Below are 272,285 nucleotides of genomic sequence, written 5' to 3' on the forward strand. Positions count from 1 at the left end.
GAAGCAGCATGAGAATCCTTCACATACTTTTAAAACTGATTAAAACCCTACTGCCCCTTTTCAGTATTCAGACACTTGAGGCTGCTTCTAGGATCCCTGCCATCTGCTTTCTGCAAGGTAGAATAAAAAAAACATCACATCCCTGCATCACCACACCCTTGCCAATTGAGTCCTCAGGGGATCCAAAGTGAAGGAGGCTTTTGGAAAACCTAGCTCTCAGGTATCAGGTGCAAAACCACCTCCCATGGTTATAGCCTTTCACATTGTTAAAGTGACATTTAGGTAGTCCATTGGCATTGAAGTGCCTGCCGGACCAAGCAGAAGAGACTGTTAAAATAATCACAAATTAAAAACGCAGAGAACATTAATCTCCTCTCAAATTGATAAGCACAGAAAACAGTCCTGTGAAATTAATGCAAACATAGCAGAAGTATTAAACCAGAATACACAAGCAGACAAAGAAGGTTCAGGTTGGCCCAGATGACTGCAGCATTCATGAAGTTTTGCTCCTGTTTCAGCAGGGCCAGACCCTGTCCCTGGATAGGTATAGCTGCTCCTGTCCCTGCAGGGGGGTACATGTCTGAGCTTCCCAGAACTGCAACACTTGGCTGAGAGGCCACACAGGAAACTAGAGTTGTGATAGGCTCCACCCTATATCCAAAAAGTTATGTTTGTTTCTTTGCGTTCTTTTTCTTTCATGGACCATGTAGAAAATTGTACCAAAAAACTGCTAGAATGTGATCATTTAAAAAAAAAAAAAAAGGACAGTACTTCAACAGCACAAAAGCAACACCAATGACCTTCACCACTCCAAAACATTTGCTTAATGCTATTTTCTGTATGTCATCCCTTCAGGCAAATATTGTACAACGATTGTGTTAGCTATGAGGAGTTACAGAGAACAGCTTTATTTGCTTTATAGTTAAGGAGGGTTCCACTTGCCTCTGCATCTGCAGCTGGCTGCTGTTTTATGTATGGGTTTAGGGCTAAATCCCTTCCTGAGCCATGCTTTGGGCTGCCTAATACCCAAGGTTACTGGCCCATGTCTGGGCCCCCCCATGATGCCTACAGCCAGGCTGCAGAGCAGCAGCATCTCCCTGGGGCAGGAAGTGGGCTGGCCTCAGCATGACTTTCCATCCAGAAAACATTTTCCATCACCTTTCCGCCACCTACAACTGGCTGCAGTACTGCCAAGTTAAAACACACACAAAATAAAAGCATCTCATGTGCTTCTGAAAAGAGGCTGCTGCTGGCAAATGCTTGCTAAAAATACTCTTGTGATGGCCTGTGAGACCAGCTGGAGGTCACTTATAGAAGGAGGCAAAGAATTCCCTTTGCTGAACTTAGGACAAAAGCCTTAATGTCTGAGTGGTTCTAGCAAAATCCCAACTGCAGACAGGAAAGTCCTCACTGGGCTCAATTCCCCTGCTAGTCAGAGCAGGAGCTAGCTTTCCAACTCCCATCTTCCTTTTTTGCAGAGAAGTAGATAGGAGGAGATTCATTTGTTAATTAAATTTCCCCTGACAATTTACACTAAAAAGGGGGAACTGTTTCAAAAAGCTCACAAAACTTTCATAACCTTTAACTTAAAGAGTTCTACGGCTTTTTTCTAAACCTGCTCAAAAGCACCACTGGGTTGTCCCAGGCTAAGTGATGAACACTGAAAAGAAGTCCAGGAATGGCACAGCTGGGCTGAAAATTAGAAACATCTGCTCATAGACAGCCAGGCGTTCTTCCTCTCCTCTGGCTCTTCCTTTCATCTTTGGATTTTCTCATAAGTTCTTGTTCAAAGGGATGCCATCCCATGGGAACATGACAAAAGAAAAAAAAAGCACAGACACTGTTATTCACTGAGGCCAGCAATAGTTGCAAGAGAAGAAAAATTCTTCATGGGAATCCCCTACATCTGAGAAGCAGAAGCAAAAATTCACCAGGAAAAAATTCAGTGCTGTCAGCTCTGCAGACAGTTAATGCCTTTTATCCATGTGGGATCCTGCATTTATCCAGTTTTTATTACCCACAGATGGCATGACAGCAGTACAAAAAAAGCAGAGAAGAGTCACTAAGAATGGCCAGAGAAAGTAAGAATAATGGCTGAAGATGGAATTTCTTCTTTAAAAGGCTTGTTCTGTAACAGATCTATACCCTTTGAAAGAGGCTTGTCTAGTCCTGGACGAGAACTGGATCTACTGGAGTGGCTCAGAATTCTCACAGTACTGATCACACAGCATGGAAACAGTGAAAATTTACACAACAGAGATGTGAAATCCTCTAAATGCTGAGGCAACACCTGCAGGTGCTGTGGCAGTGTAACATCCATCATGTGCAATAGTATTCGAATCTCTCCAAGAAGCAACACCCCCACCAAGCAGGGCAGATGCAGTGTACTGATGCAGTAGCAGCCTCAGCATTGCTCTGGTGGCATTTGATTCCCTGGCATTTTAGCACAGCTTCACTGCCCTGGTCTTGCTACAAAGCTTGTTCTTGGTCATTAGACAAGTGCAGGTAAATGACTCCGAAGGTGATCCCTTTCATCAGACCTCAAAATGATCTTCACAGGCTCAGGGATCTATCATTGTGCAGACTGTGGAAGAAAGAGGTGTCGTGCTACACTGCAACTTGAGATGGAGCTTCAAAGAGTGTTAAAATCCTTATGGCCTGGCCTTCTGACCAGAGACACCCAGAAAGACCATACTGTGGCCCTGCAGTGCATGAAGGGAGCTTATAAAAAAAAGATGGGAACAGGCTTTTCATTCAGGTCTGCTGCCATAGGACAAGGGGTAAAGGCTGTAAATAGAAGGAAGGTCAATTTAGATTAGATATAAGGAAGAAGTCTTTTTATAATGAGGATAGTGAAAACACTGTTAAGAGATTGCCCATGGAGGTGGTGGATGCCCCATCCCTGGAAAAATTAAAGGTCAGGTGGGATGAGGCTCTGATCTAGTTGAAGATGTCCCTGCCCATGGCAGAGGGGTTGGACTACATTGGCCTTTATTTCCTCCTAAGTTCTTGTTCAAAGTAATGCAATCCCATGGGAAAATAACAAAGGGGGGGGGGGGGGAAGCGCAGACAGTGAGGCCAGCAATAGTCGCAAGAGAGGGAAAAGTCTTCTTTACAGGACCCTTCCAACACAAATTATTCGATGATGCAGCAGCCCCTCCTAGGAAATGTGAGGGGATGCAGGGTGCGAGCAGGGCCAGCAGCGCCCAGCACTGAGGCACTCCTCGGCCTTCAAGGGGCTCCGCAGCGCGCGACCACCCCGAAGTGCAGGGGGACCCCCGCCGGGGAACAGGCACCGGGAGCCTCGGGATCGGGCAGGGCAGGGCAGGGAAATCCCCCCGGGGCGCGGCAGGGAAGTACCGACGGGGACGCCGGAGAGGCGAGTACTTCCCCCCTGGAAAAACGCCAAGTTCCCTCTCGGCCCGACCTCTTCCCTCCCCTCCGACGCCCCTTCTGGGCGGCCCGAGCAGCTCCGCCCTCCCTGCCAGCGCCGGCGGCGCCCAGCAGGACCAGACCCGTCGGTCGGGCTTTGAGTGGCTGGAAATTCCCGTCCTCGGCGGCTCCTCCCCCGCAGAAATCCCCCGGCCGCGCTGTATATGCGAGGCGCCGCCGCCGCCGCCGCTCACTCGCAGCGCCCGCAGCTCCGCCGCCATGATCAGCGCCCGCCGCGCCGCCGAGCCGCCCGCCATGGATGCCTACGAGCACCCCAAGAAGGAGCGGCAGGCCGCCTTCCCGCTCGACGACCGCCACGACAGCGGCCTGGACTCCATGAAGGAGGAGGAGTACCGGCAGCTGGTGAAGGAGCTGGAGGACATACGGCTGCAGCCCCGCGAGCCGCCCGCCTGGGCGCAGCAGCTGACGGAGGACGGGGACACGTAAGTGGGGGTCGAAAGCGGGGCGCGGGTGGCTCGGACACGGTGGGGAACTCGGCACGGCCGGTCCGGGACAGGATGTGCTGCCGGCGGGGCGGCGCGGGGCTGGGCCGCGCCGGGAGGGAAGGGAGGGGGTGCGGAAAGTCCCTGGAGCGGCGCCAGGAAGAGGCGGCTCCGCGGAAAGCCGCGGAAAGCCCCGGCCGCGCCGAAAGCCCCGGCTTGCGACACCCGCGCGTGACCCGGCCGGGCCTGCCCGCCGGCCCGGGGCTGAACCTGCGGCGGGGGTTAACGCGGGTCGCTGCATTACTCCTTCTTTCCCCCCTGCAGTTTTCTCCACTTGGCCATCATTCACGAGGAAAAAGCCCTGAGCCTGGAGGTGATCCAGCAGGCAGCCGGTGACCGGGCTTTCCTGAACTTCCAGAACAACCTCAGCCAGGTACTTTCACCTCGACAGCCCGAAATCCGGATCAGCCCCTGCCACACCCACACAATCCTTCTGGGGAATTCCCCCAAAAAAGTCCTTTTAAATTTTTTTGTTTTAATTGATGGAATCAATTGAAACAAAGCCTACATTCTGGAAAGTCCCTAGCTGGCTCCAGCCGGTGTTGTACCATGCTTCCTCTCCCCTGAGAGAGTGGCATTGAACGCCCACATTTTTCAAATATGATGCAATGGATTGCATCCCTCTTTACAGAGATGTTAATGATACCCTTCATACCAACTGGCTGTTGGTTTATCCAGAGAGCCCTAAGTTCATCACTTCCAGATGAATGGGCAGCTATACAACAACTTGGGGAGCACGAAGAACTGAGTTTATGGGGAGTGCTTTTATTTGGTGACAAATCACCAAATGATTGAGAGGTCTGCTTGTCCAGATGTTGCTGCCAAGTTCATGGTGTAACTTACATTCTGCTTTTGCTCTTACACTTGCAGACTCCTCTTCACCTGGCAGTGATAACTGATCAACCTGAAATTGCTGAGCATCTTCTGAAGGCTGGATGTGACCTGGAAATCAGGGACTTCCGAGGAAACACCCCCCTGCACATTGCCTGCCAGCAGGGCTCCCTCAGGAGCGTCAGCGTGCTCACACAGTACTGCCAGCCACACCACCTCCTTGCTGTGCTGCAGGCAACCAACTACAACGGTACGGGCACACTCCTCAACAGTCCATCTTGGTGTGCTGCACTGAGGGTAGGGTTGGTCTCCTGTAGATCTGAAAGATCTGTGGAGAGGTGGAGAAGGATTATTACACCCATTTGAGGGCTGAGGAGCCCAAAGCATACAGCACTTCTGACTTCTTTAAAAGGCCACTGTCTTGTAGGCCTTCTTGTTGTTGATTATAGTCTCTTGTGGCTTTGAATTTTGCATTTTTAGTGAGTACCTTTGCCATGCTCCTCCTTTTTTTGGTTTCAATAAGTTCTACTCAAACACTGGAATAAAGCCTCCAGGAAATCTTTCCAAAAGCCATCCCTGTTCATACTCACAGGAAGCTGGGAAGCTCTTCTGGAAAACACCTTTTTGCTATGGATGAATTGCAAAGTTAGATATCATCTTGACTTTTAAGTAATGAGGCATTGAGTTAGACTTACTCAAGTTTTCCTTTTGTTTTGTGTTTTTCAGGACACACATGTCTTCATTTGGCATCTATTCAAGGATACCTGGCTATTGTCGAGTATCTGCTGTCCTTGGGAGCAGATGTAAATGCACAGGTATGTAACGTGTGCTATGAATTTAGCTGAGTGGAGCTCTGTAGTCTGAAGAATCAACAGCTCCATGTGTCTCTGCCTTTCCTAACATGCTAAACCTTATGCTGTTTTCACACAGGAGCCATGCAATGGCAGAACAGCACTACATTTGGCAGTCGATCTGCAGAACTCAGACCTAGTGTCGCTTTTGGTGAAACATGGGGCAGACGTGAACAAAGTGACCTATCAGGGATATTCCCCCTATCAGCTCACATGGGGAAGAGACAACTCAAGCATACAGGAACAGCTGAAGCAGCTGACCACAGCTGACCTGCAGATGTTGCCAGAAAGTGAGGATGAAGAGAGCAGTGAATCGGAGCCTGAATTCACAGAGGATGAAGTAAGTAGATGTTTTCACCTTTTCAAGAGAAGGGGAAAATCCTATCTTGTGCAGGGTTTTTTTAGGTGTCGCTCTTGATAGCATGCCCCAGTGTAACAGATAGTTATACAAAAGATTATGCTATCAACAACCAGCAAAATGGCAGATGGGGCACGCACATAAATAGAGTAACAATAAAATGTAGAACATAACATGAAGGAATGGAGGTTAACTTCATGTGACGTGGTTTTCTGAACACTGTTCTGTAGGTGACACACAACCTCATGAGATAAAATTCAAGTTAGTGGGTGGCTTTCTCCTCCCTAACATTTGTTTTTCTAACATTCTGAGTCCTGCATTAAACAGCATATGTAACCAGTTTGGTGTAGAAATTTTATAAACTGCTGAAGTCTGGGCATGCAGAATTTGGCTGTTATCCCAGAGTAGATATGATACTTTAAGCAAGATTTTTGCATTAACAGCTTTTTGGGTTTTTTTCTTGTAGCTTATATATGATGACTGCCTTATTGGAGGACGACAGCTAGCTTTTTAAAGCAGAGCTTTCTGTGAAAAAAAGTGACTGCATACATATGTATAGAAAAAGGACTTCCTTCATTTAAAAAGAAAGTCGCAACGTGGAGAGAAAAAAAGAGGAGGGAAATACTCCACTGCCCAGCAAGGAGAAGGAGCACATACTTGTAACAGGACAGTTCCAGGATCTGCTTTACGTTTAAATACAGGAGTGGGATGTGTAACATCAGTATAAATCTGTGGTTATTCATATTGCCTGATAAGGAGCCACATAGCCAATCTTCTCAACCGTGCGAAGGTAACAGACTACACATCCAACCTGCTCGTTACAGGGAGCTTTCTTGTGGCATTAAGAGTACTACAGGGAACACATCCTTTCATGGCAAGGTGGACTCCTGCCAACACCCCTTCTCAGAGACTCTGTGCTAATTTGCATTGGGCAGTCCCTGTCCTTACTGACTGACCTCAGCTGCTCTCGGTGGAGTGTCCCAGGTGGAGGAGCCAGACCAAGGGACTGGTGACCTCTTGGTTCTTAGGAGAAAGTAGCAATAATGTTAACTGTGGGCATTGGAAAAGTGTGTTTCACACCATGTGTGTCATAATTGCTACACTTTTTAGCAATTGTATATTGTGTAAATACTGTACATTCTTTGTTTATAATTATTTTGGTACGTGTGAGATATGTATTTATTAAAAAAAGTCAAATTGCTATGCCTATTCTGAAATGGTTCATTGCCCACCTCCCTGAGATCGTGGGAATCCACCTGGTTTGCTTTTTAAGAAACATGTAACACCTAGTAGCCTAATGGGGTCACAGTCTCAGGGGTTTTAGGTGATTCACCTCAGCAGTGATAAGACATCTAAGCAGCTTGCAGCTCAGCCTTCCTGCTGCAGCTAATTTTGGAAGCAGACGTAAGTGTTGTTTCCTGCACCCGCTGCAGCAGGCGGATTGTGGGGCTGGGATTCCCCCTCTCCCCGCACCAGGCTGCCAGCCCACTAGAGAGGGGTTTTTAGGCTGTTTTTGGCAGCACCCACCCACTTGCCCTCATGGCACCATTTGTTCCAGCTCCAGTACTTCACAGCTCCTGCTGGGGGAGGCTGGAGGTTTGCAGCACAGCCCCGTGTCTGCTCACCTCGTGTTTATCACCTGGCCCAGCTTCAGTTTCACACCTTAGGAATTTCCAAAGGGGATTTCCGTGGGAAGAAGGAACATGTCCTGGGAACACGTGTTGCTGCCTTGCACCCCTGAAATTCAGGCAGGGGGCATCCCCACCACTGCAGGAGCTACAGCTCTTGTCCAGTTCCTAGCAGTGAAGGATGTGGCTTTTACCGCTTCAGTTATTCCTCAATTCTCCTGCATTCAGGCAAGAATCACTTGTCCCATGTCCTCTCCTCCACTTTATTATCTGCTGGCAGAGTATCACAGTGCAGCACTACTTCCAGCCAGAGATATTTGAGTCCATTGTGCGTCCATGTAGAGGATGGGGTGTGTAAAGGGTGTTCATGCTGTGCACCCTGGATGGCGTGGGGAGCAGCAGAGCTGCTGACGCAGGATGGAGCTCTGCCAAGAGTTGGCCAGGGGAATTCTGTGCTGCTGGCACCTGGCCCAGCTCAGGCTATTTGAGAACGTCCTGGCCCCAGGTTGCTCAGGGACACCCATTCCTTTTTCTGCCCTGCTCTTCCTGAAGGGTTCCTGACACATGATCTGCTCTAAGGAGCACTCTCTGGGATGAGGAAGAGCACCACAGCTGGCTGTGTGCTTCCTAATTTGCATGGGAGCCAAAGACCATAGTGGAAAGAATTATATAAAATTGTCATCCTGAGTCATTTTTATTTCCTTTCCACTCTCATTGCATGCACATAACCCAGGTATATGCACTGAAACTTTCTTCTGGCAGACCTGGCCACATCTGCATTGCAAACCTGCATTTTCCAGGTGTGGGGCAGGATAAGAATCTGCCAAAACCTTGTTCTTGTTGGGAACTCACCCTGCACTCTGACCAACCACTAAATCTGAGCTGAGAGTAGTGACTGTGGGAGTTGGTTCACTTGCTGCTGCAGGTTTCTCACCAGCAAAGAATCCCAAGTGATTCCACAGCTGGAAATAGAAATGGCAGTGTTCCACTTGCTACATTTCAGCTTCCCCTTGCAAAACAGGAGCTGAACATGCTGACGAGGCCCTCCCTCCAGAGGCATTCACCAACTATAGCTATCAGTGCTCTGAAAGTCCTTGGGTACACGGCTGGACCAGGTATGCAAATATTTAAACAGATACCATCTGAATGCAAATATTTCTCATTAGAAGGCCAGAGGGATGGAGAAAAATGCAGTTATCAGTAGTACCAGGCTGGCCGAGTAGTTGCAGAGGCAGTGGTACTTTCTCTGCTGCCCATTGCAGTATTTAGACAAACAGTATCTACAAAGGCACTGCTATAATCTTACAAGCATTCTGCAATGACTTAAATTAGGCAAACGTTCTCCAACACGAGGAAGTTTTGCAGCTAAACAAATCATTGCCCAAATACCACATGCTGGTTTTGCTACTGTTTGCCTCCACCCGTCATGCAAAAGTAACCACATAACATATGCAGAGGAACCAGGGTAAAGCAAGTAGGACAGAGATTAATGTGAGAATATGTGTTTGTTAGCAAAATAGGTTGGGACATGTTGTGTATTTGTGCGTTGCTAATGCAGGATTACTCATGGGAGAGCTTTGCCTGTTCACGTGATGATATAGGAAGATAATCCACTGTGGGACATCCCCTGGCACCCCCAGTTTTGAACATGAGTCCTTAACTGCTGCACATCCACCCCGGCTCTGCCCTTTCCACACCTATGTCTTTAGAAAGATCTTCCGAGAGTGGTTTTGGTGATGACCTGTCTTCATGCTGTCTTCTTGGCACTTTGGCAGATAGGTTGCATGGTCCCATTTGTAGGACACCGTGCAAGAACACCTTATGCATTTGTTCTTCTAGCACCACCTTTTCCTTATTCAGACAGCATGGCTATTTGCAGAGCATACTAGCTTGTTCTTGCTTCTACTTACTGTCTGTGCCTACCCACACTGTTCCAGGGTTCAAAATTCTGTCCCAGCACTTCTGCCACTTGCCCTGTGTGGTTCTGCAAGCTTCAAGAGCAGCCATGCTGCTGCATATCGAGTTCCTGTGAAGTTCAGATTTTGTTTCCTAACTGGCCCTCTCTCCATTAACCTCCTCACTTTCCTCAGCCCCTGCCAGGCCTGTGTCCTCTGCGTTTATTGCCCTTGGCACTTGTATCGGCCTCTGCCTGTTCTTTTCTCCCTTCCTCCCTTTCCACGTCCCCCCTCCCTCTTCACCTGCAACACCAGCTCATTCACCCGTCATTACATTACACAGCATGAGGTTACATTTTTTTCAGCCTTTCCCTGCTGCCCATTCTTGTAAATTTCTTCCATAATCCCCAAGGGATATTCCCATACTTCCTTATATTGCACACAAAGAACAAAACTTTTCATTTCCTCCCACACCCTCCTTACATTCCAGCTCACTGTAGCCTTTCTCACCCCAACCACAATTAAGACGCCATTTCTCAGCATCAGCTCTGGACTTCTCAAGAACAGATAAAATACAGACTGCCAGGTTGGAGATGTTGCACAGCTGAGCCCAAGGTGTGATTTTTCCTCCAGTAATTCAGAACCCTTCTCTTCCATTCCCTGCAGCTTTGGAAAGTGTAAAAATCAAGGGCAAAAGGCAACCCTTCGCCTAGGGACATGCACAGGATGGCTTTGTGCTCCCACTGGCTCCAGAGACAGCCTGATCTCTGCAGTCCTGAGCAGACACCTTTCACCATCCTCCCCACCTGCTCATTGTGCCACTCTTGGGTTATGGTGTAGCACGCTCCTTGCACACAGCCTGGGCTGTGTGAACTGGTTGACACACAGGTGTGGGTGTCTCTGCCACCTAACAGAGAGAGGTCTAACTTAGAGCCTTAACCTTACTGTCTTCCTCCTCCTCCTTCATCCTTTTGACATTAGGAAGGGGTCCCTACTGACTGCTTAGCATTTTACACACAAAGAACTACAGGTCAAGGCAGGAGCCAACAGACCAACCATGTGTCCTGCATGCAGCTGCTGGACACATCTACCTGCCTGCCCCTGCACGACTTGATGCACCAGAAGGCAGTGAGGCCACCAGGACCCTTAATCTATCCCCAAGAGTGGCAGCCTCGCTACTGCTGACTTTGCCCCACAGCTTCAGTTCAGATTTGGATGAGCAAGATGGCTGAGTGAGTAAAGGAAAAGGTGAAAGCAGAAAAAAAACCAAGGAAAGACACCGTGATCTCCAAGGGGGAGGACAAGAATAGTTTGTGACTAGTTTTAATGGGAAATCTTCGATGATGGACTCTGGGCCAGGCAGAGGCGCAGCACAGATTGTTTTTCTGTGGAAGCTGAGCTGTGAAAATAATTAAGCATCTGGTTGTTCCTAGAAATAAGAATTGCAAAACACGAGTGCAAGAGTGACAGGGAAGAGTCTCTCCCTGGAGGAATGGCTATCCTCCCTTCAAGGGGGTGGAGAAAGGGCTTTTTCCAGCATTGCTGTGCTCCCAGCACCAGCTCTTTGCTGAAGAGTGAGAACTGCACAGCATCCCAAGGGATGAGGGAGCAGGAAAGTCCTGTCCCATATGCAGCCCGGGCTGTTGCTGCACAGCTTCTCCCTCTCCAGCAAATGCCTGTCACAGCTCTGGCATCTCTCACCTCCTTGTCACTTCTCTGAAACATTAACAGGAACAAAAGATTCCCTTTAAATACTGACACATTTATCAGGCCATAATGCAAGAAGTCCAGAGAGCTTGAAACAGAAATTCCCCCAATACCCTGGAGGTTTGACTGCCTGCCCTTGCCATGATCCAGCACTCAGATTTTCCCAGGACTGTCTGCTCATCCAATTTTCCAAACAGGACTTTCCAGTCCCGTCAGAAGAGAGGTGGGATTTTCCCCGCTCACTCCTCTCTGCAGTTTCACCCTGTTACAGCGGCCATGAACCATGGCACTGCCTCCACTGCCTCTCCAGCTGCAGTACAGCCTCCTGCCTACCCACCACCAGCCCCAGGAGCTTCCTTGCTCTGAAGGAACAAGCCTGCACCCCTTTAATTTAAATCCTTTTCCCATTCACAGTTTTAGCTAGCTCAGATTAATTTTCCTGTGCATCTTTCAGGGGGAGCTTTTCACCTCTCCAGCTGAAAGCACAGCGTGAGAAAACGTATGGTTCAAGAAGGAGCCTTGAAACACAAATATTTTTCACATGCATGCACCCCTTGAAGGGCACACAGCTACAATTAGAGTGCAACACTTAGCTGGTTAATTATTACTCCTGGATTTCAGTAGCTTGAAGGAGAGAGTTTCCCAAGGCCCTACAGAAGACTCTGAGTGCTTCAGCAATGCTTTGTTCTCCCTGGGGAGTGCCCAGGGGTCAAGTGAGAGGCATCCCCCCCAGGAGCAGGGAGCAGTGGGAAAAGAGAGCCGGACCTGGTGTTTGCTCCTGCAGTGTGGGAGGACCCGTGCGGTGTTTTTCCTCTGTGCATGGGAAAAGGACACGCCACGCCTCAGTCAAAGCTCTGCATGCGTACTGAGCTGAAGAGGACTGAAAGTCAGGAAGGATGGCTGCCCAGCCTCTGAAGCACACACAATGAAACCACCCTTTTCTTTCCATTTCTTCTGAGTGGATGGGTTTCCATTCCAGCATGCGTCAAGGCTGATGTTTCTGGATTTCTTCCAAAAACGTAGAGCTGACTCCTGGCAGCAGCTTCTCTGAGACGTTTTGCCCTAGCAAACAAACAAACAAGCACTCCCCCAAGCTTCACGGAGGCTGCTTACCCCAGGCTGTGCCAAGCATAGGTTGGGGAAAACACTCTCAAGGCGGGGAATTCAAACCCCCTACTCACCCTTGAGCACACTTGATCTCCACCTCCTCTCTAAAAGTGTACAAACAAGGCTGCTAGAGTAAAAAAAAATTAGTAAAACAACCAACATCTTCTGTCTGTCCTTCCAGACCTCTTCGTGCTCCTGCCTGTGCAGCCTTGTCCCCTGGCAGCAGCAAGCTGAAACACCTGGTGCCAAGCTGCTGGACTACCCCACCGTGGCAGGGGATAGCTCTCAAAGTGCCCTGGCTCCTGCCTTGATAATCACCCTTGCAGGACAGCACTCAGACTTGTGGAGACTGCAATAATGAGGAGGGTTAGCCTCAGAGCTGTGTGGGAGGCTGGCAGGCTTGGCTGCAGTCAGCCAGGTTCAAACAGGCCATCAAACAGAACTAGGGCATGTTCAGCAACTGGAATGGCAAGAAAGCAGCAGTACCACACAAAAGCTAGGTGGGACACCACCAGCAACAGCAGATAAGGTCCACTGCTGATGTGGTCTCAACCCCTTCACAGCCCAGCCATAGCACTTTTCATGCAGAAATGCTTAAGGTTTCCCCACAGCATCCTCTCCTCTGACTCTGTCCCAGAGGAAGGGAAGTGAGCAGGTCCAGGGAAGGGCAGGACTCCAGGACATCTGCCTTCCCTCCCTGAGTGATGACACAAAAGACCAGTTTCTCTTCTCCACACAGCTGGACTGCCAAGGTGATCTGATCACCCACTTCCCTCCATGAGAAACTCCTGTATCTGAGGGACTCGTGAAGTAAGGAACCGATAATTCTGTTTCCTTTTTCAGAGAAGTCCAAGCAAATCAGAAAAGGGAAACCATGTAGGCTATTTGGCAGTTGGCTGCCTTCCATGAGCAGTTCCAGGCACGTGGCACCATGACCAAGGAAGCCTTCCTAGGCATGGTGCTCTGGGAAGCCTCTCCCTAAAAACAGCTTTACTGAGGGGCAGAAGGCTGAGAACAGAGCTGCATTTATGCACTGTACAAAATTAGAGCATCTCATTAGAGTACATGGCAGCTCCCTGCCACAAGTAGGACCACAGACATTTCTTCCAAAGGCATGTGTATATGTGTAGAAAATGTGAGCACAGATGCACTACAGCATCCTGGGAATGAGCGCCAGTATCTCCAAATATTGGAGATGTGTGATATCTGCTTCAAATTTAAGAACAAACTGAATGATTGAAAATAGCCTATTTTTTTTCTGTTTTGCAAAGGAAATCACAGTATCACGGAATATGCTGAGTTGGAAGGGACCCACAAGGGCCATTGAGTCAACTCCTGGCCCTGCACAGGACCACCCCAATAGTCACACCAACAGTGCCTGAGAGTCTTGTCCAAACACTTCTTGAACTGAGTCAGGCTTGGTGCTGTGACCACTTCCCTGGGGAACCTTTTCCAGTGCTCAACCACCCTCTAGGTGAAGAGCCTTTTTCTAATATCCAACCTAAACCTCCCCAGTACAACTTCAGGCCATTCCCTCAAGTCCTGTCCCTGCTCACCACAGAGAAGAGATCAGTGCCCGCCCCTCCTCTTTCCCTCATGAGCCGCTCCCCTTACAGCTTCCCCTCCAGGCCCTTCACCATCCTTGTGGCCCTTCTTTGGGCACTCTCTAACAGCTTAATGTCTTTTTTATGTTGTGGCACCCAAAACTGCCCCCAGCACTTGAGGTGAGGCCACTCCAGAGCAGAGCAGAGTACAGCAGGACAATCCCCTCCCTTTCCCAGCTGGCAATGCTGTGCCTGATGCACCCCAGGACATGCTTAGCCCTCCTAGCTGCCAGGACACTGCTGACTCATATCCAGCTTTTCATCAGCCAGGACCCACAGGTCCTTTCCATGGCACTGCTTTCCAGAATCTCATTCCCCAGTCTGTCTGTACATCCAGGGTTGCCCCATCCCAAGTTCAGAATTCAGCACTTTCCCTTGTTGAACTTCACATGGTTGGTGATTGCCCAGACCTCTAATTTGTCAAGGTGTCTCTGCAGGGCCTCCCTGCCTTCGAGGGAGTTCAACAGCTCCTCCCAGTTTTGGATGATCTGTGAACTTGCTCAGTATCCCTTCCAGTCCTGAGTCCAAGTAGCTTATAAAGAGCACAGGGCCAAGGATGGAGCTCTGTTGAACCCCACCAGTGACAGTCACCAGTCTGATGTCACCCCATTCACTACAGCCCTTTGTGCCCAACCCATGGGCCAGTTGCTCACCCATCACATGATGTGTTTATCCTGCTGTTTGCTGGACATTTTGTCCAGAGGGATCCTGTGAGAGACAGTATTGACAGCTTTACTGAAATCCAGAAGGATTACATCAACCAGCTTCCCCTGGTCAACAAGGTGGGTTACCTGGTCATGAAAAGAAATCAGATTTGATAAGCAAAATTTTCATGAAGCTGTGCTGGCTGTGACAAATGGCTGCATTGTCCTTCAGGTGTTTTTCAATGGCTCCCAGAATAATTTTCTCCATAACTTTGCCATGCACTGAGGTGAGACAGACAGGCCTCTTGTTGACAGGGTCTTCCTTCTTGCCCTTCAAAATCGATACAATGTTCACCAACTTCCAGTCAGCTGAGGCCTCTCCAGGTTCCCAAGGCCACACAAAAAATCATCAAGAGAGATTTTATGATGACATCAGCCAGCTCTTTGAGGATTCTTGGATGAATGCCATCCAGCCCCATAAATTTGTATGAATCCAGCTGGAGCAGCAGACCCCACACAGTTTCAGGGTTGACTGGGGGTTGATCATTCTTACAGTCAGGATCCTCCAGCTCAGGGCACTGAGACCCCCTTGGTCCATCATCTGTGTTGAAGACAGAGGCAAAGAATGCATTACACACCTCTGCCATGTCCCTGTCCCTGTTTGTGAGGTGGCCATCCTCATCCTGTAATGGGCTGATGCTATCTCTACACTGCCTTTTGCCACTAACATATTTGAAAGATTTTAATTGTCCCCCACTGTTCTGGCTTCAACTCCAGCTGAGCTTTGGCTGCACAAATTTTCTCCCTTCAGTGGCAAACAGCATGTCTGTATTCTTCCCATATTGCCTGATCTTGCTTCCACAGGGCATACACCTTCATATTTTTCCTTATTTCCAAAAAAAGATTCCTGTTTCAAGGCCAAGCTGGCCTTCTGCCTTCCCTCCTTAACTTCAGACATTTAGGAATTGCCTGTTCCTGTGCCCTTAGGAGGTGCTGTTTAAAAAGTGGCCAGCACCTGCAAAACCATTTTCCCAGGGGACTTTACTTGTTAATTCCCTGAGCAGCCTGAAGTCTGCTCTCCTCATGTTAAGGTTTTGCTGGAACTTTTTCTCCTCTCAGATGTTTTGCTCTACTTTGTCTCAGTTAGAAACAATGAATTTTAAACAAAATAGTTATGACCAAAACCATATTGAGGACTTCCCAAGTGAAACAGATTACTTCTTTAGACTCACAATACAAGTATTTATTTCAGTTTTTTCTTACTCATTGGAAACTTCAGATGTTTATTTTCTCACTCACCTGAAAAATGTTTTCTCCTAAGCTTTTGTGATTGCAACACAGCAGGATTTCCTCTCCCACTCTTTTCCTGAGTCATGTGAACTGGGCATACCTCCATCCTGGGGCTTACCATGCCATCTCTGGAAAGCCAACCCTCTGATTTGCATCCAATTACCATCTATATAATAGCTATTAAACTCTTCATGCTTGCATAGGGGGAAGTCTTCATTTAGCCTTACAGCCAGCAGCCTTCCATCAGGTCTGCTTGGCTCTGCTTTCTCTCGCCCTCACAGCATCCAGCCCTCTTCACACAAACACATCCTATTCCTTCTATGCATTGACTCCACATTTCAGCTGCTCTAAATATACCAGGATGAAAACTCATCTCATGAGAGGTGATATTTTCAAAATTGATCCCAAGGACCCTTTTATTCTGAAGGTTTTGGGGCTGCAAAGCAATCTGCGTCAAGTGTACAGTTTTGGATGGTAAACTGATACTGATTCTGACACCAAACAGTGTACTGCCACAGGACATTTTGCCCATGACTTAGAACATACCTGGAGACTGATTCAACGCACGGTGTGATGCCAGTGTGCATCACCCTGGGAGTGTTAGGTATTTCCCATGCAGATGCTTTCATTCAGCAACAAAGCAAACTCAGCTCAGTGTCCTCTTCCTGGAGGCAAGTCCCTGGTGTTATAAGCACATTCATCATGAAACACCACCACAGATGGCTTCTCAACATCACCATAAGAAAAATGTAATGTCTCCAGCTATTCTGCTTCACTGACTTTACAGCTGGGCCCTTGAATGCTGTCAGTAGAAATTGCATGTTCCTTGTAAGCACAGGATAAAGGCAGGTCTGTGTAGACTTATGTAATAATTTTGCTAAATGGCACATGAAATCTCATCTTCATCTCCAATCCCCAGGGGTTCTGAGCCCTGTCTCTGAGTACATCAAGGAAATAACTTGGGAGCAGCCTCCCTTCAGGCCGTGGCTGGCCCCCGGCCCGAGCTGAGGTGCGCAGAAATCAGTGAGGATGCTGCTGCTGGGCAAGGTGCCGGCAGTGGCACACATGGTCCTGCCTCTCAGTGTGCCCTCCTTCCCACATGCCTGCCTGCTGGTGCTGCAGGGAGATGGAGAGCTTTTAACCCAGGCTGGGTCTGACCCGGGCCCAGCCAGAGGTGAAGATGGACTCACGCTGCTGCAAACCACCACAAACGGGGTCTTTTCAGGGTGAGCTAAAAAGCAAGTATGCCCTAATGGCAGGACAGACTCTTTTATCACATTTCAATCACTATTTAGCCCAAAGAGCAGTGCTGTGACACATGCAAAGCAGTTGCTGTTTCCTCCTGGTGGCAGCTGAGTCCTCATACGGGACCAGCCATTGGGTACAAGTGCTCCTGACATCAAAGCCCATGGTCAGGGCAGGAGATGTCCCTCCAGTGCCTGGCAATCCAAGCCCTATTCCGTTAGGTGTAAAGGAGCCTTAGTAAACCACAGCAGGAAGTCAAAGACAAGATGTGTGAGATCAGTGAAATGTGCAGAGTATAGTCCAACTCAGCCTCATCAGTCTGTCACTGGAGTGTGGAAATCCAGAGTTCACACATGCACCTACAGTGGATGTAAACAGTCATGACATTCAGAGGCAAGAAGTGTCAAAATGAGAGCAAGCACTGCAAAACCCCTTTAAAGGATTAAAGCAGAGAAGCTCCTTGTGCTTTTAACCTCCGGTGAATGGAGCAGCACACCTCCCCTGAACTGAGCCTCCAAGTGCTCTTCAGAAAGGAAAGTGCAAGCTGGTGCAGTGATAGAGCTGCTTTGCATGGAATTTCATTTTAACTTTTTTTTTTTAATGAAACAGAGGTTAGAAAAAGAAGCAGTGGTGATACATGCAAATATCTTCAAGGCATCAAAGATTCAGCAGGGAGCCCGCTTTGCCCTGTGGTCCCTGAAATATATGATTGTGACTTATGACTGACATGGATTTTGCCGCAATAACTGACTGCTCCGCTGGCTGCAAAGTTAAGTACCTTTATCCCATCAACCAGTTGGGTTTTTTTCACTCCTGTCTTTTTCCACTCAGACAGCAATGAAATATGCACTGAAGATCTGCCCTTAAAATGAGAGCTCGACAGGCATGACTGCCTTACAAGAAGTGTAGAAGGAAGAGGAAATTGTTTGAACTGTGTGTATGTGGCATAAGCTGCACCAAGGTGCAGATAGGATGAGTCTTCTTATATGTGGTGCAGCAGCTGCATCAGTGTCTCTCTCTCTCTTACAGCTGATAGCTAAATAATTTCTTGCAGAGCTGTAATTAAATACCTAATGAATTTGCTCCTGCACAAACCCAGAGCCCTAACCCTTTTGCTAACTGGCAACCTGCTGGCCCTCTGGCCATACCCAGCACCTCACAGATCTCATGTGCAATGCCAGACACACTGCTGGCACAGTTTTGAGAGTCCCCAGAAGGGGCCTCTGCGAGAGCTGTGTGCTTCCAGCATCTGCCAACTGGGACTGAAGATGTCCTGAGAGAAAACCTCCCTTTGAGAAGCCAGGACACAACAGGCTGATCAATACCAAAGGAATGAGGGAGAGGGAAATAGATGTTTTTGCTACAAAAGCAAACAGACAGTAATTTAAATTAGGAATTGCAATAACAACAGTGAGTCTGACCGTATGTGGTATTAGCCACTTAGAATACTAACAGTAAAAATGTTCTAAGTCCCAAAGGGTAAACATAAGGTACAGATAGCCAGTGATCTGTGCTGCAGCATGGGAGGACTCAGTCTGCTCCTTAACACCACTGAGGACAAGAAAGTAAAACATCACCTGTCTTCAAAAGCACCTTTGAGTAATGTGGCACAGACAGGCAATGGCCACGTCTGGCTCCACCTCTGCTGTTCATAATGTGTGTGACTGGGGCAAAGCCACTGCCACCCCTTCCAGCTCTGCTGCTCCTCACCCAGGCAGGCTACACGTGCACCTTAGGGCACCACAAACGAGCAGACACAAAATATTGCTGTAGGACATGGAGTCACAGCCCACACAAGCTTCTGGCCCACAACTTCTCTGCCCCAGCTTTGGACTGCAAACTCACCAGGGCAGGGACTGCCTTTAAATAGGTATTTGCAGAGCTGCCTGGAGCATATGTGCTACTTGTCCTCTCCTCTGCAAAGCCATGAGGAACATGAACTGGTAAAACCATTAGCTACAGTGTTAAAGCAGCTGCAAGCATACCTGCTTTGATTTCTGCTGGGACAGGCAAGATTTGGGCTGCTGTCTATGCACCAGGCCTCTCTCACGTGCTTTAGGCTCTAATAAATTAGCAGACTTCCTCCAGCAGTGTGCAATAAGGTAAGTAGAAGGCTGTGGACTCCAGTAACCAGAGTTATGTGGAAATTCAGGAGGATTCTTGCTGGGCAGGGGCCCTGTGGTACGACAGGTTTCACCTTTGCTCAGCTTTGCTGGCAGACGTACCTCATGCAAATGCTGTTCTCTAAGGTTTCACACTCGGGACTTTCAAAGGGTTCATGCTCTTCAGAAAAAAATGTATAGGATCAGATTTTCCTGTGGCCCCCCAAGTAATTTTATTAATCACTGGGACCAATCTCAAATGTCTTTCAACATAGAGAAATTCCACTTAATCACAATCTGCCCTGCTACGACCTTCTCGGCATCAGATGGAGAAAGAAATGATGCAGCAAGGATCTTAGTCACACTAATGCTGCTTCAAGGCTGAGCTGGGGAATGGGACGTGAATCATCTTTGCCTTTTCTTTCTCTCAAGGGAAGTACAGAAGACAACTGCTGCTCTGAGAGTAAAACACATAAAGCAGTGACAGGTCTTCCTGTGTCCTTCCCATCTCAGGTCCCTGCTGTGTTCTACTTTCCTGCACTTAGCTGTATCTACTGAAAAAGCTCATCCCTCTTTCAAGCTACTCCTTGGAGATTTGTTTACCACATCTTATCAAGTGCAGAGCCACACAGAGCAAACATCCAGAACCAGCTGCCAGCATGAATTGCAAGATATTTTCCAGACAATCCAGTTCCTCCTTACAGAGACCTTTTCTGTGTGTACCGAGGCAAAAGGGCAGTGGACTCCTGTGGTGCTGGCAGAAAAAAGACCAGCTCCTTGGAAAGGTGTGAGCATGGCAATGATAAACGTTGTGTCACCTCACTTCTGTGTGCCTGCCAGCATGCAGGAGTCCACTGAGCCCAGAACATAAAGCAAGGGCTGCCTACACAAGCAAAGGGGAATGCCACGGCCAGAGGTGCACACCCAGCATCAGGCTGGCCAGCACAGCAGGGCAAAGGAGGTCACTCAGGATAACAGGTCATGACAGATCTGTTCCGTGGAAAATTATTTCTGTGGTCTCTGCTTTTGTCCCTCTGATCTGAGGCACACAGAAAGAAGCACAGTCTAGGACAGCAGACTGTCCTTTTCCCATAACAGAATAACTGAGTGAGGCTTACTCCAAGGTACTGTAATACAGGTAGCAGAAACCCATACTGCATAGAAGGACAGAGGGCAGGGGGAAGCAGCTGGAATATTTTGCCCCTCTCCCATCTACTGGAAAATGCATAACCACAATTCCCCATGGGCACAGTCCCTCAGGAGGGGAATAGATATCTTGCTAGAAGAATCCAGCATTTTTAATCTAGATGTGCTTTGAGCAAGGCTTAGGGGACACTTGGATGAAGAGCTGGAGCTCAACTCTACACTAACACTCCCCCACTGCTTCAGCCTTCCCCTTCCTGATGAAACACGGAGATCTTCTGGGGCAGGCTGCCCAGCAGGTCAGCCGTGTCTCCCTGCCAGAGCACCCAGGAGCTGCAGCCCTCACCCCACAGCTGGCAGGCAGTCAGGCTGCTGGGCCTGCCTCTGCAGGCTGCCTGGAAAGCTGGATCTGAGCACAAGGCTTGGGCTCTGCGGCCAGGCAAAGCATGTGACTTGTTGCCAGCAAGTTGGGTCATGGTTTGCTGCAAAACACACACAGTGCATTGCTAGGAAGAAATCCTAGCTGCTCGGGCTAGGCAGGGGTTGCCCTATTTCTGTTTGGGGTTTCCTGGGCTGACAGAAGGTTCCTGTGCTGAGAGAAGCTGCATGCATGTGATAACCTTGGCAGGTTACACTCTTGGGATCTCCGGCACATGAGGGGACAATCTGCCCAGTACAGCCAGGCCACATCAGCTGCACTTTGTGCTGTTGAGAGTCCAGGATTTCCAAACACTCAGGTGACTGGACACAGCTGCTGTTTTGCTGGGGTTGCTCAATGTCAGCTCAGGGTTACTGGTCTGTGCTCAGTGGATCTCATCCAGGGAAAAGGTCAGAGGAGTCCTTCCCTGCAGACTGCTTGCCAGGGACAGACCAAGCCCTGGTTTGGACAGAAAATTGCAACTAATTTAGCAGTGAGGTCTGTGCATGGAATAGCTTGTCATTAATTTTGGCACAACTTCCTTTGTTGTCAAAAGTTTGCAGCCATTGGAACTCAAATGACATGAAAAGCTTGGAATTCCCCTGCCCCCAAAGCTTTCTATCACCCGAATAAAATCACCTCCCTACACCACAGACCATCCATCAGGTTAGTTATGGCTCTTGGAAGGATACACTCCAGCTAGTGTAATGTCACTGCTTGGACATGGGCATCCACCCAGCCTGCACAGTTACCCACAAGGAGACACAGCTTCCAGGACATGATTTTGCTGTTTCGATCCCAATGCTCTCCCTCTTTCTCCCAGCCCACTACCACCCTGGAGCTGCCAGCTCCTGGCTTCTGACAGCTGGCTCTTTGATCACGTAAGTTCCTGTGCAGAGCAGGTTTCTCAGCTCACTGAAGCCTTGTGTTTTGTTCGATTAGATTTAACAACTTGGAGGAGATAAGCCGGTCTGTTCCTAGAAGCCTTGCCACAGGAGCTGGCAGCCTCTACCAGCCACCAGAGACCGCTCCACAGGAAGGGGCTGCCAGAAGTTAAACGAGCAGGGAAGCCCCTGGCAGGAGATTTTGCAACAACATCCTCAGCATCCAGGATGTGGTGACAGCTTCCAAGGTCACTCACCTCCGTCAGCCCCAGCACACTTACCTGTCAGGCCCTGCACTACCTCACGTACTGAGCACTTGCGCAGTGTGAGAATCAAAGCTGTGCTTGGGGCCATCTGATCTCTTGTTTGATTATACTTATACTGCAAAACAGAGGCCTCATCCTCAGAGCTGAGCAAACCCATTATTAATGCCAGGGATGGTCAACCTTGGGCACACATGGAGCCACTGAAGGAGCTGCTCACGTTGCCCTCTGTGCTGCAATTGATTTGCCAGCCAGGCTATTGCAAGTTGTGTCAGGGACACATGAAGAAAACAGCTTGTTGAGCAACAGGCTGAGTTTGACACTTAATAAGGCCACCCCAATCACCAGCCCAGAGGTCTTTCCAGTCTGGTGTGTTCAGCTATGACCAATGCTGGAAGAGCTAGGATATAAATAACCTCACCATTGCTTAGGCTCTTAGGCAACTAGTAGTTCAGGCCTGTGCAGGGAGATGCTTCTGCCCATGTTGGCATCTATCTTAACAGCAGCAGAAGTAAGATCAGTATAATCCAACCCCAGCTGGGGTTCATGCTGCAGGGCCTACAGAAGTGCATTCTAAAGTGCCACAGGAATACAGAAACTATTTCATCCCAGCTTCAGGAAAAAAGTACTTGCTGTCCAGTAGTGGAAATCAGCACTCGAGCATGGATCCCAAAAGAGATTTAAAACTCTAAATCAGGATGCTGATTGGCTGTGAAAGCCTATATCCAAAGCCAGCATGGCTTCTCTGTGTTTGGCTTGGAAGTCCCTGAACAGCCAGGGGTCTTCATGGGTGCATGCCTCACCCAAGGACAGGACCCTTCAGTGAGCCCACTCAAGGGGCCACCCAGCATCAGAGAGGAGAGGAGAAGAGCAGCACAGCTGTCCCAGTGCACAGGTGTTGGCTCTGCTCACGTACAAGGCTCACCCTGAAAACAGCCCTGGCTCCAGGCAGACGGGCACTGAGCTCCAGGGCTGGCTGTGAGCCAGAGGAGCCACAGTCATCCTCAGCCTCCAAGGAGGCAAGGCTGGAGAGGAGGAGGTGGGGCACTGGAAAGGATGCCAGCTGCTCGATGGAAATGCAATCACTTAAACCTGCTGCCCTTGCCTTGGGAAATTCCATGTTCCTTCCACAAATGAAATGTTCCTTTTGCAAGCTTGTTTTGGTGGGGTTTCTGCCTACACCCAAGCTGTATAAACAAAACCAGCACTGAAAGTAGAAGTACCTGTCCTTCACTATAAGCAGGACTCCCTTCACTTCTTGTGTTAACCCTGGTGTGACAGCCACGCTCTGTTTCCTCACTAACATGCTCAGCTCAATCTCTGCAACGTGAGCCGCACGTGAGCCTCTGAGATACGGCTGGCATGTCTCAAATCACCTGCTGACAGGTAGGTGTCTTGGTGACTCAGCTCTCATGACATGTTGCTGCTCATCAAAGAGAGTTTCACCACTTCTACTCTAAGCCAGCAAGGCAAGTGTTTGAGCTGATCTTTCTTCTCTGCTTCATGGATGCTTTATGTCATAGCTGAACTGACAGTGCCCCTCTTTATTCCATTTCCTTCAAACGCTGAGAGCTACAGGGTGTATCTGCCTTGAAGTCACTGTAACTGGTGACATGCTGCGCTGAGCACAAGCACAGCAGAAGAGCTGTGAGGAGAAAGATCCAAACACTGAAACAGGAGAGGATCTCACTTTGAAGGACCAAAATCAGATGCCAGTGTGGAGTTGCCACGAAGCAGCCAGACAAAACCTGGTTTTGAGGGTTGCTACATGAAGTTGCTCACAACAGCTGTGAGAACCCAGGAAAAGTTCTCTGTGAGGATCAGGGTTGGGGGTAGAAATGCAGAAACTGAGTGTAGGGGGAAGGCAACTCTCAGGCAGCCAAAGCAGACCAGGGCAGAAAGGCACAGATGAAGACTTTGCCTGAAATGGCTATGATCACAGCAAAATTCATCTGGATCAAGCTGATGCAATTTCTAGCTGGATATACTGGATTTCAGTGTAAATGGGTGTGGCACACAGATAATTAAAAAAAATTTTTTTTGTTTGCTTGCTTCCTTTTAGGTGTTTGTTTTTCTTTTCCCTCAGGAAGTGGAATGTTTCCTATGGTAACTTGCAATGAAGAACTCCTGCTCTCGGGTTTGGAAGGAAGAGACTGGGGAGAAGGCAGGGCTTTCTCTTGGGCTTGGGAACATCCAGAAGGATCATCTTTCTGTCCTCACTCTCTTCTTCTTTTTTTCATTTGCATGTGCCTGGCTGCTGTAGGAGCTGGGGGAGCTGCTGTTGCAGCTCCCATAGAAGACTGCAGCAGTGGAGCTGTGCCAGAGCTGGCGCCAAGCCACCCATTTGGCCTGGACTGTGGTTTTCTGGGGAATCACCCAGACCAGAGAAAACACAGTGCACCTGCTGGCTCTTATTAATGAGTTTCTCCCTTCCCTAATGCAGGCAGGCTGTGTCCTCTGCTGCCATCAGTCCGAGCTGGGACCAAACTGCCTGGCCAGGAGGAGAATACCTGCCTGAGGTGTCTCCAGGCAGGTGAGGGGAAAATCATTCACAGCTTAATAAGGCACATAAGGTGCCTCACGCCATTTTCTGGTTCGTGTGAGCTTCCCTAAGGCTCTTCTCATCCACTTCCATAGTGCTTCAAGTGGAAAACACTGTTGGGACCTGAGTTCCACTGAGTGTACAGCCTCAGAGGTGAGCTGAGATGAGCTGAGGCATCTTTCCCTAGTCCAAGTATCAGTTGGGATCTCCCCCACTCCTCCTCCACTCATTTGCCTGGAGGAGGAAATGCTTGAGGATGTTTCCAGCAAACCTGCAGGAGTTGAGGGGAAAACACACACATCTAAAAGTCAGATTGGTTATTTAGGAAAAAAGAATGAAAACCACCCGCGTAGGAACTGCAGGACAGATACACTGCAGCCCTTATGTGAAAATAAGGCACATTCCTACCATTTTTTCAGCCAGCTTTGCCTTGCAGCTGAACACAGCAAGAGACCTTGGTACCAACACTTCCCTGGGCACATTTAATCTTTTTTTGTTTGGTTGTTTGCCTTTTTTGTCCTTTTTTTCTTCTGATTGGTTGTATGTGGCAACAGCTGCTTTGGGAGGAAAGTATTGCCATGGCCTCAGCATCCAGTGGTTCAGCTTACTCAGCTTCTCCTCAGGGGGATTTCTAGAGGAAGGTAATCAGCACTGTGGCTAAAGCAGCTTCCCTTCAGCAGTGAGCAAATAGTGCGTGACCTCCAGAAGAGGGGCAAATGCACTTTGCTAGAATGGAGTACTTCACACAGTCCACAGTAATGCCTGGTCCCTGTCCAGCTGAAAGCAGGGGGAGGAGAACCAAGGCTTCCAGTCCGATGTGTTCATAGCCCCTAATTCTCCAGATCCTGTAGCTGACTAATGAGGCTTGAGGGATGTTTTGGGATTTAAAGGGATTTTCCTCTTTGTGAAAATTATATTCTTACGAAAGTCAAAAATGCTGTTTAGTGCTGGTTGTTCAGCACCTCTTCTCCATTTACATGCTGAGTTTGTTTTCCCTTGCTCCTTATCTGCTTAAAATCAGGAACATTTTTGCCAAAGAAAAGTTAGAAATGTTGGGGGGTTTAGAATCTGGCTGTGCCCAGAGGCACTGTCTATTGTTCTGACAGAATGGTGGAGGATAAAAGGATTCCTCCCTCCTCCCCATATTAGCAGGGTTTCCCTAGAGGCGAGTCTGCAGAGACTATCATGAATGGAGCTGAACCGAGCGCTCTCTCTTTTTGTTGCTCAGAGGACACTGCGTGGTTGTGAGATGACAAAGGCACTGCGTTTCAGGAAGAAGAAAAGCGGAAGGAAACTGTGCAAGACAGGGGGTTCCCAGCGTGTGACACTGTCTTTAAACACGGTACTTTTGAATGGTGGAGAAGTCTGGGAAAACAGGGAAAGCGGGAGGGGATTTTGGTACCTTTACTTCTCCTTGCTGAGCCGGTGGCTGAGATGCCAGTGGAGGCTGGGATCCCATTTCCCCGCGGCAGTCACCGAGCAAGTCCTTGCCAGCCAGGCGGGACGCTGGGAGCTGCAAGAGGCACACGAAGCACACAAGCCATCTCCTGCCTCGACTGCTTGTGGGCCACACATCGTATATCATCTGCAGGGAATTTTGCCATTACCTGCACTGTAGCATGTGAAACGCACTTAGGTTTGAGCTGGAGGTGGAAAGATGTCACTGCCCATCTGACCACAGGCGATAAAAGCATAGACCAGACGACTCTAGTCTTATCAGAGGGAACCCAATCATTCACTGTTCGGTAGGGGGAAAAAAAAGGAAACCACACTGTCCCAGCAGCTGTCAAGGCCATGACAGCTCTCTGTGCTGAGCAGATAGAGCTTGGCTGGGCTGCAGGAGGGTCACAGGCACCAGCACAGAAAATCTTCTGGGGGGAGCACTCAGAAAAGGCCGTGTGTATTCGTGAAGATTTCTACTCTGTTTACAGGATCTGCAATCAAGCTCGACCCAGGACTTGCTGAATGTTTGCCGGCGTGCAGCGCCGCGCGATTACCAAGCGTGGGAATTCCCTCCAGGGTGGAGCCCAGTGCTGTAGGTGTGGAACCAATAAAAACAAGCCCAGGTTTTCCCTGCTTCTCTCAGGGTGGGCCTCGGAGCAGCTGGGTGGGGAAAATTACCTTTAAAATGTTTCTCCCCAGGTTGGTAGAGGAGTAATTAACTGCTAAGTATATGGAAGTGGGAGGGGACAGGATTAGGACTGGCAGCAATTTAACAAAATTCAGTCTTTATCCTGATATTTTGTAATTTACTTCCAGCAGAACTTCTAATCATTTTTGTCTCCAAAAAAGAGAACTGATCCATTCTCTCAGATCCAAAAGTACCTGTGACCTTGAAATGAAAGGTTTTTAAAGACAACTGAAAATGAAATCAGTTTATAGAAGTTGGTCAGTTTGCAGCTTGCTCCCTAAACATGTTTTAAAATGGTTGGAATAATCATAATTTGTAATTCAGAAGAGGAAAGAAGGAAGGGTGGCAATATTTTTCACTGTTAAGAGTGGCAGAAGGTTCTCAAGAATCTACCCGAGGTGAGAGGCTGTAGCTGTAGGGGAATTAACAAACCACCGAGTCCCGTGGATCCTCCTGCGGACCCTGCTGCAGGGTGAGCAGCCTGGGCTCAGGGGCTGCTGCAGACATGTCCCCCCCCTTGCTATCATCGGGGAGACTGCACCGTGCAAGGACTTTTTAATGAATATTTCAAAGCACAGACCCAGGAGAAACCAGCCAGGCAGGTTCTGCTGCAACTATATTTAATGCTGTTCTGAATCCTCTCCCACAGCCTGTGGCAGAAGCCTGTGAGAGCACAGCAGTGCTTGGGTTGGCTTCCTTTCTAGCCTCAGCTATCCTCACATGACCCTGCTTACTGAGGACAATGCTGTTTTCTTTCCCAGCTCTAAAAATCAACGGATGTGCAAAACTGAGTGCTGAGGATTTGTTCATAGTTATTGCAAATATCAGTAGTGTTAAATGCCTATCTCTCAGCATAGATGAACTGTAAGAGTTTTGCTGTATTTTATTTATTTATTTATTTATTTTCAACCGACCTGAAGGTAAATCCGAGTCAGAACATTTAGGAGAGCAGAAAACAACACACTAGCCAGCACAACTAACCTGTCTCAGCAGCTCCACAGTATTTGTCAAGACCAGAGGGAGGGAGCTGATGCCTTTCCCCAGCTGGAGCAATTCCAGGCAGCAACCACAGCTCTTAAATCCAGCCCTTTCAAACACCCATTTTGCGCAAACTGAACGAATCACATGCAGAAGGAGTTTCACGCTCTTTGTATGGCTGTGAATGGGGCGGCACCTACAGAGTCGGCTGAAGGATCATCTGGAGGATTGTACTTTACTGCTGGAGAGTGCCCTGAGCTAGAGATGTGTTTGATGTCGGCAAAAAGCAATTGTTTATTCTCCTAGGAAACGATCCATCTCAAAATGTTTAAAATACCAGCACAATATAACCGTAGCAACCCACAGTATGTGGCACAACCAAACCGAGAGGTGTGCTTTTTGCACTCTGACAGGATGATAAAACAGCAGCCTGTGCTAACTGGGCCCTACCCTCCCTGTTTCCTCAAGATCTTATCCCTCTCGGTTCTACAAGCACTGGAGCCCATGCAACTGCGTGATGAGCCAGTGAGCTGAGCCACACAAAAGTTAATCCTGCAGTGAAGAAAGGCTGAGTGCTGGCCCAGATGGGCTCCCCGAACAGCGTCAGCTTGCAACCACATGGATGCCAGTGCTGCCACAAGGGCAGTGTGGGACCAAGCAGTGACTGCAGGCAGCTGTTTCTGACTCTGTGGACTTGTGCCCTTGCCTGTTCACACCAAGAGCCTCACATCATGCACCTGAACCTAGGAGCTCAAACAAGGCCCTTTGCCCACTCTGCACTTGCAGCACATCTTGGTCTTTCCAGCCCTTTTGAATGCTCCATGTTCCTGGCAGAAATGGACTTCATTTAACTATCCACATATGCTGGTTCTTGTTACAAAGCAGAGGCGTTCATGTACTGTCATGGTATGTGTTTTGTTTTGCTACCAAAGTGGGAAAGCATCACACACTCATTATCTGTATTTGGAATAAGGACTGTAACACCATTTTGCGTTACAAATATGCACTTCATCAACAGAAGCAGTTTCTCAATTGTCCTGTTGAATGTATTGCACATGCTTTCATTTATTGATACGTCCAGCATCAGTGAGCAGAAAAATCCATTCTGTTCTTTTTCTCTATTAGTAACTAAATTCCCCTCTTGAAACTGGCCTTTGTTACTTCATTCCTGTAATACAGAGCACTTGTGATGCTACTTATCACTAATTTGTTTTATTATCTTCCTTTTTTTGACAACCTTGTTATCTTTTCCTTACGTGGATACCAGGACATCCACACCATCTGGGTCTGGTTTTTTTCTTCCCCTTCCAGACTTATTTTGCAGCCCATCTCAGTAACTCCTGACTTCAAATTTATGAACTATTAATGCACTTTATGCAGATGACCCCGATGAACTGCCTACACAAGAGCCCAGGTCTGTTTCCAGCACTAGAGTGAGAAAGATGTAAGTGTCAGTGCAAAGTACTCACAGTAGGAAAAAAAGTCTAAAAAATTACTTTCTGGTAAGTACTGTTGATACCCATGGGATAGAACTATTACTACACTTACAAAGCAAATTCTACACTATTTTGTACTTTATGTGCATGCTTTGTAACTAGGTAAGAGAGGTTAGTAATGGAAACTTCTAGAGAGAGCAACGGGGAACATCATCACCTAACCTTCTAACAAGTATTCAACAAACATTTCATGTGTGCAGACACCCACCAGGCACAGCAATCAGCAGCTATAGGCTGAAAAAAAATACACTGGAGACTGAGGGTTCAGGCAACTTGCCACTGCCTTATGGCAAGTCAGACAGGCTTCCTGGTCATCACTGAAAATCCTCCTTTCTCTCCCCTCCTTTCTGCTAACAGCTTTGACTCCAGCAATCCTCAGCCTGCTTCCTGTTTCCTTCAGGGGCAGTGAGTAACTAAGCTAACCTGTTAGCCTATTTTCAAGGCTCACCACATCCTTAGGTGGGAAACATTAGGGTTTTGGGTTTTTGTTGGTTTGTTGCTTTTTTTTTTTTGGTTGGTTGGTTTTGTTTGTTTGTTTGTTTTCTGTCAGCCAGGCATTTCCAAATACTGTTAACTGAAACTAGGCTAACATTCAATGCAAATAAATTTCTTCACAGCACCCTAAAGGTATGCAAGGCTACAAAGGGTTTAAGGGACAGAGATAGAAAAGGAAAAGAAAGAAAGGCTTCCCATCCCACTTGTGCTAAAATCCAGTGCAAGGCAGCTGCTGTCCCCTCTGGCAGCCAATTTGCTGCAGGTTTTCTTGATACCTTGTTGGAAGGTCTAGCTTCCTAAATGACCTAACAATGCACTGGCCTGAGAGACCTCCTGCCTACCAACCATGACAGGCTCCAGTCAGATTCCATAAAGAAGATTTCTACTGATTCTGAGAACTAATAACTATCTTTCCCTGAAGAGAATATGTACTTACAAGGGAGAATTTTGACTGTCACTCCTACCAGATGTGCCGCCAGTTTAGCCGGACCTTGCTTGTGGATCCTGTGCTGCACTGCCCCCTGTGCTGCTACTGTTACTGCAGGACCAGCAAGGTTAAACCAGTGACCACACTGAGCTATTGCTCATGCTGGGTTTTGTCGTTTTGCTATTTTTCAAACATAAGCTTGTTTCCAGATCAGGTTCCCTGAAAATTTCTGGGCTGCGCAATGGTTACAGGAACAGAGGAACTGAGAAGGAACTGCTGTAACAGCACTGTCCCCAAAGAAACCTTCCTCAGAGGAGATGGGGGCAGTCTTGATGCTGCCTAAGTGAAGGCTTGAGTCACTTGCTGACAGAGGCAAACACAGCTTTGGTGAGCCAGGTGTCATATAGGGTTAAGTCAAAGGGTAGTCAAGGGGACAATGAGCTATGGAAACTCCTGTTCTTGTGGTGATGCAGGCTGTGGTTTCCACAGTGGCTTAAAGCAGAGGCAGTGCAATCCCATTTCCCTCTTTTACACCAGCACTACAGCCGATTTGATCCCAGAGGAAGCCAGTTGAGGTCACTTGTGCAACAGAGAACTGAACCAAAAAACCTAATGTTTTCCATCAATTAAGTAAAGAGAATGGGTCATTACAAATGTAAATGAGCACTAGTGCTCAGTGAAGGAAGAGCTGAAAAAAACAGGGAAACTGAGCACACCTGCAAATATCACAGCAACACCAGATGCCACTGAATGGCCTCCCTATTCCTGCTCATGCAATCCCAGTCCATGCACACTCATGCCATTTTTCTCCATCAACTAGTAAACTTGACTAATGTCAGAGACGCTAAGGAATCTCATCAAGGATTAAATACCTTATGTTCACAACTCTATGCCACTGGGTGTCACAAGAGTCAGTTTTCAGGAAGAGGAAACAGACACAATTTGCTGGCAAAACAGTATCTTGGCATGTGTGTACTAATCTGCACTGCATACTATGCTGCCAAAGGCTCAGATAGAGGACTTCATTCCAGTGGCTTGTGGTTCAATGAAGGTATCAGCTAAGCCACAATGAGAGGAAGATGGCCATGTAGTGCATCTGCAGTGCCAGGAAGTTCAGCTACAGCTGGCAGGTTCTAAAAAGGACCAGGAGAAAAACATTATCCCGAAAAACTGGAAGCACACACTACTTGGAAGATGACTCAGTTATGCCAAGCAGTTAGCTGGATTTTGACTTAGTGATATGTTTGCTCTATTTATTAATCAGGTTTATGGTGAAGTACATTAGAGCTGCTGTATTTAACACTGCAGCACAGAATTTTCACAGAAGATGGTAACATGGGTAAGACTATTACTAGAGAAAATATGACTATGCTAAGAAAAGCTTGGTGAACAGCAGCAAAAACTGCTGATAACTGAGGGCTTTGACAGTCACTTAAAATGCAAGTTTATCTGTATAGATATCCTACAAAGGACAGGTTAAAGTATTTCATGATGTTTTCTAAAATATGAGAACTACAATAAACAAAGTCCAGACAATATTTTATTATTTATCACATGCTTATGCAAAGCAATATTTATGCTTTGCAGAAGCATGTGATGATCCTTGTTTTAGTTTGGGCATGAGAGCTTCACTGTTCCAACAGATCCTGAACTACAGGATGTCTTGCATTGTTTCCAAGTAGTTTGGGTTACAGCAAAACAGCTGAAGAGAACAAAATGTTACTATCAAGAACTGGCTGGAACAAGCTATGACAATTTAAAAATTCCCATCTGAAAAGAACAAAAATTCACCGATTACAAAATGAAAAGCAATGCCCCTACCATTACTACCCTGGTAGCATAACTTTTTCCTAGAAGAAAACATAAATACTGTCATGGAAACACTCCACAAAACTTGATCTCATGACCCACTAAGGCTGCTGTTTTACAGAACTCAAAACAGCAGGCTTTGCTTCTGTGTCAGGAAAAAAAAATGGGAAACTTACATACTTTTTTTCTTCAGGTGCTGGAAAACAACAGACCTAGTTCTTTCATCTTCCAACAATGTGTGCTGAACAAAAACATTTCTTATTTGGTAAACCTGGACATTGACTTAATGCAAAACAGGACAGAGAAGGTAGAGAAGAATGCTGCATATTATTCCATGGCATTAAAATTGCTGTGATACATCTATATCTACTTGCTCCATCCAAACTCCCCATCTACCCCTGTCCTTAGACTGTCATCAGCCCTACAGCGAAAAGATATGGCCAAACATTGTGCATTACACAGTAGCACACAGTGCTCTTAAAAAGTATCTGAAATCATAGAGAGGTGCACTACTGCCTGCCTTAACATGCCCATTGGAGATTGGCCAGAGTGACCATGAAGTGATCGAGGCTAAAACCTGTGTTGACAGGAGCAAAACTTCAGCTCTAGACATGAGGAGAGCAGATTTCAGGCTGCTCAGGAAACTAGTTAGTAAGGTCCCCATGCAAAATGCTTCTGAACACCTAAAGGATGCAGGCATTGATCCCAGCCAGCATGGCTTCATGAAGGGAAAGTTCTGCTTATCAAAGGTGATTTCCTTTTATGGCAAGGTAACCCACCTTGTTGATCAGGGGAAACCAGCTGATGTAATCCTTTTGGATTTCAGTAATGATTTTGATACCATCTCTCACAGGATCCTTCTGGACAAAATGTCCAGCACACAGCTGGATAAACACATCATGGGATGGGTGAGCAACTGTGTCCCACTGAGCTCCTTCTGTTCATAACACATACCATTACTGTCTTTGGGGCCTCCTTTTGTGCAGAGGGAGGGAGGTTACTCATAAGAAATCCATATGATTTTCAGAGTTCAATAAATATTTACCTAAGATTGTACTTGGCATTTGCATCCTTACACTACACCCAGATAAAGAACAGTGGTGATGTAATGTGGACAGTTACAAGGCTGTGCAGAGCCAGTCCAAATTTAGTATAGGTAACACTGATGTGGGTCTGGTATGCAAATAAAACTTGATCCTATTCCTGTTTAGCTGGTCATGCATTCACGCTGTCACTGCACGTCAGTGTTCAGCACTGGCACAACAAAGCACAAACACATGGAGCAATCCCAAGTCTAGTATCACCCTTGATAAGCTCTACCCAAACTAAAAGCATTAGGATCGTACCACGCATACTCCAGTTTCTTTGCAAGTGCCAGGTTTGGAACAGCAGGTGATACCAGGTGCAGCTCAGCACAGCCACGGCTGGCACAGCTTGGTTGCAGGTGCTACCAGCTCCAGGGTGTGGAGAATGTAATTGTGTGTTATGTGTAATACATGGGGGTTTCCCATTCGCTCAGGTATCCCCACCTGCATTGCTGCCTTATTTTTAATAAAAAATGCTTTGACTGAAAAATAAAAATCCCCATTATTAATATGAAGAGAATCATGAATTTTTTCTACATGGCAAAATACTAGCAAAACTGCCTTTTCAGTTGCTGCAATTTTAATTTTGCTTATGAAAAAAAGGCACTGTTCACACTTAATGTATTGTAGACAGCATATTTCGTCATCTCTGAACATAAGACGGGATGCTCTGCATTGCAAAACAGGCAAGGTATGAACAAACACCCACTGCTCTCACCACCTGAGTTACATAATTCCATATAAGGTCCAAAATTTAGAATTAAAGGACTTGCAGGGAATTTTGATACTGAATACAATGCAAATGTGCTCTAGTCATATAGATCCCCGATTGTCATCTTCCCTTTAATTTTTGTTCAAGAAGTCATTAGTGAAGTTTTCTATACATTATTAAAGTTGGTCAAGAACAAACTATCAGTAAGTGGTACTTTATGGCAGACTAAATTATGAACTAAGTCTACTCAAATTCCAGGTTGTTATACAACTGGATTAGGAAGAAAGGCCCTAAGGGTTTTCAGAAACTCAGCCACCACTGGCAGCTGAAACACAGACCTTTCTAAATGTGCCATTAGTTCCAAAAAAGTGCCAATTGTTGCACAAACCCAGACAGAATTCTCAGATAACCAACCCAAAAGCAGAAGCAAGGGTGCTTACCTTATCATCCACACTACAGTATCTAACATGAGGGAAGCTGAAATTTGGAGGCATTTATAGAAATCCAAGCAGCTTTGTGAAGTCAGCAATATAGTGATACATATGAATCTCCTCAACCTACTTATCACATAAGGTTAGCATTATCTTTTATTAAAGCCACCAAACACAGAATTGCATCTTCTTCACTACAATGAACTTGAAAAATACACATTCATGGGGCTTTAAGTGTAAAGCACAAGGAAAAAAATTAACCAATCTGTTTCTGACAACTTACAAGGCCTTTCCCAAATACTCTGAAAAAAATCAAAAAGAATTTTGGAATAATTAAAGCCAATACTGGGAAGAGCACAACAAAGGAATGAAGGTAAGGAGTTAAGTTATATTAGCTTGGCAGTCTTTCAAGGAGACTTGTGTGCAACAGCAAAAACTGCCTGGTAATCATCCCCTTCTCAGTGTCTCTTCCCTCACAATTTCCTTATCTCCCTATTTACTGCTGAGGCTGGAACAGCCTTCAATTGCAGCAAAACAAAAAGGCATTTTTCCTTACCTTCACTGAAATTTTTGAAGTCTTGTCTCCCAACCCAAAACCTCTGAAGGAGCAAGTGGAATTGCATCCCAAAGATATTCCTGTTGATGCACTTGGTCTATTGGCCCTGTCTCCCCAACATTTTTTCTGGCACTGCCCAAAGCCTCAAAACCTGGTAGGTGACTAACAGCCACAATCCCAAAGTACACTACCTATAGAATAGGTTCTCTAAATAAATGTTGGCTGCAGAGCTGTTTAATTACAGAAGACATCTCTTAATCCACTACATGCAGCCCAAATAAATTAGTCCAAAGGACAGGACTGTGACTCACAGCTCAAGTTTTTTCCTTCAGCTTTTGCCCTATATCCTCATACAAACCTGGGCAAATAAGATCTTGCTAACTTCCCCATAATTAAACCAGTAATGCTGTGAGGCTTTTAACATCAGGGCTTGGAGAGAATGAATGTAAGAATTATCATAAGACACACATACCACAAAAACTGATATTAACTTTACACGAGGATCTAAATAGCTCAGATGAAAAATACAGTTCAGATTATAAAATTTCTCATAAAATACAATTAAAAGGCAAGCAATTATCACAGAAATACTCATAGTTATCAAGAATTTTGTTGATGGTTTCATAGAATTGGAAGTTTAAAAAATAGCATTAAAAGGAGACACCAAGAATTTCAAAAACCTCTGTTTTATTTGTACAGAGTAAAATACATCATATAGCCACCACTGTTTTCCACCCATCATCTAAAACCATTAAGTGTTTTCTTTTCACCAAACATCCTGGCCAGAAGCACAGACAATGGAAACAGGAACGCTAATTAGTCTCTCTCTGCCAGAGCTACAAGGTGCACATCAATCTCTGCTTCTGTAAGGATCCTGAAAGAACAAAAAGAAATCTTAAATAGCTTAAATGATTCTTCCCCTTAAGCTCCAATATTACAACCTAATATATATACAAACAAGTTTTACAGCAATGCATCTTTCTGCCCTTTAAAGCCCTGCTGCCAGGGCCACAGGCTGACATTCCAATTCTTTTGAAAAGTAAAGCAAGAAGCAGAGGCACTAGAGAGCAAGGAGGTAACAATTGACAGAAAAAGAACAGGTAATTCTTCACAAGTAATGCACTTGCAAGCTGAGACCTGGTGAGACGGTAGCACTTGACCCTTGAATGGCAGTAGAAAAGGGGTAATGCAGCTCCTGTGTGCTTTCTCAAAAACACTGTGCTGTTCTGTCATCCTCAGCACACACCACCAAGTGCAAAACCACCCATCATCTCTGAGTCAGCCTTAAAAACGCTAGGAAGGAAGCACTTAAAAGACTGCACCTGTAGGAGCTAAAGGTTTGAAGCCTCTCTTCAATTCCCACTTACCAAATAGTTAGACTAAAGTAACAGAGGACTTTGCTCCCCATTCAACTGTTCCTCTCTTTTTTTTTTCTTTTTAAACAAAAAACCAAAAAAAACCCAATGAAAAACTAAAGCAGAAATAACTGAATCCCTCTGAGCAAGCAAGACTTACCTAAATTTTAGGTAAACCATACCTGGAGGGTCTTTTTGCATTACAAAAAGTCCCCAAAACCTTTTCTTCCACATCTCATGCATATTCTGCAGCTATATACTGTGTTCTGAGAAGGCTGTCAAGTACACTGTATCCCCCATGTGAAGCCTTCCTGCCCTCAGCAGGAAGACTTCCAGGTGCTGTCTTGATATACCGGCCAAGTAATCTTGGTGCACACAGTGCACTGCAGGCAACAATGCAGGAGGGAAGAAATAGCAGGCACCTTGCTTTCATGCTAGATGGGAATGCAGTGTACTCAGAAAGCAAACAGTTCAGATTTTCAAATCACTTGTGATTCTTTAAATCCAAGATCTTTTAACCTTTCCAAATTTAAACAGAGTATTTCACACCATACAAATCCAAAATCTATTAACTACATGTTTTAGATGTTAAAAAAAAGCTAACAATTAAAAAATGAACAAGAATAATTTAAAGATTCAATTTAGAAAAGCATTAAAGAATTTAATGGTCTTGTAAATATTCCATAATATAAACCAGACTTTACTGCATTACTTCACATGACTGTGATTTAGAAGTGGACTCCAGATATCAGTAATATGAAAAAAATTTATGCTTCTAAGGACAAAAACACTTCTAGACCAGATGTAACTACATTTCAATAATCACAGAAATCATTACCCTTTTAAGAAATGAAAGAACACTTTTTCTAATAAATCCATGTCAAACGTTTTAAAACAGCATTATTTTTTTATACTTTTTCTATCCCTACACATTTTGAAGAGTTACAAGTAAAAAGCCCTTCAAAACTTCAATCTCTTTTTCTCGATTCATGATTACACAAGAAGGAAAAGCTATTTGCACATAACCAGACAAACACACCAAATTTTATCAACACTGGTCACTTACCTGAATTTAGGATTTTCCACTGTGACTACACCAACTTCTATTTCTGAAGGTTTGAAATCAATGGATAGTACAGTAGACAGGCATGTTATTGCTGTCTGAAAGTGACAAAAACCCCTATCATTAAAAAGAAAGCACTAAAACTTTTTCTTTTTTAATAGACATAGCATTAACAACTACCCTTCCTTCTGGTTTAAAGTTATTTCCTTTCACTTCAAAATCTCAGCTTAGAAGTTCCAAATAGTTTCCCCTTGCTATAGTATACAGTCTCTCTTCAATCCTGTCCCCTAAAAAGCCCCATCTACAAAAAACAAAGGGACATGTTTTCATAGCAGAAAAAACACACCACAAAACCAAAACTTTTTATCATGCAAAGATACTGTTTGAAATGCCTTCTAATGTGATGATTGTTTTAAATGTCACTAAAAGTTAAGTCACACTGGTATCCCCAAAATCAAGCACCGTAGTAACCAAACATCAGCTACAGTGGGAGTGCTACAATTATAGAATCTGCTTCAGCTAACATGAAGCAGACAAAGCAGATTAGATGACTATTTAAACATTTGCAGAATACCTTCAAATGATTTTCTGCTTGGAATAGCTGTATTTGCTCTGGCAACAATACAGAACTGCAGGAAAAGATGAAACGCCTAACTGCACTTCTCTACATTGCAAGCCTACATGCAACATACTCATTAAAAATACTTTTAACAAATCTTCATTTCCTGTGCTGGCCTACCTCTACTGTTTGTTCATATGTCCAGTCAAATTTCTTCTTTACTTTCTTTTCAAGAAAACTGGTTGACTCCGTCTGTTTAACTCCTGCAGCTGTGGCCTTGAATCCACAATAGTAACCTGCTGGATCACACTTGTATACCTGAGGGCCATGTTCTTCATCAATACCAATCAAAATCATACCTTGAAGAGAAAATTTGTTTATTTATTTATTTCCCCAATTTTAGCAAAATAATTCAACTGAAGAACAGAATGGATACTCCTCTCTGTGAAAAAAATATGCATGCACAGCAGTACATCTTTGGGAATCAGTCCCATACCTGATTTCCTTTTTATCTCCAATTTGCCATTTCTTACTAACATCTCATTACCCAGTGTGCAACTCAGTTTAGCAGAAACTGTATTTCTTTCATTCCCAAAGAAGTCTACTCATTAAACACACAAACATTTTTGCCATGCTCAGTGTGTAGAGAACCACAAAGTCAGGAAATACAAAAATTTAATCCTGATACAAAGTTTACCCAGCCACAGCTCACATCCTGTGTTATATGACACAAAAGTGTAAACAATAGTTTTACTACCATAGATCTATTACCATGTGCCTTTTACTACAAAACAACTTTACAAACATTCTGAAACTAATGGAAATAGTAAAAGACCAAATTTAGATTTCTTGTTTGTAATCCTGAAAAACACTGCATTACATACCTTTTCCCCTTTAAATTAAAAAAAAAATCTGAAATGAAAAGTGGAAACATCAGGACATAACTGAGTCTTTGAAGACCATCTGACCAAGTATTTTGAAGCTGGATAAATTTCAAGTAACACAAACTGATCATATCACTGAAATGGATCTGTGTTCACCCTTACTTCTTGATTTACAGCTGCCTTGTCTCAATATGCATAGTAAAAAATAAGTCAAAAGCAATACTTGCAATAAAAACCCAAAACAGAACAAAGTAATGGTTTTCAATTATTTTCACTTTACACTTGTGTAACTTTTAACTAGTAGTTAGAGCTGATAAGCTTCTGAGCAGCTATTACTAAAATAGAAAAAAATTCCCCTCATATTTTCAAAAAGGGCTAAGGGAAGTTAGGAAAAATACATTTTTATTCAGGTTTTTTAAAAAGAAATTTCCAGTAGCATCAAGGTGTGGGAAATGTTATGGGAGGAAAGAAACAATCCTTCCTGAAAATTACAAGCACACAAGCACGGGAAAATTGCCCCATCATGGAAACTGTGGCGCAACCCTGAATGCTGCTTCTTTAGTGAGAAGTCTTAGGGCCTACTGTGATTACGAGAAGTGATTCATCAATTCTGAAACTATTTGCCTTAAAAGAAAAAAAAAAACCCAACAACACCAAATACCAACCAATCAAAAAGAAACCCAGACAGAATGTTTAATGAAAAAGTAATTGAGGAAAACTTTTATGTCTTTTACCTCAGTTCCTGGACAGCATGTCAGTATGGTTATAATTTGCTTACAGCCAAATGTTTAGACGAAAAACAAGTCAGAACCAACCTAAGAACACATAAAGGACCAGGAATATCTACAAAAAATTACTTTACACACAACTTTTCTTTGAGCTGCATTTGCTGTTATAAAACAAGACATGTAGAAATATTTGAAAGAAGTATTTTCAAGCACTTCCTCTCTACATTATATATATACGATAGCTAAGTTAGGAGCAAAATCTATGCAAATCCGTCCTATACACACTACTTAGACAAAAAAGCCACAAAACCTGCAGAAGGATAATTGCACTCTCCATAACTTGCTTTGAGCAGTGATGTTTACCCCAACACAGTGTACTGGGCTTGCATGGGAAGGTTTAGGTAGTGAGGGGATTACAGCTTCTGTGAGAAGCTGCCAGAAGCTTCCCCTGTATCCTAAGGAGCCAATGCCAGCTGGGTCCAAGACAGACCCATGCCTGGCTGAGGCCGAGCCCATCCACAGTGGTGGCAGTGCCTCTAGGATAATGCATTTAAGAAGGAAAAAAAAAAGTCACTGGGCAGAAGGAAATTGCAGACAAAGAAGTGAGATTATGTGAGAGGAATAACTCTGCAGACACTGAGATAAATGAAGGAGAGGAAGGAGCTGCCAGAGCTGAGACTGCCTGGCAGCCCATGGTGAAGACCAGGCTGAGGCAGCTGTGCCCCTGCAGCCCATGGGCATCCATGGTGGAGAGATCCACCTGCAGCCCCTGGAGGAGCCCATGCTGGAGCATGTGGATGCCTGAAGGAGGCTGTGGCCCCATGGGAAGCCTGTGCTGGGGCAGCCTCCTGGCAGGACCTGAGGTGATGTGGAGAAAGGTGCCCACACTGGAGCAGTCTGTTCCTGAAGGACTGCACCCCACATAAGGGATCCATGCTGGAGCAGTCTGTGAAGAACTGCAGCCTATGGGAAGGACACAATTTGGAGAAGTTCATGCAGGACTATCTCCTGTGGGAGACACACTGGAGCAGGGAAAGAGTGTTAGGAGTCCTCCCCGCCTTGAGGAGGAAGTAGCAGCAGAAACAATGTGCGACAAACCCCCTTCCCATGTCCCTCTGCCACTGGAGAATAAGTAGAGAACCAGGAGTAAAGTTAACCCTGGGAAGGAGGTAGGGGAAAGGTGTTTTGAAGATTTGATTTTACTACCCAGTTTCCTATTTTTATTTGCTTGTTAATAAATCCAATAATTTCCTCAAGTGGAGTCTGTTTTGCCTATGGTGGTAATTGGTGAGTGATCCCTCCCTGCCCTTATCTTGACCCACAAGCCTTTCGTGGTATTTTTTCTCTTCCATGTCCAGCTGAGAAAGGGAGTGATGGAGAGGCTTTGGCAGACACTTGGCATCCATCCAGGGTCAAACCACCACAAACACTGTTATAAAGAGCATCTCCTGCTCACAGACATCACTGCGCAGTGCAAACAGCCCAGACCCCAAAAACTAAGGTGAAATAGTATCAGAGAGGCTACATCATTTCAAACGCTGAGTCAATAGTAAAATCACAGCTCCAATCCAAGACTTACAACACTGCTCTCTCATTCAACTGTTCCATCCCTCTTACTCCCTCAGTTACCCATTTTGAAAATGGGTGAGAATTTCTTATATATGAATTTTCAAACTTAGACAAGAAACACAAAAGATTGTTTTCATACACTATACTTACAGCAACCAAGGGGCCTCATTTCAGCATTCTGTGTATAGACCTGAGAAATATCTGCAATCCTTTTACACAGCATATCCACAGGGATGTCATAGCCATACTTGTACTTCCAGTTGGCAGCCTCATAGCGGGCTCTCTGCACCTGGGATCTGCTGTCAGCTAGACAGAAAGAACTAATATTAATTTCACTGAACATGTACCATGTTCATTTCTAGCATTGCCTGAGAATATAAACTCCAGGTCCACCTTTACATTGTCTTTAAATATACCCATTAGAACTAGATAACTTCTCCAATACCAGACTGAGTGGAACAAATCTCCGAGAGCACTTACTTATTTTATGTGATGTAATGCTGGTGAACTACATAAAAAACCTGACATACTTTAGATACTTAAAAAAGATGGTGAATTAAATACCTGTCATTCCTGTCATCACACAACCAATATTTTCAGTAATCTTGAATAAATGGGTCACTGTGTTGGAATCCAGTAACTTGTCCTAAAGAGGAAACAGAAATAATCTTACAGAAAACACTGCCCTTGAAGTAAAAAAAAAAAGAAAAAAAAAAAAAAAAAGACAAACTTTGAATGCTCTAGTTTTTACAGAAGAGCCCAGAAGGACCCGTTAACAGCTAAAGTCAACAATACATCATTACTGAGCTGAATCACTCGTGAAAATCTATTCTATGTCCAATTGGTAAAACATTTTCTCAGTAGGAATTAAAGAAATCAGGGAATTGGTTATGGACAACTAAGCCCTTACAAGCCAGAGCAATGAATGCATGCTCAGTAGAGCACAACCAACTTTATATTGCAGCTTTATCCCTTCAACAACTACAGAGAAAACCAATATTGCAGTGCTTAGTGAGAAAATGTACAGTTGAGCACTACATGGAGCTAGAACTTGCAATAAGCAGAATGATAATTAGATATTCAATTCAAACAGCAATATATGTCAGTGCTAACAAATATCAGTATTGCTGAGTCACACCCCCAACCTTTTTCTCCTCTCCTTCCAGACCTCCACTTAAAAACGGACTACTTACAGGAACTTTCTTCTGTGTTACAATTACTGCAGAATCTTTCCCACGAACAGCTACAGATGTAAGTCCACCTTGGTTTATGGCCTTAAATGCATATTCTAGAAAAATATAAAAACGTTAATAAAAAACTTGTGTCAGAGATACTAGTACAATTAACTTTGACACACCTTCTCTCCAACACAGGAATCTCACCAATTTATGGCCTTTAGTACTTCAATACTTTTGCAATACTTTGCGTCCTTAAGGTCTTTAGTACAACATGCATTGACTCTCTTCACAAAACCACTGTCACTGCTTCCTTCAAATGTTTCTTGTAATTTGATTTTTTGTTCACTTCAAGCTTAACAGCAACACAGAAAGTTTTAGAACAAAAAGGCTGTTCTGAACTTGATTGAAATTGTCCAGCCTTAACCTATAGTAACCATAAATTCTTACAGAAGAATTTTTGACGTGAAGTTTAGTATTTTAAAGGATATAAATTTCTTTTCTAGATTTTAACTCATAGATGAACTGATGTGATGACACAGGAGGCAGGTTTTAACCTTACTATCACATTTTCTGACTTTACATTCAAACACTGCAATGCTTTTACTCACTTTTTATAATGAAACCTACACAGATGCCAGCTAAACAGCATTATTCATGTAAGTACAATGGATTAAGAAGCAAACACTGTGGTAATGATCATCAAACAATCCACAAAATAAATTTCCCTTGATTAATGGTTTCAAAAGCCTTAGGAACAACAACTTAAAAACAGCTTATCTGGCAATATTTGATAAACATTCAGAACTTCCTAATAGCTGGCTGAGAGGCATGTTTCAGGTAGCAGCTAAATGTACGTGAATTTTTTGTTAGTTATGCATGTGAACCCAGAATTCAGAACATGTCTATAAACAGCACAGTAAATTGCTAAAACTATCTTCTAAAATAGCAGGAGCAAGAAACTTGGCTGTTTTAAAAGCTACACTCAGATCTACGGAGGAGATTGCACAACAGAAGAGTAATAATCTGAAGATAGAAAAAAATCAAATATTGCATTTTAATGTTCAATCTGATGAGTCAGTGTTAAGGAAGGGCTGATTGTTGTGTATTTCTGGCACTGTATTTATTACTCTCAGACATCAGAGCATTTACTGGTCACCCAAATGTGCCATAATGGACGTTCCTCCTTTCCCTCTGCACAACTTTGCTCACCTCGTCACTCTCCTCCCCTGGGATTATCAGTGCCAGCCTGCAGCAAAGTACAGAACCCAGTGAGACATGAGCCAGCACTGCCTGCAAACTGGTCATGCCTGAAGCCCCAAGCCCAAGCTTTGCAACACTTGTTTTTGTAGCTGTACAAACACCTGAAAGGAGGGTGTAAAGCAGATGGACAGAGCCAGCCTTTTTTCAGTGATGCCCAGTGACTGAACCGAATCAGAGACAACTGGAACAAACTGACACACAGGAGGGTCCACCTCAACAGCTGAAAACATGTTTTTACACTGATGGTGACTGAGCACTGGCACAGGCTGCTTGTACTACTCACAACCCATCTGAACACAGGCCTGGTCAACGAGCTCTAGGTGGGCCTGCTTGTGCTGGGGGTTGGGCCAGATAATCTCCAGAGGTCCCTCCTAATGTCAGCCATTCTGTGGTTCTGTGACACTTAGGTGGCAGCAGGAATAGGTGCCCTCACAAATTCGTTTTTGCTCACAACTACCAATAACCAGGCTTGCTAAACTGCAGTCCCTTCTGGCACTGTTGCCACCTCCACTGCTCAGTTTTCAAAGAAATATGCCAAAAGGTGAAGTGGCTCTTACAATGTAACAAATCCAAGTTGCCAGTACTGTTTTAAGTCTGTTTACTGCTATTTAAAGTATTTCAGTAGCACTGCAGACATTCTCTCTGAAAACAACAGTCCCTTGATATTCCCTAAATACATTGCAACAGTCAGAAATTTGACCATGGTAATTTTCTTCACCTCCCAAAACTCCACTTAGACGAAACATCACCTCTGAAGATTTAAACTAATGGGTAGCAATAGAACACTGATGCTCTGAGGGATTTTAACTACAGTAATGTGAAATAACTGTTCAGTTTTCTAATATGAGATCACTTCAAAGGCACATGAGTTTTTTAAGCTTTGGAAGTAGAAGACAGACCTAAGACAAAGTAGAGGCATTTCAGTCCAATATCACTATGCTGGAAATCTGTGTTCTCATACCGCCAAATTCCAGAAAAACCTCAAGTTTTTAGGCAATCTTAAAGCAACACATCCATGCTCATCCTTGACAGCTCCTAAGTAATCTTAATCCAAGACACAGACAAAGATAAAACAAAACCACCTAGATCCGGACATTTGATTGCAAGCAAACATGAGATTTCTGCCCATGCTGTGGCTAGATGCTGGCAAACAGAGACACCCATGTGGCACCATGCCCAAGCTGCCAGCCTGCCTGTGGGTAAAGTGAGCTCATTCTTGCTTGAGGTTAACTATGCACATGTACATATTTTTCTTCCTATAGCACACAGGTACTTAAAATAGCTTTAAGACAGCTTCAGGCTGTGTGCAGAAGGTCTCAAATACACATGCAGATACTTGCTTCTAAGACACTGTTAAAAGGTATGGAGGTACTACACATTCCTCATACAATAACCCAATAGCTACATATACCCCGGAGGTAGAAAACCAAGGCTCGGTTTCGTCTCTGCTCCAGAATGCAGAAACCATTCCCAAGAAGTAGTACTGTGACAGAGACAGCCAGCAAAGTGATGCAGACCAACCTGCCTGTTTTAATGGCAGTGGAAGGTCAGAGCCCAGGACTCTTCTGTCACAAAACCACCTACACCTTGTGTAAGGCAGCACCGTCCCTACCATCCCTATGTATAAGGCTCACCACAAAAGCTGCATGCAAGCATTTTACATGCTCCAGATACAAGACAGCACCCGTATGCAGATATCATGTACAGGTAACTTTCTATTTGTGTACAGACACCTACACACAGGCACTTCCCTAATTCTTCCCTGCAGAAAGGGCCGCCTGTCCATGAGGCCTAATCCACACAGGTTTCTTCCTGAGAAAAAGTCAAGGGCAGTCACAAAAAACCCTGTATAGCTGCCACGGGTAATTCATGCAATCTGATCCTAGCAAGCTCCTTTCCTGGAGAAAAGACGGATGTACAAAACACACAACGGATGTGCAGCGAAGCCACTGCAGCTGGGGAAGACAGCATCAGGATGATGCTGCAGAACAGTTCATCTGTCCCGGTTGTGAGGATCCTCCAGGAGCTCTCAAACAACTGTCCCACCAGACAGTGAGCCGACCACGCTGCCACCAAGTATCCTACACAAGGAGCACCACTGTGTGCTTCCGTACAATCTGGGGCACTGCAAAAATAGGAATAAGAGACTCAGTGGCTTACAGAAGAAGCTGAACCTTGGCTTCAGATGGTACCAAGGAGCCTGAGAACAAAGGAGGGTTGCGGCTACCTCCCAGGCCGCACTGAGCAGACACACGGCATTCAGGTGTAACACAAACGCGGTGGAGTTACATCCAAAAAGTGACTTTGTCACTCTGGAATGCAGGGTTTGAGGCAGTTCAAACCCCATTTCAAACAGCTATCGTAATTCTCAGATCACAAAACGCAGTGCTCCGAGACTTGGCAAGATACTCGGAAAGAAACGCTTAAGGGGGAATAAACAGCCTCTGGATGGCTGCAAGTCTGGTCTCCAAGCATCTGCAATCAAACACCGGGGACTCGGAGGAGGTCCCTCCCGTGGCAGGGACACTCGAGAGAGCCCACCCTGGCTCTACGTTTTCCTTATCTCCTGCGAGGATCCCCACGCCAGCACGACCGGGACCGCCGCTGCTCCGCGCTCCCACCGGGCTCTCCCCACACACGGCGGGACCAGGCCAGGCGGGAACCGAGCCTCCCGAGCCACGAGACGAGCCGCCTCCGCCCCCTCCGCACAGGCCGCCGGGCTCGGCGGAGCTTTCCCGAGTCGGCCGCAGCCCCGCTCGGCGGGGAGCGGCGGGGGCGAGGGCGGGGGAGCGGGCAGGCCGGGCCCGTGACGGGGCAATCCGGCGGCGGCGCCGCGGGCCCGGACACGCACCGACTTGGTAGAGGCGGCCCTCGGGCGAGAAGATGGTGATGTGCCGGTCGAAGCCGGCGCTGGAGCCGCGCGACATGGCGGGAGCGGCGCGGGAGCGGCGCGCGGCCGGGGGGAGCTGTCCGCGTGCAGGGCCGCGCCGCAGCCGCAGCCACACACGGAGCGCTTCCGGGTCACGCGCACGGCCCGCGCAGGCGCGCGCGGCTCCCGCACCGTCACGCTCCGGCCCCGGCGCTGCGCATGCCCGAGCGCCGCGGGCGGCACACGTCGGGCGGGTGGCGAGCGAAAGGCGGAGCTGTCAGCGCTACCGAGGGGTGCTGAGCCAGGGAACGTAAACCCCCCGCACTGGCCTCGCGGAATGCGCACCGGAACGGCAGGGAACGCAGTAAAGGGGTCATCGCCCTATCCATCAGCACTCCTCATCACAGAGGAGTATCACCAACCAGCCGGGAAAACAAAACCCCTCCTAGAATTCCGAACTCAGTATTTCTATGTGCTCTCTTCAATGAGTATAGTTTTAAAGCAAATACCTCAAACCACATGTTTAAGATATCACAGGTAATTGTTGCCGCAGCTGCGCTATAATGCGATGTTTAAAAGACCTTTTATCAGTGTCCAGTACAAAGGGAAATTCCCCAAATTTCAACTCGTGAGTATATGCTCGTTTTGCCTTTCGGTATCTTGGATTTCCCCTACTCTTTGTGGGAAGGCATTTTTTAAAAGTTAGTCATTAAAAGACTTGGAAAACCTGTGTTCTGGTGTCCACATCACTATTTTAAAATTATTATTAGGTGAGTTTATTCTTTGTTGAAATAGCAGAATAAAGGTAGATTTTGTGTATGCCACAAACTAAAAGTCTGCATTCTCGATTTTTTCAAAATACTTCTCTTTGCTTATTAATACTATGGGAGAATAATGTCTCACTATACATTACAAGACTCAGAGTTTATCCCTTTCATTAGGGAAGGACTTTGTGGGCAGACATGAAATGTTTAAAGGTGTGATGCAAGCACTGGAACACAGAGAACATGAAAATGTATGACCGTGTCTGCAGACACAGAGTCTGTCTTGTCCAGTGCTCTGTCTCCAAATGTGGCCAGAAGGGGGATGCCCAAGGTATTAAGACTAGAGATAGCCTTTAATGATACATTCCCTGAATCTTCTCCCAGTCTCCAGCCGTCTGGAGGGACTTCCCAAGGCAGGGATAGTGTCTGGTTATTTAGCAACCCTTGCTGGTTCCTTTTCATGAACTTGCTGGTCTCCCCTTGAACCCACGTGAACTTCTTGAATCCACAACATGTCCTGGCAAAGAGGTGCTCAAGCATAACAACGTTGTGTGGTTTCATCTTAAACCTCACCTTTTATCTGCCAGCACCATTTGATGCTTTTGCACTGACACAGCCAGCAATGGATCTCTAGCTATTCCTCCCACGACACTTGTGATTCTTGTGACCTCTATGTCTCTTAAGACCAGAGCAATAAACAAACACATTTACAATACACATGCTTACAAATAACTTAGAACACTTTTCCTGCAATTTATACTACTTTTTTGCTTTGTAACTTGGGATAGATTTTACAGAAATGTACAAGAATCAGTCCAGTCCTATTATTATCTTTACGAATTTCTAGCTATCAATTTTCATTTTAAAAGTACATGCATTTCCATAAGCAAACTATTGCAGTGATGCCAAATCCTGTCAGAAATGGCAAATTTAAGAGTGTGAAAGAGCTACAAAAAATTCTGCCAGTTGTTCCCTTATTCTTCCAAACAAATTATTACAATATATTGCTATAACCAGTCTTGCATTCTATGTGATCAAATGCATTCTAATTAGAGTGAGGAAGTATCAGGTCTGTGTGTGTCTGGTGAATGGTAAATGTACCATTTGTCCCCCTTTGCTTCATAGATCAGAGGTAGACATTGTGCAACACTGTTGCAAGGTCAGCCCCACAAACATTGAAGGTGCTTTCCAAGTCCTTAATTTCTTTAGAGTACAGAGTTTATGAATTTCAGCTTAGATGAAAAGCTTGAGAAAAATAAAATATAAAACCCCCCAAACTGTAATTCCAAAAGCAAAAATCAAATTTTAATTCAAATCACAGAAACTGCCTGTAAAAATTGAAATAATGGACATAATTCATCCCCACTGGACCACCACTGATGTTAACAGATGTATGCAGGAAAGAATGATTTTGACAAAATGCAGTCACTGAATTTTCTTTAGTTACACACCTCACACATTAATCCCATAATTGTCCTGTTGAGTTCTAGCCAGCAGCAGTGATTAAAAAAAAAAAAAGCTGCTTCAGCTTGTCCAATTACATTCTTCATAGTTTTTGTCGAATGCAGAGCCATTTTGTCGGTACTCGATATGAATATTTTTCCTCAAAAACGTCTTTATAGGGAATATGCCATGTATCACCTGTAGTCTGTACCACACAGTCATAACGGAGAGCAGGCTGTTCAGAAAAAAACAGAGGAAAAACACTTTTTTTAGACTTTATACGACATATTACTAAAATATCAATTACAGGTTGTTATGACTTCCAATGCTTACCTTAGAAGTCTCCATAGTTCCATGTCTTAACAACTCTCATTTTATTTCCTTGCACAAAACAAATTCTTAACTTTAGTACTGGAGGAAAAACTAAACTATCTTTTAGTATTTTGTGGTCTAGGAGTTATTATAAATTCCATCTTCATTCAGCACCAGATAATGATTTGAGCATAATGCACTCAATCTCTAGAAATAGCAAAATTATTGTTTTTCTGTTCAGTTAAATGAAATCACATGGGAATTACTCAGGATGTGGAGTTTATAGGCTTGAACTGATAGGATTTAATGACATTAATGACATCTTGTATTTGTTCTCCCAGTCTCTCTCTTTACAGAGCTCACTTGCTCTGTCCCAAGGAGACATAAGAAAAGGGTTTATCATGACCACTTTCAGAAGCATCTGGTCAAACAAATAGAATAAACAATTTTTCTGGTCTGTTATGTTACAGGTATACTAATTCAATATATATAACACAAATACAAAAGAAACGTTACTGGATGGCAATTATGTTCTCAGGACATATTATGACTCCATATATATACAGTCTTGGAAGTCTACTTTCCTGTGGTAGCTTCCAGAATAACCTAGAAGACAGCTATGTCTGGAAATATCAGCCATCCAAATCACTTGTATGGGAATTAAGATGTGAAAATTAGTAGTCCCTTTGTACAAAAAAAAGAAACAAGGTGTAGCTAAAGCTGTGTTACCAGATAACCAAACATTCATTATTTCGCTCCATAAGAAGAAATGTATATAGGGCCTGACTGAAAGGCTGTAGTTCTTGCAAGCTGGTATCTCTGCTTGTAATTATGAATGTTATTTTACAATTTTAACCAGAGAAGGAAGAAAATGAAGCTGCATAAGTGCAGTATTCCTTTAAGCAGGTAATAACAATACAGGCAGACAAGAAAACAAAAAAACTGCGTATAGAATGTCACATGATGAATTTTTCCCTAGAAAAATCTTACATCAACTGCATTTCTGTTAATGCACCATTCACAAGGATACATGTCTCCTAGACTATAATGGTAGCATTCTGCCATAACAGGACGTTACAGCAATTTCTGCAGCTGAATACTGACTATAAACCTGATTGTTCTGGGCTTTTTTTCATGAAACTTTATAACTATGTTAGGTTACTATTAGAATGAATACTGAAATACCTGTAATATTTTCCTGCTTCTTTAAAATAAAGATGAAAAAAATTCTATTATAAAATAAGAAGCATGATATTTTATAATAGTGCTGCAGAGGAGAGTAAAGAATTTCAAAGTCTAAAATTAATTAAAATATTGGCACTCAGGTTTTAGTGATGCCAGTAATGGTTAAAGAGTTTCCAGCACAGAAAAATTTGTATATACTAACCTTTATTTACATTTACATTTTAAACATTTAGGTAGTATTTCTTGGCTGACAGTTTTCTTGTTTGTGGCATGCTTTTTAAATACGGTGTATTTTCAGTAAACATGGGAGTTTTGAGCGCATTGGTACAAATCCATTTCTTAGACTCTAACAAGACAATTTGGCTTCCAGAGTTTGAAATAATGTATCTTCAATGAAGATGCTCTGTGTGTTTTCTGACTGCAGCGGGAAAACTTACCAAAAAATGTATACCCCTTTCTTCTCCAGAAGGGGAGAGCGCTATCTGGTGTCCACGCTGCCACTTACGGAACAGATGTCGCATCACACTGTCGGAAAGACAAGCCTTGTGATCCCGGAGGAAGTCTCTAGTAACAAACTTGCAGTGCTTGCCTGATCGGAGAGTGGCATATAATAAGAAGGCATCATCGTCAGAGCTTCACAAAACAAATGGAAAAGGCAGACGTCATTCACCAGGCAGTAAGTGGCTGCAGGAAATGATTCAAATGCTGATCAAGATTTATTCATCAGCAATGCTAAAAATTCCCATCACTACTCTAATTCCCTGGTAAAATAAAAAATTGCTTACCACAGGGCACCAAAAGCTAGAGTGCAATAAAAATTAATAGCGTGCTACATATAGCACTTTTTCTTCTTATCACAATCAGATAATACAACAATATAATCTCCTGCCACGAAGTTAAACAATAGTGCTGTGTGGAACAGAACTGCTGAAACTCAGCAGTATACCCACACCACAACTGCACAATGATGCTACCAGAAATTCTGTAAGTTCAGGGCACCGTGCTCTTGGCAGTGGTTTTATCAGTCATAAATTCTAATAAATCATAGAGCTGTCAATATGATTCTAAGTAATGAAAGTCTTCATAACACAATTTTTTATGAATTTTTGAAGCAAGTATAACAAGGGATATGTTTCTTTCACACACACACAGATAGAGATGCTAGTAATGGTACTAAAAACCACAGCAAAATGCACATAAATCTGGTGTTAGTCTCCATTATATTGAGCCATTTTCTCTGACTTACATATTTTCTGCAAAGAAGAAGTCTGCCTTAGTCTGCATCTCCTTCATAATCTCTCTTTTCCAATTTGAAGAGTTCCTCAGCATATGTTTGCGGCCCAGCACAAGCAACCGGACATTCTCTTTTGCCAGGCAGTTGACAGCATCAAACAGCTGCAGAAAACAAAGCAAACCCAAAGATTTTCTTAGCTGTAAAAACAGTGACAGGAAACACTTTCACGTGTGTCTCAACTAGAGGGACTTCTAGACTACTCTCGTTTCACATAGTTCTTATCTGCAATACGAATTAAGCAGATAACTAATTTGTTTCCCTAATCACAAAGTAAAAAAGAACCAACAAACCAATTCATTGAAGGAAGCTGCTCTCAAGCACACAGAAGATACAGTGCTTTTATACGCCAGTTGTTGCAGTTTAACTGACATGAACGACCTGGGCAGAGCCGTACGGAGATGTCAGGAGCTCCAAGTCAGTCGAGGGAAGTGAGTCACGCTGGGATTTCAGTAATCCCCGCCTGCGGTCACGGAGCAGCGAGAGCCCCGAGCGCACCGCCTCTCCAGCCCCACCTGCTGGCCGAGCTGGACACTGCACGGTCCGGGCTGACCGGGGGAAGCAGCGAGCGGCAGGACATGGAAATCCGTGACCTCGGGATTGAGCCTTTATGAAAACCACATCCAGTCTAGCCGCCCACTTGTGAACCAACATACTGGTACACCCACTCCAGAGGGACTTTTCAGCAGTCTCTTAGGGCTGTGCCTGTTCCGCAACAAGTGCTGCTCAGGACAAGCATTTGTGCCTGTGGCTTTCCCTTCCTGTTTCAGCCACACTGAACTCAGAGTTCTGGCTTTCAGCATCCAGGTTATAACTGTGGACTGCTCACAAAACAATGACGTTTCAGTTCGGCCCAGAAAGACAGAATAATTGTTTCCTGATGTTGAAGCATCCACTGTATTTGAAAAACAAGGACAGTATGCTCAATCACCAGGGAAAGGTATTTCCTAATCTTTACCTGCATTTGCTGCCACTATTTGTTAACATAGAATCTCCTGATTATTCTTTAATCCTTCTTCCTGCTTTTCTAGCTACTTCCCTCTTCCTTGTTACTTTTTCTCCCTGCAATACCTCCGGTTGACCTTTTCCTTCTCTTGCTCTTTCCCCTCCTTTCCTCCTATTCGTGATTCTTATCATTTTTTGGTATGATTGGCTTTTGATTCAGGGGCTAGAAAGAATTGTTCATGTAACTCTTGTGCGCTATTTTACAGTGCATTTAGTTTGATCTACCCACGAGTACCAGCAGAAAGGGGTGACCCCACTCAGTTTTCTCTCAAGCTGCACATTCTCACTACTTCTGTTGCATCAGATCTAACAGTGTCACAACTACCCACAAGCCCACTGATACAACAAATTACTTTTTTTTTGTAGGTTTGAACTTGCAGCAACCCAACAGACAGACTTGAGTCAAAGGTTCAATGACCAATGGGAACACATCACTGGAGGTGGTGAGGACAGGAAATGTGGCACTGCCTTACACAGGAAATGACCTGCAGATGGCTCAAATTAAGTTTGCCGTGAATCTGGATCTGAGATCTGGGAGAGAATATTTTCTACTATAATTTTAACTATTCAGCTATAAGCTGCTGGTGCCAGTACCAATTCTGAGGGACTAAAGGCTCTGTTTTCATACAGACATAGGGCTTGGTGCTAAGGCAAAGCACAAATGCCTACCAGGACCCATTGGAAATGGCTTCCTGCTTCCAGGAGATCACACTGGATATTGACTATGCAGGCATACAATCTGCTTTTCCCTGGTTAAAACGAACAAAGCTTGGAATGTAGCTACTGCATCCACAGACATTTTCATGTACAGAAGTCAACAGTGAGGAAACAATAACTATAAATAACTTTAGCAACCCCTTAAAAATTCCAAATGAAAATACTTTTTCTTTTTGCCTGAATTTTTGCTACATTAAGGGAAGGTTAGTAAAAAGTCACATGAGAAAAAGAAGTCAAAAAATAGCAGTTGGATTTCCAGATACAGATTGGTCAATAGTGGGTATTCCCAAGTTTATAAAAGACTTAAGTGTCTTGGACCCAGCTCCTGTAAGTCTCTTTCTGGAGATTATAACTAGTGGCACTTTGTATCTTTTAGTCATGTGGACTTTCTTGTCCTACATATTATTAACATATGCAGTTCTGTAGTGTGAAGTCCTTCTGGGAAAAATTCGAGAGGTTGGTATAAATTAGCTACAGCAATGGAAAAACTCAAACCAGGCTTAAAATGTAGTAAAATTAAAGAGAGTCAACATTTAAAAAATTTGAAACTGCTGCTTACATAGCAACACACTGTCCCTCCTCTACTTACCACAGAGATTAACCTTACTTACACAACTAAAATACAGAAGATAGAAATTATTTTTGTTTTCATAAGATAAAAGTAATTTTGTTCTGCACACCCCCCTCATCTGACAAAACTTTACTAAAGAACATTTTTTCTCACTTTAGGCTTGGGCACTTCATGGGGGTGGTCTACACAAGGAATCACAGAACTTACGTGGGGGGGTTTCCTAAGTGTGTCTACTCCCACACCCAGCTGCTTCTCAAGAAAGGAAGATGTGAAACACACAGTAACACTTGTTTCAGTCACAGAGGAAACTAACTGAACATAATGGTGCTAATAAAAAAACACCAGTAGTGATCTCTCATTTAAAAAGTTACAGGTATTTTATTAATCTAGTATTTCCAGAAGTTACACAAGTGTATAATGGAGCACAAGGAAGATAGATTAATTACTCTAACTCATACCAGGAACTTTGAGCAGAGCAGGATACAGATTTCCTAAGGCTTCACTGACAGTCCCTTTCTGATCACTAGATCACACTGTGCATTGTGTTCCCAGATTCAAAGGTCAGCTGGAGGTAGGACAGACTTTCACCTTCGGTGCTACTGGTAGTTTCCCTCTTGTGAAATGGAAAACCCCTAAACACTGCTGCTGGGAGGCACACCACTCAGTGATTCAGCAAAAGGTGACTCACCTGTATACACGTATGGCGCGAAGAAGTAACCACCAAAATATTTAAATCACATTTTTTATTAATAAATCATGTCCAACATTGCTTAAACATTTGGTTTCACTAACTGCCATTCAAAAGCAAAACTCACCTACAGGTTATCTGCTAATAAGAGCAACAAACTGCTCTATTATTGCTATTTTCACCTGTTTTAGTGCTGCCTCCCACCCAACTGGAGCTGTGGAACTGCAGAGGAAACTGAACACAGACCACAGGTTCAGAGTTGCCATTACTGTACGCTGTCAGGCAGGGCTGAGCATGAGCATTGTCTCCAAAGTTTAGCAAGGAACTGGAGCCACTCAAAAGAGTTGATTGTCCCACTTCACTCTTCACTGGTGTGGCCTCACCTTGAGTCCTGGGTATAGTTTTGGGTGCCATAATATAAAAAAGATATTAAACTATTAGAGCACATCCAAAGGAGGACAACAAATATGGTGAAGGGCCTGGAGGAGAAGCCATATGAGCAGCACAGAGGTCACTTGGTCTGTTCAGCCTGGAGGAGACTGAGGGGAGACCTCATTGCACTTACAACTTCCTTGTGAGAGAAGGAGGGCAGGCACTGATCTCTTCTCTGGGGTGACCAGTGACAGGACCTGAGGGAATGGCCTGAAGTTGTATCAGGGGAGGTTTAGATTGGATATTCAGAAAAGCTTCTTCACCCAGAGGGTGGTTGGGCACTAGAACAGGCTCCCCAGAGAAGCAGTCACAGCACCAAGCCTGACAGAGTTCAAGCAGTATTTTGGGCAACACTGTCAGGGATATGGTGCAATTCTTGAGGTGTCCTGCATGGGGCCAGGAGTTGGGACTTTGATGATCCTTGTGGGTCCCTTCCAACTCAGGACATTCTACGATTCCATGAATGAATTCCCATCACCACCACATTTATTTGACTTAAGAGTTTCACCATTTTTGGTTCCCTTTTTCCGTATTGTAGACCAAGAAAATAAGGTCAAGAAAACCCTGTGTACTTTAGTCCCACACACAGGAGAAAGACAAGATGAGAAGCCAGAGATTTTTCCCACAGGACAGCCAGTGACTCAGGGAAGGCATGTGTGCTGCTTGCAAGAAAGGCTGGACTTTCTCACTGAGCCTGGTAATTTCACCAAACCACATTCAGTACCATTACCACAGCACCAAATACAAATGCTTCTTATATTTTCCACATTATTATTGATGACACAGTATAAATTAGTCTCAAAGTCCTCTTAACTCAAATACAGGGGAAGTATACACATTTCTTGATTTCCCTAGAGATTATCCATCTCTGACTAGCAAAAGAGTTACTACTTAGAAGGGAGAGGAGTGATAGATGAGTAAGTAACAGTCACTAAGATTAATCAGCCTGGTTTACTTTCTGCTCTTCAAACAGCCAAAGCTAACATTTGGGAATTATCCCTTACAACATCAGGGATCTCTGCAATACTGCAGAAACAATATTGTTGGGAATATTTGTATCCTGTGTTACAGTAAGACTATTCAGATTGATGTAACACATCATCATGCAAAACTCTACCTGTGACAGCACTTCACACATCAGTGATGGGAATCACACAACGTTTAACATGTTTTAACCTGTCTGCATTGACTCTGCGCCTGGAATTGACTTATCTTCTCTTGACGCATTCACTAGAAATATGTCTTAACTCCCTATCACAATTCATTAAAATTTGCAGTTCATTTTTAGATGTCAGCTTTTACTCTTGACAGTCAACACTATTAATCAAAGGCAGATTATCGATTGAGCAGGAAAACTAAACCAAAGAAGCAGATTCCCAAGTTGATTTAATATAGATTGAGGATGGTACAGCAGCCTCAGTTTGCTCAGAACAGGCGATGCCTAAATATAGCTCTGCTACTTGTAGATTGAGTTTGTACTCAGAAGCTGAAGATGCTTTTGCAGCCAGGTCCAAACTGACTGGTACCAAGTGTGTACCAAGACACTCGGTGCTCCTGCACAGTCGTTCGTGTTCCCACTGCCCAGAGGACTTGGCTCAGTTGCAACATTGGGTGAATGTAACATCATTACTTTCAGGTCAAAATTGACTGCAACAATACTCCATGGATTATGACCAAGCTAATGAACCATCCTGAATCCTGAGCAGTGGGGAGAATAAAGCAAAGTAACCATAAATATATTCAGGTCAGATACAGAAGCAATAACACAGTTTATATTTTCCTGTATTCGTGGTACCCTGGCTGTCATGCCAGTAATGGGGATATCCTTAATTACAACTTCATTAGATTTCAACTGAAGATGCACTCTGCTCAAGATAATTCCTGAAATAATTGTGAATGTAGAAGTAATATGTTTGTAAATAGTCTCTGACACTACATGCTGCTATATTACAAACTAAGTAAAGTTTCCAATTTCAAACAAACTTGAAGAATTTTTATTCTACTGATGAGCTCAGAGAACAGCACAATACAAATCAAAACTGTGTAAATCAACTTCAGATTTGGTAAGACTATTATGAGTTTCCCCTGTGCAAACAGGGAGGGATAAGTCCCTATCCATCTGTGCTGAGAGCCATATAAGAAAAGAAAGTATTGAAATAGGTATTTTCTACATAATTACAGTAATATCCTGCTCTATCTTATTCCCAAAAGGCACAAGAAGTAATCTGATGGACAGTACAGCAGTATTTCCTAGTAGAATTAAGAGAATCACAGTAGGATGCATGCAGAGAGTGAAGAAATATATAAACAATTTAAACACAGAATTAAAGTGTGTGTATGACATAAAGGATGGGGAGATGGGCAGGGGATCATTAGGTGGAGGAGCCACTAGCTTTTTGGAACCTGGCTTTTTAGAATGGGCTGTCATCTTTAAAAGATCTCAGCCACATTGTCAGACCTTACACCTGACAAACCTTTTAGTGTGAACATTCTTGCTCACACTTGCCGAGTGTCTCTGCTTTTGAATGGTAATATTTTCATCATCATGATCTTTAGACAAAAGAAGTTCAACTACAAATAAAAAAAATAAAAATGGGTAGTGACAATAGTTAACACAGCATGCTATTAAACGAACAATGCCAAGAACTCTGGAAATTATGGCTAAAGAAGATATGCACAGTTGGGGAATTGCTGAATTTTATAGTAGAAGTTGCAAAAGAGAAAACCACAAATTTTTCTGACTCTTACAATTCAAGAAATACACAAACAAATATTCTTCAGCTGTCTAACAGCATTTTTGGAAATTGAATATTTTAAGTTACTTCAGTCCCAGTCTTGTATTTCTTGAGGAAGAAAGTTACATAAAAATGAAAAGGTATGAGGTTTTACTTATTTTTGTATAGGCTTCAGATGTGAAACTTAACCTATGAGAGCCACTGACGGTAAACGGAATAACTGTCCCAGCTGAAGTCACAGCTTCAGGGGTCTGCCATCTTTCACTGGAAATGCAGTCTTTGCAATTACACTGATACTCTTGCTTTTCTACTATTATCGTAGCACTGTATACAAAGACTTAAGGACATAAGGGAGTTCTTACCATTTTTCATTTTAGAAACAATGTAAAAATCTAGCTATCAGAAGTAAACTAGAAACAATGTAGCTATTAGCAGGAACATTTGTGAGCCAAATGGAGCTGTGCCAGTCTTAAGATTTTCATACAGTGGGTCAGAGGTTGTTTAAGTACTGAAAATCAATCCTAAATGTGAGCAGGATCTCTGGGAGGTGGTGGTGGCAGAGGTGATGGGATTTTATAAAATTGAAAGCACAAGCTTGACTGATCTTTTCCATAGATAGGAAATAACTCGGTGCAGGACTGAAAGCGTCTTTGTAAGACTGAAACTGGCAGTTTAAAAGATAGCAACATTTCGTCTCTCACCACTGTCCTATGCAGATGTGTCTGTACGGTGTGACTGACATAGTCTAATGTCAAGTGTTTTCCCCATCTCCAATCTGTGGTTTAAAAAGTCCCAGAAGGTACTTTCGCTCTTTGAGGAAAGGTCCTGCAGCAGCCAAGGAGATCACTGTTACAGCAGGCACAGGCATGATGCTGTTAAGGTACATTAAAGATATGCTTCTGCAGAGACATCCCACATTTTAATAAACTTGATAGTTCCACAAATACTTTACCACAAGGACTATTACTATGCTCACAGGACAACAGGCTTATCATCCACGTAGAATGACGTGATAACCAAGGATACGTCAGTAAACTGACAACTTGCAGCTGAAGAAAACCATTAGACCACAACATGCAGCAAATATTTATAACACAATTTTCACACTGCTTTTCTGCTGTTTCTTGTTAGTACTATATTCCAGTTGCCTGCTACATATTATTACAGAGAGGTTACCTTCCAAACTTTTATACACCTTCAAAAACAATTGTTCCCATAAGAACCTTTGCAGCTCTGAACACATAAAACTATACTAACAAATAGTCCTAAAATGAGTGGTGATTTCTCTGTAAAAGTCAGAAAGAGGAAAATTTTGTTTCATATGAAAGACAAGATATAAAATGTTCTTCCTCAACACTATAAAAATCAGCAGAAGCAAACTAAAGCACAAAGGTCTGAGATGGAGGACCAGCTGTGCAGTCAGAGCCAGACCTAGGCTTTCAGCAAGGCTTTCAGCAAGGAGGAACCAAGGAGAGAATCTGTTTAATATTGCTAAGAGCATAACTGGTATTTACCAGACTGGAGCAAACCTAGGGGACTTCAATATACATCAGTACACCTTGTACTACCAGTACCATGAGGCAGAGGTCCAACTGTCTCAGTTGGATCATGGCTTACCCTGGTAAGTAACTCACTGTTCCTACAAAACCAACAAAAATCTGCTGCAGTATATCACAAATGATGTAAAATGTGGGTCAGCATTATTTATCTTAACACAGTCATTAGTTTTGATTATGCATCATTGCAGACTCATGCCATTTTACTACTAGTAACACTGCCAGCAGTGTCCATGCCTGAAGATCCTAGACAGTGAAACTATGAAAGCTCCCCCATGATAGCTAAAATCCAAAAGATCTAATTTACTTTGATGCTTTGAATGTAAGTTTTTTGGTAGCAGTGTGCAATACTCAACAGCTGGACACTGTGCAGGCCACTGTTTTATGTGAAGTATTTTTCTTTAACTCAGAAGATACAGCAATTTGACAAATAGAGAATATTGTCAGCTCCTACAAATTAATTACAGATGATATTTGGCATTTGTCTAAAGGCTCAACCTCCTGGGAACAACCAGTTTTATGAAAACCTTTGTCTACTTAGCCATTTTTTCCCCTTGTCAAGAGAAACAAGCTTGAGAATATGAAAATATGGCGACCAGAAAGGGCTTGGTCAACAGAAGCCAAATAAGAACCACTCCCAACCCCCACCCCTATTTCATAAAAGGATCTATTTTTTTAAAGCATCTTTTGGCTTGGGGACTCAGAATTACAGTTTCCAGGTATCTACATCAGCCAGCACTTTTGAGGAATTATGTTGCATCTTTCCCTCTTCTGTCCACTTCCATGGAAAATATGCAGATAACCAGTTAACACCACTGGAGCACCCAGGACCAAACAGCAGTGCTCAAGTGCAAGACAGAACTATAATTTCAGAAGTATTTTGTTTATCAAATTTATCAGATAAAAAATGGTTAAAACTGTGGGGTTTTACTGGTTATGTTAACTAGGCTGGTGCACTAAATAGGCTTGTGGAAATGAGTGGGTGGGATGACAAAAAAGAAATCCCTAACCTATAGCATTCAAATTTCTGAAAGCCCATCTGGGAATGCCCATTCAATGGAAAGTTAAGAGATTTCACTCTTTAAGGCATGATATGAAGATACATACACATTAATGAGAAGTGAAAATGTCAAAACCCTCAAATTCTTTAAGACACTTCCTCTATTAAGACCTAGGGCCATTCCACATAAATGGATTTAAACAGCACAGTGCAATGTTTTATAGGGATATCATGTACAAGACTTCTGATGATGAAAGCAGCATAGTGACACTAACATCTGACGAGCCCAGGGTAACTACTCGTAGTAAGGAGCAGGGTAAATCAACATCATTAAGACTGTCTCATTATTAAGCCTCTATGACTACTTCCTTGCAACCCTCTTACTAGTACTTCATTTTATTGATTCAAATGTGTGGCAACTTAGGGCTGTGGTGGAAGAAAACTATCTATCTATCTATCTATCATCTATCTATCTATCTATCTATCTATCTATCTATCTATCTATCATCTATCTATCTAGCTATCTATCTATCGGTACTATAAGTAGTACCCAAGGAATAGGTATTCCACCGTACTTTTCTTAACCTTGCACTGAATGCAAAAGCTCAAACTCCACTGAACCACAGCTCTAACAAACAACTGCATCCTACTTCTACATTTTTTTTTTCAGAGTACAGTGTAAGCACTACGTTATTTACCAAAGTATTACACAATTAGGAAACAAACAAGGAGAGAAGGCATCAGCAAGGTTGATCTTCCCACACTGGTATACCACATAAGTCAGGAACAACTTCTGAACAGCTTCAGAACCTGTGGAACTGAACCAGCTTTCAGCTGCTGTTCACTGTATACAACTTGCTCATCCATGTCAATATGACCCCTTAGAAGCTCAAGGCTCAAAAATTCAAAATATTAGAAGCAGAAGAAATATTACTACCAACTCACTGCTTCCTTTTTGTCAAGCATTAGAAGCAAGCAGGTAAATGGAAAAATGCTGGACAATGATAAGGAAAGACATAAGCATCGCTAATACTTTCTGATTTATCTAAGAGGTAAGTTGGTATCAACAATATGACAGAAGTACAGGTCCAGTCTTGACAGTCACTACAGGAAACACTGTGCAAAGATAGGACAATGCAGCAGCAGGAAATGATAGCAACAATTTGAAAAAAATAGAAGGAGTTAATACTTCATTAAACTACTTGGAAAATAGAGTACATTATGTTTATTTAATTTTGACAACCTCTTTAGCTTCTGACACACTATAACTTTACTGCATATTTCCAGCTAGAACTGTGAAAAGAACTATTCAGATCATTAAAGAACTAAGTGGTGAATGATGAATCAGGAAGAAAGAGCATCACAAGCTAGTACCTTTGGGTGGAAAGAAACAATCAGTAGATACATATAAAGATTAGTAGGAAATAGGTAAAATATTTGAAATAGAGATTCTTATTAAAACAACGTTTTCCTAACAATTATACAGGGCAGTAAGTATAATGCCAGAGATGAAACATTCAATGTTATTTAAAAATGTAATTTTGGGAGACCATATTTAGGAAATAATAATTACAGAATAGAAGATATGAATATTTATTTTATGGAGATGTACAGAAAAAGGAGAACACCAACACAAATGGTGCTTTATAAGGTTGTCTCTTCATCTAATGTTTTTCAATTGCTAGTTTTTAAGATTTTGAATTAGGCATTTTTCTTGGAGGATGGGAGTGAAGATTTCTATTGCAAAACAGTTACTACCAGGGCTACTAATCAGTAAATGCCTATATAAAGTTTTAAATGTTCAGTTCATTCCCTGTCATCTAGAAAAAGACAAAGCAGATCTAAAAGTTGTAAAATCATGTAAGCAACAAGGGATATCAGGTTAAGGAGCAAATAAGGAAAAGAGCTTAGAGGGTATCTGCAAGCGTCAAGGAAAGTTCACTTACTTTACACAGAGAGATAGGAATGACCTTATACATAAGATTGATGTCCACAGCACTAAGCCACGGAGCTGCTACACTAGCAGGTAAGAGGCTCACTGTCAGGCAACCCTACACATCAAGACTCTTTTCTGCAGTTTATTTCAGCTTGGCTCAGGTCCCAAAAATTCCCATGTTTCCTAGAGTTCATTTGATATGACATAGGAGGAACCTGTGCAGATGAGTATTGCCTGTCCTAGGAGTCAGCCTGTGGGGTTTTTTTCCTGAAAACTTGAAGAACAGCAGCAGCAAAGGTAGCCATAGTTATCTCATTATGTTCCTGGTACTGGTGTTCTTATCACATCACTCCTGTTCCTCACATGATACCAGGCAACAAAATTGTTTACAAATCTCAGCATGTACAATAATAGCTTAATAGCATGGTTCTGGTAGCAGCCCTCAGAAAAGTGACAGATATCTGAATGAGATCTCTTTATATTAGTACAAATAAACATATTAGTTTAATCTAATTTGGTCTAATTAAAATTAACACCACAGATAAAAGCATAAGTCTGAATCAGTATGGGGACTATTTTATTTTGACTTTTGCTTTTTTTGCCTTGCCTCCTTTCCCCTCCCTTATTTGGAAGAAGTGCACAAATGTACTCTTAAGCAAAATAAATAAAAAGTAGAATAGGGATAGCCTCTTCCCTTTCATGTCTGTATCTGATGTACAAAATCAATACTGGCAAAAGGTGAGGTTTGCATTAAGAAGTGTTTGATACAGAATGTCACCTGTAATGGGCAGCAGTATTTTGGGTAAGAAGAGCTCTTATCATTTCTCAGAAGTTCAGTTTGAAACAGGAATTCTTGTGAATTGGTTTTAAGCAAGAATACTGCCAGCATGATTGTCATTCCCAGAATGGAATTTTAATTCTGGTGAAATCAGTCTCCTAGATTCAAACAGGAGTTCCTATTTCCATCTTCCAGACAAGAAGAAACAATCAGTTTATTAAGAGATTTAGATTAAAGCTGTGGACAATTGTACTTGATTTTCTATGAGTCTAGAGTAAAAAAATAAAATTACTTTAACTTCAGTTTTCAACTTCATTGCAGGTTATAATAATTTAATAACCTTAATTGAAATATATTTACTTATATAAAAATGTCTCTTCCAATCCCGCTTTACAAGTAGAATGCAACTAGAGAAAAAACAACAAGTGCAGCATAATGGATTGCTGGATCATTAAACACCATGCCAATATGCACAAATCCCTAGGAGTAACACACTGTTCCAAAAAATTAGGCTTTTGTAACTTCATAAACAAATCCAAATGCATTTTAGGCTTTTGTTACGTTGCCTGCATACCTTTTCCACTTCATGTAACACAACTTTCAAGTAAGTTTTCTTTCCTACTTTTACTAGAAGTAGCACATTAAATGTAAAAGCCAAGCGTGAACCCAAAATTGGTTGCTTTTCAAATATATAAATAAATCCAGATGTACATGAATTAACACAATCATTGTCCTGAGGATTATGTTTGCTGCCTTTAAGATGACAGTAAAACCAGCGTTTCCCACATTCAAATTAAATATTTATTCTTATAGAGAATTTGACCTAATCACCTAGATTTTAGCAGGATTTCTCCACAACATACAACAACCTTTTTGCTACAGTTACCAAGTTCACTGGGACATGAATCATCAAGGCATGTTCACTATGCTCTGCTGAATTCCAAGCTTATATTCCTAGTGATTAGAAGAATCTTGTTATGAAAGACATGATGCAAATTCCCTCATTAAAAAAAAGTGTGCTTGGGTGCTCACGTACTTACCCAAAATTTTGATTTGCTATTATCACCAAATATAAAGGTAAAAATTGTAAACACCAGATGGAAACCAACAGAGATCATTAATTTAACCACATGGGTTTTTTAATTTTTATAGCCAGAAACAAAGGCTGCAAATAGTAATGGGAGGCAACACCAGGAAGAATCTCAGAGAAAGCAACAGGGAGAAGTTGTCAAAATGCCTGATAGCCAGATTTCTTTAACTTGATCAATTCCTGCTGCTCTATTCTCACCAGGAAATGCAAAATCAGAGTGGAAACCTCTGAAAGGAAAAATAATTGCTTACAGGCAGCTGATGAGCCATTTAGTCAGGGAATCCTGTCAGCTTCTCCCCACCCCCCATTTCACAATGTTGGGAATTAAAAAGTTTTGAGAAAGTTTCCCCTGTATTCACAAGTAGCTAGCCTGACTTTGTGCTTCCCCTCTAAGAATTCCCATTTACATCCTACTCTCCCATCACAGTGTTGCAGAAGAAGTGAAGGACATTGGAGGACACACTTAGGGGAAAAGCCAGACTTGATGGCTCAAGGTGTGTAGTCAACACGTGTGTTTCCTCAGTGGAAACACCCATGCCAAACCAATTGTAGGAGTACTTCTAGAAACTTCTATAGTATACAAAGCTGACTATATTAAATACCTCCTTATTTCTCTTTTAGCCACAATCAGGAACTGCCAGGTTTCAGAAGAGCTGCAGGGAGAAGAGAACTTGCAGGCCAGTCCTTCCCTCTAGGTTTCACTGGCAACTGAGTCTATCTTCTTCAGCTCTCCTGAGAAGTTTAACAGCCTTGTTGTTCTGTCTCTGGTGACCAAAGTTCTTGAGCTCGAGCTTTTTTATTCTAGGATGGCCCCGATACAGAAGGGGAGGGAGAAGATTTCAGCAGATTGATATTGATCTCTGAGATGTGTCTTCGGAGAAGAACTTAGTTCTTCTGCTGGCATATCCAAGGAACCCCAGAAATTAACTGATGAGATATGGACACAATGCTGAATATTTCAGCCATGCATCTCTAACACTAAAAATAGGTTAGATTTCAAGAGTATTCCTTACTGTTTGAGCTTCTAAGATCACGTTACACAGATGCTGAAGGTGATTTTCAATGAAAACACCAAAAATCTTCATCTTTACGGTTTGTGCAATACTTAGAGGAAATGAAAGTAGAGGTCTAAAGAATGAAACACATGTTGCAAAGATAAAAATCTCTCCAGTCTTGAGCAACAGGCCAAATGTTTTGTTATCATGGAAATGCAAACTTGAACCACCATTAAAAGACAGAGAAAAAAAAAGAGATGGAAAAGGCTGAGAGCAAATGAACAAACATATGTCTGACTGCTTTGCTGAGCGGCAAGACAAGAGTTGGTGGGAGGAAGAATTGATGAACTGTCACAGTATGACAAATAAGACCTCTGTTGGATGTATTGATTCTGAACAGAGAATGACTCATGGATCTACTTCATTCTTGCTTCATTTACAGACAGTAAAGTACTTGAACAAATCACAGATGCTGCCAAAGGAGTCAGAGAAGAAAAAAGTTCTTTTCCACACATGATTTTTTTGAGGTCAAATTTATTAATAACTGCTTGTTTTGTAGGACAGCTCATAGAGTAGAGCTAATGTTTTGTACAATGTATCACTGTCACAATAAATGTACAAATGATACTTTATGCACCTTGCATAAGACAGATTTGAAGACTCATCAAGATTACCACATGAAAACCTGAGCATACCAGTATGAGTATTTGTTAATTATATATTTATGCACAGGAGTTAATTTTTTTGTGTGTTTTATGGCCTCAAAAACTGTTTAGTAACTGGAATGCGAGAGAGAAAGTTTTATTCACTATTTTTCTCAAAAACTACAAGCTCCCATAAGTTTTTTTGTCTCCTTGTTCCATCATAGAGGATTTATAGGCACTTGAGCAGAGATTTCAAAGAAGCAGAATTACATTTCAAAATTGATTTGGGTTATTGTGCCAAGAGAATGGTGGGTCACAGATGCCCTGGTTTTCTCTTTTCTTCTTTTTTTTTAACTTTGCCTTCATTTGAAGAGTTAGGGAGTTTTTTGTCTTATATTTATCTTTATATTTGGAAAATAAGCCTTGCAAATGTGAATAAAGTACATACCAAAGCAATGGCTCTGAGCTGAATTCATGAAGTGTAACTCATCAAGGTTCTTTAATTCTGCGGCCAAAGTTGGGCTTTTTAAAAAAATTAACCGGACCACTCCCCATTTTCCTGCAGACTACTATCCTACATCATATTTTTCTCCCTTATCTTGATGAAACCTTTTTTTCACTACCACCTTTCCTTTCAAGACTGCAACCTCTCTCTACCCACTCTTTTCCCTACTGCTAAAGTAGTCAGGAGTCCAGGAATAACTCCTACAGAATCACTAGAATAAAGAAAATTATAATATTACTTTTAAATTTTGAATCCCCTTGTTAAACATAATTTAAAATCTTTAACATACAGAAAACCAAAAAGCAATAATATGTTTACACACAACTATTATTACCACAAAATTCACTTCGTCCCTTCCCCAGTTCACAGAGCAACCTCCACCCAACAAGCCTGTCGTCCTTTCCCTGGAAGAGACAAGAAACAGATGCAAAACATGAAGTGTCCCCTGCATCTGTCACAGAGCACTGCCACTTACAGCAGTCACAGCCTGGCTTTTTGTGACAGCCTGTGAGAGGCGCAGGAGGGCAAGTGTGGTGGCTTTCCTGGCAGGAGCTGACTGCTGCTTCAGGCTGGAGATGTGGCAGGGGTGGTATTCTGGCTGCTGTCCCCAGATTGGGACAGGAAGGGAGTGGAACAGCAGCTATTGTACAGGCCTAACACAATTTACATGGGAATTACACAAACTCATACAGTCCATTTATAGAAGTGCTGATTAAATTTAGGAGCAAAGACTTTGAACTACCTGCCAAGAGCAAAAACTATTCCTCTGTGCACTGTCAGCCTTGAGTAACTCAATCTGGAACTATTTTACCAATCTTTTAGATGTCTGAGTTTAATACAGAGATTAGAGAGGGTAAAGTTAAGGCAGAGCTGACCCCAACTGCCAAACTGTTTGAAGAAGGGGATTGAGAGTTAGCTTTGATGCAACACACATTTGAAATATATGATCAATTACTTCTAACACCAGATGGGTACAGCTGAAAAAAGGACCTGGCTGCATACTTAATTTACAATATACCAAACTCATTGTAAATTAAAAATAGCAAAATATTCTTCAAATTGTTCACGCAGATCATGCTCTCTCACCCCTCTCTCACCTCGCACTCTGGTCCTCCAAGGGGTAGCTGGAGCAGAGCAAAGTGCCTTCACTCTTTTTCTGCAATCAAAAACAGTTCTCTAGAGCCTAGATATCCTGCTTGCACTGGGATTCCCTCTCGCTTCCAAGAAATACTTCTGTAGAAAATTGCGATAAACAGGAAAATATCCATTTAAGAACTATGTAACAGTTTATTTAGTAGGAGAAATGGACAGTTAAGTGTGTGGAAATTCCCTCTCTTGATCTTTACAAGGTGAAAGGTGAGAGCACTACAGAGTTACAGCAGCAGAGGACAGAGAGTACCAAATGCCATTGTGCTGGGTAAGGATTTGTGTAATTAGATACATCTGGAGGAAAGGATTAACTACACATCATGATACAGCCTGAATCAACTTTTCTTAGTTAAACTGCAAGGATATCTGTGCCTATAAACCACGTGTTTCCAGTACAAACAGTGCCTGACTCATTCAGGCAAATATGCATCAGGTACAGTCTTAAACAGCAGCAGAAGACAGGCTGAATGATGATTTTAGACTTTATGGGAGGTTTTGAGTTTTTTCTATTGTCTGGATTATATAGCCAGAATAATTTCCATTTTATAATATCTTTTAATAAGGAGTCAACTTTAATGTATAATTTAAAATGCCACAGTAAGGAAGAAAAGGGTTGAAAGGAGGTGCTGGCTAATGCTCAGTGTTGCAGCTTTACAGTCACTGTGTGTGCAGTGCCTTCAAATCAAATGATCTCACCATTCCCTAGCCCTCAAAAAATCTTTGTTCACATCCTCATGCTGCCTCATTTTTTTTTCCAGTAATTGATGCAGCCACATGGTGATTTCTACCAGGAAGCAGACCTAGAATAAAACCCACCTGGAAAAAAGGGGGATTGGGGATTATAATTAGTGTCATAAACCAGAGAAACTGCCACAGGATGTTCCAGTAAATCTTCCAAGTCAATAATATGCATGATGATTTGCTAAGTAAGTGCTGGTTATGAGGACTGAAGTTGCCTGGTAAGTCACATATCTAGTTTTCTAGAATGTCAAAACACTTTGGGAATTAAGTGAGTAAAAATCAGTCCTTCAACTTCTGCTTTTTTTCTGTCTCCTCTCCTCCCTCAAGGTACCTGTGCCTTGCCTCACAATCCAGCCCCTCCCCAAGATGCCCAAGGGATGCCTAAATGGAATTACAAATGTTAGGCTGTTTGAAAAAGAGAAGAATAATGCATCAATGTTTACTTATTTTAATCATAGGACTAAGAGTTAGCTAGAGTCTTGGTCTTCAGCAAAACAGCTGCAGTTCTGGAAGCTAAATCACAGTTGACCAGTACTTTTTGTTAAATTTAAATTAAGACCAGAATGCATTTAAGTTACCATGTTTTTGTCACATAAATCTTAGGCCTTCTGTGTTTAACAACACCCTTTATTTTGCCATTCTCTCTAAATCACATATGGGACATGTTTCAAAGAAACTAATAATATGCAAATAGTAACACTTAAGAGTGTGTTAGAAACAGAGCAACAATCTCTTTTCCTCTTTCAACTACACTGCATACTAATTACATACACTAACAAAAGTTTATAAAACAGTATCCTGACTGGGTCTAACAGCTGCAGTAATGAACCCTTGAAAAGAACACAGAGTGACCCATATCTGGAGACTTAAAATTATTTAGCTTCTGGACAAGTAGAATAATTTAGCTTTTGACAGGCCAGAAAGCTTTAACACAGGTCCTCAGAAACACTGCTCATTTACAACCACTCTAGTCAAAGAGAAGAAGTCACAGCATACCTCTCTTCTTCAAAATGGGACTGTCATGCTACCCTAGCCAGCCAGCTCAACTTCAGTAGCCTCACTCTTGGCTTTCTCCATGCTTTGTGCTCTGCCTCCTACTTCTCTTGTGTTATTTCTCCTCTCCATCTTCTCAGCTGAGCACTGTGTTTCCCTATGTAGGTTGAAGGGCTTAATAAGGCAAGCTGTAAATGCCCCATATGTGCCACTCTGCAATTTCGATTTGGCTGTCACAGGCAGGAGGACAGGAGCCTCCAAAAGAGAATATTTTGTGGCAGAGTCAGCCCTCAAAGGACAGACTACAGCATTCAGGGAGGTCAGCATTCACAGATGGGGACTACTTGGCAGCAACATCCATAACCAGAAAAGCAACACACGAACAGATTACTGTGGCCCTCCCTTTCCTCATCTGTAAATAGTTTGGAGACAGAAGAAAGGATTGCTCTGCTTTGTGGGTTTCTTTCTGTTTTTAGAAGTCTTGAAAAAAAGATTCATAAAACAAGAATACATTCTTCTTGTCAGAAATATCCATTCTTCTTGTCTGAAGTATCCAAAATAAGAACAGAGTCCTTTCTTGACATGTTACAACACAGAAGTTCAGAGTCATGAAGAAACAAAACAGGATCCATTAGAATCCAGCATGATCTTGCACTTAAACAATGTTTCCACTTGGAAAAAACTATAAACTTGATGGTTAATACTGCAACTGTGTATTAAGACACCTAGCATTGAAAAAAATTAAAAGTACCTCAGTTAATTGAGAGGATCAATACAGAAAAAAAGTCTTTAGTAGTCCGTGTGTCTAGAACGTTATTTCTTTTGGGAAGTGAAGGAGCTATTTTGTGCTTAGAGTGCAAACATACACTTCCCATGCCAAAATAGGTACTATGCAGCCAGTGAGTATCTACATGTCTTTGGCAGAAATAATGGGCATCTCCATTCTCTCATGTAATGACTCCATACTCCCAAAAACTGGATCCAGAAAACAGGAGCGGTGAAAGAGTGGCTGGTAGAAGCTCCAATGATTAATAACTTTTGTGCATAACAAAATGTAATAATAACAGCAACATAACTCATAGGACAAGTAAATTTTAGCTAGGAGAACCTTCATCTGGAGATAAGCTGGGGTGAACCCAAGTTATTGTTCTGTTGTTTAGGAAGGAAAGGAAGGTCTTCCCAAAAATCCTCTTAATCAGTAAACAGTTGGGATTCAAGAGAGATTTGACCTGTACCTGTATGGAACAATCTAAACGAAAGCTGATTCCTCCAGAGTCCTTCTGGAGCTCTTTGGCATTGTGGATCCCAATGTCTTTCCGTTATAGCACAAGTCAAGGAGAAACTCAAAGGCAATTTATGCTGTTCAGCATGCTAATACCTCCTAGTAAGATTTCTGATCAAAAATCAGGAGTAACTACCTGTCAAAACCAGGTTGGCTCTTAGCTCCATTGCCCCAGTTTCTACAAACCATTCAGACCCCTGTTTAGAGTTCCCACAGTGGGACAGCCATGCACTGAGGAGGGACATTCTTTTTTTCTTCCTCATCTTTGCACAGATCCATCCTTCTAGATCTTAAAATATTGCACCACTATGTTCTGCCTGGAATTCTTCTCAGATAATCAATACTTCCTCCCTGATCCCACGCAAACAACTTGTGAACTTTTTTTTCTATTTTTTACTAAGTAAAGTACCCTCTTTGTGGGACAGTATCTCATGAAACTACACTGCAACTCTCAAACATCTTTCAGCAAGTTTATCTAACCTCCCTAGCTCACTTTTATCTACATATATGAGAGTATATATTACTTCCTAACAATAGCTTTTAAGTAGTTCTTACAACAGAAATGTATTTCTTGTAATTATTACATGTAAAGTTCTTCTTTTATATCAAGCTCATTTATAACTTCCTTTCAATTTCAAGAGTGTGAAAACATAAATTCTGGCTCTGGAATAGATATGTGCGCCTACTTTGCTACTCCTAATTTAAAGTAAATGTTTAATTAACAAAAAACCCCAAATAAACTTAAACCAATTTTTAGTGAAATGCTACAAGGGAGTATCAAGAATTCTCAAACATAGGTATTAACAAAAGAGCAGGATTTTTCTTCTACATATGATCAAGTGGAAAGAAGTGAAACCAGTTTGAGCTGCCCTTTTCAAACAGGATTCAAGTCTCAAGGCAACAGGAAGTGAAATAATGTTTATTTGCATATAGGATGTAGTTTGAACTAAGTAACGGGTTATTTAATGACAACTTTTGCCAGCATAACTATATGAGACTGAATTTTCTACACAGCAGATTTACTCTGTTCCCCTAAATCCCTATTACTATGAAAATTTATATAATCACACAGTGTTCGTGTAATGATATTATTATTGATACCTTAGCTGTAACTATAAACACTGAATGCATGAGGAAATTCAGATATGACATTTTACAGCTAATACAGGCAAATATGTAAGAAGAACCATCTTCCCACTAATAATTTTTGTTTTGTGAAACCTACAAAACTCTCTGAACTTCACTGTAACGTGCTACAAAAGTATTTGCTCATTTTCTCTAGAGGGTAACTAATAATGAGGCACTCACTGTTTTACAATCAGTGTACACAAAACACTTGATGAATATTTAACAAGCACTTACATTTTCACACTGCATCCTTCTGGGTTTTATGTGGGAAACATTGAGTCCATCAATAACAATATCAAACGGAAGTCGATTTTCCACAAATGTTTGAAAGGCCTCAAATTCCTGAAATAAATAAATAAATAAATAAACACCGGGGAATAATATGTTGAGTTTAACAAAAAGAAATTCCATTCAATTTTTATTAAAAAAGGAAACAAAACCCAAATGTATCACTTTTCCTTTGTTGGCTACACTTCACATCATTACTTGCTTATTTCCTGAAACAACCACAGCAAAAAACCACACCCCATCTTTTAGGCCATAAGTGTTACATTGAATACAGCTGATAAAACCATCACAACCAAAAATCACATTACAATTGAAAAGTGAAAAATTGTAGTCATCCAGATTTTCAAAATTACAATCTGAACTGTACACTTCTATAAAGATACATGCCATAGTCATTGTCACACAGCAGCCTCTAAACAAAGCAACTTTACAAACCAATAGACAGTTTCACTACTACTAGCTCTTAACATATCCAAATGTAAAATAAGCATCACACTTAGGTTCTCTGGAAGAATTATGAAATCTCTGCATGCCAGCCAGCACTTAAATAAACATTCCTTTAGAAAGACAGCACTCCATTTGAGAAACATCTGGCTTTGAAGCTACAAGAATGAACTTTCTCCCTAGGTCAGAAATGTAATGTAGTGAATGAGCAAAACAGCAGCATCCATCCAGTTTTTCCATCAGAAGGAAACCACAACTGCTTCAGGTTTGAGAGTCCATAAGAGAAGAACAGACTAAAAAGCTATAATAAAATCTTCAGGAATTTCTCCCTTGATTTTTGAGGAAAGATTCAGTAGTTTTTTTTCAGACACTTGCATAAGATTTCTACTTTTTGCTTCTGACTGTTTTTAATAAGCACAAGAACTCTGCACTATCCTGATGGGCAATGACCTAGTTTCATAAATTACCTATCTAGTAACAAATAAGATTTATTTATCACTGACAGAGCTTTCACAGTCCAGGCTATAAATTAACTTTCACAGGAACTCAAAACAATTAATATTTCATGCCTTCTGCAAAAGATTCAAGATGTACTCTTCTAATCTTGCCTTCTTCTATGTAGCAATATGGCAACATATGTCTAAATAAAAAACAATGCCTCAGCACCTAAAAACATACACAGCATATACATTTCTTCCTTTGAGAAAGAAATGAAAAAAAGAATTTCTTTTTCCAGGAAATACAATGCTGTCAGGCAGTAACAAATGATCACCAACTTCAAATTTAGTCAGAATGCTTATGACAAACTATATTAGGAAAAGAGTTACTTGTATTAAGAGTACAAACCAAGCGAGGTAAGATGCCTCACTCAGCTGCTAAAATTTCAGGAATAATTTCCAGGTGAACAGAGGTGTACCAGTCAAAAGCACAGTGATAAGAATACAGACAACACAAGGCTCAGCCCAGCCCCCTAGGAATCAATCGCCTTTTACGTGATCTTTCATTTCTCTGTGGCTTAAATAAATGTTACTATTGAGAAAGTATAAAAAGCTGGCCAAGGAAATTATCAGCTAAAACAAAAATTGTTGGCATTTGTGAAGTATTTCCCCCACCCCTCTGCCCCAATCTCAATGTATTTTCTACAGATGAATAAAAATTCTTATTGCTATCCAACAGGGATGCCAAGACACAAAAGAAGTGACTAGGAACGGCAGCAGCAGGGATGGTGGATAGAAATAAGTGCAAAACCAAACAACATGGATTCCTGACTTCTGGGCTTGCACCATCCAGGGACCTCCCCATGGTTCAAAATCTGGCAAGTCATTACTGCAACACTGGATGTCCTTCTGAAATGTGGGAGAGATGAAAAGAAGCAAAACACATGCAGCCCAAATGAAGGTAAGATAGAAAATCTCTGAGACAAAGATGAGTGAAAATAGAATAGACAAAAGAAAGTGGAAGCAGGTGAAACACGTGGTAAACACTCCCACAGAGAGTTATTTTCTCAATGCTAGCAAACGGCAGTATTATTTGAAGTAACACAGTTACAGTCAAGCAGACATATCTAAGAAGCAAACTGTACAAGTAATCTTGTCTTTATGGGCTCAGTTCAATACAAAACAAGCACTTTGCAGAGAATTTGTAAAGTGGTATTTTATTTCAAGTGACAGTAGTCAGAGAGCAGTTCCTGATGGGGTGGCTTTCCGTGATGGGCAGAGCAGACTGTTTTGTTCAGGGAATACTACACCGTGAGTTGGGGAAGCAACAGAGGGGTTCAGTGGGTCTGCAACCTCCTCTGCCCACTCTTTGCTTGGATCCCTTTCCTCTCCCAGAAGGGCAGATGGTGCAGGGCTTGCAGAAGGATCCTGCTGAGACGCACCAGGATAGGCTCAGCACACCTCAGAAAGCCATCTCCTGGCTCTCTGGGATTTACTTCTGGAGCAAGGGAGATGCTGCATACTTTTCAGTGTCATTCCTTTGGCCGTGGCACCTTTCCCCACCATCTCCTCCTGTCTGTGTCTCCTAACATTCTCAACAGATGCCTGACAGACAGTATGCCCTGCCAGCCTCCCAGATCAGCTCAACTGTTTTGAATCTCTGTATGTAAACTGTGCAAAACAGGAAGAGAAGAAGGTTTACTGGTGGCAAGGAGACTTATCCACACAGGGAGATGAGGAGTTAATAGCAATGCAGAAGACAAACGGCCAACTTCAATTCATGTCACCAAATACAAAAGATTCCAGTAAAAAGCCTCAGGCAGACTAAAAATCCCAAGGGTCAGTTCATTTTCTCCTCGCCATCCATATTTCCCCAGCAACACATGAGAGTCTTCTTTCCTTTTCCAGAAAAAAATTATATTAAGAATGACAGAGAAGATTCAGGTCTCCTCCCCTGAGAGACAGTTTTTGAGCTGCCATATTTCTCATCCTCTCTGGACACAGGGAAGGAAAAGGGCAACACCTGGAAATAAGCAGCAGGCTACCTCACCCAAATATAATACAAACACCCAAAGACTTACACTGTAGGAGTGTATTGGGTCTGGCTGAGATGGAGTTAATGTTCCCCACAGCAGCCCTCACAGTGCTGTGCTTTGCACTGGGAGCTAGAAAGGTGTTGATAACACACCAGTACTTTGGCTACTGCTGAGCAGTGCTCCCACAGCATTAAGGCTGTGTCTCCAACATTCCCCCTCACCAGTAGGCTGGTGGTGGGCAAAATCTTGAGAGGGGCATAACCAGGACAGCTGATTCAACCTGACCAAAGGGATATCCCATCCATATGACACCTCCTCAGAACAATATCTAAGAGAAAGAAGAGGGTGAGGAGAGGGCATTCGTTATGATGACCTTTGTTTTCTGGAGCAACTGCTATGCATACTGATGCTCTACTTCCCAGAGAGAGGCTGGACATCACTTGCCAATGGGAAGTAGATAATAAATATTTTCTTTTTCTTTGCTTCAGCATGCAGCCTTTGCTTTAGCACGCAGCCTTTGCTTTTTCTTTAATAAACTGTCTTTATCCTGATTCACAATGGTTTTTCCATCTCATTTGCTCCCCCTACTGCCCTTGTCCTGCTGAGGGGAGTGATAGAGCAGCTTGGTGGGCACCTGGTGTCCAACCAAGACCAACCCACTACAAAGAAAGAAAGCAGACAATTCAAAGGATGCTGATCTTTTAAAGACTGGGATTTGTCTGGATTTTATGCCAATCTTACTTCAGCCACACTAATAAACAGATGATTCATCCACAATTCCCTACAGATATCTCCCCCATTAGCTAACTGTTAGAAGAAATTGAAGGCTTTCTTTCTAAGCATTAAATGAAGTAGAGCACAGCTGCCATTAGAGTACAACTAATCAAGAGAACCCTGACATGATGGCCATCAATGCAGTACAATGATGAGGTGAAGGTTACAGAGCCACAGAATAAACTGGGGTGGAAGGGACCCGCAAGGATCATTGAGTCCAACTCTTGGCCCTGCAGAAAACTATCCCCAAGAGTCAGATTGGTTTAGGCAACAAAAAGCAAGCTATTCACAAAGGCTTACCCTTCCAAATGGAGGCTGCAACATGTGATCTGTACAGATCTCTGTGTATGCCACAGGATTATTTACAAGGAAACATCTTGCTCAACAAGACAAAGGGCACTTCTGATGAATCCCTTCAATAAACCAACAAGTAGCAAAACGTTCTCTCTCCCTCCGTCTCTCTCTCTCTCTCCAGCTAAGAGCACCAAAACACACACAGCAAACCTTACACTGATTTCTAACTTGTTCTGACCAGGTTCATCTCACAAAGTTTCTAAGGAAAAGTCCATTTTCCCAGCCTTGAAAACATGACTCAAACTGAAGGAACTAAACTAAAAACACATTTTGCATTGCTTATTGACATGATCTTCTTAAGGCTCAGGTTCTGTGGAGAAATACTGCAATACAGCGGGGCTGTTACCTCACTGCAGGATTTCCCCCCACACGCACAGCACAGCACAAAGCTCACAGTGATATCCTGTTTCACACCATGAACAAAAGGAAAGGGAATTTTAAAAAACCCACCTGATTTCATTCATTACCTTATTGGGAAAACAGGGGAATGCCAACTATGCAACCTTTAAAAATGATTCACTTCACCTTTTATTAAAATTTTTTTCTTTGCAGATGGATACCCACTGACTAAATCAATTTGAAAGAAAAAGCCAGCTGTAACAAACCCATGATGGAATTTATATTGATGCAAACAATTTAAGAGTTTTAAAATAATTTATTGTTTAATCACTAGGGAGTGGGTGGCTCAAGTCCATTCACATCTTGGCAAAAGCACAGAGTCGCATCTTTTTTGTATTCCATACCAGCTGGATGGCTCATCCACTATTTCACCATCATTTTATACTGGTATGTAGTGATGCTCACCCAGAAAAGGGGTGTTTCAACTTTCTCCCTTCCTTCAGCCACTCATTCCTGGCTTTGTTCCTTCACCTACCTATGCACACACATTGTTAGCACATGGAGAAAGACTCAAGCCCATATAACAGTTTTTAATCTGCACCAGAACCCCCGCTGGGGTTACAACACAGAGGATTGTCCTGGCATGAAAGGACATGGAATGCAGCCAGGACATGGAATGAGATTGGTACCAGGTGAGATTACCGGGATCACCTTCTCCCAGAGGTAGCCTTGACTATGCTAACTGACTAAATGATGAAACTACAACATTTTATGAAATGTAGCTCTAGGCCTAGAGTATTACAGCAAAGCTAGACAGGTTGGTTTCAAAAAAACAGAACTACAGGAATGGGAAGGGAAGGGAAGGGAAGGGAAGGGAAGGGAAGGGAAGGGAAGGGAAGGGAAGGGAAGGGAAGGGAAGGGAAGGGAAGGGAAGGGAAGGGAATGAAAAAGGAAAGAAAAGGAAAGGAGAAAGAAAGGAAAGGAGAAAGAAAGGAAAGGAAAGGAGAAAGAAAGGAAAGAAAGGAAAGAAAGGAAAGAAAGGAAAGAAAGGAAAGAAAGGAAAGAAAGGAAAGAAAGGAAAGAAAGGAAAGAAAGAAAAGAAAGGAAAGAAAGGAAAGAAAGAAAGGAAAGAAAGAAAGGAAAGAAAGAAAGGAAAGAAAGGAAAGAAAGGAAAGAAAGGAAAGAAAGGAAAGAAAGGAAAGAAAGGAAAGAAAGGAAAGAAAAGAAGAATAGTTCTGCTACTTTAAATAATTAATTTATTTTATTTTAAGTAAGTGTGCCCTTAGATTTCAAAAGTCTGGTTTACACAGCCAAAAACATTTGAAATAGCAGTACCAATAAATATGAAAATAATACTTTTTGGTAAGACAACACTATTTCAGCTTCAGTAAATGCATTTATAAACAGAAATATATGTTTTTCTTCCCATACCAGTGGACATACAGATTACAAGTTTCAATTGCACAACAAAAATATGGGAATTAATTCATTATTAGTATTTACAGATACTATGTTAAACATGACAACAGAAATAAACATTTCAAAACAAAGAAAACATAGCTAAACAAGCATGTCCTCTTGTAAGAGCAATGAGAGTAATCCAAATGAATATTTCAAAATAATTTTAATGTCTATAACAGTTCTAAGTGTACAACAAGTTTCAGATCACAGAAGTTAAATCACTTAAATTTTTTTCCTCAAGTCTGAAAAGGAAATATGTTCGCAACTAGAACTAAAAATCATGGCACTGGTCAAATTCTTGAGCCACCCAAAATGTCTACGTAAATGCCAAAACCCAAAGTAATCTAACATACAAAGGATAAACATGAGCAAATTCATAGAGGACTTATAAATACAAGAAAGGCTATTCTCTTCCCAGCAATGCAGAGAGTTCAAAAATAAGAACTAAAAAACCCCCACTAAAACCTATTCAACCACTGAAGAAAAGGCTGTTTGTCACCTCTAAACAATAAAATTTTTGCTCACTTCAGGAATGCTGGAGAGACACTAGTTGAATTAAAAAATGCAAAAATACAATATTCAACACATATTTTTTCCAGAAGAAGTCACAATAGTTTAAGCTTTGCACAACAGAAGAACCAGTGCTTCCCCTCGTCTTGTTAAATGACAATATCCTCAAATGCAAGGAAAGAGCAAATTCTAATTTACAGAATATTATACTGCACTTCATTATAATGTAACTAACCCATTATCAAACAGGGTGCATTCCAGTATCATAAGAGCAGCTTTTAGAGGAGTGGAAACATTCCATTTTTAAGAGTTTCATAAAATACAATGCTATAGGGGTGGCTTTGTTTTCAGCAATGTTTCTTGGTATCAGAAGAAAAAACACAGGAATGAACATTAAGTGTGAGAAACAAAATTCAGCTGTCCAACTGAAATCCAGCCAGTTCTTTTTTTTAAGGAGCCTTGTTGGAGCACTCCTAAATCTATTTGTTGTTATGCCTGAAGGGTTTGAATATTTCCCCTGCAGTTTCAAAGCTTGGAAATCCCCTTCAAATCCTACTGAACAGGAAGGCTTTTCTCAGTATTGTGTATGGTATCACAGTGTACTCTGGATTGCACTCAATTTGTTTGCCCTCTGTTACACGCATCTCTGAGTTTACAAATACTCCGAGTCAGGAGCTCCCGTGGCTGTAGCTTCAGAGGCACTGTCACAAACAGGAAGGTGTTTGCACGCACCCTGGCTGTGCTGTGCTAGTGCCTGGTGCTGCCTGTTCACAGCCTCTATCCGCAGCAGGCACCACACAGTGGTACTACACTACACTGCACTGGGTCAGTCACCAGACCAGTGCACAACCTGGACCTCAACAATCCAGGTACTGCACTTCTGAAATGTCCTTCCTGAGCACTCTAAACATGGAGGGTGAGACAAGCAGTTTGTGCTGCTGTTCTCAGTGGAAAAATTCATCTTGGCAAGGATGCCATCGTAAGTACACAAGAATAGAGAAATGGACCATGCCAAGCTTGCTTTGAAAATGGACCAAAAACCCTTGCAAAGGCAGGAATATTTTGACTTCACAGTGCTTTCAAAATTAAAACCATTGTTTTGGAATCTTTTCCTCTTTGGCCAAACCACCTAACAGAAGGCTCAATGAGGAAAAGATTGACTTGAACACCTAAATGCAATGCAATGGGCACTACAGACAGACAGTGGAGTAGAATCATAGAATCATAAAAGCATTTAGATTGGAACAGACCTTAAGGATAATATAAAAACAATCCATCATGAACTTCCTAGAAAAGACAGCATTCCATGTAAGTGAGGCAGACAAGCACTTAATTACAGACAGCCCATAGCAGTCATGTGGAAAAATTCTACATGAATATCAGAAAGCTGGATATACCCCCTGCTGCTTTCTCTGCTCCGCTGGTACAAATGTTTGAAGCAAATCTGAACAAGGAACCAAACTAACTGAAAAAACACTCACAAGAAAACAAAACAAAACATTATTTTGCCATCTAGGTTTGTGTCCTGGAGCAGGAGGCATAGCCCTTCCCATGGGGCTGTGCTCCCTTGTTTCCTAGCACATTTGGAGTGGTTGGAGCAGGCAGGGAGGAACGGCTGACGGAGCTATAAGGCTGGTTATTCCAGTCTGAAGATCACACTGCCACCAAACACTCATGCTAACTAACACTGGCAATCTCAAAAGAAAGAGCAACTCTTCTGGTGGACCAAATGGCACAACATAATCTCCCTCTATTTCAGTCATTCTAGGAACAATCTAGAGAATTACAAATTTATGCACCCAGTATCAACACAGTGCAATGTTTGAACCAATCACTAAAAGTTGTGCAAACTCTCTGGAATGATTTGGTAGAGTATCTCTAAAACTTCTTTCCTTGTGTCAATTAAAAGGTAGGTAAAAGAGAACCAGACGGCATTAACTAGATTTTATAAAAACCTGCCAGAAAAATTCATAATAAGCTACTAAAACACTGAACTAGTTCCAGCATTACAAAAAGGCAGGAAATTAAAAAAAAACCCCAAAGGGTCATGCTAAAAAATCAGCAGCTTCTTTCAAAGTTCTGTACTTTCCTATATATTTTATATTTATAAAATATTTCACAGACCTTTAGGAAAGGGGATGGCACAGAAGAAGCCAAACGAATGATTAATACAAAACCAAATTAAATTTAGCATTAGAAAGATGAAACAAGGCACAATATAGGAAGAAAGTGCACTTTAATTTTCCAGATTTCTGGAGGAACTGTATCAACTTAAATGACCATCATAGTGTAATGAAAACATTGCTCAATTGTTGATTTTCTAAAACTAATCTAATAAAATTCTAAGAGATAAGGCATTGGCTAGATAACATGAAATTATTATAATTTGTTAAGCTATTCTAATAATCATCGATTATAATTAAGACCTGTATTAGACAATTCTAAATGGGCCTCTGCAGCATCAGGAGAATCTGCCTTTGCCAGCTCCTCAGCCTAGAACTAACTGGAATATGTATCATGTTAGAAGAATATCCAAATATAGAGGTGCCACAAGAAGTAGCTTAAAAAAACTGTGGAGAACGACCAAATGGGTTTAGACAGTGCATTGGAAGGAAGGAACATTCTTATGTTGCAGGGTAGCCTAATGACATGAACAAAATCCCAAGTCATTCCTTGCTATATGAATCATGAAAGGGAGGACTGTGAACCACCCCAGAAGATCTGATCCACTCCCAAGGAAGATTTTCTAACAGCAGGGTAATTGAGTGAAAGAAGTCTGTGTTCAATTTATAATGTTTTCATCTAGATCTATTTCTGACTCTTAAGGAAGCAGTGAAGTCTTTTATCTTTCTGCCTAAAGATTCTCTGTGCTTCTATTTGCTTCCATTATCAAGAGCCTCTGAAGTAAGGGAAGATGCAAGAGAAACTAGAATAAAATCCAAGTGTCTTTGTCTCTCATCACGTATTTCCCATTCAGTCTCCCCGCTTCTCCTTTTACCTCCTCCCAGCAGATCATATAACAAGAAGAGTGTAACATCCACCTCGAATGGAGGACAGAAAGTAAGCAGGATAAAGGCTGCAGCTTGAGCTGCAGTGCTCTGAATGAACACTGTATTACTGCAACACCTGTCATAAACCATTACCTGTTTCTACTCTATGCTTATTAGACTTACAAGACTGAGCAAGTTAGGAAGCAACAAAGCAGGTAAAAGAATGAGAAGATCACACTGGAAGTTAGGAGTAAAGGTACTACCAGATGAGGTTAGAGCAGATTGTGTCAGACAGAGGCTTCTTAGATGCTGGTGTACGTAGAGGTTTTGGAAGTAATAAATTACTTCATTCAGAACAGGATGGACAGGTACCCAAAGCCCCCCTCGGGTCACTCAGGCCTTTGGGGCAGATCACAGAGTTGGAAGGAGAACCAAAGCATTACAGAAAATAAGAAACCTATCAATCTAAAAGGTAGGAGTTAGAACTTTATCTTCAAGGCTTCTTGGAAACAGCACCGCCTCATTCAGCTGCAAAAAGAACACTGAGATGAATGGGCTGCTTTCTCTTTGTCCTGCAGTCCCTAACATTCTAGAAGAGTACGTAAAATCTCTGCTTAGTCCAGATCTAGTGTGGAGATTCACATGCCCACACACCCCTCTCTTCCTGCCTCCTTGACAGCTTGTACACATCTCCCATGTGCTTCCTTCCCACTTCACAAGAGTCCTTTCAGGCTTATCAGAGGTATGGAGGAGCCACAAAGGGAATGAAATTACAGCATTTGCGTAAACACCCAGGAGCAGCTGTGACATGAAAGTCATCACAGCAAAAGTTGATTCTGCCTCTCAGCATACCAATTATATCCTCTCAGGCTCAGTGGCATAGCTCCCAATTAAATGCAGCCGAAGTAAACAAGCATCTGACTGAAAATATCACATAGAAATTTGGTACAAAAGGTGACTTATTTTAACTGTTTTCCTTCTATGGCAGCCTGCAAGGTTACAGCTCATTGTATTAGATGATCATATGACATCCTAATAGACCTTTCAGTAGCTATGCATCAGGATCTGAACTGATTCCTCTTTTTAATGTGTAACATTTCCTTATCACAGATAATCAGTTTTACAGTTCATGCAAGCCATCTTCTCAACATATTTGTAAATGGTGTTCACTATCATTCTGATGTACAAACCAATGTTTGATTTTTTTTTCCTAAAACTAATTACAAAAATACTTTTTTTAAAATCACAGCACAACAGACTACTTTGGGGAGATCCTCAACAAACCAAATCTTTGCTCCTAATTTTCTACTCTGATCACATTTATTCTTAAGTGACTGAAATAAAATAAAATAAAATAAAATAAAGCAATGATGCAGTTGAAAAGTAAGACACAAGACTACTCAGTGAAGAAAAAAAAGAGATTCCAAATGCATTACATATTCAATTTGAAACACTGTTGGAAGAAAAGATGTTTAGAGCTCAAAACAACTCAAACTGTTTCCCTGATTATTCATTTCATTGCAAGAAACACAGATGCACTGAAGAAAACTAGTCAGGAGAAAAGAAGGAATACAAAGGTAAAGTTTCCTATTTGAATTATGGCTACTACAAATAAAGTGACTAACTGGAAAATTAAATCCTTTTCAGATATATTTAGTTACATCCTTATTTCAGCCTCATCACCCAGTTTCCCCTCTGGAAGCCCCTGGCTGCAGAAGAAGTCACACAGTCTGACATACCTAAAATGGGCAGCATATTTTCATCACCACACGTCTGCTTTCACAGCACAAAGGCAACTAAAAAGTCCCAAATTTATTTCTGGAAACATCTGATACATCATGACACTGTTTTGCCACTACCCCCACATCCATGCTCAAAATTGACTAAGGAAGGAGAATTTAAGCTGTAGAAACAAGAGTAAACACACTGCGTTCATCTCCATTCAGTCTCCCAGGGACTGCCTGCTGATACAGAACTGGAACAAGATCAACTTGAAACTAGCAAGTGGGTGGCCCCAGAGTGATAAATCATGGAATTTCAGCGATCACACAGACTAACAGAATCTACTGACATCAAATTTAATATAATGTATTGAGTCTTTGTTTTATTACTTGTATTCATTTAATCAATCAGGTTCTCACACAGGGGGAACATAACTTCTACTACTGTTCAGATCGTGTGTGAAGGTCCTGTTACCCAGAACTCCCTTCCTAAATCTCCCCACCTTCAACTGGTACTGCTAATCTAGCTGTGTCTAGACACATTTGAAATTTTCAAGCCATACAATGTTCAATAAAACACAGCCTTTTGTTTATGATATTATAAACCATCAGTACCAATGAAATATTTAAAATTACTGCTACATTTTTAAGGATAATTTTATTCTCCTGTACAAAATTCACAGCTAGATCAGATCAAAAGTCCTGAACTGATAAATAAAACTGTGTGGAAATTAGATGTCTGCACAATAGGCTGCATGTACTACAAACACCCCAAGACTGTTTCAAGCTTCTATAACTGATAAATACATTTAATGTCTGTGCCTGCAGAAAGCCTGAAGAACTAAACCTGGTGTCCTCTTTCATCTTTTCAAAGCTGGTGAAGAACTGAGGTGCCAGCTGCAGCAAACCACCATCAATACTCAAAGATAAAGCAAACCTGCCTCGAGATGTGGCATTGGCTCCATCTAGTGGGGCTCAGCTTCATTCCCTATCGCTACTGCCAAATCTGTTATCTCCACACAAAATGTGTCAGAAATAGAATCATAGAGTCATTAGGGTTGGAAAAAACCTCCAAATTCATAAAGTCCAACCCGTGACTGATCATCACGTTGTCAACTAAACCATAGCACTAAGTACTCCATCCAGTCATTTCTTGAACCCCTCCTGGGACAGTGACTCTAACACCTCCCTGGGCAACCCAATACATGTTTAACCACCCTTTCAGTCAAGAAATTCTTCCTCGTGTACAATTTGAATCTCCCCTGGCACAGCTTAGTTTGTCCTCTTGTCTGGTTGCCAACTGCCTGGGAGAAGAGACCAAAACCCAACCTGGCTGCAGCCTCCTTACAGGTATTTGTAGAAAGCAGTAAGGAAATGCCTGAGTCTCCTTTTCTCCGGGCTGAACAGCTCCAGTTCCCTCAGCTATTCCTCCCATGACTTACTCTCCAGACCTTCCACCAGCTCCATTGTCCTTCTCTGGACATGCTCCAGTACCTCAATGTCCTTCTCACAGGGACCGAGAGGGACCCAGAACTGCACACAGGATTTGAGCCTCACCAGAGCCAAGTACAGGGGGACAATCCCTGCCCTGGTCCTGCTGGCCACTCTACTGCTTATACAGGCCAGGATGCACACTTCTTGGCCAGCTGGGCCCACACTGGATCAACTCCAGCTGCTGTCAAGCAGCAGCCCCTGGTCCTTGTCCACTGGGCAGCTTTCCAACCACTCTGCCCCCAGCCTGTAGCACTGCCTGGGGTTGCTCTAACAAAAGTGCAGGACCCGACATTTTGCCTTGTTGAACTCCATAGAATTGGCTTTGACCCACTGATCCAGCCTATCCAGATCCCTCTGTAGAGCCTTCCTGCCTTCCAGCAGATCACACTCCCACCCAACTTGGTGTTCCCTGTGAACTTGCTGAGGGTGCATTTGTTCCTCTTACCCAGATCACCAGCCAAGGTATTAAACAGGATTGGCCCCAACAGAGCCCTGGAAAACCCCATGGAGGACTGGCTGCCAACTGGATGTAGCTCCATTCACTGCCACTCTCTGGGCCCAGCCATCCAGCCGGTTTTTTACCCGGTGGAGAGCATACCTGCCCAAGACATGGGCTGCCAGATTCTCCAGGAGAATGCTATGGGAGGCAGTGTCAAAGGCTTTACTGAAGGCATAGAACAGCAATAGTGTCTGGAAATTGCACCCTCTCATATGTTTACCATGACCTTTGAAAAGCTTAATGCTGCCAATGTGTACTATAATCATAAGCATCAAAGGGTATCTTTAAAATTGAGGAGCAGTTGATTGGTTGGTGAGTTGTGAAAGGTGACAGAACAAAATTATAACTGGTTCTTTTACTTTTTTGCAAGATCAAAATACTAGATCTCTTATTTTGTCCTAGTTACTGGGTTTTATTCTATATTTAAAATTTAGCTTTTGAAGGATTAAAAGATCTTAATTTTTTCATGTAAAAATCCCTCATATTTTAATTATTTCAGCATCCATTAACAGCTGGCTGAAAATATAAAACCAAAGAAAGTATGACAGATGTTGAGACTTAAACCCAAATTATGAACACAACTGAAAAAGACACATAGGATACTTCATGGCCTATGTATGGCCTAACAACGTTTAAAGCAAAGAAAAAAATTGTGTGTTTCCAAAGTGCCTGAACATTACTTGTATATTACCCTTCTGGCCAATGAATCTGACAGCATGCAAGACCTACCTGTGGACTTGTCTTTCTGAAAGTGTCTGTTCCATGTATCACATCCTTTATTATTCTCTCGCTGAGATTACTATACTCCTCCTCAGTGAGGTTACTATCCTCCAGCTGATGGTTGCAAACTGGGCATTGTCCACTGTAATAAGAGTGAAACAAGAAAATAAAAAGGCTTTTAAATAAGAAATTCTTTAAATATTAGTAACTGATCAAGTGTCTGTATATGAGCACAATTCTTTACAAGAACCTCAACACAGCATAATCATCAGAAAATCAGTTGTACTCCTTCTGTGATGCATCTAAAACCTGCTAAAGTCACTAGAACTACTTTTATGTGATTTAGTGGGATCAGGACCAAAAATTTAATGCTAGAGACATCTGAAAATCTAGGACTAAAGCTCTGCATGAGAGCATGGGGGGAAAACAGAATATTTAAATCTTCATCAGCATTTATTTAGACCTTGAGAGACAGGAATTCAATCCTCAGCATTACCACAAATTCCCACATCTCAAACATTTGAAAGTTTCCCTACTAGACAGGAACGTCATGATGGATACACAGAGCCCTGTTCTCACCGTGGGAAGGTGATGCTGTTCCACTGACCTGAACAAAACACATGAAACAGTGGAGACATGTTAGCTGAAGCTAGCAGGCACACCACAGAGCCTTGGTTTAGCTATAAATCCATTCTGAAGTGTTACAAGAAGAAAATGCACCAGTGAAATGCTCCACTGTTGTGCCAATGACTGCTCCTAACAAAAAAAGCTAAGCTACACGTGCCTGGTTTATCAAGGTTTAGAATAACCAAACCTGCCACAGGTATAAGAGTAACCCTGCCCAAAAGAATAAGAAAAAAAAAAAAGGAGAGCAAGAAAGGGTAACATAAATCTGCAGTAAAAAAGCAAATAGTGAGGAATACTGACTTATTTGTGCCACTTGTCTTTTACTACCAGACTACCCCTTAACTCTAGGCTAAGCCTGTTTGCTCAGATCTCTCCAAGGTGGACAGAGTGAACAGACTGAGAGCAGAATGTGACTAAGACAGAAATACTCTCTGCTTTGAAAGCACTCAGGAATACTAAGTCATGCTGACACATCTGTACGATGCCCAGTGACACGAGGGATTTTCTAATATCTGGCTGACTGCACCCAAACAGAAAGCAGCTTTACATCACTATCTCCTGACAACTAATCACTCCTTGTTTCTTTATTGCTAAAAAACTTCCATCCTGCTCTGTAGCACAAGCTGAGTCTCACATGGATCTAAAAATGCAGACTGCTGCAGATGAAAAAGCTCTGCAGCTACAGTCAACCAATGCCACCATTCACTGTCCATTTCCCAGAGCCACAAACACTTCCATGAAGCACCGCTTCCATGGTGTCAGGGACTGTATGACTGCAGGCAGCACTGGGACAGTTTTCTAATCATTTACATCATCCACTTCTCAGTACCCTTAGTTTCCCTGTTGCATGGCCAGCAGCTATTGTAGCAACTGTATTCTGCAAATCCCAAATCATACATTTTTTGTCTCTGACACATGCAAGAACTCTCCACTGATTAGTCCATGCATGTTTTTTAATACTAGAATATCAAAGAGATTGAAAATCCACCATAAAAGAAAAGATCACAAAATAGAACAATAGGGGACATGAAAAAACAGCCCTCAAACTCTTTAGTTTCCTTAAGCATAGTGCTGGCACGTCACAGCAGATCCTGAAAAATTTTCCAGAACAGCATGAGTGAGGTTACACTACAGAGAATACTCAGATCCATGCCAGCCAAGAGGTACAACTGTACATCTCACCAACCTAGTGCTGCAAAATCTCACCAGCACTGGGAAAGGCCACAAAGGAAAATGCAAATTTTGTAACTCTCTAAAGAAAAATGGTCAACAAATTTCAAGGTTTGTTTGTAGGGCATTCAAGCTTCAGACTATTACAGTTTAAAGTAACTAGGAGTTCAGTGCTAGAGGAAGAAGAAAATATCCTGCATAAGAGCATCTTAGATATAACTGCCGGTATTTATACAAAATAACCTATGAATAAGTTTCTTAAACTCTCAAACTCAGTTTAGGAAAAAAAATTTGACCACAGATTTTTTAACTCAAGACTCATGCTTTAAGACATCAGTTATCTTGACTGCAGAGAGGCCTCTAGTAACAATCACCACATGAGTTTCAGAGATACATTACGGGCTTTGTCCCCTATGATTAGGACCAAAAAGAAAAACCAAACCCACACAAAAACACCAACAAAAGCAACAAACTTTTTCTGTCTTTTCTGTCAGCATCCATTTAATTTAAACAAAACAAAGTTCTTACTTTCTTTTTTTTTTTGAAACCATTTTAGTTTTATTCAAATACTTACCGAAGTAGGCCACTTCAAACTTCTTTAGTTCAAAATAAAGTGTTCTTACAGTTCTAACAAAATAACTACTATGTAACTACTTGTCACCACTTTGTTCACAGATTCTTAATCCATGATAAAATGTAAGGTGATCTAAGTTAGTTTAGCTCTCAAAGACTTTAACTACTACAGAAAGTAGATAGAAAACAGACTTAGCTCTTAGTCAAGACAATTGACTTTCGAATTTTAAAACTCTTAAAGGCTGAAATGTTGTCTAAAATATGATGAATTATCATAACAGAGTACAGTAGCACACAGATTCATACATAATAATCCATCTTGCAGCAAACAACTCTTACTTGTAAAACAGTGAGTTATGCTGTTCTTTCAAGGGCTTCAAAAGCTGCAGGCTCTACATGTGCTTTTATTTCAGAGTATGCCACATAGAGTATTTTATAAAACACCTAAAAACCCTATAATCTATTGGAGACATTCTCACAATTAATTCATTTATAGCTGCCAAATTGCTACAAAAACACAGAACAAGGTTTCAAACAGAATAACATTTAAAACAGCAGTTTACAGACATTGAGAAAACTGCACTGTAACAGAAATACACAGCCAAAATTTCCTGCAAAAATCTAAGAACCATTCTGTCTTCTCTAAAAATCAGATAGGAAGGGAGAAACCTCCCATCTGTACAAATAACTGCAGTGTGCAAACAGTATTAGTATTTAAGAAGACAACACTTTTCACAGCAAATCTGCTCTGCTATATATTGTTTAACAACAGCATCATAAAGCCAAAAAAAAAAGAAAGTCTTTAAATCCTAAACAGGAGACAAATAAGCCACACACCAAAATGGCACCTCTTACTTTTTGCTGTGTTTTTCTGTATTGGCTCTGCTTAGCGCAACTCCCTTCCAAAGGTATATGTTTGGTCATGTTTAATATACAAGAATGAGTTGGAAACTGGAGTTTGTGAAATCATATGTCACAACAAAGGTTCATAATCTCAAGGATTAAAATATTCTTGTATAAAAAGAAAGCCATTTTTTTATAGTTTTGAAAGAAAAGTTCAAGACAGAATAATCAAGACAACACCTCACTTATAAATAAAATGTCACATTTACCTGTCTTTAATCTTGGTCAGGTATCCTTTCCAATTCCCACCTGGTATACTAATATGTACAGAAGGAAAGAGAAATAAAAATATTAGATTCTTATCTAACAGTATCTGAATTACATGTAAAAACAATATATATAATATCTTTTGGTCAACATTTAGAAATAAAAAAACAAACAGTCATCTACCCTACAAAGAAATTATACAAAGATTCATATTAATTTAGTAACACCTGGAAACGTTATATAAAGAACCGGCATTTAACAACATGCAAAGAGCTAACACCATCGACCTCCACAGTCTATGTTGTCCCCAAATTTTAAGAACCATACAAACAATCAGGGTGCACGGAAAACTTTAAGTTACTGCTCTACACATTCATAAACCATTCCAATCATGGTAGTGCATTACCACTGCCACATTTTCCATCCAGGAACAACTTGTAAAATGGCTCTGGAGCTCACATAAATCAAAGCCAACAGTTAAAAAAAAAATCACAGATCGACTCATATACAACCTCATGACAAGTATGCAATGGGCTCAGCTGAACCCCACTGTGCAAGTGCAGTGCAACTAGCGGTAATTTGCAGCCTGACAATCACTACTGATGGAAACAAACTGTGTGGCCTGCAATATACTGTGCTAAAACACAGCCTCCTATTAAGATTGTTCATCTCTTAGTAGTCTATATAAAGTCAAAAAATTTAATCTTCACTTAACCTAGGCTCAATTTGCTGCCTCTTTCCTTTAAAGAAAGAAACTATTTAACTTTCAACTAGCGTACTACTTCTACACTCCAATAAATGACATGAAAAACCCTCATACACCTGTCAATATTCCTTATGTACCACCCCAGAAAGAGATGAAGTCAGTCATTTTGGACAGCCATGACCCATCACAATTTCCTAGTTTTTGTACCAAAGAGTAATATTTAACAGGTAAAAGAAAATGTAAAATCAGTAAAAATTTTAAACCTTCACAATAATTTGGGAACAAAAATAAAATGCATCTTTTCACGGCGTGTCTCTTGTGGAGAAGCAACTATGAAAATGAGACGCTAAGGGGTCTCAGAGTTGACTTGTGGCATAATCTGAATCTCATCCTCACGAACCGCACCTTGCTATTGAAACATTATTTACCTTTCAAACCATAGCTTTATACTCCTCATAAATGTTCTGTGAGGGTATATTTGGTTGTCTCTCAAATATAAGAGGATACCAAAGAGCTCTTTTTGTAACTCGGCGTCTTTCATACGCCTGCTGAAGTCAAAAAATGACTGCAGGACACCCAAGGTTGGGACCACATCTTTAGCCAACATTTCATCATACAGTTCAAAGGCAAGTTTCATTTCTTGGTGACGGCTGGCTGCTTTGATACAAGATTCATAGCACGTCCGTGAGGGAACCATAATCTTTTTTGCTTCTTCCAAAAGAGTCAAGGCCATTCTCCATTGATCCGAATTACTCAGTCCCCTGATTAGAAGGTTGTAAGCCCCACTTTCTAAAATCTTAAACCTGACTTTCATTATATCATACACATCACGGATTTCTGAAACCTGTCCCTGTCGGACACACAGTGTCAGGTATTTGACCAACACATTATATGCAACATCACCATCACGCTTTGCCAGGTGGGTCAGCAAGGACTTGGCCACATCAATGGGGCTGTTGTACTTGATCATGCTGTTCAGCATCACCTCTTCAAATTTTTCAGGTGATTGGAAATCTTCCCTTAGTTTGTTCCATTCCTCAGCCTGCAAAGGTTTTTCTGGAGGTTGTACAATGCTAAACTTATGTCTTGACTGAACTTGACTCATTGACCACTTCTTTGCAACTCCAACAGAGGAAGAAAAGTGGAATTTCCCTTCAGGTATTTCTTTAGTCTCCTCATCCCATCCTTTTTCTTCTTTGCAATCAATTTCAGACCTTTTCTTGGTAGGTAAGACATCAGTTTCTTTGGGGTCCACTGGTAATGCAGTGCTGGAAGATGTCATAAAACTGAAATTGTTCATTTTTTCCCTACTGGGGATGCTGAAAGAGGCAGCAAACAGCTGTCGGCATCTTGAAACAGGCCAGAATGTGTGACATTTCCATAGCAAAGTCTGAAAACCCTGCTGACCAGTCTGAGAAAAGAGTGCCATCACAAGATGAAATTATTTCACTATTAACTCACTGTATCTGATGAAGTTATAAGATGAAAAATACAGCTTGCATGGAGATGTTTTTTAATAAAAGCCCAAGGGCTCTCAAGCTGCATAAGCTTTTGTTTGAAAATGCTTGCTCTGCTAGTCCTTTTTGCCTCTTATGGACATAAGAAATGGTAAAATCTTTTTTCACAAAAATCAGTCTCTTAGACTGTTAGGACAATCATCCAAAACGGGGGCATCTGTCTTTCTAGAGAAGATGTTTTACATATTATGATTCCTGTTTGTTGGTAACAGCAGTGGTGAGTACTGCCTATGTTGTACACAGAAAGGCAATGCTGATGCAGATACGTAGAAAGCACAGGGTTTTTCTTCCTGTCTTAGTTCAAGTTCAGTCAGGAGACTTCCTAAAAATAAAAATAACACCACGACATCATGACCTGCTCCGTGGTTTCCTGTGATATTTACATTTACATGCTGGCGAACACGAAACTCAAGGAAGCTCGACGATTTCAGGTGAGGAATCCCCAGTCCTGATTCTTCAGGCAATCCCAGGACGGGGTTCCTACATTGCTTCCCTCGCATTTTTGACCTGGTGACAAACATCCGTTTGTTTCCCCAATCCCAAATCCTTGGTAACGCCGCTGCCAAAGAGGCAGAGCAACACTGGCGGTAATTACACTGCAATCGCAGGGATGTGTTAGGTTATGCAGGTAAATACCGGGAGGTCCGGCGGCTGGTGCGGCTCACGGGGACACGCCGCAGGGCCCCGGGTCCCTCACTTGTACCCCACGGGCCGGGTCCGGCCGTACCGCCCAGCTCCCAGCCCTTGCGAGAGTCGCTCTCGCTCGCCCCTCTTTCCCCCTTTCCCCCTTTCCCTCTCTCCCTCACCCCTCCGGCGGGGCGCACCTCACCCTGCGCGCGGCGCCCATGTGCGGCACGCGCGTGCCCCGCGGCACGGCAAGCCAGCTTCCCATTGGCCCGGAAGCGCCCGGCGGGCCCGCGAGCGCCCGTGCAGCCAATCGCGTCTCACCGGGCGGCGCCACACGTGATCCGCGCGCCCCGCTAGGAGGGACGCGGCCGCTCCGCCATGTCGGGTGCGGGCAAGAAGCTCCGGAGCACAGCGCGCATGCGCACGGGGCGGTCCGTAGCGGTCACGTGCCGGCCGGCGGGGGCGCGCGGGGCCATGGAGTGGGAGCGGAGGCTGCGGGCCCGCCTGGCCGCGCGCCGCGCGCGTGAGTGCCCCGGGAGCGGGAGCGGGGGCGGGGGGCGAGCGGCGGCCTGTGCGGTGCTGCTGCAGCGGCCGGGCGGGTCGCGGTGCCGCCGTGCGGAGGAACAAGCTGCCCCATTGCAGGGGTCAGTGACAGCAGGAGCGGTGAGCAGCCGTGAGGGCTGCACCGCCCAGTCCCGCCCCTGCGGCAGCCTCGGCCGGCAGCGCTGCGTTCGCGGCTGAGCGCCCAGAGCCGGCGCAGGTGCGCCGTGACAAGGCCGACCCGGCACGGAAAGGCGATTCGAGGCTGCTGCTCGCACTGCGCAGCGCCGCACACAGCGCTGCCCCTGAAGGGGGACGCTGCCGCTCTGTCCGGCATCCCCATGGACCTGCTGTGACTGCACACCTTGCAGAGAATCGGGTGTGTGCAGTCATTGGAAGAGGTGCTGTGTACATTCTCAAAATACTTACGTGACATATGCTTATGTAATTTATGTGGTTGGTTTGTGCCCCACTCACTTCCGCCTAATATTTGTGTTATTAAAGAGCACAACTAGATAAGCCTCAGTAATAATTCTATTTTTCAAGCCCCTTGCTATGTTGGAAATCTGGAGTTCAGTGTGAACATTCTTTTTTGTATTAATTAGCCAAAAAGAGTGAACAAGAGCTAAAGGATGAAGAAATGGAATTGTTCACAAAATATTACATGGAATGGAAAGGAGGAAAAAAAAGTGACAATATATCATATGCCAACATACCACGATTTTACTACAGGGTAAGTGAAGACGCCTGATAAACTTTTACGAAGAGGCTATTCTGTGTGAGAAAGAAAGATGTGCTCACTCACAGGGACCCTGCAGCTTCAGAAGCTAAAGTAGATTGTAATCTGAATGATGTGGCTTGCTTAGCATGTTTTTTTTTGTTTGTACAATTGTGAATTTCAGCAGTTTTAAAACTAAGAGTCTTAATAAAGGCCATGAAATAGTTGGCTAATCAGGCTGCTTGGTAAAGACAGGAAGTCCTCTTTCTCTTTCAGAGGCACTTAATGTTTTAACTAAATTTTGACATACTGATGTTACACGTATGTATCTTCTGCTTTCTGTTTAGACACAATGGGATGTTTGACACAACGGTTTGCCTCATTAAAATGGTGGGTCATTGGTCTTGCAGACTAAAGATAGATCTAATGCTTACTGCTGGATCAAAAATCTCTGTTATCCAGCAGAGATTTTTGGTCCAGCAGTCTAGTTGTGAGATGAATCAAATTGGGATGGGGGCATTTGTTGACCTCATGATATTTGTGACACTTGTCAGCTTGACCACTCAGCTGATGTCAAAGCTCTCTTGGTCACGTATTTCTTAGGATCTCATGTTTCTGCCAATTATGTTCTCAAGTATCAATGTTTCAGTGGATGGATACATGTGCAACTCTCCAAGTTCCAGTAGTGCTTTACAGATTGGCATGTAAATATTGGCAGAACTTCCACACTAGGTGTTCTTTCATCTTATTTGTGGGCCAAAACAAGTCTAGTAGATATTGACACTTTTGAGAGTCAGGCCTACCACAAAACAGTAAGTGCTGTTCTCTCCTGAGTAAAGCACAACAGTAAATGTCTTTTGTTTGTGAGCCCTCATATCTGGGAACCATGGGAGAGTGCTTAGTGGATGGGTTATCAGGAATGAGGTACTTCTCTGTCTCTCATATTAAGATGTCCTGCTTTAAGTAAATACTTCATTGCTGAAATGGTTTGAGCCAGTATGCAAGTGATATCCCTTGTAGCAGAAGCAAGTCTGGTAGACTGGCTATTTTCTGTCAAGTAAACAACTTCAATCAGAGCATATGACTCACTACCTAAAAGTACTTGCTTGATATGTAGTTTTTGAATTGTACCACTGTGCAGAAAATTAAAATGCCACAATGTTTCCAGCTGCCAGCTGAAGATGAAGTCTTGCTTCAGAAATTAAGAGAAGAATCTAGAGCTGTCTTTCTGCAAAGAAAAAGTAGAGAACTGTTGGATAATGAAGAACTGCAGGTAGGAAAATAATTTCTGTATGTCTTGTAGTGGCTTCTGAATAGATATTGATTATCTCCTGTCAGGGTTTGATTATCACCTGTCTGCCCACAGAATCTTGTGGTAAGATGCTTTTTGTTTGGGCACACAGTTCTAGGTAAAGTTGAAGTGCTGCATAGCCTTGGGCTGGTAATGCCAGTGTGAAGCTTCCTTGTTATGGTGTATGTGAGAACTAAATTGATGGCTTTTGTTTTTCCAGCATGTTGCAATGATTTCCCTGGTGGGCCCAGACGAAATAAGTTCTGTTTATGTATCACTGAGAGATATTCCAAAGATGGTTGATTTTATTGCACTGCAAAGATAAAAGGGGTGTGACCCTAGAAATCCTAGTGAGGGGGAGAGCATGTGCATGTGTTTAACAGCATTTAAGGAGGTGGAAGTAGCACATGCTTGCATTCCTAACTGAACTGACCATGTGCACTGATTAACTGAGAGAAACTTGCATCAAGCCCACATTTTTGCTGAGTTTCTTAAACACTGTATCTTAAGCGCCTTGACATCTGTAAAGAGATACCTTCTGAACCAAATATAAATTCCTTTTAAGAATCTATGGTTTCTACTGGACAAACATCAGACATCACCAATGATTGGGGAAGAAGCAATGATCAATTACGAGAATTTCTTGAAAGTTGGTGAAAAAGCTGGACCAAAGTGCAAGTAAGGCTTTCTTTTCTTGTGTATGCTAATTTTGACTAAACCTAAGTGCTGCAGTAACTTTAAGTTGCTAAAATACATGGGAACAGTTTAATGGTGAGAAAAAAATCATATCCATGTTGTGATTGATGAACTGGTTGCTTTACATCCTTGCAAAGGTGTACTCTGCATCCATGAGGTGACTTTTAATTGAGGTGCCTAAAAGAGTGGTAGTTCGTCCTTTTGAAGAAGAAATTTTTATCAGCATGAGCATTTTTTATGATGTTAGTGGTCAACAAGCAGCACATTTTGTATTTGAACTGGAAATCATGTCTCCAGGGATATTTCCCAATGTTCCCTAATATCTTCTGATGCAGAATTTCCTACCTGATGTTCTGTGCACAGCATGCAGTGAATGCTCCTCCTTTATCCTGGTGTTGGAGATGGCTGTTGTGCACATAGATTTGTGATTGATTTTTGGGCAGAAGCAGATCAGTTGTCAGTAACAGCAGTTTCTTTTATGTGCGTATTTTTGTAGAAGATTGGAAACTACCAAATATATCGTACTAAAGAGAAATTCAATAAAAGTTCTCAAAACTTCTGCATCACTGAACAGTCTCATGAGCAGAAAAGGCAGCTGCTTTTTATTGAGTTTATTGTTGTTACTTGGTAGGATTCCATTTGATGAGTGTAATGTAGCCTATTAACACATTCTGTGCTAAAACATTATTTTACAAGATCTGTAAATTTCAAATATTGTAACTGGATCTGTCAGTGCAGTGTAATCAGATGTACAGTAGTAGCTTTATGTTTATGTTTTACAGACAATTCTTTACAGCGAAGATCTTTGCTAAATTACTCCATAATGATCCTTACGGGAGAATATCTATCATGCAGTTTTTCAATTATGTCATGCGAAAAGGTTAGTGGATGCTTCCTTTGTGTTAGAGAGAAGTTGTTTCATTTTAAGGCTATTTTCAGCTTTATTAGTTACTTGATGTTCCCCTCAACAGCAGTGAGATCCACTCTTAATTGCGAATGCTGTTTTTCTTGAGGCTTGGGATTTTTTTGTGGTTGTTAGAAGGTGGGAGTCCACCATACCTCTGAATCCACTTCTCTCCGGCCACAGATATCCTTAATCTGTTTGTTATGTATATTGTCATTAGGATTTCCTTTATTCAGGCAATATTGTGAAGTCCAAGTTCAATGTCAACTGTGATCTTAACCACTGTGATCAGGCAGATGGCTTTGTTTGCTGTTTGTCCTTCTATAAAGCCTGGTGTTGTTTATGTTTTCTAACTGTTTGTCAAATCTGGCAGTATGTTTCTGTGCTTGTCACTGTAGCCTTACCATATTTTCAGCTATTTTTTTAGTATAAACAGCCACTTGGGCTGAAAAATGCCTTTTTTTTTAAATCTGTGTTAGATGTTGTTTGGAAACATTAAGCTGGCTAGCAGAAAGGAGGGTTGTCTAATTTTCTTTTGCTTTGGCTACTGTGTTCTTAGATCTGCGAGAGCCTTCAGGAGAGTAGAATGGCACATTTCTCTGAGCAGTTCAGCCTGCTTAACTTAAAATCTTGTGGTGCAAGGGATGAGAGATGTATTGAGCAGGAAACGTGGTATGCAGGTGTGCACAGTATGCAAGAAACAAGTAATAGACCCATTTCCATCAACAAACCCAAAAGCTGCAGGATCGGAGACTTGTGGCGAAGTCTGTTAAAATTGCATGCATTTTGAAAAAGCCTACCCAGATTAATACAAAAGAGGTTCTTCCAGAGCTTTGTTTCACCTAAAAGTTTTAAGTCTTGTGTATTTATGGTGATACCTTTTTTCTAAGCAAACAAACAGAATAATAATTTTTTAAAAAAGCTGCCACCACCCAATCACTTCATGTGTGATGCATTTACCTTTAAACTTAAGCCAACAAAGAAACAGCCTCACTGTAATAACGTTTGCCATCTCTGAGTGACATTTAGCCCACCTTGAGAAACACTTACCTTGAAGAGTGAATGTTATGAAGGACAGCTCATATTGCATAAGAGGAACTTTTGAACTGTTTCTTCATAAAATGGGAGTTAATTTTCACATTGAGTATGTGAATAACGGTTTTTATGTCTAATCTATACTCCATCATTATTACAGTGCTTTAGCAATGGCCTCAAGCACATTGTCCAATTAATGTGCCTTCTCATTACAAAAATAGATACTTGTGCTATTCTAATTCTCCTCTTGTAACTCAGAAGTGAGGGCAGGACCTTTGGCTGTAGCTGCAGTGTCTGGTGCAATACAAGGGGTTGTAGCAATATGTCTGTATATGACACTGTACAGCTGTTTAATGCAGGGAAAATGCACTGCTACAGATCACTAAGTCATTGAGAGAGAATGAATCCATGATTCCATATAGCCAACTGCATGTTGCCTGGGCTGCATCAAGAGAAGCATAGCCAGCAGGTCAAGGGAGGTGCTTGTCCCCCTCTGCTCTGAGACTCGTGAGAGCCCACCTGGAGTCAGCACAAGGAAGATGTGAACCTCTCCTGTGACCACAGGCTGGGAGGGTTGGGGTTGTCCAGCGTGGAGAAGAAAAGGCTCTGGGGGAGCCCTCATTATGAACTTTTAGTACCTAAAGGGAATATATAAAATGGAGGGAGAGTGACTTCTTACATGGGTAGATCATGATAGGACAAGGGGAAACAGTTTTATATTAAAAGAGGAAACATTTAGAGTAGATGCTTGGGAGAAATTCTTTACTCAGAGGGTGATGAGGCACTGGAAGAGGTTGTCCAGAGATGTTGTGGATGCACCATCCCTGTAAGTATTCCAAGCAGGGTTAGATGGGGCTTTGAGCAATCTGATCTAGTGGGTGGCATCCCTGCCCGTGGCAGGCGGAGGTTGGAACTAGGTGATCTTTAAGGTTGCTTCTAATCCTAGCCATTCTATGATACACCAAATAAAATATGGTGTCTGCTCTGTCATTTTTCACATTTAGTTAGTATAAGGCAGTCTTGCCAATGGTGTATATTTATATTACAAATAGTATATATTTATAAAGTGTATATTTATAGTATATTGCCAGTGGCTCTTAAAATTCAGAGACTGAAACAGTGTTTCTAAGCAGAACATGATATGGCTTTGCTTAAAGCTCACAAAAATAGGAAGAGGTGCTTAACATCCAAGTGTGCCTTGTGGCCTCTAGAATAACATCAAATTTTGGTAAGAACTCAGAAGCTCATAGATTTCTTGCATTGTAATTCTGTTTTCTGTTTCACAGTATGGCTTCATCAGACAAGAATAGGTCTCAGTTTATATGATGTGGCAGGACAAGGCTACCTCAGAGAATCAGTAAGTAAATTCTTGATAACCTTCATGTCTCTCTTTAATCAAATGATAGAACATCAGAAAGAGTCCAATTTTTTCTAGTCTTGTCTTGTAAAAGCTTATAACGTAGATTGAGGGGGGGCACATTTCAAGAGATTTGGTGGTGAAAGTGCTGCTAGCCTTTTAAACATATGGGTATTCTGAAAAAGAGATTGTAGATACAAAGATTCAATGTCATTAGCACTTTACTAGATTTAGTAGGATACAGTAAAAGTCATTAATTACTCTTCAGTGAGTTATGCTCCTGTTCTAACAGGAGGTAATATCATAAAATAAATAAAACTGTCCTCGTTACCACTCACCTTAAAAAAGATTTATTAAAGAATATTCAGCAATGGGATAATCCAATCAGGAGTTATGAGTTGATATTTGAAAAAGGTGCAGTTGAATGCATGTGTATGTAGATATTATGGACTCTGTTAAATTCTGTTTTATTAATAGATTTTTGCAGCCCTAGAATAACATGTGCATGTATATGATCTGGTATTTCTTGCAGAGAGACAGAAGGTTTTTTACCTGCTTTCATGCTCTTTTCTGCATTGTTGGAGGACTGTATTGTTAACAAAGTACACTTGAAAGCCAGGGTGGAATATAGCAAACATGCAATAATAGTACTGTTTAAAGCTTGTTTTGTTTTCTTTCTTAATTCTGCAGGATTTAGAAAACTATATTTTGGAACTCATCCCTACTTTGCCACAACTGGATGGCTTAGAAAAATCTTTTTATTCTTTCTATGTCTGCACAGCAGTTAGAAAGTTCTTCTTCTTCCTGGATCCTCTCAGGACAGGTGTGTCTCTTAAAATGTTTAAATGTCTTTAAATGCTACTTGAGGTTTCAAAGTAATGTGTAGTTCTCCTTGTAGGCATTTCTTCAGCATTTGAAGATTAATCTCTACCAAAGACCACTCACTGTGGGTCTAATAATCTACTTTTACAGCTAATGAATTTCTGTGAAATACCCATTAGTTGCAGTACTATAGTGTTATCTCATAAAACCTGACAAATAAGATGCTGTTTCATCATAATGCACCATTAGCAGTAGCTAATTTTATGTGTTCAGGGTGAATGGAAAACACAGCAACCAACAGCACAACTGCTTGTCAGAACATCCACAGAGCTGTGGAAGTACTCAAGAATGATTACAGTGATATGCTTTTCCTGTGATTAAATCTATGCACCATGTAGGCCCACTAGAAAAGGTTTGCAGTTAGGTCTGCTAATCCTTGTTACAGGTGTAGCTCCCTTGTATGCCTTCGATTTAAGTCACAAGCTGCTGGTGTTTTCAAGGTACCAGCTGTGCCCCTTGTAAAGGTCAGAATTGTGTGGGCAGCAGCCCCTGACAGAGGCAATTACAAACATGTGGAGAAGATGTGTGGGAAGTCATAATGCCATTATTTTGCAGAGCTGTTAGCACAGTGTCTGTGCAGCAGTCAGAGCTGCACCAACAGATGTGTATTCTGCTGTCTTAGCTTTGGGTCACATCTGTAGTTTTGAAAATGTAAAAATATCATGTCACTTAGATTATTTCAACAGAATTTTTAAACATGCTTTCTTTTTTATTTTACATTTTTAGTTGATTTTTAAATGATCACAATTTTTTAAATCTAGTTTTTTCTGGCTTTTAAGGCTTCAGGATAGCTCCTGCCAATATCAGACTAGTTTTGTTTAGTCATTCTAAAAGATATTTTTATTTTGTCTCTTAAATTAGAGCCTTATACTTGATGTTAGAAGTTAGTTTTGTTTAGTTTTGGTTTTTTAAAGAGGCAATTTTTTCTGCTCCAAATACTTCTTTCTTAAGTAGAACCATCAAATGGATATGTTGTCTGAGCAATTGTTAAAATGTATTTTCCTTTTCTTGCTGCAGGGAAGATAAAGATACAGGATATTCTAGCTTGCAGCTTTCTGGATGATTTACTGGAGGTAAAGGTCTCTAACATATACTGTTTTATTTTAATTTACTCCTGAATTCTAACTCTATGTTTCACTTAGTTAAGGGATGAAGAACTTTCTAAAGAAAGTCAGGAAACAAATTGGTTTTCTGCTCCTTCTGCATTAAGAGTTTATGGTAGGTTCCTTTATGTATCAACACTTTTCTTCTCTCCTCTCCTTCTTGTATGACTTAGTCACATTATTACTGTTATTTTTCGTCTGCTTCTGTCATGTTAAATCTTCCTGTTAACTCATCTTTTCAAACTCTGTATCCATCCTTTCAGTATATCTTCCTGACTTTGTTTATGGTTTCGGTTCTCTGCTATTGCTCTTTATCATGGTTTTATAATCTGTCACCTTGTTGCACAAGGTATAAGATTCCTCTGTAACCTTCTCTTCTGTCTCTGTTCATGCTTTTGCATCATCTTTAGCTCTTTTTTCCTGCTTACAGCATATGTGTGTAGAATAATGCTCTTAGCCTTCTGCTCGTCTCTCTGTATAACAGCTATTAACTCAGATGAGAACTACTAACACCTTGTTATCCCACTTCATCTCCCTCCATGTTCTGTGCTTATTTGTGATGCTTTATGAATATTATTGTGGATCTAACATATTCTCACTTAACTGCATTAATTTAATTACGGAAATCAAATAAACATTGAAATGCTAAACTTCCTTTCTCAGTTGAAGCAGTTCTTTTCTGATAGAGGTATGTTATGGTTTGTTCTCTTTATCTCCTTCCTAGGTCAGTACTTAAACCTTGATAAAGATCACAATGGCATGCTCAGCAAAGAAGAACTGTCCCGGTATGGAACAGGGACTCTGACCAACATATTTTTGGATCGTGTCTTTCAGGAATGCTTAACTTATGATGGTGAAATGGTAATCACATATTTTCACTTTGTCCACAGCATAAAAGCTTTAGCTTACTGAGTTGAGAAGTGTCTAATAGTATCTTTAAAACATAGAGTAGCTTGAGGTAAAGTAACTTTTGTTTACCATTATGCACGGAAATGACCATGCAACATATTAAAAAGTTATTTTTCTTAATAGCAAGGTGATTGCAGTGTGACTTAAATTGCTTGTTTGAAAAAGCAGATGTGATAGAGAATCCAGACAGTCTGGGATAAGGCCACCTACAGATTCAGTAACAAAAGTGCACGTTGAAAAAATGTATAGGTGCAGCCATGCTTTTTGGTTAAATATAATGTTTTAAGGAGAACCAGAGACAAGTGGCACACTCGAGATTAGTGCAAGTTAGCTAACCTGTCTCCTTCATGAAGACAGCTGTGTTTTTCACTGTAAGCTTTCTGTAGCTGTGAAAAATGAGAAGTCTAAGCCAGAGTTAAATAACACTTTGTATCTATTTTTTTTAAGCTTTACTCAATGTTCAGCCACTATTCTTGTTTGCATTCAGGTAACTGAAGTATAAAGTGATAATTTACAAATTCACTATACAGCCCTTTTGCCTTTAGCAGCTTTTTTGTTACAATCACATAATCATTGAGGTCATGAGGGATCCTCTTACTTGTCCTTTTCTGGACTTTCAACAGTAGGTTCATGTCTCTCTTACATGGGGGAGACCAGAGCAGGACCCAGTGCCTGGATGTGGTGTATGCAGTGCTGAAAAGAATCACCTTCCTTGACTTGCCAGCAAAGCTTTTCCTAATGCAGCTGAGGGTGCTGCCAGCAGCCTTTGCTGCAAGGGCCTGTTGCAAAGCTTCTTTCTGACTAGTCAGCCCCCCACTGTGCAGGTACCTCGAGTTATTCCTCCCCAGATGCAGGATTTTGCATTCCCTCTGTTGAACTTAATGCAGCTCCTTTTAGCCCAGTTTTCCAGGCTGTCAAGCTCCCTCTGAATGACAGCACAACTCTGTCAGTGCTACAGGTAAACAAGGGTTATTATGTACATGGGACTGAAGGATTTCTGTGTCTTGATTGGGAAACCAAGAGTCAGTACTAAGGAAAAAGAAAAGTGTGATACTTACCTGTTATGTTAACTAACATTTCTAGTACATAATTTGCCAGACCACTGACTCTGGTTTAAGAATTATATACTTAATTGGCCATATAGTTCACTATTTGGTAACAGGCTTGCTGCCACTAGACATTTAATTTGTGGTAATGAAAATATTTTATATGTATTTTCTTTACTAGTTGGGTATGCTCAGCAGTTTAAAGATATGTTAAACATTGTTTAAAAGCATATATATATATATATAGCACATTTAATTTGGATTTATGCTTGGAATCCTATTCTGCCTCTGAAATGGCAGGATTTCCCAATATCAGCAGTCATTAAAAACTAACTTTTCTCTACACATTAGTGGTAGAAGCCATTTTCTGTTTCATGTTGTCTTTTTGAGAAAATAAACTGATCCCCTACCATGAAATAGCTGCCAATTATAGAGTTCCTGCTTGCAAAATCAATTTAGAAAGAAGACTGTAATAAACATGATTGTATCTACTTCTAGGACTATAAAACCTACCTGGACTTTGTGCTTGCATTAGAAAACAGAAAGGAGCCTGCAGCTCTGCAATACATTTTCAAACTGCTTGATATAGAGAACAAAGGACACCTGAATGTCTTTTCCCTTAATTATTTCTTTAGGGTAAGTCTCTTTATACAAGTAGGCCATTTTCTGTGTTTATAGTGTTATAGCCTATGTGCTTCTGCTTGCAGATCTGCAGGAAGTCACTTTGAATTACCAATAGCCACAGGGAGGTTAGTAACAACTTCTAAGAAGATTTAAAATATTTTTTAAAAAAAGACAAAAATTGGAAAGATTTCAAAAGTTATTTTCAGTAGTTTATCTGCAGTTGAAATTAACTGTTTTGACTTCATTTAGGAAAAATATTTTCTACTGATTTGGGTTTTTTTTTTAATTGAAAATTGTCCTATGATTGTGTGATGATTACCTATTGAAATATTTTATGATGGTCCTAATTGATTATTGCCCATGGTTTTAATTTCAACTGTAATCCTAAAATTCAAGAATTCAAGAAGAAATTAAAATAATGATATTTATTGATAGGCCTGTACAGCTGTAGAATTTTTAATTCAGTGCTTTGCTTGCAAAAAGCTTCTTGCATTTTTCATAGCTGCATTTTTACCTGTTGCTTCCAGAATAGATTTAAATTTAGCTTAATTTTTTTAGTTGCTGTTAAAATTAACTTAAGATTGTAAAATCTTCCTCCAAAGTGTGGTTTGTGTGTGATGGGGGTTTTTTTGTTTAGTTTTGTTTGGTTGGGGTTTTTTGGGGTGGTTTGGGTTTTTTTGTTTGGTTGTTTTTGTTTTGTTTGGTTGGTGTTTTTTGCTTGTTTGTGGGGTTGGTTTGTTAGGGGTTTTTTTGTTTGTTTTGGTAGGGGGTTTTTGTTGGTTTTTATTGTGGGTTTTTTGTGCAGGTTTTTTTTCCTTCTTTTTTTTCCTTCTGACTAGTGGTTATTTTGGTTTGGAGAGGGGGCAGGTGTTTTGTTGTTTTGTCTTGTTTTTCTAATAGATACCTACCTGAGATACCTAGGGAAGGGAAAGGCTAGCAGTAAAATAGTATTTTTGCTGTGCATGGTTTCAGCTGAGTTATGAGCTTGATGCTTTATTCATGTACAGGATCCCCTCAGTAATACCTATTCAGACACAGGGACAGGCACTCCAAATTTGTTTATGTGGATCTTTATATTATAACTGTAAAAATAGATAATGTCATTGTACTTAGCCATGTGCTTAAAGGATGAGAACAAGGTATATACTTCACTGAGCCCATAAAGTAAAACATTCAGGCCTGTTCAAGGCATAATCTTATACCCACCTTATTTCTGTATTGTAACAAGTAGTTGCAGCTGCTTCATGTGCTCCATGAGCAGCTGTCAGACCACGACTTGGCAATACTAAGGGTCCTAGTGAAACTAAGCAATGATGCCTGTTCTTTCTCTGCTTTTACAGCTCACTATTTCCAAGCATTTTGTCCATTTCTATTCACATAGATGTAAGATTCAGGGAGATCAGGGGTCATAATGTCTCTGATTTTAATAAAGGGTGTTAATTTTCAGGTTTACATTTTACAAAAATATGAATTTTAGTGTTGTCATAATACATAAGCGATTCTAATATAAAAGCAATTTAACAGCGCAGTGTTGCATAAATTACTGTGGCTTAGCTGGTTTTGTCTGTCTCTCCAGTCAAATACTCTATGGCTTAGTTACTGAAAAGGCTCCTTCACTGCAGCAGATGCTTCATTGTACTCCAAAATTTTTCCCTCCTTTCAACTTTTGGACATAGAATGTTCTAAGTTTTCTTTGAAATCAGAACAGTTCCTCTTGGCTCTGTGAATGATCACTTTTCTGCTAGCGTTAAGTGTGAATAGGTTTGCACCTACAGAGGCTGTGCTGGCAGAGCTGTGTGGGTGAAAGAGTTTTGTTCATACTTGTTACTTGCAGACGTAGGTTTGGTGATGCAGGTGTTTAAGTAATACCACATTAAAAGAATTTGTCTTTCTGCTGATTGGTCATTCTCTCTTTCCCTAGCCTGAATTTCATACGGTATCAGAAAATGTAACCTTCTGGTTAGAGTGTATTAACACCTTAAGTTTTGAGTGTTGAGGGATATTACCCAAGTGTCTGTATAGGCCATTTGCAAATTTCTCAAACACTGGTCATAATGAAAATGAGATTCATATACTGGCTAAGAACTATGAACCTAGAGATGTCAATCATTGATAATACCTTAAACTCAGCCCTGCCTCACCTGTGGGAGAGAAGTAAGTGATTGCAAACGGTACCATGAATGCTTTGTTAGAGGGCAATACCACTTAAGATGCAGAAGCATTAAAAAACTTCCATACAGTGTCAGTGTGATACTGCACTAGCCATTCCTAACTTCTTCTTTTTCCTAGGCGATTCAGGAACAAATGAAAATTCATGGACAAGAACCAGTTTCTTTTCAGGATGTCAAGGTTAGCTTTACCAGATAGAGTACTATATAAAATCTTTGAATAAGCATTTCATAATCTAATTATGTCATAATTTATAGGTTGCTGTATATTTACTTCCAGAGTAGTAGAAATTACTTGTCTTACTCATAGGTTTGAAAATGCCTTGCTACTCAGCAGTTGCTCTATAAAATACCTGGTACGTTCTAGTAGTTTCCTTAATAATAGACAAAGTACCTGTTTAATATATGTTGCTGTTTCTTATAATTGAAGGTACTTGCTTAAGTCCATTTTGCAGTTCTCCAAGGATCATTCCTTGGGGCATAGGGGGCAGACTGGTGACTTAAAAAAACAGCCTCTGAAACTGATTACTGTCTACTTTATATTTAGCTGTTTTAATACTTTAAAAAAAAAGGTACATGAGCTTCTACAAAACTTAGCTCATACAAGTGAACTGAGTTTTCATTTTGTCACTTTGAGGCCGAAGTCTCCCCAGAAAAGCAAATTCTTACTTGGGATATGGGAGCTGAGGACACTGCCCTTAACTGTAGCAAATCAGTCAGTGTGCTTTGTGTCTTAAATGCTTTGGGGCTTAACAGCTGCTTTTTGTAAACCAGTGTGGGTGGCACTAGCTACCCAAAGATCATTCTGTTTATGGTATGAAATAGCCATTATTCCGCTCATTAATGTGTGGGGCTTTTCTCCCAATTTTGACTTTTCTTTCATAGGATGAAATCTTTGATATGGTGAAGCCTAAAGACCCTTACAAAATCTCCCTTCAAGACTTGATCAATAGCAGTCAAGGAGACACTGTTACCAGCATTCTAATTGATCTGAATGGGTTCTGGACATACGAGAACAGAGAGGTCCTTGTGGCAAGCGACAATGACAACTCTGCTGATGTTGATGATACGTAACTTCGAATGGGAGCAGACTGTGTCCACAGAGAGATCTCAATCTCAATCAAATGGGCCAACCATTGGAAGCTGGAAACATTCATTATCTGAATCAATTCCTCTTCCATTTCACTCCTCTCCCCTTCCCCCTTTGCCCCACATGTGATACAAAATGGGGTACGTAGAGGAATCGCAGAACTAATTTCTGAAACCAAAAAAGCAAGTGTTGTTTAAGAGGCAAAAATTACCCTTTTTTTAATAAATATTTTTGGACTTTTTTCACCTGTACCAAGCCCTATTCTTATTTAAATATCCTATTCTAAGGGTATATCTACCCTATTCTAACTTAACCTGAAAGTAAGGGATATGGTTCTTGGTATCATCTTTAGCATTGGCGTCTATCCACTCAGCCATCTCAAGCCTCCCTTTCCATTTTGTATGGCTTCCTCCAATGACAGCATTGTTGAGCATTCTTTTTGTGATGGCAGAAGTTTTCAGTAAGAGGTAAAGAATTTAGGCTTTTTTCTTCTATGCGTGACCAGCTTTAAGTGTGTAACAGGATAAGTGAATTATTGAACTGACTGAATAGTTACCTAATTTTTAAGAGATTCATTAACAGAAATAAAACTGCATTAGCTTTAGATCTAGTTAAAACTAATCCAAACACCTGTAAAGAGGCTTTCACCAAGTTAATCTCCCATGCAAGTATTTTATGTGATCTATCTTAATTGCACATCTGAGCTACAGCAGTAGTTAAAGCTGTGAAACTCTCTTAATCCTTAAGAAAGCCATAGGAATGTTTCAGCTTTTAGACAGAGTTACAATAGCTCCAGGAAGTGTCTGCAATTCTGCATTATTTATTAGTTTGAGGTAGTGCTGAACACAGAGTACTACATGAGAGTCTAAGGAAGGGGTGAGGGTAAAATGATATTTTGAATTCTGGTGCTTGAATATTCAACCAGGATGTGTGACTTAGTAAAGATGAAAACAGTAAACAGGCACATGCACCTGTATACAGGCATGAAGATTCAAAGACCACACAGTTTTAAAGGAAAATCCATAGCCAACTTCCAGTTCAAAAATTATATTAAATATAAAATAACCAATTAATGCATTTACAGAAAAATTAAACCAATATGAAAGTAATCACTTTCATACAGTTTGCAAAAAAGGATTAAGTTAAGGCACAGTGAGTAATACAGTATTTTGTACAAAGAAGGCAGTGAGAGCATTTTTTACACAACAAATACTAGGGAAAAAACACCTGTCATTAATTTACTGGAAGAAAAGCAAACTATCTTTTAGCTGTCAAGGTATTACTCAAGCTATGTGAGGTTTTCTTTCTTTGATGCTATAAGAATTCCCAACAAGCTGGCTTTCTGTGTATTCCCTAGGTGTTGAGCCAAGCTCTCCCTTGCAGATGTTCATGGCTAAGGAGGGATTTTTCACTGTGGTTAGCCCACTCTGTCTTGAAATTCAGAAAAGGCAAAGAATGGAGTATCAAAACAGATGCAATAGTGTTGATGATGAATCCTCCTCCTCCTCAGATATTCTGTAGTGCTGGAGTGCTACAGAAGGATGAGAGGAAGAGTTTGTGCTGTACAGGACACTAGTTCAGTACAGTTGTCTAAAATATGTAATTCCAGAAACTAAGAGCCATGTTACCTGGCCTGTGGTGTTATACCAGGCAGTGGGAGCAAGGCCAGGGACACATCCTAATGCTCAACAACCCAATTTTGCTGAAGACTATTTTTAATTTTTTTTTTTTTATCTCAAGGACAGAAGTAATGTTTTACATGGTAACTAGTGAAGGTTCTCTGGTCCTTTACCTACAACAATTGTCCACAGAAAATGACTGGGGCAATGACATCTGATTGCAGTTGCAAAGTAAACCATTCACCTTTTACAAGCTACAGGTATACCAGTCATTGCAGTCAAATCACCTCAACTGGTATTTGCTGTGGAGCTACCTGCACTTCACTTAGACAAAAACAAAATTATTGTTGCTGCAAGTGCAGTATCATGACACATTATATTTATTTAAGAGATGGAAAGAGTCATAAGTTAGGTTTTGTTGTTTCTAATTACTTCAGTATTCTGTACTAACACGGTGAAAACCATCTGCAATGGCACATCCCTTACTGGTAATTCAACATTAAACACATAGTTTGTTTAGGTAACTCAAGTACACAGACTTGGGTAATAGATGTTCAAAAAAGTTCACAGTTCTAGAATGGTACTACATAGAGTGTCCAGTGCACTTCATATAATTTAGCAAGAATTTAGTTTCTTGTCTTTCCCAGGATCATTGAGAGCATGGTCCTTTCCCATGATCATTCAAGCACATGGGTGTCTTAGTTCTTGGGCTTGGAGTGAGAATATCATACACCAGTGTTCGTTCTGTACTTTGCTACAGCACTGAATGGAGCAGCTGAGCACTTAGGCTCCAAGAGTGCTGGTACTTGTTAGTAAGTACTTAAGGGTGCTTATAGCCTCCTGGAAAGTTGGGGGCTTTTTCATAAAAGAAAGAAAGAAAGAAGAATCAGTGGACCTTTAAAACTAATTAACATTAAATCTAACATTTTTCTCTTGTGTTAACAACAGAAAAAGAATACATGCATACAACAGTAACAATAAATAGGGGAAATAAGACTATTGTAATGACTTGAGTTACAGGATGTTAATTCCTATTAATCTATTCATAGAGAGCCTAGTTGCAAACAATGTGCAAATATCATTTTTAGAAATAGGACACAGTACTGCCTCTGCAATCCACAGGTGTTAGAGACACAGCAATTCAACGAGAAGACATTTCTACTTCCTTTACACACAAATTAGCTCACACATTCAATTTTAGACCAAATGTTTGTAGTGCAATTTTCATTTTAACTGAAGTGCCAATTTGGCAGAATGTCTCAGCCTTTATTAGGAAGACAGACTGAACAGACATCGCCTAGCTCTCTCCTGATCAATAAGAATGGTAGGAGTTGTATTTCACTGAACAAGTATAATCCTATTTTTCCTGTTTATAGGCAGATTGTGACACCTGACAGTTCTTATTTCCTACATGATACACAGCTTTACACTTAAGGAGGGATAGGAACTACATCTTGTTTATTTTCCACAGTGGGTAGGCAATCTCCCTCACTTTCAAAGTTCACATTCACGAATGAAGAGCATGCTGTTGCTTCAGGCTGCTCTGTCTGGACAGGAGCTTCAGCCTGTGGCTTGTTCTGCTGTTCCTGATGCTGTCTTTCTGCTTCTTCTGACATCCTGTTCTCCTGTTCCTCCTCTTCCTCCTAAAAAGCGATAACCAGATTCCTATGCTACTATTTACTATTTACCACTTAGATTAACTTGAAGTCTTTCCATAAGAGCATACCAGTTGCTATTACAAGGCAAAGACATTTGTTCCACTAGAAAGCAGTCACTAGTTGATCCTAAGATGAGGTATATTCCAGAACTCCCATTATGGAAGAAAAATTGCAAAAAAGGGAAGTATTAAACACAGAAAAAAGACATATATCTAGATAAGCAGTTTTAATAAATAGTAATAGTGACAGGTCTACCTCCTCTAAAGCTTCTTCAGCTCTCAATAAAAAAGTAATAAAGGTTTAAATGTGTTTTCCATCTCTTCTAAATGAAGATTATTAAGGGTTTGGGTTTTTTGTCTAAAGCACTGGATACCTGTAAGTCTTGTCCAGTTATGCTTTAGGACAAATGGCAATTTGTTCAATTTACCCTTGACACTGCATTGAAGAAATTTTAGAGTCGGAAAGTGTACTGCTAGCAGCCACCTCTTCACAGTGTTCAGCAGCTGTCCATTCAACTTCCTCACAGTGTTGACTTGAAAATGTATTGTACAAGAGAAACAAACAGAGCAGAGGTCAGGACCCACCTGGTTCTAAGACTCGTGAGCTGGAGAGAAAAGGCTGATGGATAAGCAAGTGTTAATCATGCATCAAATGAAAACTGAAGGCAAGCTGAAACTGGGGGCCTAAAACTTCATTTTAATGCTAGGATACTTTTTTTTTTTTTTTTTTTTTTTTTAAGAATACCAGGGAAGACAAGTGGGGAGAAAAAGAGTGCAAGAACCCTATTCTCACATACATACCTCTCTCTTCATTCTGTAATACTCATCAATGGCATATTGGTATTTCGGTGTGCTTATTCCCAGGACAGATGCAATCTTTTCCCCCAGGAAATCACACACTAAAAAATGATAGGTTTATATATGATTAGCATCTAGAAGAAAATTCTTAAACAGTTTTATTATAAAAATTCTCACCATTTTTCCTGAATGGTTTTCTGTAGTCTTACTTCACTCGCAAAATAAAACAAAAATCTGTGAGGTTAATCTACTTATATGTAATTATTAGCTGAATATAATAATAATTGTTCTTTAGGATAAAGAACAAAAGGAGAAGAACATGGAATTCAATGAAAATATATATGGTGCTGGTGTTTGAATTCTGTTAGTTTCCGCTTTGGATCCAAGTTTGTTTTGCCAAGTTTGTCAGTTAAAGGGTAAGCCTTGAGCTGAACTTTAACTGAAAATTAAGGTTAGACAAGAGTACAAGGGTACCAACTGTACTGGCAGTTCAGTCTAGTGTTACTAGCAAACTAGACAGTATTGATATAACCATACTTCAAGTCAGTTTTAACAACGTTCTGTGTTGCATACTAAAGGATTAATAAAATGTTTATGTTTCAGCTGTCTCAGTTATCAAGCTGTAGGCTACAGTCAGTGCTACTTTGCTAAAACAGATAGGGCACAGTCAAAAGTATGGATCAGGGGGAGCTTGTGTCAGCCAGTTTCTTTACCATGGTGATGGCTACAGCACTGGTTACTGAGCAAACACAAGCAAAAAGACCAATATTCTGCACTTCAAGTTGTAAATCTGCCCCCAAGATGCAAATGAGTTAGTCATCTTCAGGGGAAAAAAAGTCAGAAGTTAGCAATTGACTGCTTCAATGAACATTCATAATAATTCATTTTAAAGATATCCTGGCATCCCAAGCATTGGGCAAAAGACCAGTTCAAATTACAAATGTAAGAGCCAAAACTGAAGTGCCAAGAGGAAAGGACTGATCTTCAAATTCATAAAAGACTTCTGAAAAAAAGAAAGCAGATCTGCCTTTGCATATGAAGAACAGATGCGTCAAGGAATATAATTACACCATACATTAAAGTGTTTCTGAAAATAAGGATAGGTTAACTAATACAACAGACTGCCAAAAAAATTAAAAATATTCAAATTACAACAGAAACTCCATAATATTTGTCAAGAAAAAAAAACCAATTAAGACACTTTACACCTTGGAAAGAACACAGACTATCACAAGCATTTTTAAAACTTGGCAACATTTTAAGAGGTCTACAAGTCAAATAAATTTCTGTGCAGTGAGTTAAAAACCCTTGACAATAGCCTTGTTTATTTTTGTAACCTCAGAAGTTCATTGTATAGCACACAAACAGATGTGTTCTTGGGTTAATTTCTAGTTGTCTTCAGAAAAACTGTCAGTTTAGTTACACCAGCCAGCATTCTATTCAGATAACATCACACAAAATGGTTCCATAAAAAATCTAATACAAAGCCAATACATTCTGCTGCCAACACCAGCCTATCTCCATATGAAGAAAAAGGGGAAAAAGTGTTAATCAAAAGGGTATTTTCTGTTCATTCTTCCATCAAGAGTCATTGATTGAAAGTAAAAAAAAAATAAAAAAAATTAAAGTGCCTCAGGCAAGAGAGTACATCTCTACAGATTAAATACAGTTCAATTCATACTTTTGAAAAAACAGCAAGTAGAGCCCAAAGATGATTTACAGTCTGTCAGTGTGACTTTGTGACTTTTAATATTCCTCTTCTGGTTTCCCCAAGAATTAAATAAAGCAATACCTGATAAGGTTGATGTGGCAACTCGCAGCATGTGAAACCACAAGTAGGGTCCCCATGTGAGCGTTGTCTGCAGGAACAAGAGTAGCATGAATACACACAGCTGTATGTTCATGGCACAAAACAACACATGCAAAACCTCAAATGGCTTGAGAAGAAAGATCTGCAACGTCTCCTACAATGTTTTCCAGCTACTACAATGTTTTTGCTTTAAACTAAGTGTAGATCAGACAAATTAAGCAAAGCATCACTGTAAGATAACCGTGGGTTACCTCTGGGAAAATTCTTTCACTGCTTTTTGTTTCACACTCCCAGACTTGGGAAATAACAAGCATCTATTCAATCCCTGAGCAGAAAAAGCTTTCCACAACATTTTTAATTCCATCAGGCCAAGAGAAGTGAGGTAACAAAGTAGTCCCTCATTACAGTAATGAATTAACTGCAAAAGACTGTTTAAAATCAAACCAAACCTTCAAACCTCTGAGGAAGAGGCTGCTTTCAAACATTTCCAACCAGACAGGAATTATTCCTTGAAATTGCATCTGAGAAACAAAACCAGGAGCCCCAAGGGAGGGGGAGAGTTACTGCAGCTCTGAGAGAGCGATGGAGAGGCTGCCAAGCAAAGCACCTGAGGTGATGTGAACCACGAGGAACACAAGATTAATAAATAAAACAGAGCTCAAGTGGGGTCACCTCAAGCACTTGCATGGAAGTGAGAAAGTCTCTCTGCAGAGCCTGCACACCGAGCACACAACATGGGACATAAACATGAGGAATTAGAGATCTGTGTGCAGCTGCAGAGATAGGAGCTCGTCAGGATCCCAGGGATGTGGTGAATGGACTGAGGGCTGCAATGGAGGGATACAGACCCTTTAGGAAAGGCTGGCCATGAAGACAGAGAAGCAGAATGGCTCTTTGCATGACTGTGGTGCATTCACAGTCACAGCAAAAATACTGCAGCCTCCAGACAAACGGATATACATAGATATAGATAGATATAGATATATAGATATAGATATAGATATAGATATAGATATATGTTGGATTTATAACTAAATTAAATTAATTATAAAATAATGGGCATGCACAGGCTATACTTATCATCAAGGGAAGAGACTATCTGTTTAAAAAAACAAACAAAACCATGTAATAAAAAGGAAAAGGGGAAAAGCAGATTCCAAGCCAATGGAAAAAACTGTAGGCTTTCACTGTTGTGAAAAGGCAAACTCAACTTTCATTATGAACTAAAACATGTTTATAGTTAACAGGCTGTTGTATTCAGGAGAGCTTTTTGTTACATATTTCCCCCCAGAAAAGATCTCTGTGGAAGTACTTTTCTTCTGGAAAGTAGCAATTAAAACTGTCAGCTTTTATTAAGTAAAACATCAGCTCTACTCAGTTACATAGGTATTTGTAACTTGCTGCTAAGAATGATTTGGTACTTTTTTCTATTATCTTATTTAATAGATATCTGTACAGGAACAACCAATATCATTGTAAATAATACAGCTACAGAAATAGTTGGTATAGCCTCAGTATGCATGTACACAAGTTACCAGACTTTGGAGCTTTCCAACCATAGTCTCTACAAATCAGTGCAGCAAGATATTGCCTGTCAAGCCAGAAACTCAAGTTGGGCAGGCTGACAAAAAGCCAGATGCTATATATTTTTGGCAGTGGACATGGAAAATGTCCTGCCAAGGTAAAAGTGTAAGCAAAACCAGCTGCTATCCTGCTCACACAAAAGCACCTCCAGCTCATTGATTATGTGCTCAGTTGGCAGACAGGCTAACGAGGAGTTTGTTCAGTTGAAGAAGTCAAAAAAAGTGCTGAAAAAGCTTGTTGCCACAGGTGCAAATAATGGCCCTGACAGGGCTCTGTACAATCCTTCATGATGAGGTGACAGGGTTAAAAAGCATTCACACAGGGTGCAGGACAAACAAGGGCCTGCTGTGTGCTGTAAGAAAGAAGCTACAAGAGCCCTGTAACATGTAAGAGTGAAAAGACAAGCTGAACTTCAATGTGACAGAAGTAACTCAGACCCAGAACATTCCACAACGTTTACAGTACCACAAACCATCCGGGAACATCTGAGGCTCAGCAGACACAGAGCTTCTATTTCTACTCTTCCCCCACCACAGTTAAAAATCAGTTTGGCACATTAGGAGCACTTCTAAGTTCAGCTGCACAGGAACCTCTACTTTCTCACAAAGACTTTTCTGACTACAGACACTTCCTCATCCCTGACAAGCAAGGCTTTGCCAGATCCCTCAATTTAAAAAGGAACTTTCTTTCCAGTGTCTCCAAAGACAATATAAAATCACGAGAGAGGCTACTTCACAGAAATTCAACAAGAGAAAGGAGATGGCTTGGAGAGTAAACCACCAGGAACATTCAGGAACAAGAGAATGTATCCAAGGAATCACCTTCTTTTTCAACACATTCCCCCTTTATCTCCTCAGGGTAAATTTGGGTGCCTTCCCAGAGCACCTCAGAGATGGAAGCAGAAACGGCAAATTTGAGGCAAGAACTGGTACAGGGGAAACCAGAACTGTTCAAGTGACACGAACAGGGCTGTTAAGCAATGACTCAGGACAAATTAATCAAACTAATCCTTGTCTGTGAAGTAGCTTTAATGCACTAAGCTGGAAACTGGAAAACCATACCCAAGTCAGGTCGTACAGACCCACAGAACTACATACCCAGATACTGTATGTCAGCTTCCTTTGACCAGCCAGAGGAGCCTTAATGTTCAGTCTTTAATCAACTCAAGGACACAGCAATACTGTATTTCTTGACTGGAAACAAGGGACAGTATGAAACACAGTACACTGGTTTATTGTATTTCTCCTGCCATCAGTCTCTTTAGTATGTGTTTGTCCAATGCTTAATTATATTATTCAGCTATCCTGACTTTATTTTGTTGTTAAAATGGCAAACAAAATGGTTTTGACAACTGATTTTTAAATTTAAAAAATCTTAATGTACAATTTGAATTTAAATAGAAATGAACACAATGGGTTCAACCATTGATAAAACCAAGTGGCTTCCGGTTCAATAACAGAACATGATTTTGTTTCCCAGCATGGGGCTGCCAAAGGGAGCACACATGTTCCCTTGAATTCCTGAGTGCACCATGTTCCTAAACAATCCACATGTTTATTTGGTTTTGGCACATTTCAGCCCTAATAACACTTGAACTTTCCAAAGTGTGTAGGGTTTCTTTTTTGTCAGAGAGAATGGAAAAGTGAGAAAAATAGTAATTTCCTGATTTAAGAAAAACAAAATCCTGTATTTAATAGTTAATACATACCACCAAATAGATACTTTTCCATTTTTTTACCATGCCAAGATACATTTTAAATTAGTTTAATCATTGACTGTTCATTGCTATAATAGGCTCTTTAGTGTATGCACCATGTAAAACTGTGTCACCTAAGACAAGCCAGTGAAAACAAGACCAGAACATACATACCATCCTCCACCAAGAGCTTCTACCATATTAAAAGTAGCTATTACTTGGTCAGTGACTGTTTTTCTCCTCCATCCCCAAATTCTTAAAAGAAAATCAGAGTTTGATGGTCCTCAAGAGAGGGCTTTTTGCTATTTGAAATTAAGGCCTTTTTAACTACAAGGTACTGAGATAATCTTCCTGCAAGGATGTGTTTCAATCTTACTCAGCATTGATGGTTAATAAAATTAAATCTCTCCTGGAGCTTTGCTGCAGGTATGTTCTCGTGATGAATTCTAAGGTTATCACACCAACAGTCATGTTGCTTAGAGTTCCTCTGTGAAGACTTACATTCCACCTTCTGTCTACTCATCGAATAGGTGAATACAGCATAGAGTTTACTCCAAGTGTCCCTCCAGGAATAACAGAAGCATTTTCTTAATTAATACAAAATAGAGTTTTGGTGGACAAAAGCAAAAGAAAATTTACATATAAAGTGCAAACACCAACATTTTAGGACAGAAGACTCAAAAATAAAATGTTTATGCTATTAAAGTATTTCAATTTCAGTGTGAGAACATTCAGATAATACTGAATGCTATAATCTAAAAAAGAAGAATATCCTGTGTTCTGGATTCAAAAATACAAAACATAATAGAACGGACACCCCAGTCCAACAATGTTAATGAACTGAGTGCTGACCTACATAAGGACCAGAAGCTGTTTCAAAGAAAATTTAAAACCCAGTTCTTTTTGAGAATATGTTTTGAGTAATAGGAATCCACCAAACCAAGCGCTCTCCTTGTGGTATTACCAGGCTATCTACATACTACTTTGCTTAGTAAGAAAGACATTGTCTTGCCTGCTTAGCTCTAAAACACAATTAAACCAAGGTACTTATTGAAGACATTTCTTTACAACACAGCAAAATACTCCCTTCCCTTAAACTCACTCAAAAGCTGCCAGGATGCTAACACCAGCAGAGCTTTGAAATTCAAAGTTTCTATTAAAAATATTAAATGTGCTTTTTCTAAAAATAAACTGGTCCAGAAACAGCTGTTACTTGCAACATGTTTTTTGGTATCCCAACTGAGATAACAAGTTTTAGACATGCTGGTCTCAGCAAACAGGCTATTTAATTGCTTTTATAGAAATCCTACAATAAAAACATTTTTAAAGCAGCTGTTGGCTAAAACATCAAAGCTCAGCTTGGACTAACATTTCTTCAATTGTCTGGCTCAGCTGGGATACACGAAGCATGCAGGAGATAAAGAAAACCTCACTTACTGGCAACCCCTGCTCTAATCAAGTTCATTCTGTCCAAGGTAAAAAGCAATATATAATAAGGCATAGTGTACTACACAATAAACTATTCTGGTTTGGGGGGTCCTTTTATTAAAAAGTGCATTCAAAATTAAGGATTTATTAAACTATAAAAGGAGAATAACGCAGTCTTAACTCCACCATACAGTATACTTTTTGGTATTCAGAAATAAAATCTGTATTAGGTAAGGAGGGGAACAATGATGCAGCATTCCTGGCTGTTGTGCACACTTGAGGGCTCTTTAGTTAAGTGTCCATTTGCACAGCAGCATGCACATCTCTGCCCTCACAACACCTACACCAAGGACCATCAGCCTTCCATCACCAGAGCACCATGGAACTCTTCTACTGTTAGGAAACGGCACCAAAAGATTACACATATCTTGTTCCCTGCTCATTTTAGTTGGGAAAAAATAACTCTGAGACACCCATGGATATCTGACATGACTGTCTAGTGGGGAACAGACCTGACTCTGAAGACATCCAAACATTACCATAACAGTCAGTTTCACAGTTCTTGCATTTCTTTGAAAAGATTCCTAAGGAGGGGAGAAAAAAACTCCTAGTACCCAGCAACACAGCTTAACATCTTACTCATTGTTTGTGACTACAACACATTTCCAACTGTGAACTTCACAGGTATTTTATACTGCTAATATCCTACCTGCTCCCAGGCTACTGTTATTTTTTGTTGTATGCAAGAACTGCCTAGCAAGAAAGAGAGCACTGCCATCACTCCACACAAGATGAGATGCAACAGCTTCACCTGTGAGTTACTAGGAACCCCAATCCCAGAAGAATTCCCATCGTCTCACTGCAGCTTAGTCCTCAACCCACCTTTTTTCTTCTTCTAGATACATTCATTTTACAGAGGGAAAGAGAGGTATTGCTTGACAGTCAAAGCAAACCTCCTATGGTTCACCACGTCTTCAGAAGAGCGTAAGCAGAAAGTCAAACTCTTTAGTCCCTTCAACAAAGCCAAGTTCTCCAGGATGAATACACATCTTAATAAAAGAGGGCCTACTACCATAAACAGAAAGCTTCAACAACAACATTTCTTAATTATGGAATCCCAAACGATGGTGCAAAAGTCATTTCAACAGCAATGTCAAGTAGAAAGCAGGGCACTGCCTTGCATGCTTGCAAAGACTCCTCTCTGAAGTGAAGCTCTACACCGGTGTCTGCCTCCAGCATGGAACCAGGCAGGACTAGCTGCTGCACGAAGCCATGACTCCTGGCTGCCTGACCACACTCCAGCACATCAGGAAGGACCCAGCCAGTTTGGGAGTGTCCACCTCAGGACACACACCCAAGCGCGGACGGGCCAGGAAGAGAGCTCTACCGGCAGGCAGGAATAGGACTGCAGACCCAATTTACTGGGGAAAGGATTGTTGTAGAAGCACAGAGAAAACAGGTGGTTGGGACACAAGTTTCTGGGATTGTCATAAAAGAAATATGAGACTGGGCATGAGGAAAGGTGAAGAGCAGGATGTGGATCCTCTTTGGGAGTGACTGCCAGGGGGTGGGGACTGGTGTTGGCACACCCAGCTGTAAGCTTTGCAATCACACTATCACTATAAAATGGTTTATCAGACAGGCCAACAAAATAAAACAGATTATGTATTTCATTTTACCTCTAAGTATAGATCCAGAATCATTGACAAAAAGGAAAATGCATTTTAGCAGCTACAATGCACACTTCTGGCTTTAATTGTTGAGACTCCACTCGAATCTGGACCAATAAATGGAAATTCCATTCATGAGTCACGCAACATCTCAACAGCTTACAAGACTGATGAACATTACCTATATGGACTAGGCAGGTCCTTTAAAATCTGGTTTTTATATATCATGAATTACACCAATTTTCCTTTATTTCTGCATCTGTTTGTTTCCCTCCTATACTCTTTTAATTATATCAAATTGTTGGTATGGTAACCTTAAATTACAAGTTTAACCCTCCACTGCCAAAAAACAGAAGGAAAAAAATGGCTCCCCTGCTATTTTTTTTTAAACAGCAGTAGAAATCAAGGAGATACTAGGCAAATATTATTAGAAAGGGAAATGCTGGAGAGGACAAACTAGAACCATGAAGAAATTAAACTCATTTCCAAATAATAAGGTTATTTCAGTTGAGGAGAATGCCAGGACAAAACTTCCCAAGAATACTTTTCACAGACTTCTGAGTCCCTTAAGACAATCAAATTATTAGAATTTATAATATTAAAGACTGTATCATATTTGTGACACAAAAAATAAAGTATAAAATAGCTACCCAGTAAACCAGAAGGAGCAACTTATCAAGTAAAATACCTACAGGATCTACAGGCGGCAACAGGTCTTTTTTCTCTTGTTCATCTTCCTCTTCATCTGTGCTATATTCTTCCATTGTTTCTCCACTAGCAAAATGAATAACCCTTCTTGGAATTTTCTTTTTCTTTCCTATGACACCCAGCTCCACATTCTCAAAGCCATTATCTTTCTTTGAATGTTCCTATAAAGGAAAAAAAAAATCATTATTTCAAGTACATGCTTCTGAAACTGGAAGGCTCCCCCTTAACAAACTTCATGAGATATTTCAAATATTTTAGATTAATTAGCATACACAGTGGACATTTGAAAGAGCTTGCCTGTAGGTAAAAGAGTGAAGCATTCTTGTTTGCAGGTGTGTAAAAACAGATCCCTTCTCTAAAAGTAACAAAGAGGTTTCTTGTAGGGCCATGTTTCATTAAATAATTTGATAAACACATACATTTTAACATTTAAAAGTATTGTTGTGTTTGGAATTAATATGTAATGAAATTAACCAAGTAGTTCATGGGCTGTAGCCATCTCTTTGCAAGTTCAGACAGACATCTCTAGCACACAAGAGAACTGAATAACTAAGCAGCTAGGCTCAAGCTTTAGAAAGATGTACCAAGGAATTTGCCCCTGTGGGCTTTCACCAGTAACCATGATTAGCACAAGGGGCAATGGTAAAAGGACAACACTGAGTTCTGTGGCTAAGAACATATAAAGTGAGAAGTACAATGTCTGGCTGTGTTCTTTCAGCTGCTGAATACTACAATGCTGTCTTTGGGTCACAAGCATTAAAAATATATACTTCTAGTTCAAAGGCCAGTCAATAAATCTTTAGGCTTATAACTCCTGCAGGCAGAGAATTTTAGTAAGGTTTTGTATTGCAGCTATTAAAACAGAGCCTTCGTCTTGGTAGCGCTTTTAGATACTACTGCATCAAATGCACAAAACTGTGCTGAAAACACTTCTGTCACGTAGAGAAGGCCACAGAGATTAGGAAATGTCAGCCACATGTTTTTAACATACCATGAAGGCTTTTAAAAATGCATGAGCTCCTGTAATTTGAAACTGTATCATAAGGGATGACATGCATGTACATGTGTGCAGAATCCAGGCTGTGTAAAATGGGCACATTCCAACTTCCAACTTCTTCCCTATGCAAGCTTAATGATCTCTACAGAGCACAGTTCTAAATTATAAATAAAACACATGTTTTATCATACAGTTGTTAGACATCCCTTAATCGCTGCAAGCACAGCATCGCCATCCCCATCTCTCATGCCACATTACACAACACAGCTTTGCAAGGCACACAGGCTTTGGCTAGCTGGGAAAGAGCCTGCATGGCAGAGAGGGGCAGCAGGGGCTGGCAGGGAGCAGAACAGCTTCCTTCATTCCGAGCACAGATTCTTCTCATGCCCACGGAGAAGAGGGAGGGAAGGTAAAGATCACATGCTGAGGTCTACAGTGTGTAGAGGGAGAGCACCCATTCATCATCCCTCCTAGCCCTGTACCACCACTTCTCAAAACTGCAAGTCATCTCAGCTTCCCCCAGCACTGCTTTAGCCACTGTGGCACATTGCAGGCATTTTCCTGGAGGAGCAGAGCAGAATCCAGCAGCAAGTTTTCAACGGGGTAATTCAGCTGAAACAGCATTGTATTTTCATGCAGAATCACATTTTCATGTAGAAAGACAAAACTGACTATCTGTGGCCCAGTGCAATCTCTCTGCCATCTATCAGTCTTGGGAACAGAGGAAAGCTAGAAATACACAAATGCTGACAACAGGGAAGCAACCTGAGCACAGGGAGCGCTCCTTGCTGCCACTATAAAAGAGGGTGCCACTCGCTGTGACTCTGTTGTGTACTTTTTAGTGCAAAAAGCACCACAGAATTGGCTTTTTATGAACATTCCACACTCCTTTATTGGTGTCGTACAATGACGCTGTTTTTATGTTTAGTCACAGTACTGAAAAGCACTCTTTCTTGCAAACACAACATCATAAATATCACTGCCATTAATAACAGCAAGCAACATAAGCCCCTCCTTGGAGCTCCTCTAAAAGCAGTCTCTTCATCTGATTTTGGCTCATTTAGTGCAAATGCTTCAAGTATTTTAACTTAGAAAAAAATGCTGGTTAATGTTTCAAGTTTAAAAAGCAGTCCTTAATTCCCTGTACACCCATCCCACACTCATACTACCTACAGTAAGTATCTCCACATAGCTGGTAGGGGTACATTTCAGAAAAATTCAGTAGTTCAAGACAGTAAGGATTCATCAAGAACAATGAATCTGGTTCCCTTAGTAATGTCGCTCAAAGTCCTACATTACAAAATAAAATAATATATACCATCTGCTGTTTTGGTTATTACCTAGTCAAAAAACCTGAATGTGGGTTAGAGTCATCACTAGCCTTTTATGTTTTACCCGCACATCAATAAAAGCCAACTCTCCCAGCTACAAGCAGAAAGTTCAGCACCAGCAAATTTTATCTTTCCAAAACTGTGGTAACAGAGATCTATTCTAGAGTTACCAGCTAGATCCACTTTACAGCTCAAATGTTACAGTATTTCCTGTTTGAGAATTTACACTTTCGATCTTCCTTTACAAATTTGATCTTCTTTTCCAATTTAGGAAGCTTTCACAAAGAATTTTCTTCCGGCTTTAGTCAGATTTCTGATCTCTTTTTTTTTCCACAGGCTCCTCCTTCTCTAACACATTATATGGTCTTGAAAGACTCAGTATTTGTTCCCCATGTCACAGAAGTATTTACTTTGGCTTCTACTCCGGCAACTATTAGACACCAAGGCCAGTCACTCTTGTGCTTTTACCACACTAGCTAAAATACACTTAAGGTACTTGGTAAACACTGTAAAGCGACTTCCCCTTTCTTTTAAATGCCCTCTTGGAATTTTCTTGGCTTTATGGCACACATACAAACCTTGCCTGTCAGGCAGTCAGGGTCTGAAACTCATGCTCCTTGTTTACCCTCTTTTACACCCACTCTATCTCATCCTCTGTCCAGAAACAGAGAGAGAGCAGGATGTCTTTTGACAGTGTTGATACAATACCCAGCACCATTTAGTCCACATATAAAATGCCAAAATAAACTACAATTAAGAATAAGGTGTGCCTGGACACCTGCAGGCAAGCTGGGAGAGCTGACACAAGTAATACTAGGTGATGCAATAACATAAAGTTTAATGAAGGAGATAAAGAAGAAAAGCAAAAAGCAATAGGGAGATCAGGCTATTCACTCTGGCATCTTGTGTCGAATGCAGGAATCCTTGTGAGAGCTTACGACCCAAAGCGCCAAAGTGTGTGATGTCCACTCTCCCTGAGAAAGGTAATTCAGGTTGCACAGATCTACTGAACTGATACTGCTAGTCACCAGAAGGCTGGTAATAGCTAATGAAAAGTATTTCTACTGTGCTACCTTGGCAGTCTTACTGATTTAATTCGTGATAATTTTTTTGGCCAGGGCTCTGAGGTGAGTTTGTTCAGGCTTGGGTGGTTTGGATATTTTTCATATTGCTTGTTTGACTTCCCACCCTTGGGTTTCAGTTGAAACTAAACAGCATGGGCCTTTTTCTGAAACAAAAGACAAGATGACAGAGCCAGAGAACGACTATAAGGAAAGACACCTTAGGAACAACAGGCCTTGGGAAAAAGGCACCATAAGCGGTGAAGGGACAGCGGAAACAGGCAGGGAGAAGGCGAGGCCGGTGCGAGGAGCAGCCGCGGCAGGACTCGCGAGCTCGCCGGGCGGCAGTGTAATTAAGAGCTGCTGTCCCTGACCATCTCCCACGCCTTCGCCAACTTGACAGCACGGAAGGAACTGGAAACCCGTCTCGCTTTAATATTTATCAGGCTCGTTTGTCAGAGCCATTGTCCGCCGACGAGCAGGAGACACCGGAGACACGCGTGCCCGCCGCGCTGACTGTAATTACAGATGGAAGGACAGACCGGCTGACAGACCGACCTCCTCTCCCGCGGCCGGGCCGCCGCACCGTGCCGCCACAGCGGGGAACCGGGGGCTCCCCCCGGCCCCGCACACCCCCGCGGGTCAGGCCGCCACCGCCACCCCCGCCCCTGCCGGACCGCCGGGCCTCGCCCCGCTCCGGAAGGGCTGCGCCCGGGCCCGGCCGCCCGCCCGGAGGGACCGGAGAGCCCCCGCCGGCCCCGCTCACCTGCTCGGGCTCCATGGCAGCGGCGGCGGGCGCGCAGTAGAGGGTGATGGCGGACAGCCCCTGTTCCATCCTCCCGCCCGCCGCGGCGCCGGGGGAGGGCGGCAGCGGGCCCGCCGCGGCCCGGGGAGGCGAGAGCGGCCGGGCGGCGCCGCCTGTCACCCCGCCCGTCACACCGCCTGCCGGGGCGGTGCTCGCGGCCCGCCGGGCCGGCCGTGCACCGGAGCCGGGAGCCCCCGCCAGGGGCTGGTGCATTTCGCACCCCGCGCTCGGTCGTTGGGCTTCTCTCCGCAGCCCGGCGTTAAGCGGAGCCGGGCTGCCAGGCACAGCCATACCGCCACACAGGCGGCAGGGTACCCTCACTGCACTGAGGGAAAAGCACATTCTGGGACAACGCACACATCATGCCAAAATGGTGTGAAACCCGGCAAAATAATCTTTTAAGAGGAACATGGAGTTTCCTCCACAGTAGTTAGGGGTCTTGCTCGCCCAGGACCCCCTTGCTCAGCCTTCCAGGACTGGGTGTTGGTTCAGGCAGCTCAGCCCTTTGTGAAGAACGAGCAAGAAAGAAATGCACACCAAGGATGACCTGGCTCCTCGGCTGCGGCTGGATGAGAAAATGACATGCATGCCCCGGAGGGGGAGAAGTGTGTGCCAGCTAAGAGGTTTGCTCAGCTGCTCCTGGGGAGAGCTGGGAGTCCTGCTGCCCCCAGGGAGTGGCGAGGCCTCCGTGCTCAGGGGATCACCCAGCCTGAGCAGAGGACAAGGCTGACCCCAGCAAAAGGTACACTGGTAAATGCCAACTACCAGTGAAAACAGCTGCAGGTGGAACCACTTGAAACATTCTTCTTATGGTATTGAGGACGGAGTAGTTTGGGTTTTGGTTATTTTTGATGGAACCAATAGCTGTAACATGCACTTATATGATAGCAAGAGCCATCTTTCAATCCTGCATCATTAAGAATAGTTTCCAAAAAATTACACTCTGTGGCACATAAGGGCTTTTAGACACTGTCGTAGTCATACTATCAAAGCATTATCCACAGCTCATGACAAAAGCCCCGGTAAAGTACAGGTGCATCAGACTTACAGTTATACTGCCATAAGGCAGAAAATGTTCCCTTGTGAAAAGGGCTGACATACAGTGTATGATTACAGAAACATGTGAATGAACGGTTAGAGTATTATTTTAGACAGTTCTGGGCTGAACATCTGCTCAAAGTACTACAACAAACATATATCCCTTAAAGTTGCAAATAAACAAAAATAATGTTAGGATACATAAATATTTCTTATCCCCACTAGAGTATACATTCTGTTTAGTAAGGACTGGTTGGAAAAGCGTGACAGCTCCTCAAGAACAGCATTAAATCATCAACCAACCAACTTGCTTTCCTTTGCCTCTACTGTGACAATAGCCGCTATAGAGTCATAGTGCACTTAATCTTTCACCTCTCAGAACAATTGGCATTTACAACTTAGACAAGTTTAATAAATTTAGCAAATCAGTATTAAAAGTCCTATGAAAAGGTAAAGAGAGTTAACAGATAAACCCAGAATTACTTGTGTGTGCCAATAGTTAATGGTTCAGCTTCCATCACACAGCTGTCTATTGACCATCGTAACAGTTTCCCCTTAGGCTGCTCAGCAGCAGACTGAGCTCAAACAGCTGAGACAAAAGTCTGTCTGACAGCAGCAACAGCTTTCAGCAAGATATGCACAGGAAGACACACCTTAGTCTTATAACTATTTCCAGCAGATTTTGCTTGACTCCAGCTCTTCAAGGTTGTTGTATGCCAAAGAAAACTTTGCTCCAGACTTTTAGAGATCCTGTAGGGTACAAAAACCCTAATGCAAGAAAATTATGCTGGAGTGTTGTGACACAATTGCCAGGAGTGCTTTATTTGCATCAAGCTATGAGAGGCCGTGTAAATCACCAGTTCTTAGACATGTGCTCCTGTACAGCTGAACTCTTGTTCTGAGTGCTTCCATCACAAATGTATTTTTTTTTCCAGACTTGAAATCCTCAGGCAATTTTTCTATAAGCAGGTTACAAAGTATTTTCTACTTGGCTGCTAAGGTAAGAGCAATATACACTTTGTTCATTCCAGCATGTATCTTAGAAATAACAACTGACATACACTCTCAAGGAACTGGATTCTCAACTTGCTCTTGCCTCTGCCAACACTCAGCTAGTGACAGCCCTCTTCCTGCAAAAGGCTGCAGTTTTAGTACTTTGGAAACGTAAAAGTTAAAACTAAATGTAGGCCACGAGCTGAAAATAGAGTTAATTGTTGGTAACTTGACGGTCCTGACAGTACTTGACTGTAACCCTGGCTGAGCCTATCCTGGAGCACAGTGCTTCACTGTTCATCCTCAATATCCCTATTCATGTTTGATTTTCATCAAAAGCATTAACCATCCACTCTCCCCTATGGACTGCATTTTAAACCAAGATTTGATACTCTTTTCTGCATGGTTTTGCAGATTGCATTGGTTTATACTGCCCAGGAACTGAAAATACTATTAAAAAAAAAAAAAAAAAGGTTTTAGTAAGCACATCACTTCAGTAGCTGAGGACAGCTCCCCTTCAAGCTGGTGATATGCAAGGACTCGTTCTTTTGTTATATTTAAAATACAAAGATTCAACTTAACTGATCATTTTACAGATTAATGCTATGCATAAAATGCAGTGCATTTAAGTAGATGGCATACTTGAAGATTTTTCAGCATCCTCCATATATTGAACACATATCACTGACCAAGTAGCAGATAGTTTCACATTATAAACTACATTACAGCATACCTTACATTTTATTAGTGCAAGAATATAATCTCCAATATATGATATTCCCTGTTAGCTGCCACTGTCTCAGAGAACTGGCTGACAGAGAGACCTCCTTGTTTTAATTACTGCATTTAACTTTTATCTGGACACCAGCAATAGGTGTCCATTTACAAATCAAGCACTCTGCATATAAAAACTCATATGATACAGCCTCTGTGGTGGTGCACCGCACCCCCGCCTCCTTTCCAGGCTGCACTGTGATCCAAGAAATACTTGTTAGGCCTTGTCCTTGAAAACAGCACCTGGGCTCAGTTCTTTCTGAGCTTATCAAAGGCACTCTGCTCCCAGGAACTACTAACAAGCTTCTGTTTTTCTCAGGATCAGCCCTGGAAAATATTTTTCTGGCCTGAATGGCATAACATTCTTGTTCTTACACTTTCAACGAAAGTGTTGGCACAAACTGTGGCCAGGATGAAACATTGTTATGACTAAAGCCCACTGTCTTGCAACCCTATAAACAGCAGTCCAAAATGGGGTCCTCTGAGCTCTCCTGGACCACAGCAGGCCTGCAATTAGAAATTTCCCTCAAAGTGGGACACTTGTCCAAGCCAGCAAACCCTCAGGTTTGCTATATGTGGAGGGATACCCTCACTCCTCCACACCCAATCCTTCTCCTGGCAGGAGATACAAAAGCATACAAAGTGAGTATTTTCACTGACCTCTGAGGGAGATTTTTTTCCACAGATACCTTATCTTGTACTGACTATTTGTCATTGTGCATAGCCCTTGCACATATGCTATAGCAAATCTAGAAGTTATACCTACAATTTAGGCTAATGCCGTTGTTATTTCTCTGTTAATTGTTAAGGTTAAGCTATAAATTAAGGTATTAGTTAAGTTAAAGTATTGTTAAGTTTAAGTGTGAAGCTTTAGGCCACATTCCTTTTCATCCTTGTCTACACTGCCTTTACACACACAAACATACCTAGTTAGTTTTCAATTAATTTCTGTTGTGATTGCCTGAATTTTGTTTCGTTTTGTTGTTATCTTCTTTCCCCTGTTGTACCTTAGTTGTCCTTTATAAGTAGAGTTCAGGTACTGAACTATTCTTATAGCATCTCTGCCAACATGAGTTACAACAGTCTTTAGAAACAAATCTAACTAAGGAAATAATCTCATTACATACTGATAAAGGACAGTTAAAAGGAACTGAAGAAAAACAGGCCATTCCCTTGTTTATAACCACTTAAATTTTATTTTACAGTATATTTGTGAGATTTTATGTTACTATAACCAAAGATCAGGTTTGTTTACAAATATAATGGCTGCCATTTGATGTAAACGATTAAAAAGTGTCTCTAAATATTAAAATTTTACATCATGATTTTGTTTTATTAAATTGAATTACTTTTTGTGCCATCAGTTATTAGTGGAGAGGAACTAATTTAAGCAAAAATAGTTTTCAGAAATTAGATGTAGAAACTGAGAAGCCTGGATAAGATTTCAAAAGACCACCCTCTCATCACTGTAAAAAGGAAGAAAGCAAATTCATTCACTGAAGTTGCAACAAAGAGTCAACCAAGTCCATTTATATTAAGGCTTCTTTACATATTATTGAATCCCATCATGCCTTTCATATTCCCAGCAGCACCTTGTTGAAATTGTCTCATCATTGACTGCAAACCTGCCATGCCACCTGCAGAAAATAGGAGAGAACATGAATGTATTAATTAACTCTGAAGCACAGCCCTCTTGCTTGAGGCATCATTACTATACACACACTATTCCAGTAATATACAAATGCAGAAGCCCGAGACTGTTAAACTAAGTTTAAACAGCTATTGAAGATAAAGAACGTAGTAATTAAAGAAAGGTCTGCAAAACACCAGGCTTTAAAGTAGGTTTTAAGATTACTTGTGCATTAAGAACTAAACAAAAGAAAAAACCTTGATGGAATGACTATTATCAATTAGTAAGGCTAAGGTATGGGAATCCTTATTTAAACCTGCTCTTGTCCAATTTAATTACTTGAGGCAAATCCTAGAAGTCTAGGAAGATTTGTTTTAGTGCAGACATCCTTCAAATCATCATTATTCCCAGACACCATTCCAACTGCTCATTTTGAGAGCTGAATCCAAATGAAAATACTAGATTAAGCACTAAGTGCAAAGCATTTGGACTAAACTTTTTGATTCTTGTTAGAAAATCCTAGAAATATTTAATACTCATATATAATGTAGATAGTTTCACACCCCCTTCCTCAATTCTATATTTCAAATGCTCCACCATAACTGGCAGTCCTCTCTTGAAGCTATAAAAAGTCAGCACATACCCATATGATGAAGAACTCTTGGATCCATCATCTTTGCCATCTGCTGGTTCAGTTTGGCCAACTGAGATGGGTTTACATTCTTGGACATATCACCACCTCAATGAAAAGAGCAATCATAAGAAAGTGGATTAACAAATCAGGCTAGAAATAAAATAAACCCAAATTTTACCTCCTAATTCTAGATTCAAATCTATGAGTCCATTATCTGAAATTACGACATCAGCCACTTTAAAAGTCCTTTTATGATCAACAAAATCCTGCATTCCACATAACGGACTGAGGTGTTACTATTGTAGTAGTAACCAAGTCTACATTGACAGAAATACAGTAGCTTTCCTTGATAAGTTACACATCAGTGTCATGAAGCACAGTGCAGCTCTTGCCAGTTACACAAAGAACTTTCAAACATCACGAAAATGAGTGAGCCACAACTCACTTTCTCCTCTCCCTAATCAATGTTTTCACACTTCTCTGTGTTCACACACCAAGTGACCTCTGAGTTAATAAATTTTAGAGTGGGTTTTTGGTGTTGGTTTGGGTTTTCTTTACCTTTGAAAAGCCCTTTGATGCCTCCCATCTTTTTCACCATCTGTGCAAACTTAGTGTATTGGGTCAAAAGCTCCTGAACATCTCTGGTAGAAACACCTGAGCCTCTTGCTACTCTTTGGATTCTTCCTGGCTGCTTACTGAAAACTTTGGCACCATCTGTACTGTCAAGTTCTGCAATTAGAGTATCGAAAAGAAAAACCCATTGAGTTAATGACATTAAAAACTGTTACAATTGATAGCAAACCTGTTCTCATTGCTGAGAATTTAGTTTTGAGCTACAGAACAAAAACCTAGTTTTAGAAGTAACAATGCAAAATTTTATATAAATAATTGAAACATAATACTGTAGAAAGTAATACTAAAAAGCTGTTATCTTCATATGTTAATCACCATGACAGAAAAAAAAAAAACCTGTGTGAATAAATTATACTCTCAGCATACTTGGTTTTAAGCCATGTCAATGGGTTTGGCACAAGGGTAAGAGCATACTACTGCAGGAGTTATGGGTGGATTAGAAACAATACTTGGAATTCCAGAGACAAGCTGTATCACCAAGTAAATTTGAGGGTGGGTAGGAAAAAAGACAGCAATGCCAGAATAAAGATTAACATAGCTTTTTAATTTGCAAATATGGCAATAGTAATTTATGAATACTTACAGTATGAAAAATAAAAATACACGAATTTCTAATAGAATGCTTCAAAGTCCTACCTACTCTACACAAGACAGAGCAGCAACAGGCAAAGTATCTCTAAATACTTAGATTTATTAAGACATTTGGAGACACATGTACTCCTCACCACTTCCAAGAATGTTAAATACTTCCTGTCATTTTCTGTCATTGTATACGCTGCAGTATGTCTTTGTTTCCAGAAAGATCTCTCTAAATAAGCTTGTTCAACAACGAAGAAAAAAATAGTAGGGGAAATTTGTTTTACCTTGATCATTCATACTGTCCATTATTGTCATCAGTTTCTTTAGCCTTGCCATTGATTCCTGTTCATTGCCTTTACTCATGAAGTCAGTTCCAAAACCAGGAATCATGCCCTTGTTTTAAGAATGGAAAACAAACACTATGTCAGAATAGGCAAAGCCAACTTTTATCAAACAGTCAGAAATTTAGACACCAACTATTAGTTCTGTAGTTACATACTGCAGTAGGCAAATAATTTCACCTTTTTGAAAAACATGTAGCACAGATTATAACACAAATTTCAATGAAGAGTTTTAAGTTTACAGAAGTTTGTCACATGTCAATGGAAAACTGATAAAATTGTTTTGGGGATAACTAACCAAGATCTGACTGAATGGTCCCATTTTCATGATGTTTTGGAATTGTTCATACATATCTCTTAATGTAAATTGACCTGAAACACAACAACGAAAGAAAAGTTAGCAGAAGTCACACTAGCATTTTGGTATTACTCTCCTTTTTCCATTATTCTTCATATTTATAAGGTAAATACTATACTGCATAGGTAAGTGGATAAATAAACCTCTTCACTACTAGTATGGCTAAGCAGTTTCAGATGGCACATGCTGAAGCATTAAGCTAGTTATTCTGCAGTTATAGTCTGACAGACTTACCACTTGAAAAACAGAACTCAATTTACTTGGCTGCTACATTTACTATTACATTTACTATTACATGTGCACATGAACAAGTTGTTTGTGTCTACACACAACGCAAATTAACGCAGTGGTCTCTGTCACAGAGAACCTGCCATGATCAGGTCACAGTAATGCAGCTGCTATTCAGGCCTTGGGATTAACTTACCATGTTTTAGCTTTTCTATGAGGGCTTCATTATCATCCAGCTTTAACTCATTTACTTTATCTATCAATCCTTCAATATCACCCATACCTGGAAAAAAGAAAACAGCTCTGAAATTAGCATTAAAAAGATTACACTTTGACTTTCCATTATCCAATTCAAAGCGTCTTTTAAATACAGTTGTATATAGCACATACCAAGCAGCTTGCTGATGAAAGGCTGTGTTTTAAAGGGTTCAAAGTCATCTATGTGCTCGCCAGTTCCAATAAAAATAATAGGACTCTTTGTGGCAGCAACTCTGCAATGAAATATATTTTATGAAATGGCCTCTCAAGAACCATCCGTCTTTTGTACCATTTATTAACATGATCAGTTAGGTATCATCAATACTATGCATTCGCTCTAAAGCATCTTAGTCCTCAAACCATTAATGAAAAAACATCCAGCATTTGGATGTTTAGCTGAGAGTAGTTAAAAAGATTTTTCTCTAGTTAGTACTTTATAAAATACAAACACTGTTTGAAAAAATCATCAGCAGAAATAGAAGTTGCTTATTTTCATTGTTGAGTTTAAGAAACTTGAGAGGAAAGAAAAATAAAATAATCTCCAGTTTATCCTACTACTGGGATATTACTGATACATATACTGATACTAATGATAATACTGGCAGATGACAGGCATTGATTACAATTTTTTCAAGGTACCTCATACAAAAGACAATCTCATTTTCAACACAGGAAAAAGCTCAGACATAAGAATACTCAGAACTTTCCCACCACATTGGTACTAGCTTTTAGATGAAACTCAGCTTCCAGTCCACAGACAGTACAAACACAGCAGACTTGAGGCCTACAAACACATGACAACTAGAACAAGTGCAAAATGAAAATACCAAAAGCTTTAGTCTTCCAACATTACGCTATAAATAAAGCAAAATACATATGGCAGCTAAAGAACTTTAACTTCAGATCAAAGACAGGCAATGATTTAGTAAGTCAGTGTCAGTTAATTTTGACTGTTTTGACAAATCATCTCAAATCCATACAAGCTGTATCATTGAAAGGCAGCTGGAACAATCATGTAAGGCTGCAGATAAAATGCAACATTTCCAAGTCAATACTCTGCCAAGCTACAGCACATAGGAAGTCCAACAAGAATGGAATTTGAGTAAGTATGACTGCAGACAACTTTTCCCTAAAGTTTCTGGACACTGCCAATCCAGAAATCTGATTTGCAATGCAGTTTTAAGGTCAGTAGATATGATCAGGTACAGTTTTTCCCCTTTTGGAAAAAACTCTAGGGATACAAAACTCATCACGCTAGTCATATCTATTGAGCCCAAATTTTATCTTTTTGGAAATATGCCTGATACACAATATGCAATGAATATTGCATGATGCTGATTCAGAAGACAGAAGTCTGATCTGTGACAATACACACTACTGCATTGAAAATACATCATATTGTCTGATTCTGACTTTAATAATCAACGGGTGATCCCACCCACCAGAAGAAGGGCAAGAACCTGAGTGTGACCGTGACTGACTTAGATTCTGTGCAGTGTGACAGTGACACTTTCACAGAACAGGTTTCTGTGAGACACTAGCACATTTCATGGCTGGCCAGATGTTGGACACTATTATACCACAGTACTTACGCACTAAGAGCTCCACCTCCTTTTGCATGTCCATCAAGCTTAGTAACAATAACAGAAGCTACATCTACTTTATCTTTGAAAGCTTTAGCTTGAGCTTCACAAGCTTGGCCAATGGAAGCATCCATCACATAAACAATGTTATCTGGTTGCTAGGAGAAATGAGATACACAAAATAATCATTTCCTGCTTTCCTAAACAATGTTCAAGCACTATCTTCTGTAGCAGAGCTTACTGCAATAATAGTATATCAGAGCTGTATTGTAAGAGTTTGAAACAGGACCACTGTTTTATGAACAGTATTATCTAAGGACTATTTAAAAAATTCTGATGCTGTATTACTACATGATTTATCTACAACACGAAACATTACAATTTAATAGTTTTGTGGTTATTAGTTAGGTTTCAAGTGATTTTAGACAGTATCTTGAGCCAATAAGCTAATTAGTATCTACAAGCAATTGATAGCTAACATCTTCCATTTGGTTTTACATTAAGATATTTAAGACATCCATTTCTCTAGGAATAATTAGCCATTAGCAGGAATTGTGTGGGAAGTGTCATATTGTCATGCAAGACCACAGAATCAAACAAATAGCCAGACTTCTTAAACCCATAGAAACACCAGCTTCATTTACATATCAAAACTGTTAAAAGTTATCCAATCATTTTCTCTGTTTCAGTGCAATTATTTGAGACAATCACAGAAAGTTTAGTATTCACAGTTACAGGAAACCAGATCAGACTGGTTGTTTTATCTAGTTTTTCAATGCAAAGACCCTGAAAAGGAAAAGTTAAAGAAGGAATGGAAGTCTAGTTATATGCAAGCATACTGGAACAGAAGAATAGAAGAATTAAAACTGATAAAAAACTAACAAGCACTGGTCATTCAGCCCTTGCTTATTGGTATGTGTTTGCAATTTCTAATATAATCCAAGAGTTAAAGCAAAATGCACACAGAACATCAAGACAAAGATGAGTCAATTGTCATCAAATGACTATGACAAGTTACTGTACTTCTCAAAACTACTCACTATGGCATTAGCAACTTGTAACATCTCTTCAAACAAAGAGTCTTCTTGTTTGTGTCGTCCACTTGTATCGACAATGATTATTTCAAAGTTTTCATTCTTAAATTTCTCAACACCTTCCGAGGCAATAATTACAGGATCCATTTCTGTATAACTGGTGAAAAAGAGAAACAAAGAAACTAATTCAGAATTTCATCACTGGACTATAAATCTGTTAACTATAAATCTATCTGGATTTCAATAGGATTTCAATTCCTCTTATGTCAAGAAAAAACTGGTTAAATATATGCCTTCCTAAGCCATTTACCCTTACTGCTCAGTGAACCAAAGAGCAAAGACTGAAGTCTGTCTCACTTGCTGGAGGCTGCACTAAGTTCTGCTACACCTTCCCTTAAATAAGATTTATCTGACCATCTAGACAATTCACCTCCAGTGAAGCTTAGGGGAAAGTTATTTACTGCTTTATAAAAGCCATTTTAGGTTCACCTCTGCCTCTCTTTGGTAATAAAAATTAAGCATGCAAAAATAATATCCTTTGATCTATGAGATATCTCCTGAAAATCTGACCATGTCTGATAAAAGTCTATGATCTGCTATACACTGAGAAAGCACTATAGGGAATTATTCCTGGGCATCTGATCTCTTCTTACACTGTCCTACATGGTACTCCTGCCAGCATACTGAACTGGGCAGAATTTTCATCTGATCAGAGCAAGTATTACTCAGAATATATTACTGAAATGTAAGTAATTAGTCAACACTAGATGGGGCTTAGTGCAAAATGTTCGATAAGGAACAATACATCATTGGAGTTGAATTGCTCTCTAAAGTGATTCTGAATGATGCTTACCTCCCATAAAAGGGAATTCTTGCTTTTGTGGCATTCTGCTTTAACTGGTCAAAAGCACCTGTAAGACAGGTATAGTCAAGGGACTATTTAAGAAAATCTGCAAGTATTATAGAGAATCATTAAAGTCTGTGTTACCTGCTCTGTATGTATCTGCACATATTAAACAGGTCTTCCAGCCCTTCCTCTGATAGAAGTATGCTAACTGTGAAATGAAAGCCAAAACAAATAGTTACACCAAAGTCCCACTGACATGACACTTCTAACAGCTTGCAAGTCACACACAGAGGACACAAAGTCAAGCCCTTCTGTAACTGAGGCCACAGAGTAAGACTGTACACTGTTAGCATGGCCATTATATAGAAAAATATGTAATAAAGTTATTAATGGCAAGATGAAAACACCTGCTTGAGACTGCTTCTGATTTCAATTTCCTGAGCTAGGAATGACTACAAATAATTTAAGTTCCCATTTTACTAATTCCTGAATTCTTCTTACTTTTAATACTGCAGATTGGACTAGTATGTAGAAACTACCCAAAGCAGTAAGTACTTCAATATCAAGTACCATAATGGCTACAGCTTGTTCAGCTCTGTGTTTCTGTACTTCCAGAGGAACAAAGATATTTCCATTGAAAGGACATGTTTTAAAGCGGTGGACAGAATCCTTAACTTTCTAACAACACTCAGCTTCACCAGTACAATGTACATTCACAAAACACTTGACTGACCAAAGACAAACTTCCAAAATAAAGTTCACCTACAGAAACACTAAGAAAGTCTTCAGAAACCAGAGCAGGCTACATTGAAAATATCACTATGTATGAATCTCAAAAGCAGATGACAAAAAATCCCAAAGATGAATCTTTTTTTCCACAGGATAATTTCTCCTCACAACTTATCAAGCTCTTCCTAGGGGTGAATGAGGAGCCAGTCAAGAGCTTCTGGGTTAATATAAAAGGGCGGATTAGTGAGAGTGATGTTGTGGGTGTTTGCTACAAGCCACCTGATCAGAAGGAGCAAGTGGATGAGGCCTCCTATGGGCAGCCTGAAGCAGCCCTGAAGTCAGAGGCCCTGGTTCTGTTGGGGGACTTTAACCACCCTGACAACTGCTGGAAAAGCAACATAGTGAAGCACCAACAGTCCAGGAGGTTGCTAGAGAGCACAGATGACAACTTCCTCTCACAGGTAATAGATGATCCTACAAGGAATGATGTGCTCTTTGACCTCATACTAACAAACAGGGAGGTCTTGCTGGAGATGTGAAGATATGTTGATTCAGAGCATTCTTTTTTTAGACTTAAAAAAATGCAAATGTAAATTTCCTCAATGAAGCTGAGGCTGGAAGAGGTTTCACATCACCCACTTAACTGAGGAATCTAATACAAAGGCCAAATTCCACTGGTTTTCCTAAACACGTAATGGAACAAGCATCCATTCTTAGTACTAGTCTTACACCTAGAAAGTGAACTACAATGCTGTGGTTTAATTCCACTAAGTACAAGGACAAATAGAAAGACTCTCTTATCCATATATAGTATTGTTTCATGAAGAGTTAAACATTTCTGAAGGAAGTCCTACAGCCATAAATTACTCCAAAAGAATATTACTTTGAAGATACTTTTGCAGAGGGGTTTCTGAGATGAGATGTATCTCTACATTGTAGTGAGTGAGCACTTTCCTACTAACAGCAACAGCACAGATCACAAGCCAATCCTACCTAAGTAGGGCAAGGACCACTAGCTTCCCCAAGTTAAAAAAAAAAGAAAAAACACAAAAACCCTAAAAACCACACAGAGATTCATTGCATGTTACCTTTGAACAAGTTGTTGTTTTACCACTTCCTTGCAAACCAACAAACATTATAATATTCTGTTTTCCTTTGGTAGGTGTCCATGCCTTGACTCCAGGATCTACAAGCTAAAGAACAGAGTAACCTATGTAGCAGAACCAAATTTCAAAAGCACAGAACAGTTGGTGTCACAGTCATGCTAGGTGCCTGGTTTCATATTCAATAGAGCAAAACAGTTTTTGCACATTCTTATTTTCATTTGGCTTAGATTCTTGCTGATTTGCAGTGAACTGCAACAGCTCATGCAAGATATCTATAGTATATAATGTTCTGCATAACAATTCTGTAACAGTAACAGTGTTAATTTCTTTTTAACACCAAGCACAGTCAGGAGGGCCTGTATATATGGCACAAGGGTAACAACCAACACAGAAAGGTGACATCCACCACTTGTCTTTACATTTCAATTGAAGAACAAGAACAATTGAACTTAAAGCTTAAACCAAAGTTAGTTTGAGAAGTGCCCAGGATGTAGTTTCAATTAGAATATTCCTGTTTGCAATAGTAAGAACCCTCACAGCAGAAAGTGTAACTACAGGTACCACACAACCACCTAAAAGCATGGCTTGCTACTGCACTACTTCCAAGCCCAGACTGTACAAGGAAAGTGATGCAATGCAGAATTTTGAAGTCCTACCTTAACAAGCTCCTTAAAGACTGCATGCTGGATCATTTTTCTTTTGTTAAGGCCAGATGCCATTTCTTCAAGATCAATTGCAGACCTGAGTTTAAGAAAACCATGAAACACTAGCTTAACTTAAAGCATCACTTAAATCTAGTAATAAAAGTTTTTGCAACGGCTACAGCACCCCAATTTGTTCTGAGTTTTTAGATGGGATGCACTTAAGAAGTGACATGCACTGGAGACATTCTTATGCAGAGTACAAAACCAGGTTTCTAAAATGCATCTTTCAGACTTGCATTTACTTGAATGACACATCTGAAAATAGGCAAGGTAACAGTGCTAGTCACATACACAGATCTATTTATAGCCAGCACAGAACATGTGAAGATGATGTGTCTAGGAAGTAATGAAGAACTTGTTTATCAGACAACTCAACTGATGACAGCAACAGATTTTTGAAACAAGCCTGTAGCAGCAATAAATGGCTGAATTTGACCAAAGGTTCTTTTGATGAAACTGGCTAAACATTTAGTTCAAAGTTATTTTCCTGTTAAAAGTAAACTGTGTGTCTAAGAAAAAAACAAACCATCATATAAAGTCACAAATTAATTATTCTTTTAAAACCTCAAATTACAACTTTTACAAATGTCAAAAGTTAAATGCATTTTGATTATTTCACTTACTTGACATTTTCTCTGAGCTGCTTCACAAGTTTGATATTAACATCAGCTTCCAATAATGCTGTACATACTTCTTTTAACATAGCATTTAAAACCTTTGGAGTATAAAAGAAAAATTAGAAAAATTGTTTTACAAGACACAGATGACCTAGGCCACTATTAGGTCAAAATAGGAACGTGAAAGTCAATTTATGATTTAACCATGGCTTTCACAAATTAAATGCATATAGCCCTATCATTAAATCGGCTGCTACAAAAAAAAAGTCCGTGCATTTGTTCCTACATAAATACAATTTAAATCTGGAAGGGTAATACCGAAAGAGAAGAGTTCTCAATTGTAACAATGGCTCACTATATAACACTAACACAAAACACTTCCTACTGTGTTATGGCCAACAGCTCATATGGCACCAAGACTTCCTAAACTTCCCTATGGGTACTCCTGCAAAAAAATCTTGTATCGCAACATCATTTCTGTAAATTCCAATATTCCTTAGCTGCAAGATGGACACCCTGTATCTGCATTTTCAGAAACTGGACTGCTGCTCTGATGTATGTCTTTTAGGCAAGCCTGTGCCTCAACTAGAAACCCTGCTTATTCTGAGTTTTCAAAGTCTTGAACAGAAAGATTTTTCAGAAAGTAACACCTGCATAAATGGAGTCATTTGCATATCTTGAGGTCATGCAAGATAAAAGTTCTCATTGCTGAAAAAAATTTATTTGGCTGTATTTGGTTCAGTTAAGGATTTTCTGTCTCCCAGCTGAAGATACATTAAAACTTTTTCTCCATGCACAAGTTCTAACCCTACAGCTCTCAATGAATCTACTTTTCAGTTACTTTAAGCCACCTGTCCTTCTACCTGAAAAGTTTCAGCAAATTATGTACTCAGAGACACTTTTAAACCATCACATTAGTAGTTTTACATCTTGCTTTGCATACCTATAACAGAACACACCTTGTTATAATTTCAAATTTTTTATTAGAAAAAATACAGACCATACCAAGCCAAACTTCCAGAACCACACACTGGCTTGAATATAAAGGCAGCAAACGCAACAAATTCCTCACATTTCAGACAGCAAAGCTTACATTGAAAGCTGTTTGTTCTTCAGCCTAGTACACGTCTCCCCAGTCTGCCTGTGCACACACACCTAAATCAGAGCAGGCACCTACTTGCCATCCAAACTAAGGTACACACTGCCTCCCTCCAGCATTACCTCCACAGAACTAGTCTCCCTTAAGGAGAGCCAGGCTCAAAGAGCCTTTGACCATGGGACCACTATGTCTGAGGTAATGACCCATGACAAATCTAGTTCTAAGTTCTGGCAGTACTCTCAGGGTTAAAAGCTCTAGTAGAAATTTTACTTGAAGGAAAAAAAAAAATATTGCGAGAACATCAGCCTACTTCAAGCTTCTCCTGAGCCTTTGAGAACTTTTTTCCAGGACTTTTCAAGTGTTAGTGCCATCACATTTGTACACTACATACCTCTTCATTGATAATCGTAGCATTGCTCAGTGAGCGCAATGCTGAAGTTATTTTTCTTCCAAGATCTGCCAGAACCATTTTGGCGGCTTCAAGAACGACTCAGAAGGATCTGGAAAACAATCAAAAAACCAAATATTAAACTAGTTGAAGCTATGCCTTTGCAAATTAATTACTCCAGTAACTTCTGGGCAAGAATCCTGCTTTGCATTCCTGAAAGTACACAAGTTTTACTTCTTAAAGTTATTTTTAGGAAATATTGGCCTGACATTAATTTTAGGCTATCCTGATGGCCTACTTAAAAATAGACACCACACTTCAATTAGGAAGGATTTCACTGTGTAGAATAAATGTGCATTGAATTCACCATGAAAAAAACCAGTCCAGATAGACTTCCAGAAAAAATGCTAACTGCTTTTTATCCTCTTTTCAGCAACATGCTACATGACAGAATAAAACCAAGCAAAATAGTCTAGAAACTCTGCATCCTGCAAAGACAGCATGACCCAAACCAAAATATTTTGCTAGCAAAATTCAACCTTATTTATCAGTTGCATTTTATCCAGCTTCCTCTAAATCAGACTGAATTTCCCATTCCAGTCACCCTACAAACATACTTGTACTTTAATAAGCAAAATTCACATTGTAGTTGTAATGGCACTATTGGAGAAACAGACTGTTTTTGTTCACTAGAAACACAAATATCATATATAAACCTAAAGCATATCATAACTTACAGTTAGAAAACCATATAAAGTTGATTTCTGAAGGGTACCATTCTAGTCAACATGCTAAACCACTCCACCCCCTATACAAGATGGCAAGATACTCAGGAGAACACATGGTAGAATCAGCAATCTAAAATTCTGAATAAGGGCAAACCAAAACTTGTCTGAAGAGCAAAAATTTGCAACACCACAGCTACTGCTGAAATGGAGCACTTCAAATAGTTCTTGTTTATCTTCCACTTTGAGTGTTGCTTTCTTGTATTCGACTGAAACTACTCCCTTGCTGATAGCCAAAATCAGAATCTCACATTTGAGCTCCCCCTTTCAGAACTGAAAGCCAAGTTCCAATAATGGGAGCCTCTGTAATCAAAACAGATGAGAGTTTTAAAGATTTTTGAGACTTCCTCCCTGCCTCAAATGAGAAGAAAACAAAGAAGAAAGGCCAGTCTATTTATTGAAGTGAAGGATGCACCACTAACTACATTCTGATTTTATTTAAGAGAGAGGGCTCCAACGTGGCTAAGAAAGCAGCTCAATGTACACACACACACACAGATTTACCAGCTGCACAAATGACAAAAAGCAAGGTTTAAAATGTGCTTATAAATAATAAAAGATATATTCCAAAAGAGCTAAAACAAGGCACCCATGTAAATCACACAAGTAAATACATTGACTCATTTTAGATTTAATGTACACTGAATGTACAAGCAATGATATCCATTACCATGCCACATCAATATTAATTAAAAAATTAGTCAGTGCTTCCTAAGGAACTCTGCCTGTAGAGTATTTGCAGACCAGTACACTAACAGATATGGATGTCCATCTTCTTACATCGCTGAAAGGGGACTTCTGCTTTGTTATCTGAAGTGGTAAAACTCCAAGGTTTCCTTACAAGGCATACGAGTCACATTATTGCAGAATAATTCTGAAAAAACCTTATCATAAATAGGCTCCACCAAAGGGTCTCAGCAAAACAGATGTTCAAAATGTTTTCCAGGTCATTTTCTCTGACAATCACAATGTGAAACAATAAACAAAACTCACCTTTAAAAACAGCATTGCAACTGAGTAAGCTTTGAGGTGCTAAAACGGCAACCAATTATAAAACTTAACTGTAATACTTGGGTGTATCAGCTAAGAAACTGGATAGGATGACAAGTCATGTGAATGCCCAATAGTTAAAATTAGTTTCCAAATTTCTACAGATCTCCAAATACAGAAGGTTAAAATTATGTCCCAGTAAACGAATGTTTCCTCTGCAGAATTCCAAAAGCTTCTTCTGACAGCCTTACAATAGGAATAACTCAAATCCTTTGCTAAGGAGATGAGTTAAAGCATTTTCATATAAACTGCTCTCACTAGCACATTAAGAAATCATAAGCCATCAGAATTTCTAAGGGCTGCTGAGTATAGAAATTAATAGAACTTTGCACACAGTCCATCCAAGTCGAGCCACACTCCAGACAAAAAGACATGTAAGATGTTTTAGCAGGTAGCCAGCTTGGGTTGGCAGATAGCCAGAAGGGCATTAGCAGCAACTGCACTGCAGAATGTGTATGTGCTGAGCAGCCGTACTTGTGGAGAGTTTAGCTGGAATGCAGCACCCCACAAACACACAGCGCAGGGTTAAGCCCAGCAGAGCCCCGCAGGACACAGCCAGGCTGCCTCGACAGGACTCGTGCTGAGCCAAGCCACAAGCTCTACGATGCGCCCCTGCACCAGCAGCAGCCTGGACACCTCCACACTGAGCTCCCAGGTCATCGTGCTACTACAGTCCCAAGACCTCTGCGCTTCAGCCATAAACGGGCATTTCAGGAATAAGCGGGCAGCAGAAATAGTGGGTGTTTTACTATGCCATAGCAAACCAGCAGTGAAGCGATTCTGAACAGACAGACTGCCCATCCCTACCCACCCGCCCAGCATAAACCTCCAACCAAATCTGTCTAGCTAAACTAGCAACACTGATGTAGGCGATTTTGAAACGATTATAGGTTTAACAGGTAACAGCTGTTTAAACAGCTGTTTTAAAAGATAAAAGCCGTTTTAAGAGATAAACAAAAGGGACACTTATAACTTCTACAATATGTACACATACTTGGATTAAGATTATCTGCAAGTGTAACACTGTGACAGAGAAGCGGCTTTCACAGGTGGGAATGCCGTGAGCTACTGCAGCTACGCTCAACCTCAACGTACGAGTTTCTGTACCTTCTAAAATTACCCGGCTGACAACGAGAAGGCGCCCCCGAGGCAGCAGCAGCGAACGGCTGTCGCGCTTACGGCCCAACGCCCTCGTTCTCACGGGGAAAGAGATAAAGGCAGAGCTTGGGATACGTGCCCGGCCGCTGACTTTCCCCCGGTCACCCGGGGCTGGCCACGGACAGCTGCCGGACACCGGCTGGACGAGTCCCGTCCCGGTGCTGTGGACAGCGGGGACTGGGTCCGGGAGGCCCGGGACTGCTCCGGAGAACTGAGGGCCTTGCCCGGCCCGGGCCGCCGCAGCACAGAGCGCCGCCCGTCCCCGGGCTCGGCAGCCCCCGGTGCCTTAGCCTTCCCCGCCGGGGCTGGGCCGGGGGCCCCTCCGCGCCAGGGGAAACCGCCGCGGGTCACGGTTCCCCTTACGGAGCAGCTGCAGCGGCAGCTCACCGAGAGCACTCACCGGGAGCGCGGTGCGGGGCCCGCGGGCGGAGCCGTGCCCAACCCGGCCCAGCCCGCCGGGGCGAGGCCGCCCAGCGAGACGCCGCTGGCAGAGCAAGGAGCCGCGGCCGCCGCCGACCAGGGAAACGTCAGCACTGGCCGTCGCCCCGCAGGCCCCGGCTGGCTTCCGTTTCCGGGAGGCGCGCGGGCCCGCGGCGCCGTTAAGGTCGCTCCACGTAAACGTCCCGCCCGCACCCGGCGCAGCGCCGACGGGACTGGGGCCGCGCCGCCTTAAGGGCGGGCGAGAGGCGCGGCGGCGGGCGGGGCCGGTGGCGGGGTGGGCAGAACTGCTCCCCCGCGGCAGTCCGTCAGCGGGCGGGGCCGTGCGCGGCGCCAAGCGGCAGCGCGGGCACTCTCCGGGAGAGGGCGCCTAAGCGCGGCACCGAGCATGCGTGAACGGCCCCTTCCGGTCGGCGACGCCCTCCCGCATGCGCACGTGCGGGTAGCGGGCGGGTGGGCGCGCGGGGGGCGGGGCTTCTCCCGCGGCGGGCACGTGCGGGCGGCGGCGTGCGTGGCGCCCCCCCGCGGCGGCGGCGGCGCGATGGAGCTGGAGGCGGCGCGGCGCGCGGTGCTGGCGGCCGTGCGGGGCACGCGCGCCGCCGACCTGCCGCGCCTGCTGCACTGGATGCGCAACTCCCGTAAGCGCCACCCGCCGCACCGGTGCGCACCCCGCGCGGGCCCGCCGCCGGGTCGGGCCGAGGGGCGCGGTGCGGCAGCCGGGGCCGGGGGGTGAGCGGACCCTGGGCGAGGGTCTCGGTGCCCGGGCCGGGCTGCCGCCCCCTTCCGGCCCTGCCGGGGCCGCGCGGCTCGCAGGGTACCGGCTGGCCCCGGCCGGGCGGCTCAGCCGGGGAGCTTCGGCGCTCGGGGAGGCTGGAGCAGAGCGCGGCCGGTGCCGCCCGCCCTGCCCGGCTCCGAGCGGGTCCGGGCCGCCCTCGCCCCTTCGGGCGCGGCCTGGGACGGCCGTGCCGTGTCGGGCCGGCGGCGCCCCGGGGCGGGCGCTCCTCTGCCCGCCTGCGGGGTCACCGCTAAGCCCCGTGGCGCCACAGGGCGTGCGGAGCCACCCTGCTCCTGCTTCACTGAGAGGCTTTTGGGTGTTAGGCTGTTCACACGTGTTCACAGCAGCCTTTCAGAAAGTTGGAAGTAGCGGTTTGAGCTAATTTACAAACACTACTTTCCCCACTTGATGTCAGCGTAAGTTAACATAGATTTCTGTTTACTTCCTTGTTTATGCCTGGAAATAATTTCATCAGTGTGCTGCAATCAAGCATCTTGTGGCAGATGAAGAAAGGAAATACTGGTCAGTACAGAAGCTGTTAATTTGGAACTGAACGCAAAGGGTGGCACAGAAAACCTCAATATAGGCAGTGCATCAAAGCTGTAGGTATATAGTGCTATGCTGAATAAAATCTAAACACTGCTTAGTCTCAGGGTATATGTGCATATTGCCAATGCAGATAGGAATCTGGAAGGCTCCTCCAATCTTGTGATCCAGTCTCAAGCATCCAGGATGTGTGTGCACTGTATATTAATGATTGTCTGCTGGGATGGTAAACCTACCCTAATGATCATGTGTTCGGAGAATCTCATCATACGATACAGTCATGCCCTGCTGTGCTCAGATTATGCTTCCTGTTTGGGTCTTTGTTCCAGCACTTCCACTTTGGAGTGAAAGCAACTTCATAAGCCAACACACGGGGACCGTGGCACAAAGGCCAACTGTGACACCAAGCAGTTGTCCAGCTGTCCAGGTACTTGGAACTGCAAACTCAGTGTTGCCCCGTGGTTTGCAGCTCTCACAGTCACTCAGATGCAGAGGCAGGACAGACCTTTCTCAGGTGCAGCAGGCCCTCTGCTGGATTTATGGGAAGGGAACCAGTTGGGAACAGCATTTACCATCCATGACAGGCATGCAGCACTCCCACCCAAACATGTTCTTTCTTTAGAAGAGACATTGCCAGATGTTTTAGAGCATCTGGGAGTCAGCCTTCATAATAGAGCAGAGATGGGACTCCCTGGAACTTGCAGGCTGAATTTTGATGGAAGTAGTTAGTGCTAATTGCAATTAAACATTTTCTCTGTGTATGTGTATGTACACACATATATATGTGTCTACATGGATATGTCTGCTCTAGCATTATGTCATTATAGATACAATGCAGGAGCAATCTGCTGTAAGCAGTACGTCATCCTTTCATTTTTGAGGCCTTGTCTAGATGCAGTACTGTGCTCTGCTTGCTAAACAGTGCTTGGGTTACTGTAAATAATCTTGGTTGAAGTAGTTTTCTTCTATCCAATATGGCCTAGTATAAAAACATCGTTGAATTCCATATGCAATCATTCATATTGCTTCTGCACTTAACATAAATCATCACAGCTCCTACACACTACATTAGATTGTGTGGTGTGCATATATGGCTTTCTCAGCTTCCTGACTCCTTTACAAATATAGTAAAGCACATGGGAACTTATTAGTGAAACTTGAAAATGCTGAACTGTTTCAGTTAGGAAAATAGTAGTTACTATCTTCTCGGTTTTGTTTCTATGGTAGTGTTTTACTTCTACCATAGGAATTTTTAGCAAATGGCATAGTTTCTGTAGACTCCAAAATCCTTTGTCAATGAATAAGTTTTTTGTGTGTGTGTTACAGCTTCCAAAACTTACCATAGATAGTTTCTGTGGAAGATAATATGCTATGTTTCCTAGCCTGTGTTATATTACAATTTCTCAAATATTTTTTCTAAATTTTAATGATCTAACTCTTTGCCTAGGTCTTTCAGTGAAAGGACACATATATTCCTGCTTCATATTTGCTCTTCGTAATTAAGATACGAGCTAAAGTGTAGATTAGCTTCCATATTTTGAGCTACTTTGTGTGTGGGACATCTGAGCAATCTGTGTCCTTCTATTTTTATGCTGTTTGGATCAATAGTGATTGCTGCTGCTTCACTATGTGCATCATCTTTAAACATAATTTAGCTTTACGGTTGCCATTCAATGGCTTTTCAGCTCATATGCTGCAGATCAGAGAACAGAGTGGACAGGGCAATCAGGATCAAGCAGCTGAAGTCATGAACATAATTTCATCTCTCTAGTCTCCTTGTCAGGCCATCTTCAGAATCTTTTTTGATTTAGGATTCTTCGTTAACAGGCTTGTGCTCTGATAATATTTTATGCTAATTTTCTCTTAAAAGCTCATTTTTAATATCCTGGCTGGATGCTATTAATTAATACTCTGAGAAATCAAATTGCACTTTAGGCATCTGCATCTTTGGCATTTGCTTACATTTTGTGATTGTATTTTGTGAATTGCTGATGAAGTATAGATCTATAAGTAATCAGATTTTAGGTGTGTCATTTGGAATGTGTGACTTAGGCTAATCTTTTTTCCCTAATTGCCACATTTGTGGAGAAATTTAGAGCCTATAGAATTTGGTCTCATGCTAATGCTTACAGAAGTTATCAGGTTCTGAATCTGTTGATTTTGATGTTTCAAGGAAAAGTATTAATGTTTGCCCAGTTCTTGTGCTCTCTGGACATGCTGCAGTCTCCCTCTCTAACACACGTGTGTTTACATGTAGGTGTATGGTGAAGGGGTGAGAATTAGAAAGCTTTATGCCTATGTATAAAAACTTTACATTGTTAAACAATCAAGATATGTTTTATTGCCTCTTAAGGTCATTAACCTGTTCTGTTTTTCTAATCTCCTTTGTCTGAATGGCTGTGTCCTGCTTTATCTCTGGCTTTCACCCTGATGCGTTCAAGACTGGAGTACAGTATCAGTATTTCTCCCTTACTGGTTTTATTTTCTTGCAGCATTGAACAGTGAGTGAGCAGAGGCTGGACACACTGGTGTGTCCTGCAGGTCTCTGCAGTTTTCTCCGAGATGCAAATATTTGGTGTGATGTCCCCAACACAATGTTCTTGATGATGCTTCTCTATTGTTTCTCTGAGCTGCTTCTGTGGCTGCATACTGGCAGTAACTTTTACTGTGTTTTTTTTTTTTTTTAATCTCAGAATTGCTGCATTTGAATAATTATACTGCCCATTTTAAAACCTAGATAGTCCTGTGATAATCAATACTAGTTGAACTGAGGATAGTGAGGAGCTGGTAGAAGTTTCTGCTGCTGTACCTTGAATACAGCTAGGGAATATGGTGCTCTCTCTGTGCAGAGAGAAGACTGTTTTATGGGAAATGTAAAAAGTTACTAGATCTCTGTGCCACACAGAAATAAAAGCCTAGTCTTTGGCCATACAGATGTAGGAAAGAAACAAACCTCTGATGAACAAAAGGAAAAAAAATGGGTTAGGGATGGGGAGATAATATTCTGAATGAAAACTAGGGTAGGGTAAATGGAAGCAAAAATCGTATCCCCATAGACAAACTTTTTTCTGTGGTGTGTCTGTTCTCCACCTTCTCCTAATGTATCCCATTCCTGTTTCTGTCAAAATATTAAGCATGTAGTTTTACCTCCAGCTGAGGAGAGCTGGGCATGATTCCAGTGTAAACTGTAGTCAGGCTTTTTTCCTTCTTCACGCCTCTCTCTGAATTAGAGTGTACATGCATCCTAAGAGTAAAGTCCTGCATAAAGTGGTTGATCTTTAGGATTAGTGTTGTTGCAAAGACAGCCTTATTTATTCCTTCAACTTAGTTGGTATTTTCTGACTCGCACACAATGCATGAAATGTTATTGAGAAACTTCCATGGAAGAGACAAACTGATTTATAGTAAAGCAAGTTACCTTACCTAAAGTGAAGCTTTATGTATTTTGAACTGAGAGAGCACTGAACATGTTCTCACTCCAGTGATTTCTGACTAATCTTCCTTAGTAATTATGGGAATGTAAGTGTATGCAAAATTCTATTCATTTTTTCTTTGTATGAATGGGTTTTTTTTTGTATTGAGAATCTTAGAAATTCCGAATCTTTATGTGTGATGGAAGAAGACATTACTGTTTTAAAGCAGCTGCTTAGCAACACTGCTTGGCTGTTTCACAATCAGCCAGCTCTTCCCACACACTGCAGTGAAATGTACGTCATTTCACGGTGACTTGCATTCCAGCTTTTCTTTTGAGTTAGTCTTAGATCTTAAAGAAAATGAACTAATAAGAGTTGGAAAAAAGAACAGGAACTCTTGGTGTCTTAACTTTTTTATAATAGGATGATTAATGTTTTAATATCCTTTTGCAATAACCATGTTCCAGAAGTTCTGGCTAAGAAAATCTGGGTGAAGCCCAAGAGCTAATTCAAACCAGTTGGGGAAACCCCCCTGATAATCCCCTCAGTTGGGTCCCAGCATTTGATGTGTAGCTGGGGTGTATTCCCACTTGCACCTCCACTGCCCAGACTTCTCAAATTTTCAGTAGCAGAAAAGGTTGCTTTTGGCAAGAATGAATGCTGGAGAAGATAACCAGTAAAAGAATTGACCAAGCTATCTGTTTACATGAACAGGAAAACAGGAATCAGAGGAAGTAAATACAGGAATCTGAATTTAAAGTTTGAGTTTGAAGTCACCAAACTGCTCTACCTACTGGCAACTACTGAACACCTTCGCTGTGCTTAGCACTTTAATGCAGAGTACAAAGCCTTTCTCTCAGTTAATGTCAGTAAAGCACAGATAAGGTGATAAGACCCTCTATGCTTCTTGTGTTGTGTCATGGGGTCTAAGATTGAAATACTTCCTCATCAGGGCTAAAACTTACTATTCTTATACTAACTTCTAAATTTTTTTTCAGTTCATGCAACAATGTAATAGAATACTCCTACAAACTTCTTCCAATATATGCATTTCCCTAGAAACTTCTAAATATGAAACTAAGATTTCAAAGTGATGTATTGGTCTGAATTGCTGATTGTTCCTACAGTACTTAAAATATTCAATATCAGGAATATTACACAAAATAATTATTGAATAATAAATCATTGCAAATCTTCTAATTTAACGGTAAACAACATATAATTAACTACATTTTTTTGTTGTTGTTTTGGATTCACTTGTACTGGGAGAAGACCAGCTTTTTAAGAGGTTGGTGTACAATCTAGTCTTGTGTTTTGGAAGTTGAGGGCAGTCAGTGCTGTAAGTTCAGGCTTTTAACAGGCAGTGAGGGAGGAGTATCTGATAAAATTAACCTAGGTATTAGCATGTTCTCAGACCTACTAGGTAAAGTTACCAGTTGATAATTTTCACAAGACAGGAAGAGGAAATAGGATGAAAAAAAATTTATTCTTTCAGTATTTCCTTTCAGTCACTGCAGATGGAACTAAAGTGGAATGAGTATCTTTAAACAGGATGAAAATGTGAGTTTCTGCAATGTGACAAGTATAGTATGAGTTTTTGTGTATGTGTGTGTACATACACAAAATTAAATATATTTAACACATGTGAAAAAGCAATTTAGTACAAGGTTTCATATCCAAATTCACAGAAGTGATTTATTCAAGTAAAATACCCTTTCAGAAGAGATAAAAATAACATTGCATTTCCACATTAACTGGAATGGATTTATTTGTTAAAATTATACCATACCAAAAATCTTTTCCATGATTCTCTTTGATAAACTAAAATGGAATGTTACCTATAATTTGATGAATCATCAGCTTTGGGAATTTGCATTAATTTCCTTTGTTGTGACAAGTGATACTGGTGTGAGAGAAGTATCAAGAATACTAAGTACTTTTAAGTTGTTAGTCATTGAAACTTAATAGTGGTGGGGAAAGCTAGTGATTATAAAATAGGTATGTGACTTACCTTGTTTAAAATTTAACTTTAAAGCTTCTTTCAATTAATCAATGTAAAAGACTTAAACTAATAATATAAGCTCTGGTAATATTTCTGTTGGGAAAAGCCAATTACTTCCTACCAATAGCTGTGTATGCTTAGGGATAGACATAATATTTAGAGTTCCTGAGGTACTTGATATACTGAGGTCACATATTGCTTCTCAAATTGTTTAGCCAAAAAGGGCAGTACTAAAGTTTTAGGGATTGGGTGCTTCCTCTTTGACTTGGTTGTTCAGTATTATTAAAACATGCTTCAGTATTAAATTAACCTCATATTAAGTAACATGGCTGTTAATATTTGCTTTTCTCTTCTGTGAGTCGGAGTTTATATCTACAAGACCAGATGATGCTTGCTGTTATGGTTGGCTTTGCTAAATCCTCTTCTTTGCACGTGACCAGTAATCTTCTGTTGTCATTTGGAAATCACACATTACTTGTCTTCAATCCTGTATTTTGCAGTGCCCGGGTGCTTAGATGTTGGTATTTGGTATAGCGGTGCTCTCTATCTGCTGTGAGGCTTTGTGATGTTTTCTTAGCTTGTGTAGAAAGGCTGACTAGCACCAGGGTGATAATGAGGCTTTTTGCAACGTGTTAATTAAATTTTATAAATGCATGTTGAGTAGATCCAGTGGAACCGGTTTTTGAAGTAAAATACAAACACTACGCACTCAGACTTCCTCCATAAACAAATGATTGTGATTCATCTTGCAGTGTTTCATGAACTGTACGTTTCTTTCCTGGTTAGTTGTCTGTTCAATGAACACGGGTTGGCTTGCACACTCTCCATTTCATGTTATATACATTTCATGTATATAACAGGTACTAAAATGACATATAAAATAGTTTTCAATTTTTGTTTTTTCTTTGAAGATCCCTTGTAAGGTGGTACTGAGATTCTCAAGAGCCAACAATTTGTTAAATGCAAGGGTGGAGTTGATAAAACTGTACCAGCAGAGATGCCTATTTTCATATTTGGCACTGGTGTTTCCTACTTGATGGCAATCTACAAATATTTACATACTGTAAAAGTAAATGAGTTATTGTGGTAGCTGTTGCTGTTTCTTGCTTTGACAGGAATGAGTCAACTCTCTGTGTCAGAGTTCAGTCACAGACTATACACACAGGCGTGGAGTGTTGCACACACAGCTTCTGCTGCAGCTGCCATTTTGTCATCTTGGATGGAGTCTGTTCAGACCTCCTTCTCCTTTTTTTTCTTCCTGCTTATTGTGCTGTAGAGCAGTAGCTGATAGTTGGAGCATTTTCATTCATCATTTATTTTTCAGTGTCAGTGTTTCAACAATTTTTTGTTTGAGATGCGTATGTGCTGTCCTTAGGACCTGTTTGATACAGAGCATACAAGAACTTGTGTATGTCATAAGCTGTATGTCTTTTGTTTCATAAGAAGAGCTCAGAGGGCCCCATGCGAGAGGCCCTCTCGCATGGTATTGTACAGATTGAACTCGAGGCAGGGAAGGGATACTTGGGATTAGAGGAAGATGGATGTGCTACCTGTGTTCCACTGAAGGTATGTGTTTCTCTACTGTAGAGCTGGAACAGAGTAGTCTGGAGAGCTGTCCGTCACTAGTGTTGGCCAGGAAACGTCACCCAGGCCATGAGGAAGCAGATCCTATTGACACAGTAGATCTGGGAGAAGAGAACTGAAGTTCTGTATTTGCAGTGTGATGTGGCTGGGCTGGTGGTCTAGGAACACTTCCTGCATTTCATTAAACGCTGTATATGAATTTGATACTCTTAACAGGCACTATAACAGCTGGATGAGCTCTCTTGCATAGTAATAGTATTGTTTTAAAGCAAGTACCAGATGTAGAGGCTTATTGCCCACAGGCACTGATCTGTTCAGCTGCTAATATCAACTTTCTACTCTTGTTCTGTCTGTAGCATGATTTTCCCCCTTGCTTGCTCAGATGTTACCCGCCTCAGCAAACTGGCGCCTTGGCACTCTGAGGGCATGTTGTGGTGCCAATGGTCCCAATTAAGCTACAGTTAGATTTGCCCACCTTCCCTTCCCATGATATCTGGGTTTACTTCTGTGCTGTGTGACATCCATAGAAATCTTCCCTGAGCTGATGGGAAAAATCACTCACTGCTTCTGCGATGTTCATAAATCTGCAAATTGTTGGATGGACTGTGAGTTTAACAGGATTGGTGCTCATTAGAGTTTTCAAGTTAAAATGCTGACAAGCTGGAGCTGCTGCATTGCACCTGTTGTGTTGGTGCTGCTGCTGTTGCAGCTGCCGCCTCTATCCCTCCTGTTCCTCACTGCAAAGTCTGCATCTCTTGAGGAGCTGAGGTTCTGGAGAACATAACTGTGAGCGCTCAGGAACAGTGAGTTGTCTTCCTGAAGTATAACAACTACCAATGGTAATGGCCCATCAGGGCCTTGGAGCATTACTGCTATGTATTTCATAAATTATAAACCAAATATATCTTAAGGGAGTACAGATAATTTCAGATTTCTTCTGCTTACAACGGGGGATTCAGGATTATCTGTTAAAGTCCATTTTGGGATGTGTTGAAAGAACCATTTATATTTGCACTCTTAAGGAAAGAGTGTTTTCACCAAGGAGTGATGGTTTCCTTAATCATATTGTTCTCACTACAAAAAGTGTCAGAAGCACTTCATAGTTAAAAGGTTAACAGGTTTCTGTTTCCTATACTAACCTTAAAATTTCTCACCATTCCTAGCATTTCCTGTGATCCACAGGAAAGATTAAAAGTATTAGTGTAGAGAAACCTGTCGTGTGTTCTACTGATTTATTTTGAACCTGTTTGCCATCAAGCTTTTCTGTACTAATGTTCCCACGTGGAACAGCAATGCTAGCAAACATTGTCTTTTTTTAAAAACACCTGTAAAAGCTGTCAGATTTTATTTTTGTGAGTAATGCACGTACATGTAAAAAGCACAGTTGCTGCACAAGATGTTGGCAGTCTGAATAAAACAAGAAACAAACCAGAAGGGATGGGGAAGAGAGGACATATGTGTCAGTTCTTAGATGAGACTTAATAGATGGGTTTGTTATATTTTTTCAGGATTAGATTTGTGGTTGCTTTTTGTTGGTGCTAGGTGTCTTTTACAGATATTTAGCTTTGACCTGAGATGTGACTTTGTTTAGAACCAGTTCAGCATCCTCAGAGCAGTGAGATGTCCAGACAAAAGGAATTCCACCTAGTCCTTCTTTTGAGGAAAACATAACAGGGAAACAGCAGAGTACATGCACTCAGCAGATCTTGTGCTGAATGGCAGTTAGGAGCATCATATTCTTAATGTGATATTGGAGGGTGTAAGTAGGATGTTGGCTGCAGGATATGAAAAGTCTGGTATGTGCAATTAAACCTTTAGCTGGAGTGTCTGGTTCTCAATACTGCAGGTCATAAAGGATGAGAGAGTCCAGGAGATCCAAAGGGAAGTGTTGAGAATGATCACACGTGAGAAAAAAAAAATCAGGAAAAGTCTGTATAGGTGAATCTTCTTTTTTCTTGAAAAAAAATGATGTGGCACATGGTAGATCTTCAGGGAGGTAAATCATTACTATATAATGGAGAGGAACAAATTTTTCTATTTCCATTGTGAGTAGGGCAGAAAGTACTAAGTTTAAGTAGTGGCAGAGGAAATCTAAATCAGTAATTAAGAAGAGTGTTTCTTTCAAAGGGTAGTCAGGCACCAGAATAGATGCTAAGGGTGGTTGTAGAGTCTCCAGCATTAACAATAATTCTAAAAAAACAGTTTGGAGAAGTAATGACACTTACTGTTGATTGAGCCTTGGGAGAAGAAAGAATTAGTGACTCACATGGTTTCCTTCTCAATCTTTTTTCTAGATGTCTTTAAAAAAATGTGCTAAAGTAATGCAGGTATATCCTGGAAAAATAGCAAAAATTTACAGTGTGGCTTTGAAAAAATGTATTGGTTTACATCCATTCCTATTTTTCTTCCCATTTGAATTATTTTGATAGTTTAGGTAATGTAAAATATATTGTGAGTTGAACTGTTGAACTGTGCATTATCCCTGATTTTTTTGTAAGTTTATTAGAAAGATCATATGTATAAAAAGAAACTTGTATTAAAAAAAAAAAGAGCCTGCATTCAGGCAACTATTGAGTTTTGTAATTTCTTCAATAGTTCAAAAGCATCTTTGATGTTTTTTATATCTTAAGCTGAAACAGTATCACTTTGGTGGCAGCCCAGACCATCATATGTGAGTTATAAATTTATAAATATGAAAATAATTTGAGATTTCAGAAAAGCAATGCATTTATTTTAAGTGGCAAAGTTATTACAATCCAAATCTGTCATTGGCTGGAAAAGCTAACAAAGGCTGAAAAAGGCATTGGAATAAAAAACCTTATCCATCTGGTGTTGTTTATGTGTTGCAACTGCATTGTACTGGTCATCACTTAGTCCACATGATCTGCATATGATTGTTCAGGGGTTTTTGTTTGTCTTGGTTTATAGATGACTTTGATGAGCTTATGGTGAGTAACAATGACGTTGTGCTCAGAAATATCGCTGAAGATTTGCGGAGTCGCTTACCCATGGAGGCAATGTTTACTTCGGAACATCAGGCTACTCAGAAAGTAAGCAAATCGTTATGGTCTGCTTTTGCTGGACCACAGCATTTATTCTGATTTCATTTTTAGCAGTAGTTCATAATAGAGAATGAGCATGGATTGAAGTATAGGAAATCTCAGCTTGGTTCTCAGGTCTGTTGCTCTGTCTTTGCATGACTCCAAGAAAGTTGTTTCATAGTTTTTAATCTTTGATCATAAGTTATTTGGCATAGCTTTCATTCTGTGTGGTATGGCACCTGTCACACTGATTCTTTAATGCTAGTTCCATGATAGACTCTAACAGCCCCCTTAAAGAAAACAGGAATACAGGGCCAGTGTTTTGCTGTTGCCATAATGTGGGCAGCCCAGAGATGATATCCAGCTCTTTTCAGATTGTGATGGCTCAGAAAGAGGTGGGCTGTGAGTCCTGTGGGAGAGGAGTGCACCTTTTCTACTTGAGCTGTCAGTATACAAGGACAGTTAATGCATTTCCCAGAAAAGTGATGTGTGGCTTTTCAGTGGGAAAAGTGGATTGGCCACATGCAGCAAGCCTAGAAAAGGGAGGAAAGATGAGTAGGAGGATGAAGATTATGCCCCTTGAAATGATGAGAAGGCAAGCATTCCGACTGGTATACTTTTGATTGAAAGTGACACCCATGTTAATCAGGGGTGCTTCTAGATAGAGGCATAGGGCATGAAGATGAAAATAGTCAGTTGTGGCTGAGAAACAAAATTGATCTTTCTCCTAAATTTAAGTTACATTCTCCTCATTAAAAGAAGAGAAAAAGCTTGCTTTGCCCTGTATCTTCTCTATAGCCAAATAAGCACTAAGGAGACAAAATTTTCATCTGATCCCCTAGACAGCTATCAAAACCAGCTTGCTTTTGTTTGTCGGTTACCTCTTACTGGTTATTTCAGTGGAATTTGATGATCCAGTTTATGAGCAGGATTTCTGTTGTTGAGTTTTGATTTGTAACTGTTGCATAGGGAAAAACATGGATCTTGGGGATTTTGAGAAAGGTGGGATGGTGGGACATCTAACATGTGTGACAGTGTGAGTGACATTAAGCGACTTGGTTATGCCTTTCTAAATTTTGTTCCTCTTCTCAGATACACCAGCATCCACTGCCCATGATTCATGTTGATGCATTCCTTTATGATGATGATGTTGTTGATTCATTGTGTGAGGAGGGGAAAATGAGTAGGAGCTACTGCACAGAGTGTGGCTCATACAAAACTGCATCTTTAGGTAAGTGTTCTTTCGGGAACAAGAGAAGCAATTTGAGTTTAACTAAACTGGTTTGTGCAGTGACTCAGCTGGACAAGACAACATACAGCTGATGGAGGACTTTGTCCAGACTGGTGCAATACACAGGCCAGAATTATTTCCCATAACCAATGGAAGGAGACTCCTACACGTGTAAGTTGAATTAATTTGCAATGTATGAGTGACAGGAGTTGTCCACAAAAACTGGGCAGGTAAGAGGCAGGCTATGTCCCACAGGAGAGGAAGTTGCAAGAGGAAGACAATGCTGTAGGAGTCCATGCAATAGCCTCGGTCTCCTCTCACATGCTGAAAACAGTAGAAAGCACCATCTGTCTTAAACCTTGTGTGTGGTGTGGTACAGATCAGTGCTGTTGCCAGTATAGCACAGCCATTGAAGGAATGGTTTATATCGAGAACATTCCATTCATTAAAACTTTGGAGTTGAAGTTAAAGCTATTAATATGTCTGCCCGTAAAAAGTTTTGCTCAAATTGTGTTGAGCCTTAGGTACCATATTTTCCTTTTTCAGTTAAACAGTTCCAAGTTGCTTTGTTTTGTATTCTCTAATATATGTTACTGTGCAGAAAAAGGTAATTCAGTTTCATGAAGGATTTCAAAATTCTCCATGTAAGGCAAGGAATCCCCAGACTTGGGACAGACTGCTTGGCAGATTATCTCTGATCTGCAAACCCTGGTGTTCCAGGGTGCCCAGCACTAGTGCAGGCAGAAAACCATACAAGTTTTCAGTGAAGAAAACTCTTCAGGTTATTATTTCAATGGTTAATAACACAGTAGTTAGTACTGCCCACCCAACACCTTTGTTCTGTTCTTATTTCCCAGAGTTTATTTCGCATTCCTTTTCCCTCATGGAACTGAAGTTTCTTTATCAACATGTACTGCCTGACCTGACAGGAAAGGTAGTGGTTGACGTTGGCTCCAGGCTTGGTGCAGTGCTATTTGCGGTAACTTCCAGCACAGGAATTCATATTTTATTACTGTGACAAACATTTTCCCTCTTTTTTGACTGCCTACTCTCATTACTCCATCTTGGATGGGTCATTCTGAGAGGCATCTCTGATCTGACTTTCTGAATAGTGCTGTTTACTAGCAATTTCAGTTCTTCTTCTGTTCCTCGCAAGAGGGAATACAAATGATCTTGCTTATGGAGAGGAAAAGTCTGTTGTCCAACAGAGTAGCATATTGCTGTCACACATGCTGCTCTTTTGCTAAATCCTGCTGTCTCTTTCATAAGTAAGTTTGTCCTCTTATGTCTTGACCATGCCTATATATAGATTAGTTATGTTAAATTCCTTTATGAAGCTGACAAACTGTTAAATTATACAAAGGAAGACTTTGATATGAATTTGTCTCCAAAAACATATTGTCCTGCTCTGCGTTTTAAAATGCACATAAAATACTTCATCGAGAAACTTGAGTGCAATTTTGATTGCTTTTGGCATGGCTGGTGCAACATATGGCCAACAGCAATGCAAAACACATATTACTACTTTCTTTAAAAAGTCAATGGCTGTTTAGGGCTCAATCTTGGAAACACTTGAGCATGTGATTTTACTCATTTGAATAGTCTAATTTTGGGACTACTCAAATGAGGAAAGTTACTCCCATTTGTAAATATTAGCAGCATTACATCCTTAAATGGTAACACTTTTGCTAGGCTGTATTTGTTTTGAAGTAGTTAAATGCTTGTATTACCATAGTAGAAGATATTCTCAAAGTGCTCTTGTAAAAAAGAGTTCTGCTTTGTAACATGCTCTTGCCTTGGATGAGGGGTGACTTCACCTTCACAGGTTGCTTTTCTAATCTCTGAGTTGAATGATTTCAGAAAACGTTAATGATTAAGTTGTAATACATGTATATCTCAGATATTCTGTAACTTCGGCATTGTTTGTCTTTGCCATTGTTGGCAAAATGTAATTATTTTGCCCAATGGAGACAGTGCACTTTAAGCAGTATCTTTGTTAGGGCCCTGTACCCTGAAGTATTTGTACTTTTTTTCCTCTAACATTTCCAACCACTTCCCAAATTTTTAGTCCAAAACTGAACTATTCTTTGGGCTTCATATTAAGGCATAATTTTGCTTTTTTTCTTTTTTTCATCTGTACCTGTATGAAGCATCTGAAAATGACATTAATACAATAACTTAGAGGTGCTGACAAAGACTTGGTGTCAAAATATCCCACTATATTATTGGTACATTGTCCTTCTTTTTCACTCATATTGACTATATGTTATGTCTCATGTTTTTGTTCTTTTCTCTTGATATTTTCTTCTTCAATTCTCCCAAGAAACAAATATGTGTAGAGTCTTTTCCCTTCATATTATTTTCTTCATTTGTTTTGTACACCTTTTTTCTTTCTAAGACTATTTTCAATCTGTTTTGCAGTCGAAGTGAAATTGGAGCTTTTCTTTTTGTTATTTTGACATGTTGTTTTGGATCTCATACCAAAAAAAATTCATGAGACATAAGTGGGAATTGCCAAATCAGGGGCTTAGCTCTGAAAAATATGTCACAGCCACTGAAAGACATTTCTCAACTTCCTGTTTTTTTAATATTAGCTTGTGTTTTATTCTCTTCTTTTTAAATGAGAATTCTGAACTTATTTTGAAGGCATCACAGTTACTAAATTTCTTTTTCATAATACAGGGTTATCTTTATAGCTCAGCTTCCCAGCTGTATGGAGTAGAAATGAATGCAGACTTTTGCCAGTTGCAAGAAATGATGATTACAAAGTATGAGTTCATTGACAGAATAAAGGTAACTAAATACATGTTTTAATTTATGTATTTTTAAACTCTGTGTACAAGGTATCTGGTTTAAGTGAGTGGCTGGTAAATCAATATTCTGAGAATTTTCTGCCTTTGCTTGTTTTGAGCCTAAACAAAGGTTTTGCATTAGGATAAAAGAACTCGTAGCAGAGAAGAAGAGGGAAATTATCAAAAGATTAATCACTTAGCCTTTTTCATGACTGGACTTAGCTATTGACTCACACAAAACAGATTTCTCCAGTGAAATCAGTGACATTATTGCCATTTAATTCTGTGAAATGGAATGCATAAGGAATTTCTGTCACGAGTACAAAACTAAATGTCTGTGATTCGCTTTTGTTAGCAGAAAGATGTTTGTAGGATTTGCAAATTTGCATCTAAGGACACCTAAAGGACTTAGAATTATCAGTATCTCCTTTCATGGAATGTCAGTGTATATGTACCTTCCACAAACACAGTGGGTTTCAAACAAAGTGCTGTCTTTATGAGAACAATTTCCCTAGTTCCACTATGGGAATAGCTGCTAATGTTCTAAAGAGAAAAAAAATTCCTTTCTGGACAAAACCTGTTATTTTGTTACCAGCAAAGTAAGTAGAGTATGCTGGGTAGAATACTGACTGTAATCCTGTGTTTTATGCATGTGCTTTTGAATGAAGTTGCACAAACTGCTGAGTATAGTAATTTCTTGGGAATTAAGGTAACCCGATTTTAAACTAGAAATAAATAATAAACATAAAATATTTAACACAGGGTAAGCAGTATCATTGGGTTGCTCAGTTCAATCCCGGTTGCTGACAGTTTATCCATAACCTTTGGGTTTTGTAAATGTTTTGTGTTCGTAACACCGTATTGTGATGAAACTGAAAGTACAGTTAGGAACTCTGTCAAATTAATTCAGTGGAGCTGGAGATTTGTAAGTGTGCTTTTCAGCCTTGTATATTTTTTATTATAAGCTTTTATGGTTTTCCTTCGCACCTTGTAATTCTGCTGAAGTATTCATTTTGGAGCATAAAGATAAGATAATAGGTTTTCAAAGCAGTGCCCGAGGACTTAGCTATTTGTGTCTCATTAGATGCTAATTTAGTCATGTGACTCCTGTTATCACACTGCTTCAAACATTTCAATCCTAGATTTTTATTTCATCCCTAAATGAATCCTCTCTAGAGGTACATACCAGCTTGAAAAATTGTGAGAATCCAGTTGGTGGTAATAATTAATGACACAAATGTAAAAAACTTTTAAGAGATTAAATAGAGATTTTTTTTTTCAAGATATTCTGAATTTTTATTAGAATATGTTCCTAAAGGATAGCAAAGAGAAATGATATCTTTAGTGGCTAAATCTCTGAGTGAACTGTGCATTTCTTTGGTCAGCATTTGGTGTGTTAAAGTACATAGAACATTGCTCAGTATCTTTTGCCATTTGAGCAAGCACTTAGATACTGGAAGGAAAGTAAACAGTTCAGCAGATCTTAGGAAACTTGAGACCTCAATTCATAAATTGCCTGTAATCATGGAAGGCTTGGTGTGTATTCCATTGGGCAATAGAGCAGTTTTAAAATCAGTTGCTGCCTCCTCTGTTGTGCTATCCCCTAGCCAGGCAGATCGGAGAACTGGTTCAGGCGAAAAAGAGCCCAGCAATATTAGGGTTTTGACTCGAGCAGTACTTGGGTCTGGCTCATTGTGCAGATGCTTATGTGGTCCCAAATTCCCCAAAAGGAATGAGGATGTGTTTGGGGAGAATGAGGTGCTTAGGTCACTTTGGTCACTATGGTCACTTACTCTGTAAATACAGAGTAATTTTATGTCAAGTCTCAAGTATCATTCAAGTCAAGGAAACATCAACATATGTTCAGAGTTTTCCAGTAGCTTAAGCATCTTTCTGAATTGTGGCCCAAAATATTAGGGCTGCCATTAGTATCCTACCCTGTGCATGGGGTTATTCCTCCCCAGGTGCATGACCCTGCATTTGCCGTTGTTGAATTTCAGAAGGTTCCTCTCTGCCCATCCCTCCAACCTGTCAAGGCCCTTCTGAAGGGATGCACAGCCCTCTGGGGTGTTGGCCACTCCTTCCAGCTTCCTGTCATCAGTGAACTTGCTGAGGAGGCAGCTCCCCTTCATCCAGTCAGTCATGGATAAGTTAAACAATTCTGAACCCAGTACTGAGCCTTGGGGAACACCAGTAGTGACAGGCCTCCAACTTGACCCTGTGCCACTGTTTATGGCCCTCTGGCATTTGCTGTTCAGCCAGTTCTTAATCCACCTCACTGTCCACTCATCCAGTCCTCACACCCTGAGTTTGCATGTGAGGATGTTGTGAGAGACAGTGACAGAAGCCTTGTTGAAGGCAAAGTAGACAATATCCACTGCACTTCCCTCATCCATACAGGTAGTTGGTGCATCATAGAATGCAATCAGGTTGGTAAAGCATTACTTACCTTTAGTAAATCTATGCTGATTACTACTTATCCCTTCAAAAGATATTCCAGTTTACATTTCTCATCAGATTTGGGATGCAGAATAATAGAATATTCTGAGTTGAAAAGGACCCTTGGGGATCATCGAGTCAGATTGATAGATTTTTCTGTCTTTAAGAGGAAATCAAACACATCAGAGTGTTAATGAGCATCCATATTCTCCTCTCTCACCTGTTTTGAAAAATGACATGATGTGTTAATATCCTTTTTGGTAGGTGAAGGTAGATGAAATCAAAACAGCTCCTCTATGCTGACTGGAGAGGTAGTTGTTTAGTAAGGTCCTCCAGTGCTACTGAGCATCCTGCCTTTCCAGCATTCCCAGTGTGCTTTGTGAGAATTCAGCTGTGAAATCTGGGTCTGTAGTGTCTTTTCTAGCTATAATCCTTCAGTAACCCACTGACCCTGTGAGATGCCTTTTAATATTCTCAAAATAGCTTCAACTAGCTTAGCTCCTTTCCTGAAATGACTGGACATTTGTGATAAATTATAGGTAAGTGAAATGTAACAGCCATCACGTACATCATCTCCTCTTTCATGGCACACAGTTCTAAACAAAAATTCAGCTGTACTTTATTTCACTTAACATAATGGATAGAGTATTTTAATAAGAAGAGTTAAATCTGGGGTTGTTTTTGGTTTTGGTCTTTTTTTCATTTTTAAGGTTATTATGGTTATGTATGTCAGCTTTATCTACTGCAAAGCCAGTGAAATGCCTGTTTTTGTGACTGGTTCAGCAGTGTGGTAGCAGATGCTGTATTAGGCTGACAGGCTTCATGACTATTCTAAGGCTGTATTTGTCTCTTAATTTATGCCTTGGGAAATTTTTCTCCTTCAGGTGGTTCATGCAGACATCTGTACTCAGCCCTCACTTCTGCAGAAGGCTGATGTTGTTGTAATGAATAATGTCTTTGAATATTTTCTTGACAGACAGGAACAGGCCAGGTAAGCTCTGTGTCCAAACAAGTTACCAATTTCTTTGGCAATGTGTGTGTAACCTTGTGAATTATGGAAAACCTTAAGGTTGTGCTTTTTGAAAGCACTTGCATAATTTATATAAGGAAAGTGTTTCAGTCTGCCTACATCTAATTGTTATACTTAACTGCTAAGATGTTCTGACAGTTGTTTGTTGTTAAACCCACTAAAAACTGCTGCTTTGTTTACCCAAACCTTGCCCTGAATCCTCGCACTGATCTGTTAAAATAGTATCTTGCTGCTAAAGAATCTGAAATTACTGTATCAGCATAAAGCTTAATCTTCAGAAATAAGACAGATCACTGACTTGTAGATGTCAGAGCTTTAATATATACGGACTCCAAAGCATGGTTATTAATGATATTTCTATTAGATCTTCATAAGGATGTGGTAGCAAACAAACATGAGGCTAAGGTTCTCTTTCAGGTACAAGACACTCACAGATGAGCTTTTGCTAATCCAGCAGCATCCATTTAAAATGTAAATAACTTGATCATTGAAGTTTAGAATGGACAGTCAAAAAGAAGGAGTACCTGTGTCTCCACTTGGTCCCAGCCAAGTCTGACATTCTCTACTAGTTTCAGCTAAGGCTTGTCCTGCTGCCCTGGATACCAGGTGGTATTGCCAACCAGAAAGGCACAGAGTAGATGGGTGAAGGATAGTGGGTGTTTCAAAATGCCAGGAGATAGTTTTCCAGGCACATGACTGAGAATTCATTTGATTCTGTCAAAACTCAGGGATAGTGGTTTAGTGTTGCATTAGTAGCATGAAGACAAATGACATTTGAAGAATGCTGGAAATTACATTCTTTTTAGTCTGAATTGTCATGCTGTGAGAAATTGCCTTACTTGCAAAATAAAAAGAAGGGAATGCTGGGGGTTATATTTAAATACTCTGATTACTAATGTCTTAAGAGAAGTACTTTGTCACGACTGTACACGAAGTATGTATGTAAGGAGCAGCTTGTTGTGTGGCTTAATAAAAACACTGTGCTTCAGGACTGGATTTTCTTCAAACCCAAAAATTTAAAGGGACCAAATGTCAATGTTTAATCCTAGTTCAAAGTGAAAATACTGACAATACTAAATGATAGGCATGTATGTATGAGAATTGAAAAGTTACAAAATCTAACATTGTAAGACCATATACTCCCTGTGTTTTTAACAAGATGCTTGGTTTTATTCCTGCAAATAGATCTGCTTAGATATTGATAGTGACTGATAAGCATGTATTGCAAGTCTTTAAGCTTAGTCTACCTCTGGCCAATAAACTGTAAGTTTTAAATTTATTTTGTATCAAATATGGGTGTTTTTCCCCCCAAAAAACTGGTCATCTTTAAATGTGTTTCAGAGCTTGGGAATTTATTGCTTGTAATGTAAGGAAAAGAGGGTCCTTATTAGTGACAGTTCCAAGTCTTGAAGAATCACTTTCAAAGCTCCAGGTAAGTTCCCTCAGCCAGTTTTGGCTGACACACTTTGCTATTTTCTATCAAAGTGGCATTTCTATAATTGAAGTTAGCTGTTTTGCCAGTATTGCTGTAAGGAAGGGTATGTAATTTTGTGCAGAGATTAAAAGGTGTAAGACTCTGGATTCTGTTTTGAGGTTGACCACCAACACATCTTCCTGTACTTTACTTGTCCTCATGTGAAAAATGAAAATCCCAGCCTATATCAGTTGGCTGCATGAATTACTGTATTATCATGTCTATTATTAAAATATCTTAGCTGGGAGGTTGAACACTTGAACACTTACAGGGATGGTGACTCCACCACTTCCCTGGGCAGCTCCTTCCAATACTTAACCACCCTTTCAGTGGAGTTCTTCTGATATCCAACCTGAACCTCCCCTGGCACAGCTTGAGGCCATTTCCTCTCATCCTGTTGCCAGTTGCCTGGGATGAGAGGCCACCCCCACCTGGCTACAGCCTCCCTTCAGGCAACTTTAGGGAGTGATAAGGTCAGCCCTGAGCCTCTTTTTCTCCAGGTTAAACTCCTCACAGGACCTGTGCTCCAGACTCTTCACCAGCTCCATTGTCCTTCTCTGGACTTGCTCCTGCACCTCAATATCTTTCTTGTAGTGAGGGGCCCAGAACTGAAAACAATTGGAGGTGCAGCCTTACCAGTGCTGAGTACCAGGGAGACAAGCACTGCCCCAGCCCTGCTAGACACGCTAATTTTGATACGGGCCAGGATGTCACTGACCTTCTTGGCTACCTAGGCACACTGCCATCAGACTTCTTCCAGGTTTAGGGGCAGGTCTTCAGAAGTACAATGGATGTATAAACTTATAGAGATAAAACCTTGCCTCTGTTTAGCTCTACATTTGCACATTGCCTTGAAACATGAGAGAATTGTTTTGTTAAGCCAGTGAGAGAAAGGGACCTACTAAAAAAGGGCCATCCCACAGGATACTCTGTCTTCTGATCTGTTTTCAGCATAGAAAATTACTCATAATATGCCAGTATGATCTTTTGGAAGTACAGATTAGGGAGAGATGTCACCTGACTAGCCAAGTGACTACCATCAGACATCTTGTATCAGTGACATAGCTTTAAATTGCAGCTGGAAACAAAAGAAAGGATGGTAAATCTTTTAAAGATGTTGAATGCCCTGTGCTGTTCCCTTAGTAGTAACCACTTCTGATGGACCATGCTCTGCTCTCTGTGTGTTCTGCCGTCGATCATTGGTAGGTCATGTATGTGATGCCTGGACAAATTATGTGGCCTGGCTCTAGTTAAGAAACAAAACACTGATCAGACATGACAAGGTTATGTACAAAGTGACTTGCTTGCTACAGTAGTTAGTTTTAGAGAAATTGAATCACTTGTTGCCTGTATACTGATGAGTGAAATAGATCCTCAGCCCCAAGTGCAGCAGTGGTGTCATTTGAACTTTTCTTGGAGCAGACTGTAGTCACATAGCAGCTGAGAAGCCCTTTGTAGCCTTAATACAATACTCCCTGGGTGTAAAACAAGAAAATACCTGTGATTTTTCTGTGGTACTGTTAGCTGCTCCTTCAGCACATCTGTCAGAATGTCGCTTTCGGATCAGGATGCTTGAGGCTTATACAAATGCATACAGAAAGGCAGTAGTAGTATGCTAGCAAATTATCTAGACTATTGACTGAGATAATTTTTAAAGTTATCTTTATTACCTCCTATTTGAGTTAAAATGTCTTTTCCAGAAATTAATTTATCATTGCCATATAATTTGGAATTACTAATCTCTCATATTATGTCTTGCCTTCTTAATGTTGTATTGACCTTGAAACTCCTGCTGTTTCTTAACATGGTGTTGATTTAAGGATCTGCTTTCATTGTTTCAGACAGATGTACAGCTCAGTCAATGGGTCGAAGAGGTGCAGCTAAACTATGATGTGTATCTGGAAAAGGATGTTGACAGAGAAGCACTTGAACAGATACATTTATACAAGATTCTCTAGTACCTGGAAAAATTTACTAGTATCCTTATGATACATATTTTGGGCCTAAAATGAATTTGGATTGATTTGTGTGAATAAATCAGGTCAAAATTTATACTGTGATTAATCTGAGTTGTATTTGTGGTTTTTAATGAAAAAGAGTCTTTTGAAACAGGTTTTCTTACAGAGGCATTTTGTCTCAACAGGGTGTTTTGACTTTTAGCCAGGAAATATCCTCATAGTTTCATTTTTGCAGAAATGTTAAAAAAGAGTGTCTGCATAGTAATGCTAAAAGAATTTTCGGTCAGTAGCATTGTTTGCTAAATATATCAAACCTAAAAATAGTGAATCCTTATTAATATGAATGATAAGAATGCATTTAGCATAATTACTTAAAAGCTGTAGTGCTGTTTCAATTTGGTATAAACTATTTATTATTATCAGTAATAATATTTATTATTAACAGTATTATTTTTAGTGTTCCTCCTATGGAATTTCTAGGTTTTCTTTCCAGGGTCTGCTTGCTAACCAGATTATCTACTGGCATCTCTTACAAGAGAGACAAGTTTATCTATTTAGTTAGTAGTCCTTAAGGTGGATATTAATAGAAAATACTGAAGAACACTGAGGAGCCATTGAGAACTAAAACAGCAAGTCCAGGATGATGGAACTCTTTTCCACCTCCTGCATTTCTGCTGCGGATGGTAGGAAGTGTAATAAGGGGTTAAGAAGCTGAAAATTCTGAACAGGTGTCACGGCTTAGCAGAGGCTTGGTGGTGGCGTAAAACATTGGAAATTCGTAACAGAGCTTCCTCAGAGAGAAAAGATCCACATACGCCCACCACATTTATATTTAGATTTTACGTTTGAAGGATGTAAAGCTTTTAGTCAGCTGAAAAATGTTTCGGGTTTTACCAAACATTAACAATCCCAAGTGCAAAAATATTAACTTCAGGAATTTTGGACTAAATGTGTTGTGAATTTAAAAGCATTGTTAAAAAGTTTGCTGCACAACTTACATCTAGTGTAAATGGGAAAACATTGAACTGGATTTCAGCCTTCAAATGATGTACAGGTCAGTGAATTTGATAATACATGCTGTAAGCAAAAAGGATCAGTGGCCTTTAGGCACTTACTGACACAGTTAGTAAATGGGACTGTAGAAAGGACAGTGAGTTTTAAGAAGTCTTCTTTTCATGGCCTATTAAGAGTGGAAGAAGATGTTTTAACTTGACTGATACTGAACTGCTGCCCAAATACTGTGTTGAATTTATTCTTCATGCATTTAAACATGAACAAAGATGGAAAGCTTATCTTGAAATGGTTATTTTATTAAAGTACAATAACTGAACTGTTGATTACTTAGTTGTCAAAGAGACAAGTGTCCGTAGAAAGGAAGCCTAGGAGAGGCTAAGCAACAGGGTGTAGGTAATGCAAAGCTAATAGATCTAATAAGGAGAGAATAAAAATTGAAAAAACAAATGCATGCGCAGTTCAGAATGAGGAAATGAGCACTATAGTAATCAGTACAGTGGAAGCTGTGACTGGAGTGTATAAATAGGCTGCTATAAAAGGAAAACTGAATGGGTCATAAAAAGCTACTTCATAACCCTACTACCATGTGGGAAGAAAACACCATGTCGGAATTTTTTTACTTTTTCCAGAGGTCCTGCAAGATCTCCCAAATCAATTGTCAGGACCTACAGTTCATGATACTGAGTATGATCTGTGCCCTGCACCTTGTTTTGGTAATATAGGAACTACAACTTTCATTGCAGTTGTTTCCCCTCTTCATGCTGAGTCTTCAGTACTTTTTTTGGGTGTTGATCTCAGTTTAAAAAAATTTCAATAGACTGGAGCAGATCACCAGCATATTTAATGACATCTGTATCCTCTGACTCTGAAAATAGCATGCTCGCATCTGGAGCTCATATGCAACAGAGGGTGCAAAAAGGAAGCTCCCCCTGTCTTTTTTAGACATCAGGAGAAACTCAAGAGGTGAGTTCAAGCTGCTGAAATGCTTGTTTTCCTCTCCTGCTTTTAGTGGGTGCTTGATTGAAACTCTCACGTTGACATGTTCACAGAGAAGAGGTGGTGGTAATTCAGTTTGGTTTTGTTAAACTGATACTAAGAAATACTCCTCTGTCCTTTTAGAAGCCTCTTTCTAACTTGATTTCATAGGGCCAGAGCTCTTAGGGCCATTCTTGAGGATGTTATGAGCTGCTTAACTCACCTACTGAAGAGCTAGAAACAACTAGTGTATGAAAGAAGGTAGTAATTGTCTCTTTTCCAACTGGCTCCTTTTAGTCCTGTTACACATTCACACACACAAGGGTAGTAAAGTGTGATGAGGTTTGCAAAACTTCATGTGAAAGTGAACAAATCAGTCCTCCCTGTGCACACTCAGAAGACCTTGGACGTCAGCTGAAATTCTCCCAAGAGTGCATCTTGCCTCAACTCAGGTTTTGCTTGTTCGGCTCGAGGAAGCTGCCAAAGGTATATTCAGCATGTCGAGTCCTTGTTCTTGGTTCTGTTACTGCTGAATTGCGTGGTATTTGGCCAGTGTTTGAACTTTTCTTTCCCTTGGTGTGTACAGTGAAAATGAGAACAACGTATCCAAAATCAGAGCAAGACTGGAAATTAATTGAATATCAATTGCTTTGAGATTGTCATATAAAAAGCATTAAACAGCTGAGCTCTTCCTTGTAAACTGACCTAATTTAAAATACCTGAAAGGCAAAGAAAATACCAGTACGTCTCTGAGATACTTTCTGCCTCTTTCTTTCACCTGACAGCATCGAAAAAGAAGCACAGATTAACCACACTACAGTGTTGAAAATGCATAAAAAATTATTTCCTAGTGCTCTCAGTTTTTACACTGCCTTTGCTGTTAGATGGCCACTGGTGTTGGGAGGAAGGGAGAGGGGAGAAACAAAACCCAACTGGTGCCCAGATTTTTGGATCTGCATGCAGGGCAGCCCTGTGACAGCTGCTGCAGATGTCACCGTGGTTGCCACAAGCTGCCAGCTCTCGCTGCTCACTGCCCCACGCAGCTCTGGGGCTGCACGGCTGGTGAGTGCTGCGCCTGCCTGTGAAACACAGCCCTGTAGGACCTGACAGCTACAACAGCAATCCACGGTGGTCATGAACAACTCATAAATCACAACATTTCACATTTGGAGACCTGAATTAGAACAAATCACTGAGGGAGGTGCACATCTGCCGTGCTTGTAATCACCGGGAGTTTCTGTCACACACGGAAAGCACTCTGCTGTTCCCTAGTAGCGTAACTTCCCATGAAGCGTCCTGGTTTCTGCGGAATGCTATCTGAAATTTAAACCCATCAAGAACTACTTCCGTACTAGTAAAAGAAGAAAAAAAAGACTTTCTGGATCCACTGTAATAGCAATAAGAATGTCAAGCTATAAGAACGATAGATTCACTTTGCTGACAGAAAATGTTGCAAATATTTTTACTTGAGACTTTGTTTTTGAAAAGTCACCAAATGCCTAGTGAGGGCAGCCTGGCTCTCAAAGGTGAGTCATTTTCCACAGTAAGCAACACTGGCAGAGGTAATGACCCATTCTTGGAAAAACCTGACAGTGGATCAAGCTTGAAAAACCCCAAATCCAGCTCCTTCATTCCTCACCATATGGAAGCTCCTCTCTTTCCTAGGTTTGTCTTGTCTCTTGTCTCTTCTCAGCTGTATTTTCCCTGCTGCCAGTGCCAGGACCAGCCTGTAGTGCAGCAAGAGCCATGCCTTGAGTGTGGCTGCAGCCTGCATGTTTTCTCTGTTACTGGAAGGCAGTAATCGCAAATGTGACTGGTAACTTCAGCTGAGCAACTTCTAGGGTTCTCTGCAGACTGGAATAATGATGGAAACATTTTTAAGGGGCTGCTTTGTACTCTCCAGGAATTCCTGCTGGGGACTGCAGTGAAAAGAGCACAACCTGCTCCATCTCATTTTTGAGGCCTCACAACAGACTTGGGTTCCAGCTGCCCCCTGCTCACCCTTGGTAAAGCACAATACCACCACCAAAAATTCTGCCAGCATTTAACAAATGGCCTCTCATATGCCCTTGGGCTGTTATAAGCCCTCTGCACTAGAGTGGGTTGTATTTGTAGAAATAAGTGGGAGAAGGCGGCAGTGCTGCTTGGCCAACAAATGCATGTTTAATGCTCCTTTTGGAAAAAAGTCTATACTTCCACTTATTAATTATTTGAGAGCAGGTTAATGTGGCACAGTGTTTTGGGGAGGGAAGAAAGATGGAACAGCATGCTTAAATACGTATGTTTTTTAAATTCCCGAGACTCGGTGCAGTTTGTATCTCTTAAAAGATTGACATGTTTATGTTGCCCAAGGGTGTCTTTTCCAACAAGAGCAAGATAGGAACTGATCACCTCCAGAGTCCCTTGTAGCTTCTAACGTAGGAGTCCTCTACACGAATGTGTGCTGGAGTCATTCTCCATCCAACAAAGAGATCTTAAAACCCCAAACCCAGAAGTTCACTATTAGTTGTAAGTCTAAGTTGTAGTCTTTTGTACTAAGCATTTGCTTTCTCCATTTTTTCTGCTGCATGACCTGTGTGATATCCCAGCTCCTCCTGCAGTTGTGGTACTGCTTTACCTGGAGACCCTACTTTGGGGATTTTTTGCATTCATGCTTCTCTGGAGATTCCTCTGTTTCCACTTGGTGGGACAGAAGGAGAGGAAAACAGTTTTTATTCTTCATCACAGGGTGCATCAAAGTCCCAGGTCCTTTGATCTGCTGCTCTCTGTGAAAATGGCTGTGAGGGCTTACTTTCCATCACCTGGCTCAAGCCCCACCAAACACTTATGGGGCAAGTGGGGGAGAGGGGAGGTTCTGCATCTTTGCTCAGCTGTGCTTCGCCAGGTTTACCCAAGCAGAGAAGGCAGTCAGACAAAACTGTCAGCCTTAGCTGGAAATAGCAAGGATGGGGAAAATTGGCAAGAGATTTCCTGCCAAAATTTGAAGCACAATAATTTTCCAGAGTTGCTAGCAGCCCCAACAGAGATCAGGCCCCAATTGTCTTCAGTATTGTGTGAGCATATGTATTGTGTGTGTGTGTGTGTGTGTGTGTGTGTATCCACCCACATAATGAGACTCTGCTTATCCTCGAGAGTCAGCTATGTACACGGACAAAGGTAGAAGAAAGGAAATAATATTTCCTATCTTCCAGATGGGGCATTGAATTTTCTGTGGTTATTGTGATTGTGTAAATGAGGTAATTGCACGCACATGGTGTGCTGTAGGATTGCTGAGTGCACTTTTTGTGGTCAGTATTTTTAGGGACTTAAACCTGGGAGGATGGAAATGCATAGCTGTTAAATAAATAGTCTCTATTTTAAAAATAACATTAAGAAGATAAGTAGTACACAATTTAGTAGGGAGGGCAGTAAGGGAGGGGAATGGAACATCACTGACAGCTTCCTGGCAAAACAATTTAAGACACTAGAATACAAGCACCAAGCTGACACACAGATAAACATTGTAAGGGCACTGGTGTAATGAATTTGGGTGGAGCTCCCTACTTCCAACTGCTTGAACAAAGAAACTAACAAAGGAAAAATCACCAATTTTAGTAGTAAGCTAAACAGAAAGCTAACAAAACACGAGGCTTAGCATCTTAAAATGAGACAAAGCATGATGTTGTGGTAGCGCTTGCCAAATAACTAGGAGCAGTATTCTCTTCTAGAGATCACAGATGCCTACATGTTTTCTTTCACTCCCGTGTAAGGTGTACATGCCAAGGATATAAGTAAACAAGTACATTTGCTTCGTAATTTTGAAAGCATTTTGAATAGTAACAGCATTTCAGTTAGGAGCTGTGGCAATTAGGGAAAATGATTACTTGAGGTAATAAGCTCAAGTAATCTTGAACTACTTTGTTACATATATGCACTGGGGGTGCTACACAGGAGCATCTCAGGCATTCCTTCTGATCCTTTCCCACTTGTGTATGTTACAAAGACTGGGCCAGTGACTGGTAGGTCATTGTCAGCACTCCACTCTTACCAGGGCAATAACCCAAAAGGTCATCAGCAAAAAAATCCAAACCAGAGCCAGGCAATGAGGGGGTCACCAAGCATTCAAGGATTTTATGGGCAAAACTACCACACTTGTGAGTACAACATGTGGTGGTACAATATTGTAAGTCTGTATTTCTAGTGCACTTACTGGAATAAGTAAGGACCTCCACTGTCTAGTTAAAATCTGTGTGTCATAGACTGACTCTCTACTTGAGTGTCATCAAGGTGTCAGCCAAAAATTCTGAAGCAGCAGAAAGCTTTGCTGTGGAAGAATCCATTACTGTGGAAGAAACCAAAATGTGCACAGTTTTTGGCCCTCTTTCGGGAAGGGGCTGATTGTGGAGTACAGTACATGTTGTTGGCTTTTTTTTTAATTTTTAATGACTCATATTTTGGACCTTATTCTTGTTTGTCTTTCAGTGCCAAACAGAAATTACTATTTAGGTCAAACTGCTGTTGTGGTACTAATAGGAGCAGACATCAGTTTTGTCGATGGATTTCACAGCTATGCATTTTGCAGAGTGAAGTTCCCTCTCTAGGCTACTTGTGACATTTAGCTGTGATGGTGTTAATACCAGCTTCTAGTGCTACCTCTGCTGTTTTACTTGTGCACACTCAGCTGGGGGATAACTGGGGAGCTGCCTTTCAGCCATAGTTGTTTCTTCATGCAGGCTCTGAGTACAGCATCTTCTCTGAGATCCAGCTTTCGGGCCACTTCATGCTGCTGCTGCACGGTCCTGGCTCTTCCCTTTTCAGCTCTTCCTATCCACTGATGTGATCCTGCCTCTTGGCCTGTCCCTGGCTGTTGCCAGCTCTGCTATGTTTTGCTTCTCTACAGGATTGTTTTCTAGCTCTGACTCCCCAGGCTCTTGCTTACTGCTTCCTGGTGAGTGACAGCTTTGGAGGGGAGCCTCAGCTCATGCCCAGAGGTTTTTAGCCTGTCTTCTGGTCCATGCCTCGACTCAGATGCTGATGTGTCTCTGCAATGGCATTTGCTGCACTGCTGCCCTGGAACCACTTCCTCAGGCATGTGTGGGAATGGGAGACCTGCTTGCTTAGGTGCCAGAAGGCTGGCAGCAGCAAATGAGGTTGCTGCATGCCTCTCATCCCTTCCCACCAAGTAACAAAGTGAATTGAAATGTCTCTGCAGTACAAAGTTAACACAATTTTAGCGTCTTCCCTTTACAAAAGCCACCATGACCCATTAGATGGTCCTGAGCATGGGGATTGTTAGATAAAATAAAAGGGGTGTGGAGCTGGTTTGGCTGCCTGCTGGTGTAACTCCATGTATGCCAAGGCTTCACTGAATTTTCTCCAGTTCTCATTAGCTGAGTATTTGGCTCCCCACCTTCAGCTCTGAGCACTGAGTCTTCTGAAGATGGATCTTTAAACCTGTTTATGCACAGATACTCAGATCCTGAGCTACAGCCAAAGATACAGGCTGAGAGAGTACAAAAATGGATTTAAGCTACCTGTGAATTTCTGCTTATCTGTATTATTTTGCTTGCACTAATTAAAATAAATAATACTTTAACTTGTAGAATAGCCAAATAAAAGCTCGTTAACAGTCCCAGGGTCTCTACTACCAGCTAATGCCTGGAAGGCTGAAAGTACCTCTTAAGACTACTGTTTACTTCCTTTCCATCCTCAGATTTTTCTGCAGGTAAGAGGGACCCTAAAATTACTTGGTTTTGTTCTCTCTCTGAGAGGGCTTTGCTAACAGGAACAGCATGAGTGAGCACACCCTGATAATTAGGTCTGGTTTTACTTACAGAGATAACAAGATGGTTTCCGTGAAATTTCCCAATCCTTTTCAAAATGATCCTCTTTTACAGTACATGTATGATATAAAACCCAACACTGCATTAATTTTTTTCTTCTGTTCTTGGTTTTGTCTCTTGCTTGTGTATTTGGTTTTGTTTAGTGGGGTTTTCTTTCCTGGTCAACTGTATCACCCAAACTTTACATGTGGAACAGTTGATGCCGCTCTGAAACTCTTTGGTAGCAGAAGGATGTTCTTACCACTTGTTGCTTTGAGTTGATAGTCATGCTCTGAATTAACAGAAGTTAGTTGCAGCACCCATATTTAATCATAACTGTGCACATGGTTTAGCTCTCACAGATAATAGGGATGGGGTTTTATTTAGTAGCTAGAAAAAGGTATTTCAGTGAGACTTTGAAGCAGACCATTCAACCCAGAGCTAATGGCGTTTCAGTAATAAGGATTTTTTTTTTTTTACTTTCTTGTGGTTACAGTGTTATGGTATCCAGACTTGGGATTAGTCCTTCATCCTTCCTGCAAGTGGCTGCAAAGGGCATGGAGGGAGTGGAGAAGACACAGCTGGTCAGAAACTAATTCTGTCCCCTCCCCATGCAGGTCTTAATAATGGTGAAGGACTCCGGCAGAGAGGAGAGCAGACAGACATCCTGTATGTGTAGATGATGTCCCTGCTCACAGCCTAAAGTATCTTACAGATATCTAGGCTCCAAAACAAGTATTTCCAGCACATGGGAACAGGCTCACCTGATGGCTGTGATCGCAGCACAGGAGAAACAAGGTGCAAACATCTCAGCATCACCAGAGCAGCCTGGTGGCTCTCTGGTGGGGAAAGCAGTCATACACTGCTTGGTGCCCCAGAGAGGAGGTAAAGCCTACAGACACAATGATGACCTGAGCCTAGTGATAAGCCCTGTTTAGCACTGCACCATAACTGAGCCTTTTCCATCACTCGCAGCCCTGAGGAGCCATCTGTCTGTTGCTGCAGCTACTGGGTTTGCTAAGTTAGTCAGGACTTCTCCCTGTAGATTCCCACTTTGCTTCTGGCATGACCCAGACTGTTTTCTCTCCCCTGCCTTGCAGAACCATCCCACTTCTCCCAATCATGTTTCTTCCTTTACTCCTCCTAAAAGTTTTTCAGAAATGTACACGGGCTGTCCAATTGCCTCACCCCTCGGTGAGGTTAGCTGGAGTACAGAGGTCAATAGACTGGGATCTCTTTCTGCCCAAACTGGTTCACCTGGATGCTGGTTCCCAACCAGCCTTCCTGTGAGGTGGGAAAGGGGCAAGGCAACAAGGAAAAGTAGCAAAAATCAGGAGCAGCAAGTCTTGTTCTGAAAGAATTAGGGGAAAATTGCTTCAGGCGAGGTGTCTGGGTATAAGTCCCTGGGAGCTGGGGTGATGCACAGCTGATGGACAGCCCTCCCTTTGTCCTCTGTGTGCTCCCTATTCCCAGGACAATTTTAGGGCACTGGGTATCCACTGAAGAGGAGGAGGTGGTTTAGGGGAAGGAGGGAGCAAGGAGTCAATGGAGGACTGGCAGCACCTATTGAGTATGCAGCATGAGATAGCAGTTAATACTCCTTCCATGGGGAGCAGCCCTCTGTCAAATTCTGCTCTTCCCCTGCTATGCTCGTTGGCCACAGAAGATCCTGAGCTGGAAGTGACCCGTAAGAGCCATTGAGTGCACCTGGTACCTGTGTTTTCCACAGAAAGGCTTTCCAGGCTGGTAGCAAGAAGGCTCTTTTCCATCTCCCCTGCACTCAGACCCTGATCTTTGAAGGAGCTCTCCCTGCCAAGACGAGGCTCAGCCTAACACTTTTAAACTTTTAAACACTTTTTAACCACCCCTACCAGTGGTTTTTTCAGAAGCCATATTTATGACAACATATACATTAGATAGAGATTGCTTAATTTGCATAGGTGCCAGACACAGAGATGCACAGAATTTGGCAGGTAAACCCAGACACAAGGGGGGTGAGTGTTGCAAGAGGGAGGAGACAGGGCCCTTGTTTGTTTTCCTGTGGGGATTGCTGCTGGCGGGGCAGAATGGGTTTAACTGGAACCCAAGAAGTTTCAGATCAAAGCTGTGAAAGGGCTTGTAAATGCATTCTGCTCTCCTGCACGGCACCAGCACTCTCTTATGCTTTGCTTTAAGCAGAAACTTTGACTGTGGTCAAAATACTGTGCATGTGAAGAAGGTGCCACACGAGGCGGCTGCAGCTGGTTTTGGCAAATCAGCTAAGTGTGAGACATCCAGGTGGAACCCCGTCAGGTTTAGCAGTGATGGTTACACATTGTCTGCCTCCCATCTCCCCCACCTCACTGCCAGGGGCCCTTGCTCTAGCAGTGGCCAAAGCAGGGACTTGCTGCCTCCACCGGCCAGACTCGGCAGAAGTTGCCCTTATCAGCATCTGCTCTCGTTTCCCCTGCTGCTGGGACAGACGGCACTGGGAGAGGGAACACAGACATGGGGGTGGTAAAGCACCGCAGACTGCTGCTGTTCAGTCTGGCAGCGCCCATCTGTCAGGGCCTTTAAAATGCATTCAGTCCCAAGATGGAGGTTTCCGCTACGAATCAAGCGGTTTTAGTTTGATGCTGTTTAGTAGGATCTGCTCATAATGAACCAAAAACTTGTACAGGCACCTCTGCCAAATCTAGCTAAGCACCTCAATGCCTTAGCATAACCACCTTGCTACTCTTCCCTGCAGTGCGGAACAAGATGGATAGCACACCTTTTCCCTTCCTGTTCACAGCCCAGGGTTTTGTCTTAAGCCAACACCAATGGTGGGCTTGTGCAAAAACACCAAGCTGAAATGAGAATGTCCCTCAAATGCTTGAATCCTGCTCTGCTGCCTGGCAAAAGAGGCTTTTTGTGACTATGATACCTCTAGAAGGGGAGCTCCATTAGAGTTTTGCAGACCCTTTGCTCCTGAAAGACAGATCTGTGTAGTGTTTAAGTGTCTTAAATTGTTACACATTTTAGCTGATTCAGCTCGCGTTTTCTAAGTGGAAACATGGCAGAAATTTGCTAAAAGGCTGATTGAAATTTTTCCTGTTGGCAAAAGGCCAACTACGAGTAATTACTCTGAAGGTACCTGTTGGCAAGTGAGGTTACTTAAACATTCTTTGATTTCATCACTTTTCTTTGTTAAGCAGAAGGCACATCAGTGGAAATTCTGCTCTCTGAGGATGACAGCAGACTGGGGATGTGGTTATGTGCCTTCACTTACTACACTCTGAACACTCCCTCTCGGAGGCTGAGTGGGATGGCCAGAAAATAGGGAGGATGTGGTTTCTGAGTTCTGAATCATGACAGTTTTCCCCCAATACTCTTATCTGTAGCAATTAAAAAATTCCAGCCTGGTAATTAGACTGTAGTTGGTCTCAGGCTCTATGGGCCTTGACACTAGCTTCTTAAAATTCAGGACTAACCAGACTAATCAAATTAAATTTTTTAATTAACAGTTCTCCGAAACTGATGCTCAATTGGAGGTCAAGCTGAGCAACAGCATTTTAGAAGTCATTCTGTTACTTCTACTCCTGTTTGCATTTCTTCCCAAGGAACACCAAGTCCCACACTAATTCTTTTTGCAAAACCTTGTCAGTTTTTGCAAGGGGCAAAAACCAGTTCCTGCCTGGCTAGGGGGTTCATCTGGTGCTTGGGTCACTTCTCTCCTGCATCTGGGTAACAGCCAGTGAACAAAGTCACAAGTGATTAGCAGTGGTTCCTGCAGGACCCCAAAAGATGCCTTCCAGAGATCTCTCAGCAGACTTCAGTTCTGCCTGGGGAAAGGATAATCTTGGTCCTTGATCAGCACAAAATGATGAGGTGCATCCCACAGATATTGCCCATGAGATCTTGTGCTTACAGCCTGAAGTTATGCTGCACTAAGCACTAACTCCAGAAGTATGCACTGGATTAGGTATTGGTGTAGTACCTGATCCTTTGTGTAGTTTAACACCAAACTCCATCCATACATTCAAGCTTCACTTGATTTAATGATGACCTCTTCTAGTGTTTTGTCAAGTTAGAGATTAGCTGACATATATAAACCTGTTGTTACTGTGATATTAACCTTTTTCCTGACTACTGTTCAGTTTATCTCTGAAATTCATCTTCAAGCTTTGGACCACTCTTGCCCTGAAAGATGAGCAATACTAAAATGCAACAATCTCATTGTCACAGCACATCTTGAACTGCCTGTACCTCATGGAAAAATCTGACAGATGCCTTACTTAGAAATGCCTTGGTTTAGGTATGTCATTCTATTTTGTTTCCTTAATACGTTTCTATGAAAACAGGGTCATGGTTTAGAATTTAATCTCCTATGTATTCCTGACTTCAGTCAACCTCTGCCCATGTCAAAATTAGCTGGGACATCATCTTTACAGCAAACACCAGATTTGAAAGAGATCTTTTAATCTTTTTTCTTTCTTGTAAAGATCTGAAACCTAAGCAGAAAAATAATCAAAGTTTTCTCATATTTTTAAAATTATTCTTAGTGTGAATTGATTTTGTGGTATTGATTCTAGGAATACTGTCTGTAAGCAGTTATATTTTGTGCAATGTATTAAATAGTAAAAACAATTGTGTGCATGTATTTATAAAAAATAGAATAATTCTTTTATAAATTTACGGCGTGCACCTACATATACACACATAATTGTAGAAATTCAATCAATGTAGCTGCTGATTACATTAGTGCATTTATTTTTCTATTCTAGGTTCTCATTAGAAGAGAGGATAATGACCTTGCAGTTGTCTTTTTCAGTGCAGAACAGCATATACATTTGAAACTTATTAGGAAAAAACACCCCATGAATTTCCATGCGTAGCTGAAAAGCTGAGTCAGAAAGCCAGTGAAAGATATTCTGTATGTAGCAACATACAGAATAAACCAGGTAGCACTTTATACCTAAAGTTACATACTCACTACAGGGAAGTGGATTTAAATTCAATGTCAGAATGTCATCATCTGCCCTAGCTGAAACAATGCCTTATCTTATTTTGGCTTTAAGGCAGGTGCATTTAAGCTATTAAAAAAGAATCCCAAAATAAGCAAACCTGCTTTCCCTGGATATTTGCTGATTGTTCCTTGCTTCAGAAGGATCCAGGAAATGGTGGACAAGAAGCGCATTTATGCATAATAATTTCTGAACTGCATATTTTCCAGTCTTCTATGAGTTGTCTGCTATTGCTTAAGGTTTCACCTACATGCTAGTTTTGGGATCCATTTACCTGTAGATCAGTTCAGAGAGAGGTGGTTATATGGGCATAACCTGTAGTGCTAAAAGCACCGTTAGCCTAGTATAACTGTGTTCACCCTAGAAGGGCAGGAAAGCATTTAAATTATATTCTTAAGTTGAAATATTACAAAAATATGGTTAAATCATTCCTGAGAGCAAAGATAACAGATGAATGAGCTATATTGCAAAAGCTGGTTGGAATACTTTAGTATTTATAATGCTAGTGTTGGTACTTTAGAATAATCTGTGTGGTAACTTAAAAATAAATTCATAAATGTGTCAATTTATTTTAGTTTTGATTATTTTGTCTTCAGCTCCCTTGTCAATGTGTGGCTGCTTAACAATAATTAAACCACCTTATGAAATGCATTTATCCAAGACGGTTTCTTAGAAATCTTAGCTTCCCATGAATTGCTTTAGTCCACTTGGTATTGCAGGTTGGGACTCATCTGCCTTACCAGGGTAAAAGAACAATTCAAATAATTTCACTTGAGGTCTTGATTAGCATTTTTTACCACCATGAAATGATCTAAGAATTAAAGGATGACAGAAAACTCCCTCAAATCACATTTTCAAAAGCATTTTCCAAAAGTGACTATGTTAGTAGACTTTATTGTCACCAGAAAGCCTCTGTTAATCTTACAAAGCATCTGCAATGAATAATCTTCCCCTCCCCCATCCTTATTTGTTGCCAGAAACAGCTTATAAATGCTCAGTTGAAGACTGTGCCAAATTTTGCTTTTAGGCACACTTGTAAACAAAGAATATTTCCACTGATTTTGACAGAATTATTCCAGATTTACACAGATGTAAGTGTGAAAGCCAAATTTTGCCTGGGTCTTTCTTCATTGGTACCACTTGGTGCCCTGACCAGGACCAGAACTGCTGCCTCTGGTGTCAGTGCAAGGCAAGTGCTTGAGCTGAGTCTGCCCATAGTTTGACAAATTATTATAAACAGATTCGAACAAATATTTCTTTACAAAACAAACTGGTCAGCAGGCTCCAGGCTTTATTCTCCTGATGCATTTTACAGGAAATAATATCAAGTTAGCTATTATGAAACTACCCCCTCCTCACACACACATAATTGCTTCCAGCTTGCTGATTATTACCCTTTCCTTAACTGATAGAGTGAGAAGAGAAATAAAAATATCTCCATACAGTAGGCCAAATCCTCATCTGGTATAAATCGACATAGCTCCATCAAAGTCAATAAAACCATCTTGATTTACACCAGTCAAGGAGCTGATGCACTGTAATTTTTTTACTTGCTTTTAAAAATAAAACCTTATGTGATTGTGTAACCAACATTGCAACAGAAACCAGCATTTTCTTTTGTGAAGTCAAACATGCCCTCCCTTTGACTTTCAAACATTTTCACTTAGATAGTCCTTTGATAGCTTTTTTTCCTTCGCCTTCTGGCAGAATACTCCTATCACCCTTGTGTCATGAGTGAGGTACAAACTGGACTGAAAGATGATCAGGCACAAAATGATAATTTCATGGAGTAATGAGACAAAGAATGAAATGCTAACACTACTCTTTCACCCAAAAGGGGAAAGAGGGCTGAGCAAAGTACAAGATAAAAAAAAATATATTTCTGACATTTCCTGATAACCATTCTCCAATTAACAAACATACATTAACAGCACCAAGAAATTTGTAATTCCTACTCAGGAATTACAATACTGTAAACTCCTATTATAGATTATGTTTCTTAAATAATCTTTAAAATAATACAATGAGACTTATTACAAGGTTTACTAAAGCTCATAGAAACTATGTGCTCTCTCTGGACAAACAGATCTCCAAAGTATTTTTTTCTGTGTTCTCTAGAGGCTATAAAACACATGGTGATTTTCTTGGGGAATACTCTTTGTCTCTTCTACTTCTCAAAAGCACAGCAAGCTGTCCACAGCAAATCTTTTATATCCATTTCAGGGAGTTCTAGGCATTTCAGTGTGGTAAATTATCAAACAAAGGTCTGGTCTTTCCCAAAACTTTAATTCTTTGGCTTGATCTGTATATTCAGAAATTCATTATAATTTCAATAGCATCTTGAAATATTGGAATTATTGTATTGTTAATGCTGATATAGTTTTGTACTGGGTCAGCAAGGACTTTTAAGAAAATGTGCAATTATTAATTCTTGGTATTTAGCAGCCCCTAACAGCATGCTGGTAGTTTTATTAAAGTTAATGGTGATATTTGCAGGATCGCAGCCTTTAATTTCCAATAGCTTTTTTGAATACTGTCAAAGATTAAAGTGTAATAAAAAATTGCATTAGCATGAATTCCCAAATGTTTTCATTCAAAATGCACTCAAGATTAAGCTTGCTTTAAAATACATATTCCATTGCTTTGAATAACATCTTGAAAATCATTCTATGATGTCTGGAATTTGGTTGCAAAGACTGAATCGGAATTCAGTCACACATTCTAGTCTCTGTTTTAATACACATTTTTTGATTCACAGGCCAGTCTGAAGCACATTCAGAACTGACTGGAAATTATTTTATAATAAGACTTGAAAATTTGCGTATCGTATTTGGTGGATATCACGACACTACTTATTTTGATTTGAAAGATTGCTTATCTCTATCATACTGTGAGCTGTTTGGCTTTAGGATCCTGCTTTCTCTGAAACCATCATTCTAGATTGCAGCCTTTATCTTGTGATGAGGCTTTTCCACCTGGTTGAATGAATGAATGACTGAGATGTTGATGCAGAAAAATTGAATTCAGGTCCCTTATTACCCCTCTGCGTCTATGGCAAGATACGACTTGAAAACATCATCCCTGGAGAAAACAGTGGCTTCCCAAGTACACTAAAAGCAAGTACTTATAGGCAGGCACTCTCCAGATCGGTGCAGAGGAAATTAAAATAAAAATAGAAATTGACAAACACTTTCCATTCAGTTGGCATTGAAAGAGTGGCCCTCTCTGTAAAGAAAGGTGGTGGTGGATCTTGCCAGACAATTCCATAACACATAGGGTACGCCAGCCTTGTGTAACATGGGCAAAGAGTGGCAAGTCCTGCTGGGGACAAACAGAATTTGTTCAAAAAGTCAGGTCTTGTCCTCTGTGGTACTGATAGGGACAAACAAGTTGCTACAACATGAAGACAATGAATCTAAAAAGATTTTACTTAGCTAGAAAGTGCAGTCCTTCACAGGGCCACAGTTCAGGCAAACTCTCTGGAGTTTTCTGGGGCTCTGGGAGGTTGGCTGCCAGTTCAATAACCCAGAGCAGTCAAGAGGCTGCTCTCTACAAAGCCAGCCCTATTTCCTGCATAATAGTGGAGCAACAGTTTCATGCCAACATGGACACTTGCAAGGTTTGAGTTTTTCCTGCAGAAGTCACAGTTGTTTTTTGAGGAAGTTGTGTCAGCTGGCTTCGAGATGGATGATCTGGATGCTCTATGCACAGATCGTTTGCCAGCAGGTTGGAGACCAGAGACCTTGTCGGTGTGGTGCTCCATTTGGGGAGATTGGCTTCAGCTCTGATTGCTGAAATTTTGTCAAAGCAGGGTGATTCCAATGCCATGCTTCAAGCTCAGAACTAGTTTCAGCAGAAAATGCAAATGTAACCAGTTCCAGCTCATGGTTCTTTCCTTTAAGCATAAATCACATATGTAATAAGTGTAGAAGATTTAGGTAACATTTTAGACTGCTTTTATTTTTACCTACAGCAAAACTTTTATTTTATTCCAAAGTATAGCAACAGAGATCGAAAAAGAGCACAGCATGTCTTGCCTTAAGCATGCTGAAGCTTTGTGGCATCTCTAGACTGGATTCTTGGCTTTGGAGACTAGAGAAACCTGAAAGTGTACTGGAAGTGAAGTCAAAACAGCTTGTTACCCAACTTGCTTTTTTCACAAAGTATTGAAATATTAAGAACACAGGCAAATAATGCTTGGATAGAACGCTCTTTGTTTGTGTTGAGTTCCATTTGTTTGTCTGAAGCCAAACTGGGTGAATAATTTTGCATTCTTTATCTCAGCAGTGAATTGTGTGGTTCTGAAATTTGAGTAAGATAAGATCACAAACAAGTAAAAGCATGTGTAGGCATAAAAATCAATATATTTCAAAGTAACAGTTGAGAAACAAATTATTCTTGCACTAATAGGCTGAAAACTAGGTTTAGCGATTCTGCTAGGCCTGACAGTATTACTAACAGTAAAGCAGTATTAAAAGAAATTTGAACTGCCTTCACAGTCAGATATTAAACATGCCACCCCTTAGAATTAAGGTGGTCAAAAGATTGAAAATGGTAACTGTAACAGGATATTTGTAAGGATATTTTAAGATTCTCAGTCTTTGCATAATAATTAGATCTTTACAACTGTAGTTCTTTCTAATTACTCATGCTGAGGTCTGATCTTTCCATTTATCCTGAAATTTTCCAGTCTTTTGCTTCAATTGTTCAGAATAGCTACTCTCTTGCTAAGATATTCCTGTTTTTCAGTTCGAGACTCAAAGTCATTATCACCAGAGTGGCAGAAGTCCTGCTAACTTGATCAAATTCAGATCTATGCCATGCCTAACATCAGAAAGCCATTAATAACCAGCCCAAGTCTGTTCTCTCAGTGATGACACATCTTAAAAATTGTTTCCTTTAAGTGAAATCTGCATTTCTGTATTTAATTGTTACTTTCTAGGAGTCACTCTTTTGGTAACCTTTGAACTTTGCTGAAACAAAACCTTCAATGCCCTTGAGAAACACCTGAATAAGCCGTACTCAATATACAGTTCAAGAATAATTAAAGGCAATAAGTGAAAACTGTAGACTAACAGCAATATAAAGGTTTCCTTTGACTTTTTTAACTTCTGCTTCACCTAGAGCATTTAAAATGGTGTAGAACTCAAATACCCAACTCTTGAAAAATAATCCTCAGAACCTCCAGTCTTTGTGTCTGGTACATAATTCTCCAGGATAAACATCACCTGTTTGTCCTTCTCTCTGTACGCTGAAGTCTCTCAAGTGCTGATTTTGTCAACAAGCAAGCCATACACGTACTATAAACATCAGTGTATTTATAACACAGAATTCCCCAAATTCTCATCACCTCAGCAGATGATTGACTTTTAAAAAAAGGTACAGAGGCAATAGTCATCTCATCCTCTTAGAAGGTATTTGTTTGGTCTAAAGCATTCTTTAGAGAAAAGCTGTGTTGACAGGAAAAAGGACAGGTTGTTGAGTTATGAGGCTGTGGAACGATTGCGGTAGGGAGGGCTCAGAAGCTACAAGTAGAACTGTAAACCAAGACGGGTGTCAATTCAGTCCTTTGACAAAGCCAGAGTGACTCAAGTGGCATGTTGAGGCACACCACACAGAATCTTATCTACTTAGTTCTACATAAATATATTAACATGAGGGAAAAAACCCAAGGAGAAATAACAGTCAGAAATCAGTAGAGCTATCCCAGTGTGGATCATACGCAGAATGCTTAAAATGGAGCTTGGACTAGAGGCCTCAACATGTGAGAAGCTCCCAGTCTAGATTCTTTGATTTTTATGGGATGGGGAGAAGTGCTGATTAAGGAAGCTGTGTAACTTCCAAAATGAAAATCCTCACATGTGATGTTAAATGGCTGAGGAAAGAGTAGAAATGAAAGAAGACTGACCTATTTTTTAACCTATTTAATAATGACTGTAAATAGTTCTCTCTACATGCCCCTCAAGTTCCAAATTTATTTTCTTGGAAGTTTTTCAACAGCTGTGAAATCACTTGTTACTTGCCAATTACAGTGTAACTTTGAATAATCAATGACCATAGCCATTCTAGAAGAAAAGCAAGCTGGTCACTGAGCATATGTGTTTAAAGGGATGATTATGACTGGATGGTGAGGAGCAGAAGTTGGAAGGGATCAGGGCTGGAACAAAGACAAGGCCAGAGATAGTAGGTGGGACTACTGCATACAGGACAGAAACGTGTTGTTTGAAAGAAGGTGAAAACTCTTGGAGTAGTGCTAGGGACCTCATACAGTGAGAAGCCACTGTGATTTCCAAAGGAGTGGGGCTTTCTAATCTGGAGAAGGGTGAATGAAATATCAGATCTGATCAAATTTGGCAATTTCTGTTAGAATGGGGCCTGCTCCTGTTCTGGGAAGATTTGTGGTGTTGTGAATTGATCCTATCACTTACAGGTCAATAATTTCTAATCCTGTCTTTCCAGCACATTGACAGCTGTCCCAGCTGCATGTCTGCGAGCCTTCTGGACCAGTGACTGGAGCTTTTTTAGATACAGAACTGGTATCCCAGCCCTTCTGAGTTCCCAGTGGTCCTCCAAGTTCCTCTTGCTCTTCTAATCCAAGGCAGGATGCAGTGTGTCCATCTCAACGTTTGCAGATGCAGCAGTCTACAGCTGCATACCCTGGGGGAAGAGAATGCATTCCTGGGGAGAGGCTGTGTAGTAGAGGTAGGAAGAGGTAGCCTGTGGAAGGGAGAAGGGAGTCAGCACTTGAAAGAGCAGGACTCTTACTCTGCAGGCCTCTTGCCCAAGCCATTCAAAGGTTAGTTCTGTTGAAATAAGCCCATTATCTACCCGATGGTAACACCATTTAGCCTGTGCCGTTGATACCTGTGTTGGAGCTTTAAATGTAATCCAGTGAAATCCATCATGAAGTCCATACAATCAAATTGATGGCTAAAACCCCCACTTAAGAGCTGTATTCAAAACAAAAATCAAAACACAACATGGCATTAACAAGATCCAAATGGAATTCATACAGTAATACAGACATGGTCTTTATTTTTTCTACAAAGTTTAATGTGGGCCTGGTTTGAAATGTACTACAATATGCTTTACTTGTTATGAATAAGAAAACCACTTATGACAGAGTACCCAATGGCATCTGCCATTACAAGTTACTTGAAAGCATTCTTAAATACTATAAATATCCCAAGGAATTGTGACTTCTTTTTCCCACGAAAACTTTTTATAATATCAGATCAAGATAACTTTGATGTACACTACTGCTGTAAAGCTGGATATGACAAGTCAATGCCGAGCTGTGTTTCTGATTGATAAGGATGCATGTAAAGTAATGCTAACAATTGATTTTTTCTAATGATCTAAACTATTCTGGAACTGTAAGTTCTAGGCAACCATAACAAGTTCACAGATAAAAAAGAAAAAAACACCCAACAACAAGCTGAAAAGGGTGACATTAACAAAAATGTTATAAATCTATTACTTTTGAAATTGGGTAGTCAAAGGCAAGGTGAAGCTCACCTTGTAGAGATAACATCTATATACCACTTTCTTTGCAAAGTGTCAGAATAGGGACTCATCTGAATCATCTAGTGCATTATATTTTTCTTAAATTTTTGTGAGACAAAGTTCACATAAAGTGATAAGGAGATGGAGCAAATTAGAAGGTGAAGGTTGAAATGATGAAAAGAGTACTTTCAAGTGGGTACCCATGTTGCCTTTTAATGTTTTCATGCTCCTCCCTGTTGCTACCTAACCTTCCAAAATAGGATACCGATGAAAATCTTTCTTTGAACCAGGGTTTCATGCACCTGCAGAAAAAGAGGACAGAATGTGATTATTGACACCAATGAAGCAGCTTTAAACAGGCTGAAATCAGCATTTTTCTCAGGTGTCCTTGTTCTGTTCCCTTCTCAGTCAAACGTAGAAACAGACAAGCCTGAGTCTGGAGAACATTAGCCATCATTTCATTTTGCTAAGTGAGCCATACAAGTTTGTGGTGTCTCTAGATAAGGGTCTTTATGTGTTACCTACTACACTTTAAATTATTATAATCCTATCCCCGCACTGTTCAGGCTGTTTACTGTACTGGCAACCAAACAGGTTTAGTTGGAGGGTGTGAAGTCCTTTTTTTCTCCTAACTGGCATCACCTATCTCTTAGATGCACATTGAGTGTTCCTCCCACTAAACATCTAATTGTCGTAAAAGGAAAAATAATATTTTCTTCCTTGGATAAGAAGTTATTATTGGAAAGTTTGAATTAATATGTCTCTCAGGAGGATAATAGGGCAGTATCAACTCTATCCTTTCATTTCAAGTCCTTGTAAATAAACAGACAGTAAGAAAGTTCTTCTTCTCAAACCCTGTGCTTGGCCCTCATGTCCATTCTGTGCCCCAAATGACTCTCTCTTTTCTTTCTTCTTCTTTCTCACACAGTTTCATACCCAGTCAGCCCCAGGATTTGTTGCTAGTTATAAAAGGGAAAAGGTTTTACATCACTCTAGGCAACAAGAACACAAAAACAAATTTCCATCCCCTTGCTCTAGGCAACTGCTAGACAGAGGGTTGGGTTTTTTGTTCCGTTTTGGTTTGGGTTTGGTGAGGTTTTTTGCTCCTGGAGGCAGTGCCTTTGCTCTTAATTCATTCACATCAGCCTGGGAAAATCACATATACTGCCTGGAGTATTTCTTGCTCAGGTCTTCAGCAATGGCTCAGCCCCTTGCTTTGGAGAGCTGCTACCTCCATGTTACCACTGTACAAAGACACATATCTCAGAGCAGCCTCCAGCTACCCTGAAAGAAGAGACAGTAGGGCAGCCAGATGTATAAATCAAGTAGATGACTGTCAACAGATTAAAACCTTTTGATGTTGATTATTAACAGTTTTCAACATTGTAAAATGCTGACTCCTTTTTATTACTTCACAAATTGTCATTACTTCCTCATCAGACAGAAGCTTGAGAGCATGTTTGTATAAAAGAAGCAACAGGAATTCTAAAATAATACCTGGATGATTCACTAAAGACCAAGGAAAACCAAACATGTCCAAACCCTGTCAGTTGACAGTAAGTAGTTTCTCAATGCTTATACTATCTCCAAAGATGAAAAATTAAAAAAAAAAAAAAAAGGACGATAGGGGAAGAAAGATATGATAAACATTTTTTAAAATTCTCTTGGAGTTTGTTTTGTTTTTTAAAGAATTAATCCGCTGTTCCCTAGCCCAGGGGGAGCATTCTGGAGGCAGACACACACTGCAGAGCAGGTCCATGCTTCCCATGCCTTTTATTTCCTTGGTTGTGTTCTGGGAGTCAGAGTTCAGAAGTAGGGAAGTGTACATGGTGTCAGTGGGCCTATCCCTGGCAGAGCTGTTTCTGGAAAAGTGAAAATACTTATGGCTGGGACAGTTAAGCTGGCACTAGACCTGTTTTGAACTATTGGAGTAGAGCCAAGGACCTGGCTCAACTGATAGATTTTGTTTTCAAGTTGCATAAGCACAAGTAACCTGCAAGACTTGATTATTTTTTTTGTACAGTGGTTAAGTTCAGACAGGATTATTTAAATAGCAACTACAATAGAACCCATATAAGCACCTTTTATTTTACCTTAATCACCTTCCTGGGTGCTGTATCCTTGCTTGTCGGCCTTTGGGTTCTGATACAGCTGCTCAAGTGTTTAGACATACTGAGCACCACTGAATCTTTAAAGATTTTGCCCATATTCCTTCTGAAAAATTGCAGATCTTACTCATCCATATTATTTTTATTAGGGAAAAAAGTTTCATATTGAACAAAAGAATAATTTCAGTGTGATTGAACTTATGTGGGTAACGTTCCCTCCTTCTGAATACTTTTTCATCTTACCGTGGACTCTTCATTTAATTTCTTTAGAAGTTCAAACACACTAACAAGCTTTTCCACTTGCAGACCTTTTGCAAAGGCTTTAGAGCATACTCATCTAGGGGAAAACAATTATCTCTTGAAACACATAGTTATTGATTGTCAAAGGAATTAATATATTACACAAGTGTAAAGGAAAAACCGTGTAAGTCAGCTGACAGAGATGGATTTTTATCTTTACTACTGCTATAGGAGGGAAGCATATTAAGACACATATATCAGATACTTCAAGGCAAATCTCCCTTTGCTGGGACAAGCATATACTTACACCAGTCATCTGATACAGAATTAAGCAGAGTTCCTACATAAGCAAAATCCTGACAAAAGGAAAAACGGGTTTATGCACAAAGCTTTCACTGGCTCATCTAGACCCCTTTTTACTCCTACTTAACTAAAACTCTGTGTTAATGTGCTAATGTAGAATTTACACCTTGTTTCTCAATGTGTCCACCTGACAGTTCATACCACAGCAGCTAAACTGATGCCAAAATAACTCTAGTTAAACTAGTTCATGGTCTGGTCTACATGCAAAGCTTACGATACATCTAAAAGTAGGATTTAGGAGTAGACTGTTAAAAAAAATCAGGAAAGTTCTGTCCTGCATTCCCTAACACTGTGAAACCATAGCAATTTACAGAAGCTTTTATCTTTCCCTAAATCCTTATGAATTGATAGTTTACAAAACAAAGGGAGAGAAGGGACAGACTTAATTTTAGAACAAAGGATGGTCACATGAACAAGGTCTATACACCACTGAAATATGAATGACTAGTAGATTCATTCTGGTGTAACTGAAGAAACAAAGTCCAAATTATTCCCAGGAGCATTTTGTTGTTTGACCCCCACTGGAACTGATTACATTTTATGACTCTCAGCAGAAGGACCTCTTAATTTCCGCGAGGTTTTATATATACCATGCACTGATGCTAGCACTGGATGCGATCCGGCTGGTTTAGGAGCAACAGTGCAGCTTACAGTGCTGAAACGAGTGCTGTTTCTTAGACTGTTGGCTAAAGGGGTGGCCAAACCCAGTGCCCATGATCCACAGGCTTCAAAGCCTTTAGCTGGCTTGGAGCCAAGAGACACTTCCTACCCAATTTTGGCAAAGGCCTAGAAGGTGGGGAGGGCGGTGGGCCTCCCCGGAGCAGGTGGTGACCTGCTCCACGGCGTGCCGCTGGCGCACAGTGCTGTGCAGGGCTGGCACAGCCCCAGCGTTGCCCAGGCTCCTGCCTTGCCGTTTGGGGACGTGGTGGACGGACGTGCCGAGAAGGCTGAGGTGATGGACTGTCTGTGGCAGCCGCAGCACCAAGCCTACTTCCTCAGGCAGCAGGCCTGGGCAGCGGCTGCTCCCAGCCTTGCACATCCCCTGGCAGATGGTAAGGTGAGCTGCGAGGCCTGTTCCTGCATCACCTCCTCAGCCCGCTCAGGTTAAGCTCTAACCAGCCGCCTTACCCAGAGGTGAGCGCGCATTGCTCCACCTGCAATGAGGCCAACGCTAATGGGCAGCTGTGAGGGTCTTCCCCTCTACAGCTGCCACTGCCCAGGAGAGCCCCCCCATATAGATGTCGTGGCCCACAAGGGACTCTGTATGGCTGCCACTGCCCATGACAGCCCCCATATGGATGCCATGGCTCACTGGAGACCCCCATCACCGAACTGCTCGTGGTTTAGGCACAAAATGTGTAGCTCCTGAAAGTGTTTTTCTTCCAGATCCCACTGTTAGTGCCCAAATCCATCCAATCCCACTGACAGGCCAGCCTGCGAAGTGGTGCCCACCAGGGTGGCAATGTCAGCCTAACAGATACAAATTAATGGCAGTGAATAAAACCTCTCTGGCAGCATTTCCTCATTCGCACAGTCAGACTGAGCTTCGCCAGGCAAAGAGCACTGCTTCCATTTGGTTCTGCAAAGCTGTTTTGAAAGTCACCAGTTTTTGTAACCAGGTTTTACATGAACGTTAAGAAGAATCCATATGTGTTGGACTCAGAGATGGGCTGTACTCAAAGGCTGTTGTGGAACTCATCGAGAATCCCACCATCAGCACAGACATGAGCTGTGTTTCCTGGCATACCTTTCCCTTTCTTCCTCCTTTTTTGACAAACTGTCCTCCTGCCAAGGAGATTTCCTTAAGATGGAGTGAAAGAAGTATTATTGGGGGTGGGGGGGAGGAAGTGTTTTATTTCAACTTGTGTCAGCTGCTAGACATTTTTATCCAAGCATGTGCGCATGCAATATGCACAAGTATTAGATAATGCTGAGGTTGTAACTCCTTTTGCTGCTAACCTCTCAGTTGCACAACAGGCAAGAAATGGAGAATTGAGGTCATGCATATGCCTTGCATGGTTAAAAACCTATCTATGAAGCAGGAAATTCTCTCACTGAACTTCAGTTTTGTCACAGAGGCACAACACACCCACTCACAAACATTAGAAAATAAAAATCAAGGCAGTTCAGGGCAGTGATGGGAAGGCATGGGCATTTTTCAACCTGATGTGACCTTTTAAACCTTTCTTCTTGGTACTGACTTCAGTGGGGATACTTACCAAGATAAGGTATAAAAGAAATATCTTGCACATTTTCTCTTTTTTCTCATTATCAGCTGCATTTATTTCACAGCACCTCAGATGAGTCAGTGGTAAGGAGTGTAACAAAGCTATTTTTAAAGGAGGGGTCTTATCCATTGTATCCAATAAGGACTAGGCAGAGCTGTACATTACTCTTTTTTTTTTGCACTAAAGGAAGCTTGCAGTTAAAAGCAACCTTCTGATTTCTGGGGGCAACACAGTGGTTGGTATGCTGATTTAAGTGTTCCTGTTTGTCTCAATAAATCTGGGTTTACATGCAATGTTTTATGACATTCTGTAATTATGATAACAAGAATGCAAACTTTTAAAATGTATTTTAGGCTGAAATATTTATGCCAATTCAATCTTAAACCTGGGTACATTTAGAGATATAGAATGATACATTGAATCACTAGAAAGTGTTCCTATAGAATGATAAACTTTGCGGATATAAGCAGTTTTGCTTGTATCCATGCTTTATATCTGTGTCCATACTGTAGTCTATAAGTTCCATGTGTGAAGGTAGTCTTAGAATTGCCTTTGCCTTTGCTTTTTGTCTAAAAACTTCTTGGATAACTGGAAATTACAACTGAAATAATTGTTGGTTCTTAATTCATAAGTTACTGAAACTAGCAATTTCATTCTATCAATTGTGCACTAAATTGGTACTGGTAACAAAAAGGTTTAAATTTTTTGCCTAGCTGTGAATGCTTAGCAACTGTATGGTAACAATCCAAATAACTTTTCAGCTGTCCTAAGTCTTCCAAAGAGAGCAAGACTGAAGTATGCACTAGATTTACCACCTTTAATTTTTTTTTCCTTTAGTTCTGCTCTACATGCATGCTTTATATAAACCAGATACATTTATGAATGCCTGACTTTTAAGAAATGTAGAAATCCTGTCAGTGTCTCACTTTCTCTTGAGTGTGAAGCCCCAAATGAGTATTGTGGACAGTGGTGTCCACCTGGAACATGCCTGTCCCTGTTTTTGTGGGAGAAGGGAGAAGGATCACGTGGGCTTGTGCCTGAGAAGCTCTCCTTTCAGAGGATTTCCCTAGAGTATAGCATTTCCCTAAGGATTATATTCTGTGGCTGTTATGTAGTATGGTTGGCTCCCCTCCAGCTGTAGGACTCAACAGACTCGGCTTGGAGCATCCTGTAAAAGCATGAAATCAAAACTGAAGCTCACTTTGTACCCAGACAAGCTACCAGTTTACTCCAGCCCTCGTCTACCCTGGCTGAAGTGGTCTAAGCACGTGCAGAAGCATCATGGTGGGGCTGTTCCACCTGTACACAATGACTCACCCATGTGTTGTCAAGTGGGGAGACATCCAGTCTCTGTCAGCCAGCTACTCTTGCCTTCCAATTCTGCTCTTATTTGGGATCTACCATCGGAAGAGTGCTGGGATAGCTAACCTCTTCAGGTTAGCTCTTAAAATCTTCTGTGAGAGATGAGCAGCAGGACAGAAGAAAATAAGGTGGAGGCCAAAGGAGTCTCATTAAAGGGATAAGTAAGTCAGAATACTGGTCACAGTTGTGAGTCATCACATTTGTCAAATGAATGACTCAAAGAAAATCCAGAATGGTCTGTATTTGATTGGGCAGATGTATATGCTTCAGATTGACTCATCACTGTAAACTTTGAATAAATAACCCAGATCAGCTACTGGGACAACTTCTCTTTGTGTGCTTCTCAAAAGAAATTGCATTGCATGGGATCACTTCAAAACCTGCAAGCAGGTTTGACTAATTTCAGTATATGTGACCAAAAAACAAACAAAAAAAATTAAAAGAAAAAAAAATTGAGACTGTATAGTCATATAATAAAATCATAAAGCAACATCCTTGAAATTATTTGTTCTACTCATCGACTGGACAGAGAGGTGTTCAGAGTAAGCAATTCAAATAAGATGAATGCAAGCTTAGTAAATGGTAGATTAGTATTATGCCATTTGAGAATTTCCAATCTCAAATTTGACTGCATAAAGAATATCTTAATGATAGAGAGCCAGGTTTCAAGCAGGCTGATGCAGGATATTTGAATCTATTGTAAAATGCCATACATTGCTCCAGTGGTGAAAATGTGCATATGTAGCAAAAATTATCAAATAATTCGTTCCTTCAAAGTCCTTAATCAGCCATCATTCATTCTAAATATTAGTTAGCAATAGAAATTCAGAATATTTTAGTGTAAGAAAATTACAGTAGTGGCAATACTCTGTATCTTGTGCACTACAACTGTAAGAGAGAAAACACAGCAGCAATCCTCTCAGAGTTTATGCTGGTTTCAGAGACACTATTAGGAAATGAATAGCGGTTTCACAACATCATTTTATCATTTTGTAACCAGGTTAGAGGCCAATCATACATGGTCATTGCAGTAAAGTAGATAAGGTCAGAGTTCCTCCCCACTAGTATAAAGTTATCAACTTAAATACATTTAATAGTATTTTCTGAGAGAGAAAAAATAGGATATGATTAAAGTAAACTTTAAAGGAACGTATCTCTTAATTTCTGGAGTTGCACAAAAATTAAACATGCAATATCCATTAAAAGCAGTGAGAACCGTATGTCTAAATCCTATTAAACTATGAAAAAAATTAAGAACGTGGAATGCCTTTCCACAGAATAAATCCGACGATATAAGAAACATCCCAGTGCTCCCCGAGGGCTATGTTGAGGGATGGGCTCTGCTGTACAGGGTGTTCTTTAACCTCACCAAGGGCCAAAGCAGACTCCGGCCATGACTTACTGCCCTCTATGATAGCAACAGACCCAACAATTATGCCTGCATTTGCAACTGTGGAATGCCTGGCTTAAGATTATTAAGAAACTACCCAAAAATGTGACCACACCAAAAATTCACTGACAACAGGGATTGATTCTTTACCTTTATTTGTGACTCGTGAAAGCAACAAAGTGATGAATGCATCCAGCAACTGCAGAATACGGAACCTCCCGTCCTTGTGATTACAGAACTACTTTAAAAGCATGTTGAAATATAACTGCACTAGAGTGAAAGATTAAATGTGTTGTGAAAAAATCATCTGTGTACTTCTTCTGTGCTTTTTTTTGACTGAAATATGTTATTTATAAGTGAGTATGTTATTAAACACTGAACTTAGTGCTTTACAGCCAGTAAAAGACAATAGACCAAATGTTACTCTTACCCACAGCTGGAGTGGATTGATAAAACTAGCACATTGTCTTTGCTCACACAGTTTAAAGTCTAAATAAAGATATATGATCAAAAGGGTAAATTGACTTAGCAAGGTGACAGAGAAAGGGCAAAAGGTGAAAAAAAGCTGTATTGGCAAGTTATAAAATACATAACTAGATAAATATTTTGCTGGGTGCTCTAAGCTTTAAAAAAGTGATCTACAGTTAATGTTTACATTACAGACATGAAGGATTTTCAAAACAGCATTTGGAACAAAAAGGATGACACTATTCCCCCCAAATCTACTCAGTGCATTAAAATGAGTCAATGCTTACATATATGTTATACTTCTCCCTTTAAATATGATCCAGTCAACTGGGGAAAAGATAGACATTATTGATATAATGTCATTTGACAGAACAACTCACTAGCAATCTATCATTTACACATTTTCACATTTATCTTTTCAACCATATGTTTTTCACAAAAATTAGAGTTGAGAACCTAGCATGCCATTCAAGGTCCAATGGTGTTATTATTGCTTTTGGAAATCCAATTACTTTTTTCTCTAACTTCAGCCAAACCTTGAGAGAGCAAAGTGGCAACTTTGGGGAAGAAAGAAAGAGAACAAAAAAAGCAAGAGAGCAAGTGGCTAAACACACTCTGCAGAAAATACTCTCCAAGTTGCATGATAATACAGGCAAAACTGAGTAAAACTGCTTTTGCACTGTTCCAAGTATATGATTTGGATAAATACTAGTTATTACAACATAAATTTAAGTGTGATTTTAAAGTGGCAATCCTTTAGTAAAATATTGCATGTGCTCTACTTGTTCCAGAACAAAAGTAGTCATATATGAAATTATTTTGTAATGGATATAGTTGAATAGATATTTTGGAGCATCTTTGAGTAAAGCAATTCTTGGTAGTTTAAAGAAGGGAAGGAAAGGATAAGGAAATGAATCTGTAATACTGGTGAGATTCAGTGAAAAGAAATATAAAATTTGCAAATTGTGGGGAGCTTTGAAGGAGCAGCTGGGCAGGGGTGTGGGAAGCTGCCCCAAGCCTGGGTTGACTCTGTCCCTAGGAAATTGTTCTACCCTTGTAAAGCATAGAAACCAAGTGTTTTATAAGATTTTATGTTCCAAGTACAACTATTTTTAAAGTTTTGTGAATGAGAACTCCAATCTCCATGGCTAGAGAAGTACGTTTAAGATATCTCTTAGTGTATAAGTCATCTTTTAAAAAGAAAACAGCTTCATTTTTGCCGCTTTGTGGTAAAATCCACATCAACAACCCCACTGAATGTTGTCAATCATCCCATTTCTGCATCTTGAATTAAAACTACTTTCAGGAATTTGTAAAAAAGTTCCAAATTACTGTAAAGATTAAACATAGTGTTAAAATAAAATATATACTCCCAAGAAAGGAATGCAAGCTTCTTCTGATGTTTCAGAATTATTTTAGGTTGATTTCTCAATGCCCACTTAATAGACATTTAGCTGGCATCATAAAAACTTGTTCTAGGTCCTGCTGACCTTATTGGAAGAAGAACCAGAGCCTGGGTTTGTAGATTTTCAAGAACAAAGGTGAAAACTAAATGAATTGCTCCTCTGTATTGTAAGAACATGAAAACACAGTGCAACCCTATTACTCAGTGAGGATCTGTTCACGGGAAAGTCACTGAGGGAATAATGAGGGGGGAAGAACAAGAGGAGGAGGAAAAGGTGAGAAGAAAAGAGAAAGAGGGCAAGAGAGAGCAAAGAGGAGAAGGGAATTTGCTTTTGATGTCACAGTTCTATCAGCTCATGCATTTTTCATGGGTACCAACTAGTGCTAAAATAATGCTGTGCTGACAATACTAGCATGAAAAAAAGCAGCCAGGTTCCCAAACATCATGATACTGGCTTAAAAATAATAAGATTTACAAAAATTTGAAACACAAAGGTTTTCTTTCCCTTATAATTCATAAGCCTTTTGGGGCTGCATATTCCAGCATTTCTCTCAAACTTGAGATTTAGGAACATAATTATTTTTAAGGTGACCTGAGGTTTAAATTTAATTGCATGTGCTGAAGGGCTTAAAACAAAGCTAAGTGTTGCAAAATTTCACGGTAACCATTAGAGCTGGCAACACTAAATGTCATAACCATGGCATACTATACAGTTTTGAGTTAAAGTAGACTAAAAATTACCAGATGTTAGATAAAAGTGTATTAATTCAAGTAGCATTTGTGCCCTTTGCTAGACATTAATTAAAAACTGAAAGGGAAGCCAGCAGGTAAATGAAAATAAAGTGGTAGGACTCAGGAGTTAACCTGGTTTGCAGTTCAGGCTTTTTAAACTTAACTTGAGGAAGTGAACATTAACATTTCTCAGTGCTTTTGATTGAAGCCTGATCATTTTAAAATAAATTAATTCATGGATTGTATATACACATTCTTTTAGGTTTTAGTCACCCATGCTACAGCAGTGCCGATTGCTGCCTTTACTTGCAGAAGAAAACAAACCACGCACAGGTGCAGGAAACAGCACCGGACCTTTATTTGCAAGAACGGCATTTTACGTTCTTAAATTATTTAGGTACCAGCCTTCAGATATTAATTGCTTCAATACTTCTGTGGACTTTCTACAATTATCCTGTAGATTTTTCTTATAAACACTGCACTTTGTTATGATGAATTGTAATGGCGGTGGACTTTCTGTGGTTTTTGTCTTCCGAGCTGGCTAGCGCTCTTAGGAACACAATTAATTTAATACTCCAGTTTTAATAACCAATGGCACTGTAAATGCATTAGTGTTTAAAATAAAAAAAAAGGTGGTGAAAAATGAATACACTAAGGAAACCATTTAATGACATTTTCGGTGAACTGGAAGGAAAACCAATGTTACGGGGCCCACGTACAACCCTCATGCTCATGTTAATTATACACAATCGCACTTTCTGCCAAACACAGCCGTACGCCCCCGCCCGCGCCGATAGCACTATGGCTCGGGGGCTGTAACTGGGAGAGCGACGTCCCCGGCACCGCTCTGTCAAACGCCGACAGCCGCTGGGCATCAGCCCCGCAGAGACGCGCCGGGGCCCCGCTCGCCGGGCAGGTACCAAGGGCAGAGCGGGGGTCGCTTCGGGGCCGAGCGCCGCTGGGTCTCGCAGTCGCCGGCGGTCTCTCAGCCGCTCGGCGGCCCCTCGGCACCGGCTGCTAACGCCGCTGGCGGAGGCGCGGGCGGGCAGCGCCGCAGGCTCGGCCGCCCCGCCGAGCCGTGACCGCCGCGCCGGGGTCGCCGTGCTCACGCCGCCCGCAGCCCGGCCCGGCCCGGCCGCAGCGCCGCGGGCAGAGCCGCCTACACCCCCGGGGCGGCCGGGCAGGGCCCACCCCCCGCACCAGAGGTCTCCGGCTGATAATTCAAAAATGGAGGATGCGCCCTCTCAGCCATTAATTAATAATGTAGCTCGCTGTCTTCCTGTGTGACACACGCTGGAAGGCACCGAGCGGCCAATAAAGATGTAGGGGAGAGCAGGGGAAGGCTCCTCCCCGCAGCTCTTCCTGATTGAGGGCTTGAAGAAGTAGATCAAAAACTTCCCAGGAGCGCGGGGGGGGCTGAGGGAAAAGGAAGAAACGCGGCGAAGGGGACCGCGCTCCGTACCGACCGAGCGGCGAGCGCAGCCTGCGGCCGCACCAGGTGGGCAGGAGGGGAGGGAGCCCCGCAGCCCCGCTGGACAGGCCGGAGGCCGGGCTGCCCCCCGCGCCGCGGCCGCGCTGTCCCGCGGCGGCGGAGCCCGGCGGCTGCTGGGCCGGGGCGAGGCGCGGGGCGGAAAGGGCGAGGACCCTGCTTAGGCAGCGACCCGGCAGGAAGGGAAGGAGGGAGATAAGTGGTCGGCGCTGCCCCTCCTGCGTGTTTGCTTTGCGGAGAGGAGGAGGAGGCGGAGGCGGCGGGGGAGTGGAAGTTGGTGTCCGGCCGGGCGTGTGTGGGTCAGAGGCGGGGGAAAGGGGGTGACCCGGAGGCAGGGGAGCCGCAGGAGACAAAGCGCGGTCGGGGTATCCCCGAGCCGAGCACGTTGCGCGGCTGGCGCGGGGGTTGCCGCCTCCGCCCGCCGCTCGGCGTCATGGCCCCATTGTGAGGCGGGCGGAGGCGGAGGAAGGTGCCGCCGTTGGTCCGCGCGCAGTCCCAGGCAGGCAACGGCGTGTCGGGCACACAAAAGGCTCCAACGAGCCGCCGCCGCCGCTCGCTCCTGCTCCGGCTCCCCCGGGAGGAGGGACACGCCGGGCCCGCTCCCTCCTCCCCGGGCTGGTGGGCGCCGCTGCCTCGTTTCCTCACTCCCTGTTTTGTTTTAATTTTTCTTTATTTTTCCCATTACTCCCTGAAGCCGATCCTGGGGCAGGAAGAGAGCTGGGAGCGGGGCAATGCCGCTGCTGCACAGAAAGCCCTTCGTGAGGGTGAAGCCCCCCGCCGACCTCCGGCCGGATGAGCGTGTTTTCTACTGCAGGGTCACTAACGAGATCTTCAGGAACTACGAGTAAGAAACAGCCCCGTGTCGGTGTTCGCGTCCCTATGTCCGTCCTGCGCTCCCCCGCCGCCCCCCCGCGCTCCGGCGGCGGCGGGCAGGGAGCGGCTTGAGCCCCCAACGACTCTGACACCTGGGCGGGCAGGGAGGGAGGGAAGGGGATTCCCCGGAACGCCGCGGGGAGCCTTGCCGGGGGGTGTGAGGGGGACCGCGGCTGGCGCCGAGCCTGTGCCCTCGCGAGGGGGGTGGGGGAAGAGAGGGCGGATCTCTAGCCCGGGGCAGGGGGAATCCCTGCCCCTCCTCGGCGGGGGTACCCCGCAGCCCCCTTCACCGCAGGGCGGGAAGGCAGCCGGCTCCTTCCCCCTCTCTCCTGCCGCTCCTTCCGCGGTGTCGCCCCTGCCTCCGCCGGGGAAGTGAAAGTTGCGGGTGTGGGGAGGCGGCGGGCGGCAACGAGCGTCTGCCGGGCTCGGGCTCGGGCTCTCCCTCCCGTCCGCCCCCGCCGGCAGCCGCGTGTCGGCGGCGCACGGCGCTAGGCCGCCCCGCGGAAGGGCCGCGCCGGGCCCGCGTTCAGCCGGCGCAGCGGTGCCGCCCGTCCGCCCGGCATGTGCCGGTCGCCCTATTGTGTGGTGACAGCCGGGCGGGGGGCACCGGCTGCGGGGCCCGCTGGGCTCCGCCGGGCTGGTCTCCCCGGCCGGTTCCTGCCGCGGTTAACCCCTTGCTGCCGGCCCTCGCCGCGCCGCCCAGGGCCGCGCTCGCCCCGCCTCCGCGGGGAACCGCCGGCTGACCCGGTTGGAAATGGCCGGCGGGGGAGCGGTGCGGGCGCGGGGTCGCTGCACCTGTCCGGCGGGTAGGGGTCCCGCTGCCGGAGCTCTGCCATCCCGCACCGCCGGGGGTTACACCGCCGGGGTTAAACCCGGCCTGAAACACAGCGAGCACACCTGTCCCCTTAGGAGCTTTCTTTCTAGTGAGGCTTTTATCGCTCTTCCCGTCCTTTTTTTTTTTTTTTTTTTTTCCCCTTCCTCTTTCCTTCTTTTTCTTTCTTTTTCGCGTGTAAAAAGCTGAACAGGAATGTTGAAATCCCCGTTAACGGTTGAAGGCGGATGGCAGGGCTAGTCCCGAACTTGCTGCTGCTCACTTCACCGTTTGTAAGAACAATGGGCAGAAAGTATTTAGCGAGACGTTTTTCAAAAGCTGATAAATTACGTGTTTTCACCACCAGTCTGATCCACCACCATTCCCACCTACGAAAGGCCCCCGCATACAAACTCTAATTTTTTTAAAGATATGCAGACTAACGAGGTTAAATCTAAGATGTTTTTTATTTGCAACGTATGAAATAAAAGCACACCTAAATCTTTTTCATGTATAGACTTGTTTTTGTTGCACAAATACACTTCATTTAATAAAATTTTAAAGAAGACCGATTAGGTAACTTCGAAGGGTAATGCTGTCCTGTTCTCTGAACTATATACTTTAGGGGTGTTGAATATGTTGTTGAGAGTTCTGCAAGGAGTATTATTATTATAGGGCATATAAGAACCTAACGAGGGAGAGCTGACAGCTTCCTGTTTCTGAGGAATTCGGTCCCACTCCCCCAGCTTCTGATATTTTGAAGCTGGTTTTCTGGTTACACTTATCACGTAATAAGATGACTCTCACACATTTGTTGACACTGCACAGAAATATGTTTCAGGTACATGTAGTTTTGCTAAAATTTCAGCACAAAAAGTCTCCTTTTAAAATATCTCTTCTCAAAATGTTTGGTGACTATTTCAAGTATTCTGACAGACTTACTTTTACTGCAAAGGTGTTGTCATTAACATGTATGAAAGACCAAATTCCTTATTTAACCAAAGGTCACAAATTAAGGGGTAAATTTAGATGTGTTCACACAGGCGATCCCTACAAATGTCAATAGGTGGTTAGCTCAGAGGTCAGGCCTTAGAATGCGGTATTTGGGAAGAACGCAGAAAACTCTGCTATGCTTGTTTTTTGTATATGTATGTGGGTTTGGGTTTTTTTTTTTTTGGCAGTGTCTTTTTGGTTTTTGGCTTTTTTTGTTGGGTAAAATTGGTGTATTGGGTTGGAAAACTTACTACTTTTTACTTAGCAAAGCATTCTGGCACAGATGGGTTATAAGTTTAGGGTAGTGGTTGTTGTGGCAGAATCTGCTGGAGAACATAGGGTTGGTCATCTTTAAAAAAAGTTTTTAAAATGCTGATCCTTGTCTGCTGGTTGCTGATGCATAATGTCTCCTGCAAACAACATTTCCTATTTCTTTGCCTAAGCAAGGGCAATTAGATTAATAGGGATAGGGAGGGCCCACTTAAAAATTGAATTAGCTGTTTCATGAAAGAAAGCCATTGTCTAAATCAGGCTTCTCTGAATCTACATTTTGAGGGGAGAATTTAAAAATTGCAGAGTCCAACTAGTTACAGAGGGCTGTATAGATACATATGATAACCTGAATTCACCTCCTTCATCAACTATATGAAAGCTTTTAAATAGTACATACAGTTAAGACTCAAGTTGTTTTTGTGGTTGTTTTTTTGGGGTTCTTTGGTGGGTTTTTTTGGCAGAGCACAAACTTAGTGTTGAAAAGCTGCTTTCATGTGTATGTCAGCTTTAGTAGAGTTGAATAGAAATCACATATTAGTATTACTCTTTTTTATAGATGAAATGGTTATACTAATATGAGAAGAATTTGGCAAGACTGGTATTTTGTAAAGTGACTTTCCTGTGAAGAATGTATTTCCTCTTCAATCTGAAATACAATCACATAATTTTGTAACCCTTGCAAAAAGCGGGGCTGTGTCCAGTTGTGTTTATCCTTAGTAACAGAAACTGGGAGAGCTGATGTTCTTCATGCTTGGCTGTACTCCTGGTTAGAGGGACAGACCAGCAAGGAGAGTCTGTGGGGTCGTAGTAGGAAAATAAAGTGTACGTGTGCATGACATATATGGGATGCATGAAAAACACATTGAACCAGTGGCATGTTACCACCAGTCTTTGACACTTTGTCTGTGAAAGTTAATAGCTGATATAGATGTGTGCAGAAAGCTACTATTAATGTATGGGAAGTCTTGCATGTGAAGACAGTTTGAAAAAGAGAATGATGAGTAGTATAGATACAGTGGTAGGAATATTTCTCATTCTGGAACTTGAGAGGGGGAGGAAGAGCGGTTACTCTTCATCTTCAAAACTTAGTGAAACTTCTTTACAGGTTGGCCTATGGAATTCTTGGTTACAGTCAAATAGAGATCTTTCAAAAGACTTTTTTAGTGTCCTTAGCTAAATCAGGTGAAGTTTTGTGTTTCCTTGGAGAGAAACTCATTACTTTAAGTGCATTCCTTAATGCATAATCAACTTGTCAGTATTAAGGAATAAATGTATTTATTGCAGGTTTTTTGCTTGTTTTGTGCATTATTTGTACTTGCATTCTTGATTACTTCTGGAGATGAAGAGTGTAAGAAAACTCTGGTCCAGAATGGCAGAGTTGGTCTTCTATGATTACCTTCCTATGGTACACTAAATGACTTGTTTTTAACATAACTAAGAAAATGAATGGAAGTAAATGGTTTGCAACGAATGCTCTTGAAGCACTAAAGTACAGTAGATCTTAGACTCGAGGGGAATACTTGGTTAGTTCAAGCAAAAGACACCTGTAATTGCTAGGCTGGATTTTTATATCCATTGCAAATGCGGTCAGCAGAGATTGCAAGTAATTTATTTCCAGCTTCCGTTAATGAGCTACCTCCTATCAAATACCTACTGAGTAGCGGCATTAAACTACTACTCGATGATTTCCTGGTAATTTTACAGTTAGCCTTACCTTGCATAGAAAACTAACTAAGTGAAAAGAGACATCCAGCTGAGAAATGGGCGTTACTTAAAACTACAAAGACAACTTAGTTTTTAGTCCATGCTCCTCGAGTAGCTGAGCTGATGTGGCCATCACCAGGGTGCTGCAGTTTCGTGTGACTTCTCGCAGACAGATGCAACCATGCAAGTGAACTCTCTGGATGTGTTTTGTATGAACTTCTTCCTCCATGTTTTCAAAAGTCACAGAGATCTTGAATCAGCAAGGAAGCCCTAAAGACCACAATACCCTAGATAAAGATGTAGGTAAGACTTCAGATGTGATGTAGCAGCAGATGCTCTTGCTGTTGTGAAGTTAAGTTGAATGTAGAATATGATCAAGGGCATTATTACCCTTCAAGTAAAGGGAAAGGGTATCTCTGCTGTTCTGCCATTCCCTTGGTTTGGTAGCTGTTGTGTCTGCTCTTTGTCAATCATTTTGTGGTAACTGATGTGCACCGGAGAGAGACAGGGACAAAAAGAGTACATTTGGTGCTATACTGTGGGATTTTGTTTTCTCTCGAACCACGTTAAAGGGAGATCCTTAAAACATTGCAATGAAACTCTGTTAAACGGACTAAGCCACAGATGGTTTTGTTGCATTATAGGTAATGATAGCTAAAGACAAATAATGCTTTCAGAATTGAATGGAGGTTTTTTTTCACACTGTTTTTTTCTTCCCTGTAAATTCACAGGGGAAAAATCCACACAAAACAAAAGAGGAAATGAGGGAGAATGAAACTAGATACACAAAATACGCTTGTATGCAAATGAGACGTGTTTTCTTCAAATATATTTCAGTTAAAGTGATCTTAGCATTTTGTACTTGTTATAATCATGGAGTAGAAATTTTTAGAGAGAGGTCTGTTGTTTGGGATTTTTAAATTATTTTTCTAGGGTTTTTTAATTTTTTTTTTCTCCTCTAAGTTCAATGCTGCTGCTTTAAATAGCATGACTGCCCGGTCCCCTCACAAAGAATAACAGCAGCTCTTAAAGGGACACTGTCATTGTGAACCTCTGTCTCTCCCTTGCTCTCTGATACCTCCTTGACTTTGTTTTTTAACTTTTGCTTTTGTAATTTTTTAAAAATTACATTCTGGTACATTTTTTAGTAACTCTTTAGAGTGTTTTTCTATTTCCTGGCTAAAGATAATTATCAAGAGCCTCTTTGGTAAGTGAGACACAAAAATATATGTAGAAACACAGCTGAATGAAGATTTAAGTAAGTGTTACTTTATCCATTGAATATCCATCCATAAAAATTACTCTCAGTCTAATACAGAAATATTGAAATGTAGGGCAGGAAGAGACCTGAGGAAATCACATTTTATCTATTCTATCACCTCACAAAAAACCCCGTACCAAACTCACGAAGCAGATTTTTGTCTAACTTGTTCTTTAATATGTTTAAGTAAGTATAATACACAATAAAAATGCACAAAGAATGACTGACAGCCATCTGTCATATACTGAAGACTAATTTATCTTATTCTCTCACCTTTGTTAAGAGTAAGCAGGCCCACATTATCTATCTACTGTCAAATATATTAAGTAGATAGCAGGTGATAAAAAAATCTGAAATTTTGTAGCTATTAAATATTATTCAGATAATGTATCTATTTCTTCCTCTTCTGTCATTTTCCCCGTCTCTCAGCTGATGTTCTTCCTAAAGCATATCTCACTCACAAGAATCCTGTGTTCATACAGAAAGGATTATCTGAGCCAAGACCCTTCATTGTCCTCAATCTGAAATTTCCATTTTCATTTACAAAATGTTATGGTTCATCTGTCCATCTGCAGTGAACACTGTCATCTGCATCAGTGTCACTGATGAACATTTGCCAGCTTGGGTTTGAAGGGAGACTGCAAGAAAAACTTGGTGTGAACTGTCCAATTCTCTAAACTCATTACTAGAAACAACTTGAACAGGTCTGTCCTTTCAAAAATGCAAACATTCTGGTTTAGTTTTGGGGCTTTTTTTAAGGAATGAAATGAAACTTCAGTATAGGTATCTCATGTAGCATGCAGTTTTCTGAAAGTAGTGTGTGCTTTGAAATAGCTGTGTTGGACTGGTAAAAGACAACAAACCTCAGTTTATTGTGTGTGTGTTCAGTACTTATCAGTACTAGTCCATTAATATTTGTAAAAGCAAATAAAAGTATGTCTGAACCAGGGCATATTGAAAGATTGCTTTGCTGTCTGATCACTGATCCATAGTATATTATATGTTTTAACATGGCTTTGTTAATAGCTACATCATCTACTTCATCTAGAAAATGTTTTAATAAGCTGCTGTTCTTCTGATACCTGTCAAAAATGGACAGATTTTGACTAATGAAAGCTCTTAATTCGTGATTCTAATATAATAGCTAGTAAGCAAGCAATAACAACAATGCAATTTTAGCATTAATTGGAAATGTGTGGAAGGAGAAGAATCAATATTTACTAATGGAACAAGGCAAGAAAAGAATCTGTAGGAAAAAATATTTCAGTGCTTTTTGTAAGAGCTGTGCAAACAGTGAAGGAATAAAAACTATTTAGAGAACTACTTGACATTAATTTTTTACCTCTCCCATCTTTTCATTTGTGAGTTAAGGCATTGAAAATCTGGAACTTATTCAAGTTGCAACATGTTTCTGTGATCTTAAAGTTATTTCATGTTTGTACAGTTTTAGGCGCTCATCTTGCAAATATTTGTGGAAATGGGTGAGATGTGAGTATGGTATGACACCTATTAAACTCAGTTTTTTGAAACTCAATTATTATGCATAATAATAATCATGCATAAGGCTTCTTATACATGAATATTTGTTTGCAGCATTTCTAGGTCTTGATGCTCTTACTGTAGTCTGTAATGAGAGGAAAGTTTGGTTGTACAACAGCAATTTACGATGCCACAGCTGAAAAATGGCAAATAACCCTTGATTATCTACAAACTGTGGAGGAGTAGAGCTGCTTTTACATTTCAGGCTTGTAAAATATATTTGAAATTTGCTGCTGTATTAACTGTGAGCAAGTTGAAAATTTTAGTGAGAACTCAACTGTTTTCTTTCTTTCTTCCCCCTCCAACCTTCCTTTCTTTTCAGTGATTTTTTTGAACGCACCATTCTGTGCAACAGCCTTGTGTGGAGCTGTGCTGTCACAGGTAAACCAGGACTCACATATCAGGAAGCACTGGAATCAGAGAGAAAAGCCAGACATAATCTTCAGAGTTTTCCAGAGGCACTCGTCATTCCAGTTCTCTACTTGGCCACCCTTACCCATCGCACACGACTTCATGAGATCTGCGATGAAATCTTTGCTTATGTCAAGGATCGGTATTTTGTTGATGAAACAGTGGAAGTACTTAGAAATAATGGTGCAAGGTAAGTATATTTAAATATAAATACCAATTTCCTTTTGTTTGGTGTTGGTTGGTTTTGTTTGTGCATTTTTGAACCAGAACCCAGGGGTAATAAACTCCATCAAACAAATGCATCCAAGGGAGGTGTGATGCTTAAGCTGGTGATACTATTACTGTGCTTCCCTACATTAATTAAGAGCAGGATTGTGTTGCTATGCTTGGAACCTTTCCTTAGCTTTGAAGCAGCTGTGGAGATACGACAGCGCTCTCAGGTCTTGAACACTGCATGTTTTTTGGTCTGTGTGGTGGATTTGCAAAGGAATGTGGGTTTTTTTTTTGGTGTGAGAAATATGGGTTGCTTGTAGAATGAGATGTAATGAGATATTAGGGGAAACTATGAATTAAAAAAACATACAAAAGTTTTGATGAATCATTCAGAATAAATGGCCAAACTATTGAAAGCTTAAAATGATTGATAAATATTGGATTTTTACTTTTTAGGTAGTGCAAAAATTGTGTTTGCATTATCAGGGTAGATGGGAATTAATTGTAAGATGTTTGTAACAGTTGATTATCTGGGATTTAGCTTGACAGGATTTTATTTCACACGCAGAGTTAGTGTTAGCTTACTGTTATACTCGTGTATTTATTGCAAATGTTTTTACTGTTACCTTAGACTGATCAAAAACTCGAAAGAATTTTGAGCTTCAGATGCTTGCTTTCTTCTGTCATTGGTACATATGCTCTGTAGTATAAATAAGCTTGAGTCTGTCTTTAAAGCAGCTTCTTGGAGAGAAGAGAGATGTTTTGAGGAAGATCCATGTTTTGTCGAAATGAGTTTACAGTTTCACCTCACTGAAGTTTAAGATAGGAAAAAAAAAACATGCTCAGCTTGGAAATACCTGCAGAATGGGTGCTAAAAGCATTTGTGGATTCAGCTGTTGCTGTTGGGTTTTTTGTTGTTTGTAGGGTCATTTTACATTGCTTTTTTTCAGGAGGAAGGTGACAGCTTACACGTCAGAGTAGAAGGGTCTTCTGTGGGTAGCCTGATACTTAGTGCATAGTCTGGTGTTTGTTGGGTGACAGGAGTGGGCTGGTTCAGGATAGTCATTGGAGAAAAGTTACTCTGTGTGAGTTTTTTGTAGTGGCTGATCCTGATACTATTTATTGCAAATTTGTACTGCACCAGTAAGAAAAACCTTGATGCACTGAAGGAGATAAGTTGTAAGGAAATTGGTATGGGTATGCACATAAGGTCAGTGCTTAATAGAAAAGCTTCCCATTTCTTCACTGCTCTATTCTTTTCAACCAGTAAGGTCCCAATCTGCAAAGCCAGGACAAGAACAATTTCAGTAGAGTTACTGCTTTGTGTATGGAAAACCTATATCCAAAGCTTCTTTTTATCTTTCTCATCTTTATACTTGTCAAACAGCTAAATTGAGGGTACCACTGGTATTAGTAATTTTATTTGGAGAATGAGGTGTTGTTTTGTTTGTTTGCTTGTTTTATTTAGAAACACAAATATTATGAACTGTCAGTATAGTTCAGGTGTTGGTTTTCATTTGCTTAATGAAATGCCTCTGTTTTCTACCTTGAAGATACTGTCACTTTCCAAAATAATAGCAAAAAAAAAAAGCCCCCAAGAATGACTCTGTTTTTCTATTACTTTTCTAAAATGTTTGCATGTGTGCATTGTAGCTTTCCAAAGATATTTGCAAAGGTAAGGCTGTGATATGATTCTATCTCCTTAAGAGAGTGGTGTAATTTTTTACCAGTCTTTAATTCAGCCTTCTTGGTTGCTCCAAGTTGTGTTGGGATAAACACAAAATTATTAGATATGTATGTTCTACTTTCACTGATCAGTATATGAATAGGATATTAGCTAAATTTCTTAAGCCTCTGAGATGGGCTGGATACCATTCAAAAGATGAAAGTGTCAAATAAAATTTACTTCCATCAAAAATTAACCTGCTAGAGATTTAATGTTTTAAACTACGTAAGTATAAATTGCTGGTAATTTACCAGCTGGTAATTTAGCAGGCTGGTGCCTGGTAAAATGAAGAATAAAAAACTTGCCTTGGCTGATTGTATGCCACTGATATTCTAAACAAAGGTATAGCAGGGAGCTAGTTCGGACCTTTAATATTAAGTCCAGCAAAAACTGCAAATAGCATGGTAATGTGGAGGGACTTTTATGCTTAGAGGTACACAATTAAAGAATGCAAAATGGGAGGAGATGAGGCATAGTTATTTGTCTGCCAATTAACAGTTGACTTTGACCTGTATTTTGAAGTACTACGTTGGGGATTAAGTGTACCAACTCACGTTACTTGTACATAATGTGGCCTTTCAGCAGAGCTGTTCGCACGCGTTTGTCATGTGCAGCTAAGTTTTTGTGATCTTTTCTTGCAAAAATTATCACAGTCCATCTATATTGTAATAGTGTCCTATGAGACCAACAGAATTTGGCAGATCATGAAAACCCAGTTGTTTTTTTGGTGTTGTTAATTCTTCCACTACTTTTATGTATGAAGTTTCTTGCATGTGCAATGTCAGCAGGATCGTTTGGTTTTCTGAGCTCTGTGCATCATTTAATGCCAAGCCTACAGCATAATGCATGTGTAACCAAGGGTTGCTCAAACAGTTTAAATATTGATATTTTATAACTCCTAACTGTGCATGTGTAATATTCTTCTAAGGCAGATTGCTTTGATGCAGCTTTCTAGATTTTGAACAAAGTAAGCAGGAGGGGGTCCAAACATTAGAACAGTTAGCATTTTGGCTTAATGTTAATGTTTTTACCTTGAGCATGTGAAGTAGTCTATAATACTGCAAGGAATGACAGGTGATCTGGAAAGAGAGAACAAGTGCCTTGTTCAGACATTCAGAGTTTTGGAAGATGTTGGGTTTTTTGGTTGTGTGAAACCTGTATGTTTCAGTTGTTGCAGTGTCTAATGCCCCATTACTTGTTCTGGTCTCGTGTCTCTTTTTTTTTTTTTTTTTTGTGCTGCTCAGTTTTGAATTTGGCTACTTCTGCCTTGTGACTCGGGTGTGGTAGGAGGAACTCAGGAGAGTTTGGGATATGCTGTCCTTCTCTTGTTCTCCTGTCTGGTGTCTCCAGGAGTCCTTGTCAACTAGAAACAAATTGCAAAGAAAGCCCTCCCAGTCCTATCAAGTGGCTTGTTCAGGCAGTCTCTAAAAATTATGGGTGCATTTTGGTAATCTGTTAGAAGCAACGAGGAGATAATTCTGCATGCTCTTTAACCCTTTCAAGTGATGTATTGATTAAAAATGGCCAGCTTTTCCTGTTTTTTGGCCAAACTGGGGCTTACTTTTCTCCAAACTAGCAGCTGTGCTATGCTTTAAAACACAACGTGCTTGGATTTTCAGTTCAACAAATGTAGGAGCTGTGTAACAACATTTTCCTTATACTGCCTTCACAGAAGACAAAATTATTATTTGAAACGTTGGTCAGAAACATTATAGAATACAAAGACAAAACTTAATCTAAGATTAAGTTTGAGTTGCCAGAGAATTGAAACCAGTTAATACTGTAAATGTTGTCATTTAGAATGTAAAATTGCTGTTTATGGAAAGTAGTTTATTGAAAAAGGCATGGAATTTGAGACTTCGTTGGGGGTGGGCGGAAATTAGAGCAATATTTCATGTTAGCCATGGTCAATTAAGATGTAAAATAGCTAATGTTTTAGCTCATACTTTATTGAAGGAGAGAAAGAATGTGGATTATATTACTGGAATTGCTTCCTATATTTGACATTCAGAACTGGAAGTTCAAGGCCCATCATGTACTTGTTGGTCGTTCAATTTTCCACAAGGAATGGCATCTCTTGCAGTAACCTGTCCATTTGTTGCTGTCTTAGTACTTCAAACTTGTGAAATTGATTTTCAGCATCTTGACGTCTGAAGCCAGTTACCTGAAAGCCGGAAGTATGTGCTATGGAAGGCCTACCTGAAATAATAACCTCAGCTATTGCTTCAGGACACACTAAAAAAAAATCCCTTCAACAGCCTGACTTGCTCAGCAGTGGGATCTGTTCTTTTCTCTTTGAAGTCAGCAGCATGCTTTTTGGGTTTTATAACTGTTTGGATTTGTTGGAGGAAAAACTAGATTTAAAATGTGTAAACAAGCAATTGTCATTTATCGTCAGTGTTCTGAGTCTGGGTGCTATCACAAGAAATAATGGCCATCTTTATTAGGATATACAGGTATATCCTACAGTGAGATAATTGGTTAATTAAACTATAAGTTTTTGATCTGACTTGAGCAGTGAGGAGATCTGAGGTTTTAGGTTGGATGATGCTACTAGGCTCTTCAGTTCCCCCTCCCCTGCTCTTAAAAATAGCTTATGTGGTGATGTCTTCCCTTTGTGGAGGTTGGGGTACAACCAACTCTTGTCCATCAGTTAGTATGGCACTTAATTAAAACGTCAACCACTTACAGACTGAAATAGGTTGCTTAAACGTCAGTGTATAAGAAGGAAGAAAATCGTACAGAATTTGGCAGATAGAAAACAGGAATATCTTTTTTTCATTGAATTTGACCACTAGATGACACCACAGCAAAAGAATACTTGCCTACGGTCTGTGAATAAGCAGCACCAGAATGCTTTTAAAAATGAACCTACTTGCAGAAGTAGGAGATGAAATTCTGTTAGAAAGACTGCTGCATTTGATCATACGTTTGATATAGGTTGACATCCTTTCTCTGCTTTGAATGATCTGATGTTCGCAACTGTCAGCCTGTAGGAAACAGATAATCACAGATCAAACTTTAACTCATCATTTGTTTCACTGGTGTCCCAGTGCTTTAGGACTGTTCAGAGTGGATTAACCACTGCATTAGGCCAATTAAAAGATTTGCATACTGTTTTCATCTCTGTAAATCTTAACTGGGGCACAGGTGCTGGTCATGACTATAGCTGATAAGGAGTTAGGATGTTAAAAGGTAATCCTTGTAAGAGATAAAGTTATAGCTAATCTCCCATTTTTTCATTCAAACTCGCAACTCGCTTATGTCTGTCTGTCCATCTATCTTGAGATAGATAGATAGATAGACAGATAGTTGTCTTCTGAGCACTAGGATAAGTTATTAAAAGGCCACTAGGTAGTAACTGACAAAGTGTCTTCCATGTTTAGACTCTAATGAGTAACAGAGAATTTAAATTATTTAAATTGTAATTATTAATTGTAGTGTGTTTTTCTAGTGGTGAGGCTTAAATGTAAATTCCTGCATACAAAGGAAGTTCGCTACTTTATTTTGAAAGGTGAATTTGAATTCCAGAAGGTATCAAAACTAGTGTGGTGTCTGTGAAGCAGCATCTCTGACAGTACTAGCGAGCAGCTTACCTATTCATAGAGCAGATACAGTGTGCACTTTTTTAGCATAGCTGTTTAAGGATCAGTCAACTTCTGGCCTGGAAAAGTCATGTTTAAGGAATTCACTATCCACTGCCCTTAAGACTTTTGGGATACAAATGTATTTGTTTTGTTGAGTAATAAATATATTTGTATTTGACTAGTGGAAGCTATGAGATTATGATATATGGGAGAGAACCTGCAAACTCCTTTCATATAGATTGTTGAACAGCTGTTACAGCAAGTGGCACTGCCGGTCTCTGTTAGCTCTCGTTTCTGTGAATACTCTTTGCTTTGATAAATTCAAAGGTAAAGGTTTTGGTTTGTTTGTTTTATGATTTATTTTTAATCAGTACAGTGTTATGAACCAAAGGCTGGGCAGTCAAAATGATGCATATACCAGTGTAGTACTGTCCTAATTCCACAGAGAGCTGATAGAGCTTCTCTGTACATGCTCTTGTCCTAAGCAAAAACCATGTTTCTTACCAGTCTCTTTGAAGCATACAGTCTTAACAGTAACTTGACACACAAATGAAGATGCTAAAAATCGAAAGCAGCAGCTCTTTCTAGACTTTAGGAAGCCATTAGGTGCATAAAACCTGTCTCCTTGTTTTGTGCTTTCGTTTTGTGTGTGCATTAAACAGTACCAGTTAGCTTAGTAAAAGATGTCACTTTTTCCTTCAGATCTTGTCTCACTTTTATCTCTTTAATTACTCTCAAGTGTGTGAGAGCTGTTAGGACAAGGATATGAGTTACTGCACTTATTTGACATTTACTTCTTAAAAACTTACTAAAAGCTGACAAAACAGAACGATGCTATAGCTTTTTGGTACTTTTTGCCACTTGCTACTACAGCTTCTTGTATTACTCTTCTGGGGGTTTCTGTATTCAACTAACTTTACATACTATTGCAAAAGGTGTGCTTTTTTAATTTTGACATTTGAAAAGCTTTCCTTTCATGCATGTGTCTTAAAAAGTGAATTTGCTTCTAACTCACTCATCATTGTGGTTTTTATGTTAAAATTTGTCCTCAAAGTGTTGCAGTGTTCTCCCACTGTCCCATTTGAAACAGCCATGTGCATCCAGCGGATGGTTTTTCTCTGCTTATTGTAAAGCATACAGGGACACGTTTATAACTCTTATATCTGAGCCTTCAGAATATCTTTTTTAATTGAAATGGGGACATAGCAGAGTTACAGACTATTATTTCTGTCCGAGTAATTAGTGCCAGCCAGATCAACAGCTGGTGTGTAGAATGCTCAATTGAGGAGCTGTGAGAAGTGGTCTCTCCCCTCAGAGCCTCTAACACCAGCCTTGATTACATGTAAAGGCCTACTTGGTATTTGGGAAGAGCTTTTCAGAATAATTGCAGGGTCAAGGTTTTTTATGTGATATTCTATAATGGTTTTGGCCAGTTATGTGGTGCAGTGCAGCTTCTCTTTCTCCTCCTTGTGTTCTACTGCTCCAGCAGCAGTAGATGCAGATACCTGCCTGTTCTGCAACTCAGAATAGTTTGTGTACATGTCTTGGGGTTGCTGAGCTGAATGAAAGAGAATTTGGGTTTTTTCCATCCTAAAGAGGAAGTGGAGATGCTGAGGAGTATCAGAGAGTGTGAGAGAAAATAGACTGGTGGAGTTATATCCTTCAGTCCCTGAGAGAAATGCAGTGGATGGAAGCTTGGCAGGTGTCAGAGGAAACGTGACCGTCTCAATGTCAGGTAGAAGCAGGGGGGACCTAAAAGGTGAGGGTGAATGGAAACAGGTTCCAGCCTAGGGAGATAGGACAATCTTTCAGGGCACTGGGGCAGCAGATTGAAGGAACAGGAGTATAGATAGTGTTTTTGTCAATCCCTTTGGTAGCAGGGAGGAATGCTGAAAAGAATGGGAGAACCCACCTGATCAACATGTGGCTTAAAGGCTGGTGCCATCAGTGGAGTTTTGGCTTTTTTGATCATGGGGTGGTTTACATGGCACCACACCTGCTGGAGACAGATGGGGTTTCCCTGTCTAAAAGTTCATGAGTTGGATGAAGGGGATAAGACCAGTCGTGGCAGAGATGAGCCTGGGTGCGGCTTGCCAATGTTGGGGGTGAAATTAGTAGCCCAGCTGAAGTGCATGTATATTATACTGACTCTGAAATGTCCAATCATGCTGGAAAACACAGTCTTAGAGAGATGAGCCAGGGTCTCCTAAGGTATTATAAGGCAAAAGGGAAAGCACCAGAGAATTATCTCAAAGGAATTAAGGGGTGTGTTCCTCTAGGAATGTGACACAGCCGACAGCCCAGCTGACATGCCTTTATGTCAAAGCACACAGCATGGGCAACAAACAGGAGGAATGGGAAGCCACTTTGCTGCTAGCAAGCTGTGACCTTATTGCCATTACTGAAACATGGTGGGACAAATCCTGTGACTGGACTGTGACTATCAATGTCTATGGCCTGTTCAGGAGAGGCAGAGGTGTTGACCCCTACATCAAGAGATGAATTGAGTGTGAGGAGTTGTCTCTGAAGAACAGCCATGAGCAGGTCGAAAGCCTGTGGGTAAAAATAAGACACCAAGGCAAAAAAGGGAAGCAAGTGGTTGGTGTCTACTACAGGCTCCCTGATCAAGGGGAGTCTGTTGACAAAGTTTTATTGCTTCAGCTACAGGAATCATTGCACTCACATGCTCTTCTTCTGGGGGGCTTCAACCACTCTGACACCTGCTGAAAAAGTAGCACAGTGGCCTGGCTGACTAGGGACGTGATGGCTAAACTAAAGGGAAAGAAGCAAATATACAGACCTTTGAAGCTAGGATGGTAACCTGGGAAGAGCAAGGCAAAACTGGACTTGAACCTTGCAAGGGATGCAAAGAATAACAGGAAGGGCTTTTACAGGTGCATTAACCACAGGAGGAAGGTCAAAGAGGGTGTAACCCCCTAAAAAACAGTGCTGGAAAACTGGTAACAGTGGATGAGTAGAAGGCTGAGGTAATCAAAAACTTCTTTGCCTAAATCTTCAATGGCAGCCTCTTTTCCCCCACCTCTCAAGTAGATGGACAGCTCTCCATCTACCTCTGCATTTGTCTGTAGTCAGTATTTGCACCTTGCATATGTCCTAATTCTCATCCAGTCCTTCAGTGTGCTTAAAGTAGGTGATATGAAACAAGGCTACCCAGCTTTTCACGTTGGGTTCGGGATTTTGGGGTTTGGGGTTTTTTTAATGTACATTCTTTTGTTTAGTTGTTTTGTTAGGTAGTTGAATTCAGTTTAATGGCAATCACTAAATGAAACTGACCGCGAGAGCTGCAAAAAGCAAGCACCATGTGTGTGGCTGGGAAGAGGAGTGGCAAAGAAAGAGCTCCTGTTTGACAGGAACTGTTAAGTGATCTCTGCATCTTATGGAGCAGCAGCCTGAGGCTGCAGGTGCAGTTGGCTTTTTGTATACCTTCAGCCTGCTTCTTCCTTAGCTTTCTCAGGGTGACAAGGTTCAGTCAGACCTTAAAGTTCTCTGTTAGTTGTGTTCAGTTGCACTTCAGAGCACAGCATTCATGGAAATTGATGGAAGTTATCAGACTTTATAATTTGAGGGAGAAGACAGGCTATATTTTGAGAAGGTTGTATTTTAAAAAAAATTACGTTGGTGATACCACCTCTGGTTTTGTGTTGAAAACTTTTGGATTCCTGTGTTGTTCTTTGTTGTTTTTATCTTTTTTAAGAAAGCAAAAATAAAACCATAAGGCCAAGCATTTACTGGAGCCCTTCCCATAGCATAAGAGACCTCAAAGAACTTAGTTTCTGAGCTTAACAAAAAATAGATCTGTAACCATGAGGCCATCCTTGGGACAAGTCAGACAACCCTGTTGTTGATAACAGCCTGTAGTGCAGAAATAGGTAAGCAAAATTGTTTTAAGTACAGTGTCAGTATCTGAGCTAGACTTGCTGGGACTATTGTGTAAAAGTTTCTGATGGCTCTATTATCAATTTATTTTGGAAGTCTTTGGGATTCACTCAGTGTGGCTGTAAGCTTTTTTACAGCCTTTATTGTAATTAGAAGTGCTTCCTGACTGATGAGGATATTTAGGATATTTAAACAAATATTTATGTACATTTGATGCCGCTGTCTTTTTAGATTGAGTTGCCCCCAATTCTTATTTTATGGGAAATAGTGAGCATGGTTTGATGTAATCTCTGTGAAGATCTTGAAGGATCTTTTAGGAAGTAATTCCAGTAGTATGCTTCATTTAAATGTCTTGCTTCAGCTTTCAGCTATGCTGTTTTATGTGCCTTATAATATAAAAGTTGTAATGAGTGAACTTAGGGAATGATTAGGTTATTGAGAAGATCAGACCACTTGCACAAGAAGCAGTGTGTCTTTGCCTCTTAGTCCAGGCAATTGGGTGCTACTAGCCATGACTTGACTACAGGCTAAAAAAAATTAATAGATTATTTATTTAATGCCAGAAGGAATGGTTGCATCACTCTCTTTAATCTCCTGTCTATCGGTAAGCATTAAATTGCATGGGTTTGTGCTTTTATTGAACCAGGTAATGTGTGTTTGACTTGATTCCTTTCCCAAAGGTTTTTGGTAATGATTTGAGCGGCATAGAAGATGGAGTATCACTTCCTTTCTGGGATAGCTTAATCTGTTAGTCATTCTCCCTGCTGAAAAATAAAAGGTGGGGGGGGCGGGGGAGAGGCAGCTCTATTGGGGATTTTGCTGCTTACTGAATCAAGCGTATAGGATATATAATTGCCATTGTTAGAGAAGGAGATGTGATGCCCTGTAAATTACTGGGCTGCTCGATGGATGAGCAGGTAAAATGAGTGTTGGCAAGCTCCTCGGTGACTGGAACACCGGAGTGTTTTAGTGCGGGCGGGCGGCCGGCGATGTGTGCGCTGAAGCCTCTTTGTCCGTGGGCGCCCCGGGCGGTGCGGCGCGGCGCGCCCTCTGCTGGGCACCGCGGGTGACAGGAGCGCGCCGGTGCCCTTAGGCATTGATGCCTTCGCTGGTTTGCCATTAGAAATTAAAAGCGTGTTTTAATTTGAATTGGACTCCCAAATAAATATATTTTGTAATCTGAAACAAAATTAATTCTACTAAGAAGTCTTCTTTTATCAGGTTACTTTTCTTGGATTAAAAAAAGCCAGCCTAATAATATACATCCTGCCATGCAGTCAGCTACGTATTATTTAGTATGAAGGGGTGACTGACGTTCCAAACACTGGAAAACCAAGTTACTAGTGACAGGCTTTTATTACAGGATTCAGAGTCTGGTGCTGGGCCAGATCTTAATAAGCCTTGTTGGACTTGGACTTACAGTTATTATACTTGGGTGCTCTTTTTTCTTTGTACAGAGTCTGTTTAGATTTTTCAGTTAATTAGCTTGGTCTCCACTAGCTGGGAAGATGTGTCTTCCAGCCCCAGAGCAGCCAGCTTTGGAAACAAGATAGGCTGCGTTGGAATGGCAGTGTGCTTATGGCCGGCAAGTCCAAGCGGGCTCAGGCTGCCTCTGTGTGCAGACAGCTCTGGTATCCCCATGGATACTGTAAGCATTGGTCATATTGTTGTCTTTAGGAGTATATAAGGATGTCAATAGTTTTGTTGGGGGTTTTTTATTAAATTATTTGGATATTTTTTAATAACCCGCTGGAGCATCCTGGAGCTCGCTTCCTGTTGGAGAGAGCAACTACAGAGTCTAACTGCATTACTGATCCTTGATAATGTCAGAAGAATACTACCTAGGATATTTTAACGTTATGATGTCATTTTAATTCCTTGGTTTTTTCTGCCACTACCACCCTCTTTTCTATTCCTCCCCGGCCCGCCCCCCTAGTGTGTGCAAGTTTTGGATAGTACTGTTTGCTTGAAGACAGGCATGCTCAGGAAATCCTTTGACATTGCTTCCTTTTTGCCAGTGTTCAGTTCAGGTAGAAGAGCACTTAGAATTTGTCTGCCATGGATTTCTTGGTGTTTGTCTTTAACTTAAGTGTGATACCACACTAATTCAAGCCCAAGACTTCATGTATTCTTTATCTTACTTACTTCAAGCGGGAGTGCTTGGTGCCCAGAGAAGAGAATTATTATGTATTCTTTTTCCCCCTGCTTTGAGCTTTTAGTGGTAGTATGTGACAATGTCCATTGGCTACAGCAGTTCATTTTACTGAATCAGACAAGTCTTTTGGATGTTAAGCTAAAGAATAGGAACCATGGAGTTCTAGAAGGGGGTGAAAGTTAGTAGTTAAGAACCAGCTATAGTACAGTTACCCAGAATGAAGTTTTGATTAATTATACTTTTTGATATGTAGTTAATTCTGCCTTTTATAACTAGCATTCAGGATGGCAAAGGAATAGGCTTGTTTTGTCAATTGTGTGCCTGCCAGATGGAGCCTTAATATGTGTCAGCAGATAAATGGGCCATTATTAAGATTAGATGCATAATGATCATTTCAGCCTTGTTTATTTAGGTCATCGACAGTAGTAGAAGATGATCTCTTACAAGTAAAAATACTTCAGGATCTGAAAATCTTTTGCTTTTCTTAGACTGTGATCAAAACAACATAGAAGTTTTGTTGTCTAGTTTTAAAGTAACACGTTAACTTTTTAATTTACTTAAATGAGAACTGGAAAAAAAATTCACAACCACAACTAACTTGATTTGCTTTCCTGAGAAGTGAAACTGATAGCTGTGTAAGCAGATGAATCTGTTCATTTATTAGGTGGTACTTACGAAATTAATATTTTACCTAGTATTTCAGTGCAAAGCTCTTAGTTGTTTACTTATTTAGTACACAATACAGTGTTCAGTTATGTATGTATTCTTAAAATAACACCTGCTACAGCTTTAGACTCCTTGTACTAGTGAAAGACTTTAGGCATTAATAAATGTTTGTGTTTTATTTCAGGTTGCAGTGTAAGATTTTGGAAGTCATACCTCCAGCCCATCACAATGGAATGGCAAATGGCCACACCAGCAGTGCAGATGGCGACACGATTGTCATCAGCGACAGTGACGACTCAGAAACGCACAATAGCTCTGCACAAAATGGGTACATGATACTTCTACAGTATAAGTCATTCAGAGTGGGTGGAAATGAGACTAAAGCAGATGTGTCAAAGTCTGACTGAAACAAATTACTTGATCTGTATGGATTGTGAACCTACAGACAGCTGAAGGTGACAAGCTGAACGTTCACAAGTGCTGGTTGTGCTAATGCACCAGAAAACTGTGCATTATGAGAAATGAAATACTTACAGGATAATCATTGTTAATCTGTTTGCAGTGAGAGTGTTTTTGCTGAGAGATGGTGGAAGAACTGTGTGTACCTATTGGTAGTTCTCTGTGCTACAAAAGCTGTGCTGCTGTAACAGAAAGTGCAGCCATGTTCTGCATTTCTGCAGTCTGGTATCACTTCACTTCCAACATGGGGCTCAGAGCTGAGATTGCCATATGACAGGAGGACACATACTGGAACCCTCTGAAAGTCTTCCCAGAGACTTCATGTATTTGTGTTCAGAAAACCAAGAACATACAAAGCTTTCTTCATTGTGCATGTGTCCATATAAATATATCATTGTATTTAAAGGATTTGATTATGATTATGATTTTAGGTGCAGTGAAACAGTGCCTTGTCTTGAGGAACTTTGTATAGGCTGGAGTAGCTTAATAACATTGAATGGGAGAGCTTCCTGGCTATAACTGTGGTGTTTTGTTTGGAGTATCCCTTTACTGACCAGTACTTGAGCCTATCCTAGCAGTATAATGAGAAGAAAGATTTCTATGCTTCATAGGCATGATGATGAAAGAGAAGGGTTTGAAATGGGTCTCGATCTGGGATCTATGGATGTACAGGCTTTGCAGGAACTGTTTCTGACTTTAAGTTGTCACATGGATGCAGCAGTTAATCTTGTTGATTGCTTCATGATAAAGTCATGTCCTGACATGCCTAGAATAACTAGGGTGGAGCTCCTCACTTGGTTAAGAAAATAACATTGGATATATTATTTTATTCTCATATATATGGGAAATTTTAAAATTTCTTTGCTGTCTCTTGAAGTCAGTGTCCAAGTTGTTCAAGAAGATGTCCTACATATTTGAGAAAATAAATGCATTTGCAGTATTCCAAAAGGCATATGGCATTTGAAAGGAGGTTATTCTTGGAATTAGGCAAGCGTGCACGGAGCTGACTGTAGGATTGATCCCTTTATAGTGCTGTCACTTCCATGCATGTTGAGCTGGTAGTAAGACTAAGTCTTGCACTCCCAGTCAGCCTGTGGTTCTCCCCAGCTGGTTAGTTATTTTGGCAGTGCAGAGAGGGGAGGGAAAATAATTTCTTTCTCCTAAAAGGGGAGGACAGGTGAGAATATACAGACTTTTGACACAGTGTTCTGTGACATAACTAACTAACAGTTATGCTACAAGTTAAATTACAAACCTCTTACGGCTTTAAAATGCTTACTGGAAGTTTTAAGCAAGTCTGATTATAACAAATAGGAGAGTGTAATAACAGTTATTTTCTAGATATATTCTGGGTATATGCAAACTTGGAAAGTATTAATTGCTGTATGTGTGAAACCTATCTGAAAGTAAAGCATTGTTGTGAATTTTTGTATGCTGGTATGTAAGATTCTTTATACCATTGTTCATAACCATGAGAAATCCCACTGAACTGAATGACGTTGTTTTGCAGCCCTAATCTTTGAGAGACTGTATTTTGCTGTTTATGGAGAGACTTGCTTGTGGAGAGTACAGATGTTAGTCACCTTGGGACCAATGTCAAGTTGATATGTGCAGAATGACATCTCTGCCTTAGCCTGCTCACAAATCTCCAGGTTTTGAGATCCAGCCTTTGTGCAAAGCTGCAGTGCTGTTAAACAATGGTACAGCAGATGCTCAGGGTGTTTGTGAGGGAGGGGGAGGGGAGCACAGCACAGATTGATGGGCCATCTGCAAATATTTTTCCTAAAGAATATGTAAGGCTAGAGAATCTTAACTGAAAATAGATGTCATTAGAGATCTCAGCCTTTCTGTGACCCTGCTCCAGTCTGTGTAGGGCAGAAATAGCCATGCAGTCTATACAAAGGTTCCTGCTGACTTTTTTATTGTGTTCTGCAGTAAAAGTTGGGGTGGTACAGGGAGAAAGAGGCTATGATGCTTTCACTGTCCTGCAGGAAAACAGGCTGCCTTCTAAGGCCTGGGTTACAAACTAAAAGGTAGCAATCATTTGAGTTCTTAAGATATTTATATTATGCCCGGGGACCCTCTGGTACCACAGGATAGTGGTCACATAGAATAGAAGTGTTCATACCTTAAACTGCTAGACTTTTAAGGGTAAAGTTGAACTCTTGTGTTGGCTTTAGCACTCGGCAGCAGCCTGGAGGTTGAAGGATATTTGCTGCTAAACTCATACAATTCAGCTGCAACTTAATTGTTCATGGCATTCCTTTTGCCAGGGCTATGAGTAATGTGAATCATCAAGCATCATCAGACACACTAGAAAAAAAGTATTATTGGTTTGCTGGCTGGTTCATGGCAGTAAATTTTGGTGTTTGTTCAATTTGAAGTGACTGATTTTGGGGAAGGGGTAATTGTTTCTGCAGATTTTGGGATATAAGAGGTAATTGTTTTTGGAAATAGTATTAGTGGAACCTTACCATCCAGGCTTTTTACCATCTCCAAATGAGTTTTCTGACTTTATTTGGAGAAGAAATTATGAGCTGACTGTGTCAAAATGTGGGCATAGCTTGTCATTAAAGCTGTACGCTATCTTCAGTACAACACATTTTTCTTTATCTTTAATTCTTATCTTTCCTTTCTTCCTCTCTCATTCCTCCATTACTCAAATCCAAGAATAATGATGATGGGTACTAGCCCACTTTATATTATAAGGAAAGACCTAAGTACTTGGATCAAAGGCACCTTTGAAAATCTTCATCAAAAAGTTAAAAGTCAGGATTTTGTTGCAGAGTGCTGTTGTCTTGTCCCTAGAGTGTTGTTGTTAGCAGTCTTCACGTTGCTCTGTTCTGTTGTTGAAGTTTTAGTTAAGTTCCAAAAAATATTTGCAATTCCAAATGGGCAGTTATTATTGCTCAGTACAGAGTTGCTTGTCAGTGGCAAGCTTCAAAGATGTGCAGAGGCCAGCTTAGCTATGGAGATCAGTTTACTGACAGGTTACTGCTGTGTGAGGCTTGCACTGGAGCATGAAGAGACCATACATGATTGTGTTATTTAGCTAGCACTCTTCAAGGGAGTTTTTTCCATTCCCAGGCTTAGTCAAAGAGAAGAAGAAAAGCCACTGTGTTTTTCTGAAAAAGTAGGACAGCAGTTGTTTTAGCACTTCAGGACAGCATTCCCTATCCTCTAACTCTTAGTGTTTTAATGTGCAATTTTTCTACTTCTGTTTATACAGTAAGGCAAGGTAGCTCTAGCAAGACTCAGACCAGATAGGGTAGATTGTTGTGTCTTGGATGAGGTAATTGAGAAGGACAAAGTTGAGAGAGCTGCATCTGTTTAGCCTGGAGAAAAGGAGGCTGAGGGGGAACCTTATCATTCTCTACAACCACCTGAAAGGAGGGTGTAGTGAGGTGGGTGTTGGTCTCTTCTCCCAGGTAAAAAGCGACAGGATGAAAGGAAATGGCCTGTAATTGTGCCAGGGGAGGTTTAGATTGGATATTAGGAAAAATTTCTCCACTGAAAAGTCAGGCATTGGAATAGACTGCCCAGAGAAGTAATGAAATTGCCATCCCTGGAAGTGTTTAGGTGGCCATGTGGATGTGGCACTTGGAAGTGTGGTTTAATGATGAACAGGGTGGTGCCAGGTTGGTGGGTGGACTCAGAGGTCATTTCCAACCTCAACAATTCTGTGGTTCTAAGGTCTCAGAAGTTACTTGGTACAGCTGCCATAGTACCATGCAGTCAGAATATAGCATAGCAGTACTGTAAGAAGAAATTTATGATCAGTTCATGTGGTCACCATGCCAAAGTAATTGAAGGCTGGATGAGATTACCTGTCAGTGGTTCAGCATAACCTGATTAAAAAACGCAAGATGCTGACACAAGTATTAGACACATTTGCTTGAGTGCAGTAGAAACTAGTGTAATATGGGTGAGTCAGTTGTAGTTTTTACCTACTAAATTACAAAATACTCTGTATTTTTTCCTCTTGATTTGGTTGTCTGTCAGAGCTGAGCTGTGAAGATTTTCTTAAGGGATCTCTGTTATGAAATAGGTCTAACTCTAATATGTTTTACATAATGCATTATAAAGTAAAATGAAACAAATAAATACTATTTTTATGCCAAAGATGCTAGATAATCTTTATAGTTTTTAAAGCTATCTGTGTGTATGGAATAACCTTTTTCTTCCTCTTTTGCACTAAGCAAAACTTCTGCTATAAATTTGGAGGAGGATTTCAGGAATAGGTTTACTTCTTGGGATAATAACTAAAAACTCAGAAACTAGGCAGAAAAAATGTAGTGTATTTTGAAATTAGGTTTGGGCTATTATATATGATCCTCTGAAGTTGAGAAAGATTTACTCAGACTAAAACATAAAGATTATCGATAAGGAATTGAACAATTGGTTATTCTTTGGGCCCTGAATTTGATTACAGACAAATTTAAGTATTGAAGCTTAAAATCTATTCAAAGTGGATAAATAAGCTGACATATTTTTGGTTTAATGTTAGTACTCTGATGCTTTTTATTTTGTATCTTTTTGATATTATTTTGAACTTCATCTTTTTGGGCCATTCTTCAGCTTATTAGACTAAAGGTCTAGAAGCACAGAGGTGTATGGCGAGGTGCAAGTTTATCTTTCATACTATCCAGAAATTCGTAGGGATAGCCTTCATTACTTTAGCTTTCCTGTCTTGAGACATGAAATAAAAAATAAAGATGGTCATGGAAGACCAAGTCATGGTATGACCAGAATATGAAGGCTCTTTTAACAAACTTAGGTAGAGATGTTAAAATCTTGCTAGTGGGTATACTGGATTGCAGTTGATCTCTGTTTCGCTAGAATGAATAGCTGGGTGAGATTTTATATATTATATTTCTTAAATTGGGTTTGGTCTGACTCAACTTGAGACTTTGGCTTGGATAGCATCATGCAAGACAGTGCATGCTTATCATAGCACTTGCCTTTAGGTCTAGTAGATGTATTGCTGTTTCCAAGTCTGTCTTCTTTTTTTTGTCAGTCCCTTCATTAATTATTGACTACACTGATAATTTAATCATTATGAACTATTTTTCGTGAGAAATTTGGTAATTCTTCTCATCTGGAATGACAGTAATGGTGAATAAGTACTGTTTCTTTTCCATTTCATTTGTATGAATTAATGTATTTATTATTAGACATTGGAATGTTTACATTTCTTGTATTTCTCTTTCACAGAATTAGTGGGGAAAAACAAGAATTGTAGCAAATTCCATTTTCAGCAACCTTGCAAAGTACAGTTCTCAACTTCCTGTGCATGTTGTTCACGAGGCTAAAGAATAGCAAGTGATGTGTTGGTTTATTTTTTCACAAACCCCACTTTAAAGCATTTTGTAAATGCTGGAAGGACTGACAGTGAGGAAATGCATGATTTTAAATCTCCTAGTTTATCCATATAACTACTTCAACTTTCCTTTTTGGTGAAATAAGATGATGACTGAATTCTTTGTGAGAAATCAGTACTACTCTTTATTACAAATTGTCAGCTTAGGAGAAGTTAGTTTTGTTGTTTAATAGCAAAATGCAACATTATTTAAATAAAGTCTTATTAATTTAGCTCTGTTCATGAAATCTGTCCATAAATTATATTGTCTATGGCAAAACTCCTCTCTTTCTTGTAAAGGAGTGAATTTAGTTTTGCAGCACACCAAACCTGGGTGATACTCACCTAGAAAGAAGTGTAACAAAACAGTTAATGTTATGTTAAAACTGAAGAGGTATTTTCCATGAGGGGGAAAATCTAGTTCTCTGTAGCAATACCTGTCAAAGGGAAGAGCACTTTGGCTAATAAAGCATGTAACCTGATAAGCATTTATTTTAAAGTGTAGATGTGTTGCCTTGCAAATTCTGTTATTTTATGTTGTTGGTACAGTGTTTGGTTTGGTTTTTTTTCTAAAGTGATATTTTTGAAAAATATTTTAGGTGTTTTTTATTTGTTTTGCAATTCAATTGGTAGCTCAAGGGCTATTATTTTTATTCATTTTATTTAATTCTGTTTTTTGGACTCCTCATCGTCTTTTTGTCTTTTTTCCTGCCTTCCTGTTGCCATCACGATTACAGAGATTATTGAGGAGACAATTTTCTGAAGCACAGGGATGTATCATTACTTGTCTCTCTCTCTTCATTCTTCCTACCCTTCTTATCTCCCACTTCCTTGCTAAGAAAAAATCCCTGATTGTTCTTCTAGTTCCTTGCAGGAACTGGTTTTGATGCATGTTTAAATATAGTAGCAGAAAAGTTGGCACAAATTAATAGGTCCTCTTTGGTACCAGTGGAAGTTACAGCCTGTATTAAGTACAGCTGGGTGTTTTCAAGAGGTCTATTGTGTGGACATGTAAATGTATTAAATGTGTACAATATGAGGCTGATGATGCGTGAATGTAAACTTTTAATTTTTTTTTTTCCCCTAGGGAGAAGAAAGCTGTAATTGATCCTTCTTTGTTCAAATACAAAGTCCAACCTATTAAAAAACACCTATATGAGCCTGTCATTGTTAAAGCATCTCAACTAAGGTAAAAATCAGTATGTGGAAGTTAAAATTATACTTTATAACTGAGTTGTGCAAGATGTTTTTGATATAAAATGGCGTTTCAAAACAATGTTAGAGCTGTTAATTAAAAGCACAGGAACAAAATAGGCCTTCTGTATCAAGGATTCCAAGCTTTGCTAGCATTAACACAGGTACCAACTCCTTGCAAGTCTCTGCTTTTGTTGGTGCACAGATGAGACCTGCTGTTATTGTCTGCAAAAATTGGATTTGTTACCCAGCGTGCAACAAGCCAGTCTTTACACACTCAAGAGAGACATTGATGATTTATTTCAGAGATGTGCAAGCCTAGGTGATCAGTGGTATTCTGTAAATTAAGCACATTTTAGCAAGCAAAAGAATTAGTGTTCATTGCCTACAAATTACATAGTTCTCTTACTAATTAATATTCTGTTTGCTGTTGGTTAATGATTCCAGTTGATTGATTAATTACTACATCTTATGCTAATTAATCAGCATGCTCAGTCTTTGTCTTCTGAGTCAGTGGGTTTCTTGGGTTGGTGGTCCTGAGTCAGTGGCCACAGATCTCCCCCTGTAGAATTACCTTTTACCCTGTTAGAGCTTATTCAGCCCAGTTGCTCAGTTGGGTTTCCTTATTTTGGGAGTTCTGCTAGATGTGTTTCTGACCCCTAAATTCTGCATTCTTTGTGTCCACTGTCAATAGGCTTTCTTAATCCCATGTTTTGTTAACCTCCCCCAGGTGTGAGACCGTTGAAGCATGTTCAGCCCTAAACCTTAACAAGGCAATTCTACCAACAAATAACTTATTTTTCTCATGCCTGGACATTGCTTACAGCAGCTAACAACTAAGCTCTCTGTTTCATGGATTAAATTTCCCTTCTTGTTGATGGGCTTGAAAGCATACAAAGATCAAACATCAAAGTTGGGGTTTCAAAGAATGGTTGTTTATTACAATAGTAAGGGTGTTATTTATAATTCAGAAAATAATAAATAGATCAATCATAGGGTCTATTACATGTATTCTTGCACATATTTTTGACTGTACTTAAACAGTAATTAAAGATGTTAGTTGATAATACTACCTTTCTGTCCCAATACAGCCGGAGGAAACATCTCTTCTCTCGTGATAGACTTAAACTTTTTCTGAAACAGCACTGTGAACCACATGATGGAGTAATTAAAGCTAAGGTAAGTGAGAAGAAATAATTAATGGCATAGAATATTGACACTGTTCAGTATTTTTTTTGCTCTTCTCTACTAGCTGCTAAGAGCTCCTTTTTAAAACTACATCATATTTAGCTTTTTGTAAGTGTAATATACTTTTCCAAAATAAAAGATGAATACTTAAACTTTTTGTTCAAAACCAGGTTTTTAACTCCTGCTTGTACACAAGATGGTAGTTTTTTCTGTACATGAAGCATAATTCTTTAATTTCTCCTTTGGCTGCTAGTTTAGAAAAAAACCCAAGATAAAAAAGAGCATTTACTTTAGAAAATCTTACTTGTTAAAACACAATATACTTTTGCTTAGTCTAGCACGTGAGTTGTTTTCATTCCTTAAGGTATGCAGCTGGTATTTCTAAGTCAAATAAAAATGAACTGTTTCTGTTTTGGAGCAGTAAACCAATATTATTCTATTCTAATACTTTTAGCTGGAAAATGTTTATGATAGATTGAATTCAGCCTCCAGATCTTCAGTGAGACAGAAGTACCAAAGAGTTTAGGTGGCTGGAATGGGGTTTTGATAAGGCTGTGGATGTTGAATATGCATGTTCTTGTAATCTTAGCTATGTGGTGATACTTAGTACAAACACAGGCTAAAGTTCACATCTTAGTGGGCACCCAGATGACGGAGAATTTGAGCAGCTTTTCCCACAAGGTAGCAATTTCCCTTGCCTTGCCTTGCCACAAGAGATCCTGGACTCTTTCCCTGTGTATTGCAGCCTTCACCCTGAAATCCTTGCTATCTTCTTGTTTTTAGAAAGTAGCAGGTTTTTTTATTATGTCTGGTATTTTCTCATACAGCTATGTAACTGCTCATTCTGCACAGGAAGGCTTGGAGAGATAAGAGTCAGTGAGAGTCTTGCCTCTTGAAGTTGTGGAAAATCACAAAGGCAATGAATTTCTAAATAAGTTTGTAACTTTAGAGCCTGTCTTTTCTAAAGAAGTGGAAACAGAAGAAAATAAGAGCTGAAAGGGATAAACTACCCCATTCCTTGGGCTTGTTAGTGATCATGTTGGTCCAGCGCACTGTACCAAATCAAGGATTAGTGATCTAATAGTGATGCTTTCTGGAGCCTCAGGAAAATTGTTATATTCTCTTATGTGTGTATGTGTCATCTTGTCTTTATTTGGGCTTTCTCTGGAGCGTCTTTTTGTCCTTTTGCTGATTGCCTTACATTTCAGTTATGTGAACATGTCCTGTTTGGAGTGTCTCCTTTGTATCCTCATCTGCATTGTCCAGTAAGGGCAGACTTCCTGAAGTCATTAAGTTGAGAAAGTAGACTTGAAAAGAAACTTTGACATTTGAAATTTGGAACAATCTTCCTCCAGAAATAAATACCTACATAATAGAGAATTATATAATTCTTTGATAAGTGAAGTTTCTGCTTTTATCTGTCAGAAGTCATTCTTGACACACTTCGGTAACTCTCTAGGAAGACTGTGCCCAGCTATGTTTGCTAAAAGGCATATAAGGAAATAACATCTTACCAAATTAAGCCAAATTCTGGTTTCAGATGTGTGCTGCATATGATGTTATCCACTTGGTAGATTAACTCTTCACTTACATTATTTCAGAGCTTTATTTGTTATCCTCAGTTAACCAGTTCATGGATATGGTTACTTTTATATTGTCTTGTTTTGTGAATTAATAATTGGTTAATTAGCTTATATTTATAAAGAGGTAAGAATTTTACAATTAATATCTATTTTCATCTTTTTTACTAAGGCAACATCAATTGAAAAATATAATCTAGCAGAACAAAACTTCTCCTATTTCTTTCCTGATGAACCACCCACATTTATCTTCAGTCCTGCAAGCAGACGGCGAGGGCGACCTCCAAAGAGGGCATCAGCAAGTCTTGTAAGTAATAACATTTTTAATCTCAGATGAAGACACACCAGCACAGTATATTAAGTCTATCCATTTGTCTGAATTTTCAGATCCTTTGGAATCGAAGGGTGACATTGTGCTTTTTTTATTTTGAGGGCAATTGGGATATATTCCACAATTGCTGCTAAAGTGATTGCTTTATAGCTAAACTGGTAGAAGGGATCATACTTGATATATTATCTTCTTACTGTGATCCCATGAGGAAACTAGCTTTTCAGTGTGTTGTGATGGCACACAGAGTACTTGTCCATTCTGGGATTAATAAATAATTTGCTAAAAATCTTTAATTTTAACTCCTGGATACAATTATGTCACTTGCCCTCAGATACAGGTATGTCACTTGCCTGTGTTTAAACACCAAGAATCGTAACCACAAAACTTTATTGTGTTCTAGACAATGGTTGAAAAATTGGGAATATCTTTTGCTGGTCATTTCACTGTAGTTATGTTCTTTTTTTCCTTCTCCACTTCCAAATTCTCTAACAGGAGGATGATATTACTGGTAAACCAAACACCTCAGGAAGCAGAAGTAAAGTATCAAGGGAAAGGGCAAGGTTCCAGAAGCAAAAAGAAGATGTGCGGGCCATAGGTAAGTTGAAGTTTAGTCATATGACCAGTAGAACCAGTTTATGCAGGTTTGAGAGCAGGCCATAATTGGAGTATTTTTGAGGTTGTACCTTTCAAAGAGAAAATGTAACAAGAGTGTACTGCAACACCAGTATGGCCAAGTGCTGCTTTCAGTGGTTAGAATGGCTGTTTCTTGACTTTCTTTTCCTTTTTAGTTAACAAAACCGGGAAAATGTAGAAAACTTGTGGTCCAGCTGTGTTGATTTCTCTCTCAGATAAACAAAGAGCTAAATAAAGAGCTAAATAATTTTTTGTAGAAGCTTGGATGGTGAAGTCGTGTGAATTTTACGAGCTGAAAGTAAAGTTGTTCAGAACATGAACATGTAACACACATCAGTTAGTTATTGCATTTATGCATTTTCCTCATACAACAATCTCATAATTTAAAAGAACTGAAATACATTCTGAATTTTTCTGATTTAAAAGAGAACAAACAATTTAAGATATTTTTAGTTTGGGCTGATTGAATTACTCTGGCTTAGTTTTGACCTGTTCCTGATAAATTTAACCTTGATTTCAAATGAAGTAAGGGGGCCCATATGCCTTTAGTATGGGTTTGACTAAGTAAACTGATAGGCCTTCTTGAGGGGACAAAGCTCAGACAAGGAGATACTCTTCTGGATTGTAAGCACTCGTGTCCTTCCTAAGGGAAGGCTTTCATCTGTGGAAATATTTTAGTGGACTTCTGGTTCCAGCCTCTTTGTTTCCTTGAACGTAGAATGTTTTAAGATCGCAAGGACATTTAGAAATTACCCAGTCCAACATCTGTTTAAATAACTGCAAATTTGTCTGATGCTGCTTTAGGCCTTTCCTTTATAGGAGACAGGGACACTAGAATTTTATGTTTTCCAATGAACTTGGGTGTCCATATTTTTGCACAACAAGCATCTATCTGTTCATGTGTTGGGAATGATTGCATAGAATGAGGTAACAGCTGATTGACATCAAAGGTACTTCCTCTCTTGTATGGACAGAAGCTATGGCTTCTAGGAGGCTAGTTAAGACACGTTTTCACAGTGTGAAAATGTGGCAAAACACCCAGTACCTTGAAAAATTAACCTTCTCAGTGTGTTGAAAACCCTGGGAGATCAGCTTCACTGCATCAGTTTGCTGGGTAGGGACGTTGCTGGTATGTGCAGTATCTATCTGTGGAAGGAACCTAGCCCATTTTTGGAATGTTATAGGAAAATATAATTAAAATCTTTCTTTTTAGTACTATCCACTTGGTAAGAGTACGGATCCTTTTCCATTTCATTCACTTACAATTCTAGCTTTTCTGTTTATTCAATTAAAACAGTAAGACCCCCTTTTATTTGTTAGCTTGTGTGGATTGACAGGCACTGTCTGTCCACAGAAAGTGGAAATTTGTATCCTGCTGTTCTTCTACATATGACTGCAAAGAAATCTGCATCTCCTCAGGCAGTTGCATTTAGCGTCATTTAAAGTTGAACGTAAACTGTGTAACTGAAGTAAAATTTGAACAAAACACTGAAATACTGCATAGGTTTCAAATGTATTGACTTTTCAGTAATTCAGTAATAACTGAATATTTGAAGATCCTTTATTTAAAGGTTTTTACTATCACAGGTATTTCATGGTTAGGTGCCACGCCTAGTTGTGACATGCTTTTAATAACCAGTCATTACTAATTATGTTACTGTAATTATGTGTGGTTGGAATCAGTTCTCATATTTAAATGTCAATTGATAGAAACCAATAAACAAGTAATAACCTTCCATATCCTCATAAAACCAGATAAATTTAACTTTATTACTGTGATGACAACCTTGTAAAACATGCCTAATACTTAGGCTTGAAACTCTGATTCTATGAAGAACTTTCTAGTATTTAAATTTCTGGTTGGGGTGGAAGCAATTCAGTCTTTGTAACAATATCTTTTTCGTATGGTGATTATAGAAAGATCAGTCTATTTGTCAGTTAAAACTAACATTTTACTGAAGAAAAAATAACATAGGTTTGGTTTTTTCCTTTTACAGCTTTTGAAAAAGCTAAATTAAAACAAGAGAAGGCAAATGCTATAGAAGCTAGGAAAAAGGAGAAAGAAGATAAGGAGAAAAAGAGAGAAGAATTAAAGAAAATTGTGGAAGAAGAAAGAATGAAAAAGAAAGAAGAGAAAGAGAGACTCAAAATAGAAAAAGAAAAAGTAATGCATTTGAACTACATGTGTTTCATATAGGAACAGTGTAATGGCTTTCTAGTTTCCTTGTTTCTTAGTTGGTGTTTCAAGTTATTTTCCATTAATCATTTTAAGCTCCTAGAAATGCACTTTAGAAGAGTAGGCAGTTACAGTATTTGGTTATGGGTTTGTATTTCTGGGTAACATTCTCTATAATTTTAGTTTACAGAAAGTTAATTTTGAATTTGAACTTCTGAAGTAATATGGTGGGTTTGGGTTTTTTTTTTTTCCAATAATGCATAAAACTGTTTGATTTGAGGGTTTTCTTCTCTTTGAAGAATCTGTACTGCATCAGATTGACAGCATGTCTAATGGCTGTGGGTATTTGTGGGGATTTTCTTTGGATGTAAATTGCTAAATAACTTTTTGTCAACTTGAATGAAGAAATTATGTATTCCACTCCATTTTATCACAGCCACATTTGTTGTCTTATTTTGGTGGTCTTTTTTGAGGCAAATTTCATAAATACTATCTGATTTTTGACATTTTTTTCTTCAGCCACTTCCATTAAAAAGAAAACAAAACCCAAAACACTCCCCAACAAAAGCAACAACTAATCCACAAAGTATCACCATATTTAAATATTTTTTGCCAGAATCATTTTATACAAGATAAAAATTAATAGCTTACTCCATTCTAATTAAATGTGATGTTTTAGTTTTCAGTGTGATTGAATTATAAGTAGTGTAGTTTTAGAAATTGCAATAGGGCCATATAACAATATTTTATACACAGCTGTGACATTTTTTCAGGAAAGAGAGAAGCTGCGTGAGGAAAAAAGAAAATATGTCGAATACCTGAAACAGTGGAGTAAACCTAGAGAAGATATGGAATGTGATGACCTTAAGGTATGATTGAATTTGGAATAGCTTAAGATTGTAGTTTGCAGACTCCCCAGACTGATTAGATTCCCTACTGCAGAGGCAAATGTAGATCTGATAGGAATGCTAGGAGCTGTGAGTCACCTGCGGTGTGTAATACATATTTCCCAGTGGCAAAGTTAATAGGATCATCTGCATCTGCATTTTCAGCCTCCAGAAAAGCCTTACAAGCTGTACTCCAGTCTACACATGGAGTATGCTCAAAATGCTGGCATTACTGAGTGGAGGGTATTGAGCATACCTGATTTTTCTGTTAAATGTACAAGATGAGCTCACTTAGAACAAGTGTGAGTTACTTAAAAGCTTTCAGTAATGAAAAAACAAAACTTCTGGCTACAAAAGGTAGAAAGGACATTGGCTTGTTACTCCCTGTGGCATTCTTTTGATTTAAACTGTAGCAATATACTATATATACTATAATATACTATGTAGATCGTGTTTAATGAGCATCTTTCATGATGATACTGGAAACCTGTAGAAAGTAAGAAGAATTTGCTTCTCAAAGAACTTAGGTTTCACACAAGAATATAGTGTGGCTGTACATAACAGAAGATTTCTAGTGTTATACATTTATGTACACTTTATTGTGATTCATTTTGACAGGGGATAGTGAAAGGAGGAAGATCTTCGGAAACACAAGGATGAGAGTTTGAGATACACAGAGAAATGTAACAGAAGTGCAAGGAGGGCAAGTGGAAATAGAGGAGAGTGTTAAATGAATTAAAGTGAAAGCATTGATTGGGAGGAGTGTGAGAGCTGAATGTATTTGCAAGGAGAGCTGCATGGCCATTGAAGATGAGAGTGAAAACTCTTAGCTATGTAGAAAGGGAAGGGAAATTGAAGAAAGGAAAAACGACCATTTCTGAAAGGAGATCCAGTTGTGAAAACAGTGCTGCTGTGTTTCTACTGGAAAGAAAAAAGGAGGGATGGAAAGGCAGAGTTATCACTACAGTGAGACTCTGCTGCTCTACTCTGCCCACTCTGCAGTGGTGCAGCCTCACTTTGAGCACTGTGTGAATTTTGGGGCACTGCAATATAAGAAAAATATTAAGCTATTAGTGAGTGTCCAAAGGAGAGAAAAAAGGATGGTGAAGAGGGGAAGCTATATAAGGAGTGGCTGAGGTCACATGGTCTGTTCGACCTGGAGGAGACTGAGAGGACACCCTCATCAGAGTCTGCAAATTCCTGGTGAGGGGAAGAGGAGGGGCAGGCACTGATCTTCTTTCTGTGTTTACGAGTGACACGACCTGGGAGAATGGCCTGAAGTTGTGTTAGGGGAGGTTTAGGTTGGATATTAGGAAGAGGTTCTTCACCCAGAACGTGGTTGGACAGTGAACAGGCTCCCCAGGGAAGTGCTCACAGCACCAAGCCTGACAGAGCTCAAGAAGCATTTGAATGACACTTCCAGATGTATGGTGTGACTCTTGGGGTGGTGCTGTGCAGAGCCAGGAGTTGGGACTTCGATGATGCTTGTGGGTCCCTTCCAACTCAAAATAACCTGTGATTTTGTGATTCTGTGAATTGACAAGAGTATAAATAAGGATGAATTTAGGTGAGGACGGTGTTTGTAAAAATTCCCTTCTCTGGAAATTTATAAAATACCTTACTGTGTTCTTCTGAAGCATAGTATTCAACTTTATTCTTTTTAATATTTGTGAACTACCACATTTGTGGAAACGAAACATCCTTTCAACAAATTCTGGAAATTGTGCAACTGTGTCTGCTAAGAAACAGTAAATGAAGACAAATCTTGAAGAGTTACATGAAGACAGTAATTTCAGTATCAAACTTGATGTTAGGCACTGCCTTCTGTGATTTGGAGGTGGTGTCTCTGTTAAATGGTCTTGTTACAGGGTTGCATCAGCTCCCTTTAATATGTCTTCGGCTACCATAAGTGCCTTACAAATGCAAAACACTCAGTACCAGAACACACTGGTGTTAGATATGATCTTGCATATCCTAGTATTAGAAGGGTGTGTTTTATGTGAACAAGCTGAGTTTTTGTTTGCTTGTCTTTGCAAGCAATCGTAAGTAACTTTTAAGAGTGTGCTTATTTTTACTTGTCTGGACAGTTCAGGAGAGTGAAATTCAAAACTCGTGTGAAATAATATAAGTATAAAGGAAAGCTCTTGACAGTCAATGTTTTTAACTTGTAGTGAGATTAATTTAATTTAATGAAGATACAAACTTAGTGAACATGAACAAACTTCTTTCTCAAAAGTTTTACATTCAAGTTCCATGCTCTTCAGTTTCCAAAGTTAGCGTTGGAACTATCACCAGCGTTGCCATGATAAAACTCATTATGTGTCCTGTGGGACTCTTTGTAGGAAAATGTAAAGAAACTCAATAAATACATTCCTTAGAATAATAGACTCTTTCGTTTTAATCACCTGTGTACTCTGCAGAAAGCAAATACAATATTAAGTTGTCCCATTTGTTTGCAGGAGCTTCCCATTCCAATGCCAGTGAAGACGAGACTTCCTCCTGAGATTTTTGGTGATGCTCTGATGGTTTTGGAGTTTTTACATGCTTTTGGGGAACTTTTTGATCTTCAAGATGAATTTCCTGAAGGAGTGACTTTAGGCAAGTTGTCATTTATGTGGCAAGGTACCCCAGTTTGGTGGTGTCCCTTCTTCTACCAAACAACTAAACGTCTTAAGTACACTCAAGTACCACTGTTACAGAATTTTCTGTGTGGCTTTAATCTGTCAGTGCTAAGACATGCATATCGATCCAGTTTTCAGTTCACAGTCAACTCCGCAGTGTTTGTAAAATCAAAATTAATTTTGGTGTACAAGTTGTTATTCTACTTATCAAAGTATCTACTTGTACTTTTTTCTTGCAATTATATATTAAGGAAACAGTGTTTTGTCAGCACTCTTTCTGATACCATCCCCTTAGGAATATATGCAGTAAATTATGGAAAAGTAACTTAATTATCATACCTGAAGGAAAAAAATTGTTTTCATTCTTCAGTACATAATTTGTTTTCCAACTTTGCGGCAAAAGTGACGCTTCTTAAACTTTATTCACAGAGGTTTTAGAGGAAGCTCTTGTAGGAAATGACACTGAAGGCCCACTATGTGAATTGCTGTTTTTCTTCCTGACTGCCATCTTTCAGGCAATGGCCGAAGAGGAAGAGGAAGTGGCCAAAGATCAAATAGCTGATGCTGAGACCAAAGGTCAGATCCTTAATTTTACTGCTGAAAAGCTGAAATTGCACTGGAATTAACTTCAAGCTGCATGATTTATGGCATTCCTTTGTTTAACCCTTTCTTATTATGCATGGATATTGTACGTAAATGAGCTTGTTTTTTCTGTTTTATCTGAAATTAAAGCCTTAAACTGAGCATGGAGTGCAGAGTCTGGGGGGAATAGAGAAAAAGGAAGCTCATTGTTACTGTGATTGTATCCAGCAAAGCGTAATAAGCATTTAACAGCATTGCTTGTGTTTCGAAGGTGCAGGAAGCATCTTAACCTTCCTCCTCTTCCTTCAGCACTGTTACATGTTTCTCCTGAGGGTCAGGAAACAAGTAATTTTCCTAAGTCTTCTCAAAGGTATCTGTATATATAAAAAAATCTGTACCTAACTAGATTAAAAACTAAAACTCCCCACCACAACTGTAATGGAGAATTCAATATTCATTGTCCTTCAAGACTTGAAGGTGTGCATCCACAGCTCCTGGATACTACCATGTGTGTTCTTTCAGTAAAGAGTCTCCCAGTCACTCTGCCTTTGGTTTTGCTCTAAGGCTGACATTGCCCCCATTTTCAGAGGCATTTGGTGTGCACTAGCCACTGATCAGAGGGAAGTGCAGACTTCATTACAAATTTGTGGTCCTGTGTTTTTGGACTGCCAAATTTGTTGACTGAAGGAGAAGCTTTGACCCATCCTACCAGCCTTTATTTCAGTAGAGGTAGATAGAAACATAAGAGTGCTCTCTGTTTGAGGTCAAGTGAATTCTGTGGTGCCCCTGCAAGACAGATGTGTGGGATACACAAAGGTTCCTTTAATTCTTTCCTAGAAGATTGTTTCATGCTTAAGATTTATGTCCAGTCTATAAATTATCTATATATAAAGCATGGGCACTAGCTCTCATAACAAAGGCTGCTCTTGTTAAGTGAATAAAGTTACAGATTTGATATGGTGTTAATAAGTTTAGACTGTATTTTAATTACTATTGAATTTAGCAATTAAGCTGTATTTGTTAACTACTGAGAGCATTGCGTTGGCAATGCAAGCAAGGATTCCATTATCACGTAATCGTAGAATAGTTGATTAGATTCTATGTTATTCATAATGCTGATCAGAAAAAACATAATGTAACTTTCATATTTTAATTTGGCTTCATGGGACTGACAGTTGCAAAAGCATGCCATTTTGTTTCTAGTTTAGCAGGGTTTTGGGTAAAGCACTTCGTTTTTTACGTGTTACTTGCCTCAGAACTTTCATTTCTTGTAACTCTTGTTTAGACATCTTCTTTCCCGTAACAATTACATAGTCTTGGGTCTGTAATTCTGGCTAACCAAACTAGTAGTAGTCAGCATGTTTGCTCAGTTAAATTCTGTACAGGCAGTGTTTCTGCAACAGAGAAGACCATGGATGTGTGGTTTTAGGGTGTACAGTACTTTCTCAAATTGTGTTATATAGTTAGAGTGAGAGGGAGAGATTAATTGTGCAGTGTCTGGGTGGCAGTTTTCAAGCAACATTAAGCATCATAGAGGACTGTTGTGGATTTCCATTTCATGTAGTCTTAGTTTGGATTTGTAGTTTTATTTTGACTTGGTGACTTTAACTGCTTAATAATTTGGATTTGAATAAAGTGAAATTTTTGAAACAGCATACAGTGCTGAAATTATTCTGCCAACCCTCTGGAGAAATACCTGTGAGTGCTCAGGAAGCCTTTGTTTAAGAAACAGGAATTTGCTGTTTCTCTCTTTCACTTCCCTGCTTTCCTGCCCAGTTGCTTATGTATGATGATCATTAAGTGCAGGTGCTTGATTTGATGAAATATGATTTATTTGTAATGTCTTTGTAATTGTGTTCGTGCAGAACAGGCTGTATCCAAGTTACAGATAGAAACTATAATAAGGTGAATGGCAATAGCTAGTAAAAAAATACTATTGGTTTGAGTTATGCTTCCTAAAAACAAATTACGGTAAGAAAAGCAGTTCATTTGAGGAAAGGAAATGCAGGTGTTCTTGCATTGCTACTTGTCTGTGCTTTCAAGTGTGTTCCTGGATTTGGTTTTGCTGCCTTTTATGCTGCCATTGTGCATGTTTGTGTGTTGTGATTGCTTTAACAGCTTATATGGTGTTCTCCGTATTTAGAGCATGCGGTGCACGTCCTTAGCTTTTAGTTGTATTTTTTCAGTTGCATTTAAAGATCTGTAAATTTTCATTTGGATGTTGAACTGAGTTTCGAATACATTGATGCATCTGTAAATATCATCCCTCTTTTTACTTTGTCTGCAACTCTAAAAACACAGCTTCCTTTCTTCCCCTCCACAGTACAAGTTTTAATTTGCACTAGAATAAAGTGTTTATTTCCTTAAAGATTTAACAGAGGCTTTGGATGAAGATTCAGACCCCACAAAATCTGCACTGTCTGCAGTTGCAACTTTGGCAGCTGCATGGCCCCAGTTACATCAGGGTATGTGTGGGTTTCACTTCTTGTTTTGTTACTGTTATTATTTTGCTCTGTATTTTAAAGTACTGTTTTTATATTTATGTACATTTAAATGTGTGTATATATTAACTGTTCATTCTTCTCAACTATAGGCTGCAATTTGAAAAACTTGGATCTTGATAGCTGCACTCTTTCTGAGATTCTCAGACTTCACATTCTAGCATCAGGTGCTGATATAACATCAGCCAACGCAAAGTACCGTTACCAGAAACGAGGAGGGTTTGATACTACTGATGACGCTTGCATGGAGCTGAGATTAAGTAATCCTGGTCTCTTGAAGAAACTTTCAAGTACCTCAGTATATGATTTGTTGCCAGGTAATAAAAGACAATACGTATTAGAGATTATCATATTGCTCATTAAGTGATCAATTTTGCAACTGCTTCAGACCAGTAATGGTCGAAATTTACTGTATCATAGAATAATTGAGGTTGGGAAGGATCTCTGGGTGTCATGTAGACCAATGCTCACTCCCTATGCTTCCGTCCCCACAAGCACATCCCACCACATCAGAGATTGTGGAGCTAGGCAGTCTCATTACTTCTGAGTAGCTTTCCTTTTCATTCTGTTTTAAAGATGTTAGTGTTAAATGCAAAAGGGGATGTCTCTGGAAGAAGCACTGGAGTGTTTGATTCTGCCCCTGCTTTTTTTTGCTGTTCTTACTTGTATCTTTTGTTCATTATTTGGAAATGGAGAAAAAAATTCTATCCACTGTTCTTTTATCTCTGTTTTGAAGATAGTAGGTGGTAAAGGTTAATAAATTTTTAAAAAAGGCTCACGTCTCTGAGCAAAGCAGGTATGCTTTCAGGAAATGTCTCTGCAAGTGCAGCTGGTGCATTACAAATGTTTGACTGTTCACTTGCTCTTGAGTGAGAACAAATCCAGTCTGGAGTCTGTAAGAGTTAGGCTTATTATCAATTGTATAGTGAAATATAAACGTTGGTCCAAATTTTTATTAGGAGAAAAGATGAAGATCCTTCATGCACTCTGTGGGAAACTTTTGACCCTTGTCTCCACTCGAGATTTCATTGAGGACTCTGTTGATGTGCTACGACAAGCAAAACAGGAGTTCCGGGAATTAAAGGCAGAACAACATCGCAAAGAACGAGAGGCAGCAGCAGCAAGGTAGAACTAGGATATGGAAAACTAAATTTTGGTGCTACAAATGAGATTAATTCCTGGGTTGCAGAAGACACTTGAGAAACAATAGTAATGTTTCTGGTTTTTGCTGATTTCTTGAGACCGTAGACAGATGTGAAAAGTAGTTGTGCTAAATGTTGTGTTTTCCCATGTTGCTGCTATTTTGGATGATGTTTCAGTATAAAAGAAAAAGGATGTGGGCAGACCAGACAGTAGATTAATTGCTACTGGTTTTCTATACCCTTCTTACTATTAGGATACGTAAGAGAAGAGAAGAAAGGTTAAAAGAACAAGAGTTAAAAATGAAAGAGAAACAAGAAAAGCTGAAGGAAGAGGAGCAAAGAATTCCTGCTGTAGAAATATCTGTTGGGTATGACACATAACATTACTGTAATACCTATGATAAAGCAATTTTCAGTTTCATGGCCAGACTTTACCTGTGTAGTTTCATTGACTTGATCATATACAAAGATGTATTTTAAGTATATGGCCCTTAATGTTGATTTTATTTGTCTTCATTGTGTTGTAGAATTGGTTTATGAAAGTGATTTATTTTTAAAATCAACTTGTATTATAATTTAAATTGAAAGCTTGACAAGAGAAACTTGCAAAATCTGTTTTTTGCATTGCTTTGTCTTGCATTGATTTCATTTCTGTGAATATCTTCATACAGACCATTATAGTTAATTTTTAATTTGAAGAATTGATCTGATCTGAGCTAGATAGCACTGACCTCACATAACCATTTATGAATCAAATTTAATAGCATTATTTTTAAAAATGCTGTGTTCTGCCAGGTGATCTCCATAAAACCAGAGTGTTCTTGTTATGTTAATAAAAGTGTATGGTGTAAGGTGGTAAGATTCAGGAATATGCAGCTGTATATGATTCCACGAAGAAAATCAAACAGCACTGTATCCTTGACTGCTTGACAAAGGTTAAAAAAATAAAAGTTAAATAAATCTGCTTATAAAATTTGGGCATGAGCTGAAGGTAGATTTGTGCTATGCTTTGGAAATTATAATTGAGAAAAAAAAAATGGTACGCTGTAAAAATTGCCTGTGGTTCTGTAGGTTTTTAATTATATTTGGTAGCTGAGGCAAAAATGTGTAACAAGCATTTTACAGAACGGTATACATTCTGGGGAGGAAACTTTGCTTAGACATGAAAATTTACATCAATAGACCTACACTAAGATGCCTCCAAAAAGGATCTGATTATAATAATACTCCTCAAATGAAAGTGTGGGTGCCAAAGAGCAAGTTTTAGTTTTTAATATAGAGCTTCACATTTACAGTTCAGTGGGTTTCTTTCAGGCTTTAATACAGTCTGTGACTTACAGTTTACTTTTTAAAAGCATCATTAGTATTTTACTAGGTTAAGTACTTGGGAGAGAAAAGTACTCTTTGTGTCAAAGATACTATGTTTTATAGTGTATTCTTTATTCAGCTTCTATTACATGGTTGGCTAGTTAGTCACCTGTGGTTTATTTTATTGTGTCAGGGAGGAGGAGCGGGAGGACCTTGATACTAGTACAGAGAGCAAAGAGGTGGAACGTAAAGAGCAAGACATGGACACAGTCACAGAGGATGAAGAAGAGCTGGGACCAAACAAAAAACGACGAAGAGGTAACGCTATAATAAATTCATTTGTACCTGTATACCTGCACCTGCCAAGGTCTTGTGTTTTATAGCAAAAGTATCAGTCTGTGCTGTAATTCTTTTTAAGGAAAAAAATCCACACCCAAACATGATCATAATAGGCTACTAAGTATATTGAGCCAGCCTGGTGTAGTTCTTATGGTCAGCTGTATGTTCTTTCACAGTTCTGTTTCTTTTTGTCTTCCATACTTGCTGTGTGGATTCCTCTTTTGTCTAAAAAATGTCAGGCTGTTGCCTAATGAACCATTGTAAGTACTTCCCCTCATAAGAGAGAGTTGTAGAAATTTCATCTAAGAGGAGATGGTGTGGTTTAGGGGATTTTTTGTTGTTGTTTTCGGTGGGTTTTTTGGTTTGGGTTTGGTTTTTTTTGTTGTTGTTGTTTTTGGTTTTGTTTGGTTTTGTTTCATTTGGGTTTTTTTTGTTTGGTTTTTTTTGGTTCATGGGGGTTTTTTTTGTTTTGGTTTGGTTTTTTTTTTGTTTGTTTGTTTTTTGTTTTTTGTTGGCATTTATGTTTTGGTTTTGTTTTGAGATACTTCAAAAGAAAACCTTAGATCAAGCATTTGGGTGTAGTTTGCCTTTGTTAATGAAGCAGCATGGCTCCTATAGAAGAATAAAACCAGACTTACTGCCTAGATTTAATTTCCTCAGCAGTGTGCTAGTAGGAGCTGCAGTTCAGTAAATGGTGCAGCCTGCTATTGCTAACTAAACATAGATGTCATCACAGGAGGATGAATTGTTGATGGCTTTGGGCTGCTAGCTCATCTTTCTGGTGGGAAGGCTTTGTGCTGGTGTCTGTGCCAGTGAAAGTCCTGGATAATTGTGGACTTAATTTGCAAAGTTGTACAACTCCTAACAGTACCTGAGATGGAAATTCTGAGTCATTCAGTAATACAGATTTGCACGTTTATTACAGCTTTGTCATGGCAAAGCAAAGAGATCCTAAACAGAATTTCAGGTTTCTCAAATACCCATGTTTGATACCTTGTGACTGGATGACAAGTGTTACTACTTCATTCCTACAACTGGGGAACTGAAGGTCACACTGGAAACATGTAGAAATTGAGTGTTGACAAGACCTTGCGGGTTGCATGCATCAATTATGAGGCATACTGTTGTAGATGACTACAAGGACTTAATACTTTGGTAAACTAAAGATGTGAACTGAAATATTTTCAGCTGGAACAAATTGAGGGGGGGAAATAATAGTAAATACATTTAAAAATTAAAGTGATCAAGTAAGATACCTGAGTTTGCCATAAAAGCTCTTTTATAGGGATTCTGGTCTTTCTGAGACATTTGGGGATTTAAGATCATCATTCTGAGTATGATAAATTAAGTCTAAATCATAGTTTGTATTCAGTAATCAAATTGCTAGAATTTTAATTTTTCATTATAAAATGTTTCTATAATATATTTTTGAGTTCTTGAAATTTTGGTTCTTTTTGTATGGTATTGAAGATTGCAGTGTAAATAAATGAGACTTAGTCTAGTTTCTGCAAAGTGAAGGTGTATTTAAAGTGGCTACCCCTTCATCAAGGGAATGGGGGTTAATCACTTGAGGTTTTGTTTAATAAAACCAGTATTGTCTCTTGACTGAGCTGATGGTCTTTTAACAGTTTAAGTTTAAATAACCAGAGAGGGACAGAACTAAAAGCTGCCCTTTACTTGATTTTTTTCTTTGGTTTAAAAAAAAAAGTGTAAATTAATTGCTATTATACTTCTTTTAACTTTAGGAAGGAGAGGGCAAAATGGATTTAAAGAATTTACAAGACAAGAAGAGACCACTTCTGAAAAGAGTGAACCTCTTACTGCTGAAGATGAAGAAGCTTTAAAACAGGAACAACAAAAGAAAGAGAAGGAACTGTTAGAAAAGATTCAGAATGCAACAGCCTGCACAAATATCACCCCATTAGGTCGTGACCGTCTGTACCGACGCTACTGGATTTTCCCTTCTGTTCCCGGATTGTTTGTAGAGGAGGACTATTCTGGTCTCACAGAAGACATGTTGTTGCCTCGAACCTCTTCCTTTCAGAATAGTGGACAGTCTTGCACAAATGAACCTCAGGTATTCAGTAAAACTGGAGAGTCTTTGAAATCCTCTGAATCTACCTCCAATATTGACCAAGATTCACACACCAGTGTTGTTGTAGAGGTGCCAAGGCCAGTATACAAACCAAACCGTTGGTGCTTTTACAGTTCTCGGGAGCAACTGGACCAACTCCTAGAGGCTCTCAATTCCCGAGGACATAGGGAGAGTGCCTTAAAAGAAACTCTTTTACAAGAGAAAAGTAGAATATATGAACAACTAAGCAGTTTTCCTGTGGAGAAATTCCATATTCCAGGTAAATGGAAGGTTCTTCATCTTACTTTGTTTCTACAGATGTAACTTCTCTGTAATATTATAGAAACCTCTAATTCTAATTTAAGTGTAGTTTCTAATATCTAAGAATTATTCTTAAGCTTGCTTTCACTTGAGGAGAAACATGTTTGGTTTTTCCTTCCTTTTTTTTTTTTTTTTTCCCTTGATAGACCTTTGTGGTATTTTCTGGTGTTTCATGCTTAAAAAAAGCAATAATTTTTCTGTTATCTTACTGTTTGGTAAACCGAGATTGGCTTTTAAACAAACAACTTTAGGAAGTAATTTTAGCTTTGGGAAAAGATTAACTGGGAAATAAAGGTTACTGTGTGTTAAAAAATAGTGTAGCTGTGTGGGTTGCTACATGGATTAACATCAGTGCATTCTGTGGCATTCTGTGATATTATTCTTTTCTGGGTTTCTTTTTCCCTTTTTTTTCTTTGGCAGGCAATTAATACAGAAGGAAACAGCAGGACAGCAGATGTTTTTATGGGTTTTTAGACACAGGAGTGTACTGAAAACCTCCTAGACCTAGGATTTAGGGTTTCTCACTTTTCTCCCAGCCAAATATTTTGCCATTTATGGTTAAGGCGTTGGCTCCAATCACTGATAAAATTCTGCACATACAAGCTTACAGCTGGCTTGCTTATGGCATGTTGGTGGGGAGAGGATGTTAAATTGAGACTCCCTAGGATAATGTTTAAGAAATTGCATTTTGTTTTTAATTATGACAAATTACTGTGAGGATTTTGGGTTATCTATATTGGGGCAAGGGAGAATTGCTCATAGCAGACACAAATTCTGTTTTCCTGGAATCTGTATGCTAGGACATGCTGTGAGCACATCAGATACTGCTAAATTTATAACTGATCTACTGATCTTTTGGTGGAAACTACCACAAGACAGAGTTTTTGCATAGTAGTTAAGCTTTATTTTGAGGCCTTTCTTCTATATTTGAGAGCTTTTTTGTGAGAAAATCTCCATCATCTTCTGATACATTTGAGTTTGTATGTATGATTCCTTACTTTGTTAATTGCTGTACCTTTATCTGTATTTTGTGTGTTCTGTATTTTGTGTGTTCTCTGAAGCAGCTCAATTTCCACATTCATAGGTTTTTCTTCTCTTTCAATGTTAGAATTGCAGAAAAGCATTGGTTTTCATAAAAAGAAGAAAGAGGCAGCTTTGAACTTCACTTTAATAGAGATCCAGAAAATACAAACACAGTGGTCCAATACCGGTGGTGCCGCTGCTGTGTGATAAGCAGGGATAATTGGCCACGTGTAGATGCACTTGTTTGGGACCATTTCTGCTGTGGACTTGCGATGCTGCCCTATTGCCTTCACTCAAATGGCTTGCAGGACAAGAGGGATTCTCCTGCACTGTAGGCTGTGCTTCTGCCTTTTCCAGTTCCCCCTCAAAGAGCATGGAAATAAAATTGATATGTGCTATTACTTGATTTTTTTTCTAGCATCCACTAACTTTTCCTCATCAATTATTTGAAAAGCAGTTGCTGCTTTTCTAGTTCTGCTCAAGCAAAAACAATGCATTTCTTCTTTGCTTTTCAACTAAAGAGGACATTTCCCACATCCAGGCATCAGGGTTGCTAGTCTGCATTTTGAGAGTATTTGCATGATTACTTTCAGTTACAAGGAATTGTTTCAGCATTGAAAGCACCTTAGAAATTCCTCCTGTGCTTTCTTAACAACAGCTTTATGGTGTTGTATTTATTAAATACCTCTTAAGTTTTTGCATGTACCTTCTCATCACTGCACTTAAAGGTTTTAAGGTAAATCCTGTGAACAGAAATGTTCACCACCTATGCAGACTTGCAAGCACCAGTTTAGGATTTGGGCAAACTTTCAGCTCTTTCCTGTGGCTTTTGAGTTTTTGCATGAACTTTGAGTTCCCTTAGGAAGAGGTTTTTACTTGACAGCCCATTATCATCTCTTTCCTTATTTTAATAAATTATCATATTGTCTTGCTCATTTTTTTCCTGCCTTTAATTAGAGGACACAGTCAGTCTTGTCTGTGCCTGTATCATCTTATCTTTTTGTTTTGTTTTAAAGTTAGGTTTTTAAAAGAGATTTTATCTTGTTCTGTTAGGTTTTCTGATTTTCAGTTGCACATGCTTGTTGTAAGTGTTTCTGTGATAAAGATGCATGCAGGAAAGACAGCTGAGGAAGAGTTCTCTTGAGAAATAAGAGCCATCAGATACTAGAAATGTGACTTTATTCTCTTTTTTTTTTTTCCTCCTTGCACTTAGAGCAGGGTTGGTGTCACTTATCTACTACTTTTGAAAGAATTTTAAGACAAAAGAACTACTTTTAAATTAGCAAGTATTTCTCTCACATGTTGGAATGAATGGGTGCCAGTCTATTGGCCATCCCTTGAAAGAATACCTTGCTTGGTTGAATCAGATGCCTTAGCTGGCACAGAGATGTTGGTGTTGGCAACTTGCTACAGGAAGGGAATTTTGAACCCATGTGTTCAGCTTGTTCTGTCTTGTACTGTTGTTCCCTCCGCCAACAGCTGCTTTAAAGAAACAAGATCTACTAACACCAAATTACTTGCTGTTCTTGCAGAAAAACCTCAAAGTGACGTCAGACCTCCTGTAGGACGGGGAAGGATGCAGAATGCCCATGATGGATCTCACCTATCTGCAGAGAAGCAGCTCGAACTGAGACTTAGAGACTTTCTTTTGGACATTGAAGACAGGATCTACCAAGGAACGTTGGGGGCTATTAAGGTATTGGTAAATTGTAGAATGTAGGAACACAGTGGTGCCATCAAGTCTGTAACTTAAATGAGAACTCTTGCATGCTATGGTTGTACTTAAAAGCATAATTAAATTAAATGTAGACAGTAATGGGTGCTTAAAGTTTGTGTCCTTTGATTCTTTAGAAACCTCAAATTTGTATGTTTGCTTCAGGTTACAGACAGACAGGCTTGGAGAGCAGCCTTAGAGCATGGACGATACGAGTTTCTGAATGATGAAAACAAAGAAAATGGTGTTATTAAAACTGTGAATGAAGAATCTGAAGAAATGGAAACTGATGATCAAGATAAATTTATTGTGAAAGACAGGTAAGAGCTATAGTTTAAATAAAGACTCTTGTCTCTTAAGTTTCATAGCAGTGCTCTGGTTTCATTTGGTTGGGGGTTTTTTGATGTTCAAGTTGTCTTTACCCTTAAATTCTTTGACATGGTGATTTTTAAGCTTGTAAATCTTAAAATGCATGAGTTTTGCATTGGTTTATAGTCTCTAAATGATGCTGTTCTATTACAATATAAGACTAAGGCATCAATTTTTACAACTTTCAGTATTCAGATACTACGCTGCTCAAGGTGAACATTAATTATCAAAGAAGGAACACGTGGATTCATATTTAAATAATATCAAACGCAGGGAAAAATTAAGCTGGCAATTGATGTTTTGTTTTCCAGAAGAATCCCACCCTTGCCCCAAAAAAACCCCAAGCAAACAAAAAAACCTCACATAAACAAAGACACAAACACCCCCCCACTCCCCCCCTACAAAACACAAAACCAAAAACCACCAAAAAACCCAACAAAACCAAAACACTCCAATTTCTGAAAAGAGTAGGAGTGTTGAAAAGGAAAAATAGGAGTAGTAACAAATTGCTGGTTGAACTGGCCAGTGTACCTCTTGAGTCACAGTAAGAGCCACCAGGGCAACAGGCCATGGTCTGTATTAACTTTAAGCATAGCAGCAAAATGGAGATGTGATTTTACAACTTTAGGAATGATAATGCTTCCATAGAGCAAGCTGCAAGTAAATGAGAGGAAACTTCAAATCCTACAGTGCTGTAGTTGTTGTAAAGTGTTTTGCGGTGTTTTGTTTGGCTTTTAAACAAAGATTTGAGACAGATGTGGGTCTCTGATAGCAGTTTTTGTTGTAAATCAGAAGTCACAGAAATGGTGAAGATTTGCAAATTCTTAATTCTCAGAAGTTACATACTTCTCAGAAATAAAGGTCTACCTTAATGTAGTTAATACATATAAAGTTGTATATCTTGATAGAGCATGAATATTGAAATATTTCAGTGAAAAAGATTGATTTGAGACAATAATTATACTAACATACTGTTTGCTTATGTATTTTGTGAGGCTTTCTGCTGTTAGACTTTTATAAATAAAAGCTGTCTTTCTGAGTGGACTAATTAATGCTGTCTTGGATGTTAGGCATTTAAAATACTATGAGTTTTTTTTCATTTTATTTCTCATTCATCACTCTGAATTAGAATTTTTCTGTGAGACTATCCTTTGAATCACAGTTCTCTAGTTGCATGCAAAATGGATAGGGTCATCCTTTACATTAATGACACCATTTACAGACATTTGGTTCCTGAAAACCACAATATAGGAATATTCCACTGTTTTAACTAAGAAGCTGAAATTAATCTGTTTCCACTCATGTTGGGTACATTGCCAACCCTCAATTCAACTGCAGAAATATGTTGCTTAATTTTTTTTCCATTCGATACTGACTCCATCAGAGTTTCTGAATAAAGTCTACTCTAATAAAGTCTTGAATATTAAATCCGACTATGGGATTCTGAAATCATGTGACAGATTGCTTTTGATGCTGGGCTTTTTATCCACCTCAGAGCAACTGACATCTCATTAAGACCTTGGAGTTTGACTAGTGAAATGTAAATAACTATGCAGCTTTCTTTCTGTTTGCTTTCACGCTCTCAAAATGTGTGTGACTGTAAAATATAATGAACAGCTTTTAAGTGTGAAAAAAGAACAGGGACAACCAAAAGCGTTGCTTATTCACGAAAATAAAGCAGAATCCAGACAGTGTTAATTAGTTATTTTTTTGTAAACCCCATGGAGAAATTGAATTTTATTTTTAGTAGTGTCAGTTGCTCTCCTACATGTTACTTAATGTTTGTGGTTCAGAAAGATTAACTACACTTTGAAATGATTACTTAGTCTTCTGGTCCTGTTTTATTGGAGAACTACCTCTTTGGTGTTTCGTTTGTTTGTGGGTTTTGTTTGGTACATTTCAGGGGGATTTTAGGGTCTTTTTTATTGTTTGGGAGTCTTTTTTACCACCCTTACATAAAAAAGTTTTATTTTAGAAGGATCCTCCAAGGATAGGAACATGTAAGTTAACAATTCTTGATTTACATTTTAAAACTTTGTTTTTATTTTGTTTGTTTTCTTTTCAAAAACCTTTGGAATTGTAAGGGTCTGTGTAGTTGAACTTAAGCAAATGGAAGTGTTCTAAAAGGCTACACTTGGCCACTGGAAGTGTTTTCACTGAGGAACTATTGTGTCTATATTCTTCACAGAAATTTGTTATAAACTAGCTGATGGATGTTTCATCACATTTTCTGGAAATCTTAATTGTTTTGAAATTTTTCATCCACATTTCTTGCAATTTGGGTAACTGTTACCTAAAGATGATTTATATAGATTAACTAGGCTAATTGAGCAAGCATAAGAACTGGGATAACAAATCACACCTGTGTAGTATCCATTCATGTCTGTAATCCATATGTGTACATGAAATTAAAATAAAAAGCTGCTGTGGATACATATGTGTGCAAATATCTCTGGTGTTAAGTTCAGAGAATTCAAAGATAATTTTATACATTTCTCTTCTAGACTTGTTGGGTTAAAAACTGAAGCTCCAAGTGCTGCATCAACAAGTACAAGTACTCCTCAGCCAGTCAGTAATGTGGTCCACTACTTGGCATCTGCACTGCTTCAGATAGAACAAGGAATTGAGCGCAGGTTTCTCAAAGCACCTCTTGGTAAGTCTCAGAATTGAAACTATGTGTCTAATCTTGTGTAAGATTTTGTAACTAACAAACAAACCAAGCACATCCACCCCAATAATGCAGAAAGACCCCCACCCCAAATCCATGTGCTTGTTTTGTAAGACTGGATACTTTAGAACAACATATTGGGGAAAAGAACAAAAAGTTAACACACACCCACATATATATTTATATAATGTATTCATTAACAGCAGATTTTACTCTTAAGTACATGCTTATTTAACATAGATTGTTTCAGTGACCTCGTTTATGTGGCCCTACAATTATACTGATGCATTGAGAGATAAATTGTACCCTTCAGCAGAAATGATCAAGCTTTCTGGGGGAATACTGTAATTCAGAATTACTGCTGAGGACAATATATCATGCAGTTCTAGCTTTTAAAAATGTGTGCTTTTTATACTGTTTCAGTGAAAGCAATACCGCCTAGTTTATCTGGATCACCTTGTTCAGCAATAACAGAGTACTTACAGTACTCTGTAAAGAGTGCTGTAAGCACTACAGTAAAGTGCAGGAAAGATTTACATTGCACACTTTAAGATTCTTAGGTTTTGCATTTGTGCTGTAAAACTTGGAAATAAATGTTTGCAAGAAAAATTTAAACCAAAGCAGGATTATAGCTTGACTTTGACATATATTCCTTACTGGCTTCCTCTGATGGGACTCCAGGCAGTGAGAGAGAGGATCCAAAGTACATAAAGTTAGTTTGTTTTCCCATGATCTCTTGGGTCTGGATTCTGTAGGATGCTTTTGCAATTGAGAACTGGAGTTTTATCTCGGAGAAATGTGTAAAGGTGGTTCCTCCTTCCCAAGGTGGCTGTCCTGGTCAGAGTTCCTGTCTGCATGGCACGCTGGGGATGAGCTGTGCTCTGTGCTTGCCAGGCTGCTTTACTTCTCGCCTTTGATTTGCGAGCGCAGCACATACCAGGGTCCTCCAGAGCAACAACTGCTACACACCCTGTTAGAATGAGACTCTCCTCTGATAATCACTGTGTACAAAATCCTTATGCTCTGGCAGACTCTGTGGTAGTAGCTGAAGACGAAAATGCAGGTTTTGGTGTTAACACTGGATCTTAGAGCCCTGTGGCACAGTTGACCTGAAATTGTTTCTGCATCTTGGCTGCTCCTGCATGGAGTCTGCTGTCTGGGTATCAGTTGCCACTGAAGATGGGTTTGAGCTAGATTTGTGCCAGGGACTGGCACGTGGGCATGGGTTCCCTTCCATAAGCTTTTGATATCGGTGTGATGACCTCTAGGAGAGGGAAGTGCCGCAAGTGATTGAGATGAAAGGGGAGAGCACGGGAATAGTTTAAACCGCAGCTGTTTAAAAGCTTTACTTGGCTGAGTGTTTGGTCAACTCAAATATGTCTTCACTGTCCAAGCCAGGCATGATACAGTTTATTTCCTACTATATTACTAGATTCGCAACCCATGCAAGAGTTAATTGACAGTACATCTAGCATTTGTCCTGCATTTCATATACAAATTATAAATACATTGTGCATTATATGTCTCCATTTCCATATGGGGTCTGAGAGTATTTTGTCAACAGCCTCTTGCTGACAGTTGTAAGTGTACTATTGCCCTAAGGGGAAGAACATGGTTATTAGCAGGTTATGGCCATTGGTCACGCATCCTGAGTTAGAGGAAAAAGAATAAAAGAAGAAAAATGTCCCAGAAGTATTGGAGAGAAAATTTTTAGCAGTCCTTCTGTGTCTCTTTTTTGGTGGTTTCAACTCTGCCATAATCTCCTGTTGGTTCATGTTTTTGTCTTACCTTTGCAGTGATGGTGTATTTTTTTTTTAACTTGGAAATCCTGTTCTCTCTTAGCTGTTTTATACTGAGTGACAAAGGGAGCATATAAGGAAAGCAAATGTACATGTTTTGCATGTCTTAAATCTCTGATGTTTGTTTACTGTAGTGTCTCCATGCATCTCTTCTGCTGTGAAAAACGCTACTGCTCAAAGATTACAGTAATGTATAGAATAACCTACATTGCTGAGGAGCAGGAAGGATCCCAGGTGTCCTCTGTTCTGGCTTACTGCCCTAACCATTAAGTGACAGTGTCTGGTTCCCTCTTCATTTTTGGTGCCAAATGTCTCATGTTTTTGGTTGCGTAATGCGCCGCTTTTAGCAGGGGGTGAATCTGAATGAAGGCAAGATTGCCTATGTACAACAGCCAAAGAAAAGTTCTCTACTTAGCTTGACGAGGAGGTGTTTGTAGTGCTACTAAACCTTTTAATGAAAAGTGGACACTTCTTCAGGACTGCTGTGTGCTCAGAGCTGTGATGCATTTTTTCCCTGATCGCTCTAGATTGTGCCTAACAGTATCCTGGTGACGGAAATTAACTCTTAAGTTTGTAACCACTGGGTTTTAGTTTGAGGAGTTTTTGGTTTAGTTTGACTGTTCTTATATAGATTATTGTATTTGTATATGCTTTCTTTTTTTTCTAACAGGAGGGGTGTTTTTTTAATAGTTGTTCCAGTTATGTAAGGTAACCAGCCCCTAGACAAAATGCCTTGCATGTCTGTTTCTAATGTTAAATCTGTTAATCCCAACTTTTTAGGGTGATTGAGTTACCATTGAAGTAAAAATACTGGAACTCAAGCAAGTGCTAGGAGTTCTGTTTTGGTAGCAGTACAGGGGAACACTTGTGGTGAAAACAGTGCCCTGCATTTCTGCTTTAAACTACACTGAAAATGTTCTGTCTTTGTCAGTATTTCAGTTCTTGCTTTCACTGCAAAGTTTCTTTGCCCTCTCCACCCCGCCCCCCTTCACTCTGCTGTGTCCTATTAGGGAATTGAGCCATACTTAACAATTTTTAGTTTTCATTTATGGCTGCTAGTCCTAAAGCCAGCACAGTGAAATTCTCTGCAGTCACTGGCAGGTTTATCCCGGTGGCCTCCAGGGTGCAGAGCAGACAAAGGGACCCAGCACAGCAATAAAAGGACCAGCTGCTCCTCTCGGCTCCATTTTTGTTTGAGGCTCTATCAGGCTGCCAAGAGCCTTGCTGGTGATTCTGATAGGTTTAGAGTTGAGGTGCATACCAAATGTTCAAGTGGAAGAGCAAGAAAAGACTGACAGAGAAGATAGCGATGTGAAAGGAGATCTGGAAACCCCATAAATGGCCCCTTCAGCCTCACAGAGCTGCTAGATGCTGGCTAATCTTCTGTCGTCTGCTGATTAAATGTTACATGATTTAAATTGTATGCATTTCTTAATTATGAACTGTCTTTTAGAAATCCTTTCATTAAATATTAGCTATGAAAATTTGGTTTGTCTTCCTTCAGTAGAGCTCAAGGTAATGTTTGGGGAGAATAATGGAAGGGAGGGGTGCAGTTGCAGTACATTGTTTTCCTGCAAAGATTTCAGAGTTAAGATGTAAAAAAGCCTTTTTCTTTTTTAAAGAGTTGTTTAAAGGAAACTCTGAAGTTTTGCTTCTCAGGAAAAAAAAAGTTTGAGGAGGAAGAAATAAGGCAGTTTTTGTTACAAATTTTGCTTTTTTATATAAATTTACCTTTCCTTACATTTCAAAATACTTTGTAGTGCAGTAATATGTCTCATCATTCCTTTTGCAGAAATGTGAAAGTTGGAGGTATAAAATGATGAAGTGATTTGGTTGCCCTGGAGTTCAGTGAGGCATCGACAAAAAAAGTCTGCCTTCTGCACTTGTTCAGGACTTCAGTCATTTAAGCATCCTTCAGATTTCCATGTAAAAGTTTGGTTTTTAATTCATGGGAGCACCTTTGAGACTGATGGAGGGAACCATTTGCCTACTTTGTAACTAGTGCTGAGCATTTCTTGCAGGACGAAAAACCCCAAACCAACTTTTTTGCTCCTTTTTGTTTGTCTTTATTCCATCCCTTTCTTTTTAGGTTTTGATTATCTTTGTTTCCTCTGCTCCCAAAGTTGTTTCCCTTCCTATTTATAATTGTCCTCATTATAGCATCAGACATTTTCCAGCAGTATCCTGGGATGTGATTAGTATATACACATACTTTGTTCTCATGCTCTCATTACTTCCCTGCAGAGTTTCATGAGCAGAGGCAGCAAAGGTGGAAATGCGCTTTTTTATGATAAAGAATTTTTGTTTGCTCTTCAGAGAAGGCAGTCAAAGAAGGTGCCTTTTAATTGGAGCAGATGAGGTTGACTATGGCTCTTCCTTCCTGGGAGGCTAATTCCATCATTTTAATACTTGAGAACACTGCACAAAAATATCCAAAGTCCGTTGTTTCAAGTGGACAGATGAACTAATTCTCTTGGTCCTTGAGAACTGTGCCCATAACCTGGCTACATTTTTTGAGGTGTGAGAAGGTTTGTGCTAGCACAGACCAGACAAATTGTTTTCTGAGAGAGAAGCCTGTGGTTAGTATTTGCTCCTGTGGCCATTTGTACCAGAGATGGACAGAAAGGTAAGGCAGGGTAGGCTTCAGAGCTTTCCGTTCAAACCTTCTGTTTGTAGTGGGAGTCGAAGCAAGCACTGGGATGTGCAATTCCTCTGTGCACAGTAGTCTCTTACTCTTCACTGTGTGCACATATTGAGACCCACTGTTTAAGTCACCTTTTTTGACTACACAATCATGGAATATAAAAATTAATTTAAAAATAATCTGCCGTACTTCAAAAAGGTATTTGAAATAACTCTATGAATTTAATGTTAGGTAAAGCAGAAGATGATGAAAGGCACCACTGGGGGTGTAAAAGAAGGAAGAGAGTGAAAGACAAGACTAGTCAGAGAGATGGTAAATTTTAAATGTTACTTGTATTGCTAAGAATTAGAAAGCGTTGAATATTTTATCAAGTTTTCTTTTTTATTGTTTTTTACTTAATTAATTTTGTAGCCAGTTCCTTACATTGAAGGAACTATGGTATTGAAGCCAAAGGTTTAAACATGGGTACTGAAACAATTACACCTCAAATATTTGAAAATAAGAAAAAGGTTTCTGCAACTAGTAAAAGAAGTTTCTTTTTATCACTTTGGGACCAAAATCTGCATGTTCGCATAATCCCGTTTTTTTTTTTTCCCCCTTCCTTTTAATGTTCCCAGTTTTTCTGCAACTTCACAGTATTGTGCAACTGCATATCCTTTCTAGAAATACTAAAATGGGAAACCCTTCCCTGAACTCAATTAGCTATTGATAGATGAGTGCATAGTTCTGTCAAATGACTTCATTTGCATTGTGGCAAGGCTTGAAGGACTTAGCTGACAGAAGGGTATCCCACTGCGCAGTGTAGAGCTGCTCAGACACAAAGGAAGAGGCCATTTCTCACTCCAAGTTAACAATATAAATGAGGAAGATGATGGATGAAAGAAAAAAGTGTTATTCTTATTTAACAAATTGGGAACTGAACCAGTGGGTGTTGTTTGGCGTGTTTGCTTCAGCAGCAGGATGTGCTGAAGCAGGTTGTGGTCAGTAATTTTCATCTCTATTCACACTGCAAATTTGCAGTTGCAATGTATTTGCTGTGTTATGTGATGAACTATATTGGTGAACCAATCCAGGCTGAAAATAACCTCCAAATAAAAGTAATAATGGTCAAGCTGCCGTTGTCAGCAAAAGAAATGCCTGCCAAACTATATATATGCTTAAGATAAAGTGTCTTTGCAAGACTAATAGCACAGATCTGATTAAAACGGTTTTAATTTTCTTATTGAATTTTTTAAAAATACATGGAGATATACTGCAGTGCTTTGAAAAGGACCTTGTCCTCTGTCTTCAGACGACTGAAGTTAACACAAGAAGCCTACAGACTTAAGTAATAGGAAATATTAAGAAATACAGGTTTGCAGTTCAGGAGTGGCTGTATTTTGTTTATGAAGCTGTGTTGCCTGTTTATCCTCTGCCTTCTTCCATCGCTTCTCTCAGGCTGCTAATGCAAATGTATGCAAGATTATACAAATCCTGGCAGCCAGTTGATGAGAAGGGCCTTGCCAGGAGAGCAATTAGTCTAATTTTTGTTCTTTCATTTTATGTGTTATTAGATACTTTCTCTTTCTATTCCTGAAGATAAATAATTTGGCAGACAGGTGCATCACAGGCCATTTGTGTGCCCACTCTGAGTAGTGCAGCAGGCAGGGTGGCATTGTGTACTGGAGTGCATCATTAATCAACTGAGATCAGGCAGTGGTAGCTGGAGTATCACTTCTAGAATAGAAGTCTGTGGACATTTCCATAATCAAAAGCACTGTTGTATTGTCTCTTCCTGTTCTCAAACCTTCTTACTTTAAAATGCAAGAAATAACATTCAGCTTTAATAAAGAAGTTAGCTTTCTGCTCAGCAGCAGCGCAGGGTGTCATTTATACCTTCTTTTTTCTCTTGGGTCCTCAAACAACCCATTTGCTTCTCTCATTCCCAGCTGCCCATTCCCATTCAGTACTGTCCCCCTCGATATTCAGTGTGTATGTGCTTGTGTGGCCACTTCTGTGGCCTGGATTGCAAACCAAAACTATTTGAAAATACCATCTAATTTCTCACCCCTGTTCCCCCACCCATTTATTTCTAACTTAATTAGGAACCCAGGTGTTACTTGGTTTGACACTTGATGTGTACCACAGATTCCTGTGTGCTGCGCTGCTTAAAAGATATTAAGGAAACAGTTGTATTTCAGCCAGGTCCGTCACCCAGCCTGGTCAGCTACACAGAGATGTAGGTGCTTGTGAAGGCAGAGTGCAGGGCAGGGATTAAGGCACTGAGGCATGGGCAGAGGGCAGAAAGGCTCTCTGGTAGACTGTACTGGAGCAAGTGTGGGTGAAAAGTGCCCTTTAAGTTGCTTTTTGGCAGTGAAGTTTCAGTTACTTTCTTTAAACGTTTTGGGATTTCAAAATGTAAATACAAAGGAAGGTAAATTAGATGTGATTTTTTTTTTAATAATCTGAAATAATCTTTCATACTTTATAAATAACATCAAATTGTTAGGTTTCCAGGTCGATATCTGAGTTTACTGTCGTATTAATGACCTATGTATGTGCAAGTTCTAAATTGAATAGGTGTTGAAGGGTTTAAATCTTAAAGCTTCAGTATCTTGGAAACTATGGAGGAAATACTCAAGTATTGAAGAGATAAGACAAAGGTTGCTACTGCTGCAACAGTTTGCTACAGCTGTCTATTTGACAGTCAGAGTATTACCTTGTATTCCAGAATAACCTGGATCTTTGAAAAAGAAGTTTGATTATTCTGTGGGATTTTGTAATTTTTCGTATTTTTTTTAAATCCCCTTCTTCAATGGAAGATGCCAGTGATGGTGGACGGTCCTATAAAACAGTTCTGGATCGCTGGAGAGAGTCACTTCTTTCTTCTACCAGCTTGTCCCAAGTCTTCCTTCATCTGTCTACCTTGGATCGAAGTGTCATCTGGTCCAAGTCCATCCTCAATGCTCGCTGTAAAGTGTGTCGGAAGAAAGGCGATGCAGAAAGCATGGTGCTGTGTGATGGCTGCGATCGAGGATATCATACTTACTGCATCAGGCCCAAGCTGAAGGTATCTCAGGAAAAGGAAGTGCTTCCTTTTCACACAGAACTTGAATAGTTCTTATAACTTAATTGCATATTGCTGATGCTTTTTCTCTTCTTTTCCCCTTCTGTTTCTAGGTCATTCCTGAAGGAGATTGGTTTTGCCCAGAGTGCCGACCAAAACAGCGTTCTAGACGCCTCTCCTCCAGACAGAGACCTTCTGTGGAAAGTGATGAAGAGACTGCTGAACAACTAGAAGGGGAAGAAGAGGCAAACTATGATGAGATGGGACAAAGTGAGGAAGAGCATTATGAAGAAGAGCAAGATGAAGAGGATGAATCTCAGGAGGAGGAAGAGATAAGGTAAATAGACTTTTGTTAAACTAAAATATCACCTTGACCATTACGTGGAGTAATTGTTCACATAAGCATGTATCTTGAAAATTTAGTTGGAAGAATATGTTTATTTTTAGAAAAATGGAAGCTTGTTATGAATTTGGCTCTTACTGAAAGATTTAATACTAGTAAAATCTAGGACCACTGGACTTAGGCTCACTTTTCAGGATAAAAATTCCAACTTTGGATGTATGGGTGGGAGAAGGCCATCAGAGCTGCAGCTGCTGTTTGAATGTAAAGTGGAAGGAGTTTCAAACAGTTAAAGTTTTCTGGAGAAAACCTGAAGTTATTTTTGTCCAGTTTTGAATTTTGGAAGACTAGATGCGTACAGTAAGTACTAGAACATTAGGGAAAACAGCCCATCAGAAGCCATGTGACATTGGGAAGGCTTAAGGACTAATGCAGTAGCTGTTAAAAAAGGCCAACAACCAAACCAAACCGCCCTTACCCCCTGAAAAGGGCCCCCAAAACGATAACAACACCAAAACAAAATCCAAACAAACAAACAACCCAAGAAAAACCTCCTTTAAACACAACAAACCAAAAAACCCCACACAATCAACCGAATAATATAAACTAGTAATTTCAATAAAAATTTGATTTGGTAAACATGTCAGCAACATAAAAATTGAAGGAAACTTTTCTGGTCTCACAGTATTTTTCTTCTTTTTGGTACAGTCTTTTGAATTGACTGAAGCAAGTTTATTTGCAGCTCTGACAGTTGAGATTCAGTAGTTGGAGAGAATGTGTATGTCCTTGAGAAATAAATTTATCTCTGGGATCTTCTCTCCCTCCTGTAAAGGAAGGGGAGTGTTGAGTATTAGAGCATAACTCTTTATATGTAGCATTTTACAAATGCAGTTTGTTTATGTGGTCGATAACAATGTTCAGAAAGCCTAGTAGATACACTTTCTGTGAGAAATAAGTGATTTAAAGAAATTGATAGCTGGTGCTCCAGTTAATGTATTCCTATTTCATAAGCTGCAAAGTTGATCACAATTCTGAGCATTTCTTTAAAGTACGTATTCCACATAATAATTAAGAGACCCCAGAGCAGTATTTAAGATAATGATAACTGGGTGACTGACTGCACCAGGTTGCAAGCCAGCTGCTTATCAGTTCAACCTTCAGTGGCTGGGTTTTTTTAATGCTGAATTAGAAAATGGAGAGAAAAGAGATTAATGGAATTTTGGAATAAATAAACATAACTGTTCACTTTGTAGCCCATCAAAGCAAGGAAGATCCCAGGTCAAGTTTCCGTTAAAAATGAGAGCAGCCAAACTCAACAATCCGTTCTCAAGTCAGAACAGCCAGCGTCAGGCAAGATACGCTTCTCGGAGCCAGCAGATTGAATCTTCATCAAAAATTACCAGAAGAGGTTTAAGAAACATAAAATCAGCCTCCTCAGCAGTGACAAAGCCTACTTTAAGACTTAATAGCCGGACCACTCGTCAGAGCCAAAGTTCATTACAAGCAGATGTTTTTGTAGAGTTACTTGGTCCTCGAAGAAGACGAAGAGGAAGAAAGAGTGCTGATAACACACTGGAAAACAGCCCTTCCAACTCTGTGGGGTTTAGAATTGTTGATACTGCAGACCCCAGTGAACGGCTTAGGAAGTTTCCAATTTCTGCTTCAAAGCTTTCTCTTCCTGCTGCTGAACCCAAGAGAAGAGGCAGAAAACGACAATCTACAGGTTAGAGAAATGTGTTTATCACAGCAAAATCCACGTTCTGTTCCTTGCTAAAATATTTGTGTGGTAGATCAAGGAGACTGGAAGCGGTAGTTGAAGGCAGTTTGCTACTTCCAACAAGACAGTTTCTTTCTTTTGCAGTGACAAAAGTGAACCTTAAAAACACTTTCAGCCATCTGAGGTTCGTCATATCTGTATTTGAAATTTCATATTTGCAGACAATATGCTCTATAATATGTGGATAGAAAATTTGAAAGTGCTTTAACCCACATGAATGCAAATGTTCACATCAGCTTTTATGATTTTGTTTTATTGAATAATTAAATGGTGAAGAACACATATATAGGCAAAGTCATGAAACTGGGAATATACCCATGCAAAAGAAACTACTAGCAGAAGAAAAGTGTTGTCTGTCTGCTATAAGGGCTAACAGTGTCCTTGCTTGTTAAGGTAATACTTTGATGGTAAAGAAATACTTGGAAAATACAATAACCTTTTAAAAACAAAAAGGACCCAGTGTGAGACTGAAGAGTGTAAAAGAGCATACCCTCCAGTGTGGCAGCCTTGTATTCTGCACCATTTCTATCTGTTACCATTCAGAATTTCTGAGCTTTTCCTTTAACCACCCTGCTGACTACTCTTGAAAGCAGATAAAACCACTCTGAATAGAGGTTTTGTGAAAGTAAAAGTTACGAGTAGGCGGCTTATTCTGTTTTTTCTCTAATAGGGATTTTCTTCAAATGTTTAACAAATTGTTTTAAGATTGAAATGAGTGAAAAAAATAATTTTCAAAATTAATGCATTGGAGGAGGCACCCAGCTAAGTCCTGGTACTTAGTATTTTATGTGACGAGAGAGACATTTTAGTAGTAAATGACAAGGCTGGAGTATGGTTAATACTTTAGGCCAAACTACATCCTTATGCTTTTGAACTACAGTTTTAGTACCCCAGAATAATGGCATTTCACCTTTTTCTTCTTTATCTTTTTTTAAATTTTACTTGTCAGGCTTTAATTCTTATCTGGTGGGGTGTTGTGTTGGTTTTTTTCCAGAATCATCTCCTCCGATACTGAACAGGAGAAGTTCTGGACGTCAAGGGGGAGTCCATGAACTCTCAGCTTTTGAACAACTCATAGTGGAACTGGTACGACATGATGACAGCTGGCCTTTCATGAAACTGGTTTCCAAAATCCAGGTAACTGAAAGAACTGTAGAGGGAATAATGAGAGTCCTGCTTCCTGCTGCTAAACCTTGGGAACTTACAGCATGGTCTGAACAGGATGATAGAGCTAAGCAATAGGATTCAGGAGAACTCTTACCGCTCAGGTATTTGATGTCAGAAGTATGTTTGGACATTTAAAAATGTGAATTGCTTTGGTTTGAAAAAACCCCAACCAGACAAGTAGAGCACAGGACTGCCAAAGGTGAGCTTGTGGTTATTAATTAATTAGTTGAATTAATATTTAAGTTATGCAAAGACATTCTGAGAACAGACCTGCAATAAATAATAGGATGGAAACAGCTTCACTCTGATATTAACTATAATGTGGTAAAGAAATCTTGTAGCTTTGTTCTTAATTTCCCTCTTGTTTATATTTCAAAATACTGGATGGTAAAGTGGGTACCCAAAGTTGCTGCTCTAGAGGCTTTTACTGCAATAAGAGTTCCCAAAGCTGCCTTCTGCAGGCTGCACTGGCTTGTCAGCTGTAAGGCACTGCTGGAGCTATCCAACCCTGCCAAAGTGCCTGTCCTTTCCAAGCCCTTTGGGCAACTCTGCACAGACATTCTTGGGGACCTAGAATTTGGTGTTTAAATGCTCTGTTAAAATTATCAGTGATAGCTGTTTAATGAAGATTTGAAACTCTGAATTCAGAGTCATAAATAGCTGGAAGGATTAATCAATTTGGACAAAGAGAATGATGTACAAATGTGAATGGAAGAAGTAAGCATGGAGGAGGAGGAGGAAAGGAATTTTGAATGAAATGGAGGTTAGTGACTGCCTGCAACAGTATTGGGATTATGTTGGGAAGGGCAAGAATCTGGTGAATGCAAGGAAGGATGGAGAATTCAACTTAATTTTGATCCTGAAACTAAACTGCTAGAATTCAATGCATTCTGGTCTGCCTGAATCGATCACTAAGGGATAGTATAGTCTCTGTATAGTTGCAAAAAAAAAATCCATACCTGACCCAAATTTTCTTCATTATGATGGAAATTTTGGTTTAAACTTTTTGCTACCTTTAAGACAATATAAAGAATACACTGAATCGTCAGTGCACAGCAGGCCAGAAAGAGAAAATTACTTTTCTTTTTAGTAATAAACAGCACTCCTAAGGGGAAAGGAATGAAAAATATGTCAATTTTATTCTGTTTCTCCACTAATTCTTTCTTAAGATTCATTTTAAGGTTGCACTTGATATATAGTAAAGTTACAGGCCATAACCAAAAGCTTGGTTTTAAGGCATACATGATGGTGCATGTGGGTATCTTTCCTGGGGGGAAGGAAATCACGTTTGGATCAGATACCTTTTTCTGTCGCTTCCCCCACCCCACTTTGTGAGACAGAGTCACCCTAGGTGTGATGCTTACTGAAATGCAAAATTGGATCCAAATGATCAGTACACTTAAAGGTTAGGCAGTCCTTTTCCTCCCCTCCCCCTTTATCACATAGATGTTTTCCTGGAGTGGCAGTTCATCACCGGTACTTGCGTACAGTGTCCTGCTTACTGCAGAAAGGTTCACCACCTTCTCTTCAACACAAGTAGATGGAATCTCAGAATTATGAATGAATAGTGGTACAGTCAAAATGGTCATTATTTGTGATTAAAGAGCTTTTAACATTGTAATACATTACAGGAAAAGAAAAAAATTCAAAATATTGTTAATAATTTCTGTGCTTGACAGATGGGAATAGCTGGAACAGCATAATGCTTATCTGCTCATGCAATTTTCTTACAGTTGTTCACAGGGTATTTAGGATTATATTTATTCATTGAATTACTGGCTAATGTTTGTTGTAGTCTGCTACTTCAATGATACAAAAAAAGGAAAGGCAGTGCTTGGAAACTAGTATTCATTTCAGGAAGTGAAGGTAGTTGTGTGGGACTCCTCTGTTTGTTTAATAACAAAACATAAATGCTTTCTGCTGATACATGATTTCCTTAATGTTTTACATAGGCAGAATTTAAGCTTCTATTTGTTTGTCCATGGATCTTTTTGTTTGGATTTTCTTTTTTTTAGGTACCAGACTACTATGATATCATCAAAAAACCTATTGCCTTAAATATAATCCGTGAAAAAGTGAATAAATGTGAATATAAGTTAGCATGTAAGTATTATTTATTGAAAGGGGTACCATACCGTGTTCTTCACTTTAAATTCTTGTCCTAAAATAGAAATTGTCAGATGATTAGAAAGCTGAAATTGTGTTTGGGTTTTTGTGGTGTGTTTTGATTTTTTTAAAAGTGCAGTTACTAATATTTTTAAAAATAAGATCTGTTGAACATAGTTCCTTTACTACTAACATACATGGTGGGCAGATAAGAAATAGGCAGCTTTGAAACTACTGTAATTTCTCAAGCCTTTGATGTCAGTGAGTGACACTGATGAAATAATTAGAAAAGGTACTGTTGTTCCTGTCTGATTTGTATTTCCTGTATTGATAACCAGAGAAATTTAAGAATGGTTACATGGCACAGCACTGATACAATGACAGAAACACGGCACACGTAAAGACATTTTTGTGTTGCAGCTTTGTCTGGGATCACACTAAATTACTAAATGTACTAATATAGTGATGTCAGACTGCTTTATCAGACTGCTCTCTTATGACTTGAGACGTACTAAATTAATTTATTTTATTCACTAGCTGAATTCATTGAAGATATTGAGCTGATGTTTTCGAACTGCTTTGAATACAACCCTCGTAACACAAGTGAAGCAAAAGCTGGAACTAGACTTCAAGCTTTCTTCCACATTCAGGCTCAAAAGCTTGGACTTCCAATCACATCTGGTAATGTGGACCACACCGCTCCCGCGGCGAAGAAGTCACGAATCTAACCTCTGCCTTCCAAAGGATTTTTTGAGGGAATTTATTACATTCATTAAAATGGATTGGTAAATTACACAGTCGTCATGTCTGTTTAAAGCAATAACAACTGTTTAACCACCTTGAAGTGTGGCCTGCACTATATTCTCAATGTACTATTAAGCACTCAGGAGAATGTAGGAAAGATTACCTTTGCTACAGTTTTATTCAGTGTCTAATAATTTTGATAGATGTACTGGATACAGTACTGGTTTACAGAGGTTTTGTACATTTTTAATACATTCATGTGTCCAGATATCTTCCAGACGTACTTTGTTTTTTCCTGCACAAAATAACGTTATTTCATCCTCTAGATTTTGTAGGAGCTGTGGTATTGAGGGCTTTATCAACTCAGAGAAAATCTTCTGCTGTAGCACAGTTGAAGAAACTGTGTGTGTTGTTAAAACTTGTTTGAGCATATCTTCTCAACACTAATGAGTACAACTGCATATCTTTTCAAGTACTGTACCAGTGCTGGCTGGAGGTATTCGGTCTGAGTTTATTAAGTAGATATTTATTTAGCATTCAAAGTAATTTGTGAATTTGTTTTGTATTTATAAAATTTGTACTTGGGGCAAAAAAGAAAAAAAGTCCCATAACTTTTTAAATTTTGGGGGGTAGGGTTTTTTTTGTTTGTTTGTTTATGCCCCTCTGACTTGATGATCAATCAATAAATACCTTCTTGTGTCCCTGGCAGTTCTTCTAGCAATGAGTAAATTTGCAGGACTGTACTCTTAAGTTTCTACATGCAACTTTGGAAGTGTACAAATAAAATGACACATTTTTTCAAAGTATGTTGGGCTTCGACTTCCTCTTGAGTTGTACTGCTACACCACCTTCCCATTAGCTTGTGAGGACAGTTTACTGGAGGCAACACAGCAGAATCTGGTTCCAATATGAGTACCCCAGACAGCACTTTGGGCAGCTGCAGCCACTGTGATACCTGGTCTCTGAGAGATGCAAGTGTCCGTCAGTATGTGAGGAGTAACATAAGTAGTGTGAGTTGCATGGGTCTTTAATTTGGATCTCTAACAGTGTAAAACCTCACAGATTTGTTTAGTTGGCCAGCAGCTTCTTTAAACTATCCTTACTATCCTTGATAGTTTTACTTTCAGTATTTATTAATTTAAATTTATTAAGCTCAGTTTGAGTCAATAGGTTTAAATCAGTCCTGCCCTCTTGGAGATATGCCACACTTTGAGACAAAAGTATGGAGCAAAAGTTTGCAGATAGGAGGGAGAGGTAGGAAAAACTGAAACATGAGACTTGCTGCTGCAGCATTTTTTCCCCCTGTGTTTATGCAGCTTGTGTTAGAGGGTTAAAACGTGAATATTCTAACAATTATTTGCTATGTAGTTAAGGGCTTTCTTTGGCTGCTGTAGTGCTTACCTTGCCTTAGAAGTGGCAAGAATGGGCATTTCCTTGAGCCTAGGGAATGGATGGCAGTGGATAGGAGACTGGTCAGTTTGAAGTGTTGCATTTGTGGGTTGGCTTTTTAATAATTTTTAAAATCTGAGAAAGGGAATGGGGGGATGTTGTGCAGAAATATCTAATACTTCAGAGTTTCTGTGAAAGCTTTCCTGTTCAGAGCTGACATCTCTGTCCAGATTAAAGAGACATTTTTTGTTCCCACAAAAGAAATGCTCCCAGTAAAGAATACTAAATTCGGCAATGGGTGTGAGCAGCAGAAGACTTTGTTGCAGGATGTAAGTTGTACTTGATACCCCTGCATCTGTCCAGTCCCAAGGGTCTGTGAATGTCCTGACTAGCAGGTTGCACAAACAGTTGTGCTTGTTCTTGTTCACTTGAATAATCCCCACTGACTTGAATGTGAATACATTTTGGGGAGGGGCATGGTAAGCTGAACAAGTCTAGCTGTGGCAGATGCAATTTAAATCAGTTCTGTCCCAAACGAACTCCCACCTGTTCATTCCCATCACTCTTTCTCCAAGGTTATTTGCTTCAATAGCATCCCCTCAGCAATGCAACTATAATTTTGAGTTTGGAGAAATCAAGTGGGAACAGTCTAACCCAAATCTCTGCTTATGGCAGTGGTGTTTGTATGCTTTTGCTATGAGCAAAGTTACAAATTTCCCATTAAGAATGGATCATCTTGGATTCAAACTAATAAGGCTGTACCCAACTCTTAAGAAAAACAGGCAGTAGGCTTCCTTGTGCTCCAAGTGTAGCACCTGTCCTCTAAGCAGCATTTTAACAAGATGCAATGGTGAATGTTTTGCCCTTCTTGGTAGCTTCAGTAGATCTTAGCCCTGGCATGTATCCAGATACTGCTACACCAACTGGTTTTCCTGCTGTGCAAGTACTGCCCCTTTCATTCACGTCAGAGCTGAGTAACTACCCTAGGCAATTTCTTCTGATGTTTTTTGTACATAACTCTTAAAGAGCTGTGGGTTTCCAATCCAAAGGACTCTCTTTCCAGGAAACACCAGCATTTCCACAAAGACAACTTGCTCACCTCCTGGCTACCACAGGCTACCAAAGATGCAGAAGACCAGTTCTTCCAGTGGCTGCAGTTCTTAGAAGCAGCCCTTCCTCCCTGAGCTGGATGAGGTCACAAGGAGAAATCTTCTTCAAATGCTGGCTGTAGCCTTCTGTGGTGGCTGCAGTCAAGCTGATACTAGCTGTTCATGTTTAGGTGTCAATACCAGCGTAGCTAGGACTTGTGTCGAGTCTCTTCACCTGTATTAGGAGGCAGGTGATCACCTTAACTGGCATATCCAGTGTCAGATTCACCTGGAAGTCTCATTTCTGGAAGCCTGTAACAATGCTGGAAATTTGTGTTGCTTTGGTCTGGCAGCCCACATCACGGATGTGAGCTAGCACTCTTTGTCAGGGGTTTGAGCTGGGGCCAGTGCCCCAGCACCCACTGTTGGATGGCTCTTTTGTGGAGAGGTGAGGTTTTAAGTACTTAGGAGAGAGGACTTAAATGTTCGAGTTAACAATAAAGAAAGATGATCTTAGCATAATTTTAGCAAATACAGGCGTTAGAAGCCAATAAGTAGCAGCTGAAAACCAGCCTGAGTTTACATATATAGTTTCAGGGAGACAGACCCTGAACAGCCCCAGTCCGCTTACTGTGGTCAGCACCTGCCTCACACCCAGCCGTCCCTGCATCTGTCACAGTCCAGAAGAGAGGAGTCTCCTGTGGACACATGCAGGGGGCAGGCGGGTCCCTGGAGACACCAGACTGCACCAGACTCCTGCCCAACACCGTGTTTCTGCTGCACTGGTAATCTAGTACTTTCGGATTTAGGAGAGTACACTTGTGGTTTGTGAATCACTGATGTAACCAGTGAATTAACCCTTACCCTGCAGCAATGGTGTCTCTTGCAAGTTTTATCAGTTTGTATTCAATAAATAATATCTAACACTGGTCATGTTACCTACTGTTGATCACTGTCATAACTCATCACAGCAATTTAGGTAGTGCTTCCTGAGGGTAGCAAGGACTATTTCTACCATGCAAGAGCCTTCTCATTCTAATGAAGTTGCCAGTGTCCAGATGACTGCAGGAAGTTTTCTGTACAGCATTTGGCTGCAACTCCAAGAGATCTTTCCCTTGCACTGCTAAATTGCCTTGATCTTCACAACAGTGACTTAGTCTTGTTCTGCAGAGGTGCTCCTGGTGCTTTACCCAGCCTGCTGCAAGGGGACATTCTGAGATTTCTCAGCCTGCTACCAAGTGATGTATTCTTCTTCCTGCCTTTCATCAGCTACCTACTTCTCTTAATTTGGTGCTTCCTTAGACAGTGCACTATTAAAACCTTGCCTTGCAGTGCTCAGTTGTGTATATGTCCAGTATCAGGTTCATGTAAAAATCCCTTGGAGAATCCCCAGTTACCACCAATAAGAAAGCTTCCCATTTTAGGGCACTCGGGTTTGAAGATGATGTCTGGATTAAGACTGACACAAAAGGTGAAATAACTTGTGCTGCAAATCAAAAGAATTATAAAGACAGATAAGTAAACTGATCACCTAGTTTCCCAATAGGGATGCTGACATAGCACCATCCCTAAAATATGTCTGTGTATTTTGTGGATGTCTGTGTACCTACTTGGACAAAGTTTGGGATTTTTAACTGATCTAAGCTGCTGACTATTAAAACAATGGTTATCATTCATTAATCATAGAACTTAGAGAATGGTTTGGGTTAGAAGGGGCCTCAAACATCATCTCATTCCAACCTGGTTGCCATGGGCAAGGACACTTTGCACTAGACCAGGATGCTCAGAGGCCCATCCAACCTGGCCTTGAACATGCCAGGGAACACTGCCACAACTTGCCTGAACAACCTGTTCCAGTGCCTCACCAACCTCACAGTGAAGAATTTCTTCTCTTACCTAATCTAAACCTGCCCTGTGGCAATGGGAAGCCATTCCTCCTTGTCCTGTCTAAAAAGGCCCTCTCCAGCCTTCTTGTGGGCTCCCTTCAGGTACTGGAAGGCAGTTGGGAGTGCATCAAATTACACATCAATACAGGTTACACTTGAAATGTTCTTGGGGCAGAAAGCTACAGGCTGCATGTCTTTTCCAAAAAGTGCACTGAGACCAACTTTAGGATTGTTTCTTTACCATAATATATCAGTTTCCTGGGTTTGTAGTGCTTTCCTGGAAAATCACTGAAATTAATTAAAATATATATTTTCTGAGGTGCAATTCTATATTTTTTTAGGTATGAAAGAAGGGGAAGAAAGTGTTTCCTGGGTCTGTATCAGCTGCTGCCCTGTGAGAGGCTCAGGGTATGGCCAGCAGCTGGCCAGGCTGGAGGTGCTCAGCCCACACGACGTCCCTGCAGCCTTTGCCAGAGGGGGGAGAAGGCAGCAAGCTCCGGCATTCCGCCTGCGCCTCCCTGCTTGCTCACAGCGTTTATCCAGCTGTTCAGGTCACTCGCTTTTGATGAGAGAAATGTTTGATTGGGCCAAGTTTCCTACAAGGATGTTACATGACAGCATACTCTCCAAAATGCTGGCTGATGGCCATGGAAGATCAGCTTTCACTTCTTTCTTCTCTGCTGTTGTTCGTCTTTTTCTTTAGATTGATTTCAAAGAACCACAGAAGAAAGGGTTTTTATTTAACTAATGAGGTTCTGCTGCACCAGCACCGTGTCACAGAACCATGGTCTAGAGTTACTCTGGTGCTTGTGCTGCCTGGTTTAACCATGCCATGTGAAAATGGCATGCTTGTGCCATAATTTCCCTGTAACAAAGTTAGACGGAATCTTCTACAAGAATTACCTTGCTCTGCTAGGAGCAGTCCAACTTCATCTTTGTCAATTTGATAGCCTTGCCGTACCAATTTATTTAGGCTTTATATCAACAGTTCCTAGATTAACAGTCCTATAAGAATGTATATTATAAGCTATGTGCTTTCCAATTTTTCTTCTTCAAGCACCCTACAGATGAAATTAGCTCAGAAAGGACTTTGAAGAGACAGGCAGTGCTGTGGCTCAGCTGCTGTGAATCCTGTGTTCAAAATGGCAGAAATGGGAGCCAGGATGCTAAATGTTTGGGGTTTGGATTGCAGTCCTGCATTTGACTCCAGGCAGTGTGGGGCTTCACAGTTGCTTTTTGTGAGCATTCCTGTGCAGATCCCACCATCAGTCACATGCTGGGCTCTGCAGTCCTGGCACAGCTCAAGAGTGCTGCTGTCACCAGAGGACACTTCTGCACTGACCGACAGGTCCCACCATCCAGCAACAGTTATAAATATTCCTTTGCCTCAGTCATCCTAAAGCCCATCCTCAACCACCAGAAACTGATCTCAACTCATGTATTTAGCATGTTAGGCTTAGCTAATGTTCTATTTTTAGATTGCTGTCTGAAAAAGAAAAACGTAGTGGTTTTCAAAGGCACTATCAACTTTTTAAGCACCATACCTTGTAAAGGGGCTTTGAAATGCTTGAATAGATTTAGTCTGTGCATCTTTTGTTTCCACAGTTGTTGCTGTTTAGAGGTTTCTTAGAACCAATCCTTGGATTCAACCTTCATCACACAGAATTTCCTTCTGTTCAGATGCAATGCTGCAAACTGAGTCCAAGATCTGTCTGGAGCAATTTTAAGAGTACTAGAACTCCAGAACCAAAAGTGTCTGTCCTCCTTTTTGTCTGATCTTTACAGCTTCCAATCTAAACATGCCATATGAATTAATCTCCACAGTCTTGGCACTTTTGTTATGGCTTCCTCTATCTCCTGGAGAGTATTTGATCCTTTGCTGGTGATTCTTTTTTATATCTAAAAGATGTGTCCTTAAATCAGACCTGCAATGTCATGGTAGTGCTGATCATGATTAGAAACAGTCCATTTTCCAAGGACCTTATTCCAACATGATGACATAACCCCAGCAGGAAAAGAAGAAAACAGAGCAATGAAGGTTAGTAGCAGAATCAGGCCAAGCCTGGAAGACTTGGGATTAATGCCTGAAATCTGTGTACAATCTGTGTACAGGGCTGCTTTGCACTTGCCCAGGCACAGAAAAGCAAGGATTCCTCATCCCACCAGGACCCCTGACTGTCTCAAGGAGCCCATTTTTGAGAGCTTTTCTGTAAAAAAGAACAAAGTTGAATCATTATACACCTGCCCCAGCAACTTGAAGGTCTGCACATGCCTATCCTAAAGGGAATGAGGTTTTGGAAACCATCGCCACCTTTTCCTGGAGTTTAAATTGTGCCAGCTGAGATGGCTGACTATATCCTAACTTTTGGCAGTTGTCCTCCTGCAAACCAAGCTGAAGCTGTTCAAGAAATGACCCTTTCCAGCTGTCATGCTCATCTGCTGAGATTAGTTGCTGCTCTGTGGCTCAACAAGTTTTCAAAAACCTAAACAAGATGAACTCACTGTTAGGAGAGTTGTAGATGTGCACTTTGGTAACATTACTGTGGTCCTTACTCCTTCTTTGTGTAAGATCTATTAATATAATATAATATAATATAATATAATATAATATAATAATAGAATAGAATAGAATATAATAATAGAATAGAATAGAATAGAATGTAATATAATATAATATAATAATATGATATAATATAATATATAATATAATATAATAATATAATATAATATAATATAATATAATATAATATAATATAATAAATATTGTGAGCAAAGAACCAACTGTTGAACCACAACAGAGTAAAGAAAGAGACTACACTTTTATCTCCATTCTGATTTTAAAAAGAAACAACAATTTCTGCTTCTGTGCTGTGGTAAGTCTATTGAAATCCTAGCACGAGAGGCAGCAGAATTTGACTTTCTAAGCTTTGGAAGAAAAACCTGGAGACTCCAAGCATATGGACTATCACTCAGTTTGTAAGACATGGGGAATGTGTAAAAAATTGCTGAGTGCTGTTGATGCATGTGCATAGCAAAAGGACACTGCAGCAGTTAGAGACACATTTCCTATATTTCCTGGCATACAGGAATTACAAAGGCTAGAAGGATAAATAGTAGTTATTTCTTCTAGTGCTAAAAATGTGCAAACCATTTGAAGTCGAATATGTACTAATTATGTAAAGGCAGTTTTTATCTTCTGTTTTTATTAATAAGGCTGAGTGAAGTTTCCCTGTACTTTAGACTCAGGGGAGTTTTTTGTTCTGTTTAGCCATTTCCCCGCCATTATTTTCCATGTTTGTCTCACAGGAGGAATTTTTATTTCCTTGTATTTAAATAGCATACCTAACACAATGTCATCACAAGACATAACATTTTTATTAAACCTCTCTCTCGTTGTCTATTGACAGGCCCGTGGCTGCCCGGCGTTGTGACTCAGTGGCACGTGTGAGTTACCAGCACGGCATGAGAGTCACGGCGGGAGAGAGACGGGGAATTCCACCCTGCCCCGAAAAACAAGTGGCTGCTGCTCCTTGAGCATCCCTGCTGGCTCTGCCGGGCTGCTGCTGCTTCCTGCCGCCTCCTTCTGCCTGCTCTTCTGGCATACGGCCAGCAGCAGGTCATCTCGTCCCGGGAGCTCGGATGGTTGACGAGCTTTGCAAGCGGGAAAAAAGAAAAAAAAAAAAAAAGAAAGAAAGAGAGCTTTTCTTCAGCCGCATCCCTGCACGGGCTGAAATGCAGCTCCACTCGGCAGAGAAAGAGGAAAGAGGCTGCTTAACCCGAGGAAGCACGGCAGCACCCAGGCCGGCACCGCCGCCCCCCGCCTCTCCCCGCGCATCCCCTGGCTGCAGGCGGACGGGCGGAGGGAAGGCTCCGGGAGCCCCGGGGGGTGGCTGGGCAAGGCGAGCAGCGCTCCCACGCCAGCAGGGAGCAGCTGGCGGGCCGGGGCTGTGAGGTGGCGGCAGCGGGAGCAGCCTGGGCCGTGACTCAGCCGAGGAATGTCCTGGCACGGGCGGCCGCGGCTCCCGGTGAAGGTGACGCAACGGGCTCGGCTCGGCCCGGCAGAGCCCGCAGGCGTGAGCGACTCCTCGGCAGCCAGCGCCTCGCTCGCCCGCAGCCCTGCCCGCGCCACTGCCAAGGGCGGCGACAGCTCGGAGCCCCAGAGGGGTTTTGGGACCACACCGGTGGACGAGGCTGCTTAAACCAGCAGAAGAGATCCGCGGAGAAGGGATAGTGGAGTCTAGAGCTTCCCTTTTGTGGCCTGCTGGGGATCCGTGCCTCACGCTGGCACACGCATCCTGCCCCTCTCGCCGCAGGCTCCTGCAATTAGCTCCCAGGAAGGCACTGCAAATCTTGCTAACTTGCAGCGAAATCGTGCCAGCATCTACAACTTAATAAAATATATTTACTGTATATTTTTTAAAGGAATGTATCTGCAGTGTAATGGAAGAGAGAAAAACTCAGTGTTAGCATTTCACAGGTTTTGTCTAATATTCTTTTACATTACAAGAAGTTAGATTTTGTCTGGCATTCTTTGCACTCCCACTGAAAATATGGAATTTTTGGAAGGGTACACAGGACAGCAAAGGGGAGAAGAACTGCCCTGAGTAACAGATCTCATCAAATGCAGTTTCCAATAGATTTCTCTCCCCTGACAGGTTGATTTTTTCGAACTGAATGGTATTAAGATTCTCTGTGATTTCAGTGTGCATCTGTGCAAGTTTCTCTGCTTTTCCTTTCTCTCTGCTTAATCCCCTTCTTGAAGGTAATCTGGCTACACCATAAGAGCTCTGATGTCTACTATCAGAAACCAACAGGTTCCCGAGTTGAACTGGTAGACATATAGCCCCACTTTCTTCTATCTCAAATGAATTATTTCATAAAATTTAATTACTTAATTAAGGATCTTAATTACTTTTGTGACCTCTATTCTTCAGTCAGATTTAACTCAAGCTAACAAGTTAAAAAGTCACTGAGACAAGGACTAGCCCAAGTGAGAGAGGGTATGCCCGAGGAGGCCAAGCAGAGGCTTTGCTTCCACGGGAAACAAGGCTGAAATGGTAACATTGAGTTCAGCGAGGATGACAGAGAAGCAAGGAGGACGCGCAGTGTTCTAAAGGAAAGGACTGATACCAAAGAGCTTCAATGCATAAGGCAGCTTAGTCCATTATAATAATTTCTCACTAATGAGCATCCAGGAGTTGAATCCAAACAAACAGTGCCTCCTGCTTCCCAGTGAGTCATTGCTTCCATCCACAGACGGTGAGGGGAGGCTTGGAGGGCTTCCTCAGAGGCATGCGCTCCACAGAGGGTATCATTCACAAAGCTTTTAGTGCTGCTGCTGCTGGGCTCTCTGAATCATTGGGCTATTTCGGTGGTGCCTGGTGGGATGCAGGTCTTGTGGCATCGGGGTAGTGAAACTCGATGCTTCCTGAGTGCAGTGAGATGCCAAAGTGGGGAACCAGCTTTGTCTGAGTGTGCTCCAGCAGTAAGATTTGCTTGGTCATTATTGCTTTTGGCTGGATACTGGCTATTTCTGTGGCCTCCGAAGTTTACCACTGAGGTCTATCACAAGTTCCTTCACTGATCACTGCAATCACCAGGAGTTCAAAATTCATTTCCCTGAAGATGAGAAGCCCTTTTCTGTTTACCTGTGACCTGGTTTTCACCCCTAAGAAATGCTCTCAAATTCTGGTAAACTCATTTCTGTCTCAGAGTTTCCTGTAAAGTCAGGAAATACTTCTCCTTCAGCCTGTGCTGCTTCTGTACTCTGATGGCTGCCAAATACCAGTCAGTGATGTGCAGCAGCAGCAGCCCTCAGTGCCTGGGTACCTCAAGTGAGGTGAAGTGAGTAGCAAGCACTTCTGATTCATTATTCAGTTTCCATGGTGTTAAAAACAGATGGTGAGTCATGCACAGTTTTGCAGCTGTCATCCCTGAGACACCTATCTAGCCATGCAACTCTGGAGCTGGTAACTCTCCACCTTTCATTTTAGGAGCTTGGGATATGCAGTGCAGAGGCCCTGTGTGGGTGGCTGAGCGTGCACTGCAAGGGCATGAGATTAGGGCACTCACACACAGCAGATTCATGGTCTTGTGCACGTGTTAGAAGTTTGCTGAGCCCATGGCAGTGACCATGGTCATTGGCACTGGAGGATGTACTGCACATTGGCACAGCTACACCTGCTTGCCAAGGTCAAGGAACTCCAAGCTGCCCTTTGCCTCCTGACATTGTGTATGGCTGCAAGGACCTCTGTCTGGGACACTGAGGTGTGTCACACACAGCATGTGTCACACACAGCATGCCATGACACGCTGCAGTGCCATGAAGGCTGTTCTGGCATACATTAACCTATCCTGATGTTTAGGACCTGAAACCACCTAAGTCCACCCCAGCCCATGACATTGCCCAAGAGCAGCAGAGGCCCAGGAATGGTGCTGTCAAGACATTCCCATGGATTTATGTTGATTTCAGCCAACCATAAAATTGTGTCTTGACAGTTACCCAGTTTAAGATTTCAGCCAAAAACTCCTGTAACAATTTTCACCTCTCCTAACTAGTCACTTGAAGAAAAGATGGCACTTACTGTATTTGAAAACTTATTTGCGTGATGGATGATTCTTTAAATGCAAATATACAATAAAGGTACTCCTTCCTGAGTCCCACATTGCTGGCACTTGAACAGGCAGTAAGAGTAACCGAGTGTCCATCATCTGGGAAAAGAAGACTTGAGTCTAACAGAGCTCAATGGCAGCAGGAAGTCCTAAATGTGTGGCTATAAGGAACTGAGGGGTAAATATAGGCCCGGATTAGTGACTTCAAGGTTGATGGATTAAGTTTTGAATGTTGATGAACGCAAATCAGTCTCTACATCCAGAGGGTATGATGTAACTCAGAAAGGAGATGGGAAACATAGTGTCTCAGCTGGTCATCATGGTAATACATAGTAACAGAGAATACGGGCGGGGGGAGGAGGGGAGAATCGTCAATACATCCTTCACACAATGCAATATGAATATATGTATATATATATTTGTATGTGTATCTAAAACACATATATGTATCTAACACACATGTATGCATGCTGACAAACACTGGTTTGTCGGCTTCCACCACCTTACTAGTAGCAATTCAAGCATTTTGGGGAGAGAGAGCTGGCTGGTCACAACGCAGGCTGTAGAGTCACAGGTCAGGTGCCTGAGGTCCTGAATGTTTAGGATCTCTAGGTTTTCAGACACACCAGTTCAGGGTACAGAGTTGCATAGGACTGAGAATCTTCTTGGATGGGCTAGAGATAAAATGCTCTGTCGTCCTGTGCCTGAAACCCTGTCCATCTCGATGTGGAACAGCGAAACACTGTCAGGAGAGCTGTCCTTCCCTGTTTTCCTGCAAATCATTTTCCCATCTTTTAATGCTGCACCTTCTGCCCTGTGTGCTGTGTGCCGCCCCACTGTCTGAGCAGCTCTTCCAAG

General features: G+C 40.7%; 8 protein-coding genes and 2 long non-coding RNA genes across 26 annotated transcripts; 5 read left to right on the forward strand and 5 right to left on the reverse strand.

Moving 5' to 3' along the window:
* Positions 1 to 3,497: 3,497 nt before the first annotated feature.
* Positions 3,498 to 7,176, forward strand: NFKBIA (NFKB inhibitor alpha). The gene is made up of 6 exons (XM_085061881.1): positions 3,498 to 3,875; positions 4,200 to 4,308; positions 4,806 to 5,016; positions 5,493 to 5,581; positions 5,697 to 5,957; positions 6,442 to 7,176. The coding sequence occupies exons 1-6, from the start codon at positions 3,652 to 3,654 to the stop codon at positions 6,487 to 6,489; spliced, it is 942 nt and encodes a 313-aa protein (XP_084918007.1). The 5' UTR covers positions 3,498 to 3,651; the 3' UTR covers positions 6,490 to 7,176.
* A 15,875-nt stretch (positions 7,177 to 23,051) lies between these two features.
* On the forward strand, positions 23,052 to 29,678 carry LOC146436192 (uncharacterized). Its single transcript, XR_014852569.1, has 2 exons — positions 23,052 to 24,438; positions 25,676 to 29,678. It is a non-coding gene; the product is annotated as an uncharacterized LOC146436192 (long non-coding RNA).
* A 5,559-nt stretch (positions 29,679 to 35,237) lies between these two features.
* On the reverse strand, positions 35,238 to 46,196 carry PSMA6 (proteasome 20S subunit alpha 6). Its single transcript, XM_085061883.1, has 7 exons — positions 46,015 to 46,196; positions 41,919 to 42,013; positions 41,290 to 41,371; positions 40,876 to 41,031; positions 37,725 to 37,903; positions 36,989 to 37,083; positions 35,238 to 35,441 (listed from the first exon to the last, which is right to left on the reverse strand). Exons 1-7 carry the CDS (start codon positions 46,088 to 46,090, stop codon positions 35,384 to 35,386), a joined length of 741 nt encoding a protein of 246 aa, XP_084918009.1. The 5' UTR covers positions 46,091 to 46,196; the 3' UTR covers positions 35,238 to 35,383.
* Positions 46,197 to 48,079: 1,883 nt separating this feature from the next.
* On the reverse strand, positions 48,080 to 91,693 carry PRORP (protein only RNase P catalytic subunit). Of its 2 annotated transcripts, none has more exons than XM_085061884.1 (8): positions 91,567 to 91,693; positions 89,654 to 91,064; positions 88,522 to 88,569; positions 85,049 to 85,181; positions 71,207 to 71,314; positions 50,983 to 51,131; positions 50,174 to 50,369; positions 48,080 to 48,474 (listed from the first exon to the last, which is right to left on the reverse strand). In XM_085061884.1, exons 2-8 carry the CDS (start codon positions 90,652 to 90,654, stop codon positions 48,343 to 48,345), a joined length of 1,767 nt encoding a protein of 588 aa, XP_084918010.1. In that variant the 5' UTR covers positions 90,655 to 91,064; positions 91,567 to 91,693; the 3' UTR covers positions 48,080 to 48,342. The 2 variants fall into 2 exon arrangements, with proteins under 2 accessions (XP_084918010.1, XP_084918011.1); XM_085061885.1 differs by having other exon boundaries at positions 91,572 to 91,644.
* Positions 91,694 to 91,739: 46 nt separating this feature from the next.
* PPP2R3C (protein phosphatase 2 regulatory subunit B''gamma) lies at positions 91,740 to 105,973 on the forward strand. Of its 2 annotated transcripts, XM_085061887.1 has the most exons (13): positions 91,740 to 91,892; positions 92,515 to 92,642; positions 93,796 to 93,900; positions 94,484 to 94,596; positions 95,397 to 95,494; positions 97,840 to 97,910; positions 98,601 to 98,733; positions 99,810 to 99,865; positions 99,935 to 100,010; positions 100,620 to 100,756; positions 102,349 to 102,486; positions 104,764 to 104,823; positions 105,528 to 105,973. In XM_085061887.1, exons 1-13 carry the CDS (start codon positions 91,748 to 91,750, stop codon positions 105,714 to 105,716), a joined length of 1,449 nt encoding a protein of 482 aa, XP_084918013.1. In that variant the 5' UTR covers positions 91,740 to 91,747; the 3' UTR covers positions 105,717 to 105,973. The 2 variants fall into 2 exon arrangements, with proteins under 2 accessions (XP_084918013.1, XP_084918014.1); XM_085061888.1 differs by lacking the exon at positions 102,349 to 102,486.
* A 790-nt stretch (positions 105,974 to 106,763) lies between these two features.
* On the reverse strand, positions 106,764 to 123,040 carry FAM177A1 (family with sequence similarity 177 member A1). Its single transcript, XM_085061889.1, has 5 exons — positions 122,858 to 123,040; positions 118,687 to 118,863; positions 111,599 to 111,665; positions 109,810 to 109,907; positions 106,764 to 108,994 (listed from the first exon to the last, which is right to left on the reverse strand). The coding sequence occupies exons 1-5, from the start codon at positions 122,924 to 122,926 to the stop codon at positions 108,782 to 108,784; spliced, it is 624 nt and encodes a 207-aa protein (XP_084918015.1). The 5' UTR covers positions 122,927 to 123,040; the 3' UTR covers positions 106,764 to 108,781.
* A 3,834-nt stretch (positions 123,041 to 126,874) lies between these two features.
* SRP54 (signal recognition particle 54) lies at positions 126,875 to 142,058 on the reverse strand. Its single transcript, XM_085061886.1, has 16 exons — positions 141,863 to 142,058; positions 138,473 to 138,581; positions 136,989 to 137,080; positions 136,318 to 136,402; positions 135,644 to 135,748; positions 133,968 to 134,034; positions 133,833 to 133,890; positions 132,986 to 133,136; positions 131,955 to 132,103; positions 130,495 to 130,595; positions 130,301 to 130,387; positions 129,817 to 129,890; positions 129,462 to 129,570; positions 128,524 to 128,694; positions 127,975 to 128,070; positions 126,875 to 127,338 (listed from the first exon to the last, which is right to left on the reverse strand). The coding sequence occupies exons 2-16, from the start codon at positions 138,548 to 138,550 to the stop codon at positions 127,247 to 127,249; spliced, it is 1,515 nt and encodes a 504-aa protein (XP_084918012.1). The 5' UTR covers positions 138,551 to 138,581; positions 141,863 to 142,058; the 3' UTR covers positions 126,875 to 127,246.
* A 159-nt stretch (positions 142,059 to 142,217) lies between these two features.
* Positions 142,218 to 165,472, forward strand: LOC146436198 (uncharacterized). 11 transcript variants are annotated; one of them, XM_085061892.1, is made up of 9 exons: positions 142,411 to 142,538; positions 153,149 to 153,270; positions 154,354 to 154,492; positions 155,350 to 155,471; positions 157,175 to 157,285; positions 160,608 to 160,714; positions 162,095 to 162,185; positions 164,069 to 164,204; positions 164,773 to 165,472. In XM_085061892.1, exons 1-8 carry the CDS (start codon positions 142,442 to 142,444, stop codon positions 164,183 to 164,185), a joined length of 906 nt encoding a protein of 301 aa, XP_084918018.1. In that variant the 5' UTR covers positions 142,411 to 142,441; the 3' UTR covers positions 164,186 to 164,204; positions 164,773 to 165,472. The 11 variants fall into 11 exon arrangements, with proteins under 11 accessions (XP_084918024.1, XP_084918028.1, XP_084918018.1 ...); XM_085061896.1 differs by lacking the exons at positions 142,411 to 142,538; positions 164,773 to 165,472 and adding exons at positions 142,663 to 143,091; positions 143,551 to 143,648 and having other exon boundaries at positions 164,069 to 164,287; XM_085061897.1 differs by lacking the exons at positions 142,411 to 142,538; positions 164,773 to 165,472 and adding exons at positions 143,116 to 143,197; positions 143,551 to 143,648 and having other exon boundaries at positions 164,069 to 164,287.
* Positions 165,473 to 182,334: 16,862 nt separating this feature from the next.
* On the reverse strand, positions 182,335 to 184,938 carry LOC146436199 (uncharacterized). Its single transcript, XR_014852570.1, has 3 exons — positions 184,715 to 184,938; positions 183,825 to 183,910; positions 182,335 to 183,677 (listed from the first exon to the last, which is right to left on the reverse strand). It is a non-coding gene; the product is annotated as an uncharacterized LOC146436199 (long non-coding RNA).
* Positions 184,939 to 195,657: 10,719 nt separating this feature from the next.
* Positions 195,658 to 261,258, forward strand: BAZ1A (bromodomain adjacent to zinc finger domain 1A). 5 transcript variants are annotated; one of them, XM_085061904.1, is made up of 28 exons: positions 195,658 to 195,678; positions 196,946 to 197,095; positions 204,028 to 204,306; positions 216,545 to 216,688; positions 223,266 to 223,367; positions 224,464 to 224,551; positions 226,313 to 226,447; positions 226,964 to 227,066; positions 229,102 to 229,268; positions 230,054 to 230,149; positions 232,627 to 232,765; positions 233,218 to 233,364; positions 235,740 to 235,835; positions 235,964 to 236,188; positions 236,831 to 236,996; positions 237,268 to 237,381; positions 238,515 to 238,639; positions 240,406 to 241,014; positions 243,611 to 243,774; positions 243,958 to 244,112; positions 246,666 to 246,814; positions 251,504 to 251,584; positions 254,074 to 254,321; positions 254,432 to 254,655; positions 255,912 to 256,381; positions 257,430 to 257,572; positions 259,618 to 259,705; positions 260,246 to 261,258. In XM_085061904.1, the coding sequence occupies exons 2-28, from the start codon at positions 196,983 to 196,985 to the stop codon at positions 260,434 to 260,436; spliced, it is 4,761 nt and encodes a 1,586-aa protein (XP_084918030.1). In that variant the 5' UTR covers positions 195,658 to 195,678; positions 196,946 to 196,982; the 3' UTR covers positions 260,437 to 261,258. The 5 variants fall into 5 exon arrangements, with proteins under 5 accessions (XP_084918030.1, XP_084918029.1, XP_084918032.1 ...); XM_085061903.1 differs by lacking the exon at positions 195,658 to 195,678 and adding an exon at positions 195,921 to 196,260; XM_085061906.1 differs by lacking the exons at positions 195,658 to 195,678; positions 235,740 to 235,835 and having other exon boundaries at positions 196,602 to 197,095.
* The last annotated feature ends 11,027 nt before the right edge of the window (positions 261,259 to 272,285 follow it).

Source organism: Lichenostomus cassidix, chromosome 5, assembly GCF_008360975.1.
Source record: "Lichenostomus cassidix isolate B80296 chromosome 5, HeHo_3.0, whole genome shotgun sequence".
In the NCBI taxonomy this organism is placed as follows: domain Eukaryota; kingdom Metazoa; phylum Chordata; class Aves; order Passeriformes; family Meliphagidae; genus Lichenostomus; species Lichenostomus cassidix.

What these genes read in the sequence shown, in the direction of transcription:
- NFKBIA (XM_085061881.1), top strand. Translation starts at nt 3,652, where the DNA reads ATGATCAGCGCCCGCCGCGCCGCCGAGCCGCCCGCCATGGATGCCTAC. An exon ending in CTGACGGAGGACGGGGACAC is followed by an intron (nt 3,876 to 4,199) that starts GTAAGTGGGGGT and finishes TCCCCCCTGCAG; the next exon opens with TTTTCTCCACTTGGCCATCA. An exon ending in GCAGGCAACCAACTACAACG is followed by an intron (nt 5,017 to 5,492) that starts GTACGGGCACAC and finishes TGTGTTTTTCAG; the next exon opens with GACACACATGTCTTCATTTG.
- PSMA6 (XM_085061883.1), bottom strand. Translation starts at nt 46,090, where the DNA reads ATGTCGCGCGGCTCCAGCGCCGGCTTCGACCGGCACATCACCATCTTC. An exon ending in CATATGAACAAACAGTAGAG is followed by an intron (nt 37,084 to 37,724) that starts GTAGGCCAGCAC and finishes TGTCACTTTCAG; the next exon opens with ACAGCAATAACATGCCTGTC. An exon ending in GTGGAAAATCCTAAATTCAG is followed by an intron (nt 35,442 to 36,988) that starts GTAAGTGACCAG and finishes TTGTTCTTTCAG; the next exon opens with GATCCTTACAGAAGCAGAGA.
- PRORP (XM_085061884.1), bottom strand. Translation starts at nt 90,654, where the DNA reads ATGGCACTCTTTTCTCAGACTGGTCAGCAGGGTTTTCAGACTTTGCTA. An exon ending in ATAAAGCTATGGTTTGAAAG is followed by an intron (nt 88,570 to 89,653) that starts GTAAATAATGTT and finishes TGTACATATTAG; the next exon opens with TATACCAGGTGGGAATTGGA. An exon ending in TTCTTCTTTGCAGAAAATAT is followed by an intron (nt 50,370 to 50,982) that starts GTAAGTCAGAGA and finishes TGTTTTGTGAAG; the next exon opens with CTCTGACGATGATGCCTTCT.
- PPP2R3C (XM_085061887.1), top strand. Translation starts at nt 91,748, where the DNA reads ATGTCGGGTGCGGGCAAGAAGCTCCGGAGCACAGCGCGCATGCGCACG. An exon ending in AAAGCTGGACCAAAGTGCAA is followed by an intron (nt 94,597 to 95,396) that starts GTAAGGCTTTCT and finishes TATGTTTTACAG; the next exon opens with ACAATTCTTTACAGCGAAGA. An exon ending in TTCTGGATGATTTACTGGAG is followed by an intron (nt 99,866 to 99,934) that starts GTAAAGGTCTCT and finishes TGTTTCACTTAG; the next exon opens with TTAAGGGATGAAGAACTTTC.
- FAM177A1 (XM_085061889.1), bottom strand. Translation starts at nt 122,926, where the DNA reads ATGGAACAGGGGCTGTCCGCCATCACCCTCTACTGCGCGCCCGCCGCC. An exon ending in TGTTGCCGCCTGTAGATCCT is followed by an intron (nt 111,666 to 118,686) that starts GTAGGTATTTTA and finishes TTGTTCCTGCAG; the next exon opens with ACAACGCTCACATGGGGACC. An exon ending in ATTACAGAATGAAGAGAGAG is followed by an intron (nt 108,995 to 109,809) that starts GTATGTATGTGA and finishes ATCGCTTTTTAG; the next exon opens with GAGGAAGAGGAGGAACAGGA.
- SRP54 (XM_085061886.1), bottom strand. Translation starts at nt 138,550, where the DNA reads ATGGTTCTGGCAGATCTTGGAAGAAAAATAACTTCAGCATTGCGCTCA. An exon ending in CAGCTCAGAGAAAATGTCAA is followed by an intron (nt 136,403 to 136,988) that starts GTAAGTGAAATA and finishes TCTTAAACTCAG; the next exon opens with GTCTGCAATTGATCTTGAAG. An exon ending in GGACAGTATGAATGATCAAG is followed by an intron (nt 128,695 to 129,461) that starts GTAAAACAAATT and finishes CTCTAATTGCAG; the next exon opens with AACTTGACAGTACAGATGGT.
- LOC146436198 (XM_085061892.1), top strand. Translation starts at nt 142,442, where the DNA reads ATGGAGCTGGAGGCGGCGCGGCGCGCGGTGCTGGCGGCCGTGCGGGGC. An exon ending in GACAGACAGGAACAGGCCAG is followed by an intron (nt 160,715 to 162,094) that starts GTAAGCTCTGTG and finishes AATGTGTTTCAG; the next exon opens with AGCTTGGGAATTTATTGCTT. An exon ending in AATCACTTTCAAAGCTCCAG is followed by an intron (nt 162,186 to 164,068) that starts GTAAGTTCCCTC and finishes TCATTGTTTCAG; the next exon opens with ACAGATGTACAGCTCAGTCA.
- BAZ1A (XM_085061904.1), top strand. Translation starts at nt 196,983, where the DNA reads ATGCCGCTGCTGCACAGAAAGCCCTTCGTGAGGGTGAAGCCCCCCGCC. An exon ending in CTTAGAAATAATGGTGCAAG is followed by an intron (nt 204,307 to 216,544) that starts GTAAGTATATTT and finishes GTTTTATTTCAG; the next exon opens with GTTGCAGTGTAAGATTTTGG. An exon ending in AACTGGTTTCCAAAATCCAG is followed by an intron (nt 257,573 to 259,617) that starts GTAACTGAAAGA and finishes TCTTTTTTTTAG; the next exon opens with GTACCAGACTACTATGATAT.